The sequence below is a fragment of the Elephas maximus genome, chromosome 17 (assembly GCF_024166365.1).
Source record: "Elephas maximus indicus isolate mEleMax1 chromosome 17, mEleMax1 primary haplotype, whole genome shotgun sequence".
Taxonomy (NCBI): domain Eukaryota; kingdom Metazoa; phylum Chordata; class Mammalia; order Proboscidea; family Elephantidae; genus Elephas; species Elephas maximus.
Genome location: NC_064835.1, coordinates 29351867 through 29640224, shown reverse-complemented (window position 1 = coordinate 29640224; position 288358 = coordinate 29351867). Strand labels below are relative to the sequence as shown.

Genomic DNA, 288358 nt, shown 5'->3' with positions numbered 1-288358 from the left:
TTTTCTCTTCAGGAGCTTTGCTACTGCTGCCTACTCCTTAGATGTGATGTTTCTTAGGGCTTCCTGCTTCTTTCCTAGATAACTTCGTCTCCGCCTATGATACCCACTGTCATGTTGGTGCTGATGGCACCCTTGTTTGTGTCTCTAATCAGGTCTCTCTCCAGGAATCCAGACCTGTATGGCCAAACAGTCTCCTAGACAACCCCACCGGAGAATCCCCACACTATCCCAAACCCAGTGTGTCCCAGACAGAACCTGTCATGTCTCCTTTCTCAAACTCTGTCCTCCTTCTGAATTTCTTGTTCTGGGTGTTAACACATCCACCCATCCAATTTCTCAAACCAAAATCACCTGGAAGACATCAACTCCTCCCTGCCCTCTTTGCTCAGTCAACAAGTCCATTCAGTTCCACCTACTGAGTAGCTTCCTCTTCGTTTGCTCACATGGCTGCTGTGGCTCCTAAGTGGTCTCCAAGCTTCCCAACTCTCCCCCCTCATTAATCCATTGCCCGCACAGCTGCTAAAGTGATCATTTCCCAGTTTCAAATGGCTTCCCATTGCCAACAGAGTAAAGTTCAAACTCCTGTGTCTGCCTTACAAAACCTTTCATGAACTGACCTGTTAGTTGCTCTCTTTTTACTACCTACCTCCACCATGACCAGCTCCCTGTCATCCAGAAAGCTGTCCCTTTGTTCTTGAGAGTGACACAGACAGACAGGAGGCATTTAGAAGCCCTACATTGCATGCTGATGATTGACCCCTCTGTCCCCACCACCCCCGGGCCTCCAAACAGGGAAAATTTGTCCTACAACTGCTGCTTGCAGGCTTCAATCCCAGTGTCAAACTTCTCTCCCCACTATCCTACTCCATCCCTCACCCCCATGTGAATGCAGATGTAAGGCTCACATGCTAAATGTTATTCTTTGTAGCCTCCATCCAAAATTGTGGGTTTTTAAAATATAGAATTTAGCTGTAATTAGTAACACGCACGGTGCCTAATCACAGAGCAAAGCAAGGAAGGCCCAGCCCATCAGGTCAAGCGTGCTGAGTGCTGTGGAATAGCAGAAATCCATTTCTAAAGACATGAACAGTAGTTGGAAACATCAAAGATCAGATCATTGGCTCAGTTGGACTTAATTATATGAGACCAGTGTGTAGATAAAGGCCCCAGAGCTGGGATGGTAAGTTTAAAAGATAAATGCAGCCAAGGGGGAGAGGGATGGTGCTGATATCATTCCCTCAGGGGATCCCAGCAGCCAACTGGAGTGGGGGCTTGGGAGGACAGCGGGCTGGGCTGAGTGCCTTTCATAAAGCTCAGACCTGAACTTGGAAGTGGCCCCAGAATATTCAAGTGCATCTTCCTCCTCTTGATACAAGGTAGATCCCTTCACAAGGTAGATAGATACCATGACACAAGGTAGATAACCTTCATGTGTTTACTGGTTAGCATAATCTGTGTCACTTCAACTGGGTCACCATTTTCTTCAGGTAAAACTAAAATTCACTACGCCATCTTCTCAAGCTACTCAGTAGTGTAGACAGGAGCAACGTGTTTGCATTGCTAGCCCAGGCTAGGGGCCTGGAGAGAATGTGCAGAGGGCGCAGACCTGCTTCTCGGCATCAATGACCAGGACCATCTCTTAAGTAGAAGTAGCCACAAGGAAAAGTGACATCTCAAAACCCTTTCCAACCTCCCCCACCACCCCCTTCAATTGCACTTGGTGTGAATTTTGGAAGATAAATGTACATAATTTTTCTCCTTTTGTGGGTCCTCAGGCAGTGTAATGGCTGTGGGTGAACACAAGTGTTAGGGAATGATTTGTTGGTTGGGATTAGGCAAGAGGATAGGCACTGGGCTACAGTGCCAGATTCTGAGAGCTACTAGGCAGGCTGCTGTTGGAAGCTCAGCTCTCTAAGGAGACTGAGCAGCAGCCCTTCTCCTATCGTTGACTATTTGACATTGTCCGAGTTATTCCTTTGTGCCTTTTCTTTGTCCTGATGTCTCAACATGGAATCAGGACTTTGAGGACAGGGTCTGGCACACAGTAGGCATTCAGTAAGTATGTGTAAAGTTAGCAAAAACCTGGACTGAGATTATCTAGGATGCCAGTGAAATCCTATCCCGTTGGGATGTAAATTGGGGATAAACTCATATACGGATAGAAGAGCCTTTGAAGTTCTTGTCAAATTATGAAATTCCCAAAACATTCCTCAGAAATGAACTGTTCTTCCCTTCTTTCTATGACATTCCAGCAAACCTAGCCTATTTCCAGTGCAGATTCTAGAAACACTGAGGATTAGAGCTTGACAGAGTCCTCAGTTGTGCTCTCATCCTAGTCTCTCCATTTGCAGGTGAGGGCATTGTGGCCCAGAGAGAGTTAAGGGGATCACCCAAGACCACACAGTAGACAGTGACGGAGCCATAACCAGAAGTAGCTTCATTCTCAGGAAAGTCTTCAAATAGAAGAGCCATGCTAGTATATACTGAGCTTTACTATCCCCCAAAGGAGCCCTGATGGCACAGTGGTTAAGCACTCGACTGCTAACTGAAAGGTCAGCAGTTCAAATCCATCAGCCACTCCAGGGGAGAAAAACGTGGCAGCCTGCTTCGGTAAAGATTTACAGCCTTGGAAACCCTGCCGGGCAGCTCTACTCTGTCCTATAGGGTCGCCATGAGTTGGAATCAACACAACAGCACTGGGTTGAGTTATCCCCCAACTCTTCAAGTAGTTAACTCATGGTAAAACTTAAATGTGGAGGGAGGAAAATCTGTCCTGGTGCTTAGGGCTTCTTTAAATGTTTCTATGAGTCGGAATCAACTCGAGGGCACTGGGTTTTTTTTTTTATGAGCCAAGCAAGAATGAATAAATTTCTCAGTAGAGGAAGATCTTACAGACCCCAGCCAGAATTGTTCTGGACTGGGGAAATGGTCCCAAAATTCTTCCCTGTTCTGCTCCAGGAAGTGTCACATAAGGCACATGCCAAAATGCGTGAGGCCCTGGGCTCTGGTTTACTTTTTTCTTCACTAGTCCCTGTGCCAGCCCCTACTGCGGCAAGGAGTGACAACACAGATCAATTGCGGAAACATATTAAGAAGCAATTATGAACTCCTTGCCTCCTTCCTCTTGGGTCCCAAAAGTTAACATAAATTCCTTGGTCGGGAGAAACTATTGAAATTGTATCCAACTGGATCTAATTTCCAGAGCTCCTGGGCTACAAGGTGAACAGAGTTAAAGCTCTGTTCATTAATTTTCCTCTTGGTGCTGCCCTGCTTGAGCCCAGCCTTTGCCTGCCATCGCCTGTCTGACCAGATAACAGATGGGACCAGCTCAGGTTCTGCACAGGCAGTACAACTCTCTCCCTGGCCAGCTTCCCTCTCTGCCTGCCCAAGTCTTGTTCCCTGGAGCTTCCCTTGTCTGAGGTTACCTGCTTTCCTGCACGTCTCTGGATGGTGTATTGGTGTAGTGATCTGAGTTAGCTGAATACAACCAATTGCCCATTGTTCAGACCTGCTTCTCGTTTGGTTATCCAAGGCCTTGATTACATTCCTCTTTGTGGCCCAATCTGCACACCAGGGAGCCATTTCAGTCTTTGTTAATACTATGCCCAGAGAGCTAGAAGAAGCAGGAAAGGAGGAAACTCCAGCCTGCTTGGTACACTACTTTCTGTAATTTGATGAAGGCCAAACCCAAAAAAAAACCCACTGCCATCCAGTCAATTTTGACTCATAGCGACCCTATAGGACAGAGTACAACTGCCCCATAGAGTTTCCAAGGAGCACCTGGTGGATTTGAACTGCCAACGTCTTGGTTAGCAGCTGTAGCACTTAACCACTATGCCACCAGAGTTTCCTCATAAAGGCCAGATGACTAAATATTGACTGGAAAAAAAGTTGGGGGCTTGAGCAAACATTATCAAACATAAATAGGGTGTAAGAGTGATTAAAATAGAAGATAGAGAATTAGTTTGGTTTGGTTGGGGTTGGCTTGGCTTGGCTTGGCTTCCTTCGCTTGGCTTCGTTTAGCTTAGCTTGGCTTAGTTTAGTTTAACTTGGCTTAGTTTAGCTTAGGTTAATTTAACAGCTTAGTTAAGTGACAAGTAAGGGGGAAACTCATTACTCTAGATACATGAAAAGAAATACTTTATTGGGTACCATAAAAAAAAAAAGAAAAAAAAACCCAAACCTGTTGCCGTCAAGTCAATTCCAACTCATAGCAACCTATAAGACAGAGTAGAACTGCCCCATAGGGTTTCCAAGGAGTGACTCATGGATTCAAACTGCCAGCCTGTTGGTTAGCAGCCTGCGCCACCAGGGCTCCATTGGGTACCCTACTAGATGGCAAATTCCCTAAGTACTTTTCGGGCTGTTTTTACTCTTCTTTGTATCCACCTCACTCAATGCCACATACATAACAGCTGCTCAACAAATGTTAGTTTGTTTATTCTTAAGTACCCAAGTGCGAAAGCAGTCATGAAGGATGCAGGTGACTGATGAGATTTCTACACCCATGGAGCATACATTCCAATGGAGGAAACAGATAGCAAGCAAATAAAAAATCATTTTAAGCAGAGATAAGAACTACTATAAAAATGAAGCACTCGGCTGTTAACCGAAAGGTCAGTGGTTCGAATCCACCAGCAGCTCTGTGGGAGAAAAGACCTGGTGATCTGCTCCCAAAAAGATTACAGCCTAGGAAACCCCATGGGGCATTTCTACTTTGTCATATAAGGTTGCTATTAGTCAGAATCAACTCGACGGCACTCAACAACAACAACAAAATGAAAAAGCATAAAGATATAGCTACGGGAGTGGTGGGAATAATATTGGTGAAGCTGATCAAGGATGGCCTTTCTGAGGAGATGACATTTGAACTGAGACCGGAAAGAGCCAGCCATGTAATGTCCAGTGGGAAGAGGACTCCAAGCAGAGAAAACAACAAAGACAAAAGCCTTGAGGTGGGATAAGCTTGGCCAATTGACCAAACAGAAAGGAGGTCACTGGGTTTAACACATCGCGAAGGAGGGTGAGGAAGGAGATCAGGTCTGAAGGTAGGCAAAGGCCAGGCCCTGTTCATCCTGGAAGGCCCCAGAAGTGGCACTGGACAAGTCTTGGGGACTTTAATTAAAGAGAGTCATAACCTGATTCAGGTTTTTTTAAGTAAACTTTTTATTTTAAAAGTTTTAGATTTAGGGAAAAATGACAATACAGAGAGTTCCCATACACACCACACTCGTTTTCCTCTATTGTTAATGTCTTAACATTAGTAGGGTACATTTGTTACAATTAATGAATGAATACTGATGTGTTATTATTAACTAAATAAAGTCCATACTTTCTTCAAATGTTCTTAATTTTTACGTAATGTGGGTTTCTTTTTGTTTGTTTGTTTTTTGTCCCAGGATCCCATCCAGGTTTCTGCATTACCTTTAGTCATCTTGTCTCCTTAGGCTCCTCTAAACTCTTATAGTTTCTCAGAATTTCTTTGTTTTTAATGAACTTCACGGTTTTGAGTAGTACGGGTCAGGTATTTTGTAGAATGTTCCTTCATTGGGGTTCTTCTCATCATAAGATTTTGGGGTTATGAGTTTTGGAAAGGAAGACCCAGAGGTAGGGTACCATTGTCATCACATCAGATCAAGGGTGCCTGCGCTAGCATGATCTATCACTGTTCACGTTAACCTTGATCATCTGGCTGAGGGAGCATTTGTCAGGTTAACTTTTTTCCCCTTTTCCATACTGTACTCTTTGAAAAAAAGCAACTGCGTATAGTCCACACTTATTGGATGAGGAGTTATGCTCTTGAGGGATGAGTATCTAAATAAATTATCTGAAATTCTTTGGCATGGGAAATGTGTCTATTCTCCCCTATTTCTTTATTTTTATCAGTATGGACTTATGAAAATTCATTTTCTACTTTGGGTTATAATCCAATACTACATTATTTATTTTGTTGCTCAAATTGTTCCAGCTTGCCTATTGGGAGTTCACTCAGTTTGCACCTGCGTTCCTCCCTTTGACATGTCCTTGTAGTTGTGGGGAGGTTTTGGGTTTTGTTTTGTTTTGTTTTGTTTTGAGCACTTCCTTACTTTCTGGCACCGTGAGACACTCCATGCACATCTTGTATTTTTCCTGTCCCAGTCCTTATAATCAGCCATTTCTCCAAAGGGACCTGGTTCCTTTTATTGGAGAATGGTATTAGAAACCAAGATTTGGTCACTGAGTGTGCTTGTTGCTCATGGGCTGTTGTTGCTTCCAGACTGTCTCAACAGACAGAAAAAAATAAATATACGTGTGCATGAAAACCAGCTGCCATCAAGTCAGCTCTGACTCGTGGCAACCCCATGTGTGTCAGAGTAGAGCTGTGCTCTGTAGGGTTGTCAATGGCTGATTTTGGGGAAGTGGATCGCCAAGCCTTTCTTCTGAGGTACTTTTGGATGGACTTGAACCTCCAACCTTTCAGTTAGAAGCTGAGCATGTTAGTCATTTGTACCACCCAGAGACACCATATGTGTGTATAAAAATCTCTGTATACACACATATCTAGAAATATGTCTATATGTAACCATCTCTATCTACATTGGAGCCCTGGTGGTGCAGTGGTCAAGAGATCAGCTGCTAACCAAAAGGTTGGCTGTTCAGATCCACCAGCCACTCCTTGGAAACCCTATGGGGAAGTTCTACTCTGTCCTATAAGGTTGCTATGAGTCAGAATTAGCTTAACGGCAATGGGCTTGGTTTTTTGGTTTTATTTGCCATCTGTGTATCTTCTTTAGTGAAATGTCTGTTTGAATCTTTGGCTCATTTTTTAATTGGGCTGTTTGTTTTCTTATTCTTGGATTTTAAGAGTTCTTCATATATTTTGGATAAAAGCCCTTCATCCAATGTGTGATTTGCAAATATTTTCTACCAGTCAGTGACTTGAATTTTCATTCTCTTAAGAGTATCTTTTGCAGAGCAAAGGATTTCAATTTTAATAAAGTCCAAATTATTTATTTTTTTCTTTCATGGATCATGTTTTTGGTATTGTACCTAAAAATTCATTACCAAACTCAAGGTCACAGATTTTCTCTTAGAAGTTTTATAGTTTCTTACTTTGCATTTACGTCTGTGATCCATTTTGAATTTATTTTTACGTAGAGTGTAAGATCTGTCCAGGTTCTTCCATGCAGATAGATGGCCAGCTGTTCCGGCACCATTTGTTGAAAAGATTATCATTTCTCCATTGAATTGCCTTTGCACCTTTGTAAAAAAAATCAACTGACTGTATCTGTGTGGGTCTGTTTCTGGGCTCTCTATTTTCTTCTTTTGATCTATGTGTCTCTTCTTTCATCAGTACCACACTATGTTGATTACTGTAGTTTTATAATAGGGTAGTGTGAGTAGTCCTCCAAGTTTGTTCCTCCTGTTTAGTATTGTATTGGCTATTCTAGGTTCTTTCTCTTTCCATATAAATTTATGTTTGGTTTGTCTGTACCTACAAAATAATTCACTAGGATTTTGATTAGGATTGGGCTGAATCTGTATATCAAATCAAGTTGGAAAGAATTGGCATCTTAACAATATTGAGTCTTCCAATCCATTAACATGAAATATCTCTTCATTTATTTAGATTTTCTTTGATTTATTTCATCAGTGTTTTATAGTTTTCTGCATGTATATTTGGTTATATTTATACCTAAGTACTTCATTTTTTGGTGATATCATAAATGGTATTTTTTTCAAATTCCAATTTTTCATTGTGTATAGGAAAGAAGTTGACTTGTATATTGACCTTGTTTCTTGCAACCTTACTATACTCACTGATTAGTTCCAGAAGTTTTTTGGTTTTTTAATAGATTCCTTGGGATCTTCTACATAGACAGTCATGTCATTTGCAAATGAAGACAGTTTTATTTCTTCCTTACTGATCTGTATGCTTTTATTTCTTTTACTTGTCTTATTGCACTAGCTAGAACTTTCAGTATGATGTCGAATGGGAGCAGTGAGAGAGAACATCCTCACCTTGTTCCAGTCTTACAAGGGAAGTATGCAGTCCTCTCCTCATCAAGTACAATGTTAGTGCCAGATTTTTCATGTAGTCTTTTTATTAGGGTAGGGATGTTCGCTTCTATTCATAGTTTTTATCATGAATGGATGTTGAATTTTGTCAAATGCTAATTTGTTTGTAAAAGATCACTCTGTCTGCCATGTGAGGGATGGATTTTTAGGGGAGCAAGAAAAGAAGCAGAGAGACCAGTTGGGAAGACTAATACAGAGACCCAGACAAGAGTTGACGGTGGCTTGGACTGCAATGGCAGTAGTGGAGAGAAGTGAACAGATTCTGGATGTATTTTGGAACAAAAACCTATACGACTTGCTGATGTTGGATATATGCAATAAGGAAAGGAAAGAATCAAAGAATATTTTACAATATGAACCTTGAGCAGTTGAGGGATGGTATTGCAATGTACTGGCATGGCACAGACTGGGAGGAGACAGCTTGGGGGATTAGGGCTTATGAGCCTGTTTTGGACATGTTACAGTTTTAAATAACTATGCCAGTACCAGTCACCCTCAAGTCGACTTCCACTTACGGTGACCCCATGTGTGTCTGGGTAGAACTGTGCTCCACAGGATTTTCAATGGCTGATTTTTTAGAAGTAGGTTACCAGGTCTTTCTTCTAAGGCTTCTCTGAGTGGACTCAAACCTCCAACCTTTAGGTTGGCAACCAAGCGTGTTAACCATTTGCACCACCCAGGCACTCTAGATAACTGTCAGATCTCAAAAAAAAAAAAAAAATTCCAGAAGGCAGTTCGACATACATATCTGGAGCTCAGGGGATAGGTCAGGAATGGCTTTATTATTTTTAAAATCATCTGTATGTCCATAAGATTTAAAAGCTTATCATTCATGCAGTTACTTTGGGAGAAAATTTAAATGAAGTAGAGGGAAAAGCCAACCCCCAAGCCCAGGAGTCCCCCAACATCTCCTGGCTGACTGGGTAATCTGACTCATGGGAGAGCTCGAATGAGTCATCCACAGAGTTAGCAAGTATTCAATATGTGCTGCTGAGATCCGTAGCAGGGTGCTAGAAAATATGTATTAATTCCAAGCAAGTGTTAAAAATCTAACCGTCCCATAATTAACAAAGAAGCCTTTAAATACACACAGACATTGCAAGAAATAACTGAAGATATGGAAAGATTGAGGTGTATGCTAGTGGGTTAAAAATAAACCCATTGCCATTGAGTCAATTCCAACTCATAGTGACCCTATAGGACAGAGTAGAACTGCCCCATAGGGTTTCCAAGGAGCACTTGGTGGATTCGAGCTGCCGACCTTTTGGTTAGCAGCTGAACTCTTAACCACTCTGCCACCAGGGTTTCCTAGGTTAAAAATAGACAAAGTTAAATAGATGGAAATTTCCTGGAGGAGATGACCCAAGACCTAAGAGATAAAGGAGATGGAAGTGTCCTAATGAAGAAGGATAGAGACCTTGTAAACATTTGTGATATTCTAGGGGAAAGGTTGCCTTGGGAGAAAGACCCTAGATCTGGATGCTTCTTTTGCCTTCATTTGTTTTTGGCTTGTTTTGTTTTGTTGTTGTTTATTACCTACAGTTATGTATGTAGAAATATCTACCACCAAACCTATATCTGCAGGTGAGTATGTTCCCTTAGGCCCTCCCACACCTCTCAGCATACCAATCTACCTATGTATGCTTTCGTTAATTCATGTTTGTTAATACCATTGCTGCAGGATTTTCTATGTCTAGTTTTTAGTAATTACCATGGCCGCCCTTTGTTCTTGTGTTCCTCTCAGTGTCCTCTCTTGCCTTGGTCTTGTTTTGCTGACATCCCCCACATTGTGTATTGCCTTTCCCTTTACCAATATTAACATGGATGTTCTATCTATGTGGCAATTTTCCCCTCCTCCTCATCCCATTCCTGGTAATCATCAAAGAATGTTTTGTTTTGTTTCGTTTTCCTTTTTTTTTTTTTCTGTGTGTAAACCATTTCTCATTTCTTTCTTATAATAGTGGTCTTGAACAATATTTGTCCTTTTGTGATTGACTTTTGCCTTCATTTGTATAGTGGGTCTAGCAACTTTCAACACTAGTCAGAAAATGGAATGCCTGCCCAAACAAGAGAACGACTCTTATCCCAGAGAAACAGAACAAAGAGCTGGCAAGTTGGGAAGCAGAAATTCTTTGATAGCTCTAGCTGTAAAACTTCTTGGCAGGAGTTGGAAGGGAAAGTCCTAACAGGTGAATGTAACTTCTGGACACCACTGGAAATCCCCTTCTTTGTCCCTCGGCATTCTAACTCTCACTGATACACAACCCCAACAACAGGCAGGAAAGGGAGCTTAAAATTCTCATTAACTCTACCATAACCACATACCCATAGGAACAGATTCTTAGCTGCACACTTAGGGCTAAGGGTTTAAAATGGAGCCCAGGTGAGCCAACTGGGGGAGTTAACTTCTTAAAAAATAAATGCCTGCTACCAGCTCTTTACAGATTTGAGACAGCAAATGGCATGTTATTGACTGACTCCCAGCTTTAATAAAAACCAAGAGAGGGGCCTTTCCCTCATCCTGGAGAGTCAGGAAGAAACTAAAAAGGAGGAGCAGGAGGAAAGGGCCATCACAGCACCCTGGGTCAGTTGACAGGTTCTTCTTCCCCAGGGTAGCTGTCCAGGCTTGGACAGCCAGCCAGACTGCAGGAAAAGGAAGGCAGTCTGGACAGATGAAAGTCCAGCCCACTTCTGTGGCTAAGGGCTTGGGTATGAACCCTCATGAGCTGTTGACGTCACTCAAAGACACAAGATCACCTATAGCCATGGGTCACTAAAAAGTGTAACCAAACAGTCCCAGCCCCATGCCCTGGAGAAGGAGTCTACAGGATTCCTCTGCAAGACACTAAGATTCTAGGATTTTAACTGCTTTGTCTCAAGATCAAGAAACACCAATCTCCCCAAATCAAGAAGGTATTAGGCCTTTTGTGCAGAATCCAGGGGATCACCCCGTTTCTGCCCAAAGTGAGGACATTTTCCTAAGTGCCACTGACCTTTTTTTGTTCTCTAAAACAGTGCACACACACACTTCCCAGAAATAGAAGTTGTAAGTATCCCAAATGAAGCCCATAAACGGTCTCAGACTCTACATGAGATGACCACTCAGCTGTGCTGACTTGAATTGAGATTCAAGTCTGGGAGCAGTGAGAGTTGGATTGTTTGCTGAGTCCATCACAGCAAGGTCGAAATCATGATCACTGTGGTCCTCCAGGGAAAACAGGTTATGAAGAGGCTGCATTTCTCTCTCTATTCTCCCCCAATCTGTCCTCCACCTTGCAATGGGAGTCAAAAGTTCATCTTTACAAACCCACTGTTTTCTAGGCAATTCCCTTCTGCAAAACTCCATTAAACACCTAGGTTACACCTATGTGCAAACAGCCCAGCTCTTTCTAACATCAAATTATTGTTCCAGCAGCCATTTCTGGGCAGGCAGTTTTGCTCCGAAATGTTTGCTGAGCAACTTAATTCTAACTGTGGGTGTACAGTCCTTCCAAAAGATCTTTGCAACTGAACATTGTTTGTATAGCATTCAAGGGAATAGAAATGGTCTTTTGCTGTGATTGAATTCATTAGCGGCACACTCTCTGTTTTGTTTTGTGTTATTTTGCTTTTTTCATTTCCTTTACCTCTCAACTTTCAAAATGATTTCCTTGGGGTGTGTTGCCCAACATCATGGAGTGGTCTGGTACTTTTTATGTTTGTTTTTTTTAACCCAACGTGATCTCTTTCCCTACAATAAAATGAACCAAAAGTTGCAGAGCTATTATTGACAAATTAAAGTGCCTTGTTTAAAAAGTTTCCTAGTCACTTCTCCATTTCCAACATCAGGAATCTGGCGGCACCCTGACCCCGACCGAGGCTGTCTGTCCAGCCCTGGAGCTCCCCAGAGATCTTTCCGCAGATATTTGCGCATTCTGTACCCAAATGAACACATCTGCACCGTCACTGCTGATTAGCCAACATCAACACCCAGTGACTCACTCCTCAAGAACTTGCTCTTTTATTCTTTTGATGAAAAAGCAGGCAGTCCATACAAATCAAAATGGGAAAAGCAAAACCTCGCCAACGAGAATAGGAGAGGTGTGTTCAGCCCTAAGTGCTAATATCGCACAGCAAGAAAAGAAGCCGGGTTGGTAGAGACCCGATATCCAGGTAGCACAAATCACTGATATTGTTTTCCTTGTGCCATGGAAGTGAGAAAAATGTCTCTTCATTGTTTCTAAGTGAAGGAAATGGGTTATTGTTCAATAAACTTTGCTGTAACTTTCTCACTATTAGATTTGTCCTCTCTGGGTAAACCCTTAGAACACTCAGCAACCTCCAAAGAGCTCTAATGGCAGTCGGCCTTCCATTTTTCAGGAACTGGTTATACAGTTGGTGGATTACCCACACTCCTTTCTTCTCCCCTTTCCCTGGCTCGCAAGCAACTCCCTGCTCAGTCACATCCCCACAGGGAGAAGAGTTGGTGAGCAGGCAGGAGGCAAAACTCAAGGCTGTCCGTCACAGATAGGGCAAGACAGAGGGTGCAAGATGACTTGAAATAATTTGCCAAGGGAGAATTGGATTCAAGGAATCCACACTCTTCCTGCTTAACTTATTCTTACTGCACTTATTTATTATTGATTAATGTTGTCTCCATTCCTATAATGTAGACATCCAATAGGTGATTCTGAACCAAGGGCGCAAATCAGAATCACCTGAGCAGCTCTTTCAAAATACAGATGCCCACGGAGTCCCCAAAATACAGATGCCTAAGGAGTCCCCAAAATACAGATACCCAAGGAGTCCCCAAAATGCAGTTGCCTAAGGAGTCCCCAAAATACAGATACCCAAGGAGTCCCCAAAATGCAGATGCCTAAGGAGTCCCCAAAATACAGATACCCAAGGAGTCCCCAAAATGCAGATGCCCAAGGAGTCCCCAAAATACAGATGCCCAAAGTGGCGCAAATGGTTACACACTCAACTGCTAAGAGGAAAGTTGGCAGTTCAAACTTGGCCAAAGGCACTTCAGAAGACAGGCCTCTATGTAATGCAGTTCTACTCTGACACGCATGGAGTCACCATGAGGCAGAATCAACTTGGTAGCAACTAACAACAACAACTGTGTTTCATGAAGTCTAAGGCAACATCAAATAGATAACACATCATAATTTCAAATATGCGGGGAAGAAAATGTGTGTCTTAGAATCAGTAAAATACAGATACCCAGACCACTCCCCAGGGATTCCAATTCAGGATGTTAACAACAACAATGAGAGTTTATACTTCATTCTATGTATAAGCTCCAAATGCCTTGCATAAATGAAACCAGTGACTGCCCAGTTGACTCCAACTCAAGGTGACCACATGTGAGTTGTGGTAGAAATGCTTAATGTGTTAATGCGCTCAGCTGCTAACTGAAAGGTTGGAGGTTCGAGTCCACCCAGAGACATCTCAATAGGAGGCAACTGACTTTCAAAAAATCAGCCATCAAAAATCTATGGAGCGCAGTTCTACTCTGACACTCATGGCATCACCACGAGTCAAAGTAGACTCGGCAGTAATTAGTAAAACTGCTGTATAAATTACCTCATGTAATTCTCACAACAGCCCAGTGTGATAGGTTCTATTATGATCCCCATTTTATACATAAAGAAACCAATGCACAGGGAGCTTAAGAAACCTTCCCAGGATCATCAGCTAATAAGTGTTGGAGGCAAGTCTCAAACCCATGTAGCACGGTTCCAAAGTCTATGGTCTTCACCGCCTGGGCGTGGGCATTCTATTAAAATACCTCTGAAACACATACCTGACTAAAAGCCACTGTAACGCATCTCATTTGAAATAGTCTCATAGTAAAAGTTCCCTCAGGGCCGCCAGTCTCTGTTTGTACCACAGACACATGTGTGGTGCAAATAGAATGCGTCTAATGCATTGTCCCACAAACACCTTTGCCGCCTACACTTGCTGTGCTTGGATTTCCCTTTTCACGGAGCTGATTTTCTGCAGGTTGATTAGTTCATTAAGAACAGTGATGAGGCTCACTTCAGATGGGTGGTGGGACATTTACAGCAATTCAACAAAATTTTGCCAGAAACTACTGTGTGATTTTCCCTGCATTTGACGTATTGGAGACAAGCTGAATAAAACACTGTCTCTGTGCAACAGTGTCAAGAGGAAAAGAGACACACATGCAAGTAATCATAATATTATTAATAATCTGTTGAAGCTGTGGAAGCCTGGAGTAAAATCAGTTAATTCTGCCTAAAGGGGTCTGGATGATGGTTTTCAAGCTGCGAACTGAAGGATGAGTTAGAGGTTACCTGGCGGGTAGAGCAGGGAGGGCATTCCTGTCCCAGGGCATGGGGTGTTCATGGACAAGAACACAGCTTCATGTGGCCAGAGCTAAAGATGCAAAGGGACACAATTCTCTGAAGCTTCTTTGAATCACCCTTCAAGGGACCTGGCACAAGTACATGTTACCAAGATGTCTACAACCCAGGGAACGACAATGGGCATCTACAAGAGACCTTGGCCTTAAGGGTGTAGAAAGGCACAGTGGAGCTGGTAGGGATGGAGATACTCTGGGTAGCTCTGATATGGAAATGACCGTAAGGGGCCTGCATTCTCTCATCCCATTCAGCACCCCCAACCCCAATAGAAGACCTGATGTTTCCCTCTCCATGAGATTACCCTGGTCCAGTGTTTACAGAGCAGCCTGACGAAGAGATGGTAGGTGGGAGGAGAGGACCCTCTCAATGCTGAAAAGAGAAGTCCAAATTTATGAGGTCTCACCACACTTTACTCTCCCTCTGCATACCCCCACTTCTATTTATTTCCTATCCATTGCACAGGACAAGGATAGGCTCAGTGTGATCCTTTGGTGCTTTGCCCACTGTGTACCATAGGTGCTGGGAGTAATGATAATAAAGACAGCAAAATGCTAATGGCCCCAGCAAAAGTACACAACCTCAGTGTGGTCCCCAGAATCTTAATAGAGGATGGAAGGTGTGCTGTGGATATTCCCACTCAACTTGTTCTAAACGGCTCCAGTATTAATGGAAATTTTAATGAAAAACTAAGCCTTGATTAGGTTGCCACACAGAAATCCCACAACACACAGAGTCTGGTTAATTTCCCTCGCGCCAGGGGCAGAGGCTCCAAAACACAGGCGTACACACACGTGTGCACGCACACACAGGCAAATCCCCTCCAACCTCTAGGCCGGTGGCTCTTATGCTCTCTTCTGCTGGTCTAACCCCAGAGCTTTACAGGATTTGGGTGGTTCTCCCATACGTATAATTAGAACAGGCTCTGTGGCATTTTGGAAGCAGCCGATTCAGTGAACGCCAAAGGGAGCCTCCATGTTTCCTTGTCCTCCTTTGAATGCTCAGATGGAGCAGGACCTGGTTACCAGCAGCAGTAGGTTCAGAGGTTAGAAACCTCAGAGTCCAGGTACTGTGCCCCTTCCTTGCTTGGCAGTCCTAGCACTTCCCCGGGAACCTGCCATCCCCAGCTATTTGTGTAGCTTCCGGAGAAATACAGGAGCACACACTCCCCTGAGATGTTTTAATTATGACAAGCAGATCCATCTAGCCTCCTGTAGCAGAAACCAGCACCTCTCCAGGGAAAGCCAGGAGTTGTGGGAGAGAGGCAGCCAATGGTTTTGTCTTGTTAATTAGGACTTGATATAAAAACTTTCTTCCCAGCCCCTCCTGCACTCTGCTCAGGGCCCTGTCCTCATCCATCCCTGTACCTTTCTGGAAGGTTCTTCACATGCCACAGATGTCTAATCTTTCTCAACATCTCTGCCAGAGGAGGGGGCAGGGAGCAGGGAACATGGGTCCCTGGCTCTTACTCTGAGTAGGAAAAAAAAGAGTAAGAAGAAGAGAGATGGAACAAAGTAAAAAGAAAGAAATGACTTTGGAAAAAGTAAAATCCTACACTCTGAAAAGCTAAAGACCCATTTGAAGCTGAGGGGGTCCAAAAGGTCTCTTATTTCCCTGCTCATACGACACTTCCTTGTTACTCCACAGACTGAGGTCAGCTTTGCCTCTGTTAACGTTGCAGATGCACAGCTCTCATAAGCCTTGAGTGTCCTCCAAGGAGCTGGCTGCATTTTCTAGTTTCTTTGATGGTCAATGGGCAGATTCCCCAAGGTCTTTTACAGTTGTTATGGCAATGGGCTCTCAGTCACAGCCATGCAGTTTTCCTCTGATGAGTCTCCAGTGTTACTGCTCACCAGTCTCCCCACCCCTCCACGGTGGCATATGGAAGCACTTAGTTCTCCTAAATGGGGCACTTGTCAGGAGGTAAGAACACAACTTTCACCTTCCAGGCTCTGGTTGCAAAAAACTATTCAGAAAAAAAGTGAGTCTGATTTCCCTCCTCTCAATAGGCTGTTTGGTTGTATCTTTTTTCTCCCTTTCCCTCTTTCCTTCCAAGCTATACCTCTCCCCCACGAATCCTATGGAGATGAAGGCTGCTGTATCAAAGGCTCCGTTTGACCCTCAGCTTGGTGCATTGAAACAGGACCCTGTTTTCACCCATATTACAGTAGAGGCAGTGGCTCAGTGTTTCCACCCTGGTTGCACATAGAATCTCCTCAGTGCTTTTAAAGAATACCCATGCTGGGACCCCACCCCAGGCCAAATTGATCATAATATTTGGGAGGTGGGGCCTGGGCACCCATAATTTTATGCTTCCTTATGTGATTCTCAGAGCCTTGGTGATGCAGTGGTTAAGAGCTCAGGCTAGTAATCAAAAGTCAGCAGCTCAAATCCATCAGCCACTCCTTGGAAACCCTACGGGGCTGTTCTACTCTGTCATATAGGGTCGCTATGAGTTGGAATCGACTGGACGGCAGTGGGTTTGGTTTGGTTTTTATGTGATTCTCATACATAGCCAATGGTGAAAAGTACTATGTCTAGCTAGCCCCTTTCCCAAAGCTATAGACAGTTGACTGCAGAGCGATGTACCTGTCATCTTCACAGTTCGTGGCCTCTGGTTCTGATGAGGCGGTGGACCCAGGGACTGGCCGAGCAGAACTAGGCGACCTACAGAAAAGACCCCATGAGTACAGATTAGCCCTAGACATACCATTCCTGACCCTACTGAATCATATGTCATCTCCTTCAATTACCCTTCAGCCCAGGTGATGCATTTCTCATTATTATTTGGGGTAGAACACAGAATTGTCAGAGTTGTAGGGGACTGCCCTCATTCTTGCAAAAGGCAGCTCGTGAGCCTGTGTGACAATAGTATCTGTTCTCTTTGTGATAAACAGCCTACAAGCAAACAGTACTTATCAGAAACCCACATGAGGCATGACCCTCTGCTAGTTGCTATTTATTCTAATAGACAGCGTCTGTGCCATCTGGGAGCTTATGTCATAAGAAAAATAACACCATCCAAAACACAGTTACCCAGAGACAGTTACAACTTCGTGCTTTCTGGGCTTTTTCTTGGGATGTTTGGTTTTAAGAGCTATTTGGGGTATTTCACCAAGATGCTATATGATGGAAGAGGGTGGCTGAAACACATAAACGTTGGTTGTTTCTTTAGATGCTGGGTTTCAGTAGAGGCTTCTTCCTCCCTAGCCTTTCACCTGGCCTCAGGTGATCTCCCACTGGCCTAGATCTCATCCTCACTATGCCAAAGTCAAAGCAAGAATGCAGTTGTTCACCAAACCTCCGTTCCCTATAGCTTCTCAGATTGTGTTAACATACATCCCAGGAAAACCGTATAACATCTTTTGTTGGTTCTTGGAATGGCCTCATCCTTTACTAACCAAGCCCCATCTTCTCAGAGTCAGTGCATGTTCTAGCTGTTGGGCAGTTTATGGTTCACTGACTTGGCCATCAATGTGGCATGCTGGACGTGATTGCCCCTCTGGGCTGGGAATGGTCAGGACATCCTCGAAAGCTTGCTCCTCCTTGGATGGACATTCAGCCTGACGCTTCCAGCCATTTACTTGGCTCTTTCAGGGATCCCTTATCATCCAGGATACGGATTCCCTTCCTGGAAATGGTCCAAGACACACAGTCAGTTCTCAATTAGCCATGCAATGGTGCGCGTAATCCAAAAGCACAGATTATCTGGAAATCGCTTTATTGGCTTTGGAACAAATACAATGAGAGTGACCGTGTGAGTGTGTGTGCGTGTGTGTCCCAGCAATGTCATGTTTTATGTGGTTATATCTGTATTTTACATGTGTCAGAGTTTGCATTCTCTGAGGTGACATCATCTGGGAGGGGGAGTAAGCAATCTGGAAGCATCACGAGTGATAGAGGGAAAGCGGAGTGCAGAAAACTGACAGAACAGAGAGGGCGTGGGCCTCTGCCTCATAGTCTGTCAGCACTGGTAGGCTTCCACTGCCATTCCCACCAGGGGTCATTCTTTGCCAGGCATGCTTACTGGGGTTGGCTAGTGCCCACACCCTGCCCCTGATCCCACTCTCCACACACTCACTCTGCAGGCTGCACAGTTGGTTCTGGCTTGGCAGCAACCCTAAATTTCTATCGCCCTTTTCAGCATCAGAGTGCCCCTGGGATGTGGAGCGTGCCAGGAACCCTTCAGAGTAAGCCACTACCCAGCCTCTAGCCTTCCTTGGGAGTTTATTGCAAACTTCTGAGGGTTACCTTTAAAGGGACTAGTTGGTGGGAAGCGGTTCTCAAACTTTATTAAGCATAACAATCACCTCGGGAGCTTGTTTTAAGTTCAAATTCAGTTCTCTGGGTGGGTCCTTTGAATTCGAGTTCTTACCAAGCACAGGACACTTTGGAAGACACTGTTTGAGACAAACCTCTGCCTAGAGCACCATTCTGACTCTGCTTCAGGCCTGACTCTGGGCATTGTCTTGAGTGAAGATGAACATTTGCCTTTTCAGGGCTTTTCCCCCCTCACAAACCACTATTTTTTCAGCCTAAGACTGACTTGCGATGGGCCAGTAGGGACTGTAGGATGCAGGGTGGGACAACTTTTACCACATGGGCTAGGCAAACGCCACCCGTAAGCAAGATGTCCAGACACTCAGGCCGTTTTACCTTCTTCCCAGCCTGACCAGGTCTAGAAATGTGTGGCCAAGCCACAAGTCACAGGGCACTTGGCCGAGTACCTTCCTAAAATAGCTGCTATTTTTACTGAGTGTTTACTAGTTATCAAGCATAGTGGTAAGTGTTCTAAGTCAATTTTCTCACTAAATTCTCTTAATGAGAGAATCTTAGTTTTCTCTTAAATTCTCTTATGAGGTGTTATTTCCATTTTGGGAAGACCATGGAGAAGCTCTCTCAGCCTTTCTAGAGCCAGTTTTAAAATAAGAGGAAAAAATAAACAGACTCAGTATGTTTGAGGTTCTTGAACGAAAGACAGCATGTAAATCAGCTAATTATTATTAGCATTCGTGACTCTATCCTTGCAGGCAAGAAAGAAAAAGAAAGTGTGGTTTTCTAAGAGGTGGCTCAGATTAATTAGCTAACTAGCTGGCCAGTCTACATGGCATCCTGTGAGTCCTCTTGATGGAATGCCACTCTCTTCTTCTCCTTGTGAGATGTAAGGGTTAGGTCAATGCCAGAGCTGTGACCAGCTGCCTAAAGTGGGGTTGTCACTTTGGACAACTTGTCATGCTCCAAAAATCAGGATGGACAAAATAGCAAGTCCAATTGTTTCTGTGATCATTGACCTACTAAAATTAGCAGTAGGAGTCATGGTCATGCAAAAGGGCCCAGCTCTCGGTAGATTAACCAAATGCTGTTAGTCTTGAGGCAGAATCAAGAGGACCCTGAGGAAGGCACAGGAAGTGGAATAAAGACCTAGAGGCAGCAAGAATAAGAGAAAGCTGTTGACATGGGGCTCTAAAGAAAAAGAGAAGGTCTTAACACGATGCAGATCCCATTCAGGAAAGCTCTCCAAGTCAGTAATTAAAGTATACCCAGGAATGTAGGGCTGGTGAGGTATAAAAGATCAATAGGTTAAATACTTTATGTTGTTTAATCAGATACTTAGCACAAATCAAATATTACCGTACTGACGCTCTTAGGTTAAATGAGGGCACCGTGGTGGAAAACATTCATTACCAGGACACCAGTGGATCATGAAAATAGCAAGGTGCATCCCTGAGTCACCTCCAGCACTGAGATGAGGAATAAGGAGGCTAGGAGGCCTGTACTGGACTAAAGTGTCATCTATGATATTTCTTGATACTGATTGGTTTAAAGTCAGGAAAGGTGTGCATCCGGGTTGTATTCTTTCACCATACCTATTTAATCTGTATGCTGAACAAACAATACGAGAAGCTGGACTGTACGAAGAAGAACGGGGCATCAGGATTGGAAGAAGACTTATTAACAACCTGCGTTATGCAGATGACACAACCTTGCTTGCTGAAAGTGAAGAGGACTTGAAGCACTTACTAATGAAGATCAAAAACCACAGCCTTCAGTGTGGATTACACCTCAACATAAAGAAAACAAAAACCTTCACAACTGGACCAATGAGCAACATCATGATAAACGGAGAAAAGATTGAAGTTGTCAAGGATTTCATTTTACTTGGATGCACAATCAAAAGCCATGGAAGCAGCAGTCAAGAAATCAAAAGATGCATTGCATTGGGTAAATCTGCTGCAAAGGACCTCTTTAAAGTGTTGAAGAGCAAAGATGTCACCCTGAAGACTAAGGTGCGCCTGACCCAAGCCATGGTATTTTCAATCACATCATATGCATGTGAAAGCTGGACAATGAATAAGGAAGACCGAAGAAGAATTGACGCCTTTGAATTGTGGTGTTGGTGAAGAATATTGAATATGCCATGGACTGCCAAAAGAACGAACAAATCTGTCTTAAAAGAAGTGCAGCCAGAATGCTCCTTAGGGGCAAGGATGGCGAGACTGCATCTTACATACTTTGGACATATTGTCAGGAGGGATCAGTCCCTGGAGAGGGACATCATGCTTGGCAAAGTACAGGGTCAGCAGAAAAGGGGAAGACCCTCAACGAGGTGGATTGACACAGTGGCTGCAACAATGAGCTCAAGCATAACGATTGTAAGGATGGCTCAGGACCGGGCAGTGTTTCGTTCTGTTGTGCATAGGGTTGCTATGAGTAGGAACCGACTCGATGGCACCTAACAACAACAACAACAACATGATATTTCTTTAGGAATGGCTTAGGAAGTCGAGGTTGTGAGTTTCCCCTGAGAATTCAAGGTACCAAGTTCTGATTTGTAAAAAATTATTATTATTATAGTCTCCTTGAAGCTGTTTATCTTAGTTTCTTAGTACTGTTGTTGTTGTTAGGTGCCATCGAGTCAGTTCTGACTCATAGCAACCCTATGTACAACAGAACACAACACTGCCCTGTCCTGCCCCATCCTCACAATCGTCACGCTTGAGCCCATTGTTGCAGCCACTGTCTCAATCCATCTCCTTGAGGGTCTTCCTCCTTTTTGCTGATCCTCTACTTTACCAAGCATGATGTCCTTCTCCAGGGACTGATCCCTCCTGAAAACATGTCCAAAGGATGTGAGATGAAGTCTCGTTATCCTTGCTTCTAAAGAGTACTCTGGTTAGTGCTGCTGTAACAGAAATACCACAAGTGGATAACTTTAAAGATCAGAAATTTATTCTCTCATAGTTTAGGAGGCTACAGGTTTGAATTCAGGGTGCTGGCTCTAGGGGAAAGCTTTCTGTCTGTCTGCTGTGGGGGAAGATCCTTGTCTCAGCTTCTCCAATCTTCCCAGCATTCCTTGGCTCCTTGGTGATTTCACATGGCATCTTTCCTCAGTTTGTGCCTGCTTGTCTCTGTGCCTAATCTGCTCTTTTTATATCTCAAAAATCATTAGGTTTAAGACACACTCTATACTGATATGGCTTCATTAACAAAACAAAGAAAACCCTATTCCCAGATGGACTACATCTACAGGTATAGAGGCTAGGATTCCAACATATATTTTAAAAACCTGTTGCGGTTGAGTGGATTCAGACTCATAGTGACCCTATAGGAAACAACAGAACTGCCCCATAGGGTTTCCAAGGAATGGCTGGAGGATTGGAACTGCCGACCTCTGGTTAGCAGGTGATCTCTTAACCTCTGTGCCACCAGAGCTCCATAACACTATTTTGGGAGGATACAATTAAATCCATAACACTAAGTATACTCACCAACTTGCAAAAATGAAGGAGGTATCCACATTATTCAGGACCACTAAATCCCCCCTCATTCTTGTGAGCGAATGCTCTCTTCTGGCTTTTGTGTTTCCATTGTACATGCGGAAGCCTTTAGGTATTAAAGCTATGAATCTTAAAGAGTAATGCCTGAGAAGGGGGAGGAACTAACTAAACTCCAGAAGTGGGAGAGCTGTGCTATGAGCCACCAAGGGATCAAGATGCTTGGGCCTTGGTGGTGCCAATCGTCTTTGCTTAAGTAATGGGCATTCAGGGAGGAGAATTTTGTGGAATTATCATCAGTTGTGCTGTGCCAACTTTGCTGACCTTGATATAGTCAAATTATTCCCTTGTCTTTGCCAGTAGATAGAAATGAAGCCAGACTGGAATTTTCGAAAGGACTTTTGCTGAAAACTAAGAGGATGGAATTAAAAATTAAGATATGGAATTACAAAAGCCTGGCAGTGATTACACACCTCACCTCACAGATCTCTGCATCGTTACAGAGTCACACAGCTCTACCCAACCCCGTCTGCAGAAACCCCAACTCTTTCTCACTCCGATATAGAGCCTTCTCACAGTCCTCACTGGGGCAGGGACAGATTGTATCTTTGTTGCCATCCCTTTCCCCCATCTTATCCCCAATCCATTTACAGGCCTTAGGCTTACACAATTCTTGGCCCCACTCTGGATGGAAAAGGAAAAATGCACTCCCCTTTCTTTTCCAAAGAGCCTGTCCCTGGGCATTGGTTTAGCCAGCACTCACCTTGCAAACCTGTGCCGTGCCCCACCTGGAGGTTTCTCATTTCTGATCCATGTCTTCCTGGATTGGTTTGTTTTGTTTACTAAAACATGTTGTTGTTGTTGCCATTGTTGTTGTCATTGTTAGCTGCCATCCAGTTGGTCCCCAGCTCATGGTGACCCCATACACAGTATGATCCATAGGGTTTTCATTGGCTGATTTTTGGAAGTAGATTGCCAGACGTTTCTTCCTAGTCCATCTTAGTCTGGAAGCTCTGCTGGAACCTGTTCAGCGTTATAGCAACACGCAAACCTCCACCGACAGACAAGTGATGGCTGCGCGTGAGGTGCATTGGCTGGGAATCAAACCCAGGTCTCCCTCAGAATAAGGCAAGAATTCTGCCACCGAAAACCAAAATCACTACCGTCGAGTTGATTCTGACTCATAGCAACCCTGTAGGACAGAGTAGAATGGCCCCATAGGGTTTCCAAGGCTATAAATCTTTACAGAAGCAGACTGTCACATCTTTCTCCCACAGAGCTACTGGTGGGTTCGAACCACCAACTCTTTCAGTTTGCAGCCAAGTGCTTTAACCACTGCACCACCAGGGCTCCTCTACCGCTGAACCACATGTTAACCACCTGGGTATTAGGCTTAGCTCTTCCTTTTTGGAAACAATCCCACTGGTTCTCCAATATTCTAAGCCAGCAGTTTTCTAACAGGGATCCTAGAAGCCCTGGGGTTCCAGGAGGGTCCATACGCCTCTACAGATGGCCAGTGAGGAGGCCAAACAGGCAGTGCCCACTCAACTCCACCTGCCGCCCGCTGCCCACACCAGGGTAGCCTGCTAGGCCAGGTTTATGTTGAGATTACATGTAAAATCTCATTTGGAAGAAAAAAAAAAAAAAAGAAAACTCCTCCTTAAGATAAAAGGATTAAAAACCATTATTCTAAGTTTATTAAGGACCCCAATGGTAGTGCCCTTCTCCCTCTTTCCTTCCCAAAACATGAGAAAAACAATCATAATAAGAACTACCAATGTTCGAAGGTGTGTTATATGCCAAGGGTTTCCTATGCATTGTTTTATTTAAACCTTTTGCAAATGAAGAAACTGAGGCACAAAGACGGTCGTTAAGAAACTGGTCCAGGATCTCACAGGCAGTGAATAGCTGGCCAGCCAGCGTCTCCCTGACTTCAGAGTCTGAGCTCCACAGTCCCCACCACCTCTCTCACTTCAAGCATCGCGTTGCTCCCTATGAGACCTGCCGTGTTTCTGGCTCCAAAGACGTCTCCAGTTTTTTACTTGCGTGCAGAGCATGGATGATGGCAGTCACCACATTCGGCGAATCCCCAGGCCTTGCCAAGCTCTGGTTCTCACTTCCACCCACTTCTGGATGGTGGAAAGTGGCTTCCAACCCCTCCTCTCACCTCTCTCTGGCCCCGGCCACTTTTTGGAATCAGTATTTTGTTTTCAGAATACCTTAGTCAGGAACAAGCAATGTCAGTAACAAAGAGAATAAGAGAAAGTTAATTTTGTTCTTTCTCAAAATCCAAACGTGAGCTAATTGTTGCTGCTGCTCCTGCTGTTGTGGTGTTTTTCCCCATTTCAATTTTCCCCCATTCCCCCCAAAACCAAACCCATTCAAGTCAATGCCGACTCACAGCCACCCTATAGTACAGAGTAGAACTACCCCATAGGGTTTCCAAGGAGTGGCTGGTGGATTTGAACTGCCAACCTTTTGGTTGGCAGCAGAGCACTTAACCACTGTGCCACCAGGGCTCCTTTCAGTTAGAGTAGTTGGACTTATTTTATTGCCAGGTAGAAACCTGAGCCCAGACAAGCCTCAGGAGACCAAGCCACCACATAAAGCCACAATGGGCCCTGATGCAGCCCAGGTCTCCTGTGGGCCAGCCCAGGGGAAAAACTAAAACCAAACCCTTTGCCATGGAGTCATTTCCAACTCATGGTGACCCCATGTATTACAGGGTAGAACTGTTCCATAAGGTTTTCTTGGCTGTTATCTTTACAGAAGCAGCTTGCTGAGCCTTTCTCCCATGGTGCCACCAGGTAGGTTTGAGCCTCCAACCTTTAGGTTAGTGGCCAAGCACAAGCTGTTTGCACCACCCAGGGACCTGCCCACCCAGGACTCTCCCCTAATTCTGCACCCCCCGGAACGGTTGACACACAGCCTTCAGACACCTCTCCTGGCGCAGATTGGCACACCTTGCTCCAGGACAGACAACCATGTGGTGAAAATTGCAGACCCACTTTCTCCTCACAGTGGTTTCCAGTCCCAAGAATGATAGCACAGTCACTTCCATCCCAGGGAGGAAGTGAAACAAGTTGCAAGGAGGAGGGAGAGCCTTTGAGTCGACAAGTAAAGTGATTTTTAACCTTCCAAGTTCAGTTGTTTGTGGGGTAGTGAAAGTGTCAAGGAGAGCGGAGGCAGCCATGAATGCTTCAGCAAGTCAGACTTTTCAGGGAAATAAAGCAGGCATTTGTCAGAGCAGAGAACTGTGCAAACCCACCGAGAATTCAGGCAGTTAGCACCGCGGCAAGCCCCTGCCTTTGCAAGCCCTGACCTCATTTTGAAAGATACTGCTCAAATTATTTTTCAGATAAAAGCGAGCAACAGTAGACACTCTCCTGGATGAGGCTTTGACATCAGAAAAAATTATCCTGACTCAAGTCACTAATCCTCTTTCTTACCACTTTCTCCTGATCCTAACCCTACGTTCTTCCCTCTCCCTTTCATAAAGCTTCAGTAGAGCTGCCATATCACAAGCCACCAACCAATGAGACAGAGAGATGTAACTCCACCACCGTCTGTCCACTGTGGAGAAAGACCCATGCTCAGGGCAGCCCCTGCAAGGTACATGACGTGGCTGTCCATGTCTTCTTTCATCCTACTTAAGATCTGGTAGTTTGGATTGTCTTTTTAAGGCCAGGAAAGAGCAAAGTGTTACCTCTGGGGTGAATTAATAGCCTTTTTTACAGGCCCCTGGCATATTACCTAGTCATTGTTGTTGCTATTGTTGTTGTTGGGTGCTCTCAAGTCAGTTCCAGCTCATAGTGACCCCATGTACAACAGAACAAAACACTTCCGGGTCCTGCCCCATCCTCACAATCGTTATGTTTGAGCATATTGTTGCAGCCATTGTGTCAATCTATCTCCTTGAGGGTCTTCCTCTCTTTTGCTGACCTTCTACTTTACCAAGCATGATGTCCTTCTCCAGGGACTGGCCCCTCCTTGTCCAAAGTATGTGAGTTAAAGTCTCGTCATTCTCGCTTTTAAGGAACATTCTGGTTGTACTTCTTCCAAGACAGATTTGTTCGTTCTTCTGGCAGCCCATGGTATACTCAATATTCTTTGCCAACACCGTAAGTCAAAGGCATCAATTCTTTAATGGCAAAACCTTTAAGGAAGCAAATCCTTAAAACAAGGCTAAAAAAAAAAAAAAGCACTGACGCGGTATGGACGGGGAAATGAGTAGAGGTTTTGATATTGCAAGATCCCACCAAAGTTAAGATTCTCAGGGGCTCAGACCTCCCATGATGTGGGGCTGTCCAGCAGGAAGGTCTTGGAGTGTGGTCCTAGCTAAATGCACCCTCCAGACAGATGCAGGAAGTGGTCTGAGGGAGAACATCTGACCCAGGGTCATTGTGTTCCTGGTTGGGGAGGGGGAAGGCATCTATCTGAAGTAAGTGAGCTTCCGAGATTACACGAGCTCTCCCTCTTTCTTTAAGAAAAAAAAAAAGAGTTATCTATAATTGGTCCCTTCTCAATGGAACCTCCTACAGTGGACGTCTTCCCCAAAAAGGCCAATCCTATCTCGAGCTTCAATGTCTTAGAGGCAGATGCCTGAAGTAGGGAAAAAGGATAAGTTATTCACTCAAAATTCCTTTCAGTTGAGGTATTCTACACCTATCTTCTTGGGGCTGCGTTCTTCACCCTGTTGTCGAAGGCATAAAAGTTCCATCTGCTAAGGAGAATATTCAACCTTCAGCAGCATTTAGCAATAAAACCAGTATGCCCAGTAGAGAGGACATCCCTCACCCCCACTGCCAAGAATCCTAATCGTGAGCCCTCACACGTCAGCCCAATGAAATTGAATGCAGAAATCCAAAGACAGTCAAAGGGATTCTCAACGTAGAAATCACTGTGTCCAGTCTCCCCTTCGAACCGGAGGCCCTTGGTAGGACGACTCAAGGACATCAAATTCTAGAACTGAAGGCCATTGCCTCACTGGTTTTGGGGGAGGGAAAACTGTTGGGCTTTGGGCCGGTGTGGCAAAGGATAATAAAGACATATAAGACTTGTCCCCTGCCCTCAAAGAGGTTGACCTCTAGAGAGAAGTTGTGGGATCTTTTCCAAGTACCCATTTGGTACAACTAAATGTATCTATGAATTATGGAGATAATAGAATGAAGATGTCATTTTCCTTTTGATAGCCCTAAAAAAAAAAAATCACTATTGAGTCAATTCTCACTCATGGTGACCCCATGTGTAGAGTTAAACAGCTTCATAGGGTATTCTTGGCTTTCATCTTTATGGAAGCTGACAACCAGGTCTTTCTTTTGTGGTACTGCTCGATGGGTTTGAACTGCCAACCTTTAGGTTAGTAACCGAGAGCCAACTTTGCACCACCAGGGAACAAGAGAAACCTGAAGAGTCTCACTTCGCCTTATTCCTTCTCATTCCTTCCCGTGTAATGTCAAGGAAATTTCAGGATCAGGGCTTGGTCTTGCTACATCTCACCTGGCTTCTCTCCTTAGTCAGATGGGCTCTCTTCATTGTTCTTTCCAGCAACATGTCACCTTGAATGTTGCCAGGGTAGAGTTGGGCCTAAGTGACCAGGTGATCTTGTAAAGAACTTCTCAGAGTGTGGTACTTGGAGATTCCTGTTTGCAAAATGCCTGTCTCTGGTTTTGCTTCTTCTCAGGCAGTATCCGGCATTTGTATTACACTTACATCTCTCAGAGCTGTTTCATATCCATTTCCGTCTGTGAATTTCATGACAGCCCTGTGAGGTATCATTACCTGTATCTTAGAATGGAGAAAGTGAGGCACTAGAGAGTGATCTCCTCAAGGTCAAACATCTAGTTACCGACTGAGCCAGACCGCAACTTGGTTTCCTGACCAGATCCAGCTGGTGCCCCTTCTGCCATCCTGTCCCTGCCCATCCCATGAGCAAGTCACATCCCACTTCCTGTGAGATGCCTTGCCAGACCACGCCATGCTTTCTCCTTGGTTTCACTGGGAGAGTGCAGTGTGCCTCTCTTAGGTACCTAGTTATTCCATCACTTAGCTTTTCAGATGTGTGTGTGTTCTTCCCAGAAAATTATAAACAAGGTGCCTGGCATAAGCTTTATTATACCTGCTCCTTTTCCCCTCCCCCCAACACAAACCCAATGAAGAGTGTGATCACTGCTATGCAGGTAGGAGACATTTAACAAATGCTGGCTGCTGAATGCATGAACGAATGACTTTTTTAATCAAATATAAATTAAACTGGTGTCTCATCCAAAGCAGAACTTCTTTTTGCATTAACCCTGGTAGAGCTTTTGCTAATGGAATTTGGAGGCCAGTGGGGTAACTGGTCCTTTTGGTCTTGGTCCATAGAAGAGGACCTCAGAGAGGAAAATCGAAAGGCTTCTGTCCTCGTGGATTGCCTGTGGAGCAAAACTCTGAGATTAAGATCTCAGAAAAGTAGCCCTTCAAAGATCCTCATTTGGGGTGGCAATCATAGGGGCAGCAATGATGGGGTAATAATAGCAACAGTGTTTGGGAGACAGGGGGACATACGGGAGGCTGTATCACATAGTGATTAAGTGTCAGACTTCAGAATCAGATTTCTCCTCAGTCCCAGCTCTGCTGCTTGTGAACTGGACTGAATGGATGTCTTTGGGCAAGGTGCTTGACCTCTTGCCCACAGACCTCTGACCTGTGAAATGAACCTAACAACACTGTCTTCATCACAGGACTGCTATGACGATGAAATGTGATAAGGTGTATAAAGTACCTGGCATGGTGCCTGGCATTTAGTATGGGCTCAAAGTGTGGTGGCTCTTGTTACTATTGCCATAGACTCCTGGGGTGAACTTGATCGTCTCCTACCTTGGCTCTTCCTTGGGTTCTAAGGAAAAAGGGCAGGTAACCATTCACCAACCCAAGAGCCTTCCACCCAGGCTCATTGGCCAGAGGTTGCTGCTGCCACATAAAGAAAACAAGGTGCTAAGAAATGTTGGGGCCCCAGTCAAAAGAAGCCCAGCCCTCCATTCTGCAGGGCTGAAATCCCAGCCTTCCAGCAGTTCTCCAGAAGCTGGGGCTCTTCCTAAAGGAATTCTCCAGCCAGAGCGGAGACCACAATGGCTCATCTTCCTCCTGGCCCAGAATTAACAAGCCCCCACCGTCTCCTGTTTTCTTTCTGTAAGCACAGAGCCAAACTTCCCTTTTCGCCATTCTCCAGTTGGCACGATGACTTCCCCACCTTCTTTTCAATTTCTGAATTCAGAAATGTTAATTAGGGACTTCCCACAACTTTATGGAGGTGCCATGATTACACCTATTATTACCACCCCAGATAGGGAAATTGAACATCCACTGCTTTATGAACCCTTTATCACAATTAATGCTGTCTCCAGAGCTTCCCATTTATTGGGTGCTCTGTTGTTTTTTTTTTTCTGTTTTTTCCTTACATGTGTTTCAAGACCTTGTACGAGTACAAATAATTTAAACTAATTAGCTTATTATAAAAAAGGAATGAAAACAAATGGCACATGAATGAATCATGAGGTTTCCCATGGAATTAATATCTCCCTAAACAAAAAAAAAAACACCAAACCCATTGCCCACAAATTTGGTAAATTCATTATGCATCTATAATCAAACCCGATGAACTCCCTAGATAATTCAGAAGTAATTATGCATGAACTGCTGCCGTTTATTTTAAAGTACTCCCAGAATAAGAGATTTGTCCTCAACATTCAGTTAGGCTCCAGGATAACTAGCACTAACCTGACTACTCTTGTCAAAATCAGTCATTAGGAGCTGCACTGACTCCGTGTCCCCCTCAGACTCTCTTCTCTACTGACATCTGTGAAACAATCCCTGCTGGAGAAATGCAGATGAGTTTTCATTTGGGATTAGCTGTGAGATCTGGGGAGGACAGAGAGGTGGCCCGGGTTGGAACTGCCACTGAAGTTCAATGGGACACCCACCACATACATGCAGAGTCCCTGATTCCCAAGAGCCTCCCTCTGTCTAGTGAGGGATCCTGTAGCAAGGGACCATTTTCTCACTTCCTTGAGGATTGCAGCTCTTTTCCAACAGCACAGACCTGGAGCTGTAGGCTATGGTTTTAACAGGCTCATTCCACCAGGCAAAGTGAAATGTCGACCCTTCGAGTCCCCGGGTGGTGAAAACAGTTAATGGGCTCGGCTGCTAACCAAAAGTTAGTTCACTGAGAGATGCCTGGGGAGAAAAACCTGGTGACCTTTTTCTAAAAAATCAGCCACTGAAAAGCCTGTGGAGCGCAGTTCTACCCTGACATGAGTGGATCACCGTGAGTTGGGATCAACCCAACCGCAACTGGTTTACTGAGCTACCATAATTTTTTGTTTCTAGCTTTTTCTTAAAATATAGTTCATTATTTTTTTGAACATACTCAATTATATTTTCCTATGACAGTGATAGGTATGTATTTATACGTGTATTTATATATATGTATGTGTATATACGTGTATATACATGGTTGTTATGTTATGAGTCAGAATCAACCCAACAGCAATGGGTTTGGTTTTTTTGGTTTATATATGTATATATGTATTCACACATACACACACACGTATACACTCTCTCAACAAATACATGTATATATACCCAGTGCCAACCCAGTGCCATCGAGTCAATTCTGACTCATAGCAACCCTATAGGACAGAGTAGAACTGCCCCGTAGAGTTTCCAAGGAGCACCTGGTGGATTCGAACTGCTGACCCTTTGGTTAGCATCCATGTATATACACACTAAACGAATATTTATCAAAGATCTGTGTACTATGTGCTAGGCACAGGTATGTCTGTAAATAAAATAGACGAATATCCAAGCCTTCATGGAGTTTATATTCCAGTGGGGAGGGGTCATAAAATCAATAAGTAAGGTAGATAATACATCAGATGGTGATAAGCACTCTGGAGAAAAATTAAGCAGAGAAAGGGGACAGGGAGTGCCAGTACGGGGCAGGGTGCAAGTTTTAAATAGGGTAGTTAGCCCCTGAGAAGCTGACCTTTGAGCAATGTCTTGAAAGAAGTGAGGGCCTGAGTCATGAGGATAAATGAGGGAAGGGTGCAGCAGGCAGAGGGAACAGCCAGTGCAAAGTCCCTGAGGCAGGAGCATGCATGGTGTGTTTGAGGCACAGCAGAGCCCAGAGTGACTGGAGTAGAGTCAGCAGGGGAAGAGGAGGGTAAAGCTAAAGAGGTGACAAGGGGCCAGGACCGTGTAGGGTTCTATGAGTCCTAGAAAGCGCTTGGCTTTTACTCTGAGTGAGATGGGACACCACTGAAGAAGCGATGCCATCTAACTTGGGTTTTGAAGGCATTACTCAGACTCCTCTGTTGGGAGTAGACCCTGGGGAGGCAAGGGCAGAAGCAGGGGAACCATAAGGGGGCCCCGGCAATAATCTAGGCGGGTGGTTGTTGTGATTTGGCTCTGGATGTCACACTAGGTGCGGGGTGGGGTGCGAAAGGATCAGATTCTGAGTGTCCTTTGAAGGTAGAGCCACTGGGATTTGCTGATAGCTGAGCTCTTCTTTGTAAGCTTTCCGACTCCCAAAAGAGTACTGACACCTGGGAGGTGCCTGATTAATGTTCGCTGAGTGAAGAGGGTAAACGTGTGCATAAATGAAGTATTCAAATAATGTGGACCTCAGTTAGGGGGCTGGGGTTGGATTTGATTAGAGGAAAAGAACGTACCTCATACAACTCAGTCTGTCTCCTGGGGCTCTTTCCTTACTCAGTAAGGGACTTCCTCATTAAATATTTGTTGAATATGTGAATAAAAGAGTTAATTAAAATGGGTGTGCAAGACCTGGGACCTTGTTCTGACTCCCAACCAAAACCGTAGCAGGTAGGGACTGGTCTGGGGCAGGGGTTCCTTTCTATGGTCCTTGGCAGAGTAACAGGTTAAGTCTGGGCTGCGTAAATACTGCAAAATGGCGCTGATGGTGAGGTCCCACTTGGACCTGCCCAGAAAGTGCCTAAAATGATAATCCGGTCTGCTGTTTGTCAGTGTTTGGAAGATGAGAAACACTTTCTAAGTGCTTAAGTGTCATCACCATTACTAAATTGCTGTGGGAATAAAAATTCAGTTTATACTATTGAGGATCATTAAACTCTCTTCTGCAACTGATGCCAGAATTGAAATAATTGGCTCGTCGATGGTACAGGATGGAATATAACTACATTGGCTCCTGGGGAAAAGTGCTGTTTCTGCATGAAGAATGGGACAGGAACTTGGGTAGGTAGATGGGTTTTGTTGGCAGAGTGTTGCTGTCTTGCAATTACAATTGACAGCATAGATCATGATTAAAAATACTTGGACCACAAATTTAGAGTTACAGGAAAACAAATGGATTTTGCAATTAGACAAGAATTTGAAATCCATTGGGTTGTCCAAGGCATGGTGAAATTCTGTCACGGGAGGTCAACTGCAGATCAGGCGTCCTGATACACTGGGCAGGGAGGATACTAAACGAGACAAAATAGATAACGATAGTAATAGATTGAGCTACCGTCGAAGAACGAAGACGTGTTTGAAATGAAAATCATTACTCACAGCCACCAGAGCAGATCCAGTGCTGACTCAGAGGTGGGAGCAGGACCCCCTGGGTGATTCTATGGCTAACCTGAAGATGCTAAGGTTGACCCTCCAGGGGCTGGGGCGGGTTAATTAGCTGCCCATCGTAAAGCGTTATTGCCTTGCTGAGTATTATTATTTTAGTTAAAGAGGCTCATGGTGGTAACTCATGAAGAATCATTTTGAGGACAAGAGTACTCGGACGGCATGCTGAGTGCCGCCTATGTATTTGAGTATCAACAAAAAATTTACTGTTTAAACATAAATCTGTGGAAGAAGTTGAAGTTAATTAAAAAGGTTTAACAGCGTATGCATTGGTATTAGCGCCGGCCCTCTTTAGCGTGGAAGGAAGGAGAGGAAATAAAACAAGTTGTGTGAGGAAGCAGTCGGTGTGGGCACTTAATTAAATGTGGACCAAAGCGCAGGTAAAGACAACACCTTATCTGCCAGTCTCTGCAAGAAAGGGGGAGGGGGGCAGGAAACGTTTCCAGCAGAGCTATTCATGTTTTTAATTAACAAAGGTTTTGAGAGTCCCTCCTACATTTTTTTTCTTTAGAAACCTAGAATTTCACCTCATGCCTGGATGTTTTCTCTTCAGATGTGGGAGGCCTTTGGCCAAACACTGTGGCCCAGTTCAAGTTCATATTCCCTGATTTACAGCCATGTGTTATTCATTAGGAGTCCCCAGATGGTGCCAATGGTTAAACACTCAGTTGCTTACTGAAAGGTTGGCGGTTCAAATCCAGTCAGAGTGCCGCAGAAGAAAGTCTGGCAGTCTACTTCCAAAAGATTACAGCTACCTAAAACCCTATGGAGCACAATTCTACTCTGGCATACATGAGGTCACCAGGAGTCAGAATTGGCTCAACAGCAACTTGTTTGTTTGTTTTGCTACAAATATTCATAGGGCTGTCTGCACAATGCCTGGTGACCTACAGAGTGGAGGTGCTGCCGAGGCGGTCTGGTCTCTGCCTAGAATGGCTCACGGTACAGTGAAAAGGACTGGCAAACCCAACCAACAGCACCACGTGGCAAATGCCATGAGAGAGGTATATATTCAGTATTCGGGGACCATAGATGAGGATGTTTGCAGTCCATGTAAAAACTAAATGTTGCAGTTGGTCCAAGCCTCTGGACACAGGAAAATCAAGTTGGGGATATTCCCACTTTTTAATTCTCTAACATCGGTCTGCACACCTCCATTTTCTCATCCCTCTCTAGCCTTCACAACTTTGTCCTTCACAACTCCCAGCCTGCACCACTCCAGCGCTAGTTCTAGAATGTGCCATTCTCATTCCAACTTCACCCCCTCAGTCATAGTCTCCCATTGCTAAGAATGCTCCACTTCCCTCAGTTCCTAACCTTGCTTCAAGGTCACCCTACGTCCGCCTCTACCATGGCATGTGTCTTCACTCTCCTGGGCTCCAGTGGTGCCTGCAGGACTTGGAGTATTTGCTGTTTGTCAAAAGTGCTGGTCAAAGGCACCAGACTCAAGTGCATTTAGTTAAGTGCTAGCTTTACTACCCATTGTTTTAAGTGCTAGCTTTACTACCCATTGTTTGTTATTTATTTCATAGATTTCCTTTGAGCCTCCAACTTAAGACTTCAGCTCTTTGAGGCATTTAGTAGGAAATCAAAAAATTTATCCTGCATATTATTTTCCCCAGACTCACTTCAGTTTAAGCTCCTTGCCCCAATAATTTCATCTCTCTCTTCCTCTCACCTCATCTACAAGTTTTCTGGGCATGACTCCCATCTTCCTCTAGGATTTAGGACCAGGCTCTCAGCCCCCCCGCCCCACCCATCTATTTCATCACCTACCTTCATTCTTGGTGACTTCAGATCCTCCCAACCCCTCAACCTCTTCAGTCCTTCTTCACTCCAGTGGCCTTCATCTCTACCTTCTTCTGCATCTTGGAACCCACAACTCAGAACTGCTAAACATTCAGATTTTTAACTGTCAAAATCCCTCACTATCCTCACCTACTTTCTCACTCCCTCTTACCCTACTTTCTGGTTTTCCTTTGGCCTTCTGTCTTTTCATCCTTCCCTGTTTTCCCAGTTCACTCTGTCTTGACCTAAGACCACACATTTTACATCACCTGTTGTTAGCGCTCTAAACTTCTCACTTCTTTGTCCTTCTACCTCCTTGCCTATCCAGTCCCCAGTTCTCAGAGCCCTTAACTCGCTGGATCCATTGCAATCCTAGCGAGCTAGTCCCATAAACCAAGAGTTATTTTAACCCGTTTTCAATCATATCCTACCTCACACATTCAGCCATCACCCTTCTAAAGATGACTCGACATTCCCATCTCCAATTCCAACTATATATTGAGCATCTTCACACTGGTTTCCTGCAAGTTCCCCCACTCACCATCTAGAGTATAGCTTACCTTCCTCCAAAAAGTCCTGCTTTATTTCTGTGTTCTATAAATTATAGTTGACATCATGGTCTTCTGGATTATTTCTCCTAAATACTCAGGGTCAGCTTTGATCCTACCTCTCCCTCACTGTCTACACCTCATTTGTCACCAGCTCTATTGACTCTGTTTCCCTCTCCTTCATTTCTACTGCCAGCAGCTTTGTTCAGATCCTCATTTAATCTCAACTAGATTATTGTTGCCTCCAAACTCATTTCCCTGTCCCCAACTCATCACCAGTACAATCCTACTCACTCAATTGCCAGATTGATCTCCTAAACCACAGCTACTCCTTTCTCTGAAAATCTCTAATGATTTCCTTTTGCCCAAGGATCAAGTGCATACTCCTTACCATAGCAATCAAGGCTTGCCACGATATGGCCTCCACCTACATCTCTTGGTCTTATTTCCCACTACTCGCTTCTCCTAGAAGTGTGACCTACTCCTTTCCACCTCAATGCTCATGCTGTTCCCTCTGCCTGAAATCACTTTCATCACCACCCATCAAAGCCCTGTTCACCCTTCAAGGCCTTGCTCAGATACGTCCCTTCCATAAATGTTAACCCAATCTCTCCAACTATTGATGAACTGTCTTCTGTGTTTCCCTAACATTTTCTTTGTTTGCAATTCATTTGTTCAATTAGTACTTATTAAGCATCTACTATGTGCCAAGCCCTTTCATATACATTATCTGATTTAACCCTCACAGTAGCCCTATGAGATAGGCATCATTAATATTCCTGTTATATAAATTTAAAAGGAAATTTAAAAGGATTGAAGCTAAGTGAGTTTAAATTTCCTGCCCAATGTCATAACTTAGTAAGTAGGAGAGCTAGTTTTCAAACCCAATTTCAGTGCTCTTGCCATCACCTTAGAGTCATTTCTTCTTTAGTGCAATCTGCCTTGCATTGGACAGACGGACAGATGGATGGATGGACGGGAGGGCTGAAAGCCTGTCTACCATGGGTGACCCTGCTGGTATTTGAAATACCAGTGGCATAGCTTCCAGCATGACAGCAACAAGCAAGCCACCACGGTATGATGAATTGATAGACGAGTGGTTGAGAAGGAAGAGAGACCAGCCCTCTTAACCCTATTACACTGTAGCGTCCTCGAACTCAGGAACTATGCTTGGTTCACCTTTGAATTCTTCACTTAGAGCCTGGTGCATAGGAGATTCTTGATAAATGTTTACTTTGTTGACCTGGGAGGGACATTGAGGTATTATTTCATCCATCCCCTTTCCTTCAGAAAGACTGTTCCTATACTACCTCTGGTTCGAGCCTACTCCATTTTGTGGCTAGGCAAAAGTATAGGTATCATTACTCCCTCAAAATCCTATCTATAACCACTGTCCTTTCCTGTCAGAAGATCTTGACTTTTCTGGGGCTTCTTGTTTGTTCATGGCTTTTACCCAGGATGTCAATGTTGAGATGGTAGTCACTCAAGGTAATCAGACATGTTCTTCTTATACTGAGAGTCTGCTAGGAAAAGGTAGATGAGGGGATAGAAAGGGGACGGGAGAGCTTACATTTCCAGTGAGTCTAGCTTAGCGAGGCCCCATTGTAATACACTTGCTCAGAGAGACAATTTCATCCCCTTTCTGCTCGCCGGAGAAGTCCTAGAGAAAACTTGGTGTGATCTCCCAGGAATGCATTGCCTGGTGTGGGCATAACCACAATATTTACAGGGAGACTTGGCGCACACACAGGACCCCTTGCTGGTCTCAGAAGAAGGAACAGTGAGAACTAATCATCAACCCCAGTGAGACCAGTGCAGGGAGGATTTTGAAGTGGGAACTAAAAGGCAGGGAAGCATCTGTCAAAATCTATTACTAGACATGCTAACAAGATTTTGGGAGCTCCCTCCCCTTTCATGGGTTATGAAGATCTACCCTTTACAAAGTGGCCTCTGGCTCTGTGTCAACAGCTCAGCAGCTCCCCATGGGGCCTGGGCTCCATCTGAAGCATCCAAGGACATCAGTGCATTTCCAGGGAGGTTCCCCCCCACTGAATACCTGCCTTTTCTGTGATGGGAAGAGGACCCTTTACAGCTGCCACTTGGAGCCTCAGACATGATACTCTAGCCCTAAGGAAGAGCAGAAGTCAGGGATATGCACATCCAGGCAGGGGGACTTGTGATAGAGATTCCAGTGAGCATCACATGGTTCCATGTTGAATTGGATTAATACTGAGTTCTCCAATAGCCTATAAAATAATATCTTAATGGCTTCCACCATTTAAATATGGTGGAGAGAAAAAGAGAGACTTTTGTTACATCACAGGGTAATGGAACCAGCTTCAAGCGTGGGGTAGAGCATCAAGCAGTCCCAATGTCCCCATAAGAAGTCAAGAGACCCATGTGGAGCAGAGCCTGTAAATGTCTTAGCGTGACACATCCCACTAGCTCAAAAATTCTTTACTTGCAGTCTAGGTGGAAATAGCAATTTGCTGTTGTCTTGTTGTCATTAATATCAAAGGCATCTTTTTACCTCAAATCTTTGTGCCCAAAATCTGTAAAAGTTCACATAAGACCCTAAACCCTAAGCCTCTGATCACTGAGAGGCTTCTTTGGGACAAGGCCTGCAGTAGAGGTTCTGCTAAACCAAGACCATTAAGAAGCTATAACAGTTGTCTGAGCAAGAAATGACGATGGCTTGGGCCAAGATGGTAGTGGAAATGGTTGGGTTGTGGCTATATTTTGAGCCAACAGGATATATTGACAGATTAGATGTGGCTGTAGAAAAAAAAATCAAGGATCACTCTGAGGTTTCTGGCCTGAGTAACCAAGAGGATAAAACTGCCATTTACAGAGATGAGGAAGACTATGAGAGGGGAATGCCTGTGAGAGAAGATCAGGAGTTCTCTTTGGAACAAGTTAAATTTGAGATGCCTGCTATGCAAACGGAAACTCTAGAGACATAGTGGTTAAGAGCTATGGCTGCTAACCAAAAGGTAGGCAGTTCGAATCCACCAGGCACTTCTTGGAAACCCTATGGGGTAGTTCTACTCTGTCCTATAAAGTGGCTATGAGTTGGAATCGACTCGTTGGCAATGGGTTTGGTTTTTTTTTGATGTTACACACTTAAGCATTCAGCTACTAACCAAAAGGTCAACAGTTCAGATCCACCCAGAGGAACCTCAGAAGAAAGGGCTGGCAATCTACTTCTGAAAAAAGCAGCCATTGACAACCCTATGGAGCACAGTTCTACTCTGACACACATGGGTCTCCATGAGTCAGAACTGACTGAATGGCAACTGGTTTAGTTTGTTTGTTTAATTAGACATCCAAGTGGAGATGAGAAGTAGGCAGCTGGATATATGAGTCTGGAGTTAAGGGGAGTGGTCCAGGCTATGAATATAAACTTGACAGGCATCAGCACAGAGTTTGTATTAAAAGCCCCACAAGACTGAGTACAGGCCCAGAGAAGAGGCCCAAGGACCGAGGAGGAGAACCCTGACGAAAAGGTCCAGGAGAGGAAGAGAAGCCAGCAAGGAGGAGATGTCAGTGACCCAGGAGGAAAGTGACTAAAGTGGAGCATCCAGAAGTATTCTTTCACACTTGCCTCCTCTATGGAGTTGGCATAGTTCTTAATCCAAATGGCCTCGTGGTTTACCCTGAGATTCCGAAAGAGCCCACATGAAGCAGCAGCAAGTAATACGGGAGGGTGCACCTTGAAGACTGAGTTGGGTGGTGCCGTGGGCTGTATTTGTCTGACTGCTGGACCCTCCTAGCCACACTTTCCAGGCGCAGGCTGCCCAGAAGGAAAAGTGGACTCAATTCAGAGGCCAACTTCTTCCCTCAGATCTATGCATGTAATGTATGCAGGGAGCAGATTGGAACGTTGCTAATCTGAACTAACAGTCTGTTTACTAGTTCCAGGTGAGGATGCTTTTCAATGCTGCGTGTGTGTGTGTGTGTGTGTGTGTGTGTGTGTGTCTGTGTGTGTTCTGCCAGTCTTGTCCTGGCAGCCTCCTTTCCAAACCAAAGGGTCACCCCAGGACCCCCTGGCCACTATCCATGGCTATTCCTCAGGGTACCCCAAGCCAATCTCCACTCTACAAATGACAGAAGCTCTCAGGGGCCACTCAGCAGCCGAAGGGACGCAATGGACTCAGAAAAGCAGAGCTTCTATGCCTTATCTTTTATTTTATTTTATTTTTAGCACTGTGCAGGGGAAAATAAAATAGTAATGCCTTGGGAAGGTGGGAGATTAATTGTCTTCTCTGGGCACGTTCATTTCATATTCATTGTCGCTGTACTGATTGTAATGAAGTTATTTAGCATTCATACAGATGTCACATCAGGTTCCGCCATAGATTTTACTGTAATTTAGCATAAGTTAATGGATAGCTGTATTAAAGTGTTCCCAATTAAGCAAGTGGCCTTTCCATTCTACAGGCCAGATTGGATCGGATGGCCATGAAGTGTAAGCAAACCAAGCCTTCTCAGATCCCAGCCTCAGAGGTCAAAACTGAAATGAGTTTAGTCCCTTCTTGTGTCTATTTCACAAGAATCCTAGTGGCTCAAAAATAACTTTGTAATTGACTGATCCAGACAGATGACTTGGAAAGTGGGTGATTGATGGGTCCAATGTATTTGAACCAAATCACCACCAGGGAGAATACTAATCGCACCAGTCAGGCCAGCTAGTAGAACAGATGCAAGAATAGAGTCGGGATTAGCTGATCCCGTCTCCCTCTGACAGAGCCCCGAGAGTCTGCTGAAGCTGTCCTGGGATGCAGTTAGTGGCTGTTTCAAATCAGCCTTCTGAAGTCTCCTGAACTAGAAGCTGCTGCATTGGAAGTGGCTTATTGAGCTCGGTGGAGGTTACGTTTAAAGGTTTAAGGGATTGGGTTCCATTAGAAAACAAACAAACAAAAAAACAACCTTGAAATGAGGTTTGGTCAAGCAAAGGAGCTTTTTTACTTTTTGCTTGCCCGAAAGAGGAAAGGATAAAAAAAAATTCTGAACAGAAATACAAATAACTGCTTAGACCTTCATTGGAGACAGGACTGAGTCAGTCAATACATGAGGTTTCTTTTTTTAAATATTATCAAAAGGTCAGAGCTGGTGGCCTTTGAAGGCAAATCTCCTCTGACAGAGGTGGCCCTCCAGAGCTTAAGCCTCCGGATCCATTAGCACTGAAGTGTTTCTCTGGACTGGGCTTTGGGATGATTTGGGGCTGGCCAAGTCACCAAGAAACTGCAGAATTTAGTAACACAGCCCAGAACTGAGAGACACCAGCAGGACAAATGGAAGTTCCTCTCATATTACTGGTGAATTTTAATTTGTCCAACAAACAATTATTGAACTGCAATGTCCCAGGCCCTGGAGATACAATGGGGAGTCAAACAGAGCTTATGTACTCTAGAAAAGGAGACAGACAACAAATCAATATCCAAACACTGTGTCTTCTGTCGCTGGGCGCTAGGAGACTGACTGAAGTTTAGTCGCTCCCCTCAAGGCTGACTCTCAAAGACTGAAGTCCTTTTGCAGAGCGGTCCCCCCACAGCAGCAACCTTCTCACAAAGTGAATGTCAAGTGCTCAGCCTGGGCTTCAGCTCAGCAGGGCTGATTCACAAATATGACTGGCCACCTTCAATAACGAGAAAGATGTAGGATAAGTGAGGAAAGGATAAGGAGGAGGGAATTATCCACTGGCTGTGGGGCTTTCCTCCCCAGCCCATTTAAGGCAACACGCCTGCCCCTTCACCTGAGCACTTCAGCTTTTTGTTACTACAGCTGTGCATCCATGCAATAATTATTTCTACATCTTGTATAGACTCTGTCACCCCAGGCCAGACCCTGTGTAGAATACTAACAGCTTTCATAGTTTTGGTTTAGTTGAACAAGAGAGACAGGGACACACAAAGCATTCTTGGGTCTCCGGAGAACCTTGTCTTTAGTTGCAGCCAGAGGACAGACCAGTGAGTCTTTCCAACACCAGGAAGGCATGGGATGAAAGCAGAACATTAAGGAGCTGTAGATTCTTGAAGAACAAGTGAGATGTTTCTAGTCCAATCTCCCTGGCATGTTTTAGGAAAATCCTTCCAGGAGGAAGGGGGATTCCCTAAATATTCTGAGTTCTTTTATACTGAGAAAAGTCAGTTCTAAACCCTAAAGCAACGTGTGTTGTTATTCCTGTTGAACTCATTGTTTCCAGGACATTGTAATTCTCCCCAAATTTGAGTATGAATAGGCTTTATAAAGATTCCAGAGTTTACTGAGCCTTGGCAGCACATGTGGCCAGTGAAAGTGTAACTCTGCAAAGCTAGCTTCTCTTCACTCCTCCATATTTAACCTAAGTGGTCCCTTTCTGCCCACTGACTTAGATGTCTGTCCTCATGCCCCCGGGGCACTCAGTACTTACCACACTGCACAGTGATTGTCTTCTTACTCGTCGGTCTCCCCAAAGCCGAGTGCTAGACTTGGCATATGTAAATACTCCATAATATTTATTAGATAGATGGATGGACAGACGGACGGACGGACGGGCGGACGGGCGGACGGACGGATGGATAGAACCACTGATGATTAGTTTTTGCTAAGAAAGATCCACGTTTTTATCCTTTTTTTTTAAGTGATCAAACTGCGTGGGTCATAGAAAAATGGGTCCCCCACTCTCCAATTAGGATCTCATCCAAGACAGCATTAGCTCAATTTTTTATCAGGAATTAGACATGATTCATTTTTCTTTTTTCTTTGAGAACTAGAACTTTAAATAGGCCCATAGGTGGAATTTGCAAGGAGACAAGGTAGTTAAGAGTGTCTGGCAGGGTGGGGTGGGGCAGGTAAAGGGTGGTCCATAAAAACAAGTAAGCACAGGCCTGGGCAGAAGGCTGGCAAATAAATGGGAGGGACGAGAAAGCTTGAAGGCTAACCCATGGTGCTAAACAGGGCACTTGGCATCTGTAGTGGGAACATGAGGCCAAAGGCCAGGAGAGGGGACGGCAGTGTTAGCAACAGCCATCAGAGCAACCTGAAGAGAGGAGACATGAGAAGAAGGTGATTGTAACATGATTCACTAATGCTGCTACTGCTAATTACTGAATTTTCCCTGTTACTCTGAAATCAGCTCGTATGGAAGTCAAAACTCAGCACGCCAGTTCTGTTCTCCATCTGACTTGCCCCCCCAGTGAAAAGTCCCACTTCAAGCTGAGTCTAGGTTTTCCAGAGTGTGATGAGGAGAAAGGGTGCTGGGCTCAGGGTGGGAGACAGGGACTAAGTCTTCTCGGAGGGGAGGCAACTTCACCACCCTGCCCTCCACCCCTCCCTTCAGCAAGTTTGAGACAGGAGGGACAAGAAGAGGAGAAAGTAGGGGAATCTAGTGTTTATTAAGTACCCTTCTGGGTGCTTTGCCATGTTATCTCTTTGTTCGCCTGCAATACTGCTATGAGATAGGCACCATAGTCACGCTCATTGTACCAACGAGGACAACAGATTCAAGGCACAAAGTAGCTGGCCTGAGGTCACGCAACATGTGGTCAACCAGGATTCACATTCACGCCCATCTGGGCTCCCGGTTTGGTGGTATTGCACTGTCTGCCACTGCTCTGAGGAGGCACAAGGGGTTTAGCTCAGCCCATCAAGCCAGGACCAGAAACAGCGGCAAAACAGGGATTCCAGGCAGAAGTTGAGACCAAAACAGCCCTGCACTGGGAAGGGGTGCTAGGAGCAGAGGAGGCAGTAGTTCTGGATCCAGGAGAACAACTCAAAGGCAAGAGGCTAATACAAGAATCAGAGGGAAATGAGATCCAGGAGGCAGAAGAAGGTGCAAGTAGTTCAGGCTGAGTGGAAACAGGAAAAAAGAACTAAAAGAGGGAGGACCGTGATCCATCAAATATACTCCCTCACAGCTGTATCCAGGAGTGCCAACCCAAGGGACCTGGCTCCCTCTAAGGCTTTTAGGGAGAGAAGAGGCAAACATTCAACCCTGAGAGCTAAGGGCCAAGCCTCATTTCCTCTCAGCCCCTGCAGCCCAAATGATTGTAACATGATTCACTAATGCTGCTACTGCTAATTACTGAATTTTCCCCGTTACTCCCCTCCCCCAACCCTACATAGTTTTTCTGCCCTGCTCCATTTTGCATTTGCTTTTCATCCTTCTGAGCCCATTAGCTGCTGCTCCTTGGTTTAGGCACAGAGGTGTCCCAGAAGTCAGGACTGGGGCAGGCTCCCAGGAGGCTGTATGGTATTTGATGAGCCCAGGCTTTGGAGCAGAGACTGCTGGCTCAGGGGCTGGCCAGCTGTGAAATGGGGAGCGCAATAACACCTTCCTCACTCCATCATTGGGAATTCATGCAAAGTGCTTATAGCAGCATCGAGCACGAAGTACAGAGTAGCTCTTGTGCTGCCACCGTTCATCAGGGAGGTGAAGTAGGCAGAGTCCACCCTCCTCAGAGCCTTCTACTGTGAGCAGAGCAACCGGGGCAACACACACAGGTCTGCATGGAAACTGGCCTCCTCCACCAGCTCACCCCAGAAAAAAAGGCTGTTTTCCCTTTGAATTGGAACTCTGGAGAACACTAAGTCAGATCACCAAACCAGACTTTCAGAGCAAGAGGAAGGTTTTATGGCACTCAAGTCTGACTCACGTGGAGTAGACTGAACTTTCCAAAGAGGTGAGAGGAGGTGAGAAACAATGTCTGAACAGGGGCATTGCAGCAGAAACATGACTAAACCATGGGAAACAGAGCTTGTCACAGGCACATTCTTCCTCCCCTTTTTCATGGCTGCTCTGTAGATAAGTTGTCAGCACCCAGGTTCTTCCTAAATAAATATATTTGCTGCTACAAAAATATGCACTGGTAGATGTCGAAAAGGGCGGACAAGATAGCATTTAAAGTGAATTTTTAAAAACATTTGGACACCAAGTGGCTGAGCACAGGGAGAAAAGAACTGTTGAGAAGTCAAAAACAGCTTCCTCTTACCCACAGCCAATATGCAGCTGAGTTGAGTGTTGGTGTTGTTAGCTGCCATCAAGTTGGCCCCTGACTCATGGCAACCCTGGGCACAATGGAAAGAAACACTCCCCAGTCCTGCACCAGCCCCAGGTTGCAGACTGCACTGCTGTGATCCATGGGTTTGTGTGTTGCTATGATGCTGAACAAGTTTCAGCAGAGGTTTCAGGCTGAGGCAGACTAGGCAGAAAGGCCTGAGCTGGGTAACCAGTAACCAGTCGCTGTCAGTTTGATCCCAACTGAGGATGGCCCCATGTGTGTCAGAGTTGAACTGTGCTCCAAAGGCTTTTCTATGGCTGATTTTTCAGAATCAGATCACCAGGCCTTTCTTCTGAGGCACCTCTGGGTGTACTTGAACCTCCAACCTTTTGGTTAGCAACAGAGCACATTAACTGTTTGCACCTCCCAGGGACTCCCCTGTATTGGATAGGTTAACCAGAAAAAAAGTAGAGAGTAGCCTTGGGCAGACGGGGAGCCGTCCAAGGTTCTAACAAAAGCCCTCTGTCGCCTCAGCACCCTGAGCCCCTAGGAGCAGAAATGAGGGATTCAAATGAGTAACAGACTAACCCAGAACCAGACCACTGGAGACAGAGGCTAGCTTCAGAGGGGCTGGAGAGGGATACAAAATCAGGAAGCGCAGAGATTCCTACCTGGAGCAGGATTCTTGACCCTGCCACAACACACAGCAGCAGCAATTGGCTCCCTGCATAGAGTATGTGCTGGGCCAGCTCATGCCTGTTGTGAAGTGGACAGCTGAGCTATAGGTGCACTGCCCCTGAATGGACAGATGAGGGGCTTGGGAGAAATGGAAGATGAGGGAGAAGTATGTGGGAACGAGGTGAGCGAGTGTTCAAGCCCTACAGGGCTCCCACCAAGTTGGCCAGGGAACCATGCCTGCTCACCCATGCTCTCTGGGACCCACGGCTTCTCACCCCGTCTCACCCTCGCGAGGACTGCTCCACAGGCAGAACTGAAAAGGAGCTGTACAGGGACGGGGGCTGAGCAAGAAAGGAGCAGAGACAAGAAAGTAAATGCTCAGTGCTGAAAATAGGGAGAGGGGAGGGTAAGAAGGCAAGCTGTGTTATTGCCAACATGTCAGTCACAATTACTCACTAGCGAGAAAAGTAATAAAGTTACATTATTCGCGCATTACGTGGAACAAGCTATTCAATGCTGCTTTCCTCTGAGCCAAATATTGTGATAATTTTAGAGATCATAACTTAATTGAACAATGAATTAATAATCTCGTGTGTGGACATTTTCCTTTTGTGTGCACAAACTAAAAAGCCTGAGGTTTTCTACCTACCCATTCTGTGGGCCACACAGCAGTCATCAGGGAAGCAAGATGCACACATAGGTCTCACCCCAGAGAAAGACTTGCGCGGGGCGGGGGGCAATTCTTTCTTTATCTGGAGTTTCTTTAGCCCAGAACATGAGCCCAGGTGAGAGAAAACCAACTAATATCCATAAGACATTGCTTTGTATCAGTGGTTCTCAAACTGTGTGGTCCTTGGACCAGCAGCATCAGTAATGCATGGGAACTCATCAGAAATGCAAATTCTTGGGCCCTACCCCAGAACTTCTGAATCAGAAACTCTGGGAATAGGTCCAGAAATACATGTTTTAACAAGTCTTCCAGGTGATTCTGATACCAGCTAAAATTTGAGAGCCACTCTTTTATTTAGTCCAGGTGGCCTAGAATCCCAGGAGTAGGGGCTTTCTGGAAGTCTGGGAAGCCATCCCACACCCCCCCTCAAGTGGATCAACGCCAGTGGCGGTATGAGGGAAGTGAGGCTTGGTACACAGGGCATTATTCCAGGAGCCGGGACATTGGTTTCCTCCAGCCCCCTCCTCCTGTTTGTGAGTTGAGACATGTTGTGTAACCTCACTGAGCCTGTACATCTGCAAAATAAGGATAACAATTCCTGCCTCTTCTCTAGATTGTTGTGGGGATGAAATGAGCTAATGGATTTGAAAGTGCTTTGAAAACTCCAAAGTGCTAGAGAAAAGTAAGGGATTGTTATTATGTCAATACAGGGAAAGGCTGTGACAGCGTGACACAGACTCCCGTCTGCTACAGATGCAGGCTGTCGCAGGCGGGTTGGTGCTGCCTGCACCTGCCCCATACTCCTCCCTCAGGACTGTCTCTCTCACCACCCTCCAGCTCTCTCTCTCACACACAGAGCTGACAGAAGTATGACTTGGGGAGAAGGAGAGATGAAATTGGCTCGGGACCTTCTACTCAGCATAAGAACAATTTCGCATTGTCTGTGAATAGGAACGTTGTGTTAGGGTTTGAGTGTCCAAAGGGGTTCTCACATCAGACTGCCTGATTCAAACCCTGATACAACACTTACTCCCCCATGGCCCTCAGAAAGTCACTTAATCACTCTTTGACTCAGCTTTCTCATGTGCAAAATGGCCAGAACAATAGAATATTATTGATAGAGATGTGAGAGGATTAAAAATATGCAAATTCTGGCACCTAGAGGTTGCTCAGTAAGTGGCAGAGTGAATAAATGAACAGATGAATGAATACAGACTAGATAGGTGAATGAATGAAGAGTGAAAAAGAGGCAGCCACTGTGTAATTGTTCACAAAAAGACTCACTTCCTCTTATGGTGGAGGAATACAGGCAGGGGTTTTTAGACAGGACGTATCAAGGAGAAAGGGCTGCTCCCAGCTGGTCAGAAGTCTCCACTTGGATGGAGTATGAAGGAAGGATGGAGGGGAGGAAGGAGAGGCCTGTGGAGAAGTGACCCAGACAGACAGGATTCAAGGTCACAGTGTCAGGTCAAGAAGGTAGGCTCACCCCCTTGAGCTACGTGGGTGGCAATGATAACCAGAGTCCAGTGCAGCATGGGTTCAAGAACAGCAAGGCAAAAAATCAGTCAAAAATAACAATCAGACGAACTCCTTGGCTGGGGTGGGGCATGCTTCTTTCTAAAAGTTCAGGGCCCTGGAACGCAGCACCTGCAGAAGGCAGTCAGGAACCTGGAACCCTGTTGGTCTGCTAAGCCAAGATCAGGATCCCTCACAGGGGCTAGCTCAGGGAGAGGGGCAGGGGATGTAAATCATCATTGGCGGAGAAAGAGCCTGGGACCCTGGCTAACAGGCTGCACCTCAGTGGAGCCTTTCTCAGCCCAAATTCAAAGCCGTACTCTCTTTCCCACAAGGTCCTTGAAATCAGGTCTTCATAGCCTACAGGGAACAAATAACAAAGGGGAAGTAAAGTTAGAGGAGGAACCCTGGGGGCGCAGTGGTTAAGTGCTCGGCTGCTAACTGAAAGGTCTGCAGTTCAAACCCACGAACCACTCCACAGGAGAAAGATGTGGCAGTCTGCTCCCATAAAGATTTACAGCCTTGGGAGCTCTATAGGGCAGTTCTACTCTGTCAACTCGAAGGCAACAGTAAGTAAAGACAGAATGAGAGAATCCCATCAATTATTAAAATATCTGCTTCAATTCTTTGCTAAATATTAGTTGGAGAGACCATGCCCCTTAAATTCTTGTCAAGCCGCTCAACTTCAGTGGTCTTATCTATAAAATGAGAATAGCACCATAGCCTGGATGAAAATACTTTGAAGAGGAATGAATGCCCACCCAATGCATACACACACATGCACACAGAGGGCTTCTATTCGACCCTACATGAACTTTGGATAAGTCTAAAGACAATCATTTTTCCGGAAGCAAACCCACTAGAACTTTCGCAAACCCAATTTGTCCACAAAGGGGACCTTCACCAACCACAAAGCTTTGGGTTGTTCCACATCAAAGCTGGCATCCCAGGAATACCTGAAGCCAATAGAATCCCTCTGACCATGTGTCTGGTGCAAAGGAGTGGCCTGGAAGAGAATAGCTGCTTCTATCAGGGTACTGGCAGAAAACAGGTGACATACTGGAATTGAGTACTTTGGAGAAAAAAAAAAAAAAAAAGACTGTTTACAAGGTCGTGCTCAGGTGATAACCCAAGGAACAGTGCAGTACCCTGGGGCTGGTAAGAGTGGCAGCCCTCATCACCCCAGGCCTACAAGGGTAAGGGGAGGGATTGGTTAACAGAACCAGAAAGGAGAGCATCTTGTAGAGGAGCCACTTTGGCAAAGACCTGTGAATTTCAGTCAAGGGCAGAACCATCCCAAGATGATCCCACAGAGGAAGAGCCAGGGGAATAAATACTCCATCTTTATTTTCCTATTTTCTTGTGATGTCCTGCCAAGTCCTCCATGTTGGCTAAGCCCAATCCAACCCTACAGTAAGGAGGTCAGTCTACTGAGGGGGGGTCCACACAGTTCCTATGCCCAGGCCACCAAACAGGGTGGAGATGGAGCTGGAGGAACAAATGGAAGGCATCCAGCACAACAGTCACTCCACCCCCAGAGAAGGCAACACAGCTGCTTTTGCTCCCCACTCTATTTAGCTATTTGGAAAGAAAAGCATCATGAGAGGCCCAAGAAACACCCCTTTGGCCCAGAAGTCCATCAGCTGGGCCCCCAGCCCTCACCCCCATAGCTTCACTACAGGAAGCTCGCGAGGCTGGCAGCTGCCACTCATGCATGAGCCCCTTGGATCCCTGCTGCGCTTCCTGGGGTATGGACATCTGCTTGGCTCCGGGCAGATGCTCCTGGTCCCCCATTGCCACGTGTGTGCATCCTCTGGCAAACCAAACCCACACAGTGGGCCTCGGCTAAAGGAGAGTGCCAGATCCCCCAAAGAGCAGCTTAATCCAGGAAATATGAGATGCATACCTTTTGCACAGGGCTGGTCCGGAAGCAAGACATAGGCACATGTGGGGTGGGGGCAGAAGAGAGGGGACCAGAAAACTACAAAAACAACTCAACCAAAACAAACCCATTGCCACGGACTCAATTCCGACTCATAGCGACCCTATAGGACCCAGTAAAACTACCCCACAGAGTTTCCAAGGAGTGCCTGGTGGATCTGAACTGCCAACCTTTTGGTTAGCAGCCATAGGACTTAATCACTATGGCACAAAAACAGGGGCATTTTAATTAAAATCCTCCGCCTATGTTCCATGGCCAGTCCTTCCTGGCTCCCTTCATTAGTATGTGCCCTTTATATGCTCATTATCAGAGATTTACAAACTGTGTGGGTTTGCTGCCTCTGTTGTTGGGTTGGAAACGTCTGCTCCCTGCTCCTGTCACACGCTTTCCCAACAGCCTCAGTTGCTCAGACTTTCCCCAGGACAGACCTGCCCAGGAGCAGTGAGCCTGGAGTGGCAGGGCCAGGAAGTCTGGAGAATAGGGAAGACGGGAAGAGGCGAGATGGCGTGCTCAGTATCACCCGTCCTGGATAGGCTGAGAGGATGGCAATCACATTTCTATTTTCTGCTGGGGACAGACCAAGAGAAACAGGAACCACCCTGAGGGAGACATGGGTTAGACCTCAGAAGGAGGGCTATAGAAAGACTGACTATAGAACAAGTGTTGGAAAGACTTGTGAGATCAGCCGCCATTGTTGTGAGACTATGACAATTGTACCTGCCGCTGTTCCTACTCAACAGACATGTGTCCCCCACCCACTGTGTGCTCTCAGGGATTCAGAGTTCAGACATGAGCTAAAATCCCACAGCAGGGTGGGCTTAGGTGTGTCTGCACAGTCACGAGAGGCGGCTGGTGCCCTCAGAGCTCCAGGTGGTGCCCCAGCAGCCAGAGGAAGGAGAAGGTCTCCTTCTCACAGAGGGGGTGAAGCTGGGCTGGGCCTTCAAGGAGGGAGAGTGTTTAGGCAGGATTCAATGGCAGTGAGCGATGGCTGGATAAGACGAGTGATCGTACAATGCAGGCAGAAAGCCCTGGAACAGTAGGAGAGGAGTTGTCAGAGAAGAACCAGAGCAAAGATTGCTCCCTGATATCCCCAAATTGGAACAGCACCCTTACCTGGCTATTTGTATGATATTCAGGGTTTTTTTCCTATCAGAGGTTTCATTTTCGCATTAGATCCACTCAACAAGCCCAAGAGGTCATTTGAGCTGAGAACATTCCCATTCTGCAGATGAGGAGACTGAGGCTGCAGGCTTCACAACTCCTGGCCTATTTTCTGACCACATTGCCACCAATTCTATCCTCTCACTACACCAAGGAGAGGCCCACGCTGCTCCAAGCCAGGATGTTCACAGTCCCATGAGTTCTCCCTAAGCCTCTGATGCTGCTCTCATACTGCCAACAACCCCAACAAAGAACTCTCCTCTCCTCCTCCCACCTCTCTAGCTAATGAGGCAGCAGGCCCCATGCAGGGTCCAGTGACAGCTGCTAGGAGCATGTTTACTGAAGTCAACCACTGGACCTGATAAAAAAAAAAATGTTTACTGAAGTCAACCACTGGACCTGATAAGATGTGTTAATTAGGAGATGACGTGCCATGGTAGGCACGCCGGCCCACAGCACCTGACTGGCAGGGTCCATCACTCTGCAGCCAAGGAGGCTGCCATGACACTCTCAGATAAGGAGAAGCTTGTTCCCACAGACCTGGTGAAGACGGTACCACAGGTTGTCCCAGCAAGGGCCACCCTGAAGCCTGCCTAAGCAGTAAGATTTGGCTGGAGGGCAGCCTGTGGGAACATAACAAGACCACGCTTCAGTGGGGTTCTCACACACCTCACAACCCAGCTTCAACCTCGTCCTCCTTCCTCAGCTTCCCAGCTACCCCACCGTCCTACAACCACCTTTCCCAAACAGGTCCATTCACACATCTGCACCGTGGCTCAGTCAGTTCCCTCTGCCTAAAACTCCGCTATCCCCACCTTCTCCTTACACTGAGATACAACTCAAAATTAAAGTTCAGCTCCAATGACCCCTTCTTTCAAAAGCTTTGCCTCATTCCTCCCACCCACCTCTGCACACACATACACCTTCCTTAAAACCAAAAACCCCCTGCCATCAAGTCGATTCTGACTCATAGTGGCCCAATAGGACAGCCCCGTAGGGTTTCCAAGGTGGGACTGGTGGATTCAAACTGCTGGCCCTTTAGTTAGCAGCCATAGCACTTAACCGCTACACTACCAGGGTTTCCAGACTCCCTCCAGGATCCCCAAAATGCCACCGAGTTGAGGCAGTGCTTTCCTCCCTACAGATCTCAGGCCCATGAGAATCCACCCCGGGCCCAGCATTCAGAAACTGGTGTCTGTCAGAGCCAACCTGTTGCCGTACTGATGGCTCCTACCCCAGCAGGTTCCTGAGCGCAGAATCCATTTACCCATTCATTGAATAAGCATATATAGTGTACCTAATGTGTGCCTGCAAGTAGGATACAAAAATTAAAAAGACCCGTTGCTGGCCAATGGGGGAAGATGAGCAGGAAAGCAGATAAAAACAGTACAACCAGAAGGCTGCTATGAGAAAGGTGCAATAAAGGTATAGCAGTCTTCCACGGGACCTGAGAGGAGGGACTGCTCACACCCTACGCAAGACAGCTGGGGATGGTCAGGGCAGGGGAGTAGGGCTGGCTCCTGAAGGCTGGATAGGATTTTCCTGGCAGCAGATGGGGCGGGAGGATTCAAACACAGGAGATTTCATGTACAAATACATAGAGGATAAAGGGGCAGAAAGTGGTCAGGCATGTGGCTGGGAGCATTAAACTGAAGCTTGTGGGGTGAGGTTGTGAATACCACGCTCAGGAGTTGATTCTGTCAGCAGAAGGGACTGATGAAGGCCTTTATGCCGGCAAGTGACAAGTTCAGATTTGTCTTGTAGCCAGATAACGTGAGTAGCAATACGGAGTATGAATTGGAGTGGAGGAAATATTGGGAAATCTGCAGATTTTGACTAAAATGGGATTTGTTTTGGAGTAATTGATTTCTTCCCATTACCCACCCTGAGGTTTTTGCAGAGCCTTTTTTTTTTTTTTTGGAAGGAAATATCACTTGTTTCAGGCCATATATTCAAAGAGTTCCCAGAGATCCTGCCAAAAGTGTGAAATAGAACTTTTAAAGAAATCCTGAAACCTGCTCCTGACTACCTCGCTGTGTGACCTGAAGCAAATCAACTAGCCTCTCTGAATGCAGTCACAAGAATGATGTGCTAAAGTCGGCACATGCCCAGATCAAGCAGGTCACAGGGTAGGAGCTGTCATCCAGGGCTAGAGAATAATAGTAGTCCCACCTGATTATCACCACGGATATGTAGTGTTTCAAGCTGAAGAGTGAGAAAACCCACCCTATTCTCTGCACAGAAACCCAGTGGCATAGTGGTTAAGTGCTACGCCTGCTAACCAAAAGGTCAACAGTTCGAATCCACCAGGGGCTCCTTGGAAACTCTATGGGGCAGTTCTTCTCTGTCCTATAGGGTCGCTATGAGTCAGAATCGACTCAACAGCAATGGGTATTCTCTGCAGCCAGGCAGAGACTAACCTATCGGGGCTGGCCATCACCCATGGTGAGAGTGATGAATGTCTGTGTCTTCCAGTGATCACTGACCTTTGTGATGAGTCACTAGGAAACGCTATCACAGCACCTCTGCTTCCACCCTGCCCCACCCATTCCCACCATCCTTACTTCTGTAGGTCTTTAGAAAGTACAGGCTCCCTCCCCAAGCCCCAGCAGTATCCAAGGACCCCTTCCAGGAGCCCCGGCCTGCATGGTTGGCCTCAAGTCACGCATCTCGAGGTCACCCTGCATTGCATCATGACAAATGTTATTGGTGCTTGGGAATTCCTCAGCCCTTTGAAAAATCACAGCCACAGTATTTGTCTCCATTAACATCCATGGCAGCACTTCAGTGAATCAATAGGATACTTAATGCTGAATTACATGGCATACCCGAGCAGCCTGCCTCTGCTGAGCCTAGTCTGTCAGGCAAGCATCACGGGGGGCTGTTCAGAGTCCAAAGGGCTGACATCAAAGAGAGGGGACCAGGTGGGAAGAGGAGAGCCAGGATTTTACACGGGCATCAATATACACCTGTTTACCTGGTCAAAATGAATGACGAATTCTTTGTCCTTCCAGTTATGATTGCTTTCTAAGCACCTGATGCTGTTTTCCTCATCTTTTTGGTGTGATTCATGTTTCGTGTTCTAAGGAAGACCTCCAGCTTGGTTTTTCTCCTGGTGGAAATCAGAGGAGAGGAAAACAGTAATCTTTTGGGTGAGAATAACAGATGCTCCCAGCTGCAGAAACATATCACCATTATCTGACCCACCCATCTTTCATTCGAGCTTCTCCCTCTAGGTGTCCTAGTCCTTTATTCCTATTGATGTGACCCAAAATGTCGTTTTCCTTGTTAGTTGCCTGACCTTTCCTCGAGGGATCTCAAAGCACTAAACCGACATCCATCACCACTGAGAAGGGTCTTTCCCAAGCCCGATATAGGAAAGCCAGCCTACAAAGTGAAACGAAGACGAACTCTTTCGCTCTCCTTCTCCAAGCCTCTGAATCTTTCTGACCAGTGCAAGTCAAACCAAAGCAAACCCATTGCCGTCGAGTCAATTCTGACTCATAGCGACCCTGCAGGACAGAGTAGAACTGCCCAACAGGGTTTCCAAGGAGCACCTGGCAGATTCGAACTGCTGACCTTTTGGTTAGCAGCCATTGCACTTAACCACTACACCACCAGGGTTTCCACCAGTGCAAGCAGCATTTATTAAATTCAGACAATTACCTGGTAGTATTTTCTCAACTTGGGCTAAAATATCCACCTGCCAGCCCCTCTGAGCTAGGAAAAAAAGAAGAAGGCATAGCTGTTACCCCTGGGTTCAACATAGGGTCCCAACATAGGAGAAAGGAACTTTTAGTTTGTTTGTGGGGTATCTGGGTGGTGCAAACAGTTAATGTGCTGAACTGCTAACCGAAAGGTTGAAGGTTCAAGTCCACTCAGAGGTGCCTTGGGAGAAAGGCCTGATGATCTACTTCTGAAAAATCAGCCACTGAAAACTGTCTTAGTCTGGGTTCTCCAGAGGAGCAAAACCAGTGAAGCGTATATAAATCTCTATAGAGAGAAATTTGCTTCAAGGAAACGACTCACGCAATTGTGAGCAAATGGCTCATGCAGTTGAGGGGACTGGCAAGTCCCAAATCCATGGGTCAGGTGACAGACCAAAGACCTCTGCTGGTTGCAGGGGCTGATGAACCCAAAATCTGTAGGTAGGCACCAGGCTGGAGGCCTTTACTGGCTCATGGGATTGGAGGGGTTGGCGAATCCAAAATTTGCAGTCACGTAACAAGTCAGACATTTCTGCAGGCTTGCATCCCAAGATCCAGAAGACAGGCAACAAGAAGAGTACAGGGTCCAGAAAAAGAAAGCAAACTTTGCCAGAACATCCATTTATATACCAGAGGCAGGCCACACCCCCAATGAAATCCCCCTTTTAGCTGATTTAGCTGCTCACATCAGATAACAAAATGGAAGGTGATGACATAGTGTCTGCCAAACCACTGAGAATCATAGCCTAGCCACATTGACACATAACATTAACCATCACAAAAAAACATACTCAGCACAGCTCAACTCTGACACACATGGGGTCACCATGAGTCAGAGTAATCCAGTGAGAAGTGGTAGTTCACTTGTTCATCTTCTTGAGGATGTAGAATGTCAACTTACATCTTTGTCTTCTAGCTCAAACTTAGGCAGCAGCTTTCTCCTCACCTCTTTTGGCTGGTCTGCTCTTTTACTTTAAGAAAGCAACATGAAGGGCTCTCCACACAACCCCGACCACAGGTACCCTCCCTCTCCTTGCTGGCCTATAAACCGTTGCCCCCTTTGCCTTACTGGTTTTCCCTCCTTCTGCATCATTCAAAATGTACATAGATGCTTTTGTGATCATTCCAGTGGCTATAAAATCTCATCAGCATGTCAAGCAGCCAACATCATAGCATCCCAATGTAGTCCCACCCTTCAAAGATCTGTTAGCTATAAGTAAGGTACAACACACTGATAAGAGAGCACCTTGGACGGCATGCCCATGTAGAAGTGAAAGACATCAAAGGGTTCACGTCACCCATTTGCACACCCTCCAGATTGAGACCACCTGCTGCTCAAACACTGACCCCTAGCAGGCTTGTCTCATACATACCAAGGAGGGGACATGTTTTCTTGTGAGGCCAACTGCTTGTGTCTAGAAGCTCCTTTGTCTCTGTGTTATCCAGTGATCAGTGACCTTTGTGATGAGTCACTAGGAAATGCTGTTAACAGCACCTTTGCTTCCACCCCATCCCACCCATTCCACCATCCTTACCTCTGTGGGTCTTGAAAAAGACCCCACCTCTTGGCTTCCTTCCCTCATGATGTGTTTGCGGATCTTCCTCTCGTGGATGTGTTTAAGAGAGGAAGCGGGCTGTCCTGCTGGCGGGTTTTGGCTGTGTCGCCTTGGATACATGACTACCTATTTCTGTTTTCTTATTGCTATATGGAGCAAAAACTGGGGCTAGTGGTGGGTCAGTGGTAGAATTCTCACCTTCCATGCAGGAGACCCAGGTTTGATTCCCAGCCAATGCACTCATGCACAGCCACCACCCATCTGTCAGTGGAAGTTTGTGTGTTGCTAAGATACTGAACAGGTTTCATGGAAGCTTCCAAACTAAGACTAGAAAGAAAGGCCTGGCAATCTACTTTCAAAGATATACCAGCGAAAGCCCTCTGGATCGCAGTGGTCCGATCCACAACAGGATCAGGCAGTGTTTCGATCCATTGTGCGTGGGGTCACCATGGGTCGGGGCCAATTCGATGGCCACTAACAACAACAAAACTATGAAGCAAAAGGTTGTTGGGAAGATTGAATAAGATAATCAGTAGGTAATGCTTTGTAAATTATATTATCATATAAATGTAATCAATTAATAGCTGGAACTCTGGGAGACAAATTGCCTGGGTTCGAATTCTGGATCCACCACTCACTAGTTGCATGAGCTTGGGCAAAATACACAACCTCTCCGTGCCTTGACTTCCTCATTTGTAAAATGGAGATAATAGTAGCACCTGCTTTGTGAGATCTGTTGTTAGGATTCAGAGAATCGATACAGATAAAGCACTTAGAACAGTGCCTGGCATGTAGTTGGCACTATAAAAAGTACAATTGTTTCCTTCTTAAAATTTGAGCTCCTGGCAGTCAAGAATCAAGTCCCTCTAAAATGTAACGAAGGTTTCGAATTAATTGCACTGGGCCTGGTAAGAGTGTGTGGCATCTTGCCGTGGTCACAGGGGTCACTCAACTGTTGCACCGAGGGGCTGTCAGCTGCTGCCGGTCCTCTAGAGGGAACATCACTCACAAGCCAGGCCTTGACCCCCACCCTGGGGTACAGACCCCAAGACCAGAGAATGGGGACTCAAGGTTCAACTTGGAAGATGTGTCACCATTTTTAACAACATTTAGAAGGTATCTTTAAAAAGAGCAATTAAAACGGTACCCAAAGGTACAATAACTTCCTCTAAGTACACCAAATTCTCCAGCGGTGGTTTAGCAAGTGAACAATCACGGCATACAGAGTGCCTTGTAGCAGCCGTGGGAGCCACAGATCCCCCAGAGACAGCAGCTGTAGCCATATAGTGACACGCATGCCATCCCACATTCCTCTAATCTGGGCCAAGGCCCGATTCCCACACCCACCAGTCTTCTCGGCACATGGACAAACAGCACCTCAAAGCTGTCCACTCCAGAAATAATCCAGCCACCATCCCCATCACTGCCACCTCTGACAGCAGCCAAAAATGAGCATTTTCACCCACGTTGGACAAGATTATGATCTTTGTGGGATTTGACAAACATGATGATGTATCTCATTTTATGTTGTACATTAAGGATAGAATTTCGTGCAAGGCAGTCAGACAAGTCTAAAAATGTAAGGTAATGTGGTAAAATCAATAGAGATTGTTTGGAGCAAAGTGTTATATCGGAGGCAATAAAGCCTTGGACATTCAAGAAAACAATGTTCCAGTAAAACTGTAATAGATGACTATGAATTAATCACTTGGTAAATAACTTGGTATTTCAGTGGGTTTTATACTTTCATGGTATGAAAAAAATGCACATTAGCAATGCACCCAAGATAGTTCTTGTGAAAAGGGTATCCAAAAGAAGTATCATTTTGGCAATTTACACTCTTAAATAATGTTACTGTTAGGTGCCGTTGTGTTGGTTCTGACCCATAGTGACCCTATGTACCATAGAACAAAACACTGCCCGGTTCTTCCCCATCCTTACAATGGTTATACTTGAGCCCATTGTTGCAGCCACTGTGTCGAGCAATCTCATTGAAGGTCTTTCTCTTTTCCACTGACCCTGTACTTTACCAAGCATGATGTCCTTCTCCAGGGACTGATCCTTCCTGACAACATGTCCAAAGTACGTAAGATGCAGTCTCGCCATCCTTACTTCTAAGGAGCATTCTGGTTGTACCTCTTCTGAGACAAATTTGTTTGTTCTTTTGGCAGTCCGTGGTATATTCAATATTCTTCTCCAACCCCACAATTCGAAGACATCAGCTCTCCTTCCATCTTCCTTATTCATTGTCCAGCTTTCACAAGCATATGATGTGATTGAAAATACCATGGCATGGGTCAGGCGCACCTTAGTCTTCAAGGTGACATCTTTGCTTTTCAACACTTTGAAGAGGTCCTTTGCAGCAGATTTGCCCATTGCAATGTGTCGTTTGATTTCTTGACTGCTGCTTCCGTGAGTATTGATTGTAGATCCAAGTAAAGTGAAATCCTTGACAACTTCAGTCTTTTCTCTGTTTATAGTATATTATTTTCTACATGGATCCACTTTTTAAGCCTTTCACATGTTTTTAAGATATCACTTACCATGAGGCCATCACCCTGCAGAGTCTCAAGTCTTTGAGCACACAAAGTTATGTTATTCTAGACCTTCGCCCAATTCATAGCACAGGCCAAGACTTGGGAATTCCTACAGACACTCGACTTTCCTCTTTCCCCTTTAATCATTACAAGACCTCTGAATGCTGGTTTAGAAAATAGGAAGCCATTTTGCTTGAAAGTTCTCACCGTTGATTTAAATAACCCGAGTCAAAAGGGGCTTCTCCCCACCCCCCTACACTGAGCTGTTCTGAATAGTCAAATGAAGATTAAACTCTTGATTTAAGTAGCTACATCTTAGCAGTAATTAACATGTTCATCAAATACTTTTTTTTTTCCTTTGATATGATGTGGTACTAGAATTTAAACCCTGATGAAGGTGCCAAAATTAACTGCAATGGGAAATGAATAATAATTCTTTTAAGGTGACTTTGCCCTTTGCATTAGCTTACATTCAAGCTATTTTCCAGACTCTGCACCCTGCTTTTAAGAAATCCTCAAGTCAGGCACAAAGGTCAGTTTCAAAGATCTACGAGTCTAGAAGGAAAAAAAAAGTCTCTGGCTCTACGCCTATTTCTCTACTTGTTCTCATTCCTGCTAGTTGAGTGCAGCCATCTCACTACTCTCTGCTCTAGGAACAAAGCAAAAGTTGTCTTCTCTGGTTCTGGATGCTTTATAAGAAGCTAGAGAAGGAATTTAAAGCAGGGTATGAGCAGGAAGAAGAGATCAAGAGACCTGCAGAGGTATTTGAAGCAGGAGGGAGCAAATGAACCAATTGTAACTTCTCTTTAATATAGAATCCTCTTGTTTTAACTTCCTGGGGCAATGGTTCTCCATTGTTTTAGAGTGATGATCTAACGGAGACATTAATGAAACCTATAGGCTCTCTTCCCAGAAGCGCATACACAACACACATGTGCACACACACCCCTACCATTTTGCATACAGTTTCTTGGGTGCATGGACCCAGGATCCCCACACTAAGAACCCCTGTCCGTAAGGACTTAGTCTAATACTCTATGTTATGAGTTGAATTGTCCCCTCCCAAAAATGTTGATGTTCTCACCCTGATACCTGTGAATGTGGCCTTACTAGGAAATAGCATCTTTGCACAAGTAATTAGTGAACTTAACATGCAGTCATACTGGATGGGCCCTAATTGCTATATACCAGGTGTCCTTGTAAGAAGAGGACAAGAGACACAGAGAAAAAGCCAGGGAGAACATCACGTGATGACTTAAGAGACACAGGGGCAGGGAGGGACAGCCATGTGAAGACAGAGGCAGCGATGAAGTTACGCTGCTCCAAGCTGATCAACACCTGGGGCTACCAGAAGCTGGGAAGACAAGGAAGCGTTTTTCCCTAGAGTCTTTAGAAAGAGCATGACCCCACCGAAACCTGATTTCAAACTTCTGGTCTCCAGACCTGAGACAGAATAAATTTCTGTTGTTTTAAGGCACTCTGTTTGTGGTGCTTTGTCACAACTACCACAGGAAACTAATGGACGCCCTTGGAATTACCAGTTCTTCATAATCCTTCATCTCACATACTTTGGACATGTTATCAGGAGGGACCAGTCCCTGGAGAAGGACTTCATGCTTGGCAGAGGGTCAGCAAGGAGGAAGACCCTCAACAAGATGATTTGACACAGTGGGTTCAAGCATAACAACAGTTGTGAAGATGGCGCAGGACCAGGCAGTGTTTCATTGTGTTGTACATAGGGTTGCTATGACTTGGAACAGATTCAATGGCACCTAACAACAACACAACATAAACCTTTGCTGGTCAAAACTGTGTTTGATACTGGGCACCACATTTTAATAAGGACATGGGCAAACAAGAGGTCAGCCCATGAAGAATGACCAGGATGGTGAGGGGTCCAGAATCCAAGGAACAACTGAAAGGAAAGGGAACATTAGAAAGAATTAAAGGGAAATGTGATAGCTGATTAGAAAAATTTGAAGAGAGAAGTAGTCTTGCTTCTGGTTTTGCTTTGATTTTTGATGCAGGGACCATTACTGGAAGAACCAAGCTTGGATCAATGGGTTGTTCTTGTTGTAAGCTGCCAGACTCCTGATGACCCCATGCATAGTAGGATCAGACCCTTGTGTTTCATAAGGTTTTCATTGGCTGATTTTCCAAAGTAGATTGCCAGGCCTTTCTTCCTAGTCCACCTTAGCCTAGAAGCTCCACCGAAGCCTGTTCAGCATCACAGCAACACACAAGCCTCCACTGGTAGATGGGTGGTGGCTGAGCATGAGATGCATTGGCCAGGAATCAAATCCAGGTTTCTTGCACGGAAGGTTAGAATTCTACCAATGAACTGCCATGGGCCCTATTTATCAATGGGAGAGGGAACAATAGGACTGCCTCCCTGCAATCCTATCTCCACATAGCATCGTTTTAAAACACAAATCAAATTGTGTCCTTTCCCCCATTCAAACTGGCCTGAGGCTTTCCACCACACTTAGGATACAACCCAAAGTCCTTGCTATGGTAGGTGGGCTTCCACCTTTTTCTCTGAACTCATCTCCGTCCTTTCCCCCCTACCCCTCAGTTCCTTATTCTCCAGGCCACGGGCCTGTTTTCATATGCCAAACTCAGTTGTGCCTTGAAGTCTCAGCATCTCCTATTACCTCTGCCTCAAATGCTCTTCCCCCAGATCTTTGGAATCCTTCCTGTCATTCGGGTCTCAGCACGGGCTGTCACCTCTTTAGCAAGGTCCTCCCTAACTACTCAATCTAAAGTGGTCTCCATCCCCAGGCACTCTCTACCACTCTGTCTCACTGTCTCCAATGCATTTATCACCATCCGAAACTCTTGTTTATTTGTCTAACCTCCCCTCCTCCTTACCCCTTCCCTCAGAGTTAAATGAGAGAAGCGACCATGTTTCTTCTTGGCATGCCCCCATCAATCCTGCCAAATCCAGGTCTGCTTGAGCACGAGGGCACTTTTCCAACCTGTGAGTCTCTTAGCTTCTCCTGTTCTGTGGGCTGAGGCTGGGCCCTGAGCCTGGTCAAGCTAGGAGGACCACTAGGCTCTGTCCCCTCCACCCAGAATGTGCTTTGTGGATCAACAGGGCTGCTTGCCTGGAAAAGCCTCCTCCAAAATCACCAGGCTCAGTCCAGGCTGCCCTAGTGCATCTCATCCAGAAGATAGCGAAATACACACAAGTTTTCAAGTCACGTTTAGGTAAGACATGCTCACTCTAATACCTATTTTAACCTTCAAAACAACTCTGAGTCTGTTTCCTCATCCGTAAAATGGAAATATATAATGTACCCTATAATGTTTGTTCAGAATCGACTCGATGGCACTGGGTTTATAATGTTTGTTATAAGCAATAAATGGGATAATGTATGTTAAGTGCCTCATCATTAAATGTTTGCTCCCTTCCTTGTTCTTACAACCTCATCACCGCTGCTTCCCCCACAGCCCCTCAAAGGAAGGGTTTTTTGGGACACTTCCATGCCTAACCAATCTAACAGGAGGGTCACCACTGCATCTAACTTAATTCCCTCCTTTGAGTTGAAGCTTGATTAGGGCTACGCTTAAGAAAAATGCCACAACCTTTAAAGCAGCACACCCCATTTTAAAGTAATCACCATACCCACCAACATTTTGCTCCCCCTTTTCCTCTCCCTGTCCCCCTCCCCGGATTCTAACCTACTCACCCATCCATCCTAGCAAGCCTCCATTTCACAGTTCTTGCAGCCTCCCACTCACTGACAACGCCATCTCAGTAATATTATTTCTGTGCCTTTAGCTATGCCATCACTCTGATGAAAGATTTCCTTGGAGCACCCCTTCCTTCATCAGCAGCTTCCACCCCTCTGCTGTGTGCCCCAAGCGCACAGTAATGCAATCACTGTGACTGTGTGAAATGGACAGAGACGCTAACACCATGTTCCGTCACCAAAGAAGTCAAGCATTTCCCCCACCAGGACTCCTTGCTCCATCCTGTCCTTGTCGCCAGGGGCATATGAAGGAGTCTGCTTCAGACATGTGACCGTGGGGCTTAATGAGAAATGCAGGCACGTGACAGATGAGACCAGGATACCTGTTACCTATAAATGACCACACCTGCTATGAGAGCAGTTCCACCCCATATCCTATGTAGCTGCAGGTGATAAGGCTCTGCTTCTGGACCAGGCCAGCACCTGGTGGTAGGCCCCAGCATAGGAGGCAGATGGAGGTGACCTAGGACTTTGAAAGTCTGCTCAACCTCTGACTCCACCATCTTATAGAAGGAACCACCATTTGCAACTGTTCTAACTCAACCCATACTCACCACCATGGCATAACCAACTCACACAAATGGTCCTATACCTTCAACCTAAATATCTCCAAAGAGTCCAGCCAGGGTCCTGGCAGACAGGGTAGTATGTATAATGGTTAGGAGCACAGGTCTAGAGTCTAGCAGGGCTGAATTCACATCCAGGTTCTGCTACTTCCCAGCTGTCTGACTTTGCACATTACTAAACCTCCGAAAACTCCAGTTTCCTTAACTACTGTTATTGTTGTTGATGTTACTAGCTGTCATTGTGTTGGCCCCAACTCATGGTGACCCAATGCACAATGGAACTACACCATCCCCAGTCCTGTGCCATGCCCATAATTCATTGGAGATTGGACCATTGTGATCCATAGGGTTTTCACTGGCTGATTTTTGGGAGTAGATTGCCTGGCCTCTCTTTCTAGTCACTCTTAGTGTGGAAGGTCCACTGAAACCTGTTCAGTATCTTAACAACACGCAAGTCTCCACTGATTGATGGGTGGCAGCTGTGTATGAGGTACATTGGCCAGAAATCAAACCAGTATGTATAAAACCAAAGCCAAACCAAACCCAGTGCCTTCGTATAGTAGGGGTAATAAACGTACCTACCTCATAAAGCACTGAAGGGCTAAAGGAGATAAACCAAGAAAGGGGCTTTGCATAGTGGGCATTAACGGAAGTAATTAATAATCATAGCCATGGAAAATGATAATCATTATAGGAATAATAATAAACATTTACTGAGGATCATTTCAGGAACCTGATTAGGTGCTAGGAACACAGAGATGAAAAGGATATGGTCTCAATGTAGAGAAGATGATCGTACAAGCAGGTGCTAAAACAGAGGAATGCACAGAGCACATGGGAACACAGCTCTACATTAAAACAATTCTGCCTTATAATGCAACAAAATCAGTTTCCCTGACTCGCTACCATTGGCCTGAGTTCAGCCCCCTGGAGCCATCAGAATCACTCTAATCCCTCTTCCACGTGACAGCCTTTCAGCTTTTTGAAGACTGCAAATCATGCCCCCACGAAGTCCCCTCTTTTCTAGGCTAAACAGTCCCAATTCTACTCTAAAAATAATAAGCCTGTCTTATCTCTCTACATGCCTTTCTCCAAGGAACAAAAGCTATATTATCAGCTCAGGCTCATTCATCTTCTCAGCACCATGAGCCTACAAAGAAAAGAAGATTTACCTGTACCAACCCAGGCCTGATACCAAGAGAAATCCAATTCCATTCATAATCCCCCCAGAACTTCCCAGCTGAGACACGTCAAACCCCTGCACAGAATCATGATCCAGTGATTGTGGCCCACTTGCCTCCAAACATCTCTCCAACCTTGGTTGTTGAGACATCACTGCCCAGATTCTGGCATTATTAGTATTACGCAACCTTAAATCTGGAGGAGCATTTCAGATTATCTGGACCAAGGGTTCTCAACCCTGACTTAATGACAGAATCACTTGGGAAGTGTTTAATAAAGATATCAATACCCAGGCCCATTCACCTACCCTGCCAGAAATCTGATTTAATTGATCTAAGGTGGTCCTGAGCATCAATGTAGTTTTTCAAGCTCCCCAGGACATGTCAGTACATAGCCAGGATTAAGATCCATTGATCTAATTCAGTATTTCCTTTTCCAGTTGAAGAAACACCCCAAAGAATAGAAACAATTTGTCCAAGGCCACAAAGCTAGTTAGAGAGGAAAGCAAGAGCCAAACTCAGCTCCTGAGATGGAACCAACATGGCACCCTAGACAGATGCATAATGCTCTCCCTCTGCAGCAAAGACCCAAAGACTAAGTGAAACATCAATCCTGGAACCCTAAGCATTGAATGAAGGGATAAAGAACTAGCTCAAATACCAAATGGAAGAAGAAAGTGAAGGAAAACAGAGAATGAGGAGAGATACAAAGTAGAGGTCCCCTGCCAACTAACACAGCACAGCATTGCCATCTTGGAACAGAACCAGCAATGACCGTGGACAGAGAGTATCAGAAGGCAACTTCACAGAGTTCCCAATTGAGATAGAGCACCCAGTAATCAGGGAAACACGCTTTCCCACCCCTCGCCCTCCTGCCCCATACACCACCTCCAGCCCTGTCTTCATGGCCAAGCTGTGCCATCTTGGCTAGAAAGCCACCAGCCCGCCACCACTCAGGGTCTGCCTTGCCTGCCCCCTCCCCCGCCCTTTTGGTTCCCACTGCTCTCTCTTTTCATTTGTCCCCACCTAGTCCTCTTTTTTTTTTAGTTTTCTAGTCCTCTATGCCACCCCCCTTCCCACCAGCCTCCATCATGCTGCCATGGCTAGAGCATCCCTAGCACCCAGGCCTGCTGCCTCACTGGGCCTGCACTGCCCCTTCCCTTGCACCACTCGATCAGCTGCTGAACGGTGGAAAGCGAACCCATACCACTCCCCATCTGACACCCCACCTATCTGGTGAGGAGCTATAAATGCTCTCACACCACTGGACCAACATCAGGTGGCAGACAGCACCCTCCCAGTCCACCCTCAGCTGCCTCACCCAACCAGTGTACAGTGAAGTAGGCTCACCCTGCCTGCTGCTGCCCTGCCCACCCAGACAAGATTAGGAGAGCTGTCATGCCCACAGATGAGCAAACAACCTGGCCTGACATATCAAAACATACCAAAGAAGCAGGATGAAACAAATGAACATACAACCAATAAGTAAAGAAAATAATACCTTAATGTCTCAGAGACAGCAGATAATATCAAAACATGTCAAAAAGCAGGACAAGATGGCTCCAGCAAGTGACCAAAATAAAGAATCAGATAACCTTTCAGTAGAAGAAAAGGCAGTGAAACCACCTCATATGGAATTCAAAAGACTAATATTTAGGGCCCTGCAAGAGATGAGGAAGGAGATCACGGAAAACATAGACAAAACCAAGGAAAAAATAGACAAAGTCATGGAAAACACAGAAATGAAAACCTAGCCAAAATCAAAGAAAACACAAAGCAATAGAAGAATTCAGGAAAATAATACAAGAACAAAGCATCGAAATAAATAAACAATTAGAAATCATACAAAAACAGCAACTAGAAATCCAAAAGATACACAATAAAATTTCAGAAGTAGACAACTCAATAAAAGATTTTAGGAGCAAATTTGAAACACTGGAAGACAAAATCATCGAGATTGAAGACAGATCCATGGATGCCACTTCATTTAAGGAAGAAACATAAAACAATGAAGAAAACCTAAGAATTATGTGAGACACAATAAACAGCAACAATCCGCGTGTAATCAGAGTTCCAGAACAGAGGGAGAAGATGCAAAACACAGAGATTGTTTAAGATTTGGGGACATCTAGGTCAATTGGCATAACATAGTTCATGAAGAAAATGTTCTTCATCCTACTTTGATGATTAGCGTCTGGAATCTTTTTTTTAATTGCACTTTAGATGAAGGTTTACAGAACAAACTAGTTTCTCATTAAACAGTTAGTACACATATTGTTTTATGACATTGGTTAATAACCCCACAACATGTCAACACTCTCCCTTCTCAAACTTGGGTTCCCTATTACCAGCTTTCCTGTCCCTTCCTGCCTTCTAGTCCTTGCCTCTGGGCAGGTGTGCCCCTTTAGTCTCATTTTGTTTTATGGGCCTGTCCAATCATTGGCTGAAGCGTGAACCTCAGGAGTGACGTCATTACTGAGCTGAAAGGGTGTTCAGGGGCCATACTCTCAGGTTTTCTCCAGTCTTTGTCAGGCCAGCAAGTCTGGTCTTTCTTTTTGACTTAGAATTTTGTTCTACGTTTTTCTCCAGCTCTGTCAGGACCCTCTATTGCGATCCCTGTTAGAGCACTCAGAGGTGGCAGCTGGGCACTGTGTAGTTGTACTGGACTCAGTCTGGTGGAGGCCATGGTAGATGTGTTCCATTAGTCTTTTGGACTAATCTTTCCCTTGTATCTTTAGTTTTCTTCATTCTTCCTTGCTCATAAAGGGGTGAGACCAGTGGAGTATCCTAGATGGCCACTCACAGGCTCTTAAGACCCCATGTCTGGGATCTTAAATCTTGCGAGCAGCCATCTAAGATACATCTATAGGTCCTATCCCACTCAGAGCAAAGGTGAATGAAGAAAACCAAAGACTCAAGGAAAATATTAGTCCAAAGGACTAACGGACCACATGAACTACACCCTCCACCAGCCTGAGCCCAGATGAACTAGATGGTGCCTGGCTACCACCATCGATTGCTCTACAGGGATCCCAATAGAGGGTCCCAGAGAGAGCTGGAGAAAAATGTAGAAAAAAATTCAAATTCACAAAAAAAGACCAGACTTACTGGTCTGACAAAGACTGAAGGAACCTCTGAGATTATGCCCCCAGACACCCTGCTAACTCAGAACTGCAGCCACTCCCAAACATTCCTTCTAGCCAAAGATTAGACAGGCCTATAAAACAAACAATAACACAGGTGGAGAATGTGCTTCTTAGTTCAATCAAGCGTATAAGACCAAATGGGCAACACTGCCCAAAAGCAAAGACGAGAAGGCAGGAAGGGACAGGAAAACTGGAGGAATGAACACTGAGAACCCAGTATGGAAAGGGAAAGGGGGAGAGTGCTGACACATTATGGGATTGCAGCCAATGTCGCAATTTGTGTAGAAATTTTTGAATAAGAAACTAATTTGTCCTTTAAACTTTCACCTAAAACACAATAAAATTAAAGAAAAAAAAAAAAAAACCTCTTGGCTCCTGATTTGCAATCTTTAATCTTTTTCACTAGGCTACCCACAGGTTAACATTCTGGCTTCAAATTGGAATCTAAGATGCATGCCATTGGATGGTAGAGAGAAGGAGACAGATGATGGATCTAACTCTTTCAGCCCCAAAAACCCACCATGAGAATCCTCTTCCCCTTCTCTAAATCATCTCTAATCCCCCCACCTCTGTACCCTAGTCTTGAAATATGGTGTCAAAATACCATCCACGAAAGGAGAGCTCTTTTCTATTTTCAGCCAAAAGAAACACACAGGAAAAACCTCATCGTAAATCAAGAGCCAAAAGCAATTCTTAAAACCAAATTAAGGTCCTGAGCATTCAGCAATGCCTCTTTAGAAATCAGCCCTTCAGATTCACTCCCTGCTGGATAAAAAAAAAAATAAAGGCAATGGAAAAAACGAAAAAGAGGAGGAGAAAAAGACCACAGTATTAAAATTCCAGAAATGTGATCTGAAATAAATAAGTGATATTTTCTGGCCAGGGTAGTGCAAGTGTTTTAGTTCCCAATGTGATGGAGCTACTTTACATTCTAATAAATACACATTGAGAAAATAATATTATTGACCTGATATTGGGACATTATTTGTGAACATAAAATATTAGAACTTGTCAGGAAGGCATTTATTTTCTTTTTCCTTCTTTCTCTCCTGCAATATTCTTTCACCTAATGGAAGATGATTGCAGAAATAATTACATCAAATAGTGGCCAAAGCACACAAAATAAATGGAAAAAAATGAAGGTTATCTGGCATCAGATTGCAAACGCGAGAAGGGGGAAGCGTGTGTGGAAGCAGGGGGAAGTAATTGCACATCAATCAGATGATTACGGAGTGGGTGGAAAAAATTAAGGCTACTGATTGGCTGTTGACTGTTCCGATCCCAGATGGAAATCAGAACATGGATCGGAACTCATTAGTCAAATTATCTATTTCCTATATCCATGTGGAAAAGCCAGAAATACAGATAGCATTTGAGAGAAACAAACTCGCCTTAAACTCTTTAACCTTAAAATGCTGCCACATTAGACCCATAAATATTCCTAAGCCTCGGGTCCGTAGCCAGTTTCTGATGGTTCTTAAACCCCTGAAATTGTGTATATTCACGCAAGTGCATTTATCTGGAAAGAGATTCCATGGTTTTTAATATGTTCCTAAAGCCGTTCTTTATCAAAAATAAATAAGCAAAAATTAAAAATTAAGAACCACTAAACTAATACACCCCCTTCATTTAAAATAAAATAAAATTTCCCAGAAAAGAGTTTGGCAGTTCTGCAAAAAGCTAAATGTACACTTTTTCCACTCCAAGAGCATTGAAAACATACATTCACACAAAAACTTGTACACAAATCTTCATAATAATATTATTCATAATAGCCAAAAAGTATAAACAACACGAATGTCCATCAGATGATGAACGGATAAACAAAAATATGGTCCGTCTATACCAAAACCAAGAGAACAAACCTATTGCCATCAAGTCAATTCCAACTCATGGTGATCCGACGTGTCATAGAGTAGAACCGGGCTTCACGGGGTTTGCTTGGCTTTATGGAAACAGATGGCTGGGACTTTCTTTCATGGTGCCACTAGGTGGGTTTGAACCACCAACCTCTTGGTTAGTAGTTGAGCGCAAACCATGTGCACCATCGAGGGTCTTTTCGTTACCCATTACAGTGGAATATTATTCAACTATAAAAAGGAATGAAGTACTGATACATGCAGATGAACCTTGAAACATTATATTATGCTTAGTAAAAAAAGCCAGACACAGATCACATGTGATACGATTCCATCTATATGAGATACCCAGGATGGGCAAAACCACAGAGACAGAAAGTGGATTAGTGATTGCCAGAGATGGGTGGAGGGCAGATGGGAAATGAGCGCTAACGGGCACGTCTGCGGTTTCTTTTTGGGATGATGAAAATGTTTAAAAGCTTTACATAGTAGTGATTAGATAGTGGTAATAGTTGCACAGCTTTGTAAATATACTGACAAACCACTGAACTGTATACTTTAAAAGGGTGAATTTTATGGTATGTGAAATGTATCTCATTAAAAAAAAAAAAAAATTATCCCCAGTAATTTACAAGTTCACCAGCCAGTTAGTACCAGAGCCAAATAACAGGAGAACAAGTAGAAGGTAGAGAACTAATCCCAGATTGCCAGACTGATGTCATATACATGGATTCATTCAAATACTGATGGAGCGCTTACTATCGACCAGGTACTCCTATCCCGCAGACACCGTGGGGAACAAGCAGACACGCGCCCTGCTTTCTTGGAGTGGGTATTCCAGTGGGAGAGAGGCGTTCTACCGAACACACAACTAACTGTGCAGTTTTATCATGATAAGAGCTGTGAAGGAGAAGCAGGAGGTGAGGAGAGAGTGCACAACGGGTACAGATGGGGCATAGGCCACGGAGGGAAGGCTTCTGTGAGGAGGTGAAGTTTCAGCTGAGCCTGGAAGGAGGAGGTGGAGAAGCTCACCAAGGGAGAAATGGCAGGCAATGGCATGAGGGTGAGGAGGTGGAAAAAGCATGGCAGGCTTAAAGAATTGAGAGAAGGCCAATGTCAGAGGGTTCTGGAGAGGAAGCAGTGGCCTGAGGCCAGTTAAGGACTCAGGTCTTTAGTCTAAGCTGATGGGTCAGTCTGGGTTGTGATATGTTCCTAGAGGACCACTCTGGCTGGTCTGCAAAGAAGGGACTGGAGAGAGGCAGCAGTCCACATAGGGGAAGCTGTGGTCTTCTCCTCATCCAGCAAAAAGGTCTGGGGATCAGTGTACCCAGTAAGCTGTCACAGAGCCCAGAGACAGCCAATTGTGGGATGCTCCTGGGGAGGGTACCAAAAACCAAATTCATTGCTGTCAAGTCAATTCCAACTCACGGCACCCCGCGTGTTACAAAATAGAACTGCTGCATAGGGTTTTCAGTGGCTCGATCTTATGGAAGCAGATCACCAGGCCTTTCTTTTGCGGCACCGCTGGGTGGATTCAAACCACCAACCTTTCAGTTAGCAGTTGAGTGAAGCCGGACAAACTCTGGTACAACCACCTGTGGACTCTAGCATGTCTTCCTGCCTGCCATACCTCAAGAAAATAAAACAGCTAGAACAAAGTGAAGGAGGCCATGAAGGAGGTAGGGTGGGAGACACGAAGATGGTCTCGTATCCTCTCAAAGTCCAGATCTAAAGAGGCATAGGCTAAAAAGGGAATATAACTTACGTTTGTATACTCATCAAGGATATGGACAAGGTGAACATAGACTGTTGAATAAATTGAATACAGAAACACCCTCAAAATTTGAGAGAAACCTAAATCTACAGAAACCGTTATCCCTCAAAAGGTGTTAACCAGGTGCCATGAGCTCAGCTCCAACTCTTGGCAACTTCACGTGTGTCAGAGTAGAACTGTGCTCCATAGGGTTTTCAATGGCTGGATTTTTTCAGAAGTAGATTGCCAGGCCTTTCTCCCTAGGCACCTCTGGGTGGACTCAAACCTCCAACCTTGCCGTTGGCAGCCAAGCACATTAACCATTTGCATCACCCAGGACTCCTCAAAAGGTGTTAGAAGCTGAAATGTAAATAGGCGATAGAAGGAAAGAGATGGAGGAGGGAGAGGGTGATAGTAACCGTAACGTTAATAAAAACCCAGTAGAAGCTAGTATTCATTGAGCACTGAAAGCCAAAGCCAAGTTAAGTACTTTACATTGATTATCTCATTGAATTTTCCCCATGACCCTCTGAGGGAGGTCCTGTTATTATCCCATCTCTCGGGTGAGTTAAGGCGCTTTACCAAGGTCACAATCCTGGAAAGATGGAGCCAGGTTTTAACATGCTCGGCCTGTCTCCTGCAGCTGTGCTCTTAACCCCCAAGCCAAACTGCCTCTTTCTCTGGAAACCTGCCTCGCAAATTGTCCAGAAGCTTTCCTTTCAATGTGTCTGGATTCCTCCCGAATCTTGGTGACCTATATCCCAAAGTCCCAGACTTCAAGGCCCTGCCTGAGCCAGCTAAGACCAAGGGTTTCCCTGGTCTGAACGCCACCTTTAGGCAAGTGTAAAGAACTGGCGTACTCAGCTTCTGAGCGTGATGCTTCTGTCCAGCCCCACGTGAACTTGGAGGGACCATTGAGTCAGCGCCCACTGTCCAAGAAGGAGATGGCTCCAAGGGAGATGTAGAGCCCTTCCAAGTGAGGGCAAGGAAGTACGGATTTCTCCAGCAAGGCCCTGTGCCCCTGTCTCCCCTGTAGGCCTGGCACCTGGGAGGAGAATGCCTTCTCAAGACTGTCCTTGGTGACTTGATCCCATTTGATTACACGTGTAAAATGCTGTACAGCTCCAGACCTCCATTGCAGACTCACTGAGCGCACGGTGATCATTACAGAGTGTCGCCATGAGATAGCAGGCCAGGCAAGGTTATTTCATTGTCCAAGCTACATCCCTTCTGTTCCTGAGCGTTCACTTGTTAATACAAAGCATTGCTTGTGAAACTGTTAAAAAAAAATCCTCTTACAGATGGGCCATCTAAATGCCCCACCCTCTTGCCCCACACTAACAGTTTTCTGAAGCAAGACACAGTGTTGTGTGATGTGTAGGGACACAAGTTTTGAAGCCAGGCCGAGCTTGGCAACTGAATAAATACGTGACCTTGGACCAGTTTACTTAACCTCCCTGAAACTTGCTTTCTTTATCTGTAAAATAGAAATAATATTAGCAACTTCTAATAATATTGGGTTGTTCCGAGCATTTGTTGAGACGTTAGGTAAAATTCTTATCACTGCACCTGTCACGTTGTAAGGTATTCAATTAATATTAGCTGTTATTATTAGTAATGATTAGCAAAACAACAGTCACAATAGGAGTGAGCAAGAGCAGGGGTTCTCAACCTTTGCTGCATGTTAGAATCGCCTGGGGATCGTCTAAAACTCTCATTGCCCAGGGTGAGGGACTCATGCATCAGTATTTTTCAAAGCTTTCCCAGATAATTTCAACGTGCACCAAAAATGAGAACCAATGGACTAGTATAACCCAAGATTCCAGTTCCTTTCTAGCTCCACACAGCCGAATTTAACGCAAACGAGCCCACATTTGCACAAACGTGTTGTGCTCATCTACCAACCAAAAGATCAGTGGTTCGAAACCACCCAGTGGTGCCACAGAAGAAAGGCCTGGCAATCTGCATCCAAAAATAAAGATTGGTGGTATTGTTAATTGCCATCGAGTTGATTCAGTTAAGAAAACCCTATGGACCTCTTCCACTTTGTAACACTTGGGGTTGCCATGACTCAGAATCAACTCGAGGGCAACGAGTTTGGTTTTGGTGTCTTGGGGTTTGTTTTTTGTTTTTGGTTTTTTTGGGGGGGGCAGATGTTTTTGTTTTGTTTTGTTTGCTTTTTGAGCCCACATCTGAGATTCCCCAGAAAGGAACTGAGCCAAGAGTGAAGCCATCACCTTACTCTAGCTTTAGACGCTTGCATCTACCCCTCTCCCCAGACATGCCCCTACATCCAGCATCTGCCTTTCATGAAGCCACTCTTAGCCTCAAAGTCACTTCAGGTAGGTGGGGACAGAGATCTTTCTCACACTCTTCCAAGGCAGGAATAACTCTGTCAGTTAGCCATGGTTGCCAAACGGATAGACAAAAGGAAGTCATAAATAATAGATGCTACATAAACAATGGCCAATTAGCCTAGCCGCCAGACCCAGGAGAAGACATGCATTAGCCCTCTTGGCAATGGTGTAAGCTGAGACATTCAGGAAGTCGTGTAGGGTGTCCTTTGGAAGTAGCTGTCAAAGGGCATTGCCCCCTCCCTCCCAACCTCCCTTCCTGGGGTCCCATCAGGAGGGACAGGCTGACCAGTCAGCTATCACAGAAGTGCTTGTCAATTTAGGACAATTAAATGTGGAGCTGGAGCTGGCAATACCTTGCTCCCTGTTTCCATGCAAGACATTGTGCTTCTTTCCCACAACTGCCCCTCTGGTCTGAGTATCTCTGCCAGCTGCCCCAACAGTGACTCAAAAATCATCTTTGCCTGGCTCAGCAATCTGCTCTGTGGGCTCTGAACACTTCCACCCCGGGCATCATCTCCTCTCTGTGCACCTCACCGCCTAGCTGCTGCCCCCAAACCACGCTTCCTGCATGGCTGCAATTCACCACACACACACCAGCTGCCATAGAGTTGATTCTGATTCATGGAGACCCCATGTGTTACAGAGTAAAACTGCTCCATAGGGTTTTCTTGGCTTTATAAAAGCAGGTTGCCAGGCCTTTCTTCCACAGTGCAGCTGGGCGAGTTTGAACTGCCAACTTTTAGATTAGTAGTCCAGCACAAACCATTTGTGTCACTCAGGGAGCTGCAGTTGCAGTTACCCCAAAACCAAACCCAAACCCATTACCATCAAGTCAATTTCTACTCACAGCAACCCTATAGGACAGAGTAGGACTGTACCATACGGTTTCTAAGGAGCAGCTGGTGGATTCAAACTGCTGATCTTTTGGTTAGCAGCCTGAGCTCTTAAACTCAGTTGCAGTTAGGCCCTAGGAAATGCAAATTGAATGTGCTAGTTACCAGCTGGCTAGTGTGCCCAGCATCCTGCCTTGTGGCTGAGCTCCCAGGCACCCCCAGGGCACACCACCCCCTTAGCCAGAGAGAGGTGTGAGGGGGCGGCTCCACCTGCAGCCACAGGCCTTTGCGCATGGACCCAGCTCAGGGGAATTTCTGGGCCCAGAAGAAAGGATTTTTGTGATTCTGAAAGCCGTTTGGGGGAAGGGGAGGGGAGATGCTTTCCTAAAAGCACCTGTCTGGTGCCAAGTATACGCCTCCCACAGACAGAGGGAGAGCACCAGGGGCTAAACGGCATCAGCAGGCAAGGTTAGTGAATCTAATGGGGTGATCTTAAGCAGCTTAATTTGGCTCGATAGCCCAGGGCGAGAGGAGGAGCCCTGCGCTGGAAGCCAGAAGTTAGGCCTCTGCTAATTAGATTCCACAAATCCCTGTTATTCAGCACTTTGTTCCTACAGACTGCCAGGTGAGCCTGAGGCTACCTGCCGGGGCTTCTGAGACCGCCGGATCCAGCTGCTTCCTCCCCCTCCTCCCCTTCTCCCACCCCTGTCCCAGGCCCGCACCCACCCTTCGCCGCCCCCAGTGTTACCCCTGGAATTCACACCCTGCTCAGACCACACCAACACCCCGTGTTTAAAGGGCTTAAAGGGATGGTTTAAAGGATGTTTAAAGGGATGGAGCAGCAGCAACCCTAAGAGTCTGGCGTGACAGGCAAGAGGGGTCGCAAGAAGGGGCCGGGAGAGAGCCAAGTGGACTCATCACGGCCTTGGTGGCTGTGGCTGCTCTGGGCAGCGCCCCAGTGCCTGGGCGGGTCCCTTTTCCCCAGCCTTGCTGCTGCGGCCGGGGTGCTTGTCCTGCGCTGAGTGACGTTGCTGTCTTATTTCCCAGAGGGTTGCAAGCTCTCCCAGGACAGGCATCCTACAGGGCTGAGATTCAAAGTGGAAGAGACCTCAAAGGGAAGCCAGGGGATGGCTTATCCTGAGTGGAATCAGCTCTTAAGCAAGTAACTGAGGACTCAGTTTCTCCACCTATAAAATGGCTCGTTGAGGGAGGCTCTCCCAGGAGGCAGCGCTATCACTCTCTTCTGGTAGTGACACCTCACTTTGACCTTTCTGGAAGCTGCTTGAGTGTTACCACTCTAAGGGCAGAGAAAGCCACTCAGGGCCTGCATGATAGCAACAGAGAGCAATTAATAATGGCAATAATGGTTCTTTGAACTCAGAGAGCTGCTTATCTCCTGGCTGCAGAGCCCAGTTTCCGCTCCCGAGGGACAGCCCCACCTGTGGAGAGGCTGCTCCCTCCAGTGGAAGGAGTCGGTTATGGTCAGCAAGAGGCAGCTGCTAGCCAGCCTCCTCCCTTCCTGATGTCTCCCTCAGCACTTCCTCTCCAGCCAGTTCTCACATCCTGTCAGAAACAGCTCGACCATAGCAAACCTGATTCTTGCATTCCGAAACACACCAGGACGTGGAGGAGCTAGTTCACCACCTTGCCGCTGGTCCATTTCCTGCCTGTTAAATGAGGGCGTGGTTCATTTTCAGTTTGGCTGCCTCTATCCATTCCCCACCTCAGCAGCCCACCTACACCGCTCGCTTTCTGGGTGGTGGTTGTTGTTCGTTCTGACTCATGGCGACCCCAAGTGTACCGAATAGAACTGCTCCATAGGCTTTTCACAAGCAGAACGCTAGGCCTGTCTTCCAAGGCACCTCTCGGAGGTTCAGATCACCAACTTTTCAGCTAGTTGTCGTTGTTAGGTGTCTTCCAGTCGATTTTGAACTCACGCTGACCTCGGGGGACACGTTTGCGCCACCCAGGGCCTCCTGGGAGGCCCTGGCTATTCATAAATCCTGTGACAAGCCCCATGGCTGATTCAGGGCTGCCTGGGAGAGCCCCTTGGAAACAAAGAACTGCTTAATGAGGTAAACATGCAGCAGGCAAAGAAAAAAAGCCCTGGAATAATCGGCTGTGTAGCAGGCAGGCACTCAAGTAGCTTATTTCAGCTAGAATTACCTCCTGCTTCCGGGCCCCTCCCAGCCATCTGAGCTCCCTCCTTCCCACATCGTGGGCCCTTCCACCATTCTCTTTTCTGCTTTGATCAGGATAAGCTTTGGGGAGTGGGGGGAGTAGGAAAGAAAGCAAGCTTTTCAATGTGTAGCAATTCAGGGAAGTTTAAAGGCCTCTGCAGAGTTGGAAGCGAATGTCCCAGAATGTTAAACAGCTCCCTGGGTTCCCTATCCTCACCGCCAACCTTAAACCAAGTTGATCCCAGCTTGGGAACTCAGATGGGAGTTCCCTGGTCCCTGCCTAGCAGCCACACTGGAATTTCTAAGGTTACAGCCTACATCAGCCCCTGGGTGTGAGGGCCATTTGGTAATCAACTTAAGGAGGTGAACTGTGGAGCAGGGCTCCTCAGTAACCTGGAATCTCCTTCCCCACAGCCCTGTGAAGTCAACAATGATGATAATAATTTTTAACGTTTATTGTCCCAGGCCCTGTTCTAAAGGATATGCCCTTTGGAAAGGAGACACAGAAAGGTTAAGTAACTCGTCCAGTACCACACAGCAAGGTACCTGGGTGATGCAAATGGCTTGCACTAAACTACTAACCTAGAGATTGGTGGTTCCAACCCACCCCACAGCATCATGGGAGAAGGGCCTGGCGATCTGCTTCTGTAAAGATTACATCCAAGAAAACCCTATGGAGCAGCTCTACTCTGTTTAACACATGGGGTCACCGTGAGTCAGAATCCGCTAGACAGCAGAGGGTTTTGGTTTTGAGTTTTTACTGTGCGATAGACCCGAAATCTGAACCCAGGCGGTCTGGTTCCCGAGTCCATGCTCTTAAAAACTATGTTGTGTACCTTGATAAAAATAATATTTTAAAGTTAATGGCAATGTCACTGGCTGATCTAAGTACTTAGACCATGCTAGGCACTGTGCTAAGAGCTTTACATGTCTGATTTCATGGGCTGCTTATTATTAGCTCCACTTCACAGATGAAGAAATGGAGGCTCAGAGAGATTAAATAGCTTGCCCACAGTCATAGAAATAGTGAGCAGCAGGGTGGAACTCCTTCCCAGGTCTGCCTGAGTCCAGAGCCTGAGTGCCACGTGGCGACATTGCCCCTCTGTGCTTGCTTCCAAAGGGGGAGGTCTACATGCCCCTTTCCCTCAGTCAGAAGATAAGTGGGATGGCCCCTGGCTGGTCCCTTCTGCCTCGTGTGCTTCTGGCTGACCCTGCAGAAAGGGCACAGCGAGAGGACACTCCACCCAGCTCCCAGGAGGGACCATGCTTCTTCACTGTTCACCCAGACCCTGCCCCACCCCACTCCTTCTCTTCCCCCAGCTCCCAGCATCCCTGCCTGAAGCAGGCAGGGATGCACAGCTCCAGGCCCGGCATGACGGATGTGTATGGCCAGGAATGGTGGTGTATTCATTAAGTGAAACCGACAACTTTCATTAACCCAAATAGACATTATTAAAAAGTGTCAGTTGTCCCTGGGAAATGAAGCACCCAGCACAGGCTGTGAGCAGAGACCTTGGTGCGTATTCTGAGCTACGAGCCAGGGCCAGGCCTCCCTCCTGGCATCTGGCAGCTCATCCATCATTTCCGTGAAGGTGGCCCCATCCGGAGCCTCCACTTCTCTCCTTTCACAGTGGTCACCAGCAAGACTCCTCCCTCTGGCATCCTTCTGAGCCACGAGTCCCAGACCCAGTGGCCTGCAGCCCCGGAGACCAAGGCACTCCATCCCTCCCACCACCCAAACCTGCAGATGGAGCACATTAAACCTGGCCAGAATCCTGGCAGCGATTCAGAAGGTTCAACTGGAGATGTGGCTTGGTGGGTTCCCAGCTTTCCAGCCCACTGGAGTCAATTACTAGATAGAGTTATCCACAGGGGCCCCAGGTGGAGACAGGCGGGCAAGCAGAAGATGCACAAGAGGTAGGAGGATGGAATGGCCAAGAAGCGAGTGAGGAGCAGGGCTGGTGGGCTGGGAGCTGCCCCCGAGTCCCTGTGACGATGGGTCTTTGCTGAGGTGCCAAAAGCAGTAATAATAATCGTGTCTGCCACTTTGCAATTTACAAAGCTCTTTCACATGGACCACCTCATTTGCTGCCCCGAGCCCTGCTGTGAGGGAGACGGCATGACCTGATTTCTCTTGTGCATAGATGGAAAAAAAAAAAAATTTTTTTTTTTTACAGATGATGAGAGGAGCCTCAGAGGGTGAAGTAACATAAGCAAGGCTGCAGAGCTGGTAAAGGGCAGCCCAGGACGAAGGCCCAGCCTCTGATTCTGTACCTAGTGGTTTTCCCCACTTCACCTCTTCTTTTACAATGTGCCAAATACTGATGATGCCTGGCAAAGTCAAGGTGTGCTTGTTTGGGAGTGAGCTCAGGTTAGAGACCACATTGGTCTCTGTGAAGCCGCAGCCCCGCTGCCTGTATGCACCATGGGTTCAGGCAGTGAGCTGCGTACGCCCATCTGCCCCTTGTGGCCAACAGGACATGTTTGTAAGGTGACTGGTAGGAAGGCTGTAGCCACAGGGGAGCACAGGCGTTAGAGCTGGCTGTCCAGGACTGTTCTACCACCAGCTGCAAGACACCGACCCTCTGGTTCCTCACCTTAGAGCCCATCCTTAGCGGTGAAGACTAAGTGAGGTAGTGTATGCTAACAGCCTGGTGCAGGCCTGGTACGTGGTACCTGCTCAGCAAATGGAGGCTCTTATCCTTCTTGCTAGAGAACAGGGCAAAGCTATCTCGACAAGCACGTACTGCAGCCCGTGGTAGTTGGTATGACCTGCTCCTTGAATATTCCGGGTTCACCCTGGCTTAGGGACAATGTGCCTTCGGCTTTCACCCTGCCTGCTCCCACATGTACACTCCCTCTTGTCAGGTCGGTGTCCTCATTTTTGGTTCAGAAATGTCATCCTCCTAATACTGGATACCGTGTGGAGACAGGACAAAGGCAGGGACTGGAGTTTATTCGTCATTTTACTTCCATTGCTTAGCATCTTGCCTGGTGCTAAGGATGATGGATAAAGGTTAGTGATGGGCAGAAGGAAGGAAAAAGGAACAAAGGATACAAGGAGGAAGAAAGTAAGAGAGGAAGGCAAACTACTGAATGAACAAAAGGTAGATGGACAATAAGAGCCATGACTTATTAAGGTCCCTCTTTTCAAGGCAGATTAAGGTCCCTCTTCAAGTCAGGGCTGTAAAATGGGCCCTGGGTCCTGGGGCCAGTGGAAGGAAGGAAGGAGAATCTGTTTGGGGGGCACAAAGCCCTGCGTGGGGACGAGGGGCTCACGCCTACTCCCTGCCCTCTACGACTTTTCTCTTCCCATCACTGGCCCAGCCCCATCCCAAGCTGCCAGCCCTGAAAGGGCCAGGAAGGTGCCAGCCCCGCACACGTGGCAATGTCAGGGTGGCACGTGCTATCAGACAGGTCATGCACCAACGTGCTTGGTGCCTGGCTCACACACAGCTGCTCCAAGGGCCATTTCCATCCATGGTCCTCCCCGCTCAGTGTGTCTGTGTAGAGAAGGTCGGGAAGTAAGGGCCTGAGTTTCCTGGGTCCCTCACTGTTTTGTAAGGCCCCCCATCCTTGGTGCATGTCCACAGGCACCCCAGCCCTAACCCTCTCCATGGCGTGCTCACTCCTCAGACTCCCTTATTCATCAGGAAGGAGGGCTCTATCACAGGGGCAGAAGCTGTTTCTCTCAAACCAGCTGTTACACGATGGTGCCAGGAGGGAGCCAGAGCGTGCACAAGCTCCCACCTGCCTGCCCATTGGTATTCAAGGTGGATTTATGATTTTAATCAAAGCACCGAGCTAAACAGGGGGCTCCATGTCCTCACCCTGGCGTGGCGTTCAGCAGCTCTAGGAGTCTGTAGGGGGATCTCAAAATCACAGTCCATCTGATCTGAAATGATTTCCATCTCAGGGTGTGACCAGACCCCTCCCCTTCAGGGTGGCCAGGGTCAGGTGGGAAGCATGTTCTAAGATTCCTCTAAGTCTGAGCTAATAGAGAAAGTATCTCAAACTGCTGTCTATGATTTGGTCAGTCAGACTGCCAATAAATATTTATTGAGGCCCCTGTAGGCATGGCTGAGTGGGAAAGGCCTGCCCCTCGCTTGGTCATGCTTCCTTGGGTTGACCCTACTCTTACCATTACCAGTTACTGTCAAGTCAGTCCTGACTCATGGCGGCCCCATGTGCGTCAGAGTAGAACTGTGCTCCATAGGGATTTCAGTCGCTGCTTTTTCAGAAGTAGATTGATCATTAGGCCTTTCTTCCAAGGTGCCTGTTGGTAGACTTACACCTCCAACCTTTCAGTTAGCAGCTGAGTGTTTGCACCACCCAGGGACTCCATGTTTACCCTAATCATGCCTTAAATTCTCCCAGCTCTTCTTGAAAAGCTCATTCCCTTTCACCCATCCTTCCAGCCCAAGACAGAACACCAAGCTCAGGCCAAATGGCGTTACCAAGGCCATGGTTACCAAGGTCTAAGTGAGGGCCATCACTGGAGGCTCAGCCCAGCTGAATCAGGTGCAAAGCCAGGGCCAGGCGTCAACACTGACCAGGAGCCACACTCCCTCCTTCTGTGGTAGAATGAAGAGAAATAGGGCTTTGAAGCCCAAAGACCTAGGCATGAGTTCCAATTCTCCACTTAGTAGCTGGAGGACCTCAGGCAAGGTGCTTCCCCCTTATGAGCCTGCCTCATCCCTCATCTGCCAGGTGAGGACGAGAATGATGGATGGTTGTGAGGCCCCAACTAGATAATGCATTTCGGCATACTTTATAATCTGCATAGCACCTGACAAAGGTGAATTGCTATTGTTATGGCTGCCCTGGCCCTGGCAGAAAGTGCAGAGGGCCAGAGGCCAGGCCTCTGGGAGAGGAGTTGGAAAGAATGCTACCTCACCGGATAACCCCACACACCGTGGGTTCCCCAACCTGAAGACCTCAAAAGCTCCAAGGGCTCAGGTCTCCCAGCTGGAGCCATCTCCAGCAGTGTGGGTACAATGAGCTGTTCTCTCCAAAGCAGCCAGAGCTGCATTCATCAAAAGGCAAACAGAAATGCTGCTGGGGCTGACCTCTTTGCACCACTCCTGGGGAAAGACTTTGTTTTGTAAGGAGAGAGGGGAGCCATGCCTCATCTCGGTAAACAGATTCGGCCATTCAATTAGCTCCTGCACGGTGTTGATCATGCAACGTGAAAAGGCTGCTGCCCCATTGCGCTGAGCCAGCTGCTTCCACAACTTCGCAGGGGAATCAAAGACACCGCCTCAGGTGACCTTGTTTCATCTCAGATGCTCACAGGATCCCTTGTCTCTTAAAGCTCATGCTGTCCCATGTACAGAACTCTAGGCTAATATGTCACTTTTAATACAGTCTCCAAAGAGAGGCCGGATGCCAAGGAAGGGAGGGAAGGAACAGGCCTTTATTGGGCACCTACTGTGTGCCTGAAGAAGCCCTGGTGATGCACTGGTTAAGTGTTAAGTCACTAACTGAAAGTTCAGTGATTTGAACCCACTAGCCACTCCTCAGGAGAAAGCCTGCTTCTGTAGAGATTACAGCCCTGGAAACCTATGGGACAGTTCTACTCTGTCCTATAGGGTCACTGTGAGTTGAAGTCGACATGATGACAATGAGTTTGGTACGAGTTTTTACTGTGTGCCTAGGAGTCCCTGGGTGCTGCAAACAGTTAATGCACTCAGCTGCTAACTGAAAAGTTTGAGGTTCAAGTCCACCCACAGGCACCTCAGATGACAGGTCTGGTGATCTGCTTCCCAAAGGTCACAGCCTTGAAAACTGTATGGAGCAGTTCTACTCTGCACACATGGGGTGACCGTGCATTGGAATCAACTCAACAGCAACTGGTTTGCTATGTGCCTGAGTACTGGGTACTTTTTCTGGACTGGGAAAAAGGGTGTGTGGATGAAGCAAAGAGACTGCTGTGTCCCGAGGAGAGCGAGGCACCTGCCTCTCACGTGCTGTCCCTGCTGCATGTCCTCTCTTTCGTCTGGATTCTACCATCTCCTATCTCTAGTGTGAGTGGGCTGCCATTTTAGAGAAGAGTCATATATGGAGGATGGGTGGGTACAAGGGAATGAAACTCCCAAGAAATGAGTGCAGGAGGGTGAAAAATTGTGACTCTCAGGTGAAAATCCAAACAAGTGCCTAGAAATTTCAGAGTGGAGGCTTAACAGTATTGCATGATGACCAAAAGCAATGAAGGGTAGAGAAGAAGGTAGCTACCTAGGCCTACTTTCCCTGGTTGTCTCAGGTGCTATAGGGAGAAGGAGTAGCTTAGTGGTGAAGTAGAAGGCTTCTATTTACCTCCATCTATCTCCCATAATTAGCCATTTAGGAAGAAAATAGCCTTCAAATTCAAAGGTAAATTGACTTACATTGGGATAATAATGTTTGATTGAACACGGGAAGTTCATCTTTAGAGTATGAGAGCAAACAAATTGCTTTTCTTCCCCGGTGCTTGGGTAAGAAATAAGATGAGATTGCAGGTGCTCCTGGGCTGAGTTCCCGCCACCTAGGGGCATTAGCGGGCCCGGTACTCACAACATGAAACCCAAGGTGCCCACAGCGGCAGCAGCAGCATCGCTCTCTGCCAGTTGTTTTCTGATCCTTGTTTTGGAGGGTTTTAAAATAATGTTGCATCACATTGATGCCGCAATCAGTTATTATTGTCAACAGGAGCATGAAGAGACATAAATTCCCGGCCTTAGATTGAGACTGGTTCATAAGTACATTTCTTTATTGCTTCCTAGATTGGAGAAATTGCTCTGTGCATTGGCTTCCTGGAACATCAGGGGTGGGGGAGCACAGGGTTTAGAATTTTGCTTCTGACTAGGGTTGTGAAAGCCTGGATGGTTTCTGGTAGACACCACTGGATTTTGAGCTTCCTGGGGGAGGGAACTGGGAAGTGGGGTGGGAATAAGTGGAAGGGTGAGAGAGTAAAAAGGGAACAAGCAAATAATTGAAATATGATGTGATGCGTGCTCTGATATGGATATAAGTGGATGTGGAAATTCAGGGAGGAAGCAGTCACTCTAGCTGGAGAAATCAGGGGATTTTTCCCAGAGGAGGACAGTTTAAGTCTGGGCTGGAAAGGTGAGCCACAGAAACAAATTATCCAAGGAGTGCAATGACCCCCAGGGCCTCCTTCGTCAAGCCTCTTCTGGTATTTGGGACTGATAGAAATTCATATTTAATTATGTTACTAAAAGTAATCAGAAATCACCTCAATGGAGGCTTATTTTACTTAATTTGTTGTTGTTAGTCACAGTGGATTCCAACAAATGGCTACCTCATGTGCAAGGTGGAACTGCTCCATAGGGTTTTCGAAGCTGTGACCTTGACTAGAAGCAGATCACGGGGCCTGTCTCCCAATGTGCCTCTGGCATGTTCAAACCGCTAACCTTTCAGCTAGTAGTCGAGCACTTAACAGTTTGCGCCACCCAACCAAAAAACCCAACCCACTGCTGTCAAGTCGATTCCAACTCAAAGTGACCCTACAGGACAGAGTAGAACTTCCCCACAGTGTTTCCAAGGCTGTAATCTTTACAGAAGCAGACTGCCACACCTTTCTCCCACAGAGGGGCTGGTGGGTTCAATCCACCAACTTTTTGGTGAGCAGCTGAATGCTTTAACCACTGTGCTGATGCTCCTTGCATTGCCCAGCTACCTACTAATTTACTTAATAGAAACCAGGAATCATTACCTCAGTGGAGCTTTATCTCAGCTGTGTCTTTCTTCCAATTACTCCATTTTTGGAGTTGGGATGGAGAGACTTGGGTAGTCCAGAGACTTGAATGTGTGTGTGTGTGTGTGTGTGTGTTAGTGCATGCACCACCAAAGTGGCTTATAGATATGAAAAGTTTAAAGACCTTGAATCTGAATATAGAAATGCAAACCAAAAAAACAATTTTTAGCTAAAAGGACCGTTACCTATTATTGTATTAGTTATGTACTGCTATGTAATGACCCAAAATTTAGCATCTTAAAAACAAGACATTTGCTGTCACACAGTATCTGTGAGTCAGGACTCTGGGCAGGGCTTAGCTGGGTCCTCTGCTTCAGGGTCTCTCCTGCGCTGTATCAAGGTGTCAACTCAAGGCTCAAGTGGGAAAGATTCCACTCCAGTCTCACCCACGTTGCTGTCAAGAGATTTATTACATTGTGGGCTGTTGGGTCAAGGGTCTCAGTTCCCCACTGGCTGTTGGCTAAAGCCACCCTCAGTTCTTGCCATGGGGGTGTCTCCAACATGGCATCTTTCTTCCTCTAAGCGAGCCAGCTGAAAAGGCAAGAGAGAGCACACCAATAAGACAGAACACAGAAGTCACAACCTCTTATAACCTAATTATGGAAGTGATGTTTGCTATATTCTGTTCTTTAGGAGCCAGTCACTAGGTCCAGCACACACTCAAGTTTAAGTGTCTTAGTTTCCTAGTGCTGCTATAACAGAAATACCCCAAGTGAGTGACTTTAAAGGACAGAATTTTATTTTCCCAGAGTTCAAGAGGCTAGAAGTTCAAACTCAGGACATCAGCTCAAGGAGAAGATCGTTGTCTATCTCAGCTTCTGTAGCCCCAGCATTCCTCGGTTCCTTGGCAATACTCAAGTGGCATCTGTCTTCCCCCATTTGTGCTCACTTGTCTCTGTGTCTGTGCTGCTCATTGTCTCACTCAGAAGGAGCCCTGGCAGCACAGTGGTTAAAGCACTGGAGTGCTAACCAAAAGGTCCACATTTCAAATGCACCAGCCACCCTATAGGAGGAAGATGGGGCAGTCTGCTTCCATAAAGATGTCAGCCTTAGAAATTCTGTGGGGCACTTCTACTCTGTCCTATAGGGTAGCTATGAGTCAGAGAAGACTCAATGGCAATGGGTTTTTGTAGAAGGATGATGGTTGAGCAATATGTTGAACATAATTAATGTCACTGAACTTTACATGTGAAGATTGTTAAAATGACAGTTGGTTTGTTACCTCTATATTTACCACAACAAACACACACACAATGTTCAACAGCAATGGGTAGGTTTATGTCACTCAGAAAGGATTAGGTTCAGGACACACCCTACACTAATAATGGACTCATTAACATAACAAAGAAAACCCTATTCCCAAACAGGATTACATCCACAAGTATGGGGGTCAGGATTCCAACATATAGTTTTGGAGGACTCAATTCAGTCGTAAGAAAGGAGATTGCACAAGGGCGTGAATGCCAGAAGGTGGGCTCCACTGTAAGCCATGACGGTGGCTGCCTACCACAGACCCTTAGCTACCAAGTCATTTCCCTTGATTTTAGAATAAGAAAATGGAAACCCAGCTGGGGCTTGAAGCTGAGCTGAGGGGGCTCCTGCTCCAGTGCCCCCACCACCACAAAGAAGATTGCACATCTGAGTCAGTGCACGGGCTGGAGCCAGGGGCGGGTCCTTGGAGAAGGCTACCCAGAGCTTCGCATGCAGCAGCTGTGAATAGGTCCGCTCAGAGGCTGATGGTGACCCCAGGTGTCTTCACTAGGCATGACAGACCCCCTATAGTTTTCCATCTGAAGGACAAGCCAGTGGCTGGCGGTTTCTATGCAGGCCCCTGTGTGTCTGACCCGGACCCAGCCAACTGCCAGGAGAGAAAAGGGGTGAAGTGAAGAGCCACAGAGGAATTGGAGGAAGAAACAGCTCAAGAAGAGCCAGTCACTTTTCATTGTAAGAGTTAAAGGGAACAGAGAACAAGAAGAAAAGAGTCAGGGAACAAAATCACAGACACAGCCGAGAGCGCCTGCTCAGAGAGCGTCCATTAGGGGCCAAGACACAGAGCGGGGCCAATGTGGCTGGAACAATGGGACTGCTGAAAAGCCCTGCAAATAGGGTGTACAGATTCCCGCTCCAGGGCCATCTTAACAGATTAATAAGGTTTTTGAGGATTTCCAGAAATGTCTCTCTGAGTCAGAGTCTAAGAGGGGCCAACAGGAGGCTCTTTGAAGTCTCCTTTTCAGCAGCTTGAAACAGCAGACGGCTCTGCACCCAGCCAGGAGGGGCCAAGTCTGGGCAGGCCAGAAAAAGCTATTGTGTCTCCAGAAAAGGAGGGCCCACAAGGGGACTTTACAGCAGCCCTCAACAAGCCATTGAAGTCAGAAGGCCAGCACATCTCACATCTGCCCAACAATGGGAAGGGAGGCAGCCGTGGCTCAGATTGAAAACCATGTGATCTTCCGACGGAGGTCGAGGGCATTCTGGGAAGCCTATGAGTGGGACCTAGAAGTTACTGGTAACATTTTCAAGGCAAAACAAAAATTATTGTTCCTGTTGTAAGAGTAAGGAAACTGAAGCACAAAGATATTAAGTAGCTTACCCGAAGTCCCTCAGGACTAAATGATAAAGTTCGCAATCAACCTGTATCAATTTGGCATTTACCTGTTGGTAGCAGAGATCCAAAGTAACTGTGGTATAAAGAAGCTAGAAGTTCGGTTTTCTATCACATAACATGAAGTCTAGAGGTAGGTAGGTAGCCCACCCTTAGCATTCACTTCTAGTCTCAGGGTTACCTCATGGCCATAACATGACTGCTGAAGCTTCAGCCATCAGCTCCACATTTCAGGCATAACAAATAAGAGAAAAAGCAAAAAGATGCGCCTAACCCTTTCTTACTTTATCTCACTGGCCACCTCTGGCTGCAAGGGAGGCCAGGAAATGTATATTTTGTTACCTTAGGCACATCGTGGAGCAGTAGTTAAGAGCTCAGCTGCTAACCAAAAGGTCAGCAGTTCCAAACCGCCAGGTGCTCCTTGGAAACCCTATGGGGCAGTTCTACTCTGTCCTATAGGGTCGCTATGAGTCGGAATCGACTCAACCATAATGGGTTTGGGGTTTTAGGTGCATTTCGACCGTAACAGTATTAGCATTCTTCTGTTAAGTAAATGGGAGAACAGATATTAGGTAGGCAAACAGCACTTTTTGCCACAAAATCTAAATCCCCTGAATCTAAATCCAGAATGCGTTCTGCTTCCAACACTGCCTGTTGTGACCACAGACAGAATGTGGCACAAACTACCGGCCACTGACCCCAGCACAAAATCAGTACCTGCGCTGAGCTATCCAGCATCCAGGGTGCCCTGCTGCCCAAGCCTTAGTGCTGGGCCAACGGACCCAGGAAAATACTCTTGTGCCTGCTAAATCTTCAGCCCCATTAGCTATCAGCCAGCCCAAATCTCTCTAAAATCAGGTGCCTCCAAGCCGGTTCCAATTCATGGTGGCTCCGTGTGTGTCCGAATAGAACTATGCTCCATAGCGTTTTCAATGGCTGGTTTTTTGGAAGTAGATCGCCAGGCCTTTCTTCTGAGGCATCTCTGGGTGGATTCAAACCTCCAACCTTTTGGTTAGCAGCTATTATGAATTGAATTTTCACTGGCCGATTATTTTAGACGTAGCTCAACAGGCTTTCTTCCTAGTCTGTCTTAGTCTGAAAGCTCCACTGAAACCTGCCCACCATGGGTGATCCTGCTGATGTTTGAAATACCAGTGGCATAGCTTCCAGCATCACAGCAACACGCAAGCCACCACAGTACAACAAACTGACAGATGAGTGGAAGATGCAGAAGAGAATATGGAATGAGAGATGTCATTGCTGATGTCAACTGGATCTTGGCTGAAAGCAGAGAAGACCAGAAAGATATTTACCTGTGTTTTATTGACTGTGCAAAGGCATTTGACTGTGTGAATCATAACAAATTATGGATAATGGTGCCAAGAATGGAAATTCCAGAACACTTAACCGTGCTCATGAGGAACCTGTACATAGACCAAGAGGCAGTCGTTTGAACAGAACAAGGAGATACTGAGTAATTAAAATCAGAAAATGTGTGTGTCAGGGTTTTATCCTTTCACCATACTTATTCAATCTGTATGCTGAGCAAATAATCAGAGAAGCTGGACTATAGGAAGAAGAACAGGGCATCAGGATTGGAGGAAGACTCCTTAACAACCTGCGATATGCAGATGACACAACCTTGCTTGCTGAAAGTGAAGACGGCTTGAAGCACTTACTAATGAAGATCAAAGACCACAGCCTTCAGTATGGATTACACTTTAAAATAAAGAAAACAAAAATCCTCACAATTAGACCAATAAGCCACATCGTGATAAAGGGAGAAAAGATTGAAGTTCTCAAGGATTACATTTTACTTAGATCCACCATCAACACCCATGGAAGCAACAATCAATAAATCAAAGGATGTCTTGCATTGGGCAAATCTGCTGCAAAAGACCTCTTTAAAGTGTTAAAAAGCAAAGACGTCACTTTGAGGAATAAGGTGTGCTTGATCCAAGCCATGGTATTTTCAACTGCCTCATATGCATGCAAAAGCTGGACAATGAATAAGGAGGACAGAAGAAGAATTAGTGCCTTTGAATTATGGTGTGGGCAAAGAATATTGAGTAAACCATGGACTGCCAAAAGAACAAATAAATCTGTCTTGGAAGAAGTACAGACATAATGCTCCTTAGAAGTGAGGATGCGAGACTTCATCTCATGTGCTTTGGACTTGTTATCAGGAGGGACCAGTCCCTGGAGAAGGACATCGTGCTTGGTAAAGTAGGGGGTCAATAAGAAAGAGGAAGACCCTCAACGAGATGGATTGACAGCTTCTGCAACAATGAGCTCAGACACAGCAACGATCATGAGGGTGGTGTAGGACCAGGCAGTATTTCATTCCGTTGTACATAAGATCCCTATGAGTTGAAATAAAAACAGCAACGTGAATGGAATTGTGTGCCCTGTCTTAGCTATCTAATGCTACTACAACAGAAATACCCAAAATGGATGGCTTTAACAAAGACAAATTTATTTTCTTACAGTCTAGTAGGCTAGAAGCCCAAATTTAGGGTGTCAGCTCCAGGGGAAGGCTTTCTCTCTCTGTCAGCTCTGGAGGAAGGTCCTTCTCATCAATCTTCCCTTGGTCTAGGAGCTTCTCTGCACAGGAATCATGAGTCCAAAGGACACACTCTGCCCCCAGCACTGCTTTCTTGGTGGTATGAAGTCCCCCTGTCTCTCTGCTGGCCTCTCTCTTTTATATCTCAAAAGAGATTGGCTCAAGACACAATCCAATCTTGTAAATTGAGTCCTGCCTTACTAATAAAACTGCTGCCCATCCTACCCCATTGACATCGTAGAGGTAGGATTTACAACACATAGGAAAATCACATCAGATGACAAAATGGTGGACAATTACACAATACTGGGAATCGTGACCTAGCCAAATTGACATACGTATTTTTGGGGGACACAATTCAATCCCTGACATCCTCCCAAAAATGTATATGTGTTATAAATCCTAACCACCGTGCCTGTGGTTATAATCCCTTATGGGAATGGGTTGTCTTTGTTATGAGACAGGATTAGAATAGGGTGTATCTGAGTCAACCTCTTTTGAGATATAAAAAAAGATTAAACAAGTGAGCAGGGCAGAGATGGGGGAAGAGAGATGCCAAGTCACATGAAGATCGCCCAGGAGCAGAAGCTCAGAAGAGTCAAGGACCTTTCTCCAGAGCCGACAGAGAAAGAAAGCCTTCCCCTAGAGCCTGCACCCTGAATTCAGACATCTAGCCTCCTAAACTGTGAGAAGATAAATTTCTGTTTGTTAAAGCCACCCACTTGTGGTATTTCTGTTACAGCAACACTAGATAACTAAGGGGGGCATGGAGGTACAGTGCTTAGGTGTTTGGCTGCTAACCAAAAGGTCGGCAGTTCAAATCCACCAGCCGCTCCTTGGAAACCACATGGGGCAGTTCTACTCTGTCCTTTGGGTCGCTAGGAGTCAGAATCAACTCGATGGCAACAGGTTTGGGTTTTTTTAGGTAACTAAGACAGCCAGCCCTGGATCTTGGCTTTCGTTGTAGGATCGTTATTGGATATTGTGGAAGAATTAAGTGGCTGCTTTTTTTGTGTGTGTGTGCTCCACTCCAGACAAAATCCCATTTCTAAATGATTGCGTGCTGGTCACGTTATGTAGAAACATGTGCACAGAGTCAGTGCATATACAGTAAAGCCTGCCAAAGCTGGAATGTGTATAAAGCAGAAACTTGTCAGAGAAAGAAAACTCAAATATCTTCCACTAAAACAAGCCATAGAAAAGCGCTAAGACACCACCATCTCAAAGGCGGAAAACCTGTGAGACCAGAAAAACAAGGCAATCCAGTCGAGTTCCAGCCCTTGAAGGTTTCACTCTAAATCCTTTTTATTAATTCCTCAGAGATCAGGGGCAAGCTGCCACTGCCACACTCCGCCCCACAGATACCCGTGTTTATTCCATCTTTCAGGCATGAGAGATACAGGCAGGCATTTTTCACAGGTGCACCCAACAAGGGACCCCATAACCAGTTGAGGGGAGGTACTTGAGAAAGTAGAGTGGGGACACTTGCCCTTTGAGACCGAAAGAGTTTGAAATTCCAAGTGGAAACTCTGATGTTGATGGCAGAACAAAATGACAGGGCTGTCTCTCCCACCAGCTTCCTCTTCCCCCATTTCCAAATTTCTCCCGTGACATTTCGAGTTACAAGGCTCCCATCTCAGAACTTTGACTTTGAATGTCTTTTCATATTGGCCTTAAAGAAGATGGTGTCATCAGTGACCTTTTTAAAAGACCACGGGGGCTTAATTAAAAACTAAACTTGGCCACTTAATTCCGATGGTCCTGTCGACTTCTCGGCACTCACGTGAACTCAGCCTTGTCAGCCTGCAGCAGGCCCCCGGCACTGCCCTTTGGTGTCCCCATATGGCAGAGCTGCAGAGCTGCGGGCAGGCTCTGGCCGACCAAGTTCAGGACCACTGATGCCCGTCTTGGCAAGAGAAGGTGCTCCAACAGGGCAAGGGAGGAGTGCCAGGGAGACGGAGGCACATGTGCTGGGAGGGCTGTCCAAGGAAGAGAGCAAGGACACACCGTGTTTGGGATTGAATTGCACCCCACTCCCAAAATATGTATCGGAATCCTAACCTATGGAAAGGAGCCCTGGTGGTGCAACAGTTAAGTGCTCAGCTGCTAACCAAAAGGTCAGTGATTCAAACTGACCAGCAGCTCCACTAGAGGAAGACCTGGTGATCTGCTCCAGTGAAGTTTACAGCCTAGGAAAGCCTATGGGGCAGCTCTACTCTGTCACATGGGGCTGCTATGAGTCAGAATCAACACACAACAAGAACACACCTGTGGGTGAAATCCCATTTGGGAATGGGGCTTCTGTGTTATGTTAATGAGATCATGTCAGTGTTGGGTATGTCCGAAACCTAATCACTTCTGAGTGATTAAAGAGCAGCCTAGACACAGAGAGGAGCAAGCACAAACTGGCGGAAGACAAGAAAATGCCATGTAAAGATTGCCAGGGAACCAAGGAACGCCAGAGAACACCCTAAGCTGAGAGCCTTTCCTATAGCCAGTGTCCTGAATTTGGACTTCCAGCTTCCTGAACTGGGGGAAAATAAATTTCTGGTCTTTAAAGCCACCCACTTGTGGTACTTCTGTTACAGCAGCACTAGGTAACTAAGACACATGGCCCTGGTAATGGCTAATCTAGAGCAAAGAGATTCTCAGAGATGAGTCTAGCTGCTGCACCCCAAAATTCTCCTGTGCCCTAGCTTGCCCCTGAGGGACTTGGTAGAGGGAAGAGAACCCATCCAATGCCTGCGTCCTCTCCCTCCTCCTGCTTTAAGGATTCCAGTAATTGACACATGGGTGTGGGTACACCAGCCACTAGGATGGAGCTACGTAAGCCAACACTTGCCCAGGCTCTGACTCTCTCTCTCTCCTAATGCTCCAGGGGAGAGTAGGGCCTGACCACCATCACTAAAGGCCACTGAGCTCACCTGGAAGACTAGGCTGAAGAGTTGGCGCTATTCTTTTTGCTTTACTCAGTAGTGGCTTTATTCTCCCTTTCTGAAAGAGGAAAACTGGGCTCGGGGTACACAGGTGGGCTGTGAAGAGTTACCTGTTCCCAAGAGGCAATTAGGGCATCGGACAGAAACACCACCCCCTCCATCCAGTGTGCTACAGATGACAGGAGTCAGGTTATTTCCAAGATGAAGTACCCAGCCATGTCAGATAACATACTGTATACACAATGCAACTACTAACCAAAAGGTTGATGGTTCAAATCCACCCACAGGCGCCTCGGGAGACAGGCTTAAAAAAAAAAAAATAGTGCTATCGAGTCGTTTCCGACTCATAGAGACAGGCTTGGTGACCTATAAATAGAACAACAATACCAAAGAAACACAGAAAGAACTTTTCAGAGGTCAAATCAGCTACTTGGTCCTGGAGCCAAGGTTTGGTATTGTTCCTACCTTCCCAAAGTGTAGTAAAAATGGCCCTAGATTTTGGCACTTCGCCCACCACTAACTAGATATGTGACCTTGGATATGTTACTTAACCTCTCTGGGCTCAGGGGTCACCTAAATGTTGTTAGTTGTCATCCAGTTGGCTCTACCTCACAGCAACTTTAAGTACAGAACAAACTGTTACCCAGTCCTGTGCCATATTCATGATTGTCCGTGTATTTGGGTCCCTTGTAGCTATTATGTCAGTCCGTCTCATGGAGGGTTTCCCTCATTTTCTCTGGTCCTCTGCATGATGCTCTTTTCTAGCCATTGGTCTTTCCTGATGATGCGTCCAAGGTAAGTGAGTCGAAGTCTCTCCATCCTCACTTCTAAGGAGCATTCCAGTTGTATTTCTTCTAAGACTGATTTGATTTTTCTTCTGGCAGTCCAGCATATATCCAGTACTCTTTGCCAGCACCTCAGTTCAAATGCATCAATTTCTTCTGTTTTCCGTTTTCATTCCTTGCTTTCATGTGCATATATGACAATTGAAAAGATCATGGCTTCGGTCAAGCGCACCTTAGTCATCAAAGTGACATCTTTGCTTTTTAAAACTTTAAAGAGGGCTTTTGCAGCAGATTTGCTGAATGCAATATGTCGTTTGATTTCCTGACTGCAGCTTCCATGGGTGTTGATTGTTGATCTGAGAACAATGAAACCCATGACAACTTCGATTTCTTCTCCAGCTACCTCTTTAAAAGTAGGGTTAATAGTTTGCTTATCTGCAGGTGATGATCATCTGGGTTTCCTGTCATTTAAATAATTCTTTTGACAAGCTACTGAGCTTCTACCATCTGCCAGGCTCTGCATAGATCTGAGATAAGCCAGTGAACAGGGCCTTCTTGCTATGCTGCATCAGGGGCATGAGAGCTGGATGTCAGAGTTACTGGGACCTTCTGGGCAGGTAATCCTCGAGATTTGTAAAGGGACTCTGGAAAACGCAGCTCAGCCAGGATCCAGGCTCCCCTACCTCAGTTTGTGTAGCTTTCAGTGCACCCCACAGGCCAGAGCCTAAAACAGAAAGATTCGTCTCAAGAGTCTCTTCAGCCTCCATGGGGGCCAGGAGCTCCCCATGCCTTTATGAGACCTTAGTCACTTCTGCCCGAACAGGATACCTGTGCTGGCTAAGCTGGAGAAGTTTCTGGAAGCGAGGTCCTGGCCTCTCTCCCATCATTGCTGGTCACCTGGAGACTGTATGTATAGTCATGACTTGCAGTGTCTTGCCATCTTCCACTGCTCCCCAGGGGGCAGCATGGCCTGGCTGAAGGGCCTAGAGGATTGGTGATAAATTGTGTCTTCCTTGGGAAAAGAGACCTCATTTTAGTCCTGTCTTTGCCACTTACTAGCTGTGTGACCTTGGGCAAGGCACTAAATCTCTCTGAGTCACAGCAGCATCTGTGAGATGGTACCAACAATGCCTACATGATAGGGTTGTGGGAATTAAATGAGGTGACTTATGTAAATGCTTGGTACACTGTAGTTGTCGTTGTAATTTGCATCAAGTTGTTCCAACATGGCAGCTCCACGTGCAGCAGAACAAAACACTGCCCAGCTCTGCGCCATCTTCATGATTCGTGCTATGTACGAAAGTACTGTTGCTGCCATTGGGTAGTGCCTTCCAATCCAGGGGACCCATCTTGCAGCACTATAGCAGACAATATTCTGTGATCCATAGGGTTTTCACCGGCAAATTTTCAGAAGTAGATGACCAGGCCTTTCTGCCTAGTCTGTCTTACTCTGAAGGCTCTGCTGAGACCTGTTCACCATGGGTGGCCCTGCTGGCATCTGAAATGCCAGTGACATAGCTTCCAGATCACAGCAACACACAAGCCACCACAGTACAACAAAGTGACACACAGGTGGGGTAAACTAAAGTGGAGCAAAAAAAAGGCCAGGTGCTATGATCAGGAAGACCCTTACACAGAGGAAATAGACCATGACTCAAGTCACCAGCTAAAACCAGTGCAGATCCAATGCCTCGCCTTCTCTCCTTCCTGGGCATTGGCTCTTGCTCACTTCCACCCCCGCCTCCTCCTGGGACCACCAGGCCTGCTGGGCTCAGCTCTGTCTGAGGGCTCTGCCAGCTCCCTCCTAACCCGCCCACCACTCCCCACCATACCAATATGTCCAGCTGACAAGGAGGCTCGCTCCAGCTCCTTTGTCTGCCCAGCATGGGGGTCCACTTCCTCAGGCCCCTCACCCCTGCTCAAGTGGGTGAAGAGCCTTGGAAAGACGAAGTCGGTGAAGTGGATCTCAAGTGCTCTCCAGCTGGGCTGACAGCCCAGAGGCCTTGTCACGCTCCCCACAGCTGCTGGGAAAAGATGCCCTGGCAGCCAGGGGAGCACTGCATCCATGCCCAGGGTGTGCCCAGGAAGGGGTGCCATAGCTGCTGCTGTCCCCAAGGTCCCAAGGCATCGCACCCCAAACACCGCCCCCTGACCCAGGGCCGGACTCAGCGGTGCAGAGAGCTGAGAATGCAGGGTGAAGGCTCACAGCAAACATCAAGCAACACGTGAATACCACGCCCCTTCTCTGCAGCCTTATAAGGTGGTAGGAGTTTTAGGACAACTTTTCTACATTCTCTCCTTGGGGGACCAGAGCTGGACGGAGAAGATGAGTCAGCTGGAGTATGTGTGAGGGGTCAGAGACGTTAAAGCTGTCAGTGTCTCCTGCTCCACTGTACCCATAAAGGCCCTTGCTCAGGAGTCCTGAGGCCCAGGGGCAGGCCAGGGCTGAGAGGAAGAAGGGCCTCAAGGCCACCCCACAAGCGAAGCCTGCCCTTCCCTTCACACCTTAGTTTACCCAACTCCTTCCCCACTCTACCCCGACAGCAGAGCCTTGCACTCCCTGTAACCACAAGGGGTGGAGCCGGAGCACTCAGGGATGGGAGGGAGGCGACCTTGTGGACACACGGAGGGGAAGGAGCCAAGAGACGTTATTTCTTGTCCTCATGAAGTTACAGTGTGGCAGACAGGATGTTCTGCAATGCCCAGCCCCCTCCGTGGTTTGTCAGTCAGCCGGCAAACACCACGAGCATCCCCAGGGGGCGCAGTGGGGCCTAGATGGTGGCCGTTCAATGCAAACACAGCCCTGGCCTTGTCCTCTGGGGGGAGGAGGACGGCAGTCAGCTGCATCCCCTGGCGTCCTGGGTGTCCCTGCAGCAAAAGCAGCAGTGCAGTGGCTGGTCTGCCTGCCATTCCTTCAGAGCATCTGGGAATACGGCTCAGACATGGCTGCCCAGCTGGCGGGGGTCGCAGGTCCTTTTGAGAATCTGATAAGTGTCGTGAAGGCTGTGAACTTTCTCCCTCCCTGACGTTTGTATGTACGTTCACTAAAACTGAGGAATTGCGCCCCTCTTGCAGACCGCCCCACGTGCTGAGAACCCATTCTAGATTGTCCCCTGCATGGGGGACAGCTTGGCCGTTCAGAAATGACCAGAGGGCAGCAAGCCAGGCTGGACAGACAGCAGGGAGCAGGCCCAGGTGGGTGTTCCGCTGCGTGCACTGTGCCCGGGGAAGCTCAGGCTGGTGGTGCTGGCCTGCTGCTAGGCCCCGTAGCACAGTGCATGGTGCTGCCATGCACTGGGAGGGGTCCCCAGTTGGGGCTGAGCCCTGTGTGCCCAGCCTCTTGCTGCCACCAGCCAGAGCGAGCCAGTGGAATGGAAATGCCGGCGCCCCTGCAACCACCTGATAACGGTGCTAAATAAAGACAGTTTTCAAGTCACCAGTTAACAATGGCTGAGCGGGCGAGGCAGTGACCGAGGAGTCAGTCAGCTACCGCTCTGCAGAGCCATGGGGCCTGCGGTCCGTGTCCACACAAGGGTGACCTGAGAAGACAGTGACATGGCTCCACGGGAAGCCAAGCCCACCACATTTGCTTCGGCCAAAGCCCCCGTGTTTTTCCTACTGGAGGCCCTTTCAGACAAACCCTGAGTCTGCAGGAGGGGTGGGCCCATGGCTCCGGGCTCTGGTGCCCTTTGTGCAGCCTGCTAGGGTGCTGACCTCGTGCCTCCGCCCCGCTCAGCCCATTCCACTCAGAGCCTCTCACAGGAAAGGTGCTCAGGACCCCACACCCCCGTCCTCCTCTCCCTACCACAGACTCTTCCACCCGAGCTGAGATTCTCTGGTCCAGATCCCTTCCCCCATGACCACACCTAACTCAGTACAGTTCAGGTCCCAGAGCATACAGACATAGGGCTCGCTGGAGCTGGATCTGCCTCCTCTAGACCCCAGTCTTTTGGGGAGTTATGTGGTGTAGGAGGAAAAGCACGAGCTTTGCAAGCCACTGAAACTGTCTGCCATCTTGGCTCCCCCACTTCTTAGCTGTGTGACTTTATACTTTGCTCAGCCTCTGTTTTCTCGTCCATATAAGGGAATGGTACCTACTTCCCTGTGTTGTTATAAGGAATAAACAGTAACTGTTTGGAAAATACTTAGAATAGGGTCTGAGGTTTCGTCATTGTTGTTAGGTGCCGTTGAGTCAGATCTGACTCTTGGCAACATTATGTACAACAGAACAAAATGTTGCCAGTCCTGTGCCATTTTCATGCCTGTTGGTGTATTTGATTCCAATGCTGTGGCTACATGGAGGGTTCCTTCCTTTTCATTGACCTTCTACTTTACCAAACATGATGTCCTTTTCTAGCCATTGGTCTTTCCTGATGACGTGTCCAGAGTAAGCAAGCTCAAGTCCCACCATCTTGGCTTCTAAGGAGCACTCTGTTTGCATTTCTTCTCAGGCTGGTTTGATTGTTCTTCTGGCAGTCCACTGTATGTTCAATATTCTTCGCCAACACCACGGTTTGAATGCATCAGTTCTTCTTCTGTCTTCCTTTTCCATTGTCCAGCTTTCACACCCATGTCAGGAGATTAGGCTTATGGCTTGGGGCAGGCACACCTTAGTCATTAAAGTGACAGCCTAAGTACCCAACACTCACACGTCACCACCCAAGGGGCCCTACAAGAGGTTCTGCACACAGTGTACACATGGGCCAGCTCTTCTTCTGGAACTTTATTCTGTGACCCACCCTGGGCTGTCAGCAAGCCCTCAGCTGCCTCGGGGGCTTATCTCTGCAGAGTCCAGAGGCAAGCAGCCCCCAGCCCTGGCATTCAGGCCCCCAGCCATCTCAGCATCCTGAGGGACTGGGTGAGTAAAGGCTGTACGCCCAGCCCCAGGTGGCAGGATGCTCTGGGCTCCAGGAGTGGTGAGTGGGCAGCTCGCCCTTCCCCTTCCAGGACTTGCTGTTGGTGGTCTTGTGCACACGACTTAAGCCTTCTCACCCTCAGTTTCCTCCCTGGGAGCACAGGGGGTGATAATATATATTACAAGTTGAATTACAACATGTTTTAAAGTATTTCAAGAGCCTGACATGGTATCTGGGACATAGCAAATGATGGAGATTTTTTAGCAGTTTGTATAGCTACCCTATCCCACTCCCGCTCTGGGCCTGCAGGACACAGAGCTTTCTTGGAACATGCCAGTTCTTGTAGCAATATGGGATGGAGCCCCAGAGCTGGACTTGGGTCCAGGCAGAATGTGGGGCCCAGCTGGGCCACAGCAGGAAGCAGAGCCTGACTTCCAGTCCCTGCTCTGCCACTCTAGATATATGACCATGGGCCAGATGCAGAGCCTCCCTGAGCTTCCATTTCCTCATCAGACAGGAAAATCTCCACCCTGTGAACCTCAAGTGTTACTGAGAGAAACAGGGAAAGTGCTCTGAACATCCTAAAGGGCTGTCTGGAGAAGGAAGGCCTGTAACGTTCTAACCAGTCGGGGCCTACCCTGCCCCCAAATTCTCTCCCTACCGGAAAACATGGAACTTCACCATAAGGGATGTATGCCTTTAGGTTAAGGAACTGTCTTGCTAGAGTATTTATACTCTAACAAGCTGTAGTTAGACTTCACCACCTTGATATCAACTCATGCATTAGATCACTTTCTAATGAGCCAAGTCCTCCAGGGAGTGGGGTGCAAGTAGAGGAGGAAGAAATGAGGTAGGAGACTTGGGGGGGGGTGCACCCAGCAAGGGAGTGGCCTGAGGAACCTGGGCTATGCCTACCCAGGTGGGCAATAGGACAAGAGGAAGACTAAAACTGAAAAGGTGAGCAGCAACGCAGCCAGTTTATTCGCTTAAAAGTGTCTCTAGGATATTTCCTACCTCTTACCTCCCCCCACAACCATAAATGCTACCCACCAGGAATGACCAGGGATTTGCAGCTCCAAGGTCAAAGAGCTTGCATATGCCTACTCCCCAGACACTGTGGGTCAGATACCCACCGCTCAAGAAGACAGAGACTTGAGCCTGTGTCCCTAGCCTCCTTGAACTGGGACAGCAGCCCCACAGGCTCCACACAGGCCGTAATTACAGCCCTATCACTTTCCCACTGAGGCTGGACAAATGGCTCACAGGCAGAGGCAGTGACCTTCACAGGCCCTCTCACCTCCATCCAGTCCCAGCTTGCCTGAGCCCACACGCCTTCTCTCCTCATCCACTGCCCTCACCGGGCACCCGAGCAGTGCCAGATGCAGCCATCTGAGACCGAGCCTGCGATAGAGAGGGGATGCGGGGGTCCAGACCTCAGCCATACAAGAGAACGGCAGGAGTTGTATGCACCGTGGCACATTTCCAGAAGGCCTGGGAACTTCAGGTTACCTGGAAAGCCAGTGAGAGCCACACCCTGGACTTGGAGGTCAAAGAGAGTGAGTTACGCTCAGATCGCAATGACTGCAAAATCATGCTGAAAACACAGGGAGCTAACATCCCGCGGCTTTGCGTGGTCAGGCCACACATGGAATTTGGAGTCCAGTTCTAGAACTCAGTTTGCAGAGGGATATTGACAAAGCAGGGAACAACCAGGGTGGTTAAGGTCAGAAAACCATGTCCTACAAGGAAGAGAGGGGTCCTTGAGTGGTACAAATGCTTAAGTGCTCTGCTACTAGCCAAAAGTTTGCGTTCAAATCCACCCAGGTTCGAACAGGCCTGGTGATCTGCTTCCAAAAGGCCGCAGCCTTGAAAACCCTATGGAGCAGCTCTACTCTGTACACACAGGGCTGCTGTGAGTGAGAATTGTTTGGGACACAACAACAACAACATGAGGGAGAGGCAGGCCTTAGAGTCAGGTTCTTGGGTCCACATTAGAGCTTCTCTGCTGAATAAGTGCTCAACAGACAAGAGCTGATATTAGTATTGTTGTTATTATTACCTGCTGTCAAGTCAGCCCCTGACTCATGGCGACCCCACACACGATGGAACAAAATACCGTCCAGTCCGTCATCAGCTGTGGATCCAACCATTGTGATCCATAGGTTTTCTATTGGCTGATTTTCAGAAGTAGATCGCCAGGCTTTTCTTCCTAGTCTGTCTTAATCTGGAAGCTTCACTGAAACCTGTCCAGCATCATAGCCACACACAGACCTCCAGTGACAGACGGGTGGTGGCTGTCCATGAGGTGCATTGGCTGGGAATCGAACCTGGGTCTCCCACATGCAAGATGAGAATTCTACCACTGAAGCAGTAGTATTGATATTAATATCAGTATCCAAAGATTGTGGTCCGCTCTCTGCAGCTGGGCCATGGCTGAAAGTCAAGGGAAAGGTCCTACTTCTAAGGATGTGGTACAGCAGAAAGAAGGGCTTTTAGGTGATAACTGTAATAGGTCCTCAGCCAGCAGCTGAGGGCTTCAGAACAGGGACCAGACCAAGCCTCATGGGGAGGCTGGCAAGGTTAGGGAGGGTGGCAGGACTCAGTGGGTTGAGATACAGGGCACATTTCCTGAATATCAGCAACCTAAAACCAAACCGGTTGCTGTCGAGTCGGTTCTGATTCATAGGGACCCTGTAGGACAGCGTAGAACTGCTCCAAGGGTTTTCCAAGGAGCAGCTGGTTGAATTGAACTGCTGACCTTTTGGTTAGCAGCCGAACGCTTAACCACTGTGCCGCTAGGGCCCCCAGCATCAGCAACTGGAGTGCTAATCAGGAAACAGGCTGAGAGCAGAAGGACTATATCCACACCCAGCAGAGATGCACCTCAGAGGCCCCAGAGTGCCAGAGAGAGGATTGCTTTGGGTTCAGATGGTTCTTATCCCAATACTGCCATGTATGAGCTGCGTGACCGTGAACAAATTCCTCAGTCTCTCTGAGTTTCCATTTCCTCTTTCGAACAAGAGAGTAGCTACTTCACAAGACTGGTAAGAATGGCAGGGAAAAACATTTGGCAAATCACCTGATACTTAGTAGACCCCAACGGAGGGCCAGTTTCCTCTCGGGGAGCTTATCAGGACCCCGAGTCCTCAGCAGTGTGACTGGTGAGCGGGTGACGTCCATGCCCCGCCTGCCTTGGCCAGAAATGGCCTGGTCATGGACACAGATGGCCACAGTGGTTGTCCACACAGGAGTCAGGGTGGGTCCCGCTCCACACAGTCTGCAGCTTTGTCCCCTCCAACAGCCACTGCCAGCAGCTCAGCTCCTTCAGCTCTGGAGGCCTTGGTGGGCCCTTCATCTGCGTGGCGTTATTTGTTGTCCTGTTGTCATGATGAACAGAAGAGAAATATTGTCTCCAGCCAGAGCTGCGAGAGGCACACACCTCGAGAGGCAGTGGCTCCGGGGAGGCAGTAATTGCTCTGATTGGAAGGCCTTTTAGTAGATTGCTGGGAGGGAACAGGAGAAACAAGCAAGTTTGCTGGTGCCCCAGGATTTCCTGGGAAAATCCTGAGGGTTTTTGGCTCCTGTGAAGAATGGGTACCAGCTCCACACACCAAATTGCATTATTTCTTTCTCCCTGCAGCCAGCTCCCTGCCAACATGACTGATGCCCTCAGTTTATCCTGGTCCCCCACCCCTGCTGCCACCTCCCCATCCTCAGCTCAGCTATTTTCAGGAGGCAAAATTGTAGCTTCCCTCGTAAGTCCATTTACTCAACCCGTATTTGTCAAGCACCCACTAATTGCCAGACTGCATTCTAGGTGTTTGGGGTATATCAATGAACAAACAGACAGAGATCCCTGCTCTCAAAGGGCTTACTTTGGAACCAGGGAGACAGACTCTAAATAAAAGCAGAATAAATAAGTTATACAGAATGTTAGCTGCCGTCAAGACTTCTAGGGACCCCATGCACAACAGAATGAAATGCTGCCTAGTCCTGCACCATCCTCGTGATCAACTGCAGTCAGGCCATTATGATCCATAGGGTTTTGACTGGCTGATTTTTGGACATAGATTGCCAGGCCTTTCTTCCTAGTCTGTCTTAGTCTGGAAGTTCTACTGAAACCTGTTCAGTATCACAGCCACACACAAGCCTCCACTGACGGACAAGTGGTAGACACACACAGGTGGTGGATAGGTTTCCCACATGGAAGGCGAGAATGCTACCACTGGTCACCCACTGCCCCACAGAGAATGCTAGAATGCTATTAGTGCTGTGGGGGAAACATAGAGCCGGGTAAAGAGGATTGAGAGTGGCTAGGGCAGGCAGGGCTCGGAATTCCAAAGGAAAATTTCAACAAGGGCACTTCTCCTTCCCCCCCCTCCCCCCGCCACCCAGAGCTCCCCAGCAAGGCTCACCCAAACCTCTGCAGGGTGGCTTTCCAGAGAAGGAACCTCCCCAGCCTCCTTCAGCCTCTGTTCTCATCCCCACCAGCCCACGCAGTCCTCACGAGTGGCTCACGTTTTGCAAAGCACTTTTAACATGGAAATTTACATTCAAAAATCTCTCCACAGGGATACCCATGGCCAAGTACAATTATTCCTGCGTTTATGGGTTAGAAAACTGGGACCCTAAGAGGCCGAGTAGCCAAGGCCAAGGTCACACAGTTACGAAGTGGCAGAGCCAGAACTCGAGCCAGCACTTGGCCCCCCATCCAAGCTCCTGGCCACTCCGCAGTGCTGATCTCACCTCCCTCATCCCATTTCATTCCCCCAACAATCCCATGAACCAGGAATAAGACAGCTGATTTTGCTGGTGGGGAAGCTAAGACTCAGAGAGTCTGAGTAACTTCCTTAAAGTCACACAGCTCGTGAATGGCAGAGTCAGGACTTACAGCCCAGATCTTCTGCCTCCCAGCCCAGTGCTCCCTCCAGGCACAACTGACCCCACATCTTCTGATGCCAGCCACTCCCTCCTTCCTCAAAGCCCTCCTAAAGACAGACCTCAGCCCCTCCCTCCACCAGGCCTGGGCTCTCCTTGACGTCTTTCGTTCCTAGCCCTCGATCACCCCCATGCTCACTAAAGACAAGAGATAGATGGCAGTAAGCATTGTGTTAACTATTTTACTTCAGTCGTAATCACCCCTAATCTAAATCTGCAGGAATGTATGACACGACCTAATCATCGACATGTATTGTCCCACGGTTTCAATTTAGTGAAGCGTAAAATCCATTCAGAAGGCAGAAGTATGTTAAATGAACACCTCCCAGATTACGCTCCTCTGTTAGATGAAGCAGAAGCCGTTTTTTGACTCAGTGGTTAGTGCTGCCTGGTCTGGTTTGGGTGCGTTTCCGGCTCCTCTTTGACGCACGATTGAAAGCTGGGGGTGTCAAGGGCAAAAGGAAGACTCTAGCTGTGGAGTTGGGGAGACGGAAGGGCTCTGGGTTTGGAGACATGGTGGTGCCATCGACTCACTGCTCCTGATTACAAAGACACCAGCTTGGGATCCGCCAAGTGCTCCTGCTGGCCTCTGAGCCTCAGGACCTAGTGCTTCCCCCTCCGTTCCACACTCCTGTCCAGACTGAGCAGGCTGTTGCCCCAAGCCCACGCAGCTCTTCCAGACCTCCAGCCTTTGCACATGCTGTTCCTCTACCTGGAACACCCCTCATTTCCCATCGTTACCTAACTATCTTTTACTTGCCCCTCAGGTTTCAGCTTAGATGCCATGTCCTCTAGGAGTGTTCTCCAAGAGCCTCCATGTCTGGTCTAGTTTGTCATGCTATGCATTTCCAAGGCACCCGAAAGCCCCCCGGTAAAGCATCCATCATACTGGATTATACTTATTTATTGACTAGCCTGTTTCACTATACTACCAGCTTGTTGAAGGCAGGGACCCTATCTTGTTGACAGGTGTGTCTCTAAGCTCAGCCTAGTGCCTGTGACATTGAAGGTGCTCAGTAAATGTTTATTGAATGAATTAACAACCTCAGCCTTTGCACACTGATTTGTATGTCTCCCCACATTTTCAGAGGCCTTGCCACATACCTACCTTGAGACGTCTCTGTGAGTTGTCAGGTGTTGTCCTCATCTTACTGACTGACTTGCCAGTGAGTAGACCAGTGGCCCACTAGGGTGAAACTGCAGACCAGCTTCCAACCTGGTGTCTTTCCCCTGCCCCACCTTGTCATAGCTACTTCAGCCCGGGGAAGAGGCAGCACCAAAGTCCTACTGCTTGGAAGAAAGTTAGGAGGTTTGACGTGACATCATGCAAACTGGCTTGGAAGCCAAAAGACCTGAGTCTGCCCCCACTTCTGCTACATATATTTCGTGGCCCTGAACACATCATCTAAGTTTCTCATCTAGAAAATGGAAGGTAACACTTCCTTTCTACCTCTCTCAGAGAGTTGTTAGAAAGATCTAATGGCAGGCATTGGAGGGCGTTGTTATTAGAGGGGGCTATATATTTCCAGAATTCCCTGGATGGTGCAAATGGTTTAACGCTGGACTACTAACCAAAAAGTTGGTGGTTCAAATCCACCCAGAGGGGCCTTGGAAGTAAGGCCTGGCAATCTGCCTTGAAAAGCCTATGGAGTGCAGCTCTACTCTGCACACATGGACAACCAACAACAACAACAACAGTATCCTTCCAGGTGGCAGCGCCCTTGTGAGCAGAGAAACACATCACTGCCCACCCAAACTCACACATGGTAATAGTGGCTCAGCGAGACAATGTCGTGCTTCATGGCAAACCTCTAGCTAGACTCAGACTGCATAGTTACCTAGTTACTCCGTGATGAGTTAGACCAGGAAAGCAGCAGCAGCAGCAAAGAAATGTGATTTTTATTGACTTTGGCTCTGTATTCTTCACGAACAAGGACACGTGAAGAATGGCTCGTTCTAATTCAGGATCCTCAGGTGTTTTTTCCGGTCCAAATGTCTCGCTGCGTTTTCCCCAGCGGGCCCTGCAATCTGAGCTCATCCCTCAGATCCCATCTTCGAAGTGCGGCCACGTCTGGGGAGGCTCTGGCAGCTGAGTAATGCACTCCAATAGCGAGTTTGTTTTTAAATAGAGGAAGTAAAGAGTCACGTTCCTGTTCCAAGCTGCTGAGGGAATTAGGAAAGCAGACGGCCATTACTGAGCTTGGAATGGTGCCAGTCCTTATGATATCATATTTATTTGCCAAGAAAAACTCCTCCCTCTCATCACTCAAGCAGTGAAGGGGAGCCGGAAGGCCAAGTCCAATCACATGCCGGGTGGTAGACTGAAGACACACAGACGGGGCTTAATGATCACAACAGCCATTTTCATTTATATAGTACCTTTTAGCAGGATGGAGCCCCAGAGTTTGACAAACATTGTAGACAGATGAACAGACAGGCGTGGAGTGGTAGGCATGGCCCCAGCCCCACATTTCTTAGAGAAGAGGCCGCCCTTGGCATGAAGGTGGAAAATCAAGGTTTTCCAAACCAGCCCTCTGCTTGCAAATATTGATAGGGAAACGGGGAATGACAGCTCGTGCTCTTGGTGAAATTCCACACACCATCTTGGTAAAGGATAATTCCCTTACAGTGCACCCCAGAGGCATATAAAAATGAACTCAGAGTTTTCCAGTATCTGGTATTATTGAGTTAAATGGACATAAGCAGGGGTCTGCCTGTTGATGTGATACACAGGTGGTAGGGGCATCTGACCTGCCATTTTAATGATGTCGTGATGAGGAAGTTCTGCCTCAAATCTTTACCAGGTCCCTCCTGCCTCAGCTCCTGCCACCCAGTGAGACAGGGGGATAGGAGTGGGTAGTGCCAGCATCTGCTACTCAGAGTGCCACGGTGCTGGAGGGTGCGACTTCAGTCCACATGGGAAATTTGGCAAGGCCACCTTGCTTCACTCTGCCTACCTGGATGGCAAGACCGGGCGAGCCCAGCAGACAGGCTGAGCCAGAGGAGCTCATGCAAAATGAGTCTTCAGACCATGGAACATGTACCGGGAGGAGAAGACTGGACCATGGAGGATCCAGGAGAGGCGAAGGGGCTGGTCAGAGATGGTGGATGCTGACAGACTGCAAGGACCAATCCAGGAGACAGATGGATCGGCAGGAGGTGGCCAGACCATGTGAAGGTGTTGGGACAAATTGGACAGGACCTAGATCTGGACGGCAAAGAGACGGAGACCCCAACATCCTACGCATGGGGGCCAGCAAGGAACGTTCTCTCCACAGCAGCTGGACTGTGCTGCCAGGGTCCACAGTTGTTATCTCTTCTCCTCACTTGAGCCCACAGCTGCACACCTGCAAGCAGGCACCAGGTCCCCTGCCCGCCACTGCATTCTATTTCTCCAGTTTTGCTCCAGAGGATGGCTTTGTGGTAGATACGTCATCTCATTTCCCTGAGGTCCTGAGAGGCAGCCACCAGACTGCACATGCTGAATGTCAGCGACATTAAACTAACGCGTTCACATCATTGAAAAGCCCTATTTACACATAATAAACGGGATAGATGCCGCGGAGGAAAGAATGTTGTATTGATTAAAACAATGGCCTGTAATGCCTCCTGAAAGCTTCAGTCACCAGCAGCTTCCTCAGCAGGCCTCATGTTCTGGCAGCCTCCCTACCTGATCACGTCAGGCCTGCTATCAGCTGTCACTCTCCAAATTGAGGAGGCTGGCGTTTCCACGCGCCATGGGCACCGCGGCCCACTGCTCCCTCGCTGAGTGCCCAGCACTGTGCTACGTGCTTTCTGCGCTTGACATCAGTGTTCCCATCAGGGCACCTTAAGGTGGGGGGATTATTATTTCCAGTTTACAAAGAAAGAAGCAGGCTCAGGGAGAAGTTCAATGTCTTGCCCAGGGTCACGCAATTAATAAGTAGTGGAGCTGGGATGTCAGTCTACATCTAACACTAGGCTGGACTCCTGTGTGTATCCTCTCCATCTGATGTGTGTATGTCTGATGTCTACATACAGAAAATACATAAACAGAGAGCCAGTGGGAACCTACTGGGTGCCTGGCAGTCCCCTAGGTCCTCTCTCATCAGGAATACCATCACTAATTTGGTGATGGAGAGAGTCTGTGAGCAGCTCAACCTTGGCCATGACCCCAGCTTTCTTCAGCAAGGAGGAGCAAATTAGGAGGCTTCAGGTTCTCAGAAATGGAAAGCCTCATTTTAAAAAGATAGCCTGTGCCCTCGGGCCACCAGCCGGCCCCCTTGGCTGGGAAGAAGCCGCAGCCTGCCAAGGACAGAAAGAAGGCCTGTGGTCCAGATGCATCTGTCAGACGATGACACTCAGAGAGCAGCCAGGAGGTGCAGGATCAGGGCGCTGGTCAAGCACATTGAGGTAATTTTGCCAGGTGCTGGGTAGATGGTGTGGGGCCCAGGAGCGCCGAGGGTCTAGCCATCCAGACAGATGGGAGTAGTTCCCTGTTATTAATGAGCAGATCTCCTCTGCTGTCACTTACTGATGGTGTGACTTTGGGCCAGTCACTTTACTGTCTGATCCCCACACCTAAAATAAGGATAATACTACTTTCTATGTCAATGTTGGGAGGACCGAATAGGAAAATCTGTGTGGCGGCACACAGCGCTAGCCCGTTCTGCAGCAGCACTCAGCAAACCTGAGTCGCAACCTGAGTGCAGAGGGGACATGAGGTGACCCTTCTTCCCCTTCCTTCCTCGCGGGTCATCAGAGACACCCTCAGACCCAAGGGTCCTTTGCATTCCACTCTCGCCGCTGGCCTATCTGGCCTGGAGCTGAGGGCACCACTTGTTCCTCAGCCGTCCGTGCTCACCAGCCTGGATTTGGAAGGTAAATGGGCAGGTTTTTGCATCTGCCGAAATCCTGGCTTCAGCAGGCTCTGCTTTCGTCTGTGCTAGCTGAGGATTTCCACTAAACCCTCCGGCTGTGTCTGGATTATTGCTTCCAGCAGCATCAGGGGACTGCAGCTGGATACCAACTCTCGCAGGCGAACACTGAAGGCAGAAACACAAGCCAGGGTTTAGTGAGGCCGGTCAAGGCGGCTGCTTGGGCTGCTGGCAAAACACAAGCAGCCCGGCAAGCAGCCCAGCCTCGAACGGGCAGCGCCCAGGCGCCACTACTGGGCCCTGGGCTAACCTGGGTGGCAGAGATGGGGTTACGCTGCCACGAGCCAAGGAACACCTGGGGCTACCAGAAGCTGGAAGAGACCAAGAAGGATCTCCCCCTAGAGCCTTCGAAGAGAGAGAGCATGGCCCTGCTGACACCCAGAATTCGGACTTCTGGCCTCTGGAACTGTGAGAGGATAAATGTCTGCTGTTTAAGCCACCCAATTTGTGGTGCTTGTGGTGGCAGCCTCGGAAATGGATACCCCAGTGTCGTTACTCGGTGCTAATGAGTCCATTCCAACTCATAGGGACCCAATGTGACAAAGTAGACCTGCCCCCAGGGTTGTCTTGGCTGTAATCTTTACCGAGGCAGATCACTCCATCTTTCTCCCACAGAGCTGTTGGGTAGGTTTGAACTGCCAATCTTTCTGTTAGCAGCCAAACACTTAACCACTGCACCACCAGAGCTCCTTACCCTCAGTAAAGCCAGAGAAACCACATGAGCGGAACCAGGGCCCAAACCAAGGGGAGGGCCCAACTTTAGAGTCAGATAGACCTGGGTTCAAACTTCTCTGTCCCTTAGCTGTGTGACCTTGAGCAAGTTACTTAACTCCCAAGAGTCTTGTTTTCCTCATTCATGAATTATTAATAACTACCGAATATAACCGGGAATAAATGAGCTCGGCTCTGGTCTGCCTGGCCTTCCCTGCCTCATCAGGGGACCAGAGGCTCTCGAGGTAAGGGGCTTCATATCTGGCTCTGAGACCTAATCCTGGGTCAGGAGGAGACTCCTGGTAGAGGGCATGGCCAGGCAGGGCAGAGGTTTCCCTCAGACCAGAAGACCCATGGCTGGTTCTGTCTTCCTGGACCCAGAGGGGAGATGGGGGAGTCAGACCCAGGCCACATGTGGCCCAGCTTGTTCAGGATGCCCAGAAACTGTGCCAGCCCCTCCCCACAAGAGGCTCACCAGGAGGACAGCCAGTGGACAAACTCAGCAGGATGTAGGACTTGGCCCGGCAAGTTGGAGACTGACCGTGCAGGACAGTGCAGAGGTGAGTGAAGTGAGGAGAGAAAACCCAGGCCCCACCCTCAGTGTTTAAAGCCCTCCGCAATATGCCTCAGCCCACCTTTCTAGACTTCCTTCCACAGAGCCTGTCTTCCAGCCACACTCAATATCCACTTTGTCCATTCCTACCCCAGAACCTTTGCTCACACCATTCCTTCTGCCTAGCATGCTCTTCTCCCGTCTAGAGCTAGCCAGTTCTCAGCACCCCCTCTGGCTGAGCCCTAGTCCCAGCCCCTCCATGCAGACCTCCCTGGCCAGACCAGCCGCGGTGGAAGCTGGGTGCTCTCTGTGTGAGCATCCTGTCTGCCCAACCACAAGGGCTTCCGAAGGACTGAAATGGAGTCTGGCACAGCTTCATACTTCAGCTTTCGTCCAACGTCCAGCCCATTCAGCAAGTCTGTATGAATCTCCTGCTATGGGCTTTTCGCCTTCCATGTGGGAGACCGGGGTTCAATTCCTGGCCAAGGCACCTTACGCGCAGCCACCACCCGTCTGTCAGTGGGGGCTTGCGTGTTGCAATGATGCTGAACAGGTTTCAGCAGAGCTTCCAGACTAAGACAGACTAGGAAGAAGGACCTGGTGCTCTACTTCTGAAAATCAGCCAATGACAACCCTAGGGATCACAACTGTTCAGTCTGTAACTGATCATGGGAAAGGGGCAGGACCAGGCAGCATTTTGTCCAATTGTGCATGTGGTTGCCATGAGTCAGGGGTTGACTTGACAGCAGCTAACAACAACAACAAAGGGACCAGTCACTGTGACAAGTGCCAGGTATAAAAGGATGATTTTGCCTTGCTTCTGAGGACCTTACAACCCAAGAGAACAGACAGAACCGTGAACAGATTATAACATGGCAGTGGAGAGAGGCAGAGGGGATCACAGGAGTAGAGAGAGTGTTTGGTGACAATGGTCACCTACAGTCATACCCTATAAGAATTGCCCAGATCCAGGTGCAAACCCCAAACATGGAGAAACTCTCTAACACCACCTACTCCATCAGTGTCCCCTCTCCAGGGCCAGAGTGGCACAGCCTCCTTTGCACAGCCCCTTTTGGCCGCCTTTCCTCCCTCCATCTCTGTCTCTCCGGTTCTCCTCCTGCTCCGGTTTCCTGCCTGATCCTGTGCCCCATCTTGTTCATGAGCAAAGTTATTGGTTAAATTAGAGAGTGGTTACTGGGGACATAGAGCACTGCTGAGGAAAGGCTCTATAGAAATCTAATAAGTAAATCAGAGGGATAGAAGCTCAGACAACAAACAGGAGGACTTGCAAAGATGAGGAGCTGCAGCCCCAGGTACCTGTGAAAATCATGATTGACAGGGCAGCTCAACTCCCCCGGCCCTGGTGGGACTGAGAAAACTGGATTCCATGCTCACCTTTTGGGGGAACTGACACTCTCCCAAGTGATCAATCCTAAGGGCTCTTGGTGCAAATGCCTGGAGACTCATGACTGTTACCTGTATTAGTCTCCACCTGTTCATGCCCCAGGACCCCCGATGGCCGCTGGGAAGGGAGGCCCTCTCATTCAGAGACATTGGCATGCTCTGGCAAAAAGACCTTCCCTGGCTCCTGCTTCGTGGGGGTGGCATGTGTTGGCGGACAGAGAATGGGTTTTAGGTTTGGATTCAGATTCGGCTCTACCATTCTCTAGCTCTGTGACCTCTTGACGATGGCGCAGCTTTTCAGGTCCTTGGTGTGTGCATCTGCAGAACTGAGGAAAGTTCCTGTATCCAGGTGTGGTGAGAATAAAATAAGAGAATGTATGTAAGGCATCTCATGGGCAGAAACTTGCTCGTGGAAGGTTCTCAACACATCTCAGGGTTGGTAAGCCCAGACCTGTTGCTATATAAAGAGCTGCAACTTTCACCTCTCCCAGATGCCGCCTATTTGCTGAGCCAGGGCCCCAAGGACCCAGTACTCAGGAATGGTGGGCCACATGCCTTCAGAGAACTCTCCGTTGGGGTGAGGCAGATTCTGAGCCACACAAACCCTTCCCCCAGGGCCTGCACAAGCTGCATACACACACACCCACACATACACACTCACCCAGACACCCACATGCCCTCAGACCACGGGCTGGTGACACATGCTTACTGCTCACCACAAGCACCTGCCACCCCCCATATTCTTGCCCACATAAATGCGAGTACACGCCCCCACTTGTATGGAAGGGCCAACACACCAGAGTTACGTCTGTGGGGAAGTCAACACCAAGATCCAGGATCGTCATGTCTTCTTTCCTAGACACGTGAGGCAAGATCTCCTTCTCCTCTTCCCAAGACACTGAGGAAGGACCAGGGAAGAAAGGCAGGGCCTTCAAGGTGCACAGAAGCCAGCATCCCAGACCCCAGACTTCCCAGAGAATCTGGAATTGAGAGAGTTATCAACCCAGCTTCTCACTCAGCTGCTCCCTGAAGACAAGGTTCTGGGATGCTGGTTGCCAGGCAGGACCTTGTCTTCATCTCCTAGTGCCACTGTCACAGAAATACCACAAGTGGGTGGCTTTAAAGAGCAGAAATTTATTTTCTCACAGGTCAGAAGGCTAGAAGTATGAATTCAGGGCACCAGCTCTAGGAGAAGGCTCTCTCTGGGGGTTCTGGGGGAAGATCCTTGTCTCTCCCAGCATTCCTCCGTTCCTTGGTGATCTTCACATGGCATCTGTCTTCCCCTGTTTGTGCTTGCTTGCCTTTGTGTCTGGTCTTCTCCTTATACAACTCAGAAGTGGTGGCCTTATTAACATAAGAAAGAAAACCCTATTCCTGGATGGGATTACATCCACAGGTATAGAAGTTAGGATTCCAGCACACATTTTGGGGGACAAGATGTTGTGGTGCTGAAGGAAAGGGTGCCCAACTAAACAGAATGGGGAGAGAAGGCCATGGAGAAGGTGCTCACCAAGGGCGTGTTGAACAGTGCATGGGGAGTGCAAGAGTCCCTGATAGAAGGAACAGGGAGGTCAAGGGCACCGAACTGGAATCAGTAGAGCTCATGCCCAGAGCTATGATGTTGTTGTTAGTGGCTCTGATTCACGGAGACCTTATGTATAACAAAATGAAATGTTGCCCAGTCCTGCACCATCCTCACAATTGTTGGTTTGTTTGAGTCCATTGGGGCAGCTATCGTGTCAGTCCATCTCATTACTAATTAAAGGTTTCCCTTGTTTTCACTGACCTTCTACTTTACCAAACGTGATATTCTTTTCTGGTCATTAGTCTTTCCTGATGACATATCCAAAGTAAGCAAGATGAAGTCCTCGTTTTTAAGGAGCATTCTGGCTGTACTTCCTCCAAGGCCGATTTGTTTGTTCTTCTGGCAGTCCATGGTATATTCAGTATTCTTTGTCAATACCACAATTCAAAGGCATCAGTTCTTCTCCAGTCTTCCTTTTTTATTGTCCAGCATTTGCATGTGTATGAGGTTATTAAAAAGACCATGGCTTGGGTCCCGGCACAGCTTAGTCATCAAAGTGACATCTTTACTTTTTAACACTTTAAAGAGGTCTTTTGCAGCAGATTTGCCCAATGCAATACGTCATTTGATTTCTTGACTGCTGCTTCTATGAGAATTGATTGTTGATCCAAGTAGAACAAAATCCTTGAAAACTTCTATTTCTATGCAATCTCAAAACTATAAGTGGCTCAAAATGACTAGCCCTATACTGGGGACAGGGAGGGTCAGGAAACAGAACTGGGGAGGCAGACTGATCTGATCACCCCTGCCATCAGGACGCTCATGGAATTGGTAAATTCCAGCTCTGCCAGTGGGTGACGTTGGACAGATCATTTCCCTCCTCTGAGCTTTAATGTACAAGGTTGAATGGAGTGATTTCTAAAGGTTCCCGCCAGTCCTAACATTCTGACACTTCTGATTCATGAACGAGATCAAATACGTCCACAGGACCAGAGGCATCAGAAAGTACACAAACAAACATGGGCTAACCTAGTGCAAACAATGAAGAAGTGATAAAGACAGAGACACCGGCCACCCTGGGAAATACATGTGGCCTTATGTTCAGCCTCCAGAGCCCTGTGGTCCTGCTCCCCAGCCTTCGAGGAAAGAGGGAAGGCCCCAGTTGCCCTTGGGAACCTCTCACCCTGTGCAAGCTGAGGGCCCAGCAAGCAGGATGGAAAGAAGCAGACGGGGCTGCCCCTACATCTGCCCTGTGCCCGCAGAGCCTCCAACACTCAGAAGAAACTTACTTCATTAAAAAGTGGTAGGAGCCCTCAACTCCCCGCAATCAGCTTCATTACTCAGCCATAGTCACCAAGGAAGGGGAAGTCTTCAGACCCAACAAATCCTAAAGCCAGGGGACCTTAGAGATCCTTTTGGTAAGAGGTTCTTAGTTTGGGGAGAAGATGATGGCAGCCAGGGTCTTGTCCCTGGAAAAATGAGTCCATATTCAGTTTTGCATGCAAATTCAGAAGAATATAGGAACCCCTAACTGATGCCCCATATATCTCCTTGAACACCAGGTTATATCTCCAACCCTGCCCTAGATCAGACTCCTTACTTTGCAAATGAGGAAATGGAGACCCCAGAAAGACTAGGTGATTCACCCAAGGTCACTTGGCTGATTAGAGCAGAGCCAGGTCCCCATAAAATCAGACCAGAGTCTGCCCCAGCAGAGAGAAGCCTAGGAGGGCATCAGACCACTGGGACCTGGCCAGCGCTGGCCTCTAGAAGATGCTGGACTCAGTGCTGAGAAGGGAGGAGTGGTGTCTTAGTTTTCTAACCCATTGCCATCAAGTTGATTCCAAATCAAAGCGACTCTATAGGACTGGGTACAACTGCCCCATAGGGTTTCCAAGGAGCAGCTGGTGGATTCAAACTGCTGACCTTTTGGTTAGCTGCTTAAGCTCTTAACCACTGCACCACCAGGGCTCCATGCTTAGTTATCTATGGCACCTATTATAGAAATACCACAAATGGGTGGCTTTAACAAATTTATTTTCTCGTAGTTTAGGAGGCTAGAAGTCTGAATTCAGGATGCTGGCTCTAGGGGAAGGCCTTCGCCCTCTATTGGCTGTGGGGGAGGTCCTTGTCTCTCTTCAGCTTCTGCTCCTGGGTTTCTTCGCAGTCTTCACATGGGATAGCATCTATCTTTCCCCATCTGTGCTTGTTTGCCTCTGCACCTAATCTGTTCTTTTGATATCTCAAAAGTGATTGGCTTAAGACACATTCTACGCTTATAAGACCTTGTTAACATAATAAATTACATCCACAAGAATAAAATCAAAAACCAAACCTACTGCCTGCCATCAAGTCAATTCCAACTCACAGCGACCCTATAGGATAGATTAGGGTTTCCCCATGGGGTTTCCAAGGAGCAGCTGCTGGATTCAAACTGCAGACCTTTTGGTAAGCAGCTGAGCTCTTAACCACTGCACCACCAGGGCTCCATCCACAAGTATACCCGAAAAACCCCGTTGCTGTTCAGTCAATTCTGACTCATAGTGACCCTATAGGACAGAGTAGAACTGCCCCATAGGGTTTCCAAGGAGCACCTGGTGGATTCAAACTGCCACCAGAGTTTGCTCCACAAGTATAGGGGTTAGGATGTACAACACAAATTTTGGAAGGACACAATTCAGTCCTTAACTCAGGGCAAGCAGGATCCAGGATCCCAAGTACTCCGCCTCTGAGAAGGGGTAATCCCCAGAGCATTCAGCATCTGCTGCCCCCCTGTCTGTGGCAGGGGATGACACTCAGGTGTGGCTCCCTGACCCAGCGCCCTCTGAGCACCCGGCGAGTGGGTGTGTCTCGCTCACCACAGAGAAGGGCCCTCTTAGGCAGAGCTCTTACAGTGGCCCACATTTTTACCCCCACAGTGTGACCAGGAGGCCTGGACTTGAGTGCAGCCAGTGTCTGTGAGTGAGAGCCTGTGCTCTGAAATCAGGCCCAGATCCAAATCTCAGCTCAGCCACTTCACAGAGGAGCTGACATTCAGTAAGGTAGTTACCCCCTTCCAAGCCTCAGTTTCCCCATCTGTACGATTAGGATCATCATAGTGTCTCTTCATAGGCTTCCTGTAAGAATTAAGTGAGATCATTTACGTAAAGTGCTGAACACCATGCCTGGCAATAAATGTTAGCTGTTGTAATCGCACACTGCCCGGGGGTCCCTGGGATAGTAGATGCTCCCTGTCAGGATCCCACACTCAGCTCCTCATTACCACCCAGGTAGCGATGGATAAAAAGAACTCCACCTTCCAGAATTTTGAGTGTTTGCCAAAGAGTGAGTGCAGTATGTGGCCTCCAGAGGAGCCCCAGAAAGAATTTGCCGCCATTAGCAGACGCTGTTCAGGGAGAAGTTGTGAGTTCACCCCCTCTGGAGATTTACAGACAAGTCGTGACTCTTCTGGAAGGATTAACTGCCAGCCCTGGTAGGAGGGAGCTCAGGGAGGGAACCACAGGAGCTCTCATGGCCACCCACCTGCAGGCTTCTCTGGCTGGACCTCACAGCTCCAAGTCAGGAAGAGCAGGTTGGGTGTGGAGGGTGGTGATTCATGTGAAATGAAGCGGAAACCACAGGTGGCGGATCTGAGTCAAATCTATGAAGGTCTAGATGCCAGAACCAGGGTAAACAGACCTGTCCCCAAATGTTAGGGCTCAGCAGTGATGGGCTGCTAAAGCACTCACTCAGGAGGACCAGAGAGGGCGAGAGCAGGAGGCTTTGCCAATTTTCTTGGTGTGCATACTCCCACCACGCTGATTTGAGCTTACCAACGTGGCATCACCAAATGCAGAACCTGTGCCACTGGCTGCAGCCCAGGCCAGCAAGACAGGAAAAGGGATGCCCACGCCAAGTTCTGTGAAGAACCAAGCCTATGCCCTGGACACGTTGCACAGAAGGAACGTTCTTCCTTCTATTTAGTTGAAAACTGTCTCCTTGTAACCTCCGCCAACTGGTCCTAATGCTTTCCTCTGAAGCACAGCAGCCATCCCTACCTGCACAAACCAGTTCCCTCACCTGTGCCTGTTGTGGCAAGGCTTCCAGACCCTTGCTATCCTGCCCCCCTTAAAGTGCGGCTTACACAACTGGGACCCTCCCATGTGGGCTGAGCGGTGTCAGGGAGAACCTTCTATCACCTTCTTGAACTGGAGATGTCATGAGAGGATCTTCCCGTGGATCTTTGCATATTTGTTCTAACGCCATAACTAGGTAATGAGACCCCAGGGGTGGGTCTTAACCGCCTTTCTACCCCCAGTGCCTCGGATGTGGCCTGTGTTCACTCTGCAGTCACTCAAGAGTTGCTGGCGAGGTTGACAGCGATCGTTTTCAGAACTGTTGCTCCCAAGAGCCACTCCTCCGGTTCTGAAAAACAACCAACCTTGGACCTAATGGGACCTTGGAAGCCAGGAGTGGCGGATCCCGCTAGGACAGCCACTAACAACCCCTTTCTCCGAGAGCTGAACATAGCTGTTCCCTGAGCTGCTGTGGGTATTACCTTAACTACAACAATATACCAGGCACTATTCGAACTACGAGAGCCCTGGTGGTGCACCAGTATGCACTCAACTGCTAACCCAAAGGTTGGCGGTTCAAACCCACCCAGCGGCTCTACAGGAGAAAGACCTGGTGATGTGCTGCCGTAAAGATCACAACCTAGGAAACCGTATGGGGAAGTTCTACTCTGTCACGTGGGGCCGCCATGAGTGACAATTGACACAGTGGCACCTAACAACAACATTCAGACGACAGAACTGAAGCCCTCAGGCTGAGCTGTGAGCTTAGAGTATTTTATTCTCGGCTGGCTTCTAGCACATTCCTGTTCTTTATCAGGTTGTCATCGTTGTTTTTATAACTACTATCTCTGGGGCACTTGCAGTGTGCCCAGCCGTGGGTGTGTACACTTGGGAAGGTTACGGAAGTTCACTTCCCCTCACCCTCACCTCCCACACTCTAGGCCTTTGCCAGGTATTTTATATACATTATCACTAAGCCTCACCACATCCCCATGAGATCTCCACTGTACAGCTGGAGGAAACTGACCCCCCAGTGGACCCCTCACATCAAGAAGCAAGAGGTGCCTTGCAGGGCCGCACACCTGTGTGAGAAGTCTTAACAGCTGTGAGGTCAATGTGTCAGTTTCCTGCCCTGGCTTCTCTTGGCCTCAGGAGCCGGGAAGGGGCCTGGCATTACTGTCTAAACTTTTAAGCCCAGAGAGCTTGGGATATCCTGCTCACCAGACCCCTCAGCTTAAAGGACCTCTTTGTCTCAGACAAGACCTCCTCGCTGTGGTCTCTGACCAGGCAACCTTCTCCTGATGGACAAGAGGAGTAAAACCCCCCACAGTCCAGGTCCTGGGCCCCAGCCTCTCTCACACTGCAATGGCTATCCTCCAAGGACTGGCCAGAGCCTGAGGCAGGGGTCTCTGGGGGTTCCACGGGCAAAGCAGCCAGAGCAGCATGCAGATCCTCACCTTTCACCAGCACTGAAAACCTTGTGAACTTGGCTGCTCTGAACAGACCCAGGAACTGTCATTGTGGACCCAGGTCTCTACCCTCGATCCCTACTACAAAGAGAAGCATTAAACATCACATGAATGACCAAACAAAAAGTTTGGTGGGGGTAGATAGGCAAGGTAGAGGTGGGGAATAAATACTAATTTCTCAACAAAGGAGATTAAGTCTAAAGTGTCAGCTTGAGTCTTTGGAAGTCCCTCCCATTTTCCCACTATAATACAGGCACATGCATGCATGCACACACATGCTCACTCCCTCCCAGCCTCCCCTAGCCTCTGCTAAGCTGCCAAGTCAGATGGTCGAACGGGGTCACCTGTCTGGGGCTGGGCTGTTGATGTGCAGGGTTTATGCAGCCCCTCACATGCCTGTTAGTAATCAGCCTCCCACTGGGCTGGCCTTGGGGTGGGTAAACGTCATGTTGTTATTAAGCGATGGCTGGTGGCTCAGAATCACTCCCCTGGATCTGTGTTAGGCTGAATCCTTAATCAAAGCTATCAGGGTCTCCTTCGCCCCTTCGCTGCTGAAAGGTTATCATTGCAGAGGAGAAAGAAGGTTTGATTTTTGTTGCTGGCCCCTCTGCTTGGAGCTGGGGTTCTAGGGGAGTGAGGGAACCTTGGTTTTGGCCCAAGCCTTGTGTTCAAATTCCACCTCTGCCATTACCAGCTGGGTGACTTTGAGCAAGTTATGGAGGCTTTCTGACCCTCAGGGTCTTCCTCCACTAGGCCCTTAGGGTGTTGTGAAGGTTAAAGGATACCCTGTATTTGATGAGTGCTTCTTAAATGGCAGGAACCCCTGGGTAGTGCAGTTAATGCACTCAGCTGCTCACCGCAAGGTTGGAAGTTGGAGTCCAGCTAGAGGTATCTTGGAAGAAAGGCCTGGTGATCTACTTCTGAAAAATCAACCATTGAAAACCCTATGGAGTGTAGTTATGCTCTGACACGCATGGGGTCGCCATGAGTCAGAGTCAACAGCAAATGGTAAAAACTGGTCTTAAACTGCAAAGCCCTGCAGCTGTGTTAATTGCTGATATTCAGCCACAATCTGGTTTCCACCCTGTTCCACCCAAGCTCTAGTTCCTCAGGATGACACCCCTTGTCCAGCAGGGGGCGTCCATGGCACTCTCCAGAACTGGGTTGTCAGTTGGAACCCATGCAGAGGCACCTTGGAAGACAGGCCTGGCAATCTGCTTCTGAAAGGTCACAGCCCTGAAAACCCTATAGAGCAATTCTACTCTGCACACATGGGATCACCATGCATCAGAGTCAACTTGATGGCAACAAACAACCATCACCATAGGCATCTTTGGCAAGAACGAGGGTAAAATCAAGGATAAGACCCTAGCCATGCCTGGCAGCTGGACAAGCTTCCCCTGTGGCATTCACCTTCACTGTTTCCCGGAGACATGCCCTGAGCAGGAGTGTTGCGGTCTCGTCCTGTGGACACGCTCAGCCCTCCCGTCCGCCCCTCCTCTCCCCACACTCCAAGTTGGAGAGACTGGCTGCATTTGAACTGCCTGGGTTTTGAAAGCAAAAGAGATGTTGGGCCAGGGCCCCCATCTAGCTCTGTGGATAGCGAGATAAATAATTAATAAATAAATAAATACAGATAAACAAAGCAAGCCTCCAATGAGTTTGAATTGCTGCCGTGCTGAGAGGTATCTGGCAGATTCCACTTAATTATAAGATACAGGGCTGTAATGGGGTGTGCGAGGCTCAAGGAGGGTTTCAGTAATGGGAGGACAGCAGGATTCCCTCCCTTCTCTGCTGGGGCTTCTCCTAACCCCACCACCCGCTTTCCTTCCATGCCATGTGGGCTGGGGTGAGCAGGCAAGGCAAGGACTTCCTGCTTTGTATGCTGCCCTAGAGGAGGAAGTCTGCACCGCTGGCCCCCTGCTCCTTCCCTGCCTCACTCCCCGGGGGACCAGGTTACAAGGCCCTAATGTGCAGACTTATGCACTCACCCCCCTTCTGCCCCCAGGGGAGGCCGCACTGGTTCTGGGTGGACAAGAGCCCCTCTGCAAGGCCCCGCACAGCCACAGTGTGAAGGAGGCAGCTGTGACTGTCTTTGGCTGGGGGCAAGGACATGCCCATCACCTGGCCCCCCTCTCTGCTGCCTTTCTACCCAGAAAGTGGAGGGACACCCTTTGGCCATTAAGGCTTAACCCTCCCCTTTCCACCCAAGGACCCTAAACTCCCTGCACTGCCCCACCCTGGCCCCCAGACATTTTCCCTTCCTTCTGTCCACTTCCTTGTGCTGAGTGGGAGTGGGGGTCTGCCCCTACCTCACCTCACTCATAGGGCCTGAGGGGCTCGGGAGTAGACACTGGGCATTGCTGCCTGATTCCAGGGCTAAATTCTTTAAAGGCAGCCTGTGGCCCTCATGAGATCTCTCAGTTAATCCTCGGCTTTTAGGATTTTATTCTAAGTAGTCTAGAGGATGATTCGTAAGTAACTGGGGTGCTGCTCCTGCAGGTGCCCCATCCTCCCCCAGCCACCTCGCAGTCTCTCCCCGGAAGGCAGTTCTTCCTGCTGCACTCCCCAGGAACAGAGAGACCGGCATGAACTGACTCTCCAGCCAGTGCTGCTCCCAGGAGAGCTTCTCACTGCCCCAACCACCTGCAGCAATGCCTCCACTGGGCTAGGACCCTTCAGACGTGGTCACCTGGCTGTTGGCACAGCATCCAGACTGCATCCTTCAAGGGGGAGCGCCATTCTGCGCTCTGGAATCAAACGGGCTTTAGTTTTAACCCTGGCGCCTCCACCTCTCAGTTCTCTGACTTCAGGAAGCTTGCTCACCTTCTCTGAGCTTCATCCATAAAAACCAAAAAACCACGCCCTTTGCTGTCAAGTTGATAGCGACTCATAGCAACCCTAGAGGACAGAGTAAAACTGCCCCATGGGGTTTCCAAGGCTGTCACCTTTACAGAAGCAGACTGCCACATTTTTCTCCCATAGGGCGGCTGGTGGGTTCCAACAGCCAAACTTTCGGTTAATAGCTGAGCACTTAACCACTGTGCCACCAGGGTTTCTCTCATCTGTACAATGGGCTAATAAAGCATATCTTGACAACTACGTGTGAAAATTAAATCCACAAATCAATATTCTATTCATATCCTCTTACTGGGCCTCTAAGTCCCCAAAGATCTGGGCTCAACAGAAGGCGTGGGGTGGGGGGCTTGGAGGTAGGCTGGAACTCTGCAGGCCCCTTTATTTGCCTCAGTCTTAGTCTTTCACGGCCCCCATTGGGTCTACTAGAAAAAACAGAGAGATTCCCTCTTTCCTCCTGGCCTCCCAGCCGTGATTAACTGGATAGGCCAAGCTGAACCTCCCCAGGGACAGGGAACACAGCTGCTGAACATCTGGCCCCATTCAGGCATCAGCCACGACTTCCAACTTCCTCTCAGGAAAGTCTAAAAGCCTTCTGGGCATATGGCCTGGGGCGGCGCCTGTTCCTCCTGGGGTAAACACACTGATGACAGGCCAGGGTTTAGGGGAATGGCCTTCGTGATCCTGGTTCTCTGTTACATTCCCCACAGAGCAGTTAGCCCACAGGGATTAAAACCCATTGCTGTTGAGGACAGAGTAGAACTGCCCCACAGGGGTTCCAAGGCTATAATCTGCAGAAGCAGACTGCCACATCTTTCTCCTGCACAGCAGCTTGTGAGATCAGACTGCTGACCTTTTGGTTAGCAGCCGAGAGCTTAACCACTGTGCCTCCAAGGCTCTCTCCCCATCGTGATTCCAAACCAAACAAAAAAGTAGACATCTTAAATCTGACGTGGGCTGAGGTATTCTTGTACATGTGATAAAACTGGTTTTCATGAAAGTCTTGAACTAACATTGCTAAAGCCCCTCTCTCCCTCCACCCCTCACCACTTATACAGATTACACTGATAACAAAAGGAAGCAAGTTCATGATCAGTTTTACTAGCCCGCACCCTGACCGTTGTTGTTAGTTGCCATCAAGTCCATTCCAACTCACGGCGACCCCATGTGTGCAGAGTAGAACTGCTCCATAGGGTTTTCAAAGCTCTGACATTTCAGAAGCAGATCCCTAAGGCTGTCTTCCAAGGCTCGTCTGGGTGGATTCGAACCACCAACCTCCCTGCTAGTACTCAAGCGCTTAATCGTTTGCATCATCACCCAAGGACTCTATGTAAGTTATTTAATCTTTCTGATCCTCAGTTTCTTCTCTGTCAAGTAGGGATAATAACAGTATGTACTTTCTAGAGCTGTTATTAGAATTAAAGAAAATAATGCATGCAAAATGCTTAGCCCAAAACCAAACCAAACCTGTTACCTTTGAGTTGATTCTGACTCATAGCAACCCTGTAGGACAGAGTGGAATGGCCCCATAGGGTTTCCAAGGCTGTGATCTTTAGGAAGCAGACTGCCACATCTTTTTCCTGCAAAGCAGCTGGTGGGTTCGAACCTCTGACCTTTCGGTTAGTAGCTAAGCGCTTTAGCCACTGTGCCACCAGGGCTCCTACTTAGTCCAGAGACTAATAAATTTTCAGCAATCAGCAAATGGCCATTTTAATTGTAATGGTGAGTTAAGTCAGCTTGGCCCCTGCTGGGCTGGGCCAATGGAGAGGGACAAGGCTGGTCTGCATCCAGACCTCCAAGGGTTGTGTCCCAATTCCATTGTACAGAGGGGTGTGGTGAACTGCCAACCTTGGGGCCTGCACTGATGGCCGGGTGCTCCAGAGAAAGGCCAAATTCTGAGTCTGCTGATGGCTAGGTTGGAATCCCAGGCAATCAATCAATTGGGAAAAAGACCCCAGGCAGTGTTTGAGGTTGAGGATATGAGCCCAACCCTCCAAGGAGAGAAAAATGACAAAAAAAAAAAAAAAAGCCTGTCAAAGTTGCAGAGAACCAGCCAAGTGGGCCGAGTCTCAGAATTAGTGAGAGGTTGTATCAGGCAGAGAATGGAGACAAAGTATGGCTCAGGGCACCAAGCATGGAGTCAAAATCAAACCCGATGCCATCGAGTCAGTTCCGACTCAGGGCAACCCCATGCATTACAGAGTAGAAGTGCTCCGTGTGCTTTTCTTGGCTGTAATCTTTATGGAAGGAGATCGCCAGGCCTCTCTTCCACTGTGCCACTAGGTTGGTTTGAACTGCCAACCTTTAGGTTAGTAGTCGAGGGTAAACCAGTTGTATCACCAGGGACTTTATAACAAAGTTTGCACTTTCCAGCTGTGTGACTCTAGGCAAGTCTGTTGTCGTTGTTAGGTGCTGTTGAATCATTTCCAACTCATAGCAACCCTATCTATATACAACAGATCAAAACACTGCCTGGTCCTGTGCCACCCTCAGAATCCTTGCTATGTTTGAGCCCATTGCTGCAGCCACGGTGTCAATCCATCTCGTTGACAGTCTACTTTACCAAGCATGATGTCTTTCTCTAGGGACAGATCCCTCCTGATAACATGTCCAAAGTAAGTGAGACAAAGTCTCACCATCCTCCCTCCTAAGGAGCATTCTGACTGTACTTCTTCCCAGACAGATTTGCACGTTCTTCTGGCAGCCCATGGTATATCCGATATTCTTTGCCAACATCCTAATTCAAAGGCATCAATTCTTCTTAGATCTTCCTTATTCATTGTCCAGCTTCCGCATGCATATGAAACAACTGAAAATACCATGACTTGGGTCAGTTGTAGCTTATTCTTCAAAGTGACATCTTTACTTTTTAACACTTTAAAGAAGTCTTTTGCAGCAGATTTGTCCAATGCTGACCGCTCTAAAATGTCAATTTCTTTACCAATCAACACAGGGCTGACAACCTGTTTTCATAAGGTTGGAGTGAGAGTGAAGCAAGGGGGGAAAAGTAAATGCCCGTTGCTACCTGATAAATATATTTTTCCTACCCTAGATATGCAGGCTTAGTCTTCTCCTTTGTAGAAGCCAGAGGGTTGATGGTCACATGGGCACCCAGATTTCCTGCAGGCATGTGGGATCTGGGACTGATAGCAACACAGGCGATGACAGACCCCACGGCTGGCAGAGTGGAGTTGCTAGTATGCTGCCTGCCTTAGCCACACTGGTATGGATAAGACTGACCAGCTAGTAAATGGCATGGGTAAGACAGGCTGAGCAAGGCAGGTACTGGCAAAGGGCTGCCCAGAGTTAGTCGTTGCCACTGTTGTATAATGCTGCAAGGTGGTATCACCAGGTATCGGAGCGAGGCTTGCACCCTGTAAGAGCTAGAGAAGATGGGATGGTGGTCACAAAAACTTTCCAGACTTCATCACAATTGATTGCCGACTCTTCCTAAGAGACGATACTTGCCCCGAGTTTTCTATGTGATTCATTATTTTTAAAACTTAATTTAAGACCACAGCTGTTTCAGGTTTCTCTTATAAGGATTTAATTGGTATGTAATAACATAGTTAATTAAATACAAATCAATAGTGTAAAACAATTAATTGATACTTAATATGCATGGGGAAAAAACTTAGTTCTAATATAATTAACTCAAATTAAATAAGCAATAAAGTAGCAATTATGTCTTACAGCAAAGTAAAGTTTACAGTTCCTTTAATAAACTTAGAATTAGCAAGCAATGAGATTCAAAAATTATTAAGCAGATATTATTGGACTATTAAACATTTATTACTTGTCCTAGAGGGCCGGGACCATGCACTAGTCAGAATTAATAAACCTTTACTACTCCTTTGTTTAGGCCTCTTTGCTGTAGAGGTTGATCAGAAAACTGTGATCTTTGCATGATTTATGGGTGTCGTTATTGCTTGCGATGTAATTACTCTGAAAACAGGACGAGGTAGAACGGAGGCAGCAAGCAGAGGTTTGGCGGAGAAGCAAGATGAGAACTTTCCAAATGTGAGATTCCTGCAATCAATGAGGCATTGCTGGGCAGAATGGCTCCTAAGAGAGGCCACCAGGGTAGACACCGAACCTCAGCAGAATGCTGGACAGCCCCTGGCCCTTGACGAGACTTCCCCGGCTCCCCTACAGCCTGCAGCTCTCTGCCTCATCTGGGCTCCGCAGTGATGCCACCCATCCTGTGGAAACCATTTGTATGCATCTTGTGACTTTTTTATATTTTACTGAACTGTTACATGTCCTTGACTTTTATTTACCTTTTCTCAGGTGTATGCCTTGTATAAGCAACTGGGTCATAATCTCCTTAGGATGGGAAGCTTGCCTTACATCGTTTTGTTTTGCTCATCATGCCTGGCACTTAGTTGGCTCTCAATGACTGTCTGAGGATGGGCTTCTCTATCTGTCACACTCTGTAAACACATGCAGGTTGTGGAGGGGTGCCATCAGCACTTACGAAACCAGTGGGCAGCCGAGTCAACTCCAACCCCACACGTGGCAGAGTAGGACTGTGTTCCCCAGGGTTTTCAGTGGCTGGGTTTTCTGGGAGGTAGGTTGCCAGGACTTTCTGTCAAGGTGCCACTGGGTAGACTTGAACTTCCCACTTTTGGTTAGCAGCCGAGTACATTAGCCATTTGCGCCACCAGGAACCCCGCGCTTATGAATCTAGCCATATTTTTCCACTGTTATTTCTCTAGAACAAGACCTTCACTGTCTAAATACAGCTGGCTAAAATGCATTTCTTCAGTTCTAAACTCCTGCTCATATCATCCAGGACCCCTTCACTTGGAAGCCCCATCACCTCAAACACAAGAAGTCCAAAAATGCACTGCTCTTCCTCCCTCTTTCCGACTGAAGACACTGTGGTCATCTTTGGCCCCTTCCTCTGCTGTATCTAACCTGCCCCTAAGTCCCATCCTCTCTTCCTACAAAACATTCCTCAGAGTCACCGCCATTCCCTCTCCATTCCCAACACCACTGATAATGGCTACAACCATCTGGCCGAGATCCCTCAGAGCCCACAGACAGCAAAAGCCTTCCCCTAGAGCTGGCATCTTGAATTCGGACTTCTGCCCCCTAAACTGTGAGAAAATAAATTTCTGTTCCTTAAAACTACCCACCTATGGTACTTCTGTTACAGCAGCGCTAAGAAACAAAGACCAACAGCTTTGGAGTATCTGAGTTGTTCTGCTATCGATAAGTGCATAAGCAAAGACTGTGGCCCCGACACCTACTGGGAGGAGACCCCCATCCTCTTGCTGTTCTAAAAGAGACCTTTCTGATCTCTGTTCATCCCAGCACCATATGACAAGGAAGGTGACGCCCTGGTGGCTGGTCTGCTCACAAAGTGAGAGATTCCTGCTCTTCCTGTCACCTTCTATCACCACTCCCCAAATCGCCTAGTTAGTTAGCATGGCTTGACAAAACCAAACAAACCCAGTGCTGTCGAGTCAATTCCGACTCATAGCAACCCTATGGGACAGAGTAGAACTGCCCTGTAGAGTTTCCAAGGAGCGCCTGGTGGATTCGAACTGCCGACCCTTTGGTTAGCAGCCATAGCACTTAACCATTACGCCACCAGGGTTTCCACATTTCCCCCTAAATAGCAGTCAGTTCCTGCTTCCTCCTGGTTCTCGCTATGGTCAATGCCTTTGACAGCACCCCACCTCACCACCTGTATTTCTAGTCTCCTCCACTTCGGCCTTACTGGCAGGCTTCCCCATCTGGCCCCAATGACCTCTACTTCAACTCTGCAGATCTCTCCAAGGAGCACCCCAAATTTCCGTGTGTGGAAAGCTAGCTAGCTCACTCTAACTGTAATCCTCCAGCCTGCTCCTCCTTGCAAGGATCCCAATGGCTTCTTGCCACGTCTCAGCAAAGTCTCTGTCAGAGAGCCCGCTCACTTAATATATTTCTGCAGTGTGCTTATTAGCACCTTGTAACGTAGCCACCTAAATAATTAAGACTAACCCACACGTGTAAAATTAAATGAGCCAAATATATTGAGAAATTGCTTCGTCCTCAATTTTTTTTATTAATCAGGTTCTTTTTTTTTTTTTTAACTTCTTTTCCTGCTCATTTGCAAATATCAAACTCGATCAGTAAGACTCTGACTTATAATAACTGTGGTACACGCGGCCTCTTTCCTCAGGCAATTGCCCTGGGGGGCAACTTGTTATGTGATAAGTGCTGGGTTTAATTGGGACAGGAGAGACAGCCAACACAGATAAGCCTATCCAGCAGGTTGTTCCCACTCTCAATCTTTAGAACTGTGGCCCTCTCCGTTCCCCCTGAGAGTTCAGGGAAATGTCCAAGAAGACCAGCTAGGACACTGGCCCCGATCCATCCAGCACCCCTTGCTCTCCCTCCTTAATGCTTCCCTTCCCTTCTGGGCTCATTCCAGGAACCCAAGTTCCCTTTCTGATTAAGAGCCTCTGCTGACGTGCTTCAGATGGGCATAAGGAGTCGGTGGAAAAGATAATGGGGCTGGTCAGCAATTGTACCACTCTGATGATGAACAATACGCAGGCCATTGTAACAGACTGGTTAACCCTGCCTGTCGTCAGCATGTTGAGGTTTCAACACCATCTCTGGCGAGAGGCTATTGTTGGAGCGCCATGTCTCCCCACAGTTTGTACTTCTGCCGACCCCCTCCTGCCAAGCTGCATTCCTGCCTCTTGAAGGGCGTTATTAGACAGGATCCACAAATCCAGTAAGTAAACATCAAAGGGGCTTTGATCCGCTCAGCCCTCAACAGAGCAAGAGCCCCTGAAGGAAGGGCCAAAGCCTTGGATGAGGGAACTTCACGTCATCAATTTGGACGCCTGAGATGTAAGGCCTTTTGAAGTGAGGGCGGTTTGGCCATGCCTTCAGTCTCAGAGCAAGGAGGGAAAGACAGAGAAGTGAGTGCCTTTGGAAAAGGCACACTTAGATCTGGGGCTCTGCTCTTTACTGATAGTCAATAAACCCCTTTAAAGAATGAGGAGATCAAAGCTAGCGACCTCCCTGGGCCCTGGTATTCTGCCACCGCAGCCACACTTTGTTTTTCTCTAGGGCAAGATCCCCCAAGCTTGCCTTATCTGTCTCTCATGGGCCCTGTGCTGCTTTTCATCCTGCTTCCCGTGGAGGGTGGACCTGGGCAACAGGAAGCAGGTGGGGAGGTAGGGAGGAGGGATGATCCCACCCTGTCTACACTCTACAGCCAGACAGGGACTGCTGGGGCTCAGAGCCTCGCCCAGTGTTGTGGGAGAAGTGGCCATGGCACACCGCTCAGTGGGAGCCTCTTTTTCTGAGGAGGGAACAGCTGGGTGCCCAGGAAGCCTGGCAAGGCCCAGGGGGTACTTGGAGGAGCTGCAGCCGTATTTCCCTGTTCTGAGAATCATACCCTTTATCCACTTACCCAATTTATGGCAGCTGTCACTTTTGTACGACTTCTGAGCAAAGACGCTGGATGGGGAGTCTAAAATACTCGTGGAAAGTCACTGACCATTTTTGAATCCCAATTTTCTCATCTGGATAATGTGAATAGCAACGCCTGATCTGCCTACCTCATGGGGTTGCTGTGGGGGGTCAAAAGAAAAATTAGGTGCCGAATTGCTTCAAAAGCCATAAAATGCCTGAGACAAATCAGGATCAAAGGAGAAACACCAGAGACGAAAGCTTGCCTTCTCGTAAGGCAGGTGTACTCCAGGCCAAAGCTCACACACAATGGAAGCCGATTTACAAAATGCTCTCAGAGAAATGGTCTCTTGGATTTGCTACCTGGAATTGTTGCTTATCTTGTAGCATTTCTACCTGTTTTTTCCACTTGGGCCATAAACCCTGAGGGGCCAGGGTCTATTTCTTGTGTCTCTTAGCCATTCAACCCCTGTGCCCTCCACTGAGTTTACACTTCATAAGTGCTCGATGGTGGTGCTGAATTGGCCACTTGATACACGAAGGTACAGACATCACCAACGCCATAAGCCACTTCCTTCCTCCTACTGTGTCCTTACTTCTTCTCCTCTCCTCCTACCTTTTCTTCTTCCTCTCCCAGCCAGTCCACTTAAATCTGTTTCCATTATCATTTCTCATCCAGACCTCTCTCTTTCTTCCCAGAAACTCACTCTCTCCCAAAAGTTAGTCCTTGTGTCATACCTCACACCTTGTGTCTCCCCCCAAACACACCTCCATCACCTCTTCAACCTTCTCACTCACCCACTGTTTGGTTGAACTGCTGCATCCTAGACCACTGGCTGGCTTCTGCCTCTCTAGGCACAATCCCAAGGTAATCTGTGCATAATTCTCAAGCCTGGGACATAAAGGATCTCAGTAAGCTGTGGAGTAATGGCCATAAGCATGGACTCTGGAGCCAGACTCCTAGGTTCAAAATCCTGGCTCTGCCACTTACGAGCGCATTCATCTAAGGCAGTTCACTTACTACATTGGTAAATGAAAGTAATATAAAATGGAGGTAATAATGATATGTGCCTCATAGGGTTGTTGTGAGAATCAAATGAGGAATTATTGGCCTAAAATGATGCCTGGAACACCGTACGTGCAATGCATATGTTTGGTAAATAAATAAATTGCTCTGTTTCTAAGAGCAACAAGCTCCAGGTCCCCTGCAGAGGGGCTTTTGCTAACATCTGACCCATTCCCAACTCACCCACCTGTTTTTCTTCCAGAGCTGGGCCTCCAGAAGAGAGGATGCTGTCTGGTGCTGGGCTACATGGCCAAGGACAAGTTTCGGAGAATGAATGAAGGTCAGTGGAAACCTCTCTGATCTCTCAGGGATAATGTAGAGGGAGGGAGCTATACCCTACAACCATGGAACAGAGGAACCTGGCAGAGAAACCTGGGGAATCTCAGAAAGAACAATGGACAGATCAGTTTGAATTCCATGAAGCTATTTATACAATGGAGTCCCTGGCTGGGACAAATGGATAAATCCTCAGCGACTAACCAAAGGTTGGAAGTTGGAGTCAACCCAGAGGCACCTTAGAAGAAAGGCCTGGTGATCTCCTTCCAAGAAGAACAGCCACTGAAAACCTATAAAGCACAGTTCTACTCTGACACGCATAGGACCGTCATGAGTTGGAGTCGGCTCGACGGCAACTGGTTTTACTTACACAGTAACATGGGGAGGTGTAGCCAAAGCCTGAGTCACAGTGATGCTGATTCATAAGCGTCTTCCTTAGGCTATCTTCCTTCCTCCTATTGTGCCCCGTTCTTCTCCCCCCACCCACCCACCCACCCAGTCTAATTAAATCTGTTTCCATTATCATTTCTCATCTAGACCTCTTTACCTCTGTCTTCAGTCATTTACATTTCTTGAATGCTATCCAATAAACAGCATCTTACAGGGACTTAGGAGAATACTAAGGAAGACTAGGGCAGGGGTTTTATTCTCACAGAACTTATACTTGGAAGCCTGTCTCTTTTCAATTCCACAAGCCCCACCTCTCCCTCTTCCTCACAGGCCATCTCCCTTTCCTCTTGCGCTGGATCTTTCCTCCGAGGCTTGACTGGGTCACGGAAGGCTTGGGGAAGGTATTAACATTGATGTGGAGGCTGGGATTTGAAGGAGTGCTGTCACTTATGGGTCTGCTGTAATAAAGAACCAATCCCCTCCATCCCCAGCCATCTGTCTCTGCACAGCTAATAACCCTCTCTATCAGATGCCACAGACTGTTTGTCAGGATTCAAAAGTAGATAAACAATGGCTGGGGATGCCATTTATTCATTAAAATCAGACAAATGAAGCCCTGGCTTCCCACCAGCTCAGCATGCCATGAGCTGGACCCCTCCCCTGCCATGGCCCAGGGCCTCTGTAGCCTCGTTCCCATCCCAGGCATTGAGGAGGCAGCTCACCTCTCCCATCTCCATCCCTAGAGTTAAGCCACTGCATCATTCCAGTGCTCTCTTCCTATGCTCTGTAGTTGGCTCTCCTCCCAACCCACAGTCTGTAACACCCACACCCCCGTGCCCTCCACAGCCCTGAGACCTCACCAGCTTTGGGTCTGTCGCCAGCACCCATCACAGTGACGGTTTGACAAGAGCTGCACCAGCACGATTAAGCACAGGGAGTGATGACCTTCCTTATTTGCCACCTGTGTGTATAAGAAGATGGCAGCATCAAGAAGCCACTTCCTATCTATAGGAGCCTTATGGCTGAGCACAGACTGGGGCGGGGGAGCAGTGGGGAGGTAGGAGGGCTGCAGTTTCTGTGTCCTGCCATTCAGTCTCCCTTACTGACTTTTCTTCTCTCTCTCAGCCTCCCCCTTCCTTCCCAGCACCACCTTCACAAGAACGCTAGGCAGTAACTTCTAATTTGTGGAAAACTGACAGCAAGCCTCTGTCCATGGTGCTGAATAGACATGTTCTCTTGTTGGCAATGCTCATAAAAAAAAAATAGAGAAGCTGAAATGAGGTTCACAGAGATTGGGGCAGCCAAAAAGCCAGGAACTGGGCTGGATTTGAAACCCCAAGCTCCAGGGGTCTGACCTCAGAAGAAAGATACTGATGCCAGCTCCTGGGGCCTCAAAAAGAATCGTATTAATGGCTGATGAGCAGGATTTGACACCCCCACCCCCACCTTTTTCAAGTGGCTAAAGGAGGGGTCTAAGTGCATTTACCATAAGAAGAAAGTACAGTGGTAATTCTCTTAACCAGGAGATGAGGAAAATGGTAAAGAAAGTCAGCATTAGGTAGGGAAACACTCCTAAGATACTGTTTAAGTAAAGAAGGAAGGCTGGAAATCTGGGAGGACTAGAGGAGGCTGGGGAACAAAACCAGGGCTTGACCTCTGAGGGCAGTGAACCTTACTTTGTGCAACAATGAAGCTAAGAAAATAACATGTTTAATAGCTTTTCCTTGTTAGAATGGGAAGATGCCAAAACAATACCTAGTCTCTCTGGAGTCCTCTCTCCAAACACATATGCTCCACACAAATAGGTTATTCTTTTCCACTGATTATGGTTGGCTTATCATAAGAATGAGAGATACCTGGTGCCTTTTCCAACCTGCTACCCTCACAGTGAAGTCTAGCTGAGAATCAAGCAAGGAGTTCAGAGATAAGGACAACTGAGGCACCAGCAATGTCCAAGGAGCTCCCCTCCCCTGCCTCCCTCCCTGCATCTTGTTCACACCCCTCCCAAATTCCCCATTGTACACAATCACACACACAACCATGCACACAATCACACACACAGAGTAGCTGCTGCTGCTGCTCTGGGTGAGCAAGGAGAGAAGGGGTTGTAAGCAAGCTAAGCCGCCATATGCAATGAGTTACAAATCTCAACTAAGTAAGAGGAGACGGGATGGGACGGTAGGTGAGACAGTGACACAGAAGGAGAGACTCATAAAGTGAGTCAGCTTTTTGTCTCTGGAAGGGTGGAAGCATGAGGTGAAGGAGAGGGAGGGGCCCGGAGGACAAAGTGTTCTCTCCAGCCAGCCTCACCACCGCAGTGCCACGTCATACCCTGTTTTCTCTTTCTAAAGCTTGCATGCCTACACTCCAACACGTCTACAGATAAGAAAAGGCACCGGCAAGCATGGGGAACTGTTTTATGGTTTATAATTATCTTGTACCAATATTCAAAATAATTATAACTCCCCCACATTAATAATTGAACTGAAATAGCAGCCGCGACGTATATCAAGAAACAGAAAGCTCTGTCGGGGCCGTACAGGACATCTTGGTGTAAATTGAACAATTGGTAAAATAGTAAAGACAATTATTTTTCTCCAAGATGCTGGAATTAGTGAGATATTAGAACAATTAGCTGCTCCTTCCATTAAAGATAAGGTGGTGATCATTATATTTCCAATTTAGAATAAATATAAAAGACCTACTTGTGCTTTATGCAAGAGTATTTGTTCTGCTTAACAGTATCTAGTATGGTGTCTGTCAGCAGGGGAGACGTGGTCCCCTATTTCATTTGTTTCCCTGTGAATTTGATATCATTTTGTCTTCTTTTCCCTCCATCCCCCTCCTTGCTACAAGCCCAAAAAATAACAACTTGAGAAGGAGCAAGAGGGAAATAATGAATGAACAGAATCTTTATAGATCTGGGGTTTAGGATGAGCTGGAGTAATGGCAATTGGTGCCGTTAAACTACACAAAGCAATAAAAAGAAAACACTATTCGAAGATCGTTTAAGGAGGCGTGTGATAGTCAATGAGAGGTTTGCTCTATGTGGGAGTGCTTAATAGCTTCTTGTGTAGAATCTGCAGCATCTGCAGGAATGGATGTGGGGTGCGTGTGTGCATGTGTGGGTGGGGGGTGGAGGGTGGGTGTGTGTTCTTTCGTGTTTGGACTCAAGACCTTTGAGGCAACAAATGGAGATGTGAACAAAAATCAATGAAGGGAAGCCAAAAAAGGAGGAAATGAAGACATACCAGGGCATAAAAATACCAGATTTATTTGACATAATTGTCTCCATGTGATGAAGTACATGGTGCTTTAAATAGGAGCTGCTAGAAGGAGACCATTTATTTATTCATCTAACATTCATTGAATACCTATGTCTTAGTTTTCTTGTGCTTCTGTTACAGAAATACCACAAGTGGATGGCTCTAAAAAAAGAGAAATTTATTTTCTCACAGTTAACATCGAGTGCTTAATCCTTGTGTCACCAGGGCGCCACAGGTATAGAGGTGTCTTAGTCATCTAGAGCTGCTATAACAGGAATACCACAAGTGGACGGCTTTAACAAAAAGAAATTTATTCTCTCACACTCTAGGATGTTAGAAGTCCAAATTCAGGGTGCCAGCTCCAAAGGGAGGCTTTCTTTCTCTGCCATCCCTGGGGGAAGCTCCTTCCCCGGTCGAGGAGATTCTTAGTGCAGGGACCCCAAGTCCAGAGGACACACTATTCTCCTGGTCCTTGTTTCTTGGTGGTATGAGGTCCCCCTGTCTCTCTGCTCACTTCTCTCTTTTATATTTCAAAAGAGATTGGCTTAAAACACAACCTAATCTTATAGATTGAGTCCTGCCTCATTAACGTAACTGCCACTAATCCCCTCTCACTAACATCATAGAGACAGGATTTATGACACATAGGAAAATCACATCAGATGGCAAAACGGTAGACAAGCCACACAATACTGAGAATCATGGCCAGGCCAAGCTGACAGACATTTCAAGGAGACACAATTCAATCCATGACAAGGGTTAGGATTCCAACACATATTGTGGGAGAATGCAATTCAATCCTTAACAATCTACCATAAAAGTAATACCAACTTTTCATAATCAGTGCCAGGCATGTTCTAAGCAAATAAGACATAGTCTCTCCCCTCAAGGAGCTCACGGTAAAAACATGCAGGCAGATCTCAGTGTACATGTCACCTCCACAAAGAAATCCTGCCTGGATGCCTTACCTAAATCAGATGCCCCCTCCCTCAACCGGAGCCCAGATGGCATAGTGGTTAAGAGCTCAGTTGCTAACCAACCTTCGAAACCCTGTGGGGCAGTTCTACTCTGTCCTTATAGGATGGCTACAAGTCAGAATCGACTTGATGGCAGTGGACGGGCTCCCTCCACCATTATGCTCCATTGTGGCAACCACAGTCATACTTCGTGAGCGGCATTGGTGGTGGTAGAATTCTCGCCTTCCATGCAGGAGACCCAGGTTCGATTCCTAGCCAACACACCTCATGCACAGCCACCATTTGTCTGTCAGTGGAGTTGTGCATGTTAATATGATACTGGACAAATTTCAGTGGAGCTTCCAGACTAAGACAAACTAGGAAGAAAGGCCTAGTGATTTACTTCCAAATATCAACCAATGAAAACCCTGTGGATCACAATGCATTCCATTGTGCACGGGGTTGCCATGAGTTGGAGGTGACTCAGCAGCTAAAACAGCAGCTAACAACAGCAAAATCATAATTTATAATTATTTATCAGGCCAGTTATTTGTGCCCCGTCTTCTGCAACTAGACAGTTAGCTGCAGGGAGGCAAAGGCCCTGCTCACCTCTTTCCTCTCCTATCCCTGGGCCTCAGCCCAGCGTCTGGCACAGAGGGAGTAGTAGATTAATTTTTATTTAACTAATTTAGTTAGTGCCATAAGTAATAACAGAGGAAAGGGCAAAGTCACCCACAGGAGTGAGCGGGGTCTTGAGAAGGAGCTCAGGAGGTGGAGCCGGCTGATGAAGGACATCCCGGGAAATCAGTCTTCATGTTCTCAGTCACTCCCCAAGTTCTACCTTGGTGCTGCCTCTCGACCTTTCCTTCACCCCTCGTACTTCCCAGGAGGTCAGGGTCCAGGAAGGTCAGCAGAACAAGGAGTCGAGGACAGATGGCCCTAGCTCTCTTTCCTCACCCTAGCTGCTGCTGGGCCGTGTTCTTGGGGCCTCCCTAGGCAGATATTCCCCAACAGATCTTCAAGGGGGACTGCTCTGTTCCCTCACCCCACATCCCCAACACATACACACACACACACCCATTCTCCTCCCTTTTCTAAGCTCTTCTGCTCATTACCCATTTCCCCTGGAGATTCCAGCACCATTCACCTTCTCAATGAACGTGGCTTGCCCAGGACTGATCTTGTCACAGGCAGTTTAGAAAGCTCTCACATGGCTGGGGCTTGGCCTGCCTCAAAAAGCGCAGTGTTCTTCTGTGTTAGAACTCTAAAGGACCCTAGAGATTACAGTGCAACCTGCTAACTCGAGGAGGCCCAGGGACGTTGAACAGTTCACCCACGGTTGCAAGGAAGTTTCTGGAAGAGCCAGGACTACAACCCAGGTCTCCTAACACCCAGTCCATTGCACTTGGAATTGTGAAAGAGATGGCTGAGACCATTGCAGAGAAGAAGCTCCCAACACTTCACCTGGGTTTGGTTTTTCAGAATAGCTGGAAATACAGAAAGTGGAAGGGACAGGGAGAGCAGGGCACAGAACACAGGGCGACTCACGTTGATGTGGGAGAAAACAGGGAAGATCTGCAGTCAGGGATCCAGGCCAGGGAAGACAGTTTCCAAGTAGCCAGGAAATTATACCAAGCCTGCGAAATGGCAGGTTCAGGGATCGAGTTATAAAAATTGTAACAGAGATTTTACTGGGGAGGAAACTAAATTGCTGCAGCAAGGAAGCCTGGCACTCAAGAGGAGATATCAAGGACTTCAGCTGGGAAAGAGAGCACTCTCCATCTATAAGAAGTTGGCTGGGAAAAGGGAATAGGTCCTGGGAAGGTGTCATTAACCAAAGATGGGTCCTTTCAAGGTGGGGGGCAAAATTGTGATTGAGCCATGTGTCTGTCCTTTCACTGGCCACAGACGCAAGAGTTCTTGGCTTTACATGATGAGGTCTCAAGAGAACAAGGGTTTGGAAAATTTAGTTAGGGAGGGTTTACAACTGGAAGCACTTGGGGCTGGTCTAGACAGGTTACGATCGTTCTGGTTGACCAGTCTTGGACTCGGCAGGAGGAAATGAAGAAGAGGATATGGAGAGTGGGGAGGCAACAAAGCCTCCATGCTGAGGTGGGCTGTGCACAAGGGCTCTCCTTCCTCACCACCACTGGGGGCACTCTCTTGGGCAGCGCTTTTCTTGGACCTTCAGGATCACGATGATGGGCTACCTGTCTCACTCAGCTCAGTGAAGAGAATGCAGAAATGCCTCCCAGAGCTATTGCCTCCATCTTCCCAGGAAGAAACCAATTGCAAGTGACGAGCAAAGCCAACGTCTGTTCTCTGGAGGCCCCTGTGGCTTCCTTGGGAGGGGCCGCAGTACCAGAAAGCGGAAAGATGTTTCCATGGGGGCTGGCCCCATAGCAGGCTCTTGGATCTCCCACAGCCCCTGGCTGCACCTCCGTCCCAGTCCAGGCTCTGTGCCTGAACATGACCTCACGTGGTGCCAATCCTCACTGTCAGCCGTGTGGGGAGACAGAGCCCTGTGAAGAAGAGTGTGTGAAATCTTTAGCGGCTCTGAAGTTCTCCGTGATGACCTGGGAGCCTGTTGCTTTTCTTTGCCTCTGCTTCCTCAGTGGAAAAAAATGGGTCTAAGACTGCCACTCTTTCCTGCCTGTCCCCGAACAGAGATGAGTAAGAAAGAGAGGTACCCCACAGTTAGGATGGGCAGTGAAGGAGCCAGCTGTGTGAACTTGGGCCAGTCACTGCACATCTGGATTTCTAGCTTCTCATGTACGAAGTTGAGTACCATTGAAGAGATCATCTGCAAGACTTTAATATGTGATGAGTGAAGGGCCCGTCTTGGCTCCAACACCTACTCATACCCTGTTCTCACCCATCCCATAATTTTAAATGCTGTGGTCACCAAAGGAACCAGAAGTCACCTGACTGACTTTGCTTGGCAACCCAAGAAGGCAAGTCCAAGTCTCTTCATCCTGTCTGCCCTCAGAGGGTGAATTCAGCTGTCCTTGGATGGCAGGGAGGCAGACAGTCTGAGCCTATGGAGCAAGCTGCACCATCTTCACAGCAGAAGGAGCAGGGCCAGGGCGGCCCAGGACCGACCCTGACCGGGGCCCTGACTCAAGGAGGAATGGGTCGGCAGGCGTGAGCAACCCCACCCACTCTGTCTGTTGCAGCTCCACAGGCTGGCTCACTGCAAGGATCCCAATCATTTTCCTGAGACCGTTCTTCCCCTCCCTGCCAGAGCCCCTGGGATGTGGGCTAATACCGTCATTTTGTTAGCTGGGGCTTTGGGGTGCATTTTTCCTCATTTCATTTTTCTTCCTGATGTGTTCTTCCACCGGGGCTGCAAAGCTAGCTATTTGTATAACGTCCCTGTTTATTATTTATGGCAAGACTCAGACTTCCAGGGCACTTAATGATTGTTATTTAATTCACTCTGCATCTTGGAACAAGAGATCCGCCATTTCCATTCTCTCGCCATGACCCGAGGGAGGATTCTGGGGCTTTCTCTCAGGCCTGTGCCTCCAGCCACCATTCCTACTGGGAGATCTGCTCATTTAAGATGAGCTGGGGGCCTTGGAGCCCCTGCAGACCCTGCAAACTTCCTTTACAAACTTCCCTTTCCCTCACGTGCTGTCCAGTCCTCACCAAGTCCGAGTAACTGTACCTCCCGAGGCGCAAGCACTTGAATCCATTCACTTCTCTCCATCGCCATGGCCAACCCCTAGTCCCTGTCTCCACCCTCTCTCCCCTGGACCCCAGTGGTGCTCTCCTAACTGGCACCCTGCATCCATTAAGCCAAGCCCCCTACCCCCAGTTCATTTTCCACACTTATGCCAGAGTGGTATTTCAAAATGCAAATCTGATGTCATGTTCCTCTTGAAAATACTCCAATGGCTTCCCATTTCTTTTAGGAAAAAGACCAAAATCTTTAGCATGCTTTACAAGGCTGTACATGAAGTGGTTTCCACCTCTTTGTTTGGCCTCATCGTTTCCCCCTCATGCTCTATGCTCCAGCCACATTGGCCTTCTTTTAGCTCCTCGAACTGGGCGTGCTCCCATCTGCCACACGGCCTTTGTCTATGCTTCTCTTGGGATGCTTGCTACACTTGCCTCGTCCCCTGCCCCCATACCCTTCACATAGTTAACTCCTGTTCAGCCTTTGGGGCTCAGCTCCAGTACCACTTCTTCAGTGAAGCCATCTCTGATCCACCCCTCCCCAGCCTAGACCAAATTCCTGTGTTACATGCTCTCTTAGAACCATATTCCTGCCCTTCAGAACTTCTAGCTCAGTTGGTATATATAAGTTCATATTGTAGTTATTTAACTAAGACCTGTCTCCCCTACCAGTCTGTAAGCTCTGAGTTTAGTCTTCACTATGTTCCAGGAACCCAGCAGTGTTTGCACAGAGTAGACAATGAAAAAAAAGCCGTAACCTCTGCCCCTTGACCATGGCTTCCCAGGTACTGGGAGCAGGTGATCTGAGAATTACAGGCTCTTAGAAGAATCCTTAGAAACCACCTAGAGAGAAGGAAACTGAGACTCAGCAAAATAGTGTGACTTGCCCAGAGTAACCCAACCAGCAAGCGATGGGTCAAGACCTGAAGGCAGGCTTCTGATGCAATATCTGCTTCTCTCTCCTCTTCATGTGGCTAAGTCCTGGAAGTCTGGGAGTGGCAGGGCTGAGTGAGTCAATCAGGCCATGCCTGCCTGACACAAGTGGATTTGTAGCTATGTTTTGAAAGAAATAAGAAGCAAGGACCCTTGGAGAAAAGGAAGGGAAGAAGGTCCTTCAGATGTAGATGTGAACAAACCCACAGAGTAAAGCCATCCCCTCATGTGAGCCCAGCACTGGGCTGGTCACAGGGGCTCAGGGAGGCTTGGCATGGCACCCGTCCGTGGGAACGTGACACTCCACTCGGGGAGACTGGATACACTTCATACAAAGTTGTTTGTGTCGTGGCTTTGGTTCTGGCTTTTTCTTTTTTGCTTTGTGGGTAGTATGCTTAATGGTTAAAGGAGCTCTGGGGACACAATGGCTAAGCACTTGGCTGCTAAGCGAAAGGTTGGCAGTTCAAGTCTATGAGCTCCTTAGCAGGAGAGAAGACCTAGCAATCTGCTCCCATAAAGATTACAGCTTTAAAAAACCCCATGGGACAATTCTCCTCAGTCACATTGGGTCACTATGAGTCAGAATCAAACTGATGACACCTAATAACAACACGACATGCTTGATGGTTGAGCATTGTGACTTAGGGGTTAGAGAAATCTAGGTTCAAATAGAAGGTAGAGTCAGGGCAGGCTTAGAAGCACATCATCAAAGATCCTCGAGGCCAAGAGGATCCAAAGGTTATCTAGTCTACACTGTCTTTTTTTTTTTTTTACTGTGCTTTACGTGAAAGTTTGCAGTGCAAATTAGTTTCTCATTCAAAAATTTATACACAGATTGTTTTGTGACATTGCTTGCAATCCCTGCAATGTGTCAGCACTCCCCTTTTCCACCCGGCTTCCCTTTTTTTTCCCCTTGTTCATTCGTCCAGTTTTTCTGTCCCTTCTTGCCTTCTTGTCTTTGCTCTTGGGCACCGCATGCACCCTTTTATGATGAGTCAATGTCCCTGCCAAGTACACTTATTTATTTATTCTTCTGTATAAATATTATGTATAAATAACTTCTTTATATATCGTTGCTGTTGTTGTTAGTTGCCATCGGGTCAACTCCAACTTATGGTGACCCCATGTGTGCAGAGTAGAACTGCTCCATAGGGTTTTGAAGGCTGTGACCTTTCAGAAGCAGTTTGCCAGGCCTGTCTCCTGAAGCACCAGTAGGTGGGTTCGAACCATCAACCTTTCAACTAGTAGTTGAAGACCACTTAACCATTTGCACCACTCAGGGACTCCATATATATTTTATATGTATATATATGCATATGTTTTTTTTTCTTTTTTTATGTATAGAGGAGCCCTGGTGCCAGAGTGGTTAAGAGTTTGATTGCTAACCAAAAGGTCAGCAATTTGAACCCACCAGCTGCTCACTGGAAACCCTATGGGGCAGTTCTATTCTATCCTGTAGGATCACTATGAGTCAGAATGGACTCGATGACAACGTGTTTGGGATTTTTTGTTTTTTTATCTATGTACATTATAATACTGTAACACTTTGTAGTCATGTATTCACCAAACATGCCTCAAGTGCCTACTCTGGGCCTGGCACAACCCTTGGCATTAAAGGCACAGACCTTGCCCCCCCAGGCTATCACACCCCTGGGCCGGGGGAGGGGGTGGTGGTAACAGGTGAGCAGTTAGTTACATATGGTGCCGCAATTGCTGTAACTAGGTATGTCCAAGGAGCTGTGGGTTCAGAGAAAGGGTATCTCATCAACCTGTAAGCAAAATGAGGAGGGTCCAGGACAGCTTCTGGGAGGTAGTGACATCTAAGTGAGCCATCCAAGTTCTGGCCATTGCAAACCATGCTTAAAGGCCCCCAGGGGCAGGAAGCTCACTTCCTTCCGAGGCCAGGGGCAGTACTCAGCTAGGCTCTCACAAGGGTTTCAAGCAGGAGCACCCCTTCAGTGCCACGAGTCTACAGCTGTATCACTCTAACTGCACTAGAGCAATGGGACTGAGTAACATGGGTAGCATCCTCCACGAGACTATGTCGTAAGAGGCCCCCTGTCTTCTGGCTGCCTTCCCTTCCCCCCACCCCAGAAAGCCTCAAAAAGTCATCATCACTGAGTGCTGAGACCCTCCCTCTGCCCCTCCCCAGGGTGAGTGGCACAGAAGAGTCTGAATAAATGAAGGTGCTTAATGGTCTGCAATGCCATAAAGTTTTTAGAGCTGTGCGCTGGAGTGAGCAGTTTCAGGCTGAAATGAACTATCCAGGGCTTTTATCAAAGGAGACTCAATAAAAAGCTGAAGGAGCTTGCCCACCTCCACGGAGCGACCATGTCACATCAACAGGCCCCGCGCTCTGGAAGTCGTCATCGGTGGACATCATCCCCCTACTCTATCTGCTTTCTTCCCTGTACCTTCCCTTCAAAAATGTGCTCGTTTCTATGGAAACTGTGTTGTTACTGGTATGGGAGGAGTTTAATGACATTCAGAAGTACCAAATCAAGTCCGTTTATGTAATGGTTTAAAATACACATAATGGCCTGTGGAATATAGGACACGGTGACAGTTTCAGTAACTGCGTACAGAGTGTAGGATAAATAGAGCAATGTAACGTTGGCCACCTCCGAGTCAAATGTGCTATGAATAACCACTATTCTTAGTACTAAAAAGAAACACTTTGCAACCATTATTCATGAAAGGATCTCAGAATGCTCCGCCAGGCTGCCCTCCTCATTGAGGAAGGACGCTGGACGATAGAGCTTCTGTACCCGCCAAGGTTTGCCCAGGGAGTCCACTGGGGAGGTACAGAGGTGGAAATGTGGCCGAGGATGCTACTAGATGGATGGGGGGAGCCAGCATCCTGTCCTGTGGCTCCTCGGGCCCCGCCCCTGGCCAGCCTGCAGCAGTCATTTGCGTTGATTGATATTCGCTCCTTGTGTCTGCTCTTGTGTCTTTTTTCTGTTTGATGCAGAGAACATTTATGGGTCACCTACTGTATGCGTGGTGCTGTGGAGGACTTGGAGGTGAATAACACACAGAGGACGCCTTTATCTTAGCTTAGATTCCCCCAGAAGCAGACTCAAGCGTGATAGCTAATCCGGGAGGTGCAGGGAGTCCCAGAAGGAGGTTAGGGAATGGCACAGGAAAGGGGAGGCATCCAACAGAAGGTGGGCCAGCAAGCTACCATTCTGCGTGAGTGGAGCTTACTCCCAATGGGAGACTGAGAAGAGCTACAGGTAATGCCTCAAGGTTAGGCCACCCAAGGACTGGGTGTTTGGTTGAGGGCTGCTTGGAGATGGGTTGTTGTTGTTAGCTGCCATTGAGTTGGCCCAGCTTATGGCAACCCCTTGCACAATGGAAAAAAATTCTACCCAGTCCTGTGCCATCCCCACGATCTCTGGCAAATCAGGCTGTCGTGATCTGTAGGGTTTTCACTGGCTGATTTTCAGAAGTAGATCACCAGGCCTTTCTTCCTAGTCCATATGAGTCTGGAAGCTCCTCTGAAACCTGTTCAGCATCATAGCAACATGCAAGCCTCCACTGACAGACAGGGGGTGGCCACACGTAAGGTGCATCGGCCTGGAATCAAACCCGGGTCTCCCACTTTGAAGGCAAGAATTCTATCACTGAACCACCCATGCCCCACTTGGAGGGCGAGTGGTGTGTGAATTCCCTGGCACTTCCAGCCTGCTTTGTGTAAGGACAGGGTGGCCTTCTGTCTTCGTCATCTGGTGCTGCTATAACAGAAATACCACAAGTAAATGGTTTTAACAGAGAAATTTATTCTCTCGGAGTCTAGTAGGCTACAAGTCCAAATTCAGGGTGCCAGCTCTAGGGGAAGGTTTTTCCTCTCTGTTGGCTCTGAGGGAAGGTCCTTGTGATCAATATTCTCCAGTCTAAGAGCTTCTCAGCACAGGGACCTCGAGTCCAAAGGACATGCTATTCTCCTAGTTCTGGTTTCATGTTGGTATGAGGTCCCCATGTCTCTCTGCTTGCTTCTCTTCCTTTATATCTCAAAAGTGACTGGCTCAAGACACAACCCAATCTTGTAGATTTAGTCCTGTCTCACTAACATAACTGCCCTAATCCCGTCTCATCAGCATCATGGAGATAAGATTTATAAGGTTTACAACACATGGGAAAATCACATTGGATGACAAAATGGTGGACAATTACACAGTACTGGGAGTCATGGCCTAGGGCAAGTTGACAGATATTTTGGGGGGACACAGTTCAATCAATGGCACCTTCTCAGCCTAAGAGAAAGACCACAGGAGAAGGGCTCTGGACCCTGGCAATTAGGGTCACTTTGGCCTGGAGACACTGATGTGGTGAGGCCTGAAGGATACGGATGAGGCACTGCAAAACTGGTTACAGCCCTCAAAAAATGTTGGGTCAAGGGAGTAGAGAGGCATATTGTACAACACAAAAGGCAGGGAGATGGGAGAGCCAGAGGTGCTGGTGATATGCTCTAAGAGCACAAAAGTGTGGAAAGCCATTTGATTTGTTCTCACTGGAGGACATCAAGAAGGCTGGAGAAGGGAAGGAGCTAGCCTAGGGGGAGGAGCTAGCGTACACAGGCTTCTGTGCTACCTGTGAGGCGTGAGCTAGGGAGGCACTTTCACACAACTTATCTCATGTAATCCTCACCACATCACAAAGTAGGTGGCTTTATTCTTATTCTGAAGATGGAGAAACTGGAACTCAGATTAAGTGTTGTTATGTTGTTAGGTGCCATCAAGTCCATTCTGACTCAGTGACCCCATGTAACACAGAGTGAAACACTGCCCGGTCCCAAAGTCATACAGCTATTAAGTGGTAAAGCTCACATTCTTATTTCCACCCTACATAGGGGAGCTTCATGTGTGGGCAGTGGGGGTGATATGACTTCCCCCATTCCCACAAATGGCAGACAGGACTGAGCGCCTATTATGTGTAAGTAGATGTCTCCCCAAGCCAAGGACTGTCTTCTCCATACGTATGCAGAGCCGGTGGGCCTTACTCAGCCGGTCGGATGGCACCTCTGGTCCTGCCTCGGGTATAAGCTGGAGAATGCTGGACTGTGTCTAAAATGGTCTGGAATCCACTGCTCTGGAGATACAGGAAGGAGAAGCAGCAGCTTGGGAAGGGGGAGCTTCAACTCAAACATAATAGAGCTCTGACAGCCCCAGAGCTTGCTTTCTACCCTGTCTGTGCCTTGCAGTCCCCACCCCCAGCCCTGCTCTAAACCCCACTCACTGGGAAATACCAGAAAATGCCACCCCGGAGGAGGGAGGGCACATAAACTTCTCCCTGGAGCAGCATTTCTGTAGCCTGGTAGTAGATTTTCCATGAAATGCAAGCACCACAGTTAAATAAGTGGGGAGGAGCTAGGTTAACCGTAATTACACACAAGTGTCGCTTTTACAGCACTTCTCAGAGATACTCACGCACCAAAGGCCATGGTGAGCCATCAAAAGAGGAATGGAGTTCACCGAGCTTCCCAAACTTGCCTGATCACAGAACATTTTTCCTTGAGGATTCCTTCTCAGGATTAATGTTGCAGGGAACCCACTTTGGGAAATAATGACTCAGATCTGCCACTAAGCATGTGTATGAACTTTGTCAAATAAGAATAAAATATGCTTGCCTGCAAGAACCAGCGAGGTCACATGGATGGAACCAAACCAAACCCAGTGCCATCGAGTAGATTCTGACTCATAGCGACCCTATAGGACAGAGTGGAACTGCCCCCGTAGAGTTTCCAAGGAGCGCCTGGTGGATTTGAACTGCCAACCCCTTGGTTAGCAGCCGTAGCACTTAACCACTACACCACCAGGGTTTCCCATGGATGGAAACACTTTATAAACTGCAACCTAGTGCAAAAACCCAAACCTATTGCCATCGAGTAGATTCTGACTCATAGCTACCCTATAGGACAGAATAGAACTGCCCCATAGGGTTTCCAAGGAGTGGCTGGTGGATTCGAACTGGCAACTTTTTGCTTAGCACCCATAGCTCATCATAGCTCTTAACCAATGTGCCAACAGAGCTCCGTAAACTATAAAGTACTGTACAAAGAAGGTGATATTATTTATTTAGAGTCCCTGGGTGGTGCAAATGATTAACATGCTATTAACAGAAAGGTTGGAGGGTCGAGTTCACCTAAACGTGCTTCGGAAGAAAGGCCTGGTGATCTACTTCTGAAAAGTCAGCCATTGACACTCTGACACACGGGGTCGCCGTGAGTCAGAATCAACTTGACGGCAGCTGATAATGGTAACTATTTATTTGTATGAAGCAATCATATTTCTTCCCAGAGAACACTGCCTTAGGAATCAAAACAAAAGAATTTAAAAATGAAAAGTTCTGTTCCTGACTAGGTATGTGACCTGGACCTTTAATCTCTCTCGACCAATGCATTCTCATCTGCAGAATGGGTATACTCATGCTGGTAGCCCTCTTTCCTCCATGCATCTGTTGTAAGGATAAAATATGCATAATGGCTGTGCAGGTGCTTGGAGAAAGTATAAAAAAAAAATTTAATACTTTCTCCAAGCACCTGCACAAAATACCCTAAAATGCAAGACATTATTATTATTAGTGTTTCAGGTTAATACCACCCCCCCCCCAGTCCCATTAGTGCTAAGATCAAAACAGGAGGTGGGGGGCGGGGATAAGCTAGTGGGAGAAATAACAGCGACTAATAATCTCCATCCATATTTATGACGTTAGGAGCCTCGTATGAGCATGTCGCTAAGGGGAGAAAATGAATATTTCATGAGTGAGCACTAAATGCAAGATTAAGATGAAACGGACAGAAAGATCCCTGCTTCCCTCTACCTCTGTGTCTAGCTGGGGAGGTCAGCACAGGCTGTGACTGGTCTCCAGTGAGTGGGCAGCTGGCCAGGAGGGAAGAGCTCAGATGGGGAGAGAATTCATGTCCGTAATGAGTTACTGTATGTCACCATTAGTACTCTGATGAGGATTTACTGGGCAAATACCATTTAACTGCATAACAACTACAGGACCATGGAGGACTGGTGGAGGGAACTTGCCCTGGGAAGCAGGAGAGCAAACGCCCACCGCCTTGACCAGCTGGTTGGCCTTGGGCAGATCACCCTAACCACTGGGGGCCTCCACGTGTACACTGTAAAATGGGGGTGATGAGCTCAACCTTGCTGGGCTGTGAGGTCTAAATCCAAGCTCAGCTGCTCGTAAGAGGGCTCTGACACACACGAATGGGAAGCATCATGATTCATTTATCCACTCAACAGACATTTATTAAACTTCTACTATGTGCCAGTCACTGCCACATCCCGTTATTTCTCATTTGCTATGTGCCAAACATGATGCTTATCACTTCATACACACCACTACGTTTACTCCTCACCACAACCTTGTGAGGTATCTATTATTACCACCATTTTACAGATAAAGAAATGAAACTCAGGAAGGGTGAGTAACTAGCCCAGAGCCCTTCAGCTAGCAAATGGCCAGGCCCAGGGTTGTATGATGCCAAAACCCTTAATTCTACACTCAGTCGCCTATCTTTCCCATGGTGCTTCTGAGAGCTGTCCCCTGTCCTTTGCTTTCTACCACCAGCACCTCTCCCTGACCCAGGGAGGAAGCCCTGCCATGCCCGCTGTCTGTGGACCCTCTGGGCGCTCTCTTTTGTGTTCCCCATTCTTATTTCCCAACCCCCTCTCTGATGTCTGTCCTCCATAATGCAGCCCCCCTCGGCTCTAATTTCCATCTCCACTCATCAGGACCTTGGCCTCCTGATGTCCTGAGCAACTTGCATCTCTTATCTGGGCCAGCATCATATGGCGTGAAGTTTGAACACCCCCACCCCTGGAAAGCCCTTAGGACATCCAGCCGGAACAAATGGGGCAGTGCTTCGGTGAAGCACAGCCAAGTCTGCCTGCCTCCTCACGGAGGGGGATGTTTCTGGAGGGCAAAGCCAGCTCCCCTCGGCGCCAAGGCGGAGCCCCTAGCTCTTGACCACACAGCACGAGGACACAGCCGTCACTGCAGACCTCCTTCCTCTAGGGCAGTTTCCTGTTATCTTGGCTCATTCTTTCTCCAGAGATGAAGAGATTGTTTTAAACCTGCCGCCCCACCAGCCCTGCTCCTGGCTTCCAATGCCATTAAGTTTCATTATAACAAATAAACACCACAGTGACATTTATAAGTTACCACTGAGCACAGAAGCACAAATATGAAGCAGATAAACTGCATTTGATCCAAATAATTACTGCAGGCAATATCGGGCTTAGTCTGAGCTGGCAGCCGGGTACCGAGTAATTTATTAGATTGCATAAGGCAATGTTGCACACTGAGTTTTTCATTATTGTGTCTTTTCCCCTCTCCATGGCCTAAATAGGTTACAGGAGTTTAGACGGTACCTGGCCAGACAAAGACAGACTTTGCTCAAGCAGATTAAGGCTGGGAGTGCCAGCCAAGTGTCCGGGAATGGCCACCTTCCAGCCAGCACCATGCTTGCGAGAGAAGACTTAGGCAATTATCTTGGTGCTGCCAGCCGGGAGAGTCCCTCCACTCCCCATCCACTGGCTCAGATACAAAACAAGACCCCGTGGGGAGAGTGGATGGAGGGTCGAATGGAGCCCCCAGGTCATGAAGCCTGGGTTCCTGCTGGACCTAGCAAAGAGCCTTTCTACCCAAAGGACCCAGGTACCCCCAGGTAGCCCTAGGGCCAGTCGCAGACCTCTCCTCCTGCAATAAATAAGAAGAAGGAAGCAGCCTACAGCCAACTCTGCAAAGCAAAGCCATGAGAGCTGGCTCCAAGCAGCACTCCCTGCCAAGCCCAAACTCATAAAGTTTGATTCAGGGGGTTACAATGCCTCCTATTCACAGTCCCTCCTGCCCCATTCTCCCAGCCTTAGTAAATTACCCAATAAGCAGCAAGGACCTGTAGTTATTGTGCAGTTAAATGGTATTTGCCCAGTAAATCCTGAGCAGAGTACTAACGGTGATATACAGTAACTAATTACGGACATGAATTCTCTCCCCAAGACTCCGAGTGTTGGGAGGAGGCCGGAAAGCGGCTCTGTTCTCTCAAGTGAAGCCGTGAGGGACTCTCCTATTAGAGGGACCGTTGGTGTCTCCAGTTGCACTCGGGTCTGGAAGATAGAGACGTCCTGGTTGGCAGGCAGAAAGATCTCACACGAAGGCTCCCGTTTGCTGCCCCATGGTTCCAGCAGAAGGGCCGAGCCAGGCCCCAGCTGTCCTCCTTGGTTCGCCTCAACAAGTAACTGCCTCAGCACCACAGTGGCTCCAGCGGCACAGGAACGGAAGGCACTACTCACCAAGCCCAGGCCTGAGCCAAGACAGCGGCTACAGGGGGTCAGCCTTTGCAAAGGCTTCCAAGTTGGGGTGCAAGAGGTAGGATTTTAATTGGTCCTGCCGCTGCCTGACTAGGAGCCCCTGAGTGGTACGAACAGTTAGCACTCAACTACTAGCTGAAAGGTTGGCGTTTTTAACCCACCTGGAGGCACCTCAGAAGACAGGTTTGGCAATCTGCTCCTGAAAGGTCACGGCCTTGAAAATTCCATGAAGCAGTTCTACTCTGCACACATGGGGTTGCCAGGAGCCAGAATCCACTTGATGGATAGAAACTAACCACAACTGCCTGGGTGTGGATGACCTTTGCCCTGAATTCTTGTCCACAGAGCTGGTCTCAGCCCCCAGAGCACCACAGGAGCATCAGAAGCTGGTTAGGCTTCCCTGCTGGTCTGAGGTGGGGTGGGGGCTCTGCTGGGTGGGCAAGAAGCACAAAGTCCCAGCAGCTTCCTGTATCTGTGTTTTCTTTCTTTTCCTTTTTATACAATGTACATGGACAATTCAGTGGCATCAATTACATTCAAGCTATACCCCCAATCTCGCTGTCCTTTTCCAAGTCATTCCACCACCATTAACATAAACTCATTACCACCTAAGCAAAGCCTCCCTCTTTCCCCCTCCCCGCCACCCGTGGTGACCACCAGTAATCTTTGCTTTCTATATATTTGCTTATGGCATGTAAGTGAGATCGTACACTATTTGTCCTTTTGGAACTGACTTATTTTGCTCAGCGTGATGTTTTCAAGGTTTATCCACGTCGTGGCCTGCATCAGGACTTCGTTTATCTGAGCAGTGTTTCATTTGTGCGTATGTACCACGTTCATGGAGCCCTGCTGGCACCGTGGTTAAGAGCTACGGCCACTAACCAAAAGGTCGGCAACTTCAATCCACCAGACGCTCCTTGGGAACTCTAGGGGGCAGTTCTACTCTGTCCTATAGGGTCACTGTGAGTCAGAATCTATGCAATGGCAACGAATTTGGTTTTGGGTTTACCACATTCATATCCGTTTTTGAAAGACAGCTGGTAGCAGCTTGGAGACACAGTAGTCTATCTCTGCTCTCTGAAGAGGAAAACTCACAAATCAAACACCCTCTGTACTTACCTGCTACTGTCATAGAAACGAGGGCCCAGAATTGGAGTCGGAGGGACCTGGGTTCAAATCCTAACTCCACCATAAGCTCTGACTTGGACAGGTTACTTAACCTCTCTGAGCCTCAGTCTCCTAATCCACAAAATGGGAAAGATTCTCATCTCAGAGTGTTGTTGATGTGAAAGTAGCCAGCCTGGAGGTGGTTCCACTCCCACTTCCGAGGAGCCCTGTCCCTGCTGGTTCTGACCTCCATGTCACCAACGGTCTTCTGACACCCCTGGGTTCAATGGCACAGTCTGAGCCGCCTGCAAAATCAGAGCCCCTCATCCCAGCCAGGCCCAGCCAACAGCAGGCATGCTCGCTCCCTCACCCTCCTTCCAAGGCGCTCCTGCCAAAAACCTCTCATGTACAAACTTTCCCACCTGAAACCATCCAAACACAGGCTGGGCCAATAATGGCAAGCTCCTTTAGTTTTCTCTGCTGCTGAGATCTTGGAGTCGATGCAAATACCCTGAGCCCTTGCCAGGGCCACTGCTTGGTGGAGACAGAGGAGACAGAGTGGGGTGGGAAGGGGACTGGGTCAGGGGCGTGCACTTGGGGAGGGATGTTAGGCCATCATTGCTTTGAGCCTAGGCCTTTATGTCTACAAATCGGGGCTGATGATGGAACCTTCTCCAGCAGATGTGAGGGTGGGTTAAACAAGATAGCCCATGTGAGTTGCTTTGCAAAGCAGAACATGGGCATAAGAGTTAGCTGTTGTTAATATCCCAAGCCAACACTGGAAGACAAGACCTAGAATCCCAGGGCAGTGAGAAGAATCTCCTTTTTAATTAGGACACATATAGTCAGCTCTCAGTTACCTATTGGCAAATTGTGCCCATCCCTGGCAAATGTTATCACCAAGATTGCTTAACGAAGTCCTCTGTTAGCATTTCACAGCTTCTTGTTTTGCTTTTATTTGCATGAGCCCCAAAGGGAATGAAAGTCCTTTAAAGGCAAAATCAGCTAACATCCCCATCCCCTCCCAGGGAAGGTGTGAACTGGGAAGACAACGAGTGGGGAGGTGGGCTGTGGTCCAGTCTAGCTTCGGGCCAGCACCAAAGCCGATGTTCTCCACCGACCTGAGCAGGAGGCAGGGAGGAAGCACTGTCGCTGGATTTTTTTTTTTTTTTTAAGTATTAAAAATTCCCAGAACATTCAACACATCCATATTCAAACATGAATGCCGCCACCCATTCCAAAGTCAAAAATAAATGTTACTCAGGATTATTCATTATTTTGACTTGTCCGTCATTTTGGATTATTCACACCCTTGCTCCTCTCCATTAACAATTAATAATTAACAGCTGATTATATTTGGGCTCCAAGAGGGGAGAATTCGGGACATTGCACCAAGATGATCTGTGCCCAACTGGAAAGACTCTTCCAGAAACAGCAGGTGGGTGCCATGGCTCTCCTGCAGGGGTTATGAGATTTCTCTCATTCATCTAAGATAGCCAAGGGGCTCCTTGTTGTTACTCTTATTAGCTGCCCTGGACTCTCATCCCCACTCATGGCAACCCCGTGCACAGCATAATGAAACGCTGCCCAGTTCTGAGCCATCCCCATCGTCGCTGGCTGATTTTCAGAAGTAGATCACCAGGCCTTTCTTCCCAGTCTGTCTCTGTCTGGAAGCTCTGTTGAAACCTTTTCAGCCTCATAGCAACACCCAGGCCTCCACTGACAGACAGGTGGTAACTGCTTATGCGGTGCCCTGGCTGGGAACCAAACCTGGGTCTCCCACATGGAAGGCAAGAGTTCTACCACTGAGCCACCACTGTCCCCATAAGCACTTCGTGCCTCAAGGCCAATCTCCCTTAGCCACCCCTTGCACCCCAGGTCCCAGGCCTGCCTTCGTGCGTATCAGTGGGACTAGCAGCTTTGGAATACCTGGAGACCACCCAAACTGCAGGGCCTTCTGGATCCTTGAGCATTTCATAGAAGGACCTTGTAACCCACTGTAACCCAGCCCAAACCCAGTGCCATCTGTAGAAAAGTAGAGGGGCTGAATTCGTTTCCTGTAACTGCTGTAACAAAGCACCACAAACCAGGTAGCTTCAAACAGCAGGAATTCATTCTCTCACAGTTCTGGAGGACGGAAGCATGAAATCAGCAACACTTGGCAGAAATGAAGGGGTGTATCCCTTCTGCAGGGCAGAATCTGTCCTTGCCTTGTCCAGCTTCTAGTGGCTGCTGGCTTTCCTGGGCTTGTGGGCACAGCATTCTAGCCTCTGCCTCTGTTTCACAGGAACCTCTCCTGGCTGTCTCTGTCAAATCCCCCTCTTCTCCCTCTTATAAGGTCACATGTGATTATCCACCTGGATAATCCAGGATGATCTCCCCATCTCAAGGTCCTTAACTTAATCCCATCTGCAAAGCCCCTGTTCCCATATAAGGTAACAGTCACAGGTTCCAGGCATTAGGACATGGATATATTTTGGGGGTGTAGGGACTGTGGGGCTGTGGGGCGAGGGTTCAGTGGCTTTTTCCAAGTACTACAGAGGCCTAAGGGACAGACCTCTGTACCTCCAACCCACTGCAATTCTGCTCCTGCCCATTTATGCATTGGGGTCCCACATAAGATTTCACTGACAAAAGGATTACATGCACTAGGAGGAAGTATGAGACCACCAACCTCATCCAATGTATTCTTGCAGCAGGATTACCTGGAAAGTGGTTAAAATGCAGATTCATCGGCCCAGTTCAGACTCCCTGTCTCGGAAGCTCTGGGTTGGAGGCTAAGAAACTATTTTTAGCAGATTCCCAGGTGACTGTCATGCACATGGGAGTTTTAGAACCATTTCCAATTGGCAGGGGCCCCTCCAACATAAAATGATTATTTTATGATGTTTATTTTTAAAAAATGATGTCTAGAACATGGATCTTTCCCAAACATACCAAGCATCTTGGGAAAATTTTTTACTTCCTTGTGCCTTGTTTTTATTATTTTCAGCATTAGGACTTCCCTAAAACAGGACTTGGGATAAATTGGGACATAGAATTTAGGACTGGGAGGCCTAACAGAATGACTAGTCTAAACCCTGCATTATAGCCGAGGAATCTGAGGCTTAGAGAAGGGAAGAGTCAGGCCCCAGGGCACACAGCTAAGAGCTGGAGAACCAAAAAAACCAAACTCGTTGCTGTCGAGTCGATTCCGACTCATAGCGACCCTATTGGACAGAGTAGAACTGCCCTATAGAGTTTCCAAGCAGCGCTTGGTAGATTTGAACTGCCAACCTTTTGGTTAGCAGCCGTAGCACTTAAGCACTATACCACCAGGGTTTCCTAAGAGGCAGCATCAGATTGGCAGCTTCTGGGCCTGGGTGCTCAGAGCAAGGACATAGCTTTGTGTGCCCTCTTCTTTTGCCCCATACGGGAGCCCTTAGAAAAGACGCTGGGCAGGTTGGGATCTCCCAGTCCACCGCCCGCCTCCAGCCCATGCCAGTGGTATCCACTCGACACACAATAACTCAGGACTCTAGGAGCTACTTCTACGCAGAGCCAGAGCCAGTGTCTACAGCCACCCCTTGGGCTAACAGCACAGTTCTCCCACTCTTCTTTAGCGCCTATTTCTTTCTTTCTTCCCTCCCCTGGACGACATGCAGTGAGTATGTTACGAATTCAATTATGTCCCCCAAAATGTGTGTTGGAATCCTGACCCTTAGACCAGTGGACATAATCCTATTTGGGAATAAGGTTTCTGTGTTATGTCGATGAGGCCATATCAGTGTACGGTGTGTCCTAAACCTAATCCCTTCTGAGTGATATAAATAGCAGCCTAAACCAAAAAAAAAAACCATTGCCACTGAGTTGATTCTGACTCATAGTGACCCTATGGAAACCCTGGTGGCGTAGCGGTTAAGTGCTACAGCTGCTAACCAAAGGGTTGCCAGTTCAAATCTACCAAGCGCTGCTTGGAAACTCTATAGGGCAGTTCTACTCTGTCCAATAGGGTCGCTATGAGTCGGAATTGACTCGATGGCACTAGGTTTTGGGTAGTGGCCCTATACGGCATAGGGTTTCCATGGAGCTCCTGGTAGATTCCAACTGCCAATATTTTGGTTAGCAGCTATAGCTCTTAACCACTGAGCAACCAGGGTTTCCAGCCTAGACACAGAGAGAGAAAGACCTGGCAATCTGCCCCCATAAAGATTACAGCCTGGAAAACCCTATGGGGCAGTTCCACTCAGTCACATGGGGTCACTATGAGTCAAAATCGACTTGATGGCACTTAACAACAACAAGAGGTGCAGAGAGGAGTGAGCACAAACTGGAGAAGACAGAAGCAAATGTGAGGATCGCCAAGGAACTGAAGAACATGGAGCTACAGAAGCTGGAAGAGACAAGGACCTTCCCCCAGAGCCAAGAGAGGGAGCCTTCCCTAGAGTCGGCGCCCTGAATTGGACTTCTAGCCTCCTGAACAGTGAGAAAATAAATGTCTGTTCCTTAAAGCCACACACACTTGTGGTATTTCCGTTGCAGCAGCACTAGGTAACTAAGACAGAATTCACGTTCCAAACCTCAAGACACAGGAGCCTGAGACACAGAGAAAGAAAGGGACTTAGCCTGGGCCCCACAGCCAGCCAGCAGCAGGCTTGAGACGACACCCACAGTCCTTGCCTTCATGGGCTCCTGACCATCTCCTGTCCATACCCTCCCTGCCATCCTAGCCTAAACCCCACTGCTCTGCTCTGCTGTCCCCATCTCACTTAGATTCGGGGTAACTTTTCAGCAGGGATGGATGGCTCCTTCTCAGGCACTGATGAGCCACCATGGTTATCAGCTTCTCCTCGGCATCCCGGCCTTGGCTGAATCGATGGCGGAATCTCTCTCCCAGCCACTAATAAGCACGATACAGGCTCTGGCTGGGGCTGCAAGGATGGCAATCAGTAGCCAAATGATTTATAGTGACTTTGGAGTCATCCTGCCTTGGCCAGCCCCGTTGGTTTTCATTGAAGACCATGCTTTCCAGGACAACCTTGAGGGCTGTGCCCTAGGGAGAGCAGTGCGAGACTGGGAGAACCACAGGCCCAGGCTAGCCCAGCTCAGGCAAGGAGGAGGCTGGAAGAATGTGTGTGCCCTCAGGATGGCTGCCCCTCATCCTGCCCCAGGGAGGGCAGTCAAGCTGCATTGTATAAGCCCAAACAAAAATTCAGAGCATGGACTGGGATGATGAGTATGAAATTCATGATACCGGCAAGATTCTTCTCACTTGTACATCAGAATTAAATTACCAGCAGCTACCAATGGGAATGCTGGGGTTGGAAGTCTCCAAGTGTCCCCCCAGCAGAAGTCTCAAAGACTATGGAGGGAAAGCTCAGCCTTACACTCAGGTTTTGTTCTTCTGGCTTCTCTCTTTGTATTTCCAACTGCAGTCCAAAGGAAGGAGATGGGACTGGATGACCCCTTGTCATTCCTGACAGGGCTCTAAGTCTACACACCTTAACAGGGTTAGATGTCTCACCCAAAGCAGCTGTTCCTGACATTCCCAACCTAAAGTCACTTTGTCCCTCTTAGGTAGTCTCTTCTATGTTGTTAATTTCTAATCTAGTTGGCTCCGACTCTTGGCAACCTTATGTACAACAGAGCAAAACATTGTGTTATCTTCACAATCATTGGTATGCTTGAGCCCATTGCTGTGGCTACTGTGTCAGTCCATCTCCTTGAGGCTTTACCTCGTTTTTGCTGACCCTCTACTTTACCAAGCACGATGTCCTTTTATAGCGATTGGCTTTCCTGATGACGTGTCCAAAGTAAGCAAGCTAAAATCTCAGCATCCTTGCTTCCAAGGAGCACTCTGGCTGTACTTCTTCCAAGACAGATCTATTCGTTCTTTAAGCAGTCCAAGATATATTTAATATTCTTCACCAATATCACAATTCAAACACATCAATTCTTAAACACATCAATTCTTCTGTTTTCCTTTTTCACTTCACACTTCCTGTTATTGTTGTTGATTTTTAGTTGCTATCAAGTCGATTCTGATTCGTAGCGACCCCATATATGCAGAGTAAAACTGCTCCAAAGGGTTTTCAGTGGCCTGTGACCTTTCAGAAACAGGTCCCCAAACCTGTCTTCTGAGGCACCTCTCGGTGGATTTGAATCACCGACCTTTTGGTTGGCAGCTGAGCACTTCAGAATTTGCACCATGTAGGAAATAGTTATGACCATCCCTGCGGGGAAACTGAGTCTCAGAGGGACTAAGAAATTTTCACAGATCACACAGCTATAATGGCAGTCCTGGAAGTCCAACCTAGACCTGTGACAGCAGTGCTCTTATTACGTGAGTGCGTCTGACCTCCACGCTCTTACTTATGGTGTTTCCACTCCAACCATTTCCCTCCTTTGCCCTCACCTTGGTCACCCTTCTATGACTCCTTTGCCCACTCCCTCACAAGGAATCAACTTCTGTTTCTCTGGACCTTGCATACACCTCCCTCTGGCACTTGTCATGCAGTGAGTACCTTTTGTCACAGTTTCTTGTGCCCGTAGCTGTCTCCTCCAGACCACAAGCTCCTCATCAGCAGAAGATACGTGGACCCCTCCTCCCACCCCCACACCCAGCAGGGGCCTCATAGATTGTCGAGGCAGGGCCTGCCCTGCCTGTGGTCACCATGGCACCCCTAGGAACAGGCACAATCACTGTGCAGTGCTATGGATTGAGTTATGTCCCCCAATGATAGGCTGAAGTCCTAACCCCTGGTACCTGTGAACATGACCTTGTTTGGAAATAGGGTCTTTTAAGACGTTATAAGTTAACATGAGGGACTAGGGTGAGTCCTAATCCTATACGACTCGCATCCTTATAAAAAAGAGAAGAGGCACAGAGAGGCAAAGGGGAAGGTGTCCATGTAAAGACCGAGGCAGGGATGGGAGCACCAAGGATCTCCAGCCATCACCAGAAGCTAGGAGAGAAACATGAATAGATCCTCCCTCAGAGCCCTCAGAAGGAATCAACACAGTGACACCCTGGTTTCAGACTCTCAGTCTCTACAACCGCGAGACAATAAATTCTGGTTCTTACAAGCTACCCAGTTTGTGGAACTTTGGTTTGGCAGCCCGAGGAAGACAATACAGCCAGTCAGTCAGTGGGCCGAGACAACGCCATCACTCCCAATCCCGCTTGTCTGAGTAGGCCATGACAGAGTGTTCTGGAAATTTCCAGAAGCCCATTCTCCTGTATTGGGAGCTGGCCCTGTGCTGAGCAGCTGGCAAACAGCAAGAGTCAGGGCCGTGGGCTCCAGGTGTGATGTGAGTCAGTCAGCCTGTCGCCCTTCCACCCCAGCTGGGTGGTGTCCTGGTGTTGGTCAGGGGCTGCAGAGCTGGCTCCTTCTCTCCTTTGCTTCTTTCCAGGACCAGGGCAGCTCCCAGTAATTACCTAAGGGGCGTTTGCTTGCCCCAGGCTGGGAGAAAGCTGGCAGTAAACATCCCTGCTACAAGTATTCTTAAGCCTTCCCCATTTGGCCACTAATAACAGAGCAGACGGTGATATTTGAGCTTTTTCTGCCTGGCTGGTCAGACAAGTCCGGGGACTCCCAGAGTGGGGCTGGGATAGGCGAGGGTTCTCAGGTTCACCTCCCTCTCCTTCGTGACTAACAGGAGGAGGCAGATTTCTAATCGGTCTAATTTCAGTCCTGCAGAGCCTCTTTTCCTGGCTGCTCATCTTAGGACTGCTCTGGCCCCAGTTCTAACAGCCCTGGGCTCAAGAAAGATTTGTGGGCTGGGCTGAAAACAAGGAGGACCCTTTGTGAAGCACCTTCCGAGTGCCCAAATCATTTACGGGTAGGGACTCTCAGCCTCACAACAGCTTTGCACAGTAGGTGTGTCATCGCCATGTACGGATGAGGAAACTGAGGCTCAGATAGGGTGAGGAACTTGCCCCAGGTCACACTTCTGATAACAGGGCCAGAGTTCACTCCCAGGCCCACCTGACCCAAAAGCTTGTTCTTTCCTACTGCCTGGGATCCTTGCCCTGGCACATAATGCATAGGTATACGTGCAAAGTAGGTCGTTGTTAGTAGCCGCTGTCAAGTCAGCCCAACTCACAGTGACCCCATGCACAACTGAACGAAACACTGCCTGGCCCTGCGTCATCCCCATGATCAGTTGTGGGTTGAACTGTTTTGATCCATAGGGTTTTCACCGGCTGATTTTTGTAAGTAGATCACGAGACCTTTCTTCCTAGTCCACCTTAGTCTGGAAGCTCCGCTGTTTCAGCATCATAGCCACACACAAGCCTTCACTGACAGATGGGTGGTGACTGCAATTGAGATGCACTGGCTGGGAATCAAACCCGGGTCTCCCATACGGAAGACAAGAATTCTGCCACTGAACCACCAATGTCCTCTACACAAAGAGGATACTTCAGTGTCGCTCATCACTCATGCCTTTGCTTGTATTTCTTCCCACCCTAAAATGACACTTTCTATCCATCGCATTCCTCATTTTGCCTCTTCCAGGAAGCCCTCCTGGTTCTTCCCTCACCGCCCCCCCCACTTGAAGCAGGCCCTCCCTAAACTTTATATGACCTCTTTAGGAGACCAACCACATTCTCCCTGGTAGTTGAGTGACTTGTGGCCAAGCGTTACCATCCACAGAACCCCAACAGGCTTACTGGATCTCCCAAGAGCTGAGGTGGCAGGATTCTAGATGGGCTGCCCCCACCATCCAGGCTTAGCATTGGCAACAGGTGCTTTTCCAGGGGAGCAGAGAGGCTCTCATCCATCCGTGCCCGTAGGCTGGGCCCTCTCCATACCCTGCCCCCTCCCTCTCTGCAGGCACACTGGAAGGGGGCCATGAGCGTGTGCTTGCAGAGGTTGGGCTCCTGAGAGGCAGAGCAAGCGTTCCAGGGGACTCTTCACTGCCACCCCAGGCCTGGCTGGATTGACACTGAGGACAGCAGGCACCCCCTCAACCTGCTGTTGCCCTGAAGACTCAGGCAAAGCACACACACAGAGAGGGCAGGAGATGTGAGCACGCCCCTCACACCCTCTTCTGATGGCCCCTGATAAAGAGGAGGCACTGCCAGGGGACGTGGGAGCCGTTCAGCACACTTGCTGCTCACACAGGGCTCCAGAGGAGAGCAAGCACCATGGCTTTGTCGCCTCTGCTGCAGTCACAAGCCCAGATCCTGCTCCTTCCACCTGTCCACACTGACCTGTCAGCCTCTTGCCTCTCACCTCTGCAGTGGAGCCAACCTGACGAAGAGGTTCGCTGGCTGCAGGAGGTCAGACTCATATGCCTAGGGGGTGGCAGCAGGCTTGGGACAATGGAGTACTAGAATGTGTCCCCAAAAGATTTGGGGCTGATGGTGTGGGCAGCAGGGATGGGTGAGCCGTATGGCTTCTCTGAACAGCATGAAGAGGGGCCTAGCCACCTCGGGCATAGGGGCACTGGGACACCTTCTTGCCTGTCCCCACGCACAGATCCAGGGCCAGACCACAACACCAAGGCTCTGGGACCTTAACCATCATCCAGACTGTAGACCACTCCAGAAGTCTCGAGAACGGCCCTGACTGCAGAGTGGCCTGGGCCTGGGAGACTGGGAGACAGTCCCAGGGAGGCAGAGGGCGCCTGGGGAAAGAGGGGTAGAGGAGCAAGCAGAGACAGTGAGGGGAGACACAAAGACTACAACCACTGACACGTGGCCTCCTCAGCTGAGATTTTAGTCCCGAAAAAATTCCACCTCAAAAATTCAGAGGCTTTCAAATATTCTGCAAGAACAAGAATTTGTTCAATCAGAATCTTAAGTGGTTGACAAGGAGCAGAAGCAGAAGCGCTCTGGCTGGGGAAGAGGTGGGCTTGAAGCCAAATTCAGTCAGCCCCACCAGCAGCTCACGTGCCTGGGATTCTGCACAGCGTTAAAACCAGCACTCTGTGGGCTTGGCCCTCACAGCCTCAGCCTTCTTGGCAATAATGCCTCTTCCCTCCACAGGAAGTACCTGGGGACTAAGGGAGACCTCAAAGCAGGGCCAGAGTGTGTGAGCTCAGAGAGAATCACGGGGTCTTGAGCATTTTACATATCTCACAGGAAGAGAGTGGAGACTTCCCAGAGCCAGATGGTGAGGGTATGTGCCATGCTAATGTGTGTTGTTATTGTTGTTAGGTGCCATCAAGTCAGTTCCAAATCACAGTGACCCTATGTACAACAGAACGAAACCCTGCCACGTCCTGCACCATCCTCATGATCATTGTTATGCTTGAGCCCATTGCTGCAGCCATTGTGTCAATCCGTCTCATTGAGGGTCTTCCTCTTTTTCACTGACCCTCTACTTTACCAAGCATGATGTCCTTCTCCAGGGACTGATCCCTCTTGATAATATGTCCTAAGTACATGAGATAAAGTCTCACTAGCCTCGCTTCTAAGGAGCATTCTGTCTGTACTTCTTCCAAGACAGATTTGTTCATTCTTTTGGCAGTCCATGGTACATTCAATATTCTTCATCAACACCAGAATTCAGCACATCAATTCTTCTTTGGTCTTCTTATTCATTGTCCGGCTTTCACATGCATGTGTGCTTAGAGCCCCAAAAAGAGACTAAGGGGAGAAAGGTGATCCGGGTGACCCTTTCCTCCTGAGCAGTTCCGATAAATAGGTGTTGAATCGACCAATGTTCTTACTGTCTACTTAATGTAGTATCCAGGAGGTTATAGAAAATGATGCCAGGGCTCATTCACATTTCACATCTTTGGACTAAGAAAGAAAATAGGGAACAAAGAAATGGATAAGGAGCACTCTTTCTGGCAATAACCCACATAACGTTTATTGTTCCCAGGGGCTCTGGAACCCTGAAGGAGAGATCTCAAGGTCTGTTCCATGGATGGAAAACAAAAGTGGGGCCTATCCCTCCACCTCTTCATCAGCCACAGCACCTCAGCTTTCACCTACTCTATAGATAACACTCTGTTTAAGATTCCCTTTGAAAAGCATTCCATTGGTTTAAAAGAAAAACTATTTCTACTGACGTTAGTATGACGTGCAAATATTAAAATCAGACTAGAAAGGAAAATTGTCAGTTAGAGTGATACCCACTCACCCCAAAAAGAGTGCTCTGCAAAAAATGCCCTCTGTATGCCCTCTGTCTCCATCTCACCCAGAAACAGTATTCTCTCCCTAGAAGAGCCAGTGGGTCCAAACAAACGAAATGGGAGCGATGGAAACCTTTAGGATGGCAGCGATGGGATTTCATAGCCTCCGAAGCTGCTTGGATCTCGCCAGGACAGTCCTCCACTCAGGCCCTCTCTTTGCCCTTCACTACCCCTTCGGGCTCCTTCCCTTGGGACCCCTCATCTTATTTGTGGTGTCTTGTGCCTGCCTCAACTCCTGGCTCTGAGACACCCCCCAAAGCGAAAGTGTCCCTGTGACCAGGCCTGGTGTGATTGGGCACACCTGGCAGCCCTGAACCTTCCCTCAAGCCTGGTCTCCATGGTGACAGCACCCTTCTTCCTCAGGGCCCTCCACACTCTGGTTCTCACCTCCAGACCAATCCTCATTCACCTGCCACCTCGGATGCCCCGGCCCAAAATCTCCCCTTACCCCACCCACCACCTAGTGCTCCTTCCACAAGAGGAAGCAACCTTGGGCAGTGGGAGACTCTAAGGTGCAAGGTTGGGAAGGAGCGGGACAATTACCCACTGTGGGCACTCCTAAGGACAGACATTTCCAGAGGGCTCCCCGTACCTCTTTGTCTAGGGCCTTCTCATTATAGCCTCCTCAGCTCTCAGCTGACAACCTGCTAATTCTCTCTGATAACACCATTTTTGGCAGCTGGTTCTGCTGCCTTGACACTGTCCTTGCAAGGAAGATTGTGAGATAAAAGAAGCTGTAAAATCATCATTAAAGGGAGTAGAAAAGAGAACAGGAAAAGAATGCACTGGACCCCCCTCGCGCTCTCTTTACTGCTTCCTCCCGCCCTCCTCACTCCTCCCTCTTTCTTCTGGCTCTTCTTCCTGCTTCATCTTCTCCTTTCTCTTCAGCTCCCTTCTTCCTCTCTTGCTCTCCTCACTTCACGCCTCCCTCTGTCACTCTTTATCCAGCCTCTCTCTCCTCTCCCTTTCCTCCCCTTCTCATCTCTTGCCTCTTTCTCTCTTGTTTTGGTGCCAGAAACGGCCTAATTACAACAGAGTACTTGAAGAGACAGAGAGGGAAAAAAAAAAAAACACCCTACAGCTGATTAAAATGTCCTATGAAATCTAATTTGTAAAGCTCAAATCAGAATAAAAAGTGTTACTCCCACAATTCAAGGCCAATTTGATTTTTAATGAGACTCCTCAGAGGCCCAGCCAGGAAGAGTCTCCTCAGAGGGGGAACTCAGCTACCTTCCTTCCTTCCCGCCTGCCACAAGCCCTCTCTGCTGTGGATCTGGATCCCTCCTCTGAGGTGTCCACCACAGGGTCCACACCAGCTCTCCTCTGCTTTGTTGTTGTTGTTGTTTTAAACCCTTTTTTATTGTGATAAATATCTAAGTACCAAAACATTTGTCATTTCAACAGTTTTCACATTACAGTTCGGTGCCATTAAATATGTTCATTGTGTTGGTCAGTCATCACCATGAACTGTTGCTGACTTTTTCCCTCACCATTAACAGGAACTCTGTGTCCCCTAAATGTTGTGTGTTCCTTCCTCTCTGCTTTTATACACCAATTTTTCTCTTCTTTGGGTCATCTGCTGCTGATGGCTCAGCTCTAGCTGTGTCCAAGCCTAGGGCTTTGTGTCCTCAAGATGGGCAGACACAGAGGGCAGCAGCCTGTGTCCAGGGACCTCAGTGGCCATCCCTGATTCTCTCAGGGTGGGAGAGAAGAGGCCATGGCAGAGCCCACGAACTCTCATTTTTCCTCATACAAACCCTTGTTGTACAAACTTCTGTATCTGTGGGGCAGGGGGTAGGGGAGAGTGAGGGCTCAGAAGTCAGACAGGGCCCAGCTCAAAAGTCTCTGAACCTGGGTTCTTTACTGTAAATTGGCATAGTTTTTTCTACCCTGAAATGTCATTCGGCGGATTACATGAGAGAAGGCATGTAAAGAGCCACCTGCTGGAGCAGGTGCTCGGTGAACATCATGTCCCTTTGACCATTCGAGTGTGGGCTCCCAGGGCACATGGACCACGTCAACCCCCTCTTCAGCAGCTCTTCCAGGACAAGGTGTAGGGAGCTGTATTGTGTTAGTAGGTGAGAGCATGGCCTTCAGAGCCAGAAAGACTTGGATTCACAGTCCTGGTTCTGCCACTAGACAGGACCGTGGACAATTAACCTCCTTAGCCCCCATTTCCTCAGCCCCTGTGAAATAGGGCCAATAATGCTACATCACTGTAATAACTGACCATGGTAGGGGATACACAATACTTGGTAAATAATTAAAAAGGGCAACATCTGATACTATTTTTCACTTCTTTGCCTCAGTTCCTCCCCTGGAAAAACCAAACCGGTTGCTGTCAAGTTGTTTCTCACTGATGGCAACCCCAAGTGTGCAGATTAGAACTGTTCTCCATAGCGTTTTCAAGGCTGTGAGCTTTTGGAAGTAGATCTCCAGGCTTTTCTTCAGAGACATCTCTGGATGGGTTTGAGCTCCCAACCTTTCAGTTAGTAGTCAAGCACTTAACCGTTTGTGCCACCCAGTGATTCCCTCATCTAGAAAATGGGGGTAAAAATAATACCTGCTTCATAGGTTGTTACGAGGATGAAATGAGTTCAGTTGCAAAGGCTTAAAAGAGTGTGTCTGTTACATATAATATGCACTGACTAGCTTAGATGGCTCAGCACTGCCTTGCTTTGAGGTGTGCATGGGGTGGATACGGGGTCACATTAGGTGATTTTTTCCTGGGTGACAGTGAGACAGGAGTCGGGTCTGCTGCAGAAAAGAAAAGCACAGGGAGGACGTGTCAGGACGTGATTACCTCTTCCCTCAGCCACACCTCTGCACAACCTCACCACCACTTGATCCACTGAATTTGTCCCCAGGCCCATCCTGGGAGCCACTAAAACTATACTGTTTTTTCTTGGATTCTCAAATTTAACCAAAACGACACTCCAACCCCCATTGCCCTCTTGAAACACAATCCCCACAAATACTTCTAGCAGGGTTTCCCTCCCGCTCCTGGTCTGCTGTTGAAGTATGCACCAAGCAAGTGGCTTAAGAAGGAGTTGGCTAAATGGAAAAGGGGACAACAGGACTGAAGCAAAGCTGGTCAGGTCTGTTGGGCCCTGGAGGTATGGCTAAACCACAGTGTTAGTGCTGGGAGACAGGAGCAGAGAGGCTAAAGTAGGCAGCCAGCTCCTGAAAGGATTTGTCTGCCAATACTGAAGAATTTGGGTTTTAGCCTAGAAACTCTAAGGGGTCTTTAAAGGATTCTAAACATAGGAATGACATAATCAGATTGCCTATTTAGAAATATCGCTCTGATTACAGCGTGGAAGGGAAATGGCAGGGAGTCTCTGCATGGTACAAATGGTTAACATGCTCGGCTGCTAGCTAGGAGGGTGGAGGTTTGAGTCCACTGAGAGGAGCCTTAGGAGAGGCCTGATGATCTACTTCTCAAAAATCAGCCACGGGAAATCCTATGGAGCAAACTGGCTTTCCACATACAGAAGAATGAAACAAGATCCATACCTTACCCCATACACAAAAACTAATTCAAAATAGATTAAGAACTTAAATGTTAAATCTGAAACCATAAAGTTCTTGGAAGAAAATACAGGAGCAAAGCTTTGGGCCTTTTTTTTTTTCCCCCCTCTCCAATAATCAAACACAACAACTAATGCACAAGCAACAGAAAACAAAATAGCTAACTGGGACCTCATAAATGTTAAATACTTATGTTCATCAAATACTTTATCAAAAGAGTAGTGACAACCTACAGACCAGGAAAAAAATCCTTGGGAACAATATAACTGACAAAGGTCTAATATCTAAAATATATAGAAAACATCTACAACTAAACAACAAAAAGAAAACCCAATCACAAACTAGGCAAACGGCATGAACAGACACTTCCCCAAAGCGTATATTCAAATGGCCAACAGACACTTGAAAAGATGCCCAGCGTCATTAGCCATCAGAGAAACACAAATCAAAACCATGATGAGATACCATTTCCCTCCCATTAGGATGGCTAAGATTTAAAAAAAAAAAAAATGTTAGAGTGGATGTGGAGAAATCAGAGACTTCACCCATTGCTGGTAGGAATGCAAAATGGTATAGCCATTGTGAAAAACAGTCTGGCGGCTCCTAAAACAACTCGAGGGAGAGCTAGCACATGATCAGCAATTCTACTTCTAGGTATGTACCCTAGGGATCCAATAGAAGTGACACGAACAGACATATACACACCTATGTTCATCACAGCATCATTCGTAACAGCAAAAAGATGGAACCAACCTAAGAGCCCATCACCAGATAAATGGATAAGTAAAATGTGGTACATACATACAACAGAATAGGTACTCAGCCGTAAAGAAAAATGAGTTCCCAAAACGTCTTGGAACATGGATGAAACTGGAGGACATTATATTGAGTGAAATAAGTCCATCACAAAAACGCAAATACTGTATGTTCTCCCTTTTATGAAATGACATGAACAAGTAAATATACAGAAGCTAATGTTCATTAGTAGTTATCAGGGATGGGGGCAGGAAGGAGAGGGAGATTTTTGCTCTCTAGATAGTAAAAAAAAAAAAAAAAAAATAGATAGTAGACACTTGTTATTTCTGGTGATGGGAAAGGTATCACCAAATGAGGGTGGTATTTACAGAGCTTGACAGAGGTAAACAATGTCACTTAAAAGTATACAAGAAAAAAGAACCTGTTAGCAATTGCTATGGCATATATAATTCTTAAACAACAGCAAAAACGACCAAAAAATTATATATGTGTGGGTATATATATGTACGTTTGTAGGCATATAGGAGCCCTGGTGGCGCAGCAGTTAATAGCTTGGCTGCTAACCAAAAAGGTCAGCAGTTCAATATTTTTTTTTTGGTAGGCTTTCATGCATACACTTATGTGCATATGTGTGTATATACCAAAACCCATTGTCATCAAGTCAATTCCAACTCATAATGACCCTATAGGACAGAGTAGAACTGCCCATAGGGTTTCCAAGGAGCAGCTGGTAGATTTGAACTGCTAACCTTTTGGTTAGCAGCCACTTAACCACATAACCGTTTAACTCATTTAACCACTGAGCCATCAGGGCTCCATGTGCATATATATGTATACATATATGCATCTATGTGACTATATGCACATAGGGGCACAGTTACAGATACTCTTAGACATAACCAAATACCTCCAGAGATTGGCTTTCTATGTTTGAAGAATTAGGACCATAGTTTCTTGGGACATCTCTGTCAACTGGCATAATATAGTTCATGAAGTTATGTTCTGCATCCTAGTTTGGTAAGTAGTGTCTGGGGTCTCAAAAGCTTATGAACAGCCATCTAAGATACAGCTACTGGTCTCTACTCATTCGGAGCAAAAGAGGAAGAAGGAAACCAAAGACTCAAAGGAGAAACTAGCCTACAGGACAAATAGTCTACATGAATGAAGGCCTTATCTACCCTGAGGCCAGAAGAACTAGATGGTACCCAGCTACCACTACTGACAATTCTGATCAGGGCCACAATAGATGGGTGAAGAATGAAAGAAAAATGTGGAACAGAACCTCAAATTTCTTTTAAAAAAAAAGATCTACTAGACTCGTTGAGACCTCCAGGACTCTCCAAGACTATTGCCCTGAGATACTCTTCAAACCTTGAACCTAAAATAACCCCTAAGGTCACCTAAATAACAAATTAGCTCAGAAATTAATGAATATCACCCATAAATATTGTCCTCCTTTAAAAAATCACCTATATGGGACCAAACAGTCAACAGTTACTTTAAAACAAAGATGAGAATGTAAGGGGGGCATGGAAATGGAACAACCAGAACAGAGATAATGAGAGTGCTCATACATTCTGAAGACTATAACCAATGTCACCATACAACCTGTGTAGAAATTGTTGAATGGGAACCTAAACTGCTGTGTAGACCTTCACTGAAAACACAATAAAATATTATTATTAAAAAATAATAATAACCTCTATGGCACACGGTCTGACTCTGACACACATGGGGTCGCCGTGAGTCAGAGTCAACTTGACAGCAACTGGTTTTTGAAACTGGGGCCAGAGACCAATTATGAATCTGCTGCAGGACCCCAGGCAGTAAGTAAGGCCCTCTGGGGGGACCTTGTCTCCAGCCCCAGCTGTGATTCCATGGCATGAGGGGAAAGGCCCCCAGGCATTGCTCATTGCAACTAACTCATCTTTCTGCTTGTCTCCTCCCCAGGCCAAGTGTACTCCTTCAGCCAGCAGCCCCAGGACCAGGTGGTGGTATCAGGGCAGCCGGTGACACTGCTGTGCGCCATCCCTGAATATGACGGCTTTGTTCTGTGGATCAAGGATGGCCTGGCACTGGGCGTGGGCAGAGACCTCTCAAGTGAGTACCCTCAGAACCCCTCGGGAAGGTCTGGAAAATTCCACCACCTTGCCCACTCACCTACCCTACTAGGGAACACCCATCTCCATAAGCATTTGGGGATTAAACCTCTCACTTTCATGGCAGTCCCCACAAGGCATGCCCTGAGTCCAGAATCCATTGGATTTTGAAGGCCCCTCTGACCAACTGTAAGAAGTTACAAGTAAATTCTCAATTCTAGTGGAAGGTCCTAAAGCTAGAACAATGTTGCCATGAAGGGTCTATTCCAAAGTCATACATGAATGAAGAAACGCTCCTGATCATTAACCATTAAAAAAACCAAAACAGCAATGAATATCATCTCACCCCATCAATAATGGCAATGAAAAAAAAAAAAGAACAAAACAGAAAACAACTAATGCTGGCAAGGGTGTAGGGAGATTAGAGCCCTCATATATTGCTGGTAGGGTTGTAAAATGGTACAACCACTGTGGAAAACAGTATGGCACTTCCTTAAAAAGTTATAAATAGAGATACCATATGATCCAGCAATACCCTAGGGAAATAAGAGCCATGACATGAATAGACATATGCACACCCATGTTCATCTTAGCATTATTGAAAATAGCAAAAAGATGGAAACAAGTGCCCAAAAACAGATGAATGAATAAACAAACATTATCCACACACAATGGAATACTATGCAATATTAAAGAATAAAGAATCTGTGAAACATCTCACAACATGGATGAATCTGGAGGACATTATGCTGAGTGAAATAAGTCAATTACAAAAGGATAAATATTGTATGCGGCCACTATTACAAAAACTCAAGAAAAGGTTTACACACAGAAAAAAAACAATCTTTGATGGTTATGAGGGAGGGAAGGGATAAGGAGGGGAAATCACTAACTAGACAGTAGACAAGTGTCAACTTTGTTGAAGGGAAAGACAACAAACAATAAAGAGGAAGTCAACACAACTTGCCAAAGGCAAAGTCATAGAAGCTTCCTAGATACATCCAAACACCTTGAGGGACCCAGTTGCTGAGGCTGGGGGCTTGGGACCATGGTCTGGAGAGACATTTAGGTCAATTGGCATGACATAGTTCATAAAGAAAATGTTCTACATCCTACTTTGATGAGTAGCATCTGGGGTCTTAAAAGCTTATGAGTGGCCATCTAAGATACATCTGTTTGTCCCAGCCTACCTGGAGAAAAGGAAAGTGAAGAAAACTGAAGACACTAAGAAAATACTAGCCCAAAGGACTAAAGGACCACATGAACCATAGTCTTCTCCAGCCTGAGCCCAGAAAAACTAGGTGATGGTTTTTTACACACAGAAAGAAACATTTTTTGATGGTCACCAGGGATGGGAGGGAGGGAGAAGGAGGAAAAATCACTAACTAGATAGTAAACACAAATTAACTCGGGTGAAGGGAAAGACAATATACAATATGGGGTATGTCATGGATTGAATTGTGTCCCCCAAAAATATGTGTCAATTTAGGTAGGCCGTAGTCCCCAGTATTGTGTGGTTGTCCTCCATTTTGTGATTGTAATTTTATGTTAAGAGAATTAGGGTAGGATTGTAACACCCTTATCCAGGTCAGGTCCCTGATCCAATGCAAAGGGAGTTTCCCTGGGATATGGCCTGCACCACCTTTGATCTCTCAAGAGATAAAAAGGAAAGGGAAATGAGCAGAGGGGGGGAACCTCATACCACCAAGAAAGCAGTGCTGTCAGCAGAGCTTGTTCTTTGGACCCAGGGTTCCTGTGCAGAGAAGCTCCTAGTCCAGGGGAAAATTGATGAGAAGGCCGACAGAGAGAGAAAGCCTTCGCCTGGGGCCGATGCCCTGAATTTGGACTTTAGCCTACCTTACTGTGAAGAAATAAATTTCTCTTTGTTAAAGCCACCCACTTGTGGTATTTCTGTTATAGCAGCACTAGATAACTAAGTCAGAATTTGGTACCAAGAGTGGGGTGCTGCTCTAACAGATACCTAAAATGTGGAAGCGGTTTTGAAACTGTGAGTGGATAGGGGAGTGGCAGCAAAAGAGAACCAGCAGCAGCAGAGAAGTGGCAGCAGCAGAGAACCAGAGGCAGCAGAACCAGGAGACCAAAGAGAGACCACGCTGGAGCTGACCCACGGAGGGAGAGAGCTGAGTGCCTGTGTGCAGGAGGCTTCCTGATGGAGTGTGGTGCCTCTGGGCACTTATAGGTGGAGCTACAGAGCTTTGGAACACTTGCCTCAGCAGGGTGGATATGGCGTGAGGCCTGAGGACTGAGAAGCCAAGAAACCAGGAAACAGAAGCTGAAGAGATGAAGAACACAAGAAGCCAAGCTACCTGAGTCTCAAAAGGTATGACCAGGACCTCTGGGGTTTCAAAGGGTGGAGCCTCTGGTGTTTCTAAGGGTGGTATAGATATACAAGTTGAACAGATGTGGGATGGCATGTGGAAGTACACCCACAGGCATATATAGGTTTGGCAGAGGATATTTCTACATACATATTTGTGTGTGCTACAAACATATCCTTGTATATAGTATAGCACACAGGGGGCAACATTATGAAAATTCTTAGCCATAACAAACACCTTGAGGAACTGAGTCACTGGGCTTGTGGGCTTAGTACCATAGTCTTGGGGGACATCTAGGTCAATTGGTGTAACATTGTCCATAAAGACAAAGTTCTATACACTACTTTGGTGACTAGTGACTGGGGTCTTGCAAACGGCCATCTAAGATACGACTATTGGTCTCTTAGGAAAAAAGTGAAGAAAATCAAAGACTCACGGAAATAATTAGTCCAAAGGACTGATGAACCACACAAACCACAGCCTCCACTAGCCTGAGACCAGAAGAACTAGATGGTGCCCAGCTACCAATACCAACCACTCTGATTGGGATCACAGTAGAAGGTCCTAAACAGACTGGGAGAAAAATGTGGAACAAAATTTAAAATCATAAAAAAAGACCAGACTTACTGGCTTGATAGAGACTGGCGGAGCCCCTTAGACCGTGGCCCTTAGACACCCTTCAAACCTGGAGCTGAACCAACTCCTGGAGATCACCTTTCAGTCAAACAATTGTCGTGTTGTTGTTAGGTGCCGTCGAGTCGGTTCCAACTCATAGTGACCCCATGCACAACAGAATGAAACACTACCAGGTCCTGCACCATCCTTACAATTGTTGTTATGCTTGAGCTCATTGTTGCAGCCACTGTGTCAATCCACCTAGCCAAGGGTCTTCCTCTTTTCCACTGACCCTGTACTCTGCCAAGCATGATGTCTTTCTCCAGGGACTGATCCCTCCTGACAACATGTCCAAAGTATGTAAAACACAGCCTCGCCATCCTTGCCTCAAAGGAGCATTCTGCCCACACTTCTTCCAAGACAGATTTGTTCGTTCTCTTGGCATTCCATGGCATACTCGATATTCTTCGCCAAAACCACAATTCAAAGGCGTCAACTCTTCTTGGGTCTTCTTTATTCATTGTCCAGCTTTCACATGCATATGATGTGATTGAAAATACCATGGCCTGGGTCAGGTGCACCTTAGTCTTCAGGGTGACATCTTTGCTCTTCAACACTTTCAAGAGGTCCTTTGCAGCAGATTTGCCCAATGCAATGCGTCTTTGATTTCTTGACTGCTGCTTCCATGGCTCTTGATTGTGGATCCAAGTACAATGAAATCCTTGACAACTTCAGTCTTTTCTCCATGTATCATGATGTTGCTCATTGGTCCAGTTGTGAGGATTTTTGTTTTCTTTATGTTGAGGTGCAATCCATACTGTAGGCTGTGGTCTTTGATCTTCATTAGTAAGTGCTTCAAGTCCTCTTCACTTTCAGCAAGCAAGGTTGCGTCATCTGCATAACACAAGTTGTTAATGAGTCTGCCTCCAATCCTGATGCCCCGTTCTTCTTCGTATAGTCCAGTTTCTCGGATTATTTGTTCAGCGTACAGATTAAATAGGCATGGTGAAAGAATACAACCCTGACGCACACCTTTCCTGACTTTAAACCAGTCAGTATCCCCTTGTTCTGTCTGAACAACTGCCTCTTAATCTATGTAAAGGTTCCTCATGAGCACAATTAAGTGTTCTGGAATTCCCATTCTTCGCAGTGTTATCCGTAGTTTCTTATAATCCAGAGTCAAATGCCTTTGCATAATGAATAAAACACAGGTAAACATCCTTCTGGTATTCTCTGCTTTCAGCCAGGATCCATCTGACATCAGCAATGATACCCCTGGTTCCACATCCTCTTCTGAAACCTGCCTGAATTTCTGGCAGTTCCCTGTTGATATACTGCTACAGCCGTTTTTGAATGATCTTCAGCAAAATTTTGCTTGCGTGTGATATTAATGATATTGCTCTATAATTTCCACATTTAGTTGGATCACCTTTCTTGGGAATGGGCATAAATATGGATCTCTTCCAGTCAGTTGGCCAGGAAGCTGTCTTCTATATTTCTTGGCATAGACGAGTGAGCACCTCCAGTGCTGCATCTGTTTGTTGAAACATCTCAGTTGGTATTCCATCAATTGCTGGAGCCTTGTTTTCGCCAATGCCTTCAGAGCAGCTTGGACTTCTTCCTTCAGTACCACTGGTTCCTGATCATATCCCACCTCTTGAAATGGTTGAATATCGACTAGTTCTTTTTGGTATAATGACTCTGTGTATTCCTTCCATCTTCTCTTGGTGCTTCCTGCATCATTTAATATTTTCCCCATGGAATCCTTCACTATTGCAACTCGAGGCTTGAATTTTTTCTTCAGTTCTTTCAGCTTGAGAAACGCCAAGTGTATTCTTCCCCTTTGGTTTTCTATCTCCAGCTCTTTGCACACGTCATTATAATACTTTACTTTGTCTTCTCGAGAGGCTTTTTGAAATCTTCTGTTCAGTTCTTTTACTTCATCAATTCTTCCTTTTGCTTTAGCTGCTCTATGTTTGAGAGCAAGTTTCAGAGTCTCCTCTGACTTCCATCTTGGTCTTTTCTTTCTTTCCTGTCTTTTCAGTGACCTCTTGCTTTTTTCATGTATGATGTCCTTGATGTCATTCCACAACTTGTCTAGCCTTTGGTCACTAGTATTCAATGCATCAAATCTATTTTTCAGATAGTCTCTAAATTCAGGTGGGATACACTCAAGGTCATATTTTGGCTCTCATGAACGTGCTCTGATTTTCTTCAGTTTCAGTTTGAACTTGCATATGAGCAATTGAGGGTCTGTTCCACAATCCGCCCTTGGCCTTGTTCTGACTGGTGATATTGAGTTTTTCCATCGTCTCTTTCCACAGATGCAGTCAATTTGATTTCTGTGTGTTCCATCTGGCGAGGTCCATGTGTGTATAGTCACCGTTTATGTTGGTAAAAGAAGGTATTTGCAATGGAAGAAGTTGTTGGTCTTGCAAAATTCTATCATTCAATCTCCAGCATTTTTTCTATCACCAAGGCCATATTTTCCAACTACTGATCCTTCTTCTTTGTTTCCAACTTTCGCATTCCAATCACCAGTAATTATCAATGCATCTTGATTGCACGTTCCATCAATTTCAGACTGCAGCAGCTGATAAAATTTTCCTATTTCTTCATCTTTGGCCCTAGTGGTTGGTGCATAAATTTGAGTAATAGCCATATTAACTGGTCTTGCTTGTAGGCGTATGGATATTATGCTATCACTGACAGCGTTGTACTTCAGGATAGATCTTGAAACGTCCTTTTTGACGATGAATGCAACACCATTCCTCTTCGAGTTGTCATTCCCAGCATAGTAGACTATGTGATCGTCCGATTCAAAATGGCCAATACCAGTCCATTTCAGCTCACTAATGCCTAGGATATCGATGTTTATGTGCTCCATTTCATTTTTGACGATTCCCAATTTTCCTAGAGTCATACTTCATACATTCCAGGTTCCAATTATTAATGGATGTTTGCAGCTGTTTCTTCTCATTTTGAGTCGTGCCACCTCAACAAATGAAGGTCCCGAAAGCTTTACTCCATCCACGTCATTAAGGTCGACTTTACTTTGAGGAGGCAGCTCTTCCCCAGTCATCTTTTGAGTGCCTTCCAACCTGGGGGGCTCATTTTCCAGCACTATATCAGACAATGTTCTGCTGCTATTCATAAGCTTTTCACCAGCTAATGCTTTTCAGAAGTGGACTGCCAGGTCCTTCTTCCTAGTCTAACAATAGACAGGCCTATAAAGAGAAGTACAATCAGAATGCTCATCAGAAGCAACGATGGCGAAACTGTGTCTTACATACTTTGGACATGTTGTCAGGAGGGATCAGTCCCTGGAGAAGGACATCGTGGTTGGTAAAGTACAGGGTCAGCAGAAACGAGGAAGACCCTCAATGAGATGGGTTGACACAGTGGCTGCAATAGTGGGCTCAAGCATAACAACGATTGTGAGCATGACGAAGGACCAGGCAGTGTTTTGTTCTGTGGCACACAGGGTCTCTATGAGTCGGAACCGACTCAATGGCACCTAACAACAACAACAACAACAACAGTAAAGTGAACAATAACATCTGTGAATAATGTGTTCCTCAGGACAATCAACTGTACAAAAACAAAAGGGCAGCATTTGCCTAAAAACAAAGTTCAGAAGGCAGGAAGGGGCAGGAAAGATGGGCAAATGGAAACGGGGAACCCAGGGAGGAAGGGGGTAGAATGCCGTCACATTGAGGGGATTGCAACTAATGTCACAAAATAAAATGAGTATAAGTTGTTGAATGCGAAACTGATTTGCTCTGTAAACTTTCACCGAAACCACAATAAAATGTTCAAAAAATAGCCGAACAAGATTCATGTAAAGTCAGATTTCTACAGTTCAAGTGCTCTTTTATCTTTGTCCAAAGTCTGCCCCCTATGTGTCAAGGCATAATCATTTTGTAAGGAACTACAAGTCATGCCCTGGTTCTCCCCAGCTTCCCACCCACTCAAGGGGGCCAAGTAAATTGAAAACTTGCTGAGAAGCCTGGTTAATTTTGGGGGCCAACAGGCTATGGGAAGGAAAGAAAATAAGTTTTAAAAGTAAATTCCAAGCCTTGGTGAGCCCACCCCAGCTGATATCCTGCAAATACGAACCACACAACTCTGTGTTGTTTGTGGCTGCCATCTGTTCTTGCTGGTTGGTGCCCATGCCACTCCATTTGTTAACTGTTTGAATATCAACCCTGTAAGCCCATACAGATGTCTTTCTAATCCATCCTCTCCCCTGGGGGGAAAGAAATAGAATCATCCTCTTGGTCACTCACCCATCAGCCCTTATTATTCTCCTGGGGTGGGCAGACATGTGGCTGTTGCTAGGCTTGGCATCAACTGTAAAATTCAGAACTAGGGATCTCGGTGTCCCTGTGATTGGGAAGTTTCAGGGGTGGAGGAAGATAGAAAAATATGTATTCAACTGAGCGTAGCTTTGCCTCCCTCGTGATGTACAGCTGCAGGAAAATAAAAAATCGAAGTGCACTCGGGAACATGATGGTTGGGAAATTAATATTTTAAAATGTGAGTTATGTCTTGCCAAAAATGTATACTGAAATGTTATACCAATGGTCAATAGCATCACAGGGTTTGAGTGCTACAGCCCAGCTGAGCATGGATAAAATACACAATAATAGCTCCAAAATATACTGCACTGCCATAAAATTTAAGTATTATGGGAACCGGCCAATTTAAGAGACTGTGAACTCCCTCACCCTAGAAGAGCGAAGGGGTGGTTATGACTTCCCCAGACAAGAGCCGCTCATGTTCTGGATGCCTCTGAGCTTGGCCCAGCACTGTTGCTAGTTAATGAGACTGTCTGGGCTCTTGGTCAGGGGTTTTCAGCCTTCAGTTAGGGACTGGGGTCTTTTTGATCAGTGGCCAAGAGAAGGCCCCAGGTCACCATAGATGGTCAGTAACTGGCCCTCTGGCATCCAGCTCCATGATAGTACAAGGGAGTGCCTTTCTGAGACCCAGGACTAGGTCCTGCTAAGTGCTGAAGGAACATGGACTCAAATGAGCTGGGCTCTGCTTCCTCTCCAACTGGACTCCATTTATAGGAAGAAGGTTGGGCCTCTTCTTGTATTTGCTCACTTGTTCCAAAAATAACACAATGATGATAGCGATAAAAAGTTGTTGTCATCGCCAGTTGTCATCAAGTCAATTCCTACTCATGGCGACCTCATGTGTGCAGAGTAAAACTGCACTATAGGGTTTTCAAGGCTGTGACCTTTCAGAAGCAGATCACCAGGCTTTTCTTCCAAGGAGCCTCTGGATGGTTTTGAACTGCTAACCTTTTGGCTAGTAGTCAAGCACTGAACTGTTTGTACCACCTAGGGGCATCAATAAAAACTTACATGCTCAATAAATACTGTTTGTTTTACTTGGATTCATAGTTAATGCCCATGGAGACAGCAGTCAGGAGATCGGACGACATATTGCATTGGGCAGATCTGCTGCAAAAGACCTCTTTAAAGTGTTGAAGAGCAAGGATGTCACTTTAAGGACTAAGGTGTGCCTGACCCAAGCCATAGTATTTTCAGTCACCTCATATGCATGCAAAAGCTGGACAGTGAATAAGGAAGACCAAAGAAGAACTGACACCTTTGAATTATGGTGTTGGCGAAGAATATTGAATACACCATGAATGTCCAGGGGAACAAACCGATCTGTCTTAAAGTACAGCCAGAGTGCTCCTTAGAGGTGGGGATTGCGAGACTTCATCTCACATCCTTTGGACATGTTGTCAGGAGGTACCAGAACCTGGAGAAGGACATCATGCTTGGTAAAGCAGAGAGTCAGCAAAAAAGAGGAAGACTCTCAACAAAGTAAATTGACACAGTGGCTGCAACAACGGGCTCAAGCATAGCAATCGTGAGGATGGCATGGGAGCAGGCAGTGTTCTGTTCTGTCGTACAGAGGGTCTCTGTGGGTTGGAGCTGACTCCACAGCACCTACGAACAACAGCAGCACTTGCCTGGTGAGGAAATGAGAAGAGTGGAAGTCAGTCTGATTCAGCAATTATTTGAGGAGCACTTAATACTCCAGAAGTTTTCGTATGGGGACACTGAGGCCCCGTGCTGGACCACTTCCTGAGGGAGGTCTTGTTCTCTCCTGTCTTAGCTCTGAGGCTCCATTCAGTCTACCAGGAATGACACATTCATTGAAGACCTAAATGCCTTTCTGGTCACAAAGACTGGAAAAATCAGTCAAACAAAGTCACAGTTGAGAAAGAAATCGACTCAAACCTATAAGCAATCCCAACGCATGGGATTCTGTCTCCTAACCCACAAGCTACCCGACCACTGTCTGTCCTCCCTTCTAAAGGCGGGTTTCTCTTTGGCTGTACCACCTCACTGTCCTTTTTATTTAAACTAGGATTTATATACTATTTAGTATGTGTCAGGCACTTTACATATTTGTTATTGTTGTTAGCTGCCCTGGTGATGCGGTAGTTAAGTGTTTGGCTGCTAACCAAAAGGTCGGCAGTTCAAATCCACCAGGCACTCCTTGAAAACCCTATGGGGTAGTTCTGCTTTGTCCTATAGGGTCATTATGAGTCAGGATCAACTCAAAAGAAACAGGTTTGGTTTTGGTTTTGGCCATCAAATTGGCCCCTACTTATGGCAACCCTACACACAATGGAACAAAATGCTGTCCGGTCCTGCACCATCCCCATGAAACCCCCCATCAAACCATTGTAATCCATAGGTTTTCATTGTTGGCTTTATGGAATTAGATTGCCAGGCCTTTCTTCCTAGTCTGTTTTAGTCTGGAAGCTCCACTGAAACCTGTTCACCATCACAGCAACACACAAGCCTCCACCGACAGACGGGTGGTAGCTGTGCATGAGGTATGTTGGGCAGGAATCAAACCCAGGTCCCCCACGTGGAAGGCAAGAATTCTACCACTGAACCGCCCTCACCATAACCCTCTGAGATACCAGTATTATCCCCATTTTACTGATAAGGAAACTAAGGCACAAAGAGGTTAAAATAACTTACCCAAGGCAACAGAGCTAAAAGTGATAGAGCTAGCATTTGAACCCAGGCAATCTGGCTGTAGAATACAGACTCTGAATAATTTGTCTCCCCAGGGATTAGCGAGGGGGAGTAATGATACTGTGGAAGGAGCTAGAACTTCGTCAGAATCCATGCTTCTGGGTGCGTGTTTTTCAAAGATGCTGCCAATCCTTGGGAGAGCATCACAGCTCATTGCCTAATTAGGCAAATACAAACAAACCCATCACTGATGTTTTCAGCAGCTCATGAGAATGAAATCCTGCTGCTGATAGCTTGCAAGACAACAAAAACACAAGCTCCAGCCAAGATGCCTGCAGGAGACCAGGGACTAATCACAGGACAGCAGAATCCAGAAGCTGGGCTAGAAGAGCTGGGGGCGATGAGCCAGCTGCACCGAGGGCAGAGGCAGCAGGAAGAGGGCTGCAACAGAATCCATTTCCAGCCTTTGCCCTGGCCCTGGGAGGAGCCAGCTTAACTTACCTGGGCTCCTTCCCAAAGCTCAGCAGAAGGCAGGAAGGGCAGGCAGGCGGGGCGCAGTACTCTTGGGGTCATGGCTGACTGCCTGGTGAGCATCCCTGGCCAGGCCTGTGCAATTGGGCAGGGCTATTGGATGACACGGTGGGGACAATGGCAGCCATGCCAACATGAACCCAAGGCCTCAGCTGTACAGGAAGCACCCCAAAAGCATGCTAGGGAGTCTGGAGGGGAAACACGGTTACCTCCAGTGACCAGGAACGGCTCCACCCAAGGGAACCCAGCCCCACCTCTGTAAGACCCTTAGCTTACAGAGATGGATGGGGCCATCTAGTGAAATCTTTCATCCAGTGTAGAAATCTTCTCTGCAGCATCCCTGATGGCTGATTCCTCCGTCTCTATTTGAATATAGACAGTGATAGGGACCTCACTACCTCTTCTAGCCAGGTAGAACACTATTGGACCCCTCAAAGTCCCCTGGTGGCACAAGTCGTTTACCATCAGCTGCTAACCTAAACGTTCAAACCCACTCAGCAGCTCTGTGGAAAAAAAGGCCTGGCAAACTGCCTCCGTAAAGATTACAGCCTTGAAAACCCTATGGAGCAGTTGTACTCTGTCACACTAGGGTCGCCACGACTCAGAACTGACTCAATGGCAATGGGCCCACTTGTTAAATTGGCCCATTGATGCTAGCATTGTCCTCGGGAGGTGTGTGAAGAAGTCCAGCCCACACAAAGGGACTCTGAATGTTTGAAGGGAGAACTGCTATCTCTCTGTCTGTCCCTGTTGCTCTGTCTCTCTCACTTGCTTGAGGCCAGATATGTCCAGTGCTGCCCCCCCGCCCCCCCCCCCCCCGGCTCTGTGGCACATTTCTGAGGACTTGCACTGTCCTGGCAAAGATGCTTCAGAAAGAGGATCGGTTAGGGACTGACAAGAGCGTGGGCAGAGGCAGAAGGGCAGCCGCTGAGGAAAGAAGGGGACCAGGACAGGGAGGGAGTATGAGGGGTGTCCAGAAGTAAATCCACAGCTGTGAGGGGTCGGAGTAGGAAGGGCAGAGCTCAGGTGAAAGGAATGATGGACAATAGATCCTGCTGGGAGAAAGTAAGGAGGTTTAGGTTCCGAGACCAGGGAAAAAGAGGTCTGCCAAACCTGGTCAGCCACAACTTCTGTTGGCATTTATATTCAACTCTACACAGTGGCAGGAAATCTGATAAATGATTTATCGTCCTCCAGTTTTTATTTATCTTTTATTCATCGCCAACAGTATAAGGGGCCCAAATTCCTAAGTGTCCTGAGTGGCTCATAAGTACTTAATCACGCCCCGGGATTTGGAGGTCAGTAGTAGGAATGTCTAAAGAAGGCCCACCATGGTTCAGAGTGACCAGAGGAGCCCAGGCACTGGTAAAACCAAAACCCACTGCCGTCAAGTAGAACGGCTCCAGAGTTTCCAAGGAGCGCCCTGGTGGACTCGAACAGCCGACCTTTTGGTTAACAGCCTTAGCTCTTAACCGCTATGCCACCAAGGTTTCCAGGCACTGATAGGAGGGACCTAAATTTCTACTTCCTGTCCATCCAGGAACAAAACTTTTCCCCCAAAGTCACTCTTGAGCTTTTTCCATAGGTGTTTTTTCTTCCTTCTCATTCTCTCACTGTCTTCTCTCTGTCTCTCAATCTCAGTCCGGCCCTGGCTGTCTCTCTCTCTGTCTCTCTGGATGTCTCATCAGAACGCATGTCTCCTCTCCAAACCCCAGTGCCGAACTTTCCACTTTCCAGAGTAACGCCCCAGCTGTGAGGGTCCCCCTTAGCATTTCAATCTTTCCTCCCTCCTTCCCTCCTTAATAATGCTGCTGTTCACTCTGCCAAGTCAGCCCCAGCTCCTGGCGACCGTGTGCACAATGGAATGAAACACTGCCTGATCCTGTGCCATTCCTTTGGTCAATTGTGGATCAGGTCTGTTGTGATCCACAGGGTTTGCACTGGCTGATTTTCAGAAGTAGATCACCAGGCCTTTCTTCCCAGTCTGTCTTAGTCTGGAAGCTCCACTGAAACCTGTTCAGCATCACAGCCACACTCAAGCCTCCATGATGGACAAGTGGCGGCTATACATGAGGTGCATCGGCTTCCCTCGGCTTTCCTTAACACACACACATGCTGCTCCAACACTCTGGGAAACTCCTGGTTTTGTTCTTCTGGCCCTGCTATCAGGGCCCTGAGCAATCGCCTGCCCTGCCAGCCTGGAGGACCCAGCCTGTGGCCAGGCCTCCCACTGCTCGGCCTGTTTACCATGAATGTCTCCTTCACCCCTGATAGGCTACTGTCTCCACAGGTTACCCACAGTACCTGGTGGTAGGGAATCACCTGTCAGGAGAGCATCACCTGAAGATTCTGCGAGCAGAGCTGCAAGACGATGCTGTGTATGAATGCCAGGCCATCCAGGCTGCCATCCGGTCCCGCCCAGCACGCCTCACTGTCCTGGGTAAGAACCGCTCTGCATATGGAGGGGAGAGAGAGGACGCAAAGGTGGTGAGGATACTATGGGAAGCCCCAGTGGCTCCAGTGGCGTCACTAGGGTTGGCATCACCCAAGGCAGTAACTCATGGTGTCACCCCTCCTCCCCGACACCCGAAGTGGACAGGGCCGGCCAGTGGAACCCACCCACCTCCGTGGGCAGAGCAGCCTGGCCCCTGCCCCCACCATAGGTCAAAGCTGCCCTGCGCCTCCCAGCCCCAACCCCTCAGCTCCGCCACAGCTCCTCCACTCTCCCATTGGCCAAGGCAGAGACCCTCTTCTCTGCCCAGTGGCCGTGAAGCCTGGGGTCCTTTCAGTGTCAGCTCCTCTGACAGTGTCAGTGGGTAGGTCCACAGTCCCTGCACCACCCTAGTGGTGCCACTGAATGGCTCCACTTCAGAAGGCTCCTTCCAGCCAGACTGGGGGGTACTCCCCACTGGGCAAAACCCAAGGCATCATCCCACAGAGCTCAAGCACTGTGCTTCCATCACATCTGAATCCTCCTCTCCCCACAAAATGGGAAAAAGTAAAGGCTCCTGCGCTAGGAAATCCGAGAGCCGATGCCCAACCCTGCTGTGCTTGACTCCAACTCAGGGAGCAAACGAGGGCTCCTGGAAGCGTCTTGATTCCACCAGAGGGCATGTTCTGTGTGGCTGCCCTCTGCCAGGTCCTGTGCTGGCCACAGAGACAGGCAAATGTGGCACTCCTGGTGGGGGACTCATGGTCCTGAGTCCCTGCATTCTGTACTAACCTCCGTGTCTGTCCTATCTATCCACCACTCTGCCAAAATCAGCCTCAGGCTTGTTTCTCCCCATGATTTCAGGGTCCATGGGGACCACTGGTAACCCAACTTTTCTCCCCACCCTTCACTGCTCCCCAGGCATCCTGCTCTCAGATGGAAAATGGGGCTGCCCTAAATCACTCCTCGGAAGACTCATTCCAGGCCCCGATCCCAGTGGCACCTTCCCCTTGGTCTGTCTTCACCTCTTCTTCCCAGGGGCCCCGTGCGCTGGGCATCCTCCCTGAAAAGGCCCCCACTCCTTCTCTCAGGCAGACGTGGGAATGGGCCCAGTGACCTCTTAAACTGCCTTGCTCATTTAGAGTCCAGCCCTGCGGTCTCCCTCCTGTAGCCAGATGAGGTTGAGGACCAGGGCCCGTGGGACGAGCCTTGCACATTGGTGATAATAGCTCACGTTTGCATAGTGCTCTGCATCTCTCCCATAGTACCTTCACAAGCCTCATCTCAGCTGCTGCTGCTACGACCCACCAGAGAAACTGAGGCTCAGAGAAGTAAGGGGCATCACCCAGGGTCCCCCACTGGGAGAGGTGGAGCCTGGTGAGAACCTGCTTCCTGCAGCCCTCACGGACCCTCCGCTCCTGAGTCTGTCCGGGCCAGTGGAGGATGAGCACAGGCAGACAGACAGAAGTGTGATTCTCCCCACCCCTCTCTTCGCAACTGTCGTGAGGGTTTCACAACTGGGTGGGCAGCTGGGGCGCTGCCTCCTTGCCAGGCAGACAAGCCACACGGCTGCTCCAAGATGAAGTATTTAAGAGGGTGTCAGGTTATCTTCAGATCTACACAGCCTAACACACCAGGACAGATTATTCCAACCACTGCAGCAGACAGGCCCAGGGGAACACTTAACCAGTTCTGAGCTTGGCTTCTTGAGACAGGGAGGAGGACCTTCAGGCCAGCCATGGAAACCTCCGTGCCTCCTCTGGTCTGCGATGAGGAAATCAACCCACCCAGCAGGGTAAATGCCCCTGGATGCCTGGCCACAAACAGACCTTTAGAAGAGGAACCTGGCTACTAAAGGGAGAGGTGACGAAAATGGCAATGGGTCTGATTTACAGTGCAGGGGTGCGAGAGGAAGGGAGCAGGATTTAAGACCTAACAGTTTGTCTGATTTTGAGAATGGCAAAATGCCAGAACAAGATTTGCTATGGGGTATTGTAGGGTCTTCAACTTCAGAGAGTGCCAAGGGGTGCTAGAATGAGGGGACCCGCAGCCTGTTTGCTCCGCTGACTTCCCGACCAGAATAGAACTGTGTTCCATTGGGTTTTCTGGGCTGTAATCTTTATGAAAACAGACACCAGGCCTTTCTTCCACAGTCTCACTGGGTGGGCTCGAACTACCAACCTTTAGATTGGTAGTCAAGCACAATCCTCTTGTGCCACCCAGGGACCTTCCTCTGACTTCACCCAGGACCTAAAACAGATGGGGTCACACCTTGTCCTTAAGTTGTATTAGAGCTTCACCCAGTAAAACCAAACCATCTGCAGGTCTCTGCCCCCTTAACATCTCAGTTACAGTACAATATCCACAGTATTCCAAATGCACTCAGATAAGGAAATTGAGAGGCAGAGGGCCTCCCATGAAGCCCCACAGCTTCATGAATATTCAAGAGACTCCAGATTTTCCAGCAGCCTGCATTCCTGAAGGCCAGCAGAGCCATGCTTGTCTGCTGATGAAGAGCCCGACTGTGAGAGTGAGGCCTGGGATCTGATTTGAACAGACCTCATTTTGTCTCAGGTCACATCTAAAGGACACTCACTCCCCTTCCTCTATGGGGCATGGCCTGTACTGCCCTCTGACACACAGCTGGGTTTGGGGAGGTGCATGTTGTATTCCAGTCTGGAGATCAGTTGAACAGAGAGGAGGGGGCATTTCCAGGAGGTCCAGCAGCATCGCCCAGTGGAATTCCTGAGAGCCAGAGAGGGGGCCTGAGCAGTTATCCATCCATCTGCCTTTTATGCAGACACCACGAAAACCATTCGCTGTAAACGAACTAAGCCCCAGGCAAGCAAGAGCTTCCCCAGACCCTGCCTACAGTCCCCCCTCACTCCTGGGGCACCCTAGGTCCTGGCCCTCAGCTGGTCCAGCAGAACTCTGCCTGCTGAGTCTCCCATGGCATAGAGCACCCCCTACTGCCCTGGACGGAGGCCCTGCATGCAGCAGCAGACCAGCTGGTGGGAAGGGTCTTTGCTCAGCAGCAGAGGGCAGACAGAGCAGCTGTTCAGCAGAGGAGAGGGAGAAAGGTGTTTCTCCACCCTGGCCAGCCACCCTTCCCAACCAAGACCCCATCTGCTTTGCTATGACTTCTCAGCCAGGGAAAATGTCCCAGCTGGTTCCCCGAAGGGGGCTGCCTTCCCTGCGTTCCAGGAATGAGAAGGCTTCCTAATTTAGCCTGTATTTGCCTGAGATAGATTTTTAATTAAATAAAGTAAGAGCCTGATTAGAACCTGCAGAAGATGCAAGAGCAGAATCGGATGGTATTCTGCAAAATTGCAAAGCAGACACTTTGGCCGGAACTGAGGGAGGCCCCCAGGGTCTTCCATCAAAGCACCAAGTGAGGAGGGCAAATATTAGAAATTATGTAGCCAACAGATGTGCATTGTTAAAATAGGCATCTGCCGGCAGCCTGCTCAGAGAAGCCAGAGGGCCAGCTCACGGAGCCTGCTGGGCTCCGGGGATGGCGTGGGGACATGGGCCTCAGCAGCCAGGCCTAGAGTCACAGACATATTAATTAGCGCTGTGTTTCTAGCTCTCAGATGCAATCAGGCAAGGAACAACTTGGAGCTATGCACTTGCTACCCCTGGAGGCAGAGGGAGGGAGTGAGGGAATGGAGAAGGGGAAGGGCCTGAGCTGGGGAAGCTGAGGTGACGGAAGACATAGCATACCTGCACCCCATGGTCCCGCTGCATTCCCTCAGTGAGCCAGCCTGCAGCACAAGACCATGCCTGGACTCAGACCAGGTCATGACAGGCTCCTTTCAGCCCCTAGAACAGCTCAGGAAGCATGGTGTCAGGAAAAGGGTAGCAAACCTGGAGGTCACAGTCTTGGTCCTACCACTAAACGGCTGTGCAACTTGACCCTCAATCTCTTGAGGTCTCAGTTTTCTCATCTGTAAAATGGAAGGTGGAGATAAAAAAAAAAGATGGTCTCTAAGAACTTTTCAGTTCCCAAAAGGCCATGACTTGTACTGTAAGGAGTCCAACATACTGCACCAACTATTTCAGTGTCCTGTCACCCACTGGAACCTGGATTCAAGTAGTAACAGGCACAAAAGATAACCGATAAGGGTGGGTTAGAAAGCATCCCATTTTGAGGTCGAAAGATTGGACCTCTCAAAGTCCTGTCCAGCCCTGAGCTTCTGAAGTTGGTTGTGTACCCTAATCCCAGAGTTCTCCCTGCAAAGACCTTCAGAACCAGCTTCCATGTGTACCTAGCCATCACTGCAGAGACTCAGCTTAGTTGGCATCACAGGACCCCCATGCACATGTTCAGACTGGTGGAAGAAGAGTCCTGGGCTGGGAAGTAGAATGCCCCCCTACAGCTTACTAACTGGGTGACCTTGGGCAAGGCCTTTAGGGCTGGACTGGGCCTTCTTTGGTTCTCTACACCCAGCCCTTAGCACAGGATAAACAGACAGACAGATAGACACACAGACAAGTGGGTAGGTAAGTAGATAGGTAGGTAGATAGATGGATAGGTAGAAACCAAGGAGTTAGAGGACCTGGAGCAGGGAGAAAATGGGTGCCAAGGATTGGATCAACAAACATTTACTGAGCACATATTGTATGCCCAGCACCAATTTAGGCACTTGGGGATTATCAGTAAAAGAAAGAGAAAACTGCCCCCACCCTACTGGAGTTTGTGTTCTGGAAGGGGGAAAGAGTCAATAAATAATCAACATATTAAACAAGTAAATTGTGTAGGATGTTAGATGGTAATAAGTGCTATAAAAAAAGAAAAAGTAGAGCAGGGTAAGGGGGATCAGAAGTAGGTGGGAGAATATTGAATGTCAGATTAATTATTAAAAAGGATATTTTCCCAGTATCCTTCCCCATTTCCCTCTTCTTCCTGGCCCGTTCTAATATTAACTCTACCATCTTGTGACTCCCAGTAGAAATAATGTTTCCTAAATCAACATGAATTATTTAATGATGGAGACTATGTCAATTCAAATAATGAGGGTTTCTCTCAAAATGCTACCAAGCCCCAGATTCTGAGAGGGACAAACAGATAAGGTCCAAATGTGTCCTTAACTTGTCTTTGCAAAACTCAATCTCCCTTGGCCTCTCCTCCACCACGGGAACAGCAGGGCGCAGGACTCCTAAGTCCACAGCATTAGCCAAGCAGACCAGTTGCCATCGAGTTGACCCCAACTCATGGAGACACCCTGTGTGTCAGAGTAGAACTATGCTCGAGAGGGTTTTCAGTGTCTGATTTTTCAGAAGTAGATGGCCAAGCCTTTATTCCAAGGCTCCTATAGGTGGACTTGAACTTCCAACTTCCTGTTAGTAGCTGAACATGTTAACCATTTGCACCACCCAGGGACAGCATTAGCAGCATCCCCTAACTCCCAGGTCCTAATCTTCTGGGTACAAGGGGTCCACAGAGGGGTAGTGAATAACTCAGGTCATACAGCAAGGGAAGACAGAAATGAAATAGAGCCCAAGAGCTCTGACACCTAAAACCATTCTTTCAGATGCTGGTCCTGAGAACCCTAGCCATGGTCACCCTGACATAGAAAGGCAAGTCAAGAGGAGGTGGTCTGCCCAGTCCTTCAGGGATGAGAAAACTTTTCCTAGAAAAAAGCCCAAGCTCCTTGCCCTGGTGCATGAGGCCCCTGAAGCCTGCCCTCTGCTTCCTCTCCAGCCCAGCTCCACCACCACCCTGCTCCAGTGACAGGGGTCTGCTCCCAGCTCCCTTCATGTACCCTGCCTGTGCTTCCACCCTGGAATGCCCCTCCCACCTTCTCCCCTTGGCTCACTGTAGCTCACCTATCAAGTTAATCGTAGACATCACCTCTTTCAGAAAGCCTTCTGGGCCCGCGTGGCCTGTCTGTCTTCTCTGTGCTCCCTTAGCCTCTGCACATACCTCCATGACACACCCAACCCAGGACCTCCATGACACACCCAACCCAGGACCTCCATGGCTACCCAACCCAGGACCTCCCTCACACACCCAACCCAGGACCTCCCTCACACACCCAACCCAGGACCTCCCTCACACACCCAACCTAGGACCTCCATCACACACCTTACCCAGTACTTACATCACATACCCAACACAGGACCTCCCTCACACACCCAACCCAGTACCTCCATCACACACCCAACCTAGGACCTCCCTCACACACCCAACCCAGGACCTCCCTCACACACCCAACCCAGGACCTCCCTCACACACCCAACCCAGGACCTCCCTCACACACCCAACCCAGGACCTCCCTCACACACCCAACCTAGGACCTCCCTCACACACCCAACCCAGGACCTCCCTCACACACCCAACCTAGGACCTCCATCACACACCTTACCCAGTACCTACATCACATACCCAACACAGGACCTCCCTCACACACCCAACCCAGTACCTCCATCACACACCCAACCCAGTACCTCCATCACACACCCAACCTAGGACCTCCCTCACACACCCAACCCAGGACCTCCCTCACACACCCAACCTAGGACCTCTTAGGACCTCCATCACACACCTTACCCAGTACTTACATCACATACCCAACCCAGGACCTTCCTCACGCACCCAAACCAGGACCTCCCTCACACACCCAACTTATTACGTTGAGAGTAAGATTTACATATCTGTTTTCCTCACTGGGCTTCTTGGGGTGGGGCTGTGTATGTTTACCTTTGCATCCCTCATGCCCAGTACTGCCTGGAACACACACGAAGTACTTAAGTGTGTCCTATGGTTATTGAAAGAACAGGGCTTGGGCCAACTGGAGGGGTGGGGAGTGGCTTAGTCTGGGTTCTCTAGAGGAGGAAAAAGGTGTATATAAATACAGAGAGAGATTTACTTCAAGAAAATGGTTCACACAGTTGTGGCACTGCTAAGTTGAAGACCTCTGCTGGCTCACGGGGTTGTACAGGCTGGTGAATTCAAAATCTGCACGTCAGGTGGCAGGCTGGGGACTTTCGCAGGCTTAAGAATACAGGGTCAAGAGAGAAAGCATGCTTTGCAAGAACATCCATTTATATACTGGAGGCAGGCAGCATTTCCAAGGAAACTCCCCTTTCAACTAGTGAACTGATCACATCGGATCATATCATGGAAAGTGATTACATTATATTACATTATGGAAGAACAACCAGTCCAGTGTCTGCCAAACCACTGAGAATCATAGTCTAGCCAACTTGACACCTCACATTAACCATCGCAGGGAGTTTAAACCCTGTGCCTCAGTTTCTTCATGTGTAAAATGGGAGAAAGAATCCTACCTACGTTCATAGAGTTATCGTTGTTGTTGGCTGCCGTTGAGTTGGCCCCTGACTCATAGTGACATGGTGACACCACGCACAATGGGACGAAACGCTGCCTGGTCATGAGCCATCCCCAGGATTGGTTGTGGATCAGACCATCATGATCCATAGGGTTTTCATTGGCTAATTTTCAGAAGTGAATCACCAGGCCTTTTTATCTAGTCCATCTTAGTCTAGAAGCTCTGCTAAACCTGTCCAGCATTATAGAAACACAAAAGTCCCCGCTGACATAGGAGAGTAGTGGCTGTGCATGAGGTGGGTTGGCTGGAAATCGAACCCAGGTCTTCCTCATGGAAGGCGAGAGTTTTACCACTGAACCACCAACAACCTCTCATAGGGTTGTAGACAGGTTTTGATGAAATACTACATGCAAAGCACTTCTCAGACCAGTACCTGATCCATAGCAAGGCATATAAGTGTTGGCTCTTATTATTGTAATTGCCGTTCTCATTATTATTTCTGTCATATTAAGGGAAACCAACAAGTGGCTCCTCTGTGTCCTAAAGAAGCTTTTCCATCCAGCAACAAGGCAGAAAGACCTGACCGCGGCAGGCCGCGCCTGGGCGCTCAGGCCTGGGAAGACAAGCAGAACTGATTTCCTTATCTCCTTATTAAGTGTGTTTTGCCTGGGCCCTGGCCTGGTCTTAGGTGCTCTATCTCATTTGTGCCATGTGCCTGTTTTCTGCCACATTCATCACCCTGGTGTCGCCCCCAAATAGGGTCAGCAAGCAAGCCAGAGATGGAAGAAAGGAGCCAAAAGGCCTCCTTATCTCCTGAAGTTCCATATGGGAGGAGGTGGCTGAGCTATTGTGCACGTCACCCGCAGATGCCCCACCCTGCCGCCAGCTCCTTCCTACTCCCTGCCTGCTACTCTGCCCCTCCTTGGTGGCCCAGGACCACCCCCAGTGTCCCCCGGGAAAGAAGAAGATTCCCCGTCTCCTCCTCTCTTTAGCCAGCAGACTGCACACCTTCTTCACTCTCTCAGTTTAAGCCTGTACCTACCTGTACCAACAGGTTATAAGGCTTCGGGGTCATTGAGTTACCTTCCAAAAACTCAAACCAAACCCATTGTCATCCAGCCAATTCCTACTCATACTGACCCCATGTGATAGAGTAGAACTGCTCCATAGGATTTTCTTGGTTGTAATCCTTGGGTTTTTTTTCAATCCTTACGAAAGTAGATTGCCAGGCCTTGCTTCCATGGCACCACTGGGTGGGTTCGAACTGCCAACCTTTCAGTTATTAATCAAGGGCAAACCATTTGTGCCATCCAGGATATCTTGAGTACCTTCAGCTGACTAACAGTCTCTCTTTTCTAAATTATATTAACAGCTCCCTGAGGGTTGGAGAGCCTGGCCTCTGAGGTCTTCACCTTGTGTTTGATGCCATATGCCTTCCTGAGTAGATGTGCACACAGTTGGTGATGGGGTGGGTGCTGAGATAGGTCTCCCTGAGTAGCTATGCACACAGTTGGTGATGGGGTGGGTGCCGAGATAGAAGGCTCCCTGAGTAGCTGTGCACAGAGTTGGTGATGGGGTGGGTGCTGAGACAGAAGGCCTCCCTGAGTAGCTGTGCTGAGATAGAAGGCTCCCTGAGTAGCTGTAGGTGCTGAGATAGAAGCTTCCCTGAGTAGCTGTGCACACAGTTGGTGATGGGGTGGGTGCTGAGATAGGTCTCCCTGAGTAGCTATGCACACAGTTGGTGATGGGGTGGGTGCCTAGATAGAAGGCTCCCTGAGTAGCTGTGCACAGAGTTGGTGATGGGGTGGGTGCTGAGACAGAAGGCCTCCCTGAGTAGCTGTGCTGAGATAGAAGGCTCCCTGAGTAGCTGTAGGTGCTGAGATAGAAGTTTCCCTGAGTAGCTGTGCACACAGTTGGTAAGGGAGTGGGTGGTGATATAGCAGCCTCCCTGAGTAGCTGTGCACACAGTTGGTGATGGGGTGGGTGGTGAGATAGAAGCCTCCCTGAGTAGCTGTGCACACAGTTGGTGACGGGGTGGGTGGTGAGATAGAAGCCTCCCTGAGTAGCTGTGCACACAGTTGATGATGGGGTGGGTGGTAGGATAGAAGCCTCCCTGAGTAGCTGTGCACACAGTTGGTGATGGGGTGGGTGGTGAGATAGAAGGCTCCCTGAGTAGCTGGTCACACAGTTGGTGATGGGGTGGGTGCTGCGATAGGTCCCCGAGTAGCCATGGACACAGTTGGTGATGGGGTAGGTGGTGAGATAGAAGCCTTCCTGAGTAGCTGTACACACAGATGATGATGGGTGGGTGGTGAGATAGGCCCCTGAGTAGCTGTGGACACACTTGGTGATGGAGTGGGTGCTGAGATAGAAGCCTCCCTGAGTACCTGTGCACATAGCTGGTGACAAGGTTGTGAGATAGAAGGCTTCCTAAGTAGCTGTGCACACAGTTGGTGACAGGGTGGGTCGTGAAATAGAAGGCACCCTGAGTAGCTGTGGATACAGTTGGTGATGGGGTGGGTGTTGAGATAGAAGCCTCCCTGAGTACCTGTGCACACAGTTGGTGATGGGGTGGGTGCTGAGATAGGTCCCTGAGTAGCTGTGCACACAGTTGATGATGGGGTGGGTGGTGAGATAGAAGCCTCCCTGAGTAGCTGTGCGTACAGTTGGTGGTGGGGCGGGTGCTGAGATAGAAGCCTCCCTGAGTACCTGTGCACACAGTTGGTGATGGAGCGGGTGTAGAGATAGAAGCAGTCCTTGAAGGCCTTCAAAGTCATTGGGTTGAGGTGTGTTGGCTTCTGTAGCTGGGGCACACTAGACCTGTCTCCTGTTGCACTCTCAGATCACTTGTCCTGATAGTCACCCCATCCCCACTACTCTGCCATGTTGTTATGAGAAGTAGTCAGAAGAGTCCCCTCCTCCCTAGCCTGGGCCCATCCACCCAGTGGGGAATGAGGAGGCGGAGACTGAAAGTTGATAAACAGTGTCCAAGGCTCCGCAGGGGCTGGAACTCATTGGGGATGGAGACAAACTCAGTGCTTTCCTTCTTTACCTGGATGTGGGCGGGAGGCATCAGGCCAGGTCCATGAAGGCGAGTAGACTTGAGGCAAGAGACCCCCACCCCCTGCTCTACCCCTACTTCAGCACCACAAAGGTCAATTAAAACAGACTCTGCCAGTAAGAGGGGACTAACTTGTCCATTAAGTGGCTTTTCTGGAATGGCCTGGGCACCCAACACTGTCTTGGGCAATGCTCACCACTTAAAGCTGGAGGCAGCATCCCAAATGATCCCCACAGACCCAGCCCTCCTCCCATCCCCTTCCAGCATCTCTGTTTTCAACACAGGACAAGGGAAGGAGGAAGGTTTGATAGGAGCCCACGTAAGGTGCTCAGCCCCCCATCATGTTCCTAGTTCTGCTGACCCTCCAGTGCCCCCAACCCATCACTAAATGATTTCAACTCTCTGGGGCAGCCCTGTGCAGTCCTGAAGTGTGCCAGCACCTTGCCCAGAGTGTTGGCGATGCACCAGGTCCAGAGAAGGCATAGGCCCTGGCCTGGGAGTCAGGAGGCACGCTTTCTTGACACCAGCCAGGTGTGAGGCATAGGATAATGATATTTCATGTCTCAGGACCCACTTTCTCCCTGGCACAACCGGAAGCTGGAAAGATGAAGTGAAAATCCACTCCACAGTTTGGCCATGACTCCCCCATGTTTGATCCTGGACTGGGAGTTGGGCTGAGGGGCATTGTTCCCTGAGTCCCTCTTCTCTTGCTCCTGAGAGCAAAGATAATATGTCCTTCAGCTACTTTAACCAAGTGTGACCCCGGGAGCTGCTGAGCAGGCTCAACTACTTAGCAAAGCAGAGCGTGAGCTCACACCACAGAGATTTCCAAAAGTCAGGACCTTGCTCCCTGGCTTCTGCCTTTCAGCATGGAACCAACAGCTGCCATGAAGTTCAAGCCATTTTCCTATAACTTTCGAGATGCAGCTGTCTCAAGGAGGCCCTTACCTACCCTACCCATCACAGGGCTGTTTCCTCTGGCCTAGACGTGGTTTCCAACAGCCCCGCAAGCCTGAAAAAACACTGGCAAGAGCCCACAACTGCCCTAGTGTCCTACTAGGGTTCTCAGTCAGGAAACCCAGCTGGCCACTGGTTATCTACTAGGCTTTCTGCTTATGAATTGGCCGTATTCATCCACACAATGGACACCTTAGTCTCGAGGACAAAGACACCGGTGTGCACAAGTACACATGATGCAGAGTATGGCAGAGTCATCCGTGTCCCCATGGTGGAAAGACACAAGAACATTCCGTCAAGGGAATAAGTCTCTGCTGGTAAATAGATTCTTGGTGGCTTGACAAAAGTATTGACTCGCGCCACTTGTCAGGCCTGGAAAAGAATGGAGTAGTTGGAGCATGTTATCACCAGACAAGGGTCTCACTTCTCTATTGATCCCCCAATGACAAATGAAAGGGAGAGGAATAGTCACAGCAGACCGGAGAGGTGTGGGCAGGGCCAGCCAGCCCCGCCCATGAATGCGTTGCCCCTTTCCTGGCTCCAGCCTCACGGGCGCCCTGGGTGTCTGACCCAGGGCTCTGTCTGAGATCAGCCCTGGGGTAAGCCCTGAGAGGCTGCAGCTGGGCAGGGAGACATCTCAAGGCTAAGAATAGCTCACTGCTTCTCTGCTCTGACCTCAGTCTGGGCCTGAGATGAGGGTTTCATGGCAAATTATGGATTTAAAACTGGTAATGAATCTCCATTACAGCATGAAATGAGAAAGGAAAATGCCACTAAGTGGAAGGCTCCCCCAGCAACCAGTTGGTAAGGGAGGGGTGCAGCTTCCAAAGGGAGTTTAGAGGTAAAGTCATACGACCCAAGGAGACTCACAAAGGCCAAGACCAGGAGCAGAGCCTGGGCTGGGACAGGACGCTGCAGTGGCAGAGGGTGCAACGCCATGATCCAAGAGTCAGGACTGAATCTCTCAGCCGTGGACCGCTCTCGGCAGAGGAAATATGCCAGCTAGCCTTGCTATTCTGGTGCTGGGGTGGGACTTGTGCTATAAGTCCCGTTGGAGCCAGGCATTACCCACTACCTCTCCAGGCAGCCTGGGGGTTACTGTTTGTGTAAATCTTGAAGCTACCACCTGAGCTACTTCCTCATTCATCCTGTACCAGGGCTCAAGAGATGGGAGACAGAACCCGTCTTCCCTGGAGCCTGTATGCTCTGCTCCATCTCCACCGTCCACCACACACACTCACACACAGGCGCGCACACACACATATACAGGCACACAGACAGGCACACACGCACACATCTACACACCCACAGATACGTACACACATACACACACATGCACACACACAGGCACACACCCATAATCCCAACACTGCAGCTATCTGATGGGCTCAGTTTCTGGCCTTTGTGTCCCTCCATTCCCAGCCTTCAGCATTATTTCCTCTATGTGCACTGACCTGGAAGCACCAGCGGACCAATCCCAATTTAACTCAGGCCTTGGAGACTAGACAAGGGGAGCAACAGCAGAAAGAGCTCAGTGGTCAGCACCCCTGGCACCACCAGACCCAACCTTTGGCCCAGGCCAGCCTGTGGTCAGCACCATGGACAGTGTGTAGAGTCCTTGAATTCTACCAGGGAACTGGCACCTGGAAAAATCATGAGATATACCATATAAACAATTCAAAAAAAAAGAGGAAGTCTGACTTGCTGAAGAAGAGGCTTGGCGGAATAGAATCCCTCTCAAATATTTAAAGAAGGAAAATAGATTTGTTCTGTGCAGTTCCACAGGGCAAAATCAGGGTCAGATGAAGTAGTAAGCTCCTGTCTTCGAAAGTATTCAAGCAGACACTGAAATTTTCCCACATTCCTGTTGCCATGGGAGGAAATCGATATACCCCCGCAGAGGCGAGATTATGGCAACAACTATCCCAACGCTGGAACCGAGCGAGGGATGATGGGGCTGGCCCAAGAGAGAGAAAAATGCAGAGAGAAGAGAACCCGAAACATTTAGGGAAACGATTTAGGCCGTTCCCTTCCTATCCAGATGTCCTATAACACAATCGTTATGGACTGCAGAGAGAACCCTAGCCCAGGGTGGAATATTGGCCTAGATCAGAAGTCCTCATTTGGAGTGTAGAGACATGGTGGCGTCTCCACAGTGGTAGAGTTGTCACAAGGGGAAAGACTGACCCTTAATTGGAAGCCACTGAACATAATTCAAAGCCTAGCTATACTGCTGCTGGCAAAATCAGGGTACACCACAGGAATGTCACACACATGAAAGAAAAAAGCCAGAATCTGAATCCAGGTCTTTCTGGCTCCAAAGCCCTAGCCCTTTCTGCTGTATCATGCCCCTCCCCTTTTCCAAACTCTGCTCAGATTTATAGCTGCCTGACTGCCCCTTAACAACCTAGACTGCAGATACTAGTCTCTTTGCAGCCCTGCGGACTCCAGGGCCCACTGAGCCGGGGAGAGGGCCTGAACAGTGAATCAAAGGCTTCAGAAGATCCTACCCAGCAGGTACACCTTGGGAGCCTGAACATCCGTTTTCCAAGTCCCATTGTCTAGGGATGGCCTGCTGCGTCCTTCCCAGTGCTCTGGGCCTCTGGGTGATTCTGTCCACGCTGAGGAGGTTTCTCCAAGTGAGAGGAAGGGACACAGGCACCCAGAACTCCACACAGCTGCCTCCATTTCACAAAAATAAACCTTTGAGCCCCACAGCCTGAGAAGTCTAGCTTCCAAAAAAGTGTCACATTTTCACAAGTCTATCAAGGTGTTTGTAAATGTTTATATAAAGGAAGAGCTGCCCATATGTAAATATGTCAGCAACGGTGTTCACAGCTGAGAAACCACCCAGTGACAGGAAAACCACGGCACCCTCCAAGGTGGCAGTGAGAAACGGGGGAGAGGGCTGCTGGCCACAGAGCTATCTACCACAAACACACGCCCCCTCCTGCCCGCCACTCAGTCCCCCCCTCCTCCCCCCACTGCCATTTACCACCCCACCCCGCCCCGCCCCGCGCACACACACACATTTACTAGGACGTCGTCGAAGAGAACTTGATTTACTGGTGGGTCAAGTCAAGTCAAAAAGAAAAGGAAATCTGTTAAAGGCTACACAATACCTGGAAAAGGGAAAACTGGTTCTCTCTGACTCCTGACGGTAGGGGAAGTTCCGCTCTGAGCAAAGGTCACCCGGGAACTTCCCTGTCTCTCCTCCAGCCTCAGCCCCAGATACCAACTTGGTCTAGGCAACAGTTCTACTGAAGACAAAAAGAGAAGCCTCTGGCAAGACCCCAGAAACCTGACCTTGCTGATAGAATTTTAGAAACGGGGGGAATCACAAAGACCTCCCAATCAGTGTTCAGCGTTCATTTTCAGCATGTCTGTATGGTATTTATTACTGTAGTTTTGCAGCTTTTAGATCAAGAAGAGTGAGTGCTCCAACTTTGTTCTTTTTCAAAACTTTTTTGGTTCCTCTGGGTCTCTTGTATTCCCATGTGAATTTCAGCATCAGCTTGTCACCTTCTGTGTGCCAGGTAATGTTCTAGGCGCTGGGAGTATACACATCAGTGATTGAAACAGACTGAAAACGCATGCCTTCATGAAACTCACATTCTACCAGAGATGGACTATAAATAGTAAATACAATAAGAAAATTCGATACTTTATTAAAAGGTGATTGGTGCTATTAAAAAAAGAAAAGGAAATCAGGGTATGAGGGGTTGGGTTTCCTGGGGAAGAGGGAGAGTTGAATGGTCAGGGAAGACCTCACAGATAAAATGGCTTTTTTTTTTTTTCATTGTGCTTTAAGTGAAAGTTTACAAATCAAGTCAGTCTCTCATACAAAAATTTATATACACCTTGCTATATACTCCTAATTGCTCTCCCCCTAATGAGACAGCCCGTTCCTTCCCTCCACTCTCTGTTTTCGTGCCCATTCAGCCAGCTTCTGACCCCCTCTGCCCTCTCAGTTCCCCTCCAGACAGGAGATGCCAGCATAGTCTCAAGTGTCTACTTGATCCAAGAAGCTCACTCTTCACCAGCATCTTTTTCTACCCAATTGTCCAGTCCAATCCCTGTCTGAAGAGTTGGCTTCAGGAATGGTTCCTATCTTGGGCTAACAGGAGGTCTGGGGGCCATGACCACCGGGGTCCTTCTAGTCTCAATCAGACCATTAAGTCTGGTCTTTTTATGAGAATTTGGGGTCTGCATCCCATTGCCCTCCTGCTCCCTCAGGGGTTCTCTGTTGTGTTCCCTGTCAGGGCAGTCATCAGTGGCAGCCAGGCACCACCTAGTTCTTCTGGTCTCAGGCTGATGGAGTCTTTGGTTTATGTGGCCCTTTCTGTCTCTTGGGCTCATAATTACCTTGTGTCCTTGGTGTTCTTCATTCTCCTTTGCTCCAGGTGGGTTGAGACCAATTGATGCATCTTAGATGGCTGCTTGCTAGCGTTTAAGACCCCAGGCGCCACTCTTCAAAGTGGGATGCAGGCTGTTTTGTCAATAGATTTTATTATGCCAATTGACTTAGATGTCCCCTGAAACCATGGTCCCCAAACCCCCACCCCTGCTATGCTGGCCTTCGAAGCATCCAGTTTATTCAGGAAACTTCTTCGGTTTTGGTTTAGTCCCATTGTGCTGACCTCTCCTGTATTGTGTGTTGGAGAAAATGGCTTTTTTTTTTTTTCTTTAGATTTTAAAAGCTTTATTGAAGGAAAAAAAAAATGACTTACATACTATTAAACCCACCCAATTTTAAGTGTACAATTCAATCATTTTTTATAGTAAATTGAAAGAGTTACACCACCTTCATCACAATCAAGTTGTAGAACATTTCCATCACCCCAAAAAGATCACTTGTCAATCCAAGCTTCCACCCCAGCTGCAGGCAACTACTCATCTGCATTATGTCTCTACAGATTTGCCTTTTCTGAACATGTATAAATAGAATCATACAATATGTAGTCTTTTATTGCTGCCTTGCTAAAAAATATTGTTGTTAAAATAAAAATAGTATTAGCATATTATTTTTAAGATTGGCCTCTACTGTAGCATGTAGCAAGAGTTAATTTCTTTTTATTGGTGAGTTTTTTTTTAGTACTACCTTGTATGTATGGATACACCCCATTTTTTTATGCATTGCCCAGTCGATGGACATTTAGACTGCTTTATGTTTGAGGCTTTTGGGTGACGCAGCTATGAACATCTGTATGCTAGAACATCCAACCAAATGTTGAGCAGAAGCGATAAGAGCAGACACCCTGGTTTTGTGTGGCTATATGTTTGCATATTTTATGGGTAGATTCCTAAGGGTGGAATAGCTGAGTCATATGGTAAGTTTATGTTTCATGTTGTCACGAAACTGTCAGACTCTTTTTCAAAGCAACTGTATCACTGCACCCCCTTTTCATCGGTGAAGTAGGCGAGTTCCAGTTTCTGTACATTCTCACCAACACTTGTTGGTCATTTTTTGTTATAGACATTCTATAGTGAATTAGTGAGTTAGAAGCTGTAACCCAGTGTGGTTTTAATTGGCATTTCCCTAGTGACTAACGAAAGGAGCCCTGGTAGCTCAACGGTTAAGCACTTGGCTGCTAACCGAAAGGCCAGCATTTCAAACCCACCTGTAGATTCAAGGGAGATTCAGTCTACTCCCATAAAGGAAACCCTATGGGGCAGTACTACTGTGTCCTGTATGGTCACTATGAGTCGGGATTGACTCAACAGCACACAGCAGTGACTAATGATGCTGAGCGTCTTTTCATGTGCTTGTTAGCTTTTTGTGTATCTTCTTCAGTGAAACGTCTACTCAAAGCTTTTGTCCACTTTTTAATTGGGTTGTCTGCCTTATTATTGTGTCATAAACATTCTTTACGTATTCTTTATCGGATATATAATTTGCAAATATTTTCTCTCTGTGACTTGTCTTTTCACTTTCTTAATGGTGTCTTTTGAAGCACAAAATTTTTCATTTTAATGAAGTCCAATTTCTTCTTTCCTTTTATGGATTATGCTTTTTGAAATATCTAAGAACTCTGTTTAACCCAAGGTCACAAAGATTTACTCCTATATTTCTTTTCTTGGGGTTGTATAGTTTCAGCTCTTACGTTTAGGTCTGTGATCCATTTTTAGATAATTTCTGTGTAAGTTGTGAGGTAAGGGTCTAAATTCATCCTTTTTGCATACCAATATCCAGTTGTCCCAGTATCATTTGTTGAAAAAGACTGTCCTTTCTCCCCTTTAATTACCTTGGCACTCTTGTGAATATCAGTTGACTGATAAATAAGGGTTTATTTCTGGATTCTCAGTTATGCTCCATTGATTTATATGTGTATTCTTACAAGAGTATTACATTGTATTATTACTGTAGCTTTGAACTTTTTGCTGGAAACCCTGGTGGTGTAGTGGTTAAGTGCTACGGCTACTGACCAAAAAGGTCAGTAGTTCAAATCCACCAGGCACTCCTTGGAAACACTATGTGGTGGTTCTACTCTGTCCTATAGGGTCACTATGAGTCGGAATTGACTTGACAGCAGTGGGTTTGCTTTTTTTTATTTTTTTGTAGTATAAAGTTTAGCATCAGCTTGTCAATTTCTGCAAAAATGCTTGCTGGGATTTTGATAGGCATTGTGTTAAAGCCAAAGATCTATTTTAGGGAAATTGCCATCCTAATGATACCAAGTCTTCCAATCCATGAACATTGAATGTCTCTCTATTTATTTATATTTTTAATTTTTCTCAACCATGTTTTGTAGTTTTCAAGTGCACATCATGTCAATTCTTTTGTTCAATTTATCCCTAAGTATTTTATTCTTTTTCGTGCTACTGTGAATGGAATTGTTTTCTTAATTTTTAGATTGTTCATTGTTAGTATATAGAAAACGCATTGATTTTTGTATATTGATCTTGGATCCTATAACCTTGCTGAACTCATTTACTAGTTCTAATAGTTTTTGTGTGTGTGAATCCCTTAAGGCTTTCTGCATATAGAATCATTTCATTTGTGAATAGACAGAGCAGTTTTACTTCTTTTCCAACCTGAATGTGGTTCTTCCTCTCCCTTTTCTCCTTACTGCACTGGTTAGATCAACCAGTAAAATGTTAAATAGAAGTGGTCAGAGTAGACATTCTGGCCTTGTTCCTAGTCTTAGGTAAAAGCATCCAGTCTTTCACTATAAACTATGATGTTAGTTGTAGGATTTTCATAGATACTCTGTATCAAGTTGAAGAAATGTCCATCTGTTCCTAGTTTGTTGAGAATTTTTACCAGAAATGCTGTTGGGTTTTGTCAAATGCTTTTTCTGCATCTATGTAAATGGTCATGTGACTTTTGTTCTTTATTACTATAGTGCTTATTATATTAATTGGTTTTCAGATGTCAAACTAACCTTGAATTCCTGGGCTAAATATCATTTGGTCACGGTATATAATCTTTTTCATATGCTGCTGGATTCCATTTGCTAATATTTTGTTGTTGGTTTTCATATATATTCATGATGGATAATGGTCTGTAAGTTTTTTTTTTGTTTGTTTTGTTTTGTTTTTCCTCATGATGTCTTTGTCTGGCTTAAGTATCAGGGTAATGGCCTTGTAGAATGAGTTGGAAAGTGTTACTGCCTCCTCTCTATTTTCTGGAAGAGTGTGTGAAGGACTGATATTATTTCTTCTTTAAATACTTGATAGAATTTACCAGTAAAGCCATCTGAGCCTGAGGTTTTCTTTGTGGGAAGATTTTTAATTATTAATTGAATTTCTTTATGTGATATGGGTCTATTCAGATTTGTAGAAAGTGACTTTTGAACAAAGACTTAGAGAAGGTGAAGGAGTTAGCTGTGGACCTCAAAGCAAAATCCCTACTTGATGTGAAAAGCAGACCCATGGAAGGGTACTGAGCAGAGGAGTAATGTGATCCAACCTATAAGTTTAAAAGGAATGCTCTAGCTGTTGGGTTGAGAACAGACCATAAGAGCACAAGGGAAGACCTGTTAAGAGGCTCTTACAAAAAAACAGATGAAAGGTGAGGGGGATCAGAAGAGGGAAGTAGCAGTGGAAGTAGTGGGAAGCGGGTGTCAGAAAAAGACAGGAGTCAAGGGTGACTCCAAGGTTGTTGGATGGGGCCTTTTTTTCCTATAAATTCGATGCAAGATCCTGAATGCATACGCTTCACATTCTCAAAGGAGCCAGTCAGTAACCCCCCCAAAATCTAACAATGACTAACTTAGGCTGGGGGCAGTGATGGTTCAGTGATTGAATTGTTGCCTCCCATGTGGGAGACCCAGGTTCGATTCCCACCAATGCACCTCATGTGCAGCCATCGCCTGTCTGTCAGTGGAGGTTTGCTTGTTGCTATGATGCAGAACAGGTTTCAGCAAAGCTTCCAGACTAAGACAGACTAGGAAGAAAGGGTTGGTGATCTACTTCCAAAAAAATCAGCCCATGAAAACTCTGTGACTCACAATGGTCTGATCCCATTGTGCATGGGGTTGCCAAGAGTGGGGGCCCAACTCAACAGCAGCTAACAACAAGAAGTTTAGACCAACCTCTTCATTTTTAGGAAAATACAGTCTGGAAGGGTTGAGTTACTTCCCCGAGCCACCCGGCTAACTTACAGTAAAGCTAAGACTATCCTGGATGCTTTTTACATTGCACAGGGGACTTGCCCAGTGGGTTGTGGGGTCAGACCTGCCCACCTCACCCAGTGCAACCCATTCACCTCTGCCCAGGAGCACCTCAGAGAATGCGGGTGTGCAGACACGGCTTCTCCTCTGCTTCCAGCTCCCCCAGGCAGAGTGCCCACCTCAGCACCCACACCCACCTTTGCAGCTTCCTGCCTTTCTTTTCATTCAGGTCTGCAGGCTTTGAAACCTCCTCAGAAAGATCTAAGCCAAAGCCTGTCTGCCATTCATAGCTCCCTCTTCTCACCGAAAAGCAGAAACAGAGCAGCTTATCTGCCTAAGAGAATGAGAGCCCTTAGTTTTTATCTGTGTGCCAATCTTATCTAAACAGGTTCAGGTGGCAAGAATGAGGGAGGAAAATAATTAAGGGGGAGCCAGGTGAAATGCTGACATTATTATTAAGTACTGCAAAGCTTTTAGTTCATGTTTTTATCCTGGTGACACCCAATGAGGAGGAAATCCGCTCAGCTGATTATCTGAGCCACACGATCGCCCGCCCTACCTCCCGCCACCCATAAATCTTATGAAAGGGGTTCCGTGAGCCAGGCAGAAAAATAATTAAGGTGAAGGTAGGTGAAATGTTGATGTTATTACTGTAATGGAACAGCCTGTTTAGTTTCTGCACCAATGAAATGCAACCAAGGGAAATCAGTTTTATAAAGATTACCTTTCGCAGATACAAATCAGGGAGCCGAAACTGGGCTCAGAGAAGGAAAACGGCGCCAAAGTAGGAAACGTTTCCGAGTCTGTGCTAGTCTCTCCGGGGCTTTTAAGCCCACCATTTACCTTTTGACTGCGTTCTATTTTCTCGCAAATCCTTTATTTTCCGCTTATTTATTGACTAGAGACACAGTACCAAAAGGGAAAAAAAGGAGAGTGATTCCCCAGCCGCTGGTCTTAAAAATCCCTGGCAGGAAACAGTCCTCCAGAGGGAGGTTTTTAGTGCTCGCTGTGAACCAGTGCTTAATCGAATCGCTTTCCCTCCGAGGTGTGCGGCCTGGAGGGGTGTCTTTTTCTCCTGTCACAGGACAGGAGAAGCTTCCCAGTCCTACCTTGCGGGGGGCCCAGGTAGCCAGGGCAGCACTCCCAGGTCAGGCCCCTAGGCCTAGCACTCAGGGAGCCTAGAACAATTCCGTCTTCCCTGTGAGACGTGTTGGTCCAGTGAGATGCATGGTATGTGTGTACGTGTACCTGTGCTAGGCAGCGTGGGGCCTGCGCATGCAGGAGAGGGTTCTAGAGTAGGCAGAAACATGGGCTCATAGATTCCAGGTTTACAAGGGGCACACAGACTTGTCTTCTTAGCTCCCAGGGTATCTTTAGAGTTTTTTTAATTCTTTGCCAACGTTTAGATTCTGGAGATGGTTGCATTAAAAATACAGATTTCTGGCTTCTCTTGAAAAGATCTGGCACCGTCAGGCCCACTTGCCTGCTTGGCAACACTGGTGTAGTGGCTGTTCCCCTAGTGGATATGGGCTGCCAGCCTCCCACTCTGCTGCTTACCTGAGCCACTTCGTGATCTGCATTACCTGCGCTTCAGTTTGCTGCACCTGGTGGCATGCCCCCTGGGTGGAGGCCCTGCCCTCAGGGAGCTCGCAGTGGGGATCAGGGTTAAAGGAGACACAGAAATGGGAGCAAACAGAAGGCAGGAGACAAGCGGTCGGTCGTCCCCGGGGAGCTGGGAAGGAACATTCTAGGGGAGGCTTCAAGCACGAGAAGAATTTGGACAAATTAATCTGCACAGATGAATGGACAGCATGTTCCTGCCCTGGTAACAGCTGCTCTGTTTTAAAGAGCCCAGAACTCGGGTCTGAGCTGCCTGGATTCTCACCCAAGCTCGGCCACTCACTCTCTGGTGTGAAGCTGCCCTTCACCGTGTGGGGCACAAACAAGGACCAGGTGGCTGAAGCCGGTCTGCTACGGGCGGCTCTGCCGTCCCCTCTGGTCACCCTTGTACCTCATGGAGCCCCTGGGTGTCTCAGACTGAAACCCAACCCCAAACTGGCTCTTTCTCACTCAGGCCCCTGCTTCTCTCGTCTTGCAGATGCCAAGATGGGGGAAGGGTAGACTTTACAAACACAGCTGAAATATAATGTAACTAAAACCAGTTGCCGCCAAGTCAATTCCAACTCATGGCAACCCCATAGAGTTTCCAAGGAGCAGCTGGTGGATTCGAACCACCAACCTTTTGGTTAGCAGCAGTAGCTCTTAACCACTGTGCCACCATAACAATATAATATTAATGAATCCATCCTGGGGCAGGAGCTCGATGGAATCACCTGGCCTCAGCCGCAGCCACTTACCATCTAGCCCCCACCTTTCTTTACCATGGATGCCTCAGACCAGTGGAGTGAGAGTGTGGGAGGACACAGCCAGGGGTGCCCTCTGCTAACTGTGCCCTTGAGCCGCCTGTCGTTGGTGACGAGGCCTGCAGCAAGGAAACGAAGCCCAGAGGAGGAGGTGAGGTGTAGATCCGGGAACCCCAAAAGGAGGCATCTCAGCAGGGGTGAAAGGTGTACAAATGCAATGAACAAGCTAGCATCCATTGGATAGTTTGTGAATTTTGTAAAATTCCCCAGCTTGGTCAGAGTATACCCAGTTATACTCTGGGTAACGGAGCTGTCAGGTCAGCATCATACCAGATCCATATTGAAAAACAATGAGAACACAGTAAAAATGGCATCCTTTATTTTTAAGTGAATAAATGTGAGTCACTAGAATAACTGTGGCCCCTCCTGCTGCCCTGGGTAACAGAGTTCCCACAGGGCTCTCAGCTGAACTTCTAGAGCTGTGCTGTGGAGTACAGCAGCCACTGGCCACAAATAGCTGCTTAAATTTAAATTTGAATTAATTGAAATTAAATGACACAAAAAATACAGCTCCTCATTTGCACCAGCCACACTTCAAGTGCTCAGTGGTTACATGTGGCTTTGGGAAGGCTGCTTTAATCAGGATTCAGATATTCCTGGGTCATCTGGCCAAATTCCATCTAATCCAACTCAACAACCCAATAGCATCCAGCAACAGAATCAGGTTCAAGGCTATGAACCTGGGAAAGTTGAGGTCGGCTTCCAGGTGTGTTTACATTGATATTACGATGCAGTTCATGAGTAAAGCCTCCTTTACTCAGCAAATCTGCACTGAATCCCTACTATGTGTAAAAGCAGTCTTAGGTACAATGGGGAGATGTTTAAAGCCCAGAGAGAGAAAAGACAGAAACCACTTAATATTATGGAAAGCAAGGAGCCCTTGGCTGGCACAAATAGCAAAGCACTCAGCTACTAACCAAAGGTTGGCAGTTTGAATCCACCCCGAGGCACCTCAGGAGATAAGGCCTGGCAATCTTCTTCCAAAAGGTCACAGCCTTGAAAATCCTATGGAGCACAGTTCTACTCTGCACGCATGGGGTCGTCATGAGTCGGAATTGACTCAGCAGCAAGTGGCTTGGTCTTGGTGTATCATATAAGACAGAACGGGAGAGGTGCTTTCCCTCCTTTCCCTTCTTTCTTGTGTTCCAGAATATATACAGTGAAACCTGTGAGAGCTGAACACAGGACTAATAGAAAAAAAAAAAAACAGGACTGCCTTGTTTGTCCAAATCTCAAAAGTTTTCCACCTTTGACAGGGTGCAGTCAGACTGCTTTTCTATCTCTCATTTTAGTGGAAAATATTTGAGTTTTCCTTCTCTGGCAGGTTTCCACCCTACGTTGTTTCTGGGTTTTGCAGGTTTTACCGTATCTGCAAAATAAAGAAAAAGTGTTCATTTTGACTGAGAAAATCTGGGAAGACTTCACAAGGGAAGTGGCTATTGAACTCTTCTTTAGTAGAATAAATACGATTTTAGTAGGTGGGGGATGAAAAAATGATAACAGCATGAGCAAAGTCATAGAGAGATAAAAGAACACAGCACTGGGAATGAACAGCCAGTGTTCTGGGTTGGCTGGCGGGTGGTTCTTGAGAAGTGTGGTGGGAGACGTGGCCAGAGCAGCCAGAGGGTGGGGCTCAGCAGGGAAGAGCCTTGAGCCCTATTAAAGAGTTTGAGCTTGGCTGTGGGCAGTGGGGAGCCATGGTAGGTGATGGAGGAAGTACATCACCTGATCCGACGGTCCCAGGAAGAGAACCATGTAGTGTATTGGGCATGGACCTGAAGGCAGAGGAGTGTTGGTTAGTTAAATATTTACAGAAAGTAGGACAACCAAGGGCCTCTAGAAGCACCTGCTAGAGAAGAAAACGGAAGGGGAAGTCCTGGGATAGGAGGTACCAAGGTAAGGATAGAAAGTCACTCCTCTCAATCTGTGTTAACCAGAGGACTCCTATACAATGCCTTTAACCCCACTCAATGCAGCAGTGATTCTAGCAGCAAATATTCCATGCCTAAGCAATGTACCTGGGGTAGTGGTGGTTCAGTGGTAGAATTCTTGCCTTCCATGTGGGAGACCCGGGTTCTATTCCCAGCCAGTACATCTCGTGTGCTGCCACCAACCGTCTGTCAGTGGAGGCTTGCATGTTGCTGTGAGGCTGAGCAGGTCTCAATGGAGCCCAGATTAAAATGGACTAGGAAGAAAGGCCTAGGGATCTACTTCCAAAAATCAGCCCATGAAAACCCTATAGATCACAATGATCTGATCCTCATCGAGTCATGGAGATGGCACAGGACTGGGCAGCGTTTGGTTCGGTTTTTCATGGGGTCCCCATGGGTTGGGGACCGACTAACACCAACAATAAGCAATGTACATTTCCTTTAATGATCCAGAAGATTCCATGCCTCAGGGTGTGGAACCATTTAATAATTGGCATTTACCAAGAGCCTACTGTGGGTGGCCCTGTGGACTGAGAGACCTCAACCTCAGATGCGTATGGGGGAATGATCCCGATGACAGTACCACTCAGCCTCCAGGACGCCCCCTCGCCGGCTTCTGCGCGCACGTCCTTCTCACTGTTTCCTCTACTCACTGGGAGTTCAGAGGATAAGGGTCCTCACATGCCTCCCCCACTCAACCCAGAGACTATTAGCACCTCTCTGGGAATATTGAACTGAAAACAATTTCTAGTCGAGATCTGTTATAATTACTAATTAGATCTGATTGTAATTACCTTGCCTGCCTCCGTTACCTGACACACAGAATAGGGCCCATCCCTCACGACAATTAGCAGCAGAGACTTCCTGATACACTGGCTGATTAGGGACACAATTGTACAGTTGGGGGAGGAGCCTCACTGATCAAAGGCAGGCTGCTGTTTACCCAGGAATGTTGTGATCGAATTAGATTAAAATTAACGAGGGGGAAGCTCAAGGGAGGAAATGGGCATTTTTTTCCCTCAACAACTTCCTCTTTGTCTCAGCTGATGACATCAGTTTGAGGGAGAAGTTGAGCTCCGCCTTTGTGCTCCCCTTCTTTTTCCCACCTCAGAGACTCTGTTTCCTTTTACCCAGCCAGCCCAGTCCAGCCCAGTCCAGCCCAGGGTGATGCACTGGACCAAATAAGCCAACTTCCTAGCTGTGTGACTTTGGGCAAGTCACTTAAACTCTCTGAGCCTCAGCTTCCTCATCTGTAAAATGGGAGAACACTGTTTCTCAGCCAGACACCTGACCCCATTATCTGCAGCGCCTGCGGGAATGTTAGGAAAGGGTTATGTATGGAATACTAGGACCCGCAAGCGGAGAGATGGCTCAGTCATCTTAGAATTTCTGGAATGAGCCTCAGCCTTGGCAGAGAGAGGGCGCCATAACTGTGGGAGGAACTGCAGTAAACTCCCGCCAGGACCAATGCAGGGGCCTCTCCCCGCCAAGGGCAGCCGGACCACGTTGGGAAGAGATGGGGCAGAGAGCAGCCTCTGGTTCTGCTTCCTCCTACTTTGGGTAAGACGAGCAGTGTCTAAGAGTGGCTCACTGTGGGAGCCAGCTGTGCCACCTGGGGTAGCCTCCCCTGCTTCTCTGGCCTTGAGTGCCTTCACCCATAAAGAGTTCTCTAGGGCCCTTGAGCTGATTCTGAAGAGGCAGAGGCGGCTCTAAATAGCACCAGAAGAGTGCAGCATGGCCGTTATGTGATCAGTCTGATCACCGTGGGCTGGCGCGGGGGGAGGCCTGAATTATTTCTTTGAAACACCAGGACAGTTGTGCCCTTGACTTGCTACGTACCAGTGAGAGGCAGCAGGGTTGCCAGGCACCCAGAACACAATGCCCCTCCCTGTTATTTTGGTGAAAAGGGGGACGCTCACACAGCCACACGTCTGGCCAAACAACCAAACAAGGGTTTTTATAAGGGAAAGAGGAGTCTGCATATGATAGCATTTTACAAACACCCCGACCAAAACCAAACCAATTGCAGTCAAGATGATTCCAACTCATGGTGACCCCACGTGTTTCAGAGTAAAACTGTGCTCCATAGGGTTTTTTATGGCTGTGACCTTCCTGAAGCAGATCACCAGCCCTTTCTTCTGAGGTGCCTCTGGGTGAGTTCGAACCACCAAGTGTTCAGTTAGCAGCCGAGCACTTGACTGTTTGCAGGACGTTCTGAGCACGGGTGTCTTTGAAAATAGGCTGGCCATTTCTGCAAAGCCTGTACCAGCTGTCTATTATTGTGTAACATGTCACAGAGACTCAGCTGAAAACAGCAGTGATCACTTGACATTGCTCATAGTTTCTGCAGGTCAAGAAGTTGAGGCCAGCTCAGCTAGACAGTTCTGGCTCAGACTGTCCCATGAGGGTGCAACCAGGCAGGAGAAGGGGCTGAGTTCCCACAAGACTTCTTTACCCACACGTGTGGTACCTGGGTGGGAAGATGCCAACAGCTTCGGATGGAAGTTCTGGGGCCCTCGGTGTCTCTCTCTCTGTCCACCCCGTGTGGCTTCTCCAGCACAAGGACTCCCGGGTAAGACTAGCTTCTTACATGGCTGCCCAATGCTCCAACTTTACCTGAAATGCCATGTGGACCTCTGGGGTACCCTGACCAGAATGTATATTAACCTTCTCTCAAGCTTGTAGACAAACCCTTCAGAGAAGCCACAATCCTCCAGAGGAGGCTGGGGCCTGGTCTTGGCTGATCTCCCCTCCTTCGGCCCACCGGGATATGGGTGCCCTGCCCCACGGCCCTCCCTGACACACAGCCTGCCCCCCTGCTTCCACAGCTGTGGTGCCTTGTGGCCAGAATCTACATGAGGGCGTCGGCCAACTCCATACACCACTCTGCCCCTTGTGTGGAGTTGCTCTGCAACTGTGCGTGGGCTGGGCAGGGGGAAGAGCACACACCGTTTCTGCCAACACTGGGCTCTGGGAACAAGGCACTTGAGACTGGCAAACGGAGGTCAGCTTGCCAGGATCCCAAATCCAAATGTGGTTTGACCAGCTCTAGCCGGGCTGGGCCATGCTACACCCCAGGTTCTCCGCAGCAGAATCCAGGACCATACTTGCTTAGCATCATGCAGCCCTAGAACACCAGCCCTGGAAAGGCCTTAGGGACCAGCCCAACACGGAAACAGAGGCCCTGAGAGGAGAAATGGGTGGCTGAGGGGGGACGGGGAAGCATCCTCAAGACCCACCCCCCTCCCAGCCTTAGCTCTCACCATCTCTCAGTTCTTTGTATAGGCAAGGCTCCCCACCTTCCTCTGCCTGGGGGCTCCTGTCCGCACTCTGCGCCCAGATGCTCCAGGGGCCTTCAGGCCTCCACTTTCCCTGGCCCCTTAGATCTTGTTTAGTTCATGTCTTAGCCAGGGTTCCCTAGAGAAACAGCCAATGAAAGAGCGAGATTGAGGGGCGGGGGGGTCTGACGAGTCCAGAATCTGTAGGTCAGGCGACAGGCTGGAGACTCCCACAGGTTTGGGTCCCATGATCCATAGGTCAGGCGAATGTAAGAGTGAGGAGAGTGCCGGTAAAATGTCTGCTTATAGTCCTGAGGCCCAACACACCCCATGGAAGCTCCCTTTCTGCTCATAAGGCCTTCAACTAATTGACTGAGGCCCACCCACATTACGGAAGTAACCTGCTTTACTTGGGGCCACCTGATTTAATCACCTGTGACTACTTCTCAACAACATCTAGGCTAGCGTTTGACCAGGCAACTGGGCACCATGGCCTACATGTCGGCAGTCACATAGCGGTGGCTGTCACAGCCTCTTCTTCTGCACCCTCCACGGCAGCACTTCGTTCAGCACCGTGTTGGAGGTCTCCCCAGCCCCGAGCGCGTGGCCCCTGCAGCCGGCGACCACGTCTCCGTGCTCTCCCGTCACCAGTGCCCAGCCCAGTGTTCCACCAATAGTGGCAGTCAGTAACGTCCTCTGAACGAATGAAAGGCCACCAAGGTCACAAGATCACTGCAAGCTGAGGGCAGCTTTACCTTCAGCAGCAACTTGCCTGCCCCGCCTTCACCTGCCCCGCCTTCACCTGCCCCGCCTTCACCTGCCCCGCCTTCACCTGCCCCGCCTTCACCTGCCCTAGTGTTGCTCAGTTTCCTGCCCGTTCTGCCCAGCAGTCCCACCATGGGAGCATAGCACTCCCCTCCCACCTTTCTGAGCCCATTTTCTCATCTGCAAAATGGGCATGATCGTAGCTGCCTATCTAACATGTGGAAACCCTGGTGGTGCAGTGGTTAAGAGCTACAGCTGCTAAGCAAAAGGTCTGCAGTTCGAGTCCACTAGGCACTCCTTCAAAACCCTATGGGGCAGTTCTACTCTGTCCTGTAGGGTTGCTATGAGTCGGAATCAACTTGATGGCAACAGGCTTGCTTTGGGTTTTTATCTAGCAGGTTGTTAAGAAACGGGATGCTGAGTGTGAGAGTGCTCTATAAACTGGAGAGCTGTGGAGAGCAGTCAGGTAGTCCCCGGGGTGGACTGGCGCACTGGAGCCAGCTCATACTGGCTCGTGAGAGCTGACTGTACATTTCCTCCCAACTCCACACCCAGGGACAACATGGCAGTCACTGGAAGTCGGCCACAGTGGAAACATTACACTACAAAGCAGAGTTTTGGCTTATTGTTGTGGGTTTTCCTGGAGAACCAATTTAGCAGCACACCATCATCCTGGCACCTCCCCTGACTGAATCTGAGACCTTAGGCAAGTCACGGCATCTTTCTGAGTCCTGTTTTCCTACCCGTGAAGGAGGAGCGAGTGTCCTTATTTGTCTCCACTATGCACAGAGGCTGCTAGGGAGGGCTGGGCACCCTGAACCCTTCAGCAAAACCACACTGGAGGATCCCCAAGTGTGAGCCATCATGCCCATGACAAATGCCTTTATTATAATCACCCTTCATCATGAAAGTCAGCAAGAGCAATGACTCCCAACTGGATGTGTGCCTCTACTGGAGGAGCCAGGATGGCTCAGCAGCTTCCCAGGGACCGGGCACGGGCCCTGGAGAGCACACAGCAATCCAGCCACAGGGCCACCCTGAAGGACTGGGATGACAAGATGGGGCCCAGGAGGCCAGGCTGTAACCCAGCTCTGCCCCTGACTCCTGCGTGACTCAGGCACCTGACTTCACCACCGTGACCTCTAAATCCCTCTGGAGATTGCCAAGGAGATAAAATACGATCCTGCCTGTGGGGGCTACCAGGAATATATATAGGCCTAAACTAGTGCAAACGAGGGAATACGGGGTGCACAGGGAGCCTTCAACCAGAGCGTGACACCTGGAGGGGCCCTGATGGAGCCTCAGCCTATCGACCCACATGCAGATGGGAAACTGAGGCCAGTGCGGAAGAAATGTGTCCTCCAGCCCTGAAGAACCAGTTTGAGCGCCTACTATGTACCTTCACAATTGCAGGCACTAAAGACACAACAGTGAACAAAACAGAAGCAGCCGCTGTTCTCCTGGAGCTCCAACCCAGTGGGACGAGATACACAAGCAAACGATACAGAGTCATGAGAGCCATGAAGAAAAGCAGAGTAGGGCAAGGGGATGGTATAGAAGTGCTATTGTGTATGGAAACTCAGGGAGGGCTTCTTTGAGGAGGTGGCATGTAAGCAAAGACCTGAAGGAAGAGAGGGAGCACGCCAAGTGAACATTTGGGGAAAGAGCCCTCCAGAGACAGGAAACAGCAAGTGCAAAGGCCCAGTGGTAGGAGTGTTTGGGGCATTTTCCAGGAACAGAAAGGGGGCCTGCGTGACTGCCACAAGGAGAGATGGCTGGAGGTGAGGACAGAGATAGCAGGGGGCCAGATCTTGTAGAATCTTTTAGCCCACAACAGTGACTTTGGATTTTACTCTGCAGGCGATAGGAAACCACTAGAAGCTCTGAGCAAAGGAGTGACATGATAGGAAAAGAGTCACCCTGGCTGCTCTTTTGAAAACCGATTGTGTGGGGAGAGGGGGATCAGGAAGAATGCAGGTAAACCAGTTAGGAACCACTGCAGTGGCCCAGATGGTACACCATGGTGTGCGGTGGCCCGGGTGGTACCCTGCGGTGTGCAGTGGCCCGGGTGGTACACCGTGGTGTGCAGTGGCCCGGGTGGTACACCGTGGTGTGCAGTGGCCCAGGTGGTACACCGTGGTGTGCAGTGGCCCAGGTGGTACCCTGCGGTGTGCAGTGGCCCAGGTGGTACACCGTGGTGTGCAGTGGCCCGGGTGGTACCCTGTGGTGTGCAGTGGCCCGGGTGGTACACTGTGGTGTTCAGTGGCCCGGGTGGTACCCTGTGGTGTACAGTGGCCCGGGTGGTACACTGTGGCAGCTGGAACTGGCGAATAGCAATGGAGGTGTGGAGAAGAAATCAAGCTTGTGTGTATTCCACAGGTGGAGCCCACAGTAATTGGGATGTGAGAGAAAGAGCGAAGTCAAGGACAACTCCAGAGCACCTGGCCTGAGTGACTGCTGTTGGTGCTGTTAGCTGCCATTGAGTTGGCCCTGACTCATGGCAACCTTATGTAATAAGAGACAGAAACATTGTCTGGTCCTGCACCATCTCCATGATCTTTGATATGTTTGAGCCCATGGTTGTGGGTACTGTGTCAATCCATCTCATTGAGGGTTTTCCTCGTTCTCACTCACCCCTACTTTACCAAACACGACGTCCATTTCTAGTGATTGGTCCCTCCTGATGACGTATCCAAAGTAACACTCGCTTTTAAGGAGTATTCAGGTTGTATTTCTTCTAAGACTGATTTTCTCATAATAGCATGGAGTAACATTTGCTGAGATGAGGGAGCCAGGGCTGGAACCCTGGTGTCCTGCACCCTGGCTAGCACACCATTCGCCTTTTATAGGGGGAGCATGCGAAGGCAGGGAGTGCCGCGTGGGCTCAGAGAGGAGCCGGGGTGATCTCTGAGCCCTCCTGCTCTCTGCTTCTGACGGTGATACTTATGCGGCCACTCCCCCCCGCAACCACCCCCTGCCTCCTACCTACCTCAACAACTTGAAAAGGACACACAGGGCCACTTCATTCCTGTGGCATTCTCTGGCAGTGTGGTGCTAGGCTCTGATGAGCAGAACACAGGTCTGAGCAGTAACCCAGGCCCTGGAGGACTCAGAGCCTGGCTGGGGGTGGCTTACATGCATGTGAAATGGTCACCTAAGGACACAGGCCTGGCAAGACCAAGTAAGACCCTGAGGAATATGAACAGTCAGAGAAGGCATTGGGGAAGAAGCGGAACTTGAGTCTGGAGGATGAGCCACTCTGAGGTGGGAAGCGCTAGTAGAGGGCCAGGAGGTGGGGAACAGAGAGGAGGGTTCATGTAGAGGACCACTGGCAGGTAAGAACCAAAAAAACCAAACCCACTGCTATCGAGTCTATTCCTGTAGAAAAGAATAGAACTGCCCCACAGTTTTAGAGGAACACCTGGTGGATTTGAACTGCCAACCTTTTCATTATCAGCTATAGCACTTAACCACTATGCCACCAGGGTTTCCCTCTGTCAGATGAGAGAGGGCCTTAAGTCACACTGAGGGCTCAGACTCCTTTCTGCAGGCAGGGGGAGCCATGGAGGCTTCTAAGCGGCTAAGGGCAGGTTTGCAGGCAATCTTCCCGCTCTCCACCACCCACAGCCACTACTTCCTCCCTGCAGTCTCTCCTAGCCCAGGGTCTGAGCAGCTGGGCCAGTGCCTGCCTGGATGAGAGGGGCTAAGAGGGGACCTGCTAAATACATGGTACCCCCAGAATTTGTCACCTCAAAGCCTGGCCACCCTGGCTAGACCCCACCTGTCTGGGTACAAGCTTGGAGTCTCCAGGAGCCTCTGCTCTCCTGGCTTCTCCCTGCTTCCCCCATCACTGAGGCCCGGGGCCTCCTGGCCTGATTAAGGTAAACATCATCTCACTGCGGACGTTGATGGATGAGCTGAGAATGGCTGCCCATTTCTAGCTGCAGGGCCTCAAGAAGCCACCTCTCTTCCCTGGGCAGCCTGCTGCCACCCCAGTGCCCCCCTCCCCTGGGACAATTCTAGCCTAAATAGGCCCGAGCCAGGACTCAAGAACCTAAGAGGCTGGCCCTCATTTGTCCCCACCAGGGACAGGAAAGGCAGCTTCTCTGGGGAGCAGTTGGAGTAGGGCCAGGATTAGGGTGAGGAGAGTAAAGTATAAAATTTAAAGGGCACCAAAAAACTCTATAATCCAGATAAATGATATTTTAATGTAATATTTTTTTATTGTGCTTTAAGTGAAAGTTTACATTTCAAGTCAGTTTCTCATACAAAAACTTGTACACACATTGTTATGGGACCCTTGTTGCCCTCCCTACAATGTGACAGCACACTCCTTCTCTCCACCCTGTGTTTCCCATGTCCATTCGACCAGCTCCTGCCCCCTCTGCCTTCTCATCTCGCCTCCAAACAGGAGCTGCCCACATAGTCTCATGTATCTACTTGAGCTAAGAAGCAAACTCCTCGCTAGTATCATTTTATGTCTCATAGTCCAGTCTAATCTTTGTCTGAAGAGTTGGCTTTGGGAATGCTTTTAGTTTTGGGCTAACAGACAGTCCAGGGGCCATGTCCCTGGGGCCCCTCCAGCCTCAGTCAGACCATTAAGCGTCTGGTCTCTCTACGAGAATTTGAGGTCTACATCCCACTTTTCTCCTGCTCCATCAGGGATTCTCTGTTGTATTCCCTGTCAGGGCTGTCATTGGTGGTAGCCAGGCACCATCTAGTTCTTCTGGTCTCAGGCTAATGAAGTCTCTGGTTTATGTGACCCTTTCTGTCTCTTGGGCTAATATTTTCCTTGTGTCTTTGGTGTTCTTCATTCTCCTTTGCTCCAGGTGGGTCGAGACCAATTGAGGTTAATGCACTATTTTTAAAGATTAAAAATTAATGCAAAAAATGCATGATGAACAAAATTTCAAAATTGTAAATAACATCAGTATAAGTAACAGCACCATTCTGAGCCGTATTGGAACCTGAGACAAAAGGAAAAATGAATGTCCCTATATACACGTTTAAGGAGCCCTGGTGGTGCAGCGGTTAAGCACTCAAATGCCAACCGAAAGGTGGGCAGTTCAAAACCACCAGTTGCTCTGTGAGAGGAAGATGTGGCAATCCTCTTTCGTAAAGATTAAAAAAAAAAAAATTTTTTTTTTTTTATTACACCTTAGGAAATGCCACAGGGCAGATCTACTCTGTCCTGGAGGGTCAATACAAGTTGGAATCGGCTCAACAGCAAAGAGTTTTATATGTATGTTTTTATGTATCTTTTAATCATTAATTTTTCTAGAACATTAAAGTAGTTGGGAAAATATTGAAATTTTTAAAAACAGATATATTACAATTCACAACATTATTTAAGCTTAAATATTTTATGTATAGCGAAAACAGAATTTATTATAATTTTATTTTCCTGGATTCGATGGAAGCTTGACTCATCGATAGTAGTAATAATCTACTTCTTTGCTACTCTCATTTTTCATTAAAAGAATTGCCATGCTTAAGAATTTCTCTTGATCAAGTGACAATCTTAAATAATTTTTAATTAATTTCGGGTTAGTGATCCTGTATTTAAAATTTCGGTATTTTGTTCATCATGGGTTTTTTTGTATTGGCTTTTTTTTTTTTTTTTTTTAATATTGCATTAAAAGATTACCTGGATTACGGAGTTTTTTTTGTTTTTGTTTTGGCACTTCCTTAAATTTTATAGCTAAGGTGAGCGCCACACTCTCCTCACCCTAATCGAGCCCTGAGTTGGAGCAGAGGCACTCGGCCACCTGCCCTCAGCCTAAACCGAGAAAGGGCTCCAGGGCCCAGGGCTGGAGGGGATGGGTCAGCTTTGGGTCAGTGACCAGGCTGAGCCAGCTGGGGACAACAAGCAAAGGTGCAGCTTGCTGTGCAGTAAGGGCACTGCAGGGAAAGCCACTCTGGACCTGAAGCTCAGGTTCCCACTCGCAAGTTCCTCTTCTTTGCTGACCCTTTCCTCCGAGTCAAGGAAGGCTATTGAAACCTGCCCTGCCTACTTCCCTGGATCGTTGTGAGCTTCCAGTTAATTACTGAACGGAAAATGCTTCATGGGGCTGAGAACTGTGAGGACGGACGTTCACCTAAAGTCAGTCCATGCAGTGCAAATTATGCCTCTTACTGGTGAGCCACAGCTGCCAGATAGAGAGAGCAGGGCACAGCACCAGAGGGAACCCCACCGCCTCTCTCGGCCCTCACTCAGTCCAGCATCAGGACGCTCTGGTTCACATCAAGCTTAATCCTTCTGCCCTTGTTTCCCTGGTCCTGTCTGTTGCTGTTGTTAGTTGCCTCTGTTCTGACTCATGGCCACCCCATGTGTGCAGAGTAGAACTGCTCTGTGGGGTTTTCAAGGCTGTGACCTTTCGGAACCAGATTGCCAGGGCTGTCTCCTAAGGTATCTCTGGGTGGGTTCAAACCACCAACTTTTTTGCTGGAAGTAGAGTGCTTAACGATTTGTGCCACCCAGGGGCTCCTGGAGGTCTGTATTTAGTTTGCCCCCACATGGGGCTCCCAGCCAGGCCTCCCACACTGCCCTCCACACATCACTGCCCTAAGCATCAGGAAGAGGGGAGAGCAGGCCCACAGGGTACTCAGCCAAGTGTGACCCCAGAGCAGGTGAGCAGCCAAGGTCTTCCCCTGCACAGCCCACCTGGGAGACCCTCAGCATCTTGCTACTTCACCATTAACAGCTGTTGAGGCATAAGCTGCTTGTAAGAAATCCCCTTTCAGAGTCAATTTATCAAAGTTTGATAGGAAAACATAAAACGGGCTTGGGGGTGGCTCCCTCTCCAACAGCCATGCCTGGCAACGGGAGCCAGCTGCCAGGAGTGCTTGCTGCCTGAAGGTTGGCAATTAGCAGCTTCAGGCCCCACTCTCCCACCCCAGCCTCATCCTTCCCCCTTCACACTCTTCCCCTTGCCTTGTCTACCAATGGAAACACCTCTCAGAGAGCTGGACAGGCAGAGACTGATCGGGAGCATGGTGGTAACTTCAGAAAAGCTAATGAGTGAGAGCATAAGAGATCACCAGCTGAGAGGGGCTTTGAGAAGTTATCAGGTCCCTTCCCCTGCTTAGGGTCAGGTCACCACGTCACATCTAACTCATCCCTGACAGAAAAAAACAGCTGTCTCTGGAGAAAAAGGCCCCAACCGCTCACCCCTGCAACTATGTCTCTAACAACAGTTCTTTCTGATGCCTAAACTCACTCCTTCATGCTGCAGCTTGAGCAAGTCCTCTCCTTCCAGTGAAGATGAAGACTGTACAGATCGTTCTCCATGTACAATTCTCTCACCTACTGGGTGACTGGGTATCTGCTTTCCATGAGGAAGCTGGGACAAGCAAGCACGGGGGCCATTTGGCTAACTGATGACAAGGAGGAAAATAAAAGGAGCCCCTAGGTGGCCCAAACAGTTAAGCACTCAACTACTAGCTGAAACGGCAGTTCCAACCCACCCAGAGGCACCACAGAAGACAGGCCTGGCGATCTGCTTCTGAAAGGTCAGAGCCTTCAAAGCCCCATGGAGCAATTCTACTCTGCACACGTAGGGTGGTCATGGTTCAGAATCAACTTGACAGCAACTAACAACAACAACAACAATACCCCAAATCTGTGCTGCAAGACAACTTGGGCTTCTACCTTGTCGTGTTGCCTGGTGCATGTCACTTAACAGCTCTGGGCCAGTCCCTGGAGGTGTGCAGGGCTGGATTAGCTAACAGCCTGAGTCTGGCCTACCCTGGGGCAGCTGGATCTTCTTCCTGGGGACAGGCTTGGGCAGGTGCACCAATAGGGCCTCCTTACCTGCCGTAGACCTTGACTGTGAGGGCAAATGCACAGGAGCCAAATAGATACCCCTGAGAGGGGCAGGGGACACCAAGGCAGCCTGTGCCCAGGTTGTATGGCCTTGGACTGGCTCTCAGCCAGCCCTGCAGGAAGAGGGGTGGCTCTCTTTCCCCTAGGGCAATGGGAGAGCTGAAAAAGCACCCTACCCATCCTACAGTGCTCCACCCACTCAGCCAGCACAGCTACCTCCTCAGCCCTCGTGTTTGGTTTGACAAGCAAAGCTAGGTGCTCGGCAACATGCTCTTCATTGACCATCATGACCCTCCAGCAGAACTAACCACTGTGTCCATTCACAGACAGAGGCACTGAGACCCTGAGAAGGGAAGTTTCTACCCGAGCTCACACAGCCAGAAAGAGGTGACCCTGTCTCTGGGGCTCCAATTTCAGGATTATCTGAAGTCCTCCCTTCTTGCCACTCAGGACCCCGTCCACCACTGAGTGGACGCAAAGCCCAGACAAAGCCCGACCCCCCTTGTTCGAGGGACACCAGCCTCTAGTCCTCTCTGCAAGCTCCCCCTTGGTGCTGGGACCTGAGCCTCTTCAGCCTTTGTGCACCACCACCCTGCTTCTCTACGAGCATAAGTGCCCCCCAGGATTACTCCTGGCTTTGCTTGGCCTCCTGCAGCCTCAGACCACTAACTGGCGGGAGGTGGGGCAGGCAGAGCAGTCCTTGGGAGACAAGGAGGGAAGACAGAGAAGGAAGGAAATGAGCATTAACTGAGCCCTGTTCCAGGGGTGGGGTCCCTGGTGGTGCAAATGTTTAAGGCGCCCGGCTGCTAACTCAAAGGTTGGCAGTTGGAGTCCACCCAGAGCTTCCTCAGAAGAAAAGTTCTGTCCATCTGCTTCTGAAAAATCAGCCATCGAAAGCTCTATGAAACATAGTTCTACTGTGACACACATGGGGTCGCCATGAGTCGGAATCCACGCAACAGCAACTGTTTTGTGTCGTTGTCATTCTAGGGTTTTACAATCGTCATCTCATAGCATCGGTTACCCTTCAGAGTAAAACCTGTTGCCGTCAAGTCATTATAAATGATTCCTCTCATTTTAAGATGGAGAAACAGGCTCAGAGTGATAATTAACTCATTTTTTTTTTAAGGTCACACGGCTAGTAAGTGGTGGGGCCAGGATTCAATCCCAGGGCAGGCTCTAAACACAGCTCTGCATCCCTAGCCCAATGACATATTCATGGGGACAGTATTAGCCCCCAGGAATTCTGAGCACCTGGGGAACACAGGCCTGGACAGTGTGTGTCCAACAACCCACCTCCTGAACAACCCCAGGCTGATGAATGCTTCATGCTCCAGGAAGGTGCACCCACTTTCCTCCCCAATGGATGTGTCCAGTGAATGCAAACCAACCCTAACAGGAGTCTAAAATAAACATAATTAGAAAAGCAAAGCTGCCCTGCTGCCCCTCCGCCACACACACACACACACACACACACACACACACACACACATATGCATTCCAGGGTCTAGTCCAAATAATAAGCCCACTGCCGTCAAGTCGATTCTGACTCATGGCGACCCTATAGGACAGAGTAGAACTGCCCCACAGGGTTTCCAAGGAGCGCCTGGCAGATTTGAACTGCCGACCTCTTGGTTAGCAGCCATATTACTTAACCACTACACCACCAGGGTTTCCATGCAAATAATACTTTCAGTTATATCCCAGATTTGGGTTAGCCATACCTCTGGCCGCTAGCAGTAATGCCCATCCCAGGGAGCAGACTGGACTTTAAGGCACATTCAATACATTTCATCTCAAAACAAGGCTGCACACCTCACCGCATCCAACCCTCAGAGCAGCTGATGGGCCGTTCCCGAGTGACAGGCTTTCATTTTGACCAATATTTACAGCGCTGACACCCCCGGACTCATGAGCAGTGACGGTAATGTATATCTGAGCTGAAACCCATATATTCTGGCTCAGGCTAATCCCAGAGCACCCACAGCAACTCGGCGCTGTCCTGTTTTTATGGAGCATGCATTGTGCATTGAACAGTTTCCACAGTAAGTCAATTGCTAATCAGAGGGAAAGGGGGTGCTTTGGAGGGGAGACCGTGGAAAGGAGGAGGTGATTAGGGATGCAAGAGTCCCTAGACTTAGCTCGTGGGTCCAGGGGGAATGGGTAGCTGAAGGTAGAGTGAGGAGCACAGAGGGCAAAGGACTTGTCCAAAGTCTCAGAAAAATCAAGGGACACAGCTGCCCTGAGTCCCAACCTCAACAGTGACCCAAATGCTTGCAGCCATCTCAGAACCAGCAATGCCCTCGTGGACCCCAAATCCCAGCATCTCCCAAAATTGGCCAGTGAATGAAGCCTAGAGTGCCAATAGGGCCAAAAGAACCTTTCAGGAACCCAATAGGTCTTCAATACATATAAGTTTTTTCTACGCCTCCCCTACCCATCTGGAAGCTTTGTTCTTCCTCCCCAAGTCCCCCTTTACATAGCAATTTCTTCGCACCCTTCACTCATTTATTCAATGTTCATCTGTCGGGCACCTTCAAGCCTAGGGTTTTTCCATTTCATTACTCCACATCGGCGGCTGGGCAGCCTGGGGCAGTGTAAGCCCTGAGCCAGGGAGAGAGAGACAAGGAGGAACATGGCATGGCTGCTCCCCTCCAGAAGCTGCATTTGAGCTCAGCACCCCATCCAGCCACTGTGACTCTGATATACCTTACTCTGCAGGGAGTCCCTGGGTGGTACAAATGGTTAATGTGCTCAGCTGCTAACTGAAAAGTTGGGGGTTCGAGTCCTCCCAGAGGCACCTCAGAAGAAAGGCCTGGCAATCTCCTTCCAAAAAACCATCCACTGAAAACCCTATGGAGCATAGTTCTACTCTGACACACATGTGGTCACCATGAGTCAGAATCAACTCAAAGCCAACTGCAGGAGAAGGGGGAGTCTCCCATCTGACTCAATTCCACAGCATTGGCTGAGTCACTGTGCTGGGCTCTGAACACACATGTGAACAAGACTGGTCCCTGCCCCTAGGTGCTTGTTCTCAGTCTAGTCGGGGTCAGAGGAAGCCTTTGGGCAAAACCTGACAGCCGAGTGAGCGTTCACAGTCAGAAAAAGAGGGGAAGGGCATCCCAGGAAGAACTAGCAGCACAGGCAAAGGGTCCACCGCCTGGGGCTGCATGGCTGTGGCCTGTGGACAAGAGTCCCTTGGGGCTGGTGGTGGCGATGGGGATGAGGCTGGAAAGGCAGACTGGGTCCAGATCCTGCGGAGCCTCAAACACCAGAAGCAGAGGAGCGACATAGTTGGATTCTCATTTCAGAGGGTTCTTCTGGAAGCTCTAGGGGAGCAGATGGGAGCAGGGAGAGGCCAGCAGAGGCCAACATGAGGCTTGGACTATGAGGGGCGGTAGTGGGAGACCTAGCTCATGAAAGGAGTCCCAGGTGGTGCAAAGGGTTAACACACTCAGCTGCTAACCAAAAGATTGGAGGTTTGAGTCTACCCAAAGGCACCCTGGAAAAAAGGCCGCTGAAAACCCTGTGGCTCACAGTTCTACTCTGATACACATGGTGTCACCATGAGTCAGAGTTGACTCGTTGGCAACTGGGTTTGGCTTAGCTCATGAAGCATGTATCTACAGCTACACATTTGGTTTATACCACCCACTCCTGGCCCCAGCTCCTCCATCTCCTGTCCCACTGCCCACCCCCTTACTCCAACTCTTGCTCCCTGGCACTTGCTTCCAGAGGCCCAAGGGGCAGGGGAATGGTGAGGGCCCACCCTGCTCCACACTCCCCCATAAGGACTAGCCTCCCCATGGCCAGCAAGAGGACCAGCAGGCTGAAGGAGAGGGGAAGGAAACACCCTGCACTGATGCAAATAATCAGCCCCTCAGACTTGGAATGAAAAAGGACTTATCTTCTGACTGAGGTCCAGATTGGACACTAGATAGATACGTAGGTAGGTAGGTAGATAGACAGACAGATAGGCAGATAGATGCCATCAAGTTGACTTCAACTCATTGCGACCTTATGTGCAATGGGATGAAATGTCCGGTCCTGATCACTAGCATGTTCAAGTCCGTTGTTGCGGCTACTGTGCCAGTCCCTCTCAACGAGGGCCTCCCTCATCCTCACTGGCCCTCTGCTTCACCAAACATGATGCCTTCCTCCAGCAATTGATCCCTCTTGATGTGTCCAAAGCAGGCAAGTCGGTCAACATTCTGTTCTGATCCACAGGGTTTGCATTGACTAAGTAGGAAGTAGATCACCAGGCCTTTCTTTCTAGTCTGTCTTAGTCTGGAAGTTTCCCTGAAACCTGTCCATCATGGGTGACCCTGCTGGTATTTGAAATAAGGGTAGCAGAGCTTCCAGCATCACAGCAACACGCCAGCCACCACAGTGTGACAAACTAACAGGGGGTAGACGTTAGTGAGCGCAATTTCTCATTCTGGAGGAAAACAGCAAAGCTAAGAATCCCATCAGGATCTGCCTTTCCCAAAGGGTGGGAGGGGTCAGCTGGGGCCCCAGGGTGTCAGAGAGAATGGGAGCGTGTGGAGCGCAGACTGGAAAGAGACCCAAGAGGGGCAAAGCCCAAGGTCTTTGGGTCAGAATCAGGGCCGGGAGGGTGGTTTGCCCGTGAGGCCACCGCCCAGATCAGGGGCCTCTTCCCTTCCCCCTGTGGCATGGGTCCTCTGAGCCCTCACACTGCCCTAGGCTGCTCAGCTCTGTTGGGGAGTAATCAAGTGGAGAGAACCCTAGGCTTGCAGCCAACAAGATGTGATTATTTCCCTCATTCATCCACTGAAAGCTCTGTGTCCTTAGACACTAGCTCCTATTCCTCATCACTAGAAGGGAAGTGACCATCCCTGCCCCTCTTAGCCTACCTCACAGGGTTGTGGAGGAATCCACTGGGGTAACTATGGGAGAGAACCTGGCACAGTGGCTGAAACCAAGCAGGCTGGTAATTATCTTTGTTGAATCCGAAATCTCCTTCTAAGTGGAAAGTTAGTGTACATGGTAGGGATGTCCGGGAGCATCCTCCTCCATCCCAGGCCGGTCATCTATACTCTATTCAGCTTCTCGCACCTGACACAGCTTATCTGCCCTGCATGGCATTCCCAGAAGGTCTGATTAGGTTATCCATGGTCATTACCATTTACAAGTTGTTGTTGTTCGTTGCCGTCGAGTCGGCTCAGATTCATGGCGACCTTATGTATAACAGAGTGAGACATTGCTCAGTCCTGGGCGACCTTCGTGATCGTTGGTATTTCTGAGCCCTTGTTGTGGCTATTGTGTCAGTCCATCTCATGGAGAGCTTCCGTCGTCTTCACTGACCCTTCACCCAACACGTTGTCCTTTTCTAGGAATTGTTTTTTTCTGATGACATATCCAAAGTGAGCCAAAGCCTCGCCATCCTCACTTCTAAGGAACACCCTGGTTGTATTTCTTCTAAGACTGATTTGTTCATTCTTCTGGCAGTCCACTGTATATTCAGTATTCTTTGCCAACACCACAGTTCAAACGCATCAATTCTTCTGTCTTCCTTTTTCATTGTCCGGTTTGTACATTCATATGCTGGCTTTCGTATTACTGTGATGCTGGAAGCTAGGCCACTGGTATCTCAAATACCATCAGGGTTACCCATGGCGGACATATTTCAGTGGAACTTCCAGACTAAGACAGACTAGAAAGGCCTGGCCATCTACTTCTGAAAAATAGCCAGTGAAAACCCTACGTATCACAATAGAACATTGCCCAATACAGTGCTGGAAGATGAACCCCTCTGGGTTGGAAGGCACTCAAAATACACAGTGGCTGCAACAACAGTCTTGAGCATAGCAACAGTTATGAAGACGGCATAGGACCAGGCAATGTTTCGTTCTGTTGTATATGGGGTCACTGTGAGTTGGAGCCAACTCGTCCAGACAGGCTATGAAGGCCAAGGCCTCTGCCCCAGAATGAGACATTTAAGGGCCATGCCAGCTTCAGAGCTCCCTGTGAGATCTGGCGAGACCTTTGTGATGCCAGCATCACAGCTCGACTTGTCCCTGTCAGGGGTTTTTCCTGAGAATGCACCCCACTGAACTTCCCTAGACCTCTGGCTAGGAGTCTGCTGTCACAACCTCGACCTGCGAGAGCCCCCAACCCAAGCCCCCCACAGGCTGGGCATGGCTTGATCTCTTTGAGCGATCCCCTGTGATTGCAAAGAGGCAACAGCCTTTCTACATCTTCCGGTGCAGCATCCTAAAAGATTTTGAAGTGGGAATATTTGTCTATAAAATGCACCCTTTCTATAGAAAATGAAATGCAATGTTCACCAGTTTCCAAGGAGAAATGTGGTCTCTGTGAAAAATGAGGACAATGTGGGATGTCAAAATTATCTATGATGCTAAACCACAGGTGTGAATTAAAACACGTTTTGTAATAAATGCTAGAAGTGTTTCCCTTTTTCCAGGGTAGAGGCTTGCACTCTCTCAAAAGGCTCAGGTCAGGGAAAAAAAAAAAAATTGAATTTTTCCTCTTAGGATTCTGGCAAATAGTGGACTTGGTGCATTTGCATAAAGTTGAAAGGTACATTTTAGTAGTTTTCTGGGATTCTCGGAAATGAATTTTTGTGGCAAGAAGCCTCAAGAAAGTATTTTTGCTTTTTTTCCCTGCTTGGCACGCTGCCACTTAGCTCGCTGTCTGTTACAAGGGGCAGTGTGTTTTCTCTCTGCATTTCTGCTCTCTCCTCATGTCTGCCTTGTCCCTGAGTAGGAGCTTCACCTTGCTGAGCTCTTTTCCGCATGGCCTGGCTTCCCCACGTGTCCGCTCCCTGCATTTATTTCTCTCCCTCCTCCCTCACTGTCAGCTCTCCCTGTCCTCCCTCCTTTCCTTTAACCAGCTACGATATGGCACTAACGCATGATTTTACAATGCAGAAAGCAGTGTTCCTAATCTCTCATTTTAAAAGTCAGCTATTGGGATTGCTCAGGTTTATTTTCTAGATCCCTGAAGGGTCTAGGAAACCCTGGTGGCATAGTGGTTAAGTGCTACAGCTGCTAACCAAAAGGCTGGCAGTTCAAATCTGCCAGGCGTCCCTTGGAAACCCTATGGGGCAGTTCTGCTCTGTCCTACAGGTCACTATGAGTCGGAATCGACTCGACGGCACTGGGTTTGGTTTTTTGTTTTGGAAGGGTCTGGAGGTGAGGTGACCACTTTCTGATACCCTGGGATTTCTGTAGAGATTTTGAGGTCCCTGAGTGTGGGTAGGAGACATTTTCAACCCAGCCCAGTTTTCATCCTCCCTGAAAGCCATAGAACTTGTCAAGGAGGTTGATTTGCCAAACGGGAACTCATAGCAAAACCCATCTTATCAGTTCTGCTTTCTGTTAATGGGACCCACCGCAACACTCTCAAGTCCCTGCCTGGCCTTGTGCTGGTCAGGCTGGGTGCCTTGACACTGCTTAAGTTTCCAGCATGGGCTGACAGGCCCTCTTGATGGCGTGCGGTAGTGTGCACTGTGGCTAAGGCAGGCACTTGAGTCCTGTGGGCCTGAGCTGGAGCCTTGACCCCCCACTTGTAGTTGTATGACTTGCCACAAATGAGTTAGCCATCCTACACCTCAGTTTCCTCATCTGTAAAATGAGGTAATAAGAGGGCCCACCATATGACATAACCGCGAGGCTTAAACAAGGTAAAGGGCAGCAGATGCCGCTGTGATGAACTTCTCCCTCAGATCCAACCACGTTGTACCCTGTCTTAGTCATCTAGTACTGCTGTAAGAGAAGTACCACAAGTGGATGGCTTTAACAAACAGAAGTTTATTCTCTCACAGTTTAAGAGGCTAGAAGTCCAAATTCAGGGCACCAGTACCAGGGGAAGGCTCTCTTTCTCTCTGTCGGCTCTGAGGGAAGATCCTTGTCATCCATCTTCCCCTGGGTCTAGGAGCTTCTCACCTCAGGGACCCCAGGTCCAAAGGACGCAATCCACTCCTGACTCTTCTTGCTTGGTGGTAATGAGGTCCCCCTCCTCTCTGCTCATTTTTCTCTTTTATATCTCAAAAGAGATTGACTCAAGATACGACATAATCCTGTTGATTGAGTCCTGCCTCATTAATGTAACTGCCTCTAATCCTGCCTCATTAACGTCATAGAGGTTAGGATTTATAATACATATGATAACGACATCAGATCACAAAATGGAGGACAACCACACAATACTGGGAATCATGGTCTAGCCAAGTTGACACACATTTTGGGGGGACACAATCCAATCCATAGCATACCCCAACTGCTAGGAGGTGGCACGACATACTCGTTAGTCTGACAACACACCTGAGGAGGCTCTCACATCTCAGCAGGTGCTGAGGTGGAGAAAAGTGGGAATACCTCCTCAGCAGGACGATGGAGTGCAGTTAGAACTCACCTCCCAGGTGGTCCAAGGGGGCCGCCCACAAGCACCCTGGGCTTCTCTTCCTCTTCCTCCCTGCCTGCCCACCCCTACTCTTTTCCTTCCCCTCTCCAATCCCACACGCTCACCCTACTCCATGTTTTTCCTCTTAGTTACTATCACCCTTCACGCTTTACCTGCTGTTTTTTCCTCTGGTGACCAAAGGGGCTACCTCAAGCCCCCACACTTGCTCTCCACACACGTCACCCACACCACCCAACAGCCACCCAGAACATGCGTGCGTGCACGTACAGACACCACATGCACATACACACAGGTACATACACCACACAATATACCAGACACACAGGTACACACACACCAACACACACCACACAATATACACACACACTACACACACCACACAATATACCACACACAGTAAACATGGATCACACACAAACACCACATACAGTTATGCAGACACACATAAATATACACAGCACACACACACATATACACACATACCACAAATCACTCCACAGACAGATACACACCCAGAGGCCCACAGCACACACACAGACACACGCACCACAGATCACATGCAGATACACACCCAGAGACACACACACCACACACACAGATACACACCTAGATACCCATAGCACACAGACACACACACCACACATCATATACAGATACACACCCAGAGACACACACACACACCACACACACAGATACACACCCAGAAACCCATAGCACACACACACACACACACACACACACAGGTCTGTTTGCAGGGAGGTGACTGCTGCCTTCCCCTTCCCTTGGCTCTCTTGCCCCTCTGCTCTGTATCCACCCTGTGATCTATTTGTCTTCTCAGCTCTGGTGAAAAGTCCATCTCACAAACAGCTCCTCACTGATGAGATGGCTCAGCCCTCTTTCAGGGCTTAATCGGAAATAAACAGGATAATGCTGCTCACCCTCCCTAATTTGAGGGGGAAACTAGTGACTTTGTTTGACTTTGTCCCTGACAGCCTCTGTCTCCCTTGCCTTACCCACCCTCCCCAGCCTCCTCTTCCCTGGAGGGCCTCCTGCCTGAAGGCATCTCCGTAGCCCCTGGAGACTTTTTACCTGCTACCTTCTTCACCTCAGAGCCCTGGTGGAGCAGTGAGTAAGAGCTACAGTGGTTAACCAACAGGTCAGCAGTTCAAATCCACCAATCACTCCTTGGAAACCCTAGTGGGCAGTTCTACTCTGTCCTGTAGGGCTGCTCTGAGTCAGAATTGACTCGTCGGCAATGAGTTTCCTTCATCCCACTGTGATGGTGTTGTAGGGCTTTGAGGCAAGGTGCTGACCCCTGCATCTAGGGAGACTGAGGCTGGGGCAAGCAAAGTCAGTAACAGAACAAGGAATTGAAACAAGCCACTCAGCATACAATATGCTGGTCCCTATTTCCATGTGGAATTACTTACTGAACAAAAAATAATACTAAACCAAAACCAAACCTGTTGCCATTGAGGCAATTACGACTCATGGTGACCCTGCATGTTACAGAGAACTGGTCTGAGCTGAGACGGCTTGTCCCTACTCCACGGGGTGTCAGCTGGCAGACCACCAGCAGTCAATGGGCTCACTCTCCTGTCACAGGAAGTAGGGGATTGGAGAGAAGGGAAGGAAGCCAGGCCAGGGAGGGCAGGATGGGGTCAGTTCTGGGGGGACGTGGACCAGGGCCTTCATCCAGCACCTGGTGGGGACAGGGCAGGGGAAGAAGGGAGAGACCTCTGCCTCTCCAGGGCGACAGGGCACCAGACTTCTAAGCCCCAGCCACACTGTCGTCGTCACCTTTACAGGGGATGAGCCCAGTCAGCTCAAAGAACTAATGACGACACACCACAGCCATACAACACTGGACTCTGTAAAACATTTCCACACATTGCATCTCCTTGTTTCTCACAACTATACCATGAATCTGGTTTTATTATTATAGTCCCTATTTTACAGATGGAGCCCTGGTGGCATAGTGATTAAGACTTGGCTACTAACCGAAAGGTCAGCAGTTCAAGTCTACCAGCTGTTCCTTGGAAACCCTATGGGGCAGTTCTACTCTGTCCTATGGGTCACTATCAGTCAGAATTGACTCAGTGGCAACAGGTTATTTTACAGATGAGGAAACTGAGGCAAAGAGAGGTTAAGCAACTTGCCCATGGCCACAAACTAGTAAATGTAGGCCCTGGGATTTGAACCCAGCTTACCTGACCTTCAAGTTAGCCAAGCAAAGGGAAAGGCGAAATTGGAGAAAAGCGGCTTATTCTAAGAATTGTAGGTGGTTCATACCCATGAGAAAAATTTGAAGTAAGAAGTGATGAAAATGAGGCTGGAGAGGTTGGCAGGGGCCAAGAAGTTCAGACTTTATCTGGAAGGCAGCAGGGGAACTTTGCACAATTTTAACGAAGGAATATTAGATGTTCAGCAAATGGTGAACGAATGAATGGTCAGGTTTTTATTTTGTAAAGATCAATCTGGGACACTATGGAGGATGGGGAGGGGAGGGAGGCGAGGGGGACTAGGGATTATAATCAAAGCAAGAAATGATGTGGGTCTGAACCTGGAAGACTGATGGAAATGGAAAAAGAGAGAGAAATTTGAGGCATAGTAGAGAATTATGTTGTTGTTAGGTGCCATCAAGTTGAGTCCAACACATGGCGATCTCATTGGTTACGGAGTAGAACTGTAATCTTAACAGAAGCAGATCAACAGGCCTTTTCTTCTGCAGAGCCGCTAGGTGGGTTAGAACCACCAACCTTTAGGTTACCAGTCGAGCACAAACTGATTATTCTCAGGGAATAATCAGGATGATAAACTACACAAGATGAAGGAGAGCAGAATGCAGAGAGGCACCCAAATTTCTGGCTTGAGTAATTGGATGGTGGTCCCATTCACCAAAATGGAGGTTATGGGAGAAGCAGGCCTAGCAAGACAGGGGGTAGGTTGGCGTTGGACTTGCTGAGCTGTGGATCCTGACTCAGGAGCTCAATGAAGAGGTCGGGGCCTGAGATACGTAGGTGGGATTTATCAGCACAAAGATGTTAGTCGAGTCCACAGGAAGCGATTGAGCTTTTCCATGGATAATGTGTGGAATAGGACGTGCCAGGCAAGAGGAAATCCTAGGGAAGGCCAACATTTAAGGGGTGGGAAGAAGAGCCCACAAAGAAGACAGAGAGGAAGGGAAAAAACCAAGAGAGGATCACGGAGGCCAATTTAGGATGTCCGCCAACCAGTTTTATTTTCTTCATAGTACTTCTCAATATGCAAAATTATGTATTTGTTGCCTTTCTCTCTCACTAGAATGTAAACTCCACTAGGGCAGGCTCTGGCACATAGTAGGTGCTCAAAATAAATTCTCTGAATGAACATTGAGGTAGCACTGGGAAGCTGATCCTTAAAAACGGGGTCACCCCTCCTCTAAGTCTAAACATTCTGCGATGAAGCACGCTGGCCATTAGGTGGTGCTTGGATGTACGTGAGGAAACTGGAGGCTGGGACGACCTTAGGTGGTGCTTGGATGTACGTGAGGAAACTGGAGGCTGGGACGACCGTGGCTCAGAAACTGAGAACAGGGCAGCCAAACCCAAAAGCCAGTGCTGTCGAGTCGATTCCGACTCATAGCGACCCTACGGGACAGAGTAGAACTGCCCCACAGAGTTTCCAAGGAGCACCTGGGGGATTCGAACTGCTGACCCTTTGGTTAGCAGCCATAGCACTTAACCACTACACCACCAGGGTTTCCAACAGGGCAGCAGTAACCTGTGAAATAAACTGAGCAGCGAGTGGGTCTGGACCGCAAAGTATGGCAAACTCCCTTAGCAGACATCTCTCAAGCACCAGCTGTGAGCCAGGCCGTGCTTCCGGGAGCCCTCTGAAAGCCAGGAGTGGAGTGTGGGGCCGAGTGCCCTGGCCTGGTGTGAGGACTGTGTGATGGGGTTGAGACAGCAGGGAAAGGGCTCTGAAGGGCTGCTGAGGCGCGGGGGCGGCCCTGAGAGGTGTTCCGGCCCTGACGGAGCATATTACAGGGTGGTGGTAAAGAGCGGCTGCCTAAACATAAACTACCCACCTAGCTGTCCTCAAGTCGACAGAGATCCCATGTGTGCCAAAGTAGAACTGTGCTCCACGGGGTTTTCAGTGACTGATTTTTTGGAAGTAGATCACCAGGCCTTTCTTCCAAGGTACCTGTGAGTGGGCTCTAACTGCCAACCTTCTGGTTAGTAGCCTGGCTTCTTAACTGTTGTACCGCCCAGGGACTCCAAGGCAAACATGTTGTTGTTGTTCCATGCCATCAAGTCAGTTCCCACTCATAGTGACCCTACAGGACAGAGTAGAACTGCCCCATAGGGTTTCCAAGGAGCACCTGGTAGATTCAGACCGCTGACCTTTTGGTTAGCAGCCAAGCTCTAAACCACTGCGCCACCAGGGCTCCAAACCTGGGTCTAAATCGCAACCCCACCATTTACCAGCTGTGTGATTTTAGGCAAGTGATTTGTCATCTCTGTCCTCACTTATACGTGGATATCCTAGTGGTACCTGCTTCATAGGACGCTGAGAATAAAACAGGAGTGCCTTTCACATTGCAACAAAGCTAAATACTAGTCTTCTTAAAAATCAGACATAATAACCAACATTTACTAGCCCTTTACAAAGCTCTATCCAAGTTCTTTCTGTCATGAAGATAAGCCTCATAATGACTTTCCAAATAGGTACCTTCATTATCCGACTTCCCAGAGAAGAGGGCTAAGGCCATCAGGTTATATGACTTGTCCACAATCATACAGGTCATAAAGCGAGGGACTCAAGCCAAGTTCAGCTCAGCACACCTGGATGGAATGTGCCCTGTGTGCCAGGCACTATGCCAGGTGATGGAAACCAAGATGGACGGGATTACAGTCGATGGGAAAGACAGATAATTTCCAAAGAATGTGTTAGAAGGATGCCCAGGATGCTATATGATCAAAGTCACTTGGCTCAACTGGGGGATTCTGGAAAGACCTTTTGGAGAGGGTGACCCCTTGGTGCAATCCCAAAGGCTGAGTAAAAGTGAGCCAGGAGGAGAAGGGGAAAGAGAACGCCACCGTTCCAAGCTAAAGAAAGACCTCTTATGAAACCAGCTCCTCTAACTTCAGACCCAGTGTGTAGTGAGCGCTGTGCCTTCCTCTAACCTAATCCAGGCAGGAGCGTGGAGCCAGTAAAGGGACAAAGGGCTCCCCATGGCTCTCGTTGCTCTGTGTACCTTTCCTTCCCAGCGCTCACCAGTTTGTAACTCCTGAGCGCTCTAGAGCAATACTGTTCAAACTTGAATGTGCACGGGAACTGTGTGGGGCCTTTGTAAAAGTCAGGTTCTGAGTCAGGGGTCTGAGGTAGTGCGCAAGCGTTGGTGTCCGTGTACGCAGCCACAGTGTTCTCTGTTTAGGACGTGGAGAAGGCTGAGGGAAAGAGGGAGGGAGGGAAGGAGTGGAGGGGAGGAGGGACGCTGGCAGGGAAGGCCTGAAGCTGGGAACATTATGATAAGGAAGACTGTGGAGGTGTTAGGCAATGCTTAGGATGGGCCCAAGGCCTAGGCTTCCTCCTGCCAGTCTGCTCTGTACTCCCAGACAACACAGCCACACCCACCCTTTCCCAGACTCCCTGGGGCCTGGGGCTGAACGCTGAGGCTGAAAAGCAGACTGCCAGCGGCTAGCCTCCTCCTACTCACCCAGCCTCACATCTCTGGTCTGTCATCACCTTAACTGCAGCCTTCCCACAGTCTGTGACCCTGACAAATCGGGCTGGGGTCCCTCCGCACCAAGAGGATGGTGCTTCCAAGAACACTGGCTGAGGACCACCCCAGCCCAGTTTCCCTCCCTCCAGGAACAACAGGAAGCACCACCCTGCCCCCCTCCAATGGCACACCATGGGTAGCTTCTGCACAGCTGTCTCAGCAAGGGCCAGGGGGACCTTTGTCAGCCCGCCCCAATGCTCACTCACCCCCAGCGGCTCTACCTTACACACGCACAGACACACACAGACAACAAAATAGAGTGCTGGCCTCAGAAGAAATGTCCTTGACGACACTCCCCAGGACGATTTATTTATTTCACAAGTAGTTACAGAGCACCTACTACGTGCCAAGCACTGACCCAGGCAAGCAATGCTGCAACTAGCAAGACAGACACAAGCCTTTGTTGTCAGGGAGCTTCCTGCCTGGTGAGAGAAGTAGATGGGCGTGATGAGGACAATGAAGTGGGTTGGTGTAAGAAGAGAGTGATTGAGGGCCAATATAGACACAGGGTCAGGTAAGGCCTCACTGGCATGTAAACTGAGCCCTCACTGATGGGAAGAGGCCAGCAGCGCAAGGAGACAAGAAAGAGCCCTCCAGACAGAGCAAGGGCATGCGGCCTGCACAAGGAATGGGCTTGGCATGTTCTGAAGACAGAAAGGCAGTGGGCCAGGGCATAGCAGGTGAGGGTTGGGTGGAACAAAGTGATGAGGAAGGGGCAGGCAAGGACCATAGGTGCTGGCACTTGTAGGTACAATAGGGAGCCCCGAGGGTTTGGAGCCCATCGTTGACAGGAATGGACTCACCTTTTAATAGACTGCTCCACCTGCTTTTGACGGCAACAGGTTTGTTTTTTTTTCCACCTGCTTTGTGGAGGATGCATGGCACATGAGTGAGCCAGACCCAGCCCCACCCACCAAAGGGCTCACAGCTGTGAGTGCCTCTACCATGAGCCTGGGGACAGAATGGCCAGCTGACGTAACAACTCCCCAGCCGCCCCTGGGCGATATAACCCTCCATGTTCGAGCCGCTGGCCCAATGTCCATAGACATGCACAATCAGCCATCTGTTGTGGAGAAGGAGAAGGCTTGGGCCGCCCACCTGAGCTGACTGAGCACCTGAGGGATTCCTGGAAGCCCAGCCAGGCAGGGGACAATTTGAGTGAGCCTGGAGGAAAGCCCACAGTGTACCAGTGCCCTGGCACCACGGGGCTTCTCCTAGGCTGTTCAGGTGAGCTTGGCCAACCCGGCAAACCAAGGCCAGCAAGTCCAGTGAGCTTAGTGCCATATAGCCGCTGGGCACAGAGGAATGGGAAGAAGAGCCTCTTTGACCCCACACCTCCCTGACCCCACTGAGTGCTCTGTCCAGCTGGTGCCTGTAGAAAGGACAGTTAGATTGTCACCCCCAGTGCATGCTCTAGTCCAGAAGTCCAAGGCCATCTGACAGTGGGAGCACCCCTTAGAGATGGATGTGGGGCTGGGTAGTGGTTGCCATACAATTTTTAGCAGCAGAATCTCTTGTATACACACCATGGTACACAGAACAGCAGATGAAACTGTGTACTCTGGTTGGAGCCAGGATGCCCTTTCCAAGCCCATTCCCATCTTCCTTTGCCCTTGCTCACTAGCTGACTTTGGGCCATCCACCTGCCTTTCTGACCTCAGTTTCCCTGCCTGCAGAATCTGACTGTGTGGTGTCTCCCTGCCCCACCTTTCCACACAAGACCCCCTTGCCCTTGGCAGAAGAGCTCAGAGAATTCCACAGGGTCTCTCACCGTCACGCAGGGAGAGGAATGGGTGCCCCACACTGCACCCCTCTGGGAGGCACAGTGGTGCTCAGAGGCAGCAGCTCTGCAGGGCTGGGGGTCGGGGGCCGAGCAGGGAGGGAGACCTCCAGCTGCCTGCCCAAATCCTGAATGATGTCAGGGGGGAACTGCAGCGAGTGGAGCAGTTCAAATGAGTTATTCCTCCAGAAGCAACGTGCTGAGGAGCCACCCTGTCCTGGGCTCTCCCTACGCTGGCCCTTGTCTGAGGCTGGGTGACAGCCTCCAGGCCGCCTACCAGTGCTGGTCTTCCCCAGCTCCAGTCACCCAACAGTTAACACATCTTTCCCCTGACAGCAGGCACAACACCAAAACAATCAACTATTTTTATCTCCGGATTAATCACAAAAGACTAACGCTTCCACCGTCCCTGTGATTAAAAATTAGGAGATCAAACTCTACAGTGGTTCAGGATAACCAGTCCTAGAGGGGAACGTATGAATAACGCATCTCCAGGCTCGAGCTGCCGGGACTCTCTCCCCTCCCAGCCACCCCAGCTCCGGGCCCACGTCTGAATGGAGAGGTAATGAGATACCCTCCTTCCATCTGAGTTACAGCTGCAGAGAGCGACTGTTGATTTCTATTCAGTCTGCTGGCCCCCAAATTTCCCCCGTCCTCACCCACCCCCACCCACCGCACACCCCAGCCCCCATCTGCACCCCCTCAGGCCCCCATCTGGTGTGTAATGAGGCGAAGGCCAATCAATAATGCATGGCTACATGAATAACCGGCATGATAACCACTTATTTGGGAAGATGTAATCAGGGCCCATTCTGAGGGTGGATGTTTGTGTGTGTGAATGTGTGTGCGTGCTGCGCCTGAGTACTCGCACAACACAGCCCCACTCCTCCTCACCCCTCATCTGTGCTCCTCTAACCCACTATTCTAAAAACACCACATCAGAGAAACAAGAAGGAAGGCTTGATTCGTCACTGGGTTTGATTTTTGGAAAGGCCTCCCCCCGTCTCCCCATTGTGATCCGAGTAGGATATGGCTCTATAAAAACCAAAAACCCATGTGTTACAGCGTAGAACTGCTCCATAGGGTTTTCTTGGCTGTCATCTTTATGGAAGCAGGTTGCCAGGCCTTTCTTCTGTGGCACTGCTGGGTAGGTTCTAACTGCTAACCTCTAGGCTGGTAGTCAAGCTCAAACAGTTTGCACTATGCACCTAAGCAAAAAGCCAGAGATGGTTGGTTCTCAAACTTGGTCACACATTCGAACCAGCTGGGAGCTAAGGACCCCTGATGCCTGGGGTCCACCTTCAGAGACTCCGATTTAGCTGGTCATGGGTGGGACCTGACAACAGGATCTGTGTGGTAAAATATACACATATAGCATAAAATTTGCCATTTGTAAGTGTACCATTTAATGGCATTAATTATGTTCACAATGGTAGGCAACCTTTACAACTGACTGTTGCCAAAACTTTTTCATCACCCCAAACAGAAACTGTACCCCTTAAGCAATGACTCCCCGCTCTCCTCCCAGCCCATGGTAATCACTAACCTACTTCCACTGGCTATCTCAAGGTGGAGATCCAGCAAATGTCAGTGCTGGAGTAACCTCCACGATCTTCCCTCTGCTTTCACATTTTACACCTGAAGAAACTAAACCCCAGAGAAGAAATGACTTCCCTGGTCTTCATACTCCTGATTTAGAGCACTTCCTACAACATCACGCCACTTGGCTCATTGTCTGGGTCATTTAGGGGAGGCTGCAAAGATGAAAATGGGCTAGGTATTTATTCCACTCCTAAAGCTCCCAGCAGAAGCAGCGGTGGTTCAGCACTAGAATTCTCGCCTTCCACGCAGGAGACCCAGGTTCAATTCCCAAGCGATGCACCTCACGAGCAGTCACCGCCTGTCAGTGAAGGCTGGCATGTGGCTATGATGCTGAACAGGTTTCCGCAGAGCATCCAGACTAGGATGGACTGGGAAGAAAGGCCTGGAAATTTTCTACTTCTGAAAATCAGCCAATGAAAACCCTATGGGACCACAACAGGTCCAGCCTGCAACCGATCGTGGGGGTGGCACAGGACCAGGCAGTACATTTCACTTAGTTGTGCATGGGGTCACCATGAGTCAGGGGTCAACTCGATGGCAGCTAACAACAACAAGGTCTGAGAAGCACTTTCCAGGTTTGCAGGCCCTCAGCAAGCTCACTGAGCCATCAGCACCTCCATCCTGGGCACTTGGTAAGGGAGGGAGAAAGTGCCACCACAGAAAGAAGGGAACAGGGGCCCCGGGCTTTTCTGAAAGATTAGGGCTTCTGCCCAAGTCCCAGCTCTCCCTGCTGGAAGGAGCCTGGCCTGTTGCAATGAGATGAAATTCCCCCCATTAGCAACTAGTCTGCCCACCCATTTACAGAAAGCCTTAATTAGCCAGCTTTTTTGCTGTGGCCACGCCCAGCCCACGCTGGAGAAGAGGAAGAGGGAAGGGCTAATGACTGGGTAGTCAGTGGGCGTGGGTGGGGGAGGTTGTCTTCAGGGTCCGGCCCACACCGGCTGCCTCCTCCAGGCTTGGCGGCTCAGCCCTAACTGCCATCTGCTAGGGCCCAGGCCTCCTGGGGAGGCCTGGCTTGAGAGCCAAGAGGGCTGGGCAGGGCTGGATGACCTTCTCAAAGAGGCCAACATCCTCCCTGGGCCAGGATCCTGGGTGGGATAGTGATCGCATCTTGGGGTTGTTTTTTTCCAGAGGAAATAGAAAAATGGGGATTGGCACTCACTGGGCCTTCTAGCTCTGGCCCAGGCGTAGAGGGGGTGTGTCCTGAGGAGCCAGAGTGGACAAGGACAGAGGTTGATAGGGAAGTGCCCAGGGGAGGGGAGGAAAGCCAGACACGTCCTGGGAGCTGTCCTCTAAGGGGTGAGGCTGGAGGGCGGGGCCTGCTGTGCTCTCCTAGGCCCCCTAGTCTCTTGGCAGGAGTCACAAGTCACGGACCACACTACAAAATGCAGTGGAAGAGCCAGGGTAGGAGAGATTGGCTCTGACTCTGTACACAATGGGGGTGAAGTTGCTCTTAAAGAATCAAGAGTTTAGGAAATGCCATGCACTGCACCAAACAAAAACCCCTTGCCGTCGAGCAGATTCCAACTCATAGCAACCCTATAGGACAGAGTAGAACTGCCCCATATGGTTTCCAAGGAGCAGCTGTAGATTCAAACTGCCAACCTTTTGGTTAGCAACCAAGCGCTTGACTGCTGCACCCCCAGGGCTCCAAGGACTACACAGCCCATCTGAAAAGCTGCCTCAGCCACGAGGGGGTTGCTTTCACCTGTTCATTATTCGGGAAGGGGCCTGGCATGGTAGTGTAAATATCACGGGACCTGGCTCTGCCAGTCATTCACTGTGTGACCTTGAGCAAGTCACTAACCCTCCTAAGTGCGGCTTCAGGTCTGAATAATTGGGATATAATAATCGTGTTTACCTCACAAGATTGCCGGGAGGATTAGATAAGACAACAGATGTGACAGGGCTTTGTTTAAAAAAAAACAAAACAGAAACCCCAGCTATCACCTAGGCAGCGGTCTTGCTTTCCCGATCTGTAAAGTGCAGCTAATGAGGGCTGCCCCATCCCTCACACGGTTACTGTGAGCGGAACAGGCGCTGATGAGCAGTGTCCACCACAAATAAGTACATAATAGTTACGTCAGCAATCATTGCTGTTGCTGCCATTATTGTAGTACTACAAGGAAATTATACGTTTCGTTAAAAGATGATAATTTTTGTTCGTCATCATCTCCATAAAATAAATTCACCAGGCCCAGCCTGCAATCCGAGCCACAGGGCCCTGACCTCTGTTCCTCTCCCCATAGTGCCACCCGATGACCCCGTCATCCTGGGGGGGCCGGTGATCAGCCTGCGGGCGGGAGACCCCCTCAACCTCACCTGCCACGCGGACAACGCCAAGCCTGCAGCTTCCATCGTCTGGTTGCGGAAGGGAGAAGTCATCAACGGGGCCACCTACTCCAAGGTGAGGACTGGGCCTGGCAGGAGAGGGGGTCTGGAGGGAAGCACTAGACAGGAGGGGCTGGCTTGTCCCCTTCTGAGGCTCAGGGTGTTTCTAAGTGGATGTCTTCCTGTTTTCTCTCACTCTTTGTCTATTTCTCTGCATATATTAGTTTCCCAGAGCTACCATAACAAAATACCACAAAGGGGGTGTCTTAATAAGAACAGAAATTTATTGCCGCACAGTTGTGAAGGTCGGACATTCGAATTCCGGGCCTCAGCAGGGCCATGTTCTCACAAAGGCTCCAGGGGAAGATCCTTTCTGCCTGCCTCTCGCAGCTTCTGGTGGCTCCAGGTGTTTGTTGGCATTGTTTGGTTTGTAGATACCTCTTCACGAGGCTGTCTTCTCCCTGAGGTCTCTTGTCTCTTCTCCTTTATAAGGAGTCACTCAGATTGGTTTAGGACTCACCCTAGTCTGGTATGGGAGCCCCTAGACGGTGCAAAAGGTTAATGTGCTCAGCTGCTAACTGAAAAGTTGGAGATTCAAGTCCACCCAGAGGTACATGAGAAGAAAGACCTAAACCCATTGGGCTCAGTTCTACTCTGACACACATGGGGTCACCATGAGCTGGAGTCGTCTCCAGGCAAGTGGTTGCTCCAGTATGACCTCATGTTAACTGATAACGTCGTCAAAGGCCCTATTTCCGAACAAGGTCACGTTCACGGGCACAAGGGGTTACTACTTCAGTGTATCTTTAGGGGACACAATTTAATCCATAAAATGCCTCCTTCTTTCTCTCTCAGGGTGGCTCTCCCACTCGTCCGTCTTTTCTCTGACCTCCTCTGGGTCTCTCTCCGACTTATTGCTCTGTCTCTCTTTCCTCGCACTCTTTCCTGTGGTGTCTGCTGGGCTTGCCAAATAGAGTATGGTCAGGGGCAGAAGTAGCCAGGGCCTATGGCTGCCAGATAAAATACAGGAAGCCCAGTTAATTTTGCATTTCAGATAAACAACAAATAACTGTTCCCTATAAGTTTTTTATAAGTATGTCCCGAATAGTGCATGGGTCAGGCTTATACTGGGAAATTACTCCTTCTTCTGAAATTCAGATTTAACTGGAAAGCCTGTATTTTTGTTTGCTAAATCTGGCAACTTTACCAGGGCTGCCAGGTAAGGCTGTTAAGGTTCTGCCTGTCCAAGGGTGGCTGGCTGAGGGCCAAGGAGGGCTGAACTCCAGCCCACAGTCCCTTGACAAGCCCTGTGCCCTGCTGTGTACGTGGGGGCGGGGTGGTGCTCTAGGACAGGCTAGAAGTGCCCTGCATCCCCCCCATTCCACTGTGAAGAGTCACAGACAGGGTTTATGTGCTGCAGAGCCTTCAAAGATGAAAGGGACCTTAGCGGGAGCCAGGCTAGTCCCTTTGATCTACAGTCACTGCCGTCTCAGCTGTCACGTGGGCAGCCAGAGGCCTAGAAGTCCAGTCTCACGTGTCCTGTGCTCTACTCTTCCCAGGACAGGCTCAGACGTAAGGGCAGCCTCCAGATCCCCGAAGGCCCCTCCAGAGGCTGTATCAGGGCCCAGGGCAGGCCAATCCCCTAGACTCTGAAGCTGGAGGTTCAAGATTCCAGAACCCCAGGTCCGCTCTCCCCATGGCCTGTCCCCAACTCCCAGACCACCACCAGCTCCCAGCCCAGCTCCTAGAAAGATAAGCATGTGAGGCAGGCCTATGCCTACTCTGGGGCAGGGGGGAGGGGGGCAGGTATCTTCCTGCCCAAAGGGGTCAGCCCAGGGCTGCCCATCAAGGCCTGGCCTTCACCCACAGCCGAGACAATACCTTTCCTTGGGTACAATTCCATTCCTGGGGGAAGCTGCTTACTGGGAGATAAATCCTCCCACTGTTCCTGGGCTGGAGCCAGCCTGTTGTGTTAGGAAATAAAAATATATGGCAACAGGAATACATCATCCAGGGGAGGGTGAAAGGAAGGAAGGGGCTGTTCTTCAGCCATCCCTGAAGTTGAGTCAGCCTGGCCACTGCCAGGTTTTATGTGCCACGGAGGATACACCCCATCTTGTGAAAAGAGAGGACAGGGTCACCCAGCCTTCTAGCCTCCCGCCCTGGGATCACCTGCCCACACCACTTGTGAAGGCACCTCAGAGCCTGGCACCTCGCTTCCTGAGACCACAACAGGGAGACACACTTCCAGCCTCCGTCCCACCTGCCCCGCTCACACTCCCACCACCTGGGAGGCACCTGGGAAGGCATCTCAAGCAGTGGAGAGCCAGCCTGCCCCAGCCCTGCAATGGAACCCCTACAGCCCTTCAAGCTCCCCAGGCCTCCGCTTCCTCATCCATAAAACATCGGGGTCAGTCAGCTGCTCTGACAAGCCACTAGCCTATGACTTAGGTAAGGGTGCTGGCTTAGTCTCCTAGTGCCACTGTCACAGAAATACCACAAGTGGGTGGCTTTTAAAGAACAGATATTTTCTCACTGTTCAGGAGGCTAGAAGTCCAAATTCAGGGCACCGGCTGTAGGGAAGCCTCCCTCTGTTGGCCCTGGAGGAAGATCCTTGTCTCTTCCAACTTCTGTAGCCCCACATTCCTCAGTTCCTTGGTGATCTCCACGTGGCAGCTGTCTTCCCCGTCTGTGCCTGCCTGTCTCTGTATCCATGCTGCTTCTTATACCTCAGAAGTCTTTAAGTTTACGGCACACCCTACGCTGACATGATCTCACTAACGTAACAAAACCTCTGTTCCAGACAGCATCACGTCCCCAAGTAGAGGGGTTAGGATTTCAACACATATTTTAAAGGACACAGTTCAATCCATAACAGATGTCCAGTGCCACTGCCTATGGAGAGTCCTCAGAGCTGAAGTTAAGCCGGCAGGCTCTGGAGCTGTGTGGACTGGGTGTGAATCCAGGCTCTACCGCCTTCTAGCTATGTGACCTTGGGCAGGCTGACCTTGCTGTGCCTCAGCACCCTCACTTGTACAATGGAAGCAGCAGCAGCTCTCAACGCGTGGCCTGGAGCTGACTGGGACAGAGTGCCTGCGCACAGTGAGGGAATGCCGAGCCTGACCAGCGAGACTGCTCCCCGCCCCTCATTTGATCCTCGCAGGCCCTGAGGGTGGCCTCGCCACCCCCATTTCACAGATGGGGCACCACCGTGTCACAGTGGAGCAGCCCCCGTGTGGTCTGACAGTCCTGGGCTCAAACCTGGGCTCCATCACATGTGACCATGACCTACTTCCTGCCTCAGTTTCCCCAGATGCAAAACAGGGATGATAATAACAATGAACACCTGATAGGTTCCTGTGAGAACCGAAAGAAATTGTGCAGTAAAGCACCTTGTAAAGAGTGGGTGTCTGGATGCAGAAGCACAAGCTATGGGCTGGCAGGGCCTCTATCAAGTCCTCTCTCCCTGGACCCCCAGCTCAAGGCTCCTCCTCTGTTCCTGGTACTGCTCCGGGCCTGGCACCAGAAGGGGGTCAGCTGGAAAGCCAGCCAATGACCAAACCAAGCAGAGGGAGAGAGGTTATGGAGGATGAGGAAAAAGGACATGGGTTGAGTTCAGAGAGAAATCTTTCTCAGGAGCCAGCTTCCTGCACCACCTGCTACTCCCACCACCCTCAGGGACAGCTGTCAGGCAACAGGCTGTGAACCCACTGTGCGGACAGGTGGGAGGGTTGCTTGCTGTAGCCCCTGCAGTCGTGTTCCCCTACCTGTCTGCTCACTGCAGCTCCAGGCTGCTCCTGCCCACAGGCAGCCGACCCAGCCACCATCACTGGGACCACAGGCTGCATTCTGCCCAACGCTGAGAGGAGTATGAGCCCCTCTCCACTGAGCATTGCCCTCCTACCAGTCGCCCCTTCACCCCCACATCCCATTGGTCTCTCACCGGGGCCTAGAGTCTCCGGCCAGCATGCAGCCGCTCATCCTGGTCTTCTTTGTGAAGGGCTCCCCTTGCCTAGGGCACATGGCTGGGGACTCTGAGGATGCAGGGCTGGGGACAAACAGCGCCATGCCGTCCTCCCTCCACCTTTCCCAGTACACACCTTACTTTCCCAGTACACACCTTATTCAAGCAGGTGACAACAGGCCGCTCCCCCAGGAGCAGCGCTATGATTAAAAAGGACACAAGCAGATGGGGGAGGGGAGTGAGGGGGGAAGAGAGAGGAGGCCCATTGCCAAGCAGTCAGCCTTTCTCCAGGCCGGTTTCCATACACAAGAGCATCCCATGTTTAGCACCAGAGTCCGGCACCAACCCTCTACACTGCCCCTTCACTCTGGTTTCTCAGTCATAGCCAGGCCTCCTATTTCTTTGGGCCTAGCCTAGCTCTCCCCTGCCCAGCAGAGGCCCAGGGGCCTTTGAAGAGGGCAGGGCAGCTACTGCTGCCACATTGGACACCTGCACCCAGGGCACCTTCTGTCCCCATCCCAGCCTGCCTCCTAGACCACTGATGGAAAACCAGGGGAGGTGAATGGTAAGTGTGCGTGCCTGGGGGCGGGGAGCAAACAAGAGGGCATGGACATGAAACAGCCTCAGAGCAGGCCATGCTCAGAGAAGAGCCCAGGGTGCCCATAAGGCTCAGGACAATCACTGGGGCAGCTGGCAAAAGCTCTTGGAAGCAGTTAGTGGACAGAAGCCCACCGCTCTGCCAAGGACCTGGTTTAGCTCAGCAAACACCCACCAGCAGAAGCCTGAGCCTGCTTGCACCCAGCCAGCAGACGGGCAAGAACCCCTCCACAGCATGTGCTCTGGTGGCCTCGCACCCTTGCACAGGACAAACAGACATCTGGTGGCCTCCTACCACAGGACATACAGACATCAGCTGGGCCGCTGGCCCCCGACCCATATCTGCACACAATCCAGAGCCCCTCCCTCAGAGTTCCCTCAGGCGGGTGGCCTCCCAGGGTATCCTCAGGAGCTGCCACCAGGGCCACAGGGCAGCCCAGGACACTGGGGAAGGTACCGCAGCACTGTAGCTGTAGGGAGGGCTGCCCTAGTGAGGCCTTGGAGGTGTGACCTTGCCTTGAGATGGGACCCAGGAAACAAAAGTGATTCACCCACTTCCCCTCCAGGAGCTGATTTGCATGCTAATGAACATTTCCGAAGTAGGAGGCTGGGGGCTCATTGCCCGAGGTGTCCCCAGAGCCAAGTTCAGTGACAGAGGGAAGGGAGGGGAGTGGGCTGTGACAAAAATCAGCAAAGGATGGAATGATCTGGAAGGCACCTTCAAGGCCACAAAGTCCACAGGTGAAGGAGAACTGAAGGAAAGAGAAAGGAGAGGTGGGAAGATACGGAAGGCGGGAAGGAGAAAAACCAGGGTGAGGAGATGGAAGAAAGCAACAGAGAAGACAGGCCGCTCCCGCCCCCCATTCTGCCTCCTCCTCCAGCCCAACCGCCCCATCCAAAGCACCCCGCGGCCTCACCAGCAGACCCAGCCCTCCTCCGGGACATGGCCAGGCTGTGGGGCCCGAGCCAGAGGCCAGGGTGAAGCGCTGGGGCCTTCCAGTTGTCCCTTTGTTTGATGAACACATCTCGCCTTTTCTCTAATTAGCTGGAACAAACAACTTGAACCAGAATTTTCATTTCCCCGAAAAGCGTCCACCCGGACACAGTAAATATGTCATTAATCATCATTTCGAGGCGGCAGAGGCGCACCCTGGGTGCGGGAGGAGGGGAGGCATTCCGAGGGCCTAATTAGGGCCTGGGCTCCCCACTCCCCTCCCACCGGCACCCAGGCTGCCCTTTGCCCCCTACTGCTGAGGGGAGATGGCTTAGAGGGCTTCCAGACTGAGTGAAACTTACGCAAATATCCTTTGTTAGCTAGCTCCACAAGAAAGGAGATGGGCAGAACAGTACAGCTCCCTCCCACGGCCACCCCCCGCCCTCCCCCCACCCTACCTCGAGGCCTTATTTTCGTCCAGGAAATTGTTCTTATTATCGTCTGGCTATTTATAGACTCGGTGAGGTCTGCTGAAGAGCCCAGGCCAATTGGCTCTGTGGTGCAGGCTGCAGCTCCTCACGCTTTCTGGCTTTGGCTTGGGCTAAACCACACTCCTGCCCCCCACCTCTTTTGCTGGCCTCCACTTTAGCTCCAGGACCGGCTCAGGGGCACAAGCCTCTGTTGATCTGGAGAATTTTACCCCATAGGCTAATCAGACCTGCCCCTGAGGTGCTGGGATTGGCTAGCACTCTCCTCTGGCTGCCTCTGAGGACCCTCTGCCTAGGGCCGGGGGCCATGGCCTCACCTCCAGGAAAGAATGTGCTCTGGGCCTCCCACCACTGAGGCCTGAGCCTAGGCCCAGCCAGTTTCAGAGGGTACAGGACAAAATCCAGAACCACGGCTCTGCTCTGTGAACGTCTCTGGAATTAAAGCAAGATGTGCCGTCCCAGATGGAGGCTCAGTCCTGTTCCAGGGCTGGAGGCTCACATTTTGAACTGATGGCCCCGAGCATGGGGTTCCGGCATCCCGCATGCTGCTGCTAACCACCTCGGTGACTTCAGAGATTCTAACTGTCTGTGCTGTAAGGTAGCGGTCACCATAACCACCCAAGTGTCTCAGAAGCTTTGGGAGGGGTTCAGGGGAGTCACCCGTTGTTGAGTGCAAACCCCAGCTCTGCCAGCAAGTGTCCAACTCGCTGTGAACCTGTTTTCTCTTCTGCCACATGGAGGTAATGTCATCTCCCTTGCAGGGTCCTTGTGAGAACTAGGGACATGACAGGAGCCTTGCTAGAGTATGCAAGGGTTCTAGACATGCAGTCTAGGCACCCACTCCCAGGCTCCTGTCAGCACAAAATAAGCCTCCTCAGACAGCTCCACCTGGAGGGAGTTCAGCCCCTCCTGGGCCCAGCAGACTGAGCACTGAGCAGATGCCATCCCACCCTGTCCCAGTGCACAGGCGCCAGCCTGCACACACAGTCCCGGGCCACCACCGAGCTCAGGGTCACAGGCACCAAACTGACGTGAGCTGGGAGGGAAGACATCCTGGGGAAGGAGCTGCAGAGCGGCCTCGTGGTCCAGTAGGAAAAAGCTGTCACCTTGGGAGGCCAGAGGCTTCAGGATCCTATTACTTACTCCAGCGCCAACTTGAAGTGGGAGTTAGGTCAGATTCTTTAGTCTGTCTCTCTCTCCGTCTCTGTCTCTCTCTATCTCAAACTGTTTCCTCACCTGTGAAATGGAAGATAAGGGCATGTGTCTGTCTGTGGTGGAAGGCTCTGATGAGGTCAGAATGTGAAATGATTTGAAAAGGTGAAAGGATTTACACAGGTAAAGTAATAAAAGGTCTGCATTGATCTGCCGGCACTCCCACACCCAGCCCTGCCCTGACCCCACACCCCAAATGCCCTCCTTTTACAGTCTATGGCACTGCCTCACAGGCCACAGAGCCCACCTGCTGCAGACCCCAAGGCTCACCCAGACACCAGAGGCAGGATATAAAAAAAAAAAAAAACAGTTGCCATTCAAGTCAGCTCCGACTCAAGGCCACGTGTGCCAGAGTAGAACTGTGCTCTATAGGATTTTCAATGGCTGGTTTTTCAGAAGCAGATCACCAGGATTTTCTTCTGAGATGTCTCTGCATGGGCTTGATCCTCCAACTTTTCAGTTAGCAGCCCAAAGCATTAACCGTTTGCTCCACCCAGGGACTCCAGAATATACTATCTATGAGTTTGTTTCTACATAGGACCTGGACCTGGTTTCTGTTAGATCCACCTGGCTTTTATGCTGTGGACATGCAAGTCCAGGCTGATCTTCACACATGGTAGAAAACCTTCTAGTTTCTTTTCCTTCCATAGCCCAGTGTTCAGCCAGGTCAGGGGGCCAGGGTAACCCCCAGATCTGCAGGGACTGGCACCCCTGGGTCTCCTGAGCTGGCCCAGACTCCAGCTCTCTCTTCTCCTCTCAGAAGCTGTCTTCCCCCGACCCATCCAGGCCAAGTGACATGGTGCCTTCTCTCCCTCCACCACCGCAGACCCTGCTTCGAGATGGCAAGCGTGAGAGCATTGTGAGCACCCTCTTTGTCTCCCCCGGTGATGTGGAGAATGGGCAGAGCATTGTGTGCCGCGCCACCAACAAAGCCATCCCTGGCGGGAAGGAGACTTCTGTTACTATCGACATTCAGCGTGAGTACTGGCCCAGCCTGGCCCACCGCAGCCAGGCCCAGGGCGGAAGCACCTGGCACCACTGCCAGGGGCTGGGCGAGGGGACAGGGCCACACCTGGACAGCCAGCTCACAGAGCCTCACACCACTTTCTTCACATTCCCTCCCTGTATGCCATCTGAGTGAGGGGAAGAGAGGGGTCAGATGGCTCTGTGGACTGGCCAGGCTTGTATTTTTGGGCATCCAAAGGCCCATCTTGTCCTTATTGTCATGTGAACTGAAAACATCACACATGATGGTCCTTTGCAAACTACATGTTCCACGTTCCCAAAACCAAAAACCAAACCAGTTGCCGTCCAGTCGATGCTGATTCATTGCAACCCTATGTGTGCAGACTAGAACTATGCTCCACAGGGTTTTCAAGACTGTGACCTTTCAGAAGCAGATCACCAGGCCTTGCTTTCAAGGCACGCCGGGTGGGTTCAAACCACTAGCCTTTTGGTTAGTATCAAGCACCTAACCGTTTGCGCCACCCAGGGACAGCCACATTCCCATACCCGTATGAGTGGAACTTCTACACCAGTAATACCATGGTCACCCTTGGAGAGGAAGCCCGTGTACAGGTGCCGGGATCAGCAGTGAGTGTGTTGCGCCTGGGGAGAGTGCGCCACCGCCTCTCCTCGCAGAAGGGCGGGCACTGACAGGGAGAAAGAGGAGCCGCTGTTCAGTCAGCTCACCTGCACTCCACTTTGCATGCATTATCTCCTTTACAGCCGTCATTTGGAGGAGGCAGGACTGTGATCCTTATTTGGAGACCTGAGGCACTGAAAGGTTGATTAGCTTGCCCAAGGCCACAGAAGTTTCCAAGCTAGGAAGCCGAGCCTTCCAGAGCCCATATGATAGCCCCTCTTTTCTCTACAGCTACATAGTAAGCACCAGCGACTATCAGTGATTATGATTAATATTAACAATAGCAATGCTTTAAAGCTCCTGAAAGTCTCCCTAAAGGGGATTCAGTGCCTGTCAGCCCCGAGAACAAAGAAGAGCTCAACACAGCCGACAGTGTAGTTCCAGTGGCCTCACTCTCCCTACGGATTAGTTTAGGTTTGAACTATCAGCACGCAAAAGCCACCTTCTCTGCTCTTAAATGCTCCTCCCTGCCACAGAGCGTGATGTGGCCAGCTGCTGGTGGCTGCTTTGGTCATAGGCTCTGAATTACAAGGCCAGAGCTGCAGGATGGTGTTGGTTTCCTCCTTATAGTCCTATTCATTTTAAATCAAATTCACCTTAAAACACTTCATAGCAGCCACGGCTCATCTGAGGCTTTACATGGCTTTCCAGGGCCTGGGTTCCAGAGCCTATCTTGAGAACTAGGGAGCTAAAATCCCTACTCAACACAGTTTAGATTCTAGAAGGCAGAAGAAACCATTGAGCCCTGGAGAGTTATAACCATCAGATGGACTCATCACCCAGACACAACAGCTGAGTTATTAGGGAGGTCTTTATCTTCCTTATTTTGCCAACAGATGTTAACAATGGCCACCATTCACCCAGCCCCACCACCACCTCCACAGGAAACTAGGACTCTCCTTCCATTCCTCTTGCCAGGGCAAGACTGGGGCAATGTGGTGGAGACACCTAGGGCACGAAATTTAAGGGGGCACTCATTCTCGGGGTTGTGCAAGTGCAGGGTCAACCTGGAAAGTGAGAGCCTCCTTAAATTTTGCTCCCTTGGTGCCTCCCTCCCTTTCCCTAGTCCAGGCACTGGTCTTACAGACCCAGCTGCTTCTTCAGGGGTGACCACCTATGGGATAGGGCAGTTCAGCCCAGCTACCGAGAGAAAACATTACGCTGTGCGTGTCAGAGGGTCCAGGAAGGCTCCACCACTGCTGAGCTGTAGAAGCCTACCCCCTGGGCCTCTGGTTCCTCGTCTGATTTGACCCACTGATGCCCGAGGTCTCTTCTTGTCTAAGATTAACCATGAGTCAGGGCTTTCTCTCTCCAAACACAAGCCAAATGGGGGAGGAATGACAGAGGGACACACAGGGTATCCAAGACTCTTACTGCCAGGTCACCAGTCATGGCTACTACAACAGCCCCTGTCTTCTTTCCGCCACCAACCCCAGCCTGGTCCAGAGATCTATGCCAGCTACAGAATCCCACGCAAAAGAGACAACTTGAGCTGGCTCCCCATAACAACAGCCTAAGCCTGGCAGGCAGAGATCATGGAAGAAGCATGTTTCTGCCCCAGGCCATTGTCCATCATACAGGAGGACCCTCCTGTCAACAAGGAAGCCCTCATCACGACAGCCCACCAACTACCAAAGAAAAACCAAACCAAACTCATTGCCGTCAAGTCGATTTCAACTCATAGTGACCCTATAGGACAGAGTAGAACTGTCCCATAGAGTTTCCAAGGAACACCTGGTAGATTTGAGCTGCTGACCTTTTGGTTAGTAACCATAGTATTTAACCACTATGCTACCGGGTTTCCTACTAGCCAAGACCTTCCTCTAAATGCCCTGGAATGATACAATCGATTTAACAGCACCCAAGATGACAGTTCCGACAGGTCTCCGGGCCTTTTCTGGCTGTCGTTCCAAGGACATGTCAGCCACATCAGGAGGGAGGCCCTGGGAAGGAGGTTAGAGTAAGAATCGGGACCCAGGTGCCTGGTCTCCTAGATGCGTCCCTGAGGCAGTCCAGGCAGGCCTTAGCACAGCATCCATCCTGGTTTGAATTCTGGCTCCACCACCTAGTATGTCACGTTGACCAGGTTACTTAACCTCTCTGTTCTCGGGTTCCTCATCTGTAAATGGAGATCATAATGCCTACTTCACCCAGGTAAGGATTAAATCAGAAGAGGCACGTCAAGCCTGTAGCACAGCTCCTGACATGTTGTGAACACTCTTTATGCATCAGTGTTTACTACGTCCACCGACCACTCTTCCGTGAGTCCCACAAGACCAAGGCTCAAAGGTGTGTCGCTGCCCCTGGGCCGGTGTCCCTTCATCCTCACAGAAGAGAGGCCTTTATCCATTTGTCCCAGGCCTACCAAGCAAAAGCACACATCTCTCCACCCCTCCTTCATCTCCTTCCTCCTCCATTTACTCATTTATTCATTCAGTGAGCATCCCACTGTTTACTGTGGACACCACAGGCTGGATCAGAGCTGCCTTTGCAAACCCACTCATTTTCTCAGTCAACCAAGAAGCATCCCAACTCAGCAAAAGCACATTTGTTGTTTGTTTCCCTTGGTCTTTATATGTTACCCAACGGAAGACAAAGCCCCCAGATTGAGTAATGGGAGAGAAAGCTTAACACCCCCAAAGCCTCGCCACATCTGGGCTCTGTGTCCAGCTGCCAAGTTTCAAATGGATGTGCAATAAAATCACTGAGTCATGAAGTTCCTCTCTCTTCCCACCCCCACCTCAATGTAATACTTCCCCGAACACACACACACACACACACACACACACACACACACACACGCAGGTTGCTGATTGAAACATTAACAGACTCTCAGCTGTAACATCTGTTCAATGTGATCTCGGTTCCACCAGCTACATCAAAGCTGCCCTCTTGCTAGTTATGCGGCTGACATCACAAGTGGGATTAAAGTCATGTTTAATAGTTGGATATGACATAAACTATTTATACCTCAGGAGCCCAGCAGGCTCCTGAAGATTCAGGTCCTGCATGTCCAGAGTGGAGTGGGGAGAGAGGGACAGAGGTGGCTCTGGTCTAGGGGTGGAGCTGCAGGTGAGACTGATGAGTGGGAAGGCCTTCCTAGGGGCCATTTTGAGGCCCCCCAGGAATGGCTGGGCACCAAGGATACGGTGAAGGTATGGGGAAGCTGAGGAGGGTGGCATCCACAGGACAACCAAAGATGAAAAGTATGCAATGGGAGAAGGGATTAGGCAGCAAGAAGGGTCCGCCAACAGGTGCCTGGTCCATCACTCTGCCTCCCAAGGTTTCATCACTTTATAAAAGACACCCAGGTGAGGGGTGGGCCTTCTGGAACTGCCTCCAAGTCCTGTGATGGGTTCCTAGACTCTGTTAAACCGGCACCGACACCTCCTCACACAAGAGTGTGACTAAGTCACTCAACTTCCCAGTGTCGAGGTTCAGAATATGAGGCATTGAGTCCAGACAGCCGTGACCATAATGCTATATCATAGGACATGCTTCTGAGCCCTCAGGGAGGTGCAAGCCCCCTGGTCCTCCCTGGCCTCTGTGTCCTCTGGGGCTGCGCTCCATCGGAGCCATAGAGCCCACTGGTGGCCACCTCACTGCTGAGTCCCGCGTGCACAGAGCAGGCAGGGACTCACCATGCAGGCCTTCTGGGGAGCCGGTGGTCCTGCTGGGTGGTGATGGCAGCCGCTGGGGGTGGGTGAAGAGCTCTGGAGGGCCGTAGCTCTCCTGGGAGATGAGCCTTGTTGCTGTTCCCTGCCGCACTTGTCTTTGTGATCATTTGAATTATACTTCAGACCCTGAGAGGGAGATTATCTCGGTACCTCTCACTGCCCTCGTAATTCTCCACGAGAAGGCAGACAAGCCCCCTGCCCCAGCAGCAGAGCTTCCAGGATCTGTGGTCCCCACCTGGAACCTGGGGATAGTGTGGGAAAAACAGGGGCCCACACAGTCTGCCACCTGCTGCTCAGGAAACTTGCCCTCCTCCCCTGGGTCTTCACAAGCTGCCCACAGTATGAGCATCTACCAGGTCCCAGGCCCCAGCACTGGGCAGTGAGACAGGGCCCAGCTAGCGCCAGCAGGGCCAAGGGGGCCGAATGGTCAAGTGATGCCAACTCCAGGGAGGGGTCAGCTCGGCCCACAGCTGGGGTTGTGTGTATGACCCTCTGAGAGTCTCAGGACCCCAGCTGTGATCTCAACCGGGAGCAGGGCAGGGCAGGCTGGGGCCTATTCTCTGTTGGTGCCCTTCACAGGGACCCAGTGAACCCCTCTGAGGGAAACTAGCTTCTTTACTTCTTTTTCTGAAAATGGCCTGAGCCCCACAAAGTCCTCATGACCTCCCAGTAGTTTGCTTGTTAGTGGGAACTGGTCCAGAAGATCGATTGGCCCAGGCCCTGGCTAGGCTATGGGGACACAGCTGCCCTCTTCACTCAGCCTAGAGCTGAGCTAGGAAGAAGGATGGACACTGGCCCATCTTCCCCTGGAGCTTGGGTGCCCAGGAATGCCAAGACCAGGTGCACTGGGAGCCCAGGAGCAGGGATGCGACCTCCTTTGGGGAGGGTCCAGAGCCCACTGCCCCCTAGCCCAGGAGGACCAGGATGACGCGGGCCCTTCTTCAGGCTTATCCTCCACCTCCCTCAACTGCCCCTCCACTCTTGGTCCTCCGCTCTCTCCATCTCTATTTCTGTCTGTCTCTCTCTTCGTGTCTGTTTGTTTGGTCTTTCTCCCTAACACCTGTCATCTTCCGTCTCTGTCTGCTTTGTTTCCCACAGTCTTTATTGCTTCTAGTCTGAAATCTTTGTCTGATTCTGTGTCTCTGTGTATTTATCAGTCTCTCCATCGCTCTCCGTCTGTCTGCTCTTTCTTTGCTTTTCTCTGTTTCTGTCACTTATTCTTACTGTTCCTTTGCATGTCTCAGTGTCTCTGTGTCCCTCTCTGTTTCTCTCTCTACCTCATTACTCTGTCTTCCTGCTCTTCCACTACCCACCGCCGCCTCCGTGGTCTCCATGTCTCTCTCTCTCTGAGTCTCTCTGCCTGCCTCCTCTCTCTGTCCATATCTCCGTGTGTCTCTTCCTCTGTTTCTCTGTCCCCTGTCTCTCCCTCTCTCTGACTTTCTATTTCCCCCGCCTCCCACCATTTAGCACTTCAGAGCTTGGCTTCCTATCATGTCAAATGAGGAAAAAGAGACCAGCCTGGGGAGCTGAGGGCCGTGGGCTCCAGTCAGGGCTCAGCAAGGACGAGGAGCCGATGAAAAGATATAAATGCCACTTTCACGTTAACAGCCGCACCAAACCCTTATACAGCAAGGGATTAAACTGACATGTCCAAGACAGAAAATTTGTATGTAATTAGGGCTTAGTGTCCACCATAGCCCTTATGTCCCTGCTTCCCAACCCCAACTCTCTTTCCAGACACTATGCTTTGTTCCAACTAAAAGCTGAGAGATGGGCAGTGTGCTCCTGGGGCCAGGGAGCCACAGCTTCCAGCGGGTGTTCCTTCAAGCCCCAGGCCTTGAATCAACAGAGTGAACCCTGGTCGCACCACCAGGACTGACCGTCCAATACAGGCACCTCCTGGGTGTGGCGGGGCCATCCGCTGAGGTCCCAAACTTTCTGGGGGCCATAGAAGCAGTGGTCTCTGGCCTTTACACTCCATATCACCCAGGGAGGGTCTTCCTGCCCCATTCCTTTCTGAATTGTGGGCACAGCTCCCCCCAGCCTGCAAGTGAACCCCTTGTCTCTGCAGATCCCCCACTTGTCAACCTATCCGTGGAGCCACAGCCGGTGCTGGAAGACAACATTGTCACATTCCACTGCTCAGCAAAGGCCAACCCAGCTGTCACCCAGTACAGGTAAGCGCACTGCAGAGAAGACAGGCTCTGATCACTGGGACCCATTTCCCTGCACCCCTCCACACCATGCCCACTGCCTGGGAGGTTGTTTATGCTCCTTGACATCGAGCGCAGTGTTTGGTTAATGGTGGGTTAGTATCTGGTCTTCACCCAGTAGCTTCTTCCCTTCCCACCATTCCCACCCAAACCCTGGCCAGATAAGGACTCTTTCCCTCCCCCCCACTTTCTCCCACCCAAACCCTGGCCACATGAGGACTCTTCCCCTCCCCCCCCCAACCTTCTCCCACCTAAGCCCTGGCCAGGTGAGGACTTCCCCCTCCCCCCCCACCTTCTCCCAACCAACCCCTGGTCAGGTGAGGACTTCTCCCCTCCCCCCCACCTCCCACCCAACCCCTGGCCAGGTAAGGACACCTTCCTTCCCACCAACCCTTATCCATCCATCTCCTTTCCTTCATACCTGCATACACTTAACTTTCACTGCAGTGAGTTTTACCCCTTCCATTTGAATACGTTGTTTATTCCTAATTTCTGAGAAGAGGAAGGAAGGCACAGAAAGAAAATTAGGAGAACCAGTAAGGTCAGAAACTGGATTCCAAATCATCCACTGTGTGGGGTAGAGTGTCCGGGAAAGGAAGGCCTGTCCAGGGGCACCTGGAACCACCCATACCTATGACTCTGTGCACAACTCTCCCACATACCAATAAAAGCATCCCTGTTTTTTATATGCTGTCTCCTTTGATGGAGCTTCTTGAAAGCAAGAACTGTCATTTAGTCTCAACGGTTCTTGGCAAGTAGAACAATGTGGGGTATGTACCAGGCACTAGGTGAATGTGGGCTGAGTGATTGAATAGACATTCAGGGACTGCTCCTCTGGATACCTTCTTGCCTGTGTACCATCACCTCAATAAATTCAGACCTAAGCACCTCCGGGGTTCTCAAGGGCAGACTCAGGACCCTCACCTCCTTTAGGTTCAAGACACTCACCTCCTTTATATTTAGGACCCTCACCTCCTTTAGCCTCAAGACACTCACCTGCTTTAGAATTGGGACATTCATCTCCTTTAGACTCAGGATATTCACCGCCTTTAGACTGAAGACAGTCGCCTCCTTTAGACTAGGGACATTCACCTCCTTTAGACTCAGGACCCTCACCTCCCTTAGACTCTGGACAGTTGCATCCCCTCGCCTCAGGAGTCTCCTTTAGACTTGGGACACTCGCCCCTTCAGACACGGGACATTCACCTCCCCTAGACTTGGGACACTCGCCTCCTTTAGGCTCAGGACACTCACTTCCTTTAGATTCAGGACACTCACCTCCTTTAAACTCAGGACAGCCACCTCCTTTAGACTCAGGACACTCGCCTCATTTAGACTGAAGACACTCACCTCTTTTAGAGTCAGGACACTCATCTCCTTTAGACTGAAGACACTCACCTCCTTTTGACTCAAGGCACTCACCTCCTTTAGACTTAAGACATTTGCTCCTTTAGACTGAAGACACCTCTTTTAGAGTCGGGATACTCACCTCCTTTAGACTCAAAACACTCAACCTCCTCTAGAGTCAGGACACTCACCTCCTTTAGACTCGAGACCCTCACCTCCTTTAGACTCGAGACACTCACCTCCTTTAGACTCAGGACACTCATATCCTGTGCCTCAGGATGCTCACCTTCTCTAGACAAAAGACATTCACCTCCTTTAGGTTTGTATAACTAGCCATGGTACCAGCCCCTCCCCTCCCCCTGGCTAGGCTTGATCATGGAGCCCAGTTGGCCTTTCTGCCATAAAGACAGGTTATTAGTTTGCAGCAGCAAATGTCAGAGATACTAATGATTCCAGACTTTAAGAAAAGGCAGGCATGGGGAGTGACGAGCAGGGTAGACAAGAGGCAGTGCCGCCCCAGAGAGCAGAATGAGAGGAGATGAGCCAGAGAGGCAGCCAGAGACTCAGGGCGGACATAAGGAAGCAGTCCCAGCAGTGCAGATAATTAAACCACCCCGGAACCGGAACCGGAACCCAGGAAGGTGAAGAGCCTCTATCCCTGAGACTATTTTAAAGTAGGATAAAAACCTGTCTGTCCCATCTGGTTTAACTGCCCATTGGTCTGGAGGCACAGGAGATAATTAGGTGGCTTTGGAGGTCCTTCTAAGCATGGGACTCCAGGCTCCCTCGAGCCATGCAGCTCAGTCAGGCCCAGGCCCAGAAGGGCGAGTCTGATCTGGCTGGGATCTGACATCTGCCTGGAAGTGACTAAAGACGCAGAAAGAAACACCCAGAGAGACCCCTTTCTCCAGGCTTCAGACCTGCACCTTCATGCCTGCTCCTCTCTATACAAGCTCGGCTTCTTTCTGCCGCTGACTCTCAGCTCTCTGCTCACAGTCCCCAAATCCCCAGGCACACCGTGTGCAGACAACACCTCTAGTGCCAGTTTCCCTCCACACGCAAAGACCACCTGGGCAGATACACCCCTTCTCCCAGTCACACTCACAGCTGTCCCAAGAAGACCCCAGAGACCAGAACACAAAACTTCCAGCTTCCATTTTTCTTCCACTCTTCCCCACATTTGTCTTGAGGTTCCACATCACCTGAGGACCTAGTTACGGGAAGGCTGGAGATAGGGGGCAGTGCACCTAACACCGTCACCCTCACACCTTCACCCGGCGCCCGGCACCTGCCTTCTGACCAGGGCAGGTTGAGCAAACGCCCTTGAAACCAGGCTGCTGGTCACCAACTTCACAAAAGCAGGACACTAAGGGTAACAATAATGAGGTATAAATCTGCTTATGGAGAGAGTCATAAAGCACAGTTAACGACAGTGAATCCAGGTGAAGTGAATACGGGCGTTAATGTACTATTCTTGCAACTTTCATTTAGTTTGGGTTTTGTTTTTTTTTTTTTTTTTTCAAAATAAAGTTAAAAAAGTAAACCACCAGGCACAGAACATGCAGGCTGGAGGTTCGGATACCCTGTGGGTTTCCCTCCCTCTCCCTGGAGCTCACAGAGCCATTTGTTTTTATTTGTCATCTTCCTGAGTGCTGCTATAACACAGATACCACAAGTGGGAGGCTTAGAGGAACAGAAAAGTATTTTCTCCCAGTTCTGGAAGCTGAAAGTCCAAATCAGGGTCTCTGTTGTGTGGATTCCTTCCTGTCTGCAGCCCTGGGCATTCCTTGATTCCCTGGCAGCCCTCACATGGCCCTGCCCATTCTGCTCTGTTATAACTCAGAAGTGATTAGGTTTAGAACCCACCCTACTTGGTTGATCTAATTGATATAACAAAGAAAACCCTATTTCCAAACAGGCTCACATCTGCAGGTGTACACCCGTTATACCCTTTGCCGTCGAGTGGATTCCAACTCATAGCAACCCTATAGGACAGAGTAGAACTGCCCCATAGAATTTCCAAGGAGCAGCTGGTGGATTCAAACTGCCAGCCTCTCTATTAGTAGTTGCAGCTCGCTGTAGCTCTTAACCACTGTGCCACCAGGGCTGCTCTGCATGTATAGGGATTAGGATTCCAGCACGTATTTTGGGGGACAAGTTCAACCCATAAACATCCCCTTGTGACCTTCTGCATTAACCTCAGGCTCTGCAAAACTCTCCAGGGCAGGGTCTGGCTTCTCCAGTGGTTTTCCAAGAGCGCTTCGGGTAGCCCCGGTGGGAAGGAAGAGGAGGGGACCACACGTCCTCCTGGTGCAGCCTCACCAAGCAGCCCAGACTGTCTTTCTAGCTGGGGGCCCTGGGATCCAAGAGGAAAAGCCTTAAGCAAATCTGTCACGTAAACACATTGATTTTTCCAAGCTGACATTGACGAGATTACAGGGATCTCTGTTTCTTTACTTCCATTTGTCATGATTGCTTCCTCCCCATTCCACACAAGAGGCTGTTCTCTCTGAAGTTTGAGGTATGCCCTCCTCTGCCCCAGCTCCCCAAAATGGGTCGTGGGCAGGCAGAAAGAGGAGCAAGTCCAGCCACACTCAGTCGTCACTTCTGCTGCCCTCGAGGGGCCAGGAGCCCAGGCTGCTCCTCTCCTGCCTCTCTGCAGTTTCCATGCCCCCAGCAGATGACAGAGAGGGGGCCACTCCCCAGGATGAAACCTGGGCCTATTGGCAGCAACCTAGCAGCTGTGATGTGCTAGGCCTCGATTCTGTGATGTAAATAATTAATCCTCTTACATTTGCTCAAATTAGACATTGATTGGGAAAGGCTTAAGCTGGCTGCTTTTTCAGAGGGACTGAGAGATGTGGCAAAAGCAACAGAGGAGGGAAGAGGCAGGTGGGTGGTGGGAGGCTGAGGGAGAAAGAGGAAAGAGACAGGGTAGGTAAGAAGCTAAGCCAAACAACAGGAAGGCAGAGAGAAGAGACGAGGGTTGGTCTCTGGTTCTTCTCTGCCTTCATCTCTCGTCCAGCAGCTGGGATGCTGTGGTTGCAGCCTCTGAGCTCCTGAACAGCAGGGACAGGCAGTTTTCTCAGTGTGGGAGGTGGTGTCTGAGCTCAGGGCTGGAGAACAGATGTGAGCAGGGGATTCTCAGGGACCAAAGACACTTCCCCAAAGGCCTGGTCTTGGGTACCCCAATGACCAGGGCTCCTTCCCAGGCCTGGGGAAGGACGATCAGAGATTCCCTCTGTATCTCCTCTTCCTCCCATGGTTGTCCCTGCCCTCTAACAAAGGAGCTGGTGTGGAAAAGCTAAGGGCAGCTGCTGCCCAGAGGGCTAGCATCAGACACACAGCTCCTGCCAATGACAAGAAAGCTCCTCTCTGCACAGCAGGCCCTGCTTCCATCTCTTCTTTCTTCGGTTCCCTTGCTGCAAAGGGAGAGGCCAGCCTGATGGCCTGGCAGAGGGAGCTTCATGGACCTGGGGGAATGGGTCCCAGACCTGTTGGGAGCCAGGGCTTCTCCTGAGCTTCTCGGGCCCAAGCTGCGGGTGCTTCTACCCTCTCTGACTCACCCTGTGAAGGCCCAAACAGAGAGGGGAGAAAGCCCCACCTTCTCCAGGAACACCCCCCCCCCACCCCCACCATGAGAACCAGCTGGCCTGGGTCCAGGTAGACAGCCAGGAGCAGAGGCCTGGGCAGAACAGGACAGGGCCTCCGTGCTCTCCTCCATCCAGCCAGCACCCTGCCAGGCCTCCCAGGTCCCTGTACTTTACCCTCCCTGAAGTCAGGTGGAGGGAGTGGAGGTGAGACACAGACCCCAACCCTGTGTCTGGAACTGAGTTTGTCAGCCTCAGCAGGGGCTGTGGCTGACTATTGTCTGGTCATTACATGAAAGTTAGAATTGAGATGATTTGTGAATAACTCATAATGGTTTGTTGGGAAGCTCTCAGGGAGCCTGGTTTGCTCTGTTGTCACACTGTAATTGTTATTATTTATCATGTCCTTAATAATGACCCAATATTAATTCATGAAAATGACCACATGGTGCCAGCTCAGGTGCTCTGTGTGAGACACAGAATGGCCTCTCGCAGGGCTGGGTGGCCAGGCCCACAGCAGCAGATGGAGGGAAGGGCTGGGCGGCCAGGCCCACAGCAGCGGACGGAGGGAAGGGCTGGGAAACCAGCCTGTGCAGTGTGAGGAGTCAGAGAAGGGAAGGTGAGGCAGTGGGGTAGGATGCTGCGGTTATTGGGAGCAGCCTTTATGGGGTAGTGCTTTCGGAGGCCCAGGATCCTCTCCTTCTCTGGTAAACACAAACAGCCCTGAACAGCTTGAACTGTAGATAAAGGAGCCTGGTTCTATCTCAGAAACGTTGTGATAAAAAAGCCAGTGTTGTCCAGAGCAGGATTAAACCAGGGGAAGCTGTGGAATATCTCTCCTTAGGAATCTGTGAGGAAAGCTCCCACCTACATACACACACACACACACACACACACCCCCTCACAACTCACACACACACTCTTGCGCACACACACCCTCACAGCATACACACACATCCTCACACACACTCATGCACACTCATTCACACACACTCACAACACACACACTCTTATGCACACACACGTACATACACATTGACACCCTTACACACATGCACTCTCACATGCTCACCCTTGCACTTGCCCTCACGTGCACACACTTACACACACCCTCACACACACTGACACAGAGGCACACAGTCTCACACACACACTTACACACACACACAGCTGTCCACATGCATGGATCCAGAGCCACCCCACAGCCAGCAGGCTGCACACTTACTGGTCCAATGCAGTGAGCCCACCCAGGGCTGGGTCTAAGACAAGCCCAAGGTTTTGCGGTCTCCCTGCTCGGTGCACCACTGACTAGCTGATGAAAGGAATCAGCACAGACTTCTCACCTGCTTACCCCACCAAGCCGCCATAGAGTCAGGGCCTCTGAGGAGCAAAGCCACGCTGGGAAGGCAGAAGCCAGGTAGGACAAAGAATAAGCACCATACCAGGAAGGGAGGCTAGAAGGGCTCTCAGGGAGAGAGGGGCCGCACAGGGGACCCACCTTGGGACAGGAGTTGAAAGAGAACTGAGAGAACTGGTCAAGGGGAAGGGAGGGGCAGGAGGCCTCACCTCTCCTACCACTTTACCTCGTTTGGAGCCTCATTTCTCTGTCTGTGTGTGGTGGTGACGCACCATTATAGCTTGGCCTTTGAGATCATGGGCTTTGACTCCTTGACCGACATCACTCAGGACAGGGCCACTGTAGAGGTCAGAGCCAGACAGCCAAGCTCCACCTCACCAGCCAGCTGACTAACTGAATAACCAATCCCCCTGCCCCCCAGAATAACTCGCTTATCAAAATACCCATGGACTGCCTGCTGACCAGCTGACCAAATCCCACTGTGACTGCTTCGGCAGTGTTATGGGTTGAACTGTGTCCCTCAAAAATATGCCTTGTGAATCCTAACCCCTATACTTGTGGATGTAATCCCATTCTGGAATAGGGTTCTTTATTATATTAATGAGGCCACATCAGTGTAGGGTGTGAATCAAGCCAGTCACCTTTGAGCAATAAACCAAGCTGATGAGGCACAGAGAAGGAAGCAGAGATGCGGGAGATAGATCCCAGCCACATGAAGATCACCAAGGAACTGAGGACCAGAAGCTGAAAAGAGACAAGGACCTTCCTCTAGAGCCAACAGAGAAAGAAAGCCTTCCCCTAGAGCTGTTGCCCTGAATTTGGACTTCTAGCCTCCTAACTGTAGGGAAAATACGTTTCTGTTTGCTAAAGCCACCCACTTGTGGTACTTCTGTTACAGCAGCAGTAGATAACTAAGACAGATGGGAACAAGGCCCATTCCTCTCCTAGCCCCTGAAGTAACCACTCTGTGGAGATTTCACCTCAGGAACTTCGCCCAGTGCCAGGCCCCCTATGTTCCTGTGGGATGGAGGCTTCCAGCTCCCAGAGAGACGTTCCCCCGTAGGAGGGACACCCCTGTGGCTCCAGAGCCATGCCAAGCCCATGGGCCCTCTGTTCCAGGTGGGCCAAACGGGGCCAGATCATCAAGGAGGCGTCAGGAGAGGTATACCGGACCACCGTGGATTACACATACTTCTCAGAGCCAGTGTCCTGTGAGGTCACCAACGCCCTGGGCAGCACCAACATCAGCCGTACAGTTGACGTCTATTGTGAGTGCAGCTGGGGGGTCGGGGGGCTTCCCCGGGGAGGGGAGGAGGATGCACTGGGAGGGTCTCTGCCTGGGGCCTGAGAGACCGTCACTGGATTCGAAACACACAGCAAAACAGTAACGCCTCACAGGCACAGAAAGCTTTGCACTGTACAAATGGCTTCCTCGTGTAGTGTTTCAGGTTTATTTTCATCCTCACAACAAACCTATGACCAAAAACCACACCAAACCCACTGCTGTCGATTCTGACTCATCGCGACCTTATAGGACAGAGTAGAACTGTCCCACAGGGTCTCCAAGGCTATAAATCTTTACAGAAGCAGACTGCCACATCTTTCTCCCTCGGTGCGGCTGGTGGGTTCAAACCACCGACCTGTTAGCAGCCAAGCGTTTAACCACTGAGCCACCAGAGCTCCTACAACCCACTGAGGCAGATCTTGTTAGTCCAGTTATCCAGATGAGGAGATGGAAGTCCAGGCTCACACAGCAAGAAGGGGGCAGGATAAGAACGGAGGTCAGGCTTTGGATTCATTCACAACAGTAGTTAGCCACGGAGAGGGCACCAGGTCATGTCGCCTCCTTCATGCTGTACCTCAGGGAGCTAGGCCAGGCACACAGGGTAACTCCATTCCTGTTGGGGAAGAGGGAAGTTGGCTGCAGAGACAAGAGGGGCAGGAGGACGGCCCCTCTGCCCACACACTGCGGGTGGAGGCTTCTACAACACTCTGAAGCCAGGTGGGACCGGGACAGGGTTCGGTGGGAGCCTCAGGTAAACCCAGGCAGAAACTGGGCCACGCGCCTTCTGTCCACTGGTGTGGGCCCAGGGGAGGCCCAGCTTAGGAAAAAAGAGCTTTTCCTTACGCCTGGGTCTCCCTGCAGACATAGGCCCACCGGGCACAGGACCACAATGTGAGGGATGGGCTGAAATGGAAGGAGGCGGCACAAGGACCAGCTGCCACTCTTCCTCCAGCTGGAGTGGGGGAGGAGGAGGTGGGGAGCAAGGAGGGTCCCAGAGCCCTGACCCACCCAGGCCCTGTCTCTTCCTTTCTCCCTGCCGGCTGCAGTCGGGCCAAGAATGACCACGGAGCCCCAATCGCTGCTGGTGGACCTGGGCTCTGATGCCGTCTTCAGCTGCGCCTGGACAGGCAACCCTTCCCTGACCATCGTCTGGATGAAGCGGGGCTCCGGCGTGGTGAGTCTCAGCTCAGGCTTCTGGCAGGGGTAGGGGAGATGCCTTCCAGGGCCCTTCTCACCCCTAGATTGGGGGGATCAGCCTCCACAGATTTGGCCCTTCTAAGGCCAGTGTAAGCCCGAATGAGAAGAGGGAACCCCAAATACCCACATGTACCCCCTCGGCCCGGAGCTGGTGGGGGAGTGGCATTCAGCCATTTCACAGGATGGGCCTTGTAAGAAAAGCAGGCAGCTGCCTGTACACTGGACACGAAAAGGCCCCAACAAGGCTTTTCAGCTTCCCCGAAACAGATAAGTCATCCTTTAGCCTTTGGGTGAACACTGCTGTCTTTCTGCGTTATCCTTTCAAAATGTATGGATTCTCCCGTGTCCCTAAGTGTTTGCCAGTGAGAGCCTTGGGGCAGGGAAGGTGGGAAAGAAGTAGAAGGAAATTGACTTTGGTGCCTGCAGGTTACCAGGTGCCGGACACTGCCCTATCCTTGAGGGATTATTGCCCCATTATACAAATAAGGAAACTGAGGGTTAGAGAAGATAAATAACCGACCACAGCTCCAGTTATTCACAGGTGGAGCCAGGATTCAGACCCTGATCTAGCTAATGCCAAAGTCTGTTTTCTTTTCATCACTCCAAGCTACATCCCAAAGGCATACTGCAAATGACTCAGAAAAGACAGTTGTGGGGATAATTTCACCCATGGACAGCCTGGGAGAGGAGAAGCCATCACAGGTACAGGGAGGTCAGGAAGCCTCTGTTTCCCCAGCCAGGGAGATCTACCCCGACCCCCGCCCCCGACACCATGGTGTTGTTGTAAGCTGACTCATGGCGACCCCGTGCACAATGGAACAAAATGCTGCCGGTCCAGCACCATCCCCATGATCATCTGCACAGCAGACCATTGTGATCTACAGGGTTTTCACTGGCTGATCTTCAGAAGTAGATTGCTAGGTCTTTCTTCCTGGTCCACTTAGCCTGGCAGCACCGCTGAAATCTGTTCAGCATCACAGCAACGCTCAAGCCTCCACTGACAGACAGGTGGTGGCTGTGCACGAGGTACATTGGCCAGGAATAGAACTGGGTCTCCTGCATGGGAGGTGAGAATTGCATCACTGAGCTGCCAGTGTCCACCCCCTACCCTTGTGCCTGACCCTCCCCTATTTCTCCTAGGTCCTGAGCAATGAAAAAACCCTGACCCTCAAAACTGTGCGTCAGGAGGATGCTGGAAAGTATGTGTGCCGAGCCGTGGTGCCCCGGGTGGGGGCCAGCGAGCGAGAGGTGACCCTGACAGTCAATGGTGAGACCCCACTGGGGCTAGGGCTGGGGTAGGAGGGTGGGGAGAGGGGCCCATGTATCCTGGCACCTGGTATTGCCCCAAGGGGGTGTCATTGATTCTGTCCCTTGCCACCACCTCCCATTATGGGTCTACTTTTTCTAGTCCCTGTGAGAGCCCAGCCCTGGGTGAGGACGGACCAGGGTATTTTTTCTGGTGTTTCCAGAATTGCCTGGTATATCCCTTCTTCTTTGTTACCTTCTAAGGACTCTCAGCCTTAAGAAGGGTGGCTGATGAATTTACTTCTGACCAGAGAGGAAAGGGTCAAAGGGCCACTGAGTGGCCAACATAGAGCCCATACCCACCTCTTTGACCCACCCAAAGTGGACTTGACGCTGGTGGGACATGTCTGCGGCTCCTGGCTGGCCTCTTCTCCTTGCTTTAGAGCCACTCAACCAAGAAGCCTTGACCTTCCCCATGAGACCGAGTATAATAAGAATAATCACAGCAGGGGCATGTTTTCATAGCTCTCCAAGACATAGTTAGTAGGTGCCTTTGAGTGACACATTGAGGGGACAAGAGTGTCAGAACAGGCCTGGATAATGGGGTGTAGAAGGTTATGGGGAGCTGGGACCTGGCTCAGTCAGACCCAAGAACAGCTGGGGGACCAGAAGGAATATTCCAGAAGTCCCGTGATAATAGGTACTTGTGCATGGTCAGAACCAAAATCCCTGGTTTGAGGAGGTAAGAAATGGCAAGGCCACCTCCCTCAGCTTTTACCAAATGTCCTCACTTGAGTGGGTTTCTGGTTTTAGGCCTCACCTCTGTCGTGCCATGACTCTCTGGGAGTCCCCTCCTCCCACCATAGTTGACCCCAAATCAAAGCCCCAAGGCACTGTGCCAGCCTCAACAGGGCTAGACAGATGTCTGTAGGGCCTCTGGGTCCTGGCCCAAGATCAGGGCCCTAAGAAGGGGCTGAGCAAAGGTACTAGAAACTAGCCCAATTCTACATCGTCTCAACCTAGGAAGCCACCCGCCAACAGCCTCATCTATTTTCCCCCTTTGCTGAAACCCTGAAACCAGCTGGGTGCCCCTTCAGCTGTCCCGCTCACTGTCCGCATTAGCCAGCCCCTCCCCGTGTGTCTTGGGGGCCCCAGAGGGAGTGTGCATCCACCCAGGCCCCGGAGTGCTTGCAGGCCACCTGGGAGGAACCCTGTGCCTTCCTGCCTCTCCTATATGTCCCCAGGAAGCCACCAATAAATTGGCACTGCAGGGCTAAAAATAACAGCATCTGATCGCGCCTCCGTTATATCCATGGCAACACCGGTTGCAGCCTTTTCCTGCTGGCGCCAGTGTCTGACAGGGCCATAGTGGGATGGTGGAATCGGCAGACCGCCATGGCCCCACTGGGGGTGCTGGGGAGCCAGGGCTTCCGTGACCAGCACGCTCCCACTGGCTCTCCAGGGTCCTCACACCTAAAGCTGTTAAATTAGCATTCTCCGGGGCGGGGGGGGGGGGCGGGGGAGGAGGAGCGGCTGACATTCTATTGTCACTTTAGATGGCAGGCATTTTCCCAACAGAGACTTAAAGTGGTTTCCTGAGGAGAGAACACCCCCTGGGGGTACCCCCACCTGGGAGGGACAGTTCTCTTGGATGGGGCTCTGTAATCTACCCAGAGTTTAATCTGTGGTCACTGGGCCCCTCTTTCCAAGCCATTCTTCTGCCCCCACTCCTCCATAGAACCTTCTCCCCTACGCTTCCCAGGAACTAGGCATTCTAAAAGCCATTAGGCAAGTGCAGTGTGTTTATCGGCTTCTTAAAAGAAAACAAAAAAAAACAGGGAATGGAGGTGGGAGCTGCCAGTTGCCAGGAAGCAGAATGCTGTGAGGTTGGAATGCAGGGAACCACTCATCTGTTTCTTCTGGACTGGGGTCATCTTGCCCTGAGGCAGGGGATGAACTCCGGGGCTCAGGGAGAGAAGCCTGCTGGCTCCTGTCATGGAACGAAAGCTGTCAGTCACACCAGCCCTGGAAGACACATGGGCACAGGCTGAAGGGACCTACATTATGAAAGGGTCCAAGACGAGGCTTTCATCAAAACAAACTCGCCTGCTGAAACGCTGCCCAGTGCTCTTTGGGAAAGGGTTTGGCACAGATTTGGCTCAAAGCCAAGATCTGTGGGACGTGGGAGATAAGCCACACTGCTGCTATTGGCCTCTCCTAGCCCCATTCCCTTTATCCTGATCTTTCTTTTCTTTGAAGAAACCCACAAACCCACGTGCAGAATTTCTAGTTCCTGGGAAGCCAAGGGGAAAGGGGCTCTGGCTTCATCCCTTTCAGCCCAGGAGCAAAACAAAGCACCACCCAGCCTTCTAAATATTCTCCAGCCCTCTTCCCCTTTGGCCCAAGAACTTAAGAGAGGAAAGGAGGGCTTAGCCCACGCTTCAAGCCACTGAGTCTGGGGGTCCCTACCTCGAGGGTCCCCCATATCCGCCTCACCCATCCAAAGGTATTTGCCATCCTAAACTCAATAGGAGCCACCTACCTGGGTGTCTCCCAGCACCTTTTTCCCGTTGGCTGAGAAATACCCTTAGAAACACAAATCTGTTTTCATTAAGGTGGCTGATAAACAGCAATTATGTTTGCAGCGATTTTGTTTATGCCTCTTCTCCAGATCCCTTGTTCCTCCTTGCTTTCCTGTGTTTCCTGCCACCTAAGCCTCGACCTTTACCCCAAGGAGGTTTCCCTTCCTATAGCCATCACTTCAGACGCCCAGCCCAGCCCAGGTTACCTGAGCAAACGGCTAACATAGCCATTCCCCTTTCCCTGACAGGCATCAGGCAGGAAAGACATGTGTTAGGTAAAAGGCAGAGCAGGATGGGAGAGTTGTTGGATGCCCCCAAAGGCTGTCCAATGCAGTAAATGAGACGGGCGCTCTGGGAACCTGACATCTGTAAACATTCCGCATGCGCGTACACACACACACACTCAGCATCAGTTTCTGAGGTGTGTCTCATCTGCAGCAGTCTGGGGATGGATGTGGAGGCAGGCAAGGCAATGAACTACAAGACCTCCTAACACAGGTGAGACTCAGACTGTGAACATGCCCAGAGCTAGGTGATTCCCAGGGTGATTCCCGCCCTTGGTAGAGGAGCCTGGCGATGTCTGTTCCCTGGCTGGCCCAGCCCAGCAGAAGACACATAGTTTCTTAGGCAACAGCTCCTTCTACTGGATATCTAAGAATAGCCTGAAATTGAACAGCTGGCTAAGGTAGAGGTGACATTAGATGATGCCTCTTCTTCAGCCACCAGCCGCCCCGTACTCCCTTCCCAGGCTTACCACCTCCTTCATAGAGCTTTCCCCGTCCCCAGATAGAATTATTTCCGCTCCTCTGAAGTCGGTTAGTATTTGTCTGTATACTCTGCAGTTCTAACAGTCACCACCTTTTCTTACAGTTATTTATATCTTCTGGGGATTCTGACTTAGAAGCCTTCACTCATGACCCCATGAGAGGTTTACGATGAAATGTCTAATCTATCTTCGAGTCCCCTACCTGGCACTTTGAACGTACAGGCCTTCAGTAAATGTGTGCTGAATGACTGAATTAATGAAGAAACTTCCAAACCTGCTGAGGGGGTGGGAGGCAGCCAGGGACCTGCCCTTCCCGAATCCTTACTGTGATGCTGTCTCCCCAACAGGACCCCCCATCATCTCCAGCACTCAGACCCAGCATGCCCTTCATGGGGAGAAGGGCCAGATCAAGTGCTTCATCCGGAGCACACCACCACCGGACCGAATTGTGAGTGCTCCTGGGCAGCACCATCCCTGCTGCCATCAGCCCAGGGGCCCCGTGGGAAGGGTTGTCTCTGGGGTCCTCTCTGCCAGTAGCTCTGTGGCCTGAGCAGCTGGTACACCCCTTGGGGCTTCAGTGGGGAAAACTATACCTGCCTTGTCTCTGTGGAGAGGCATCAGAAAACAAAATTACAGCAGTCTCTGTTCTCAGCACAGGTTGTGCTCACTACCTGAGTTCATCTGCAAGGGCGTTTAACTCCGTTTTGCCTTTCAGCTGCACTGATCGTTCTTACCAAAATCTGCCTCCTAGGAGATTTTGAGGGGCAAGTGAGTGAAGCAGAAGGAAGAGAGAAACGAATCTTTCCATTTCCTGGGTTCAAGGCTAGTCTTTGGAAAATCTTAAAAAGAGTGAAGTTTCTCTTTGGCAAACCCCTTTCTGTGCCTCCCAGGGTCTGGCTGTGTTGATCTCTACCACCCTTAACATACGTGGGACACTGGCCCCATTTATCAAGGGCTTTCACTCTAAGATGATCGTTTACCTTCCCTTCCTCAAAGCCTTCACCCCACAGTGCAGCCAAGACAATCTGAATATTCCAATAAAAGAGAGTCTTCCACCCAAGGAGTCCCTGGGTGGTACAAATAGTTAAGGAGCTTGGCTGCTATCTGAAACATTAGAGTTCAAGTCTACCCAGAGGTGCCTTGGAGGAAAGACCTGGCAATCTACTTCCGGAAAATCAGCTATTGAAAACCTTACGGAGCACAGTTCTACTCCGATACACATGGGGTTGCCATGAATCAGGGTCAACTTGACAATAACTTATTTTTGCACCCAAGTCCATTTAAAACTAGGTGAAGCTCAGGCATAAAAACAGAAAGGTGACATTTTCTAGCATATTGGGGAAGGATATTATTGGTAGACATTCCCAATGCCTAAAGCAATCCTTCTAGAACACGGCCCCAGGAGTCAACTCCACCAGGCAGTTCTAGCTCTTCCCAGGGCAGCAGTGCCGGGCGCTGAGCTGGCTGTGAGCCTGGCGTGCGAGGGGCTGAGACCCTGAGGTGGCTCACGGTGTGTGTAAAGGACCCTGTAAAAACTAAGCCTGTCATCCGTGTGGAGATATTATGAGCAGTATTGCTCATTCACCATCTGAAAGATTCACACAAACCTTGCAAGAATTCACACAGAGAACTAATACCGCCCCCACCTCATTCATGTCACTCTTTTTTAAAAATCATGAAGGTAACACATGCCCATTGTCAAATATTCCATTCGCTCTTGAGTATACATGCACACCATCTTTTTCTTCCTAGATATCTAACTCTAGGATCTAGGCCAGTGGTTCTCAACCAGGGTTGATGTTGATCCACCGGGGGAGCTTTGGCGGCACTGTCTGGAGACAGCTTTGGTTGTCACAATTAAGGGATAGGGCACCGTACCATCTAGTGGTCAGGGATGCTCTAAACAGCCTATAATGCACAGGTCATCCCCGATTTCTAAATAGCTAGAAGGCAACTAGAACAAGACAAAACCCAAAAACCCAGTGCCGTCGAGTCGATTCCGACTCATAGCAATCCTATAGGACAGAGTAGAACTGCAGAACAAGGGAACCAACCACAAATAGTGATTCCTGCATGAATATCACGTCCTTCTGACAGAGCCTGAACACACCAGAAGCTGCCAGAGCGAAGCTTTCATTACTTACAGCCAGGAGCAGACACCTTGGCGCCAACCCAGAGAGGTATCTCTTTACCCCAGCTAACAAACATCAAGCCTCGGGGTAGGGGCAGTGCTTTGTTCTCAGGCCTCCTTGTGCCCCGCTCCCTCCCTGAGGCTGGAGTCAAGGTACTGAGTTGAAGACTCCCAGCTCATTTGCACGTTTAAGTGTTGCCTGGCTCTTTTAGAGAAACAGAAACACCTTGATTCCAAGAGCTATTTTCAGAAACCAGAGAGGAAAAGCCAAACTGAGTTCTTTGTCCCATACCGCTACAACAAAGAATTGTCCAGAAATGTCAATAGCGCCACGTCTGAGGAACCCTGCTCTGGGTTGCCCTCCAAGCAGTCACCTGCATTGCCACATTCTTATAAATGCCTGAGCCAGTGTGTGCCAGGGGCTTCATTCGACACTGAGGTGTTTGTAATGTAAGTAAACTGAGTCTGAAAAAAAAAAACTTAAACTGTCATCCTTGTAAACTAAGATATAGTAAAACCAAAAGCCCATTGCTGTCTAGTCGATTCTAACTCACAGCGACCCTATAGGACAGAGTAGCACTGCCCCATAGGGTTTCCAAGGAGCAGTTGGTGGATTCGAGCTGCAGACCTTTTGGTTAGCAGCCGAGCTCTTAACCACTATGTCACCAGGGCTCCAAGATATAGTTAGGTTATCACAAGCACAATTCTGTAAACATACTTTTAAAAACAGACATGCAAAACCACCAAACTAGAGTCACTCGGGGTTTGGTGGTCTGCCTCAGATCTGGTATGCAGCGAATGAATAACAGGAAGTCTCTGTGAGGAAGCTCCCGGGTAGGCCTGCTGAGATGAATGTGCTTTGCAGGGCCCACGGGTGAGAGCTCAGATTGCCCTCCCAAGAGTTCCCGTTTTGCCTGAAAAAAAAAAAAAATTCCGAGTGCAGATACACATTAAAAAACAAACCAGTTGTCCTGGAGTCAATTCCGACTCATGGCGACCAAACATGTGTCAGAGTAGAACCGTGCTCCATAGGGTTTTCAATGGCTGGCTTTACAGAAGTAGATCACCAGGCTAGCAGCCAGGCGTGTTAACCATTCTCACCACCCACGACTCCACAGAGCCACGTAAGACCGTCTTTTGTTTTATTGTACTTTAGATGAAGGTTTATAGAACAAACTAGTTTCTCACTAAACAGTTAGTACACATATTGTTTTTTTTTTTAATTTTTATTGTGCCCTAAGTGAAAGTTTACAAATCAAGTCAGTCTCTCATATAAAAATCGATACACACCTTGCTATATACTCCTAATTGTTCTCCCCCTAAAGAGACAGTATAGTCATTCCCTCCACTCTCTCTTTTCTAGTCCATTCGGCCAGCTTCTGACCCCCTCCGCCCTCCCATCTCCCCTCCAGACAGGAGATGCCAACATAGTCTCTTGAGTACAGATATTGTTTTCTGACACTAGTTAACAACCCCACGACTGTCAACACTCTCCCCTCTCAGCCTTGGGTTCCCTATTATCAGCTTTCCTGTCCCCTCCTGCCTTCTTGTCCTTGCCCCTGGGCTGGTGTGCCCCTTTAGTTCATTTTGTTTTATGAGCCAGTCCAATCTTTGACTGAAGGGTGAACCTCAGGAGTGACTTCATTTACTGAGCTGAAAGGGTGTCTGGGGGCCATACTTTCGGGGTTTCTCCAGTCTCTGTCAGGCCGGAAGACCCTCTTTTTTAGATGGAAATACTCACTGAGGTGGTCCCAACCTGTGGTGTGTGTGTGGGATGTGTGTGTGGTGTACTGTGTGTGTTGTGTGTTGGGGTGGTTGCGGCAGTGACCATAAATGTGAGCCTGGCACTGTCAGCTCTTGCAGGAGGGTGGTAGCTCCATGGTCCTCCTAATTCTGCACACCCTGGGCAGGCCTGGTCCTGGAAGGAGAATGTGCTGGAGTCGGGGACGTCAGGGCGCTACACAGTGGAGACGGTCAGCACTGACGAGGGCGTTATCTCCACCCTGAGCATCAGCAACATCGTGCGGGCCGACTTCCAGACCATCTACAACTGCACTGCATGGAATAGCTTTGGCTCGGACACAGAGATCATCCGACTTAAGGAGCAAGGTGGGGCTGCCAGGATCATGATGGGGATGGCAGGACCTGCAAGGCCTTCTCGCCCAGGGCAGGGCTAGAACATCTTCTGGGGAGTGGGCAGCCACATGCAAGGCCTCCCGGGGTCCTGAGCAGACAAAACTCCTAGCGGAAGGCTACAGGCCAGGTTGGGGTCAGGACAAGCCACAGTGCCCTTCCTTACTTTCGGCAAGGTCTTGGGCAAGGCAGCTGCCTTCCTGGGGCCCCAGCTGCCCCATAGCAAGGAGGCCCGCCTCCACCAGGAAGCAAAAAGGGGAGGAAAATTGCTTAGAGCGGTGGTTCTTGAGGAAAGATGTTTCAGGAAAAGGTGGCCACAGAGTGAGACAAGCCACTGGTCCTGATAACAAGCCACCAAGCAACTCTGAAGGCTCTGGCTTCTGTGCACTGCCCTGGCCTGAAGCCAAACCGGCCTTAAAAAGAGTATGACCACCGAGGAGTAGACAGCCAGGGCCCCGGGCACAGCCCGGAGAATAAACTGAGATGGATGTGTTGGGGAACTGACCCAGCCCCAATGAAGATAACAAGCTTGTCCAGTTATCCAAAAGTCCCCCGGGGGGTGCCCGAGCCAAAGCTAAGATGTCAGGTTTGAGCTGTCCTGATCCCTGATGGGGAGTGGGGGTTAGGCTGTCAGCCCCCACAGTTCAGTCTCAGACCCCACTGTTCAGCCAAGAGCAAAGAGCTCTGGAGGATACAGCAGCCAGAAGGGCAGCTTGGGGCAGACAGTGGTTGAGGCAGAGAAGGAGGGAAGAAGAGGCCCCTCTTTGTGGCTCAGTTCACAGACTCCCCAGCTCCTAGTCAGGGGCTATAGAGACTCCAGTCTGTGCTCAGGGTCACATAGGGCAGGGAGCACTGCCTCAGAGGGGTGCAGAGGGACGGACTTGCAGAGAACTGCAGATACAGCAGGGACACACCCTGTCCTGAGATGGGCTGCAGAGCTTGGCCCTCTGCTGGCTTAGGCCGAGTCCCATGGTGGCAAGGGGTTTGTGCTCAGCTGGCCTAGGCTTTGGGACAGACTTCAGCGGGCCTGGAAGGCAGAGTGTCCAGGAGACCTAGGTCCTGAGAGTCTCTGACACCCCACCCTGAGGTGAAGGCCCATCCCCAGCCTCTCAGGCCCTAGCAAGAGATTCTGGCCAAGGCGGTATCCCTAGCTAGGCCCCCAGGCCCCGGTGCTGCCCTGTGGATTAGATAGGTATCCCAGAGCCTCCCGCTAAGAGGCGCTGCTTTGCATAACGCTTTCACACAGCTTGCATAGTATCATCTACATCATCTCCAACCCTCGGCCTGCTTACCCTCCATGTCTGCTCCCCAGCGCCCTATCCCATTCTCCCTTACTGTCTCACCCACCTCCCCAGCCCCCCTCTCTGCTCCTCTCTCTGGTCCCTCCCTTCTGGAGTCTCAAGTCACTCTGAATGAACTCCAAGTTCAGTCCTGCCAGCCTGGATCTGGGGTGGTCCCAGAGACATGAGTAAGGTGGGAGCCCCCTGGCCCCAGCCCCTCCAGGTGACCTCCCCCCAGCCCCCCTACCCTGGCCAGCCAGGCCCTGGCTGTGGACGCTTGCTTTATTTCCAAACAGGTTCGGAAATGAAGTCGGGAGCCGGGCTGGAAGCAGGTATGGAAGGATATGATAAGAACGTCCGGGGAGGGGGGCAGGACTTCTTGGCTAGTGGGGAAGGGAGCCTGAGAGGGGGCAGAGGCCTGTGTGGGCCCCCACTTACTCTGCCCTCCCCCACAGCTCCAGGCTTAGTGCAGGCAGAGCAGGGGGAGGGGTCCCAGCCAGCTTGTCACTGCTGCCAGGGCCTCCAGATCCCTCCTTCTGGGACCCTGGCTTTCGGTCCCCTCACCTCCATCCCTCCATCTCTTCTCAAAGGAAGCCCTGGCTCCTCCCCTGGGGTCAGCTCTCCGGGTCCTGGCTTCTCTCCAGGCGCCGCCTGGCTCATCCTGCTTCTTCACATAATCACAGCTTAGCCATCGCGCCCCAGCCTGGCGTGGCCTGTCTAATCCATGTCTTGTCACTGACCACTGCCTCCCCCACTGTGTGACATGTGTCGTCTCACCACTGGGCCGCCACTGTGGGGCAGGGCCTCTCTTCCCAGGCATCTGGCACAAAGTCTCATCAGGCTTCCTGGGCATTGCCCCACAGGAGACAAGTGCCCCCTCCCCCATGCCAGACCCACAGGGCAGACCAATGCCATGCTGAAGACCTGGACGTCCTCTGCCCTGGTTCTCCTGACAGTCTGGCCTGAAGGGACCTGTGGAAGTGTCCCATCCTTCAGCAAGCTTCACGGGCCACGGACATGCCCCTGTGGGAGCACAAATCCAGGGCTCAGGCAAGCTCTCAGGCCCCCGCAGCCTGGGGAAGAGGCAACACCAACCACCTCTGGCTGTGCTCTCCCTGACCCCCTCCCTCGGAGCACCCCTGGTGCTGGGGGGGAATCACCTCTTGTCTCCATTTCACTTTGTTACGCTCATCCCCGAGCTTCCTGGCTGCCCTTCCTCTCTTCATGGCTTAGAGTCCTCATACCCAAATACCCCGATGGAGAGAACACTGAACCAGAGAGCAGTCGCTCCCTCCCATTCTCTCTCCAGGGATAGTGGGAGGGTGCTGTGCCCCAGGAGGAACAGCCTGCACAAAGTAGCCCAGGGCACACCTCAGAGCAAAGAGAAACACACAGACAAGCAAGCTGCAAAAGGACTAGTCATCCCAGGGCACCACTCGGGCCCCAGGTTCCTCCTCTTGTTCTGCCCCAGCTCACCCTGGGCAGTTCTCCAGCACCCCCACAGGATGCCAGGCTCAGAAGGTATCTTAGACACGGTCTCCCCACGCTCTCGTTTTATAGATAAGGCACTGAGTCCCGAAGAGGCTAGGAACCTTCCAAGGTCACCTTTTGGCTCTGAGTTCAGCTAAAACAAGACCAGAGCTTTTCTAAGGAAACTTACTAGGACTCCAGGGACAAACTGGATCAAACCCCCACTAATAAAAGTCAAAGTCTGGAGCCAACGAGCTCCCATAGCAGTTTTCCTTAAAATCTGGAGGCAGAATTGTCTATTTGTCAGAAGAAGCCCAACTGCGTGGAGGTCAAGTCCATTTTCTCAGTCCGGACTGCTGAGACTGACCCAAACACCTTCCATTTTCAATCCTGGAGTGTGTCCTGATCCCACTTCCTCTTTGTCCCCTCCCCCGTCATCCCACAGTGGTCTCAGCCATCAGTAGGTTGGTAACTAATGAGTTAATATGCAATCCTTGGGCAGAAAAGAAATACACTAGCGCAGCCACTCATATGGCCTACTGGGAGGTTCCAACTCTCTCCGGAGCATCTCCAGGGGCCAGGGTTGGAGGTTTTCTTCCTGTCTTTAGAGAAAATGACAATAAGAGGTTAACCCACAGCCCCAGAGCAAATACCTAACCGTCCCACAAGGTCACTCACACTGATGGTAGAATGGCGGGCTCAGTTCTTTAAAAAGATCTCTCTTCAGTTCCTACAGTCCCCACTTCCCATACAATAACAGTAGCAAACACTTGAATAGGGCTAAGTGCCAGGCTCTGTTCCAAGGCCTTAACCAGCATTCACTCCCCTAAACCTTATGAAGTGGACACTGTGACCATCCCCATTTTACAGATAAGCAGGTAAAGTGACTTGCTCAAGGTCACTTAGCAAAGAAATGATGGAGTCCAGGTCTAACAGCCCAGCAGCCTGGTTCCAGCTCCTTGCTCTTTACTCGAGTGTTGTACAGAGCATGAGGTTTGAAGGACGCCATGTGACATAGTAGACGGAGTAGGGGCAGGGCAAATGGTGGGAGCGGTAGAAAGGAGATCTGGATTTGGTCCTGGCTCTGCTGTGGCTGTGCATCCTTGACCCTTCTCTGGACCTCAGTGTCTTTGTCTGTAAAATGGTAGGCTTACACTCAGTGGTGCCTAAGGTCTCCTGCTCCAGCATTCTGTGAGTCTGTCCTGATGGAGTATTCAGGGCACACCCCCAAGGCATGTCCTCAGACCCCATATGCAACCACAGAGGGCCAGGGCTGTCAGAAAAAGAACCCCCAGCCATCACCACCCTGCCCATCTCCATCCCAACTCTCCGAGGGCAGGAGAAGACCACAGAAGCTCAGCAGGGATTGGAGTTGCCTGCCTGGAGTTCAGGGTCCTCTCTCATGGGAAGGGTAGACAGAGTGCTCAGAGGGCTGGCCTAGGAGGAGAAAGAAGAGGACAGGGTGAGTCAAAGAAAAGAGGAATTTCTCCTTAAAGAAGGGGTGCTGGGGAGCTGTAACCCCACTGCCCTGCCCAGTGCCGCTGCCAGGGTCCCCTGACCCCCAAGACTTGGGCATCTGGGAGCTACAACCCCTGTTGCCCAGCAAGCCCTGAGGGGAAGCTGCCTCAGCTCTAAAAGCTGGTTCTCCATGTCTAGTCTCTGTGCTCCTGGGAAAGGGAAGAGGAGGAAAGAACAAACTGGACACCCCAGGGCAGTGGCCATAGTCATTCTTCAAAGCAAAGCCGGCACTTATGACTCACCAATCACCGCACGGAACAATATTTCTTGCAGAATACCAAAGAGAACCACATCTCCTTGCCTCATCTCCTGCCCCCTGGCCCAGCCCTCCCCTCTCTTGTTGGCTTGCCTCCCTCTCCTTCCACCACCGCCTATCCGTCCAGTGTCTGCCCCTCTCCCCGTGTCTCCCTGCCCTCTCCTCCACCCCCGTGTCCCCACCCCTTCTTTACAGCTCAGCTGGAGCTGACCCCTGTCGGATTCCGCCTGCGCTCACCCAGGGCCCACCAAGCCATTTCCCAGGAGGGGCCCACCTGGCAGAGGTCTGGCCCCAACTTGGCAGGAGCTACCCCAAGGGGACTGGGCAAGGTTCTGGGCGGTACTGAGCCCATCTGCCAGCCCCTCATCAGCTATGCCTGCTTCTCTCCCACAGAGTCTGTGCCGATGGCCGTCATCATCGGGGTGGCCGTAGGAGCTGGCGTGGCCTTCCTCGTCCTCATGGCAACCATCATGGCCTTCTGCTGTGCCCGCTCCCAGAGAAGTACGGGAGGGAGACCCGGGATCTCAGGGAGGGGGACAGAGAAAAAGGCCAGGCTTAGACTGCCCCGGAGAGCAAGTAAGCAGGAGCGCAATGCCAGGTGCCCTAACAATGCAATGAGCTCCTGGGACAGGGACGGGTCTTATTCATCTTTTGACTGGCAGTGACTTGCGTGGCATCTGGCACACAAATGGGCACTTAACTGATGTGGAACTGGACCAAAAGGAATGTCATCAGACAGGGCAGTCAGTAGCCCTTTGGGCTGAACATATATAGCACTCTCAACCTGAAACTGTATTGAAATTGAGGGCGGGGCGGGGAGGGGAAGAGGTGGTTTGATTCTTGCCCTTCGAGAGTTGCTAGTTCAACCAGAAAAGCAGGTCACCTATGCAAGGAAAGAAAGCATTCAAGGAATTGCTTTGCCCAGACTTAGAGGCCTTTAGTCATTAGCAATGAAATTCTGGTGTGTGTGCTGTCTTGAAGAAGCGTGTGTCCCGGAATTCCCATACCGGGCATAGCTTCGAAGTTATGTGCGATAGACAGATATCTATAAGAGTGAATGGCTTGGAAGGGTGGAGGTACAGACAACGGAGATGCAGTCTTCTTGTCCCACCTGTTTACCTCGTGACCTTGGGCAAGCCAAGCCTCAGTTTTTTCATTTATACATGGTGTGGCTTTTATGACCCCTTCCTGTTCTAAAATTCTGGAGCTTAACACACAAAATGAATCATCAGAATAAGCCTACTCTGCTAGCACTTGGCAGCCTTCACATCTGGGAGGAAAGCTGTTGTGTCCCCTTCTGTTTTCTCCACTCCACGCTAAGCAGCCTTGGCTCCCTTGATCTCCCTCACTGCCCTCTCAGTGAAAATTATAGAGGGACATATTTTAGCTAGCAGAGCTATTCAACAGCAAACTGCTTCCTCTAGAAGTAGTAAATCTCCATCCTGGAAGCTAGACTTCCACAGGTCAGGAATATTTTAGAGAAGGTTCCTCTTTGGGTGGGAAACTGACTGTCTTAGCTATCTAGTGCTGCCACAACAGAAATGCCACACGTGGATGCCTTTAACAAATGGAAGTTTATTCTCTCACAGTCCAGGAGGCTGGAAGTCTGAATTCAGGGCACCAGCTCCAGGGGAAGGCTTTCCCTCTCTATCAGCTCTGGGGGAAGGTCCCTGTCATCAATCTTCACCTGGTCTAGGAGTTTCTCAGCACAGGGACCCCAGGTCCAAAGGATCTGCTCTACTCCCAGCTCTTTCTTGGTGGTGGGAGGTTCCACTCCTCCGTGCTAGCTTCTCTCCTTTGTATCTCTAAAGAGATTGACTCAAGATATAATCTAATACTGTAGATTGTGTCCTGCCTCATTAGCATAACTGCCTCCAATCCTGCTCGTTAGCATCATAGAGGTTAGAGTTTAGAACACACAGAGTAATCACATCAGATGACAAAATGGAGGACAACCACACAATACTGGGAATCATGGCTTAGCCAAGTTGACATACATTTTTGGTAGACACAATTCAATCCATGGCATTGACCATGTAACTTCATGGCCCTTTCTAAGATCTGTGATCCTATTAACTGAGAGATCAGGTACTGGTAGGGTAGGTCAGAGAGGTCTTCTAGAAGGAAGTGAGGATGTTTTCTTTTTTCCCTTTGTGCTTTTTTTTTTTTAAGACATTTTATTTGTTTTAGGTGAAAGTTTACACAGCAAATTAGTTTCCCATTCAACAGTTCATACACAAATTTTTCCGTGACATTGGTTGCTATCCCTGTGATGTGTCAGCACTCTCCCCATTTCCACACTGCCTTCTCCATTTCCATCCATCCAGCTTCCCTGCCCCTCCTTGCCTTCTCATCTTTGCTTTTGATCTCATATAGTTGATTGTTCTAAAAAGCACATTCCTCACGAGTGTTGTGGTTTATTTTATAGGCCAATCTATTATTTGGCTGAAAGGTAACCTCCAGGAGTGGCTTCAGTTCCAGATTAAAAGGGTGTCTTAGGGTGACAGTCTCAGGGGTTCCTCCAGTCCCTATTAGCCCAGTAAGTCTGGTCTTTTTCTATGAATTTGAGTTTTGTTCTACATTTTTATACCATTCTAACTGGGACCTTCTATCATGTTCCTGGTCAGAATAGTTGGTGGTGGTAGCCGGGTACCATCTAGTTCTTCCGGTCTCAGGCTAGAGGAGGCTGTGGTTCATGTGGTGGCCCAGGACTCATTGCTTCCTTGAGTCTTTGGTTTCCTTCACTCTCCTTTGCTCCAGACAGGATGAGACCAGTAGTTGTATCTTAGATGGCCACTCACAAGCTTTTAAAACCCCAGACGCTACTTATCAAACTAGGATGTAGAACATTATCTTTATGAACTATGTTCTGCCAATTACCTTAGATGTCCACAAGACTATAGTCCTGAGCCTTCAAACCCACAAGGTATTTGGATATGTCTGGGAAGTTTCCATAACTGTGTCCCTTATGTGTTCTACTATCTGTATGAATATATACGCAACACATAAAAATATGTATATACAAATGCCACAACTACACCTATATATGCACGTGCCGTACTTCCATACGCTCTCCACACCTGTACAGCATACTATATATCCACCTATGTAACCACTGACAAACTTTTGGTTGTTACTACTGTTGTCACAGAACTGTGTATGTGATAGCATTTATCACAGTTGTCCATCATTCTGGTGTACCTCTCAGTGTCTTCATTTACCTTGGCACGTGGTGCTGACTTCCCCCATACTGTGTATTGCCTTTCCCTTCACTAGAATTAACACTTGTCTACTATCCCTGATGGCACAGTGGTTAAGAGCTTGGCTGCTAACCAGAAGGTCGGCAGTTCAAATCTACCACCCACTCTTTAGAAACCTCTTGGGGCAGTTCTGTCCTATAGGGTCGCTATGAGTTGGAAGTGACTCAATGGCAGTGGGTTTGATTTTACTGTCTAGTAAGTGATTCTTCCTCTCTCCCCCTCACATCCCTGATAACCATCGAAGAACACTAGGAGGTGAGGATTTAGTAGAATGAAAAAGACCTCAAAGTGGACAAATTTGAATGAGGACACGGGAAGGGCAGTGAAAGGCCGGAGGTGCAGGTGACATGGTGCCACACAGTGACGCAGTCAGCTTCCTCTGCAGCCCAAACAGCACACAGAATATCTGTATAGACATTTTGTCAGTGGGGGGCAGGGTGAAGCTGCTGAGCTCAGGGGCTGGGGGTGAACTTTGAGAGATGGGGCGGAAGTAGGGGGCTTGATGTCTCAGACCTTAATGCCTGAGGTGAGAACTGAGTCTATCATCTACACTTTCCTATGTTACATCCAGATCTAAAAGGTGTTGTGTCAGCCAAAAATGATATCCGTGTGGAGATTGTCCATAAGGAGCCTACCTCTGGTCGGGAAGCTGAAGAGCACCCCACCATCAAACAACTGATGGTAAGAATGCTGTTGTATCCCTCGTCCCCACCCGGTGAGCCCAGTTCCCTGAACGTCCTGGGAAAAGGCTTCCTAGGTGCCCAAGATGCCTCGAAAACCAGAGCATCAGTCAAGATGGGCAGCCCCCTTCATAATAGACCAGGCACATACCCTCAGTCAATGAATATTTACTGTGTGCCCGCCATATTGTGCTTGGTGTTCCAGGGGACTCAAGCATCTAAGATGCAGTACCAGCCTCCAAAGACCCTGAGTATTCAGTAGGGAGAGAAGACCTATGTATAAATTGCTGCAACGTGTTGTTGTGTAACATACATCCTACACACATAGATACACAGATTTTATATTCAGCACATGTTACTCCCTCCCCCAAGAACATCTGTAAAAAGCATAGATCCCTTTGCAGGCACTGGATTGTACCTCCAAAGCAAGCTCATAACTTCTCCAGCAACCCGGAACCTGCTCCTCCTCTTCTTGATCCCCATCGTTGTTGCTCTTAGCTGCTGCGGAGCTGGCACGTACAACGGAACAAAATGTTGCCCGGTCCTGTGTCATCCTTACGATCACTAGCATGCTGGAGTCCATCATTGCGGCCACTGTGCTAATCCACCTCACCGAGGGTCTCCCACACCCTCGTTGGCCCTCGACTTCACCAAACATTCTGTCCTCCTCCAGGGACGGATGCTTCCTGATGACATGTCCGAAGCAAGAGCGTCATACAATGTTCTGTTGTGATCCATTAGGTTGTCATTGGCTAATTTTTCAAAAGATCACCAGGATTTTCTTCCTAGTTTGTCTTAGTCTGGAAGCTCCATTGAAACCTGTCCACCACGGGTGACCCTGCTGGTACTTGAAATACCAGTGGTATAGCTTCCAGCAACATAGCAACATGCAAGCCACCACATCACGACAAAATGACAGACAGATGGTGATGACCCCCATTACTGGACTCTAATCCACCCAACTGTCCCAGCAGAAACCTAGAAAGAAAACAAGAGGAGACTAGAAAGCCTCTAGTACATACTATGTCATGGCTGTAATACACTGGATTTGTGCAGGCTTCCTTGTGCCTCAGTGCCCTCATCTGTGAAATGGGGATGAAAGTAATAATACACACGGCTATGGTGAGGATTACATGAGTTCCTGCCTGTGAAGAGCTTAGAACACTTTGGCACACAGCAAGTGCTCGATTTTGTTCCTTGCTGTACAGTCAGCTCCAATTCATGGTGACCCCGTGTACAACAGAACAAAACGTTGCCCAGCCCATACCGCTATCACGATCGTTGGTATGCTGGATGGAGTCCATTATTGCAGCCACTGTGTATCCTGAGTGCCTTCCAATCTCAGGGGCTCATCTTCCAACACTATATTGGACAATGTTTTGTTGTGATCCATAAGGTTTCCATCGGCTAATTTTCTGAAGTAGATTGCCAGGACTTTCTTCCTTATCTGCTTTAGTCTGAAAGCTTTACTGAAACCTGTCCACCACGGGTGACCCTGCTGGAATGTGAAATACCGTTGGCATAGCTTCTAGAATCATAGCTGGAAGTGCTCAATGATGCTGGACGTGCTCAATAAATGTTAGCTATTTGTATGGCTCTGAAATGACCTGTCTTCACTAGATGGTGAGCCACTTCCATGCGTCTGCTGACTTGTTCATCCCTGTGTCCCTATGGCCTTACACAGACCCCAGTAGATGCTCTCAAAGGTTTATTGAATTGAACTGACTTTTTCCTCTGCTACTGTGGGTATCCAACTGATACCCAGGTCCTGTCAATACTTCATGACATTTCTCACACCTGTGGCCACCTCCACTCCACTGTCACTTCCTCAGTTCAGGTTTCACCATCGCTCATCTGGACTATTACAGCCACCTCCTAACGGGTCTCACCATTCTAGACTTTTCCTGCTTTACTCAATCCCCCCTCCAGAGTCCAACACAAAGTCTTTCTGAAATGAAAGCTCGACCATCTTACTCTCCTCCTTTAAAGCCTCAGGGCCCCTCCCCACACAGGTCCTGCTGGATAAAGTCCAAATTGCCTAGCATGTCATCAAGGCCCTTCATCGGGAGGTGTCTGCCCACCTTTCTTCCCAGCTTCATCTTCCTGCCAAAACCTCCTGCGCCCCAACCACACCAAAGAACGTGTGATTCCTGGCCTTCGCGGCTTTGCGAAGGCTGTTCCCTCTGCCTGCTGACTTTGTCTGTGGGATTTTGCATTCTCCTGTAAGAGTCAGCTCAACGGTCACCTCCTCCCAAACGTTCCATGCTTGTCCTCCACTCCTGGCTGAGTTCTGTGCTTTCTGCTCTCTCAGACACTTTGCATGTTCCTCCCTCTAGGGCATTGCTCTGTACAAATCAGCCTCCCCTGCTATCCCACAGCTCCTCAAGGACAAAGGTAACGTCCCTGAGTCTACTCAACGTCTGTTTTCCCCAGGCCTAACATGGTGCCTGATACATAGTAGAGTGTTTAATTTGACAAAAGAGGAAGCCACCCCCTAGACCTAAGAAGAAATGACCGTCTCTGCGGACGAGCTTCATCCAGTCTGACATGGAGGTACTCAGGCTGCCCTTCCGATCGAGTGGGGCTTCAAATTCCCTCCTCTTGGGACATACGGGTTGCCCCTGACTATCTCAGACCGGTGTCCCTGGGTGATGCAGTTAACATGCTCGGCTGCTAAACTTTCGCCTCAGAAGAAAGGCCTGGCAATCTACTTCCAAAAAGTCAGCCTTTGGAAACCCTGTGGGGCACAGTTCTACTCTGACACGTCACGAGTTGGTCACTTGGCTGCAACTGGTCTCCACATCACCCCATCCAAACCCTCAGAAAAGAGCTGGAATTGCTCAGGGGCCAGTGAGGAACTATGGGGATAACTCCAGCAGAAGGGACTTGCCAAGGGCTCCTCCATTTCCCCCACTTCCTTCACTCCCCGCCCTCTGGCCCTCTGTGTGTGGTCAAGGAGAGTCAGCTGAGAAGTTGAATCTGCTGGGAAAGCCCAAGTATTTACAGGAAAATGAGGAAGCAGTATTAGTGTGGAAGTAACAGAATGGAAGCACTCTGGCTGATTCCATGGAACTCAGAAAAGAGACCAGGGAGGCGGGTTGCAAGGGAGAAGAAACAGCTCAGCTCAGGGAGGAGGTGGGAGCCTGGCACAGATCATGTAATTAGCAGAAGTGATAAATGGGAAGCTTGTGTCACAGGATAAGCATCACCGTGGTTATGCAGAGTAATTAATACACCCACTGTGTGCAGGGTATTCTTTGTTTTTCATCTCATGTCTAATTATTATTTTAATTTTCAGTAATTCAGAGCTATGCTACTTCAGTCATTCATTCAATATAAACATAACATTTATAGCTTTATCTCAGGCCCTGTGTTAAAACCAACCAAACCCATTGCCCTCGAGTCAATTCTGACTCATGGAGACCCTGTAAGACAAGGTGGACCTGACCCCATAGGGTTTCCAAGGCTGTAATCTTTACGGAAGCAGACCACCACATCTTTCTACCGCAAAACACTGGTAGGTTCAAACCACCAATCTTTTGGTTAACAGCTAAGAGCTTAACCACTGCACCACCAGGGCTTCTCGGCACTGTGTTAGGCACTGGCAAATCAAAGAACAAAACAATTAAATGTGACTCCATTCAAAAAGCATTTTGACTCATGACCATAACATGCAAAGCATGGTGCTAGGTGTAGCAGGGACCCAAAGATAAACAAGAAGTGATCCTTGCCTCTGGGCTGATGGGCATCCAGTAAAGAAGATAGCTTTTTAGTACATCTAAGTCATTGTTGTGTGTCCCACGTTGCTGGCATCGCACATGTCATTACTCATTGTGGTTCCTTCTTAAGGCCTTCTTTAAACCCTAGCCCTGGATAATGCACTGCCCTGCCAGGAGCCCCACCTGTGTGCAATGGATAAATGCTGTCCTGTAATTAAAGGTCCATCTCTCTGATGAGCACAGATGTATCTTAACCTGATAACCCTGGCCCTTAGCACAATGCCTGGCCTGCAATTCAATAAATACTCAATATATCAGATTGCATCAGCAAAGTGAGCCCTCTGGTGGGGGCACCCTAGTCCAAGGAAAGAAAGTGCGGCCTTGGAGACCTGCCCCCTTGCCTCTGTATCTCTTAGGATGGGGGTTCAGCCACAAAGAGGAGATCCGGAATTTTATCCTGACTCCTTTACCTGCTTCCCGTGGTCCACACAGGGACGGGTAGCGGTGAGGGCGAAGCAACATGGCACTATTTTGTATTCATTTCCCCAACATTGGGGGAAATGGAAGTTTAGGCCTTCTGCCATCCACTCAGCAGCCACTTTTGGGTTGCAGATGGACCGGGGTGAATTCCAACAAGACTCTGTGCTGAAGCAGCTGGAGGTTCTCAAAGAAGAAGAGAAGGAGTTCCAGAACCTGAAGGTAAGAGCAGACCTTGAGGAGACAGGACAGCTGTGGAGTATGGCCTCAGCTCTGCCTGCCCGAGCCCCAAGTCCATACAGAGCTCAAATAGTGAGGGCAAGTAACAGAAGAGAAAGGGTAGCGCCACCTAAGGGGCAAGCGCCCAAGGTGGGACACTGGCCCCTGCTCTCTCTACCCCAACTGAGAGTACTAAGGTTGGGTTCCCATAATTCTCCGCTCCCACAGCCTCCTCACATTAATTTCCAAATGAAGTGTCCATGTTCTGGACAAAACCAAACCATTGAAATCTAATTTTCCAATCACCTTGCACTGCCCTGACATAACAAAACATGCCCATAGGCACCCCCGGCTGTCTGCTGCTCTCCCTTCAGGGCCTTAGCCCTATCTTCTAGTTCCCCACCATGCTAATGCCCCGGCTGTCTCCTGCTGAGGAGCCTTGCAGCCCTATTCCACTCCTTCCCGCTGGCTCCTATCCTCCCGTCGTCCCCATCCCTTGGAGCGACAGACAGGAACTGGCTCAGCTCCAGCTACCCCCTGGGTTCAATGCCCAGTAATGCGCCTCCTGCTCTCGCCCCTCCCAGGATCCCACCAACGGCTACTACAGCGTCAACACCTTCAAAGAGCATCACTCAACCCCCACCATCTCGCTGTCCAGCGGCCAGCCGGACCTGCGCCCTGCGGGCAAGCAGCGGGTGCCCACGGGCATGTCCTTCACCAATATCTACAGCACCCTGAGCGGCCAGAGCCGCCTCTACGACTACGGGCAGAGGTTCGTGCTGGGCATGGGCAGCTCGTCCATCGAGCTCTGCGAGCGAGAGTTCCAGAGGGCCTCCCTCAGTGACAGCAGCTCCTTCCTGGACACGCAGTGCGACAGCAGCGTCAGCAGCAGCGGCAAGCAGGACGGCTACGTGCAGTTCGACAAGGCCAGCAAGGCCTCAGCCTCCTCCTCCCACCACTCCCAGTCCTCGTCCCAGAACTCCGACCCCAGCCGGCCCCTGCAGCGGCGGATGCAGACTCACGTCTGAGGGTTGGAGGCCGGGCGAGGCCGGGGGAGGGCAGGAGGAGAAGAGCTGGCACACGGGGTTGGGCACTTTGCAGAGCCCACCCCGGGACAGCCTCCGAGTGCCTCTCCAGCACCCTCCTTCGAAGCTCTGATCAAGCACAACCCGGCCCAGCTACCGTGCACCTGAGGGCAATTGGGCGGAGGAGGCGGCAGGGGGTGTTGTGCTCGGGTGGACGGCCACCCTTCAGCCCCTTGCCAGAGGCCCCTCTACCGCTCCTCCCACGCAACCTCTTGGCAGCTCTAAACTTCGCTTTAATGAAACTGCCGTCCACTCTCCGATCTCCCCGTGGGCTCTCTCTCCCCTTTCTGCCCATAAGCCCCACCCCTGTGTCGGTGCCCCTAGAAGGCCCCGGAAGAAGGGGGCGGGGTGAAGTTCTTCCCAACACTGAGCTGCCCCAGCGATCCCGGCTCCCGCGCTGCCCAGAGCCCCTACCTGGAGGCTGAGAGCCAGAAACGGCCTTGGCCAAAGAAACGTCTCTCACCACCCTGGCCAGCAGCCCGCCCCCAATTTGTTTGGTGTTGTGTGTCTATACCCTTGCAGTTCCGTCTTTGGACTTGATGCCTCTGAACTCTGAGGTGGTGCACTGGGGCGGGGGGTGGGGGGGAAGGAGGGCCAGGCTGAGTACTTGGTGAACGCTTTGCGCACCGCGCCCCTCCTGCGCTGTGTGATCCAGAGCTCCCACCCACCCCTGCTTTGTGGACTCCCCTCCTGACCCACGGCACAAGCGGAGTTAATATAAGAAGTGTGAGAGCTCCTCTGGCCAGGGTTTGTTAAACAGTCACTGGACAGAGTTTTTGCTGGCAGGTGCAGGGTTGTAGAGTGAGGGGGGGCGTGTCTTAGTCATTAGCGCTGCTGTACAATACCACAAGTGGGCGGCTTTAACAAACAAATTTATTTTCTCACAGTTTAGAAGGCTAGAAGTCCAAATTCAGGCTGCCGGCTCTAGGGGAAGGCTTTCTCTCTTTGTCGGCTTTGGAGGAAGATCCTAGTCTTTTTGAGCTTCTGCTCCTAGGTGATCTTCTTGTGGCTTGGCATCTCTCTTCCCCCATCTCTGATTTCTGGCTTGTTTTTTAATCTCTTTTATATCTCAAAAGAGACTGACTCAAGATACATCCTACACTAATTCTTCTCGTTAACGTAACAAAGGCAACGCGTTCCCAAATGGGATTATAACCGTGGGCATAGAGGTTAGGATTTACAACACAAAATTTGGGGGACACAGTTCGATCCATAACAAGGGGAAAGAGGGTCAGGTCTTTAAGGTGATGAGACTCAGCTCGGCTGATGAATCTCAGGGGGCAAAGCTTGACACAAAGAACAATGGTCTGTCTTGTCTTGAGTAAGACTCCAGCAGCAAGAGGGAAATTACACCCACACCTCACCCCTCCTGCTCACCATCTGAGAATAGATGTTAGGACCAGGACTCCAACAAATCCATCCGGTCCTTTGGTTCCTGCAGAGCCAGGGGCAGAACCCAAGAGCTCAAAGTAAGCTTCGGGAACCCAAGGTTCTATGCCTTTTGTGATTCAACTTTCCTATAAGAGGAAAGGCGTTGATAGCTCCGTTGTGCCAGTAGGGGCTACATACAGAGTCCTGCCCTGTGTGGATGTGCTCGACTCAGAGGATGTGCAAAAACAGGGCTAACCAACCACCTAACTGATGCCAAATACAGCTAATGGGTATAGGAGTCACACTGGGCATCAGAGGGGTCATTCTAGGCCTTCTCTCCCAGCATATTCTGCAGAGGAAGCTCCCTCCATTAGGTATTCAGGGGAGGAGGATCCGTTGAAAGAGCCAAGACCACCAAGCACCCTAGCACTTTAAGATGAGATTCAAGTAATGTTTTTAAAATGATTTCCTTGGGTGGGAAACTTGACATAGTGATGACAGAACGGATGGATAACCAACAACCAGCCTGTTGCCTTCGAATAGATTCTGACTCATAGAGACCTTATAGGACACAGTAGAACTGCCCCCATAGGGTTTCCAAGGAGCAGGTGGTAGATTCAAACTACCAAGCTCTTAACCACTCTACCACCAGAGCTCCAAATGGATGGATAAAAACAAACAAACCAAACTCGTTGCCACCGAGTCAATTCCGACTCACAGCAACCCGACAGGACAGAGTAGAACTGCCCCATAGAATTTCCAAGAAGCACCTGGTGGATTTGAACTGCCGACCTTTTGGTTAGCAACTATAGCACTTAACCACTACACCACCAGGGTTTCCAATGGATGGATAAACAGGGGCAAATAGAAGTGTTAATTCAGAGGACAGGATTCAAATGGAGATTTGGAATCCAAATTGTTCCTAAGGCTGGAAGGTCCTCATAAGCTTTAGAGCCCCGTCCTCCAACCTTCCTTGGCAGCCCTTACCCATCACAGGAACCTTCCATCACAAGAATCTCATGCTGCTTCTTTCCATACATCAATTCCTTGGATGGGCCCCAACCCACAGCCTCTAAGCATAGCCTTTATAGCCCCTCCAACTCAGAGCAGTTTTGTGCTCCCACCATATTTCCTACTGCTTCAAAATTCCCGAGTTCTCTAGGCATCTTCCTTGCCAGGCCCCAAGATGAGGGTGTAGAAACTAATGAGAAATGTTAAGAGTACATCCAAAGTCCACAGCATGCTTCTGGCCAGGATACTGACCTCTGGCTTTTCGAGGCGAGTCTTGACAAGCTTGCCTTCTTCCCATATATGCGTTCCCTTTTCAGAAAAGCCCGTGGTGGGTGGCACAACTGATTTCTGGTCAACTAACCTAAAGGGGACCGGTTCGAACCCACCCAGCGGCACCACAGAAGAAAGGCCCAGTAATCTGCTCCTGTAAAGACTACAGCCAAGAAAACCTTATGGAGCAGATCTACTCTGTAACACATGGGGTCACCATAGTTGAAATCAATTCAACAGCAACGGGTTTGGTTTTTTTTTTAACAGGGAAAAAGGACCCAAGGCCATATGCAAAATGCCATGGTGTGCCAGAATAAGGACAAGATGCCTTGAGAGGATTTGCCTGTTGATTTCTCCTGTTTTTCCCCACCTTGGAGATGGGAGAAAGATCTACCTCCTAGTCCCACCCATCACCTCACTACAACCTCCCCCACCCCACTCCCACACATGCTTGTCTCTCATAAGAGGGTGGAGGTACCCATTCTTTCCTGGAACCCAAGATTATGGCATATAAGAACCAGAAGGGCAGAAAAGAAATCTGTTCTCCTGTAGAGCGGAATGCACCCTTCTCCCCACTGTGATCCGAGCACTCCCAGGGGCAGGATGTGGACTGAAAGGCTGAGCAGGAACCACCGGGTCAGCTGCAATCAAAGCTTAGGCTACGCGGTGCCCACGTCCTAAGCTCGCTCCAATATACAGCTGTAGCACAGACTTGGTGAAGAAGGGGTCGGAGTGACAAACAAGGTCTTGGTGGGAGGGAAGAACACAGAGGGAAACCTTAGGATGACCTGGGAGCTCCAGAGCAAGCACTGTGGTGTTGAGAGTATCCTGGCCTGAGCTCCATGCATCCCTCCGTTGTCTCCAGCCCTACTCACTTCTCAGGAAGGCTCAGAGATGCAGAGGAACTGGTGTTAAACAAAAAGACCCCGTAGATGACTAAGAATTTCCTGAAATAATTGCTTTACGTTTGTAGTCTTATTTAATCCTCGCGATTCGATTTTACCAAGTGTCACCATTTTACAGATGAGGGTGTGAGGCTTAAAGAAGCCAGAAGACTTGCCCAAGGTCACAGAGCTAACAAGCAGCAAACATGAGGTTTAAATACACATTCTTGGCACTCCAAATGTCTCATCGTACAGTGCCAACTCAAACCACTTTTATCCTAGAGTGTGAGTGAAAACAGCGGATGGTAAAGGCCACCTGCCAGCACCCATTCTGGGGCAGGCTGAGTAAGGACAAGCTACACTTCCACCATAAGTCCCGAAATGACCTGGAAAGACCACGACTCCCTGGGAAACAAAGCTATTCTGTGTATCAAACCACCCCCACCCCACCAAGGCCAGTATCCAGTTCTCTGAAAGCTTTAAACTTCATTATTGGCTCAGAGCTACTGGATGGAAGCCCAGTTTCTAATTCTCAGACTTCCTATCAGTCTGGAAAGGCCAGGGTTATTTCTACCACCTCGTCAACTTTCATGGCTGAGGAAGTTCTCCCACAGAAAGAGCTGAAATACCACATCATACCCCTGTGTGACCAAGCCTATTTACACAAGTCCTACAAAGGAATAGGCCTCAAAGATGCCCTGGAACTTCCTGAATGGAAAGGACCCAAAGAAATGAAGACAAACAAGAGGCAGTCCTTGGGAGACTTCTCAGAACAGGAGGAAAGGAGCCAGAAGGAATTCCATGTCTCACTTCCTGGAAGGGGAGCTAAACACTGCTTATGGCATTTGCTGCTACTGAATCACAACCCCTCGTACAACAGAATGAAATGTTACCCGGTCCTGCACCATCTTCACCGTCGTTGGTATGCTCAAATCCATTACTGTGGCCACTGTGTTTTTTGAGTGCCTTCCAGCCTAGGGCATTCATCTCCCAGCACTACACTGGACAAAATTCTTTTGTAATCTATAGGGTTTCTATTGCTTAATTTTGGGCAGTAGAACTCCAGGCCTTTCTTCCTAGTCCATCTTAGTCTGGAAGCCCTGCTGAAACCTGTCCACCATGGATAACACTGCTGGTATTTGAAATACCAGTGGCATAGCTTCCAGCATCACAGTAACACAAAAGCCACCACAGTACAACAAAGTGACAGACACCCTATAAAATAAACTATTAATATAAAAGCATACATATTTAAACAAGATGGACTGACACAGTGGCTGCAACAATGGGCTCAAACACAGCACCAATTGTGAGGAGGTACACAGCGTTGGCTGTGAGTCAGAAGCGACTCCATGGCACCTAACAACGACATCTTAATCTGCATAGAGATATTCATTTAAAATACCACTTGGCATGCCAGTTTCAAGAAGCATAAACATTTAGATGGAGACCAATGACATCTGAACTGAATCTTGAGTTTTACTTCCCCTTTAAGAAAAAAAAAAAAATTTTTTTTTTTTTGTTAAGAAGGCCTTTTAAAAGCCTGTTATCTAAGTTGTTTGTAGGAGACTTAACCACAAACCAGCCATTTGCAGCTTTAGCACCAGTCTTTGAGAGCACTGATAAAGAATCCTCTCCCGCCCCATAGTGAGAGTTGCTTCTCATTTCCAGTAAGACTTCAATCACCTTTTCCCTGCCTTCTTGATAGGTTTCAATCTTCCTATGAGTCAGAATCGACTGGATGGCAACGGGTTATCCAAGTCATAAATGGGAAGATGGGAAAATTTCAAGCTACTCTTCTTTCTAAAAATAAGGATTTGTTTTCTTAGATGAACAGATTTTTGTTGTGGGGGTAGGAGGACCATCAGTTCTTTGCCTCTCTAACTGCTGTTCTTCCTTGGTCATCTCCCACCCTCCTTCTCACTAATGGCTAGGTTAGGTCTGAAAGCTTTCATTACTACAAGTCTTTAAAAGGCCTTTTGTGAACATACAGGGGTCACAAGATACATTGTTGACTTGTAGTCTACACCCCTGGTTCCCTGTTTGCCTTTGCCAGTATCTGTCTGCCACTCCATGTTCCCAGTTCTCCTCTCTGAGACCATCCACTCAGCCCACCCACATGGACATCCTCAAGCCCTGGCTTGAAAGCTTCCCTGAACTGCCTGATCAGGGAGCCCAAGACACCCAAAAGCATCTCCTTCTGATGCTTCTAAACCTTATGGCCCTTGAAAATACGGCAGAATGCTATGAGAACGTTCAAATAATGCTCCTTTATGACTGCCTTCTTTGCGGCGAATTTAAAGTACTAATGTTCAAAGAAAGAGAAAGTAAGTGAAGTCTCAGGAAACATTTTCGGGTGGAGGGAGAATTGGGGCCTTCATTAGGCGGAGCTTCTCTGAAACCTACCCAATTGTGCAAAAGTGAAAGGGCTCCTCTGGATAAAAGTTGAATAGAGGAAGGGATACATCCCCTGAAGGTCATCCCCAATTGGGGAAAGACAAGTACCGAACCAACATCAAACCCGTCGGATCAATTCCGACTCACAGCAACCCTGTTGGACAGAGTAGAACTGCCCCATAGAGTTTCCAAGGAGCGCCTGGTGGATTTGACTGCCAACCTTATGGTTAGTTGTGGCTCTTAACCACCACACCACCAGAAGACAAGGACAGATGGACTAAATTAACGATACCCCCTTTACCACCTTCACAAGGAAATTAAAGGGCCAGGGCCCTGCTGCCACTGACTAGAAAAACTGTGACACTAACAGGCACTGCACTGGGAGAAATACTAATTAGAGAAGGCAGCAGAGAGACTGTGATATAGGTAAGGATTCAGGACTTCTGAAACAGAATTTTCGGGTAAGCACCTCCTGTCCGATCTTTAATTCTAAAGGTTTCTCTAGCCATTCTGCCATGCGAGGGATCCGTTGATGGAGCATAAATCCACAGAGGAAAAAAAAAAAACAGGACTGGAGGGAATCTCCCTACCAGACTTTAACTTGTACTCTTGTGATTTTTTTTCTCACCTAGAGAAGCTGTATGCATAATGAGGAAAAAAACACATTTTTAAGCAAGGAGGGCACTTAGGTGTGAAAGTTGGTAGTATTTTAGGAAGCCTCAGAACAATAGATTGTTCTGGAATAGTTTATTCAGTAATTCTAACTTCAGTTCTCTAGGGTTGCTTCAACATCTGAGCCTTCTCTCACTCCATCCACCTAACTCTACCCTCCCAGTCTCACAAGGCTTTTGAGAGGAAGCTATGGCTCTGTTGAATGGATGGGTGTAATTTAAATTGTCAGCATTCCCTGGAAACCTGAAATGGTGTAAGAAATGCCTCCCAAAGTTTATTTTTCCCTAAAAAGTTCTGTCAAGCCCTTCTGCACTATCCCTCTGGGACAGAACTATGTCTCTCCCGCTTGCTCCCAGCTCTCTGCCATCTGTTTAAGAAGTAGAATCTTCCAGTATATTTGGGCTTCTCCTCACTCTGACCTCTAACAAGACTCAAGCTCCATCTCTCCCGCCCTATTTCTTGAATGAAGAAGCCCAAAGATCTCTAACAAGAAAATTAAACCCGTCGAGAAAAAACTGGACAGGAAAACTGGCTGTCACCACACACACACCTCCTTAAACTTGTAAATTGGAAAAAAGATTTGATTTCCTGGAACCACATTGGGTGCAAAACCATGGGAATGCTCCGAACAGTTTTCTGAAGCTTAATAAAAGAGTTTTATTAAGACATACAAAGATCAGAGGGTTTAGAAGAGAGCTGACCAACTCTGAGGTTTAACTTCCCCACCTTAGTTTAGAACCTCCTGTGGTATACTGCATGCCATAGAAGTGAATAATGTCTCCCAAGAAACCACTTTCTCTAAGAACCCCTAAAGGTGTCTGAGTTCAACTTGAATGCCACTGCTAGAGAGTAGCTGGAACTCACTGCTTGTTCACGGTTCAAAGCCTGCATTTCACGATGTCTTACTTTCCCCTACTTAGCTTGTGGGTGATTTGAAGACAAAGACTTCTCTGTAACTAGCCATGATACTCAGTACCTGGGCAATATCTGGGCAAGTTTTTGGCCCTACCGATGTCCCTCACAAGCTTCATACACTTTCCGGTAA

General features: G+C 48.8%; 1 protein-coding gene across 1 annotated transcript; it reads left to right on the top strand.

Annotated features, from left to right (window-relative positions):
* The first annotated feature begins 107931 nt into the window (after positions 1 to 107931).
* Positions 107932 to 281259, top strand: KIRREL3 (kirre like nephrin family adhesion molecule 3). The gene is made up of 17 exons (XM_049857550.1): positions 107932 to 108175; positions 128165 to 128242; positions 165262 to 165411; positions 178202 to 178351; positions 234300 to 234457; positions 242403 to 242553; positions 248970 to 249075; positions 256525 to 256673; positions 257737 to 257864; positions 259028 to 259154; positions 262828 to 262928; positions 266522 to 266720; positions 268321 to 268356; positions 271662 to 271769; positions 275100 to 275209; positions 279540 to 279626; positions 280208 to 281259. The coding sequence occupies exons 1-17, from the start codon at positions 108004 to 108006 to the stop codon at positions 280649 to 280651; spliced, it is 2454 nt and encodes an 817-aa protein (XP_049713507.1). The 5' UTR covers positions 107932 to 108003; the 3' UTR covers positions 280652 to 281259.
* The last annotated feature ends 7099 nt before the right edge of the window (positions 281260 to 288358 follow it).

Excerpts from the sequence above, each read along its gene's own strand:
- KIRREL3 (XM_049857550.1), top strand. The coding sequence starts at position 108,004 with ATGGGGGAGTCAGACCCAGGCCACATGTGGCCCAGCTTGTTCAGGATG. Across the intron at positions 165,412-178,201 it reads CGTGGGCAGAGACCTCTCAA|GTTACCCACAGTACCTGGTG; the intron begins GTGAGTACCCTC and ends CTGTCTCCACAG. Across the intron at positions 249,076-256,524 it reads CCAGCTGTCACCCAGTACAG|GTGGGCCAAACGGGGCCAGA; the intron begins GTAAGCGCACTG and ends CCTCTGTTCCAG.